At 39.3% G+C, this 282,185-nt stretch overlaps 21 protein-coding genes and 3 pseudogenes across 29 annotated transcripts; 13 read left to right on the top strand and 11 right to left on the bottom strand.

Annotated features, from left to right (window-relative positions):
• Positions 1-1,381: 1,381 nt before the first annotated feature.
• Positions 1,382-6,371, top strand: LOC104422398 (GDP-mannose transporter GONST2). 2 transcript variants are annotated; one of them, XM_010034717.3, is made up of 10 exons: positions 1,382-1,752; positions 2,676-2,891; positions 3,107-3,317; positions 3,463-3,602; positions 3,776-3,905; positions 4,667-4,765; positions 4,958-5,112; positions 5,202-5,318; positions 5,746-5,843; positions 5,929-6,371. In XM_010034717.3, exons 2-10 carry the CDS (start codon positions 2,677-2,679, stop codon positions 5,970-5,972), a joined length of 1,209 nt encoding a protein of 402 aa, XP_010033019.2. In that variant the 5' UTR covers positions 1,382-1,752; position 2,676; the 3' UTR covers positions 5,973-6,371. The 2 variants fall into 2 exon arrangements, with proteins under 2 accessions (XP_010033019.2, XP_010033018.2); XM_010034716.3 differs by lacking the exon at positions 1,382-1,752 and adding an exon at positions 1,772-2,052.
• A 4,983-nt stretch (positions 6,372-11,354) lies between these two features.
• On the bottom strand, positions 11,355-14,011 carry LOC104423835 (transcription factor MYB64). The gene is made up of 3 exons (XM_039302929.1): positions 13,563-14,011; positions 13,265-13,391; positions 11,355-12,188 (listed from the first exon to the last, which is right to left on the bottom strand). Exons 1-3 carry the CDS (start codon positions 14,009-14,011, stop codon positions 11,355-11,357), a joined length of 1,410 nt encoding a protein of 469 aa, XP_039158863.1.
• Positions 14,012-29,603: 15,592 nt separating this feature from the next.
• Positions 29,604-32,508, bottom strand: LOC104423834 (annotated as a pseudogene).
• A 141-nt stretch (positions 32,509-32,649) lies between these two features.
• LOC104423833 lies at positions 32,650-34,617 on the top strand (annotated as a pseudogene).
• Positions 34,618-55,003: 20,386 nt separating this feature from the next.
• On the top strand, positions 55,004-58,024 carry LOC104423832 (putative receptor-like protein kinase At3g47110). The gene is made up of 4 exons (XM_039302928.1): positions 55,004-55,630; positions 55,789-55,840; positions 56,031-57,551; positions 57,642-58,024. The coding sequence occupies exons 1-4, from the start codon at positions 55,004-55,006 to the stop codon at positions 58,022-58,024; spliced, it is 2,583 nt and encodes an 860-aa protein (XP_039158862.1).
• Positions 58,025-81,262: 23,238 nt separating this feature from the next.
• LOC120288774 (probable LRR receptor-like serine/threonine-protein kinase At3g47570) lies at positions 81,263-82,845 on the top strand. Its single transcript, XM_039302927.1, has 2 exons — positions 81,263-81,472; positions 82,219-82,845. The coding sequence occupies exons 1-2, from the start codon at positions 81,263-81,265 to the stop codon at positions 82,843-82,845; spliced, it is 837 nt and encodes a 278-aa protein (XP_039158861.1).
• On the top strand, positions 82,842-84,446 carry LOC120288773 (probable LRR receptor-like serine/threonine-protein kinase At3g47570). The gene is made up of 2 exons (XM_039302926.1): positions 82,842-83,973; positions 84,064-84,446. The coding sequence occupies exons 1-2, from the start codon at positions 82,842-82,844 to the stop codon at positions 84,444-84,446; spliced, it is 1,515 nt and encodes a 504-aa protein (XP_039158860.1).
• An 11,366-nt stretch (positions 84,447-95,812) lies between these two features.
• LOC104422397 lies at positions 95,813-99,419 on the bottom strand. Of its 2 annotated transcripts, none has more exons than XM_018864273.2 (3): positions 99,260-99,419; positions 97,182-98,866; positions 95,813-96,556 (listed from the first exon to the last, which is right to left on the bottom strand). In XM_018864273.2, the coding sequence occupies exons 2-3, from the start codon at positions 98,705-98,707 to the stop codon at positions 96,277-96,279; spliced, it is 1,806 nt and encodes a 601-aa protein (XP_018719818.2). In that variant the 5' UTR covers positions 98,708-98,866; positions 99,260-99,419; the 3' UTR covers positions 95,813-96,276. The 2 variants fall into 2 exon arrangements, with proteins under 2 accessions (XP_018719818.2, XP_010033016.2); XM_010034714.3 differs by lacking the exon at positions 99,260-99,419 and adding an exon at positions 98,994-99,253.
• A 19,539-nt stretch (positions 99,420-118,958) lies between these two features.
• Positions 118,959-122,704, top strand: LOC104422395 (UDP-glycosyltransferase 71K1). Its single transcript, XM_010034712.3, is given in 3 exon segments — positions 118,959-120,099; positions 122,093-122,213; positions 122,216-122,704. Coding segments are annotated over 3 exon segments (1,413 nt in total). The 5' UTR covers positions 118,959-119,070; the 3' UTR covers positions 122,479-122,704.
• A 463-nt stretch (positions 122,705-123,167) lies between these two features.
• Positions 123,168-127,586, bottom strand: LOC104423831 (probable LRR receptor-like serine/threonine-protein kinase At3g47570). The gene is made up of 4 exons (XM_039302925.1): positions 127,507-127,586; positions 125,921-126,399; positions 123,686-125,206; positions 123,168-123,550 (listed from the first exon to the last, which is right to left on the bottom strand). The coding sequence occupies exons 1-4, from the start codon at positions 127,584-127,586 to the stop codon at positions 123,168-123,170; spliced, it is 2,463 nt and encodes an 820-aa protein (XP_039158859.1).
• A 7,349-nt stretch (positions 127,587-134,935) lies between these two features.
• LOC104423830 (putative receptor-like protein kinase At3g47110) lies at positions 134,936-138,536 on the bottom strand. The gene is made up of 3 exons (XM_039302924.1): positions 136,316-138,536; positions 135,157-136,200; positions 134,936-134,961 (listed from the first exon to the last, which is right to left on the bottom strand). The coding sequence occupies exons 1-3, from the start codon at positions 138,534-138,536 to the stop codon at positions 134,936-134,938; spliced, it is 3,291 nt and encodes a 1,096-aa protein (XP_039158858.1).
• Positions 138,537-144,831: 6,295 nt separating this feature from the next.
• On the top strand, positions 144,832-149,986 carry LOC104429345 (annotated as a pseudogene).
• A 7,317-nt stretch (positions 149,987-157,303) lies between these two features.
• Positions 157,304-160,652, bottom strand: LOC104429346 (probable LRR receptor-like serine/threonine-protein kinase At3g47570). The gene is made up of 2 exons (XM_010042220.2): positions 157,958-160,652; positions 157,304-157,822 (listed from the first exon to the last, which is right to left on the bottom strand). Exons 1-2 carry the CDS (start codon positions 160,650-160,652, stop codon positions 157,440-157,442), a joined length of 3,078 nt encoding a protein of 1,025 aa, XP_010040522.2. The 3' UTR covers positions 157,304-157,439.
• A 9,752-nt stretch (positions 160,653-170,404) lies between these two features.
• LOC104429347 (putative receptor-like protein kinase At3g47110) lies at positions 170,405-174,162 on the bottom strand. The gene is made up of 5 exons (XM_039302923.1): positions 174,035-174,162; positions 172,017-173,941; positions 171,371-171,901; positions 170,855-171,265; positions 170,405-170,659 (listed from the first exon to the last, which is right to left on the bottom strand). The coding sequence occupies exons 1-5, from the start codon at positions 174,160-174,162 to the stop codon at positions 170,634-170,636; spliced, it is 3,021 nt and encodes a 1,006-aa protein (XP_039158857.1). The 3' UTR covers positions 170,405-170,633.
• Positions 174,163-184,559: 10,397 nt separating this feature from the next.
• On the top strand, positions 184,560-186,271 carry LOC104422394 (ammonium transporter 1 member 3). Its single transcript, XM_010034711.3, has one exon. It carries the CDS (start codon positions 184,665-184,667, stop codon positions 186,057-186,059), a length of 1,395 nt encoding a protein of 464 aa, XP_010033013.2. The 5' UTR covers positions 184,560-184,664; the 3' UTR covers positions 186,060-186,271.
• A 218-nt stretch (positions 186,272-186,489) lies between these two features.
• LOC104422393 (E3 ubiquitin-protein ligase AIRP2) lies at positions 186,490-189,226 on the bottom strand. Its single transcript, XM_010034710.3, has 5 exons — positions 188,785-189,226; positions 187,704-187,851; positions 187,499-187,565; positions 187,146-187,380; positions 186,490-186,895 (listed from the first exon to the last, which is right to left on the bottom strand). Exons 1-5 carry the CDS (start codon positions 188,853-188,855, stop codon positions 186,685-186,687), a joined length of 732 nt encoding a protein of 243 aa, XP_010033012.2. The 5' UTR covers positions 188,856-189,226; the 3' UTR covers positions 186,490-186,684.
• Positions 189,227-199,306: 10,080 nt separating this feature from the next.
• Positions 199,307-201,019, top strand: LOC104422392 (ABC transporter G family member 31). Of its 5 annotated transcripts, none has more exons than XR_001981616.2 (4): positions 199,307-199,992; positions 200,084-200,150; positions 200,401-200,676; positions 200,748-201,019. XR_001981616.2 is itself a non-coding variant. In XM_039303350.1 (3 exons), the coding sequence occupies exons 1-3, from the start codon at positions 199,748-199,750 to the stop codon at positions 200,763-200,765; spliced, it is 330 nt and encodes a 109-aa protein (XP_039159284.1). In that variant the 5' UTR covers positions 199,310-199,747; the 3' UTR covers positions 200,766-201,019. The 5 variants fall into 5 exon arrangements, 3 of the variants coding, with proteins under 3 accessions (XP_039159284.1, XP_010033011.1, XP_039159283.1); XR_721199.3 differs by having other exon boundaries at positions 199,308-199,488; positions 199,608-199,992; positions 200,401-200,995; XM_039303350.1 differs by lacking the exon at positions 200,401-200,676 and having other exon boundaries at positions 199,310-199,992.
• Positions 201,020-204,500: 3,481 nt separating this feature from the next.
• Positions 204,501-207,427, bottom strand: LOC104422391 (cis-prenyltransferase 4, chloroplastic). Its single transcript, XM_010034708.3, is given in 4 exon segments — positions 204,501-205,368; positions 206,647-206,714; positions 206,878-206,963; positions 206,966-207,427. Coding segments are annotated over 4 exon segments (930 nt in total). The 5' UTR covers positions 207,294-207,427; the 3' UTR covers positions 204,501-204,920.
• A 3,385-nt stretch (positions 207,428-210,812) lies between these two features.
• On the top strand, positions 210,813-223,904 carry LOC104422390 (ABC transporter G family member 31). Its single transcript, XM_039303885.1, is given in 24 exon segments — positions 210,813-211,147; positions 211,472-211,592; positions 211,721-211,809; positions 212,529-212,613; positions 213,775-213,937; positions 214,732-214,808; positions 214,899-215,043; positions 216,472-216,773; positions 216,839-217,120; positions 217,396-217,491; positions 217,494-217,736; positions 217,738-217,957; positions 218,055-218,158; positions 218,235-218,391; positions 218,526-218,591; positions 218,724-218,854; positions 218,966-219,298; positions 219,387-219,677; positions 219,772-219,855; positions 220,666-220,799; positions 220,928-221,155; positions 221,993-222,168; positions 222,207-222,586; positions 223,271-223,904. Coding segments are annotated over 24 exon segments (4,512 nt in total). The 3' UTR covers positions 223,541-223,904.
• A 292-nt stretch (positions 223,905-224,196) lies between these two features.
• Positions 224,197-227,440, bottom strand: LOC104423828 (vacuolar cation/proton exchanger 3). Its single transcript, XM_010036274.3, has 10 exons — positions 227,055-227,440; positions 226,828-226,895; positions 226,690-226,718; positions 226,238-226,434; positions 225,802-226,020; positions 225,593-225,709; positions 225,237-225,353; positions 225,096-225,149; positions 224,896-225,012; positions 224,197-224,784 (listed from the first exon to the last, which is right to left on the bottom strand). Exons 1-10 carry the CDS (start codon positions 227,364-227,366, stop codon positions 224,671-224,673), a joined length of 1,344 nt encoding a protein of 447 aa, XP_010034576.3. The 5' UTR covers positions 227,367-227,440; the 3' UTR covers positions 224,197-224,670.
• A 19,269-nt stretch (positions 227,441-246,709) lies between these two features.
• LOC104422388 (SMR domain-containing protein At5g58720) lies at positions 246,710-257,249 on the top strand. Of its 2 annotated transcripts, XM_039303390.1 has the most exons (12): positions 246,710-247,657; positions 248,691-248,716; positions 249,848-249,970; positions 250,636-250,721; positions 251,364-251,399; positions 251,897-252,078; positions 253,122-253,198; positions 253,306-253,362; positions 254,947-255,014; positions 255,102-255,196; positions 255,353-255,423; positions 256,675-257,249. In XM_039303390.1, exons 1-12 carry the CDS (start codon positions 247,027-247,029, stop codon positions 256,795-256,797), a joined length of 1,575 nt encoding a protein of 524 aa, XP_039159324.1. In that variant the 5' UTR covers positions 246,710-247,026; the 3' UTR covers positions 256,798-257,249. The 2 variants fall into 2 exon arrangements, with proteins under 2 accessions (XP_039159324.1, XP_010033008.2); XM_010034706.3 differs by lacking the exon at positions 251,364-251,399.
• Positions 257,250-259,558: 2,309 nt separating this feature from the next.
• LOC104422387 (protein EARLY FLOWERING 4) lies at positions 259,559-260,634 on the top strand. Its single transcript, XM_039302757.1, has one exon. The coding sequence runs from the start codon at positions 259,910-259,912 to the stop codon at positions 260,180-260,182; it is 273 nt and encodes a 90-aa protein (XP_039158691.1). The 5' UTR covers positions 259,559-259,909; the 3' UTR covers positions 260,183-260,634.
• Positions 260,635-265,633: 4,999 nt separating this feature from the next.
• Positions 265,634-270,092, top strand: LOC104422386 (E3 ubiquitin-protein ligase APD2). 2 transcript variants are annotated; one of them, XM_010034704.3, is made up of 10 exons: positions 265,634-266,300; positions 266,821-266,927; positions 267,028-267,153; positions 267,272-267,362; positions 267,828-267,902; positions 267,980-268,062; positions 268,755-268,901; positions 268,983-269,055; positions 269,137-269,488; positions 269,690-270,092. In XM_010034704.3, the coding sequence occupies exons 1-10, from the start codon at positions 265,955-265,957 to the stop codon at positions 269,763-269,765; spliced, it is 1,476 nt and encodes a 491-aa protein (XP_010033006.2). In that variant the 5' UTR covers positions 265,634-265,954; the 3' UTR covers positions 269,766-270,092. The 2 variants fall into 2 exon arrangements, with proteins under 2 accessions (XP_010033006.2, XP_010033005.2); XM_010034703.3 differs by having other exon boundaries at positions 266,818-266,927.
• Positions 270,093-274,654: 4,562 nt separating this feature from the next.
• LOC104422385 (protein LIGHT-DEPENDENT SHORT HYPOCOTYLS 5-like) lies at positions 274,655-280,944 on the bottom strand. The gene is made up of 2 exons (XM_039302922.1): positions 280,930-280,944; positions 274,655-276,691 (listed from the first exon to the last, which is right to left on the bottom strand). The coding sequence occupies exons 1-2, from the start codon at positions 280,942-280,944 to the stop codon at positions 275,837-275,839; spliced, it is 870 nt and encodes a 289-aa protein (XP_039158856.1). The 3' UTR covers positions 274,655-275,836.
• Between the last annotated feature and the right edge of the window lie 1,241 nt (positions 280,945-282,185).

The following is a 282,185-nucleotide window of genomic DNA, read 5'->3' as shown; positions in this document are numbered from 1 at the left end:
GACTTTTGTTTTGATTATGTACATACTTTGCTTAGAAAAAAAAAAAAAAAATATATATATATATATATATATATATATATATATATATATATCTGTGTGTGTGTGTGTGTGTGTGTGTGTGTGTGTATACTGGTATACTTTCAAATGAGTATATACTTGGATGAATTGGACTTTGTGATTCCCATCTAAGCGAAGTCACGTGGATCATGGTGTAATAGGATTAAATTAAAATTTAGAAGCTTCTCAAGCACTAATAATCGATCAAGCCAGCTGACATTACTGTTATCAAAAGCAGATGAAGCAAAATTTGAGTTTTTAGGAATACCAACAACTGTTTAATGAAGTCGTTGCTTAAATTTTAAATACTTTAACACATCAAACGTAGGCTGGATTTTGATCCAAGGTTAAAACATGGAAATATATAATATGAAAGACCAATAAGGGTCGGCCCGGTCGGGAAGATTTGATCTCGGGAGTGCAGCGTGAGGGATCGAATTTGAAATCTCTAACTTTGTACCGAATTAAAGTTAACTACGAAGCTGCGTTCTCAAGCTATGCTATTTTTTATTGTGTGTATATTGGATTGCAATTTGTATTTACATGATATTGTACTGAAAATACTAAGGAAACATTTTTAATAAAGACCATATGGTCACGGGCTCTTATTTTCTTATCTCACTCGCAATATGACGTTATTTTTCAAATGGAAAAACCGAAATTTATAGTAATCTTAATTTTTCAATGATTAGAAGTTTTTTATTATAATTAAATTTATTCAGTTGTTGCCTTGGAATTACTCTACACTCGTTTCATACATAAGTTCGAAAATATTTTACAATTAGAAATATTCTAGGGTTACTAAAAATTGATTTATGAAATTCGGACTTAGTTTGTTTTGTGAAAAGTATTTTTTGAAGAAACATTATTTTCATTTATTAGCGTTTGGTTTGCTTTAGAAAATGAACGAACGAAAGATGTTTTCCATGAATAGATATTGACGCTTGGACTTAAAACTTCACGTTTGGTCGCGAAAAGCCCACCATTAATTCTCGAGCCCCCAACGTCTAGGATTAAGTTTGCGACACTCGAGCCCCGATCCATCGAGGCCTAGCTCGAGCTCCCGATGAGCCTTGATGCTTGTGCTCGCCTATGCTCTCGATGCCCTGACACTCAAATTTTAACATTAGATTGTACTTTCTAAAATGTTTGAGGTTTAACTAGATCTTCATGACAAGTTTTAGAGTTTAATTGTAGTTGTAAGGTAAATTCTAGGATTTTTAATGCAAGGTGTCAATTAAGTTATCATAAGAGTAATGGGGTGTTTAAAATATTGTTGGCCCACCTCATTTTCCGCGCAAATCCTGGTTTCGAAGTTCTCCCGCTCTCTCCCTCGGCTTTGCTGCTCCATGCAGTTTCCCCATTCCAGCGTCCGATTTGCAGACACCACCACACGCGTCCGCCCCACAGCAGAGACACACCTCCCGCAGCTCTGACCTCCCGCCTCCTCCGCCTCCTCCGCCACCTTCTTCTTCCCCGATCTCGAAGCGAGCAGAAGCCGGGGGTAAAAAAAGATTCCATGGAATCGCCTCCGTCGGTGGCGGTGACGGGTTTGACTACGCGGCCTCGAGACTTGTTCCGGCGCCCGCCCATTTTTTTAAAGCTCCCGCGATCACCGACTGTCCGATCCCCGCCTCCCTCGTTCCCCGCTCCTCATTACTCTCCCTGTCGCCCTCCCAAGATTTAACCCCGCAGGTTTCTCTCTCTCTCTCTCTGTGCCCTTTGCGTGCTCTCGGGAAAAGTCTCCTCGCTTCGTCACGCATTCTGCATTTTGCGTCTGGCGGCTCGTCGCTTGGAGCTGCCGCATGCTTTCGGCTTTTCCCCTCTTTTCTCTCTGCGTCTCTCTCTCTTTAATACGACCGCTTGGAGTTCGGCTTTGCGGGCATCGTTGCAATTTTCGTGCTTGTGTTGTGGTGGAATTGCTCTGCTGCCGTTGGGTTCCGGAGGAGCGATTTCGGGCTTTTAGCGCGAGATTTTCGTCCCGCGATTCGCCATGTACGTGCTCATGGTTCATTTCGTATGATGTGCCCTGCTCTTTAATTGCTCGTCTACTCGTTTTTTTTTTTGCTCCTGTTTCTCTTTGACATTTTGTTCATGGGTAAACTCGGAGCACTCGTCATGGGTTTGGGCAGTTCCAGAGCTCGAATGGGTTTTTGTTTTATTGAGCTTTGGTTTGTTTCATTTTGGCAATTCGGAATCTGATAGGATGAAATCGGCGAAAACTGGGACTCGGGCTGGGAAATATTTTTCCTTTTCCAATTTCTTACTACTGGGTTCGTTGGATGACATCTGGGTTTTCAATGCTTTCGGTTTAATGGGTTCAGTTTTGAATGTGCAAGAAGCAAAAGCAAACGAAGGAAAAGGATTAGAGTTGCTTACTTTTCTCTCATCTGCATTATATGTTTAGATGGATACCCATTAATTCATTGAAATTTCCTCATGGCAAGACTTTTCTTGTTTCTGATTTTAGCTCACATCTCGAGAGTTTCCTTCCACTCGGCACTTGTGGGGGAGTTATATTGAACTCGGTGACAGTTTAGAATCCGTTTCGCAAGGGATTGCTTTTTCCTTATGCCTTCTATTGTCCTCTTATGAAAATTAACCTCCACTTTCTTCAGCATGCAGCTGTCTGGCATGTCGTCTGATTTCAAATTAGACGCCATCAATCGTCACAGCTATGAGGATCGTGAAATAAGCCATTTAGATGGAGAAGTGGGGTCATCAGGTGCAAGAAGTAATTTAGGATTTGGGATGCTAGATGATGCTGAAAAGCAAGGATTGCGATCAATTAATGGAGCCATGTCCAACAAAGAACATAGATCAATTAATGTCAGGTAGGATAACATCTCTCACTGGATTTAGCTTCCCTATAACTCTCAAAGTTTATAATTGATGCGTCCAGCCAATTGCTGCTAACCGAGGAACTTCTGAAACCCTTTCATGCAGTGAATGAATTGCAATTTTATGTAGAGAAATAATGTTTAAGCCTCAGATGGCTTATAGATACAGACAGAACACAATCTAACGACTTAGCATAAGCACTAAGCAGGTTTTTTAGAGGGAACCATGCAGCTATCAGTGAAAGTATTGGCCTCCCAATTCATGATGGTGCAAAGCGCGAGAATGGATCAGCAAGAAGATCTGGACCTCTGGTATCTGGAACAGCTTACTGCATTTCCTCTTGCAGTATGATATTGCTAAACAAAATTGCCCTATCAAGTTATGGCTTTACGGCTGAAATAAGTTTGGTGTTTTATCAAGTATGTTATCTCTTCCTTTCAAGTATTCTAGCCATATACTGTAAATGAGTTCTGGGGGTTATTATCCTGAGTGTATGTATTAATATCTACTCCTTAATTATTGCCAGCGATTTGAGAACCTGAGCTTTGCTTGATTTGACTGCAGAATTTGATTAGTTCCGTAATCGTAGCTGTCCTGGGTCTGTGTGGAGTAGTTTCAGTGGAAAGGCTCAACTGGAAGCTCATTAGGGTCTGGATCCCTGTGAATATTATTTTCATTGGCATGCTCGTTTCAAGCATGTATAGGTATGTCAACAGCATTTTGTGCAATTGTCTTTTCATGAGGCAGACCCGGAAGCCAAGTTTGGAGAATGTTAATGAAAGCAAAGGCTCATCCTCGTTTTTGTCTCTTATTATTCCCCCGGATGAGATCTATTTGAAGATAATATACTTAATACTCTTTTGCATTTCCTCTTCAGTTTGAGATATATAAACATTGCAATGGTGACAATTTTGAAGAATGTGACAAATATTATGACAGCAATTGGTGAATTGTATATATACCGGAAGCACCAGAACCAGAAGGTTTGGATTGCTATGTTTCTAATGGTAATGATCCTCCTCCACTTCTCCTCAGTCGCACATGTAAATACATTCTTCAACCATTTCCTAATCCACCTGCTCAAATTTTATATGGTTTTTGATTGAAGAGGACATGCCCAGTTTTCTCGATCTTTCCTTCAGCCTGATCTAATTTGGATGAGTTAGGGATGGGTTTCTTTTTTCTTTTTGCTTATAGTACTTCTATTATGAAACGCCAAACAGTATGCCTTAGGAAAAGGCTCGATTATGAAGCAGCTTACCAGTAAACTATACTTCTGTATGATTACACATTGTTTCCTCGAAATCTGCAATTGTCGAAATATCTGTTTATTCTCTTGCTCTTTTCAGAACAGCAGAAATCTGAGAAGGTATTCTCGTAATCACATTGTCAGAGTTCTTCTCTGGTCCCGCAATCGTGACTTGATCTGCTTGGAAAGTTTTTACATGACTTATAAGAAGTTACTAATCCATGTTGAGAAAATCATCCCCACATTGAGAAAATTATCATAACTGAAACACTGGACTGTAGACAGACCTCCTTCTCTTCTTTTAGGGCATCTAAAAGATAGGCCTAAAAAATGATGATGTAAATGAGTTTTTCAATCCACCTTTTTTCTGCTTTAAGATTTGAGTGCTACATGTAAATGGTTCTTAAATTGAACTTTGCACAAAGGTACCGCAGCATAACATAACCCTCTACTTTCTCATGTCCTGCTTCATGGATGTAGAGATTGAGCTATGGGTGCTAAATGTATCTATTGCTGCAGATAATCTCTGCTATCAGTGGCGGTATTACAGACCTCTCCTTTGATTCAGTGGGCTATGCATGGCAATTTTTAAATTGTATTTTGACAGCAAGTTATTCGGTATGTAATTTTTCCTTGCTTCATTGGCTCATTCTCATTCTTATCTCTCAAACTTGCGATTTTTCAGAAGATTTGTTTTCAAATTGTTAGTTTGGTAGAAGGAGTATTAAAACAGTGCTTGTCTGCTACAGATCCATTTTGGCATCTCTGCATCACTTTTTAATCAACATGCTACATTTGTATTTGTCACAGCTCACTCTGCGTCGGATGATGGACAAAGCTAAACTATTAACAAGATCTGGATCTCTCAATGAAGTCTCAATGGTCTTGCTGAATAATTTACTATCGCTACCTTTCGCCTTCTTCTTGATCCTACTCTTTGGTGAATGGCAGTACATAGAAAATACGTAAAGATCAACTGTTTCACCACTTTAACTTACATACCATTTCTTTCAAAGCTATTGTTACTTTATCTCACATGTCTGGGGATACGCAGGGACATAATCAGAATGCCAATGTTTTGGGTTGTTGCGACAGCTAGTGGATTGTTCGGACTCGCCATCAGCTTTACCTCTGTGTGGTTTCTGCATCAAACTGGGCCAACCACTTACAGGTACTTTATTATGGTGGCACTTGCAATTAGGTGGAAAGTTTCTCTTGATGATGTCCAATTCACTATGCAAATCTGGAAATGACTTTATCTTCTTTTCTTGCTGCAATTATACAATCAAGTACATTAGACAGAACTATTTGAAAAGGTTAGAGGATCACAGGGTGTGTCCTTTACAATGTTCTGCTCGAGTATAGCAGTTATCATTCCCAATAGCTAGTCCATGGCCTTGGGTCATTGATTTGTTGAAAGTTCAACTCACCCTCTACCTTAAATTACTCTCCATGGATTCCTGAGTACACCTGTTTCAAGCATTTTTTGGATACCTCGTATCACTCAAGAGTTGTTATCTTGTGCTATCTCTTTATGCTGCACAACTAAACTGTTATGTGCTTTTTTAAAAACTGATGTGTCTTATATTCTTTTGCAGTCTGGTGGGTTCCTTAAACAAGATTCCCATCTCTATTGCCGGTCTACTGGTGTTCAAGGTTTCACTAAGCGTATCCAATTTTTTCAGTATTCTATTTGGTAATTACTTAATTACTCCAAGGTCAATGCTAAATTTGCTCACTTGCAGATTTTGAATCCAGCTCACGAGGAATCTTTTTTCCAGGTCTATTTGCTGGAATATTTTTTGCCAGGGCCAAAATGTCTTGATCCCAAAAGCTAGGCACTCCATGAAGGAATGAATCTCCTAATAAATGAACAAGCATAGGTTCTGCACACAAAACAAGCAGAGGTTCTGCACAAAATGACAACTTTTTCCATGTTTCCACAACTAAATTTTGGGGTTGCACTGAATTCAGCGCAGTTTTTTTCCTAAGAGGTTCGGGTATTCCGCTTCAGAAGTTGGTCGATGGCGAGGCTGATTATGATCTCCATCGACCAGAGGCAAAATAACATTCTGCATTCGTGTTGTATCATTGACAATCTAGGAAATAGCAGCAAAGTGATTTTTTTCCCCAGAGAATAGCTTTCCCATGAAATTTTGTATCAGAACCGTGCTAATGCGGTATTCTTCAATTTGACCTCACAGTGCTCTCGACTTGTCATCAACCTTGGCTTCAGTACAATCTTGACGACAATATATATCGTCTCTTGAGGGACAAATTTGTAACAAACTAGGGTGCGCTTTGCATGATTGCTTGAATCGCGTTGTACAGAGTTTCAGCGAACAGGACGTCTGGGATAGGATCGCAGAGGAACTCGTTTATTCCTCAGCCACGTACCTTGACTACAATCTTCACCGACCAAGTACTTGTTTGATAGGCGAGTAAGCTTGCATAACTTAAGGCTTATTTCCGAATATCGACGAGAAAGATTTCGATGTTACACCTACATGGTTAAAATGACCACAATGGTAGGCTTGAACCGCTGGTTGAAGATAAAATGCTGGAAGAGCGCCACATTTTGTGACTGCACATTCGGGGACTACATGGAGTGAAAAGCATGAACAATTACATTCTAAACAAAATAAATATTTTATTGCCAATATTTCATGCCCGAGGTACTTGATAAAGGGGAAAAAAGTTGAAAAGTTTGATCAGAGCAAACAGAAATCTGAAGCAGCAGAATGCTTGCCAACTCACCTCTCGGCAAATTACGGAAAAATCCATTCATTACAATTTGTTGCTTATTGTAATTGTTGAAAATATATCTTGAATTTGAACCTCAAAATGAAATTTTCCTAATTCAAGTAAGTTTCTTAATTTGAGTTGGTTTTTAGTTGAATGGTTTCTAGTCAGATATGTTTTCCTAAAAAGAGGTTTCCTATTTTTGATCTACTTGTAGTCTATATAAGAAGTGGGACTACACTATTAAGAGTATCCAAGAGGAGCTTGTGCTCATGAATTACATTCCGGACATTTGAAGTTGTACAAATCTTGTGTTAAGATTTTGTCTAATTTCTTTGTGAGATTGAGAGAATGATTCACGAAAAATTATAAGGGCTAAAGAATGTGAGTTATTAGGTGTAATTAAGAAAAATAGAATGTTAAGTTACTCAAGTGCAATTGTAATCTCCATTATATTGTTTGATGTATAGTGAAATTCTATGTTGCTCTTCCCATGAAACATGAAAAGCCGGTATCTAATTTACTTCCTTATTTTGTTTAATTTTATTGTTCGATTGTTTGCTTTTGCTTGCCTTTTGCAGTAATCGGTATCGGAATCATGTTTAGTTAAGTTAAAGCGAATCAATGGTCACAAAAGAAGGAAAAGTCAAAAATCAATAAATTTAATGGGAAGGACTAGATTTATGGAAGTTGTTGATTAAAAATTATCTTTATAAGAGCAATTTGCATTTGCTCTTGTTTATGGAGAAGCTAGATTCGATTAAGCAAGTTAAGTGAAATTTACTGAATAGATAAGCGTTGGATATTATTCGGTTGACGTTGACTCGTAATCTTACATTTAACATCATGAAAGAAGAGACTATTGTGGGTTTGATGAAAGCCTTGTCAAACATGTACGAGAAGCCCTTTGCAATCGACATTATCTATTTATTGTGACATTTGTGTCGTGACCAAATTTTCGGGTGAACCATCTACAGTTTGGCTAATGGATTACTAAGCCTAAACTTATGTTAATTTCTCCCAAGCCCATACCAATTCGCGAAAATCAAGTTCTTAATATACAATTGATTTTTCAATTAGGAGTTGTTACTAATCTATTTTTGGTGGGTCGATTGAAAATCCAAGTAAAGTAACGGAAGATTTACTTTACTCCTATGAACTGGAGACTTTGAGTACGGGGACTTAGTTATACTAGACTTTTCTAATGTCCTTTTGGTACCATTTCTTTTTATTTTCAAAAATATTTTTGCAAACAATTTGGATTGATTTTAAATCTATTTTCCTGACATGTAAGATAATCATGCAGGTGCGCAAATCATCACTTTAACACCCAGATGAAATGGTGAATAAATTGCATACTTATCTCATAACAATGAAAGTATTTGTAATGTTAGATCATAATTCACATCGACAATCCTAGATATGATTTTTAATTAACACGCAATTTCTTTTTTTGTTTTCATTTATTTAATGAGAATCATGCTTTATGCAATGCATACTACTGATCTAATATGAAATGATATGATATGGCAATATGACCTAGACTATATGACATAAATAAAATGCAGTATATCCTAAAGAATGAACTTGATTGATTCTAAGACATTTTTTTTTTTTGTATTTTCCATGAAATTCGAAATTAGAAAAATGCGAAAATTATCTAGCTATATGAAGATTCTATCCAACTTGTATTAGGAATTAGGTTAAGTCAAATCCTAATTTAAACTAGAACATTATCTTAACCAAGTAATCCTAAAATGCAACCTAGCTAAGAGAAATTATCTAAGGTCACTCCATAAACATACATTATTATTTCAGCACTATTAGGATTGGGGGAGGGGGGGCTTAAGCTAGTCTCACCCTCCCCTCCATTTGCTTTGATTTTCTCCGATTTTTTTTTTTGTACTTTTCCTCTTTTTTCTCTCCCACCTAATTCTAGATTTGAGAGTTTGAACTCTCCAAATCTAGTTCTAGGTCTAGAAGTTCTTCTCTCCAAATTTAGATTTGGGAATTTAATAATATTTTTGGGAATTCCACGTACTCTATCCGTGTACAGGTCCTCCACCTCTAGTTTCAATAATAATCGCAGGAGTTCTAGCATCTTAGTAAATTATGAAGATTTGCTTTTTCAAATGTCAGACCTGTGTTTATTTAACCTATTTGGTTGTCTCCGTGTGGTGATGGTGTAGAGGAAGCCACATTTAGGTATGCACTGCCAATTGGTGACGTCGTAGTTATCGAGAATGAATTTTCGACGTGTACGCATCGGTCATGATGATACAAGATCCAGTGATTGGTTGCTAATTATTTTGTTTGACAAATCTGTTCTTTTGGAATGAGTGTGTGTGTTTAATTCCACTAGTGCTTTGTTGGTCCTTCTTGTTTTTTAAATTTGGCATTGTTTTGTAGTATTCTAGCCTTTGTTTTGCTTCGATTTGTTTTACCATGAAAGCTTATGTACTTCTCATGTATCCTTTTGAGCCATGAGTATAATTTTTTCGACCAAAAAAAAAAAAAAAAACTCAAAAGTACAGCTTCATAAATAATTTATGTACTCTACTATGGAAAAAACATAGGTGACTTACATATTTTTTCTAACCCCTTTATATATGGAATTATAGTTAATTTTTTCAGTATTAGCCACTATTTCGTCTGCTTTCTCCTGTTAGGATTGTTTCAAATTTTCATGATCCTTGGCCTTACTGTATTTTAATTTTTTAAGTTTTGCATTTTTTTTTCTAATTACAGACCTACAATATATGAGTTTTGAATAAATGTTTGCATTTGCAAATTTGATGTGTTTTATTACGTGTTTAGTTTGTTTTAGCAATATAGCAAATTGCGAGTACCTGAAAGGTACTAGACTACCTGAGTGAGGCGGGTTTGGACTTTCAGCTCAGGACGGGTTTGGAAAATAATAAAATCTTAACAAGGTGGGTTCGGGATGAGATAGGCCGTCGCAAACGTGTCTCGCTTATATCCCTATTGACAAGTTACTTAGGACACTTGTTAACAAAGTCGGAGGTAATATTATCTAGGTTAACAAAGTCGTTAAAAGGTACTTAGTGGATGCAAGTTCAATTTTTCAATTTTGGGTCATATGAGATTTCCTTTTCTTTTTTCTTTAAAGATATTGAGTAGTCAACATCCCCGAGAAACCACAATAAATGTTGGAGGTTATATAATACGTGAAGTTTCGGGAATTTATCGTAACCACAAGATCTCAAAGGAATAATTCTCAGTCATCGATTGGAAGCTTTAAAAGTTTTGTATTTTTAAACACTTTGTAGAGAAATCACGACAAATGAGCGCGTGGTCATCGCGTGGTTCATTGAAACTATTTTTAGTTTTCCAATTATACTACCTCCAAAAATTTGAATGTGTACCTTCTGGGGTGATGCATACCATTTTTGATTTGGTATCTTAATTACTATGGAGGAGTTTCTTAATTTAAACTCCTTGGTCACACTCACACTCACACATGCATCCAGTATAAAGTGAGTGGACAATATATAGACGTGAAACTTATTTGTGGCTAAGCCTTGCATTTTCCTTTTCGTTGAACATTACTAAGAGTCAAAAATCTTTTTCTCTTTCTAGTTCCACCTTGATAAGTTTAGTTACCTAAATCAATGTGAAACTTTTAAGCGATATTTCTCTATTATGGTTTTCCATTAATCTAAATTTTTTGTTGAATATGGAAATATCAAGGACAAGGAGTGAGATTTTTGCCTAGAAAATGTTTCCACACAACTATCCTCAGTTAATCATCCAATGGCGGGTGTAAGTAAAATTTAAGTGATTATTTGATTTCGCTTGTGTTGTGAAAAATGAATAATTTAAATAATATTTTCTTAAATTTGTTCGCTTATATTATTTACAAAAATAAATGAACAAAATTTATTTATTTTCAATGAAAACATTTGATCATAAATTATTTTTGATAATGAAAATATATTTTATTGAATAATTATTTCTAGTGATACAAGTGATCATTAATAAAAAATTGCTTTTCAAAGCAATTATTTTCTGCGAAATAAATAGAATTTCTTCTCTTTATGCTGCGTTATCATCAATTAGGACTATAGTAAAAGCAAAGTACGCAAACAGCTAAAAGAAGACATCAAAATCTGGCAAATTATTACATGTTTTTTATTTGAATAATCTATGGCTAAAATCACTCAAATTAATATAGAGCTAAAGTTCTTTTCATATTGATGTTGGTTTGAATACCCTCAGCACTATCTCAAACTCTGTGATAGAAGCAACACATATTTTTCAGCCCACACGATGCTCAAACCAAGAAATTAGATCATCTGTTCAAGTTCACAGATTAGTTCTCTATAACTCTACAAATCATCGACAAAACAGAAACTGAAATTAAACCAGAAATATTGACCACACTCGCATGCTGACCCAAAAGCTTAGCTCCCCTCAGAAACCCTAGCGGCATTGCGCATGCATGCTAATTGCTGCCCTGAGAAACTTGAGAGGAAGACACCATCTCTATCAGATCCATCTCTCTCCCACCGTATGGCGTCAAGGCTTGATCATTCGCCACTGCCGTCCCTCCACTCGCACCGTTGTAGCCATAGCCATAGCCATAGCCAGGGTGATACCCAAGCGAATTAGAAGAGGAGCAAGACGAGTGATAATCCACCCCGTTCAACAAGGAGGACAAGTAGAGGTCTGGATTGTTCATCAGGAGGCTCTTGGTGTTGGTGGCGGGACTTGCTTGATTGCCAGCTACTTCAATCACATTATCGGTGTGAACCACTGCGTTTGGCCTCTCTATAAGGCCGTCTTTTCCGGTCACATCACCTAGCTGAAGCCGGCTGTCGCCATAGTTGCTGGCCGGGAAGAACTTCTGCATGAAACGTACCTCGTCGTCATATGTCTCCGACAGCTCCGGAAGGAAGAAATGGAACGGCTGCTTTGGCGGGTCATTGCATTCGGTGGGGCCAGGGCCGGCTTTCTTGGCCTGTGCTTCAGTGGCGACAGCGGCGTTGTGGAGGTTCTTGCTTCTGATGTAATCTTCAAGGACGGAGGAATGTGGCTTATTGTTGTTATTATTATTACTGTTCTTGCCACTGCTTTGAGTGGGGTTGTGGTGCTGACCGCCGTGGAGGCCGAGCTTGGTCCGCCGTGAATTCTGGCGGCGTTTGGTGGCGTTCCAGTGGTTCTTGATGGCGTTCTCCGTGCGGCCAGGGATGCGCTTGGCGATCTCAGCCCACCTGTTGCCGACCTCCTCGTGAGCCTCCACCAGTATTCTCTCCTCTTCCTCGCTCCAGCTGTCCTTCTGTTTCACACATCGCATGACATTTGGAGAAACCAGAAACTACGTGTGAGACAAAACACGAGTAAAATCTGGTCAAAAGAAGCCATTTGAACCACCTCTCTCGCTCTCTCTCTCTCTCTCTCTCTCTCTCTCTCTCTCTCTCTCTCTCGCAGAAATTAAGGCAACACTGGCAACTTTGTAACGACCGAAATTGTTTTCTTTGCTTTTCTTCTTTTCCTTTCAGACACACGAGAAATTCATCTAATGTAAGTGAACTTTCGATCCGTTGAACATCTAGAGATAATCTTTCAGATTGTGAGAAACTTTAAGCCTAAATCAGAGCGTAGAGAGAAAGAGACGATGGGCTAGAGTGCTTATTAATATTCTTGTTACTATTATTATTCAAATTCACATGAAAGATGACGGTGTGTTAGGGAAAAAGACAATCAAAGTACGGTTGGCGATGTCAGAACAAGCACCAGAAAGTCGACCTCTAGACAACATTATTGTATTTGAAAATGTCTCTCGAAGTGAGGGAAAGAGGGAGGAAATTGGCATGAGACGTTCCGTTATCAACTGAAGAAGGATCGACGCAAGCTTCACATGATAAACGATCTGGTCATTGGACGAAAATTCTTCCCTTTCTCTTCCATGTAACTTTTATCAAATTGCCAGATGATACGCAAGCATAATTTTTTATTTCTAATGATAAAGTTCTAAGATGATCGAAGCAAAACAAATTCATGTGTTTCTGGGTTCAACCTAGTTCTCCATATATATTGCTTAGAATGAGACTCTCTCATCTCATATTTGATATAAAACGAAAGATATAACAACAGCGATAATGTGATGTGAATTCTGGTTTTCTCGCGGATAGGAAACTACTATGTGTAAGATAGCTTCGTGATCAAAATTTGAAGTAATACCTAAATTCTAGAGAAACATTTCAGCATGGGCTAATATAAATCATAGACTTGGAAAAAGAATCGGAAGAACAAGTGTGAAATTAGTACCAGATGTATCGGGAGGGAAGGAGGAAGGGAGAGAGGGGGGGGGAGGGGTTGGTGAGAGAGAGAGAGAGAGGAAAAGGAGGAAACCTTGATGTCTGGTCGCAAATGATTGTGCCATCTCTCGCGACACTGCTTGCCGGCTCGACCAGCCAATTTCTCAGCGATCTGTGCCCATTTTCTCACTCCATATTGCTTCACCAAGCTCACCAGTTTTCTTCGCAAACATCAAAACGCGCACGAATTCATATAAATGAAAAAAAAAACAAACCCTAACAAAGACTAAGATGCTTCGCTGCCAAGTTCTTTACAGAAAAAAGAAAGATGAAACTAACAGGAGAGATCACATATGCATCCAAAATGAAGAATAAAAAGGAATTGAAATTACCTGTCCTCTTCTTCGGTCCACTGTCCTTTGATGAGAGTCGCATGAGACCCTCTTTTGACTCTCTTCCCCGTCGCCAACTTCTTGCTCTTCCCCATCACCTTGACCACTCGATCATCTCTCGCACCCTCTCTAGGGTTTGGCTCATTCACCACCACCCAGTTGTTCCCAGAGGAACCGGCATCCACGATCAGCCCATCGGCGAAGCTTGCCTCGACGTCCGAGCGACCTTGCCACAAGATCGCATCGCCCAAGAGATGGCCGTGATTCGCTAAAGCAAACCCGCTTGACGCATTACCAAATGGGGTGGAGTTCTCTTCCGTTCGCTTCGTGCTCTCGTGACAACTCGCTTGGTGGTCGGAGATGTGTGCTTGACTCCATAAGAAGCTCTCTAGAGCTTTGAGGGGCAGGCAAGGACGATTTAAAGAGGGCTCGTCTCCAGCTCCTTCCATGAGAGAAAAGCTTGGAGGAAAGAATGAGAATGCTGAAATAAAAGAATGGGTATTTACTCTTGAGCGTGAGAATTCGCTTGAATTTTGGGAAGGTTGGTGACGCTTTTTTTTTGGTTAAACTTTCTTGCTCCTAATAAAATCCTTAAAATGAGCTACACATAAGGATATATAAACAAAAATGCTTATGCTTGGGCATGTGATTAGCCTTGGTAAGTTTATAGCCGTCGATCTTGTCGACCATCCAACGGTTCGGCATTCTCGCGCTGATGTAACTCCTAAGCTTCCTCACTCAGGAAAAACTAGCAAGAGAGAGGTGGAGGGATTAATGGGTTCGTCATTATTGTCCCTAATAATGAGTCATAAATTAATTCATTTGCAATATGGGGAAAAATATTAAAAGGGGTGTAATTTTGGAAAGTTATCCTGCTTGAGCTTAAGCACCACATATTTGATTTGACCAGTCTAAGGCGGGATAAGAATTGCGAAGTTCCAATTTTAATGAATGTCCTACTTCTCAAGAGTCTAATTTGAGTATCTGATTTGGCATTTGATTTTTAACTTTTTAGCTTATTACTTAGCGTCCGAGAATGAAATTGGATCATTATTTAATGCGGGATACCCATCTACAAAATTATGTAATAGCAGCATTCACAACCACATATGTTTTTTCCATAATTTTTTATAACCTCAAATAACTTATAAATTATTTTCTTTCAAAAAATACAAAACTGGCTTTTTTTTTGTGCTTTTTGGATCTGTCTTGCAAACTGGGTCGACTCTTTGGTCGAGTCCTAGGAGATCAAGTTTCGTATGTTAAAGCCAAGCGGGAGGTCACATATAGAAAATAAATGATGGTCAAGTTTGCAATTAAAGGGTTAATTAGTAAATAGAAGGGAAGAGGAAATTGGGGAGAACTTTAAGCTGGCTTTCAATACGTAGTAGGGGCTGCTAAATGCGCCTTTTGAATTATGATGTTTCTATTGGCAAGATATGATGATAGGAATCTCAATATGTTCTAAGCTAACACCAAATTAACAACGCTAAAAGAAAGCGGAGCTCTTTCAGAAAAAGAGATATTCTTACTTTTTTGTTTCTTTTTATTCTAAATATCTCTTTAGAACCTTTTCTTCCAATCAAATACAAATCGCATACGTGGCCGATTTCAAATTGAATGAAGCCAATCCTACTGCCAACTAATCCGTTTAGAGGACCAGTGTGCTTCTTTCACGACATGCTCTCGTCCCGGGTGTCTCCAGTGGTTTTCTAGTGTTAGAAGAAGTCGTGTCCAGCTTTGTTCAAACATTCTGTCCATTGGGGTGCGATGTAGAATTTCAGCCAACCAACCATGGACCAGTCATATTGAACTCTTATTGATTTAAGGACTCGGCTACCATAACGGTGCCGTAAGATTAAAATCTACCGGTGTAATACTAGCCACAATTTTTAATGGAGGAAACTGGTTCACTGCTTTGTCCGGTTTAAGCTTCTTTTTTTCTTCATTTTTTTTTTTTTTTTTTACTTTCCACTGTTTCCTTTTTTTTTTTTTTTTTTTTGGCTTAACTTAAGGTTAGAGGATTTAAAAAGGCCCAAGAAGGATCGATCTAAAAGGAAACTCTGACACATCCTAGTAATTGAAAATGCTTTAATATAAAAGGAAAATTAAATATTGAAATATAGCTAATCGCAAGTATAAAAATATTAAACTAACTAAAAGGAAATCATTAATGTCATTAGAAAGATCTGTCAAAATTAAAAAATTAAAAAACTTACAATGTTGGCTTTGCAACTAATAACAAAATTATTGTGCATTGAACGACTCATTCTTTTCAATCAATTCAAAATTTCTCTAGAAGCATTCTCCGATGACCTAAAATCATGACTAATGATATTAATTGTGTAAAACAGGTTAATTAAAGACAAGAGGAAAATATGAATAATGAATTATTAGATAAAAAAATTACCTTGTGATTCAAACCTCAAGATGTGCAAGGACCTAAAACATTACAATATCAATCTCAAGGTCACATGAATCAAAGCTAAAGTTCAGAAAAAAAAATTTCAATAAATTCCATACAAATTTACTTGATACAGCTCAAATGTTTGGTTGATTATAAAAATTCTTTTGATCATGGGGGATATGATCCTATACCATTTCATACGGATAAAAAAGTCAATTTATAGAAAAGTAGTTTATTTTATAACAAAATAATATTAAGCACTAATAACGATTGAAAACTCTCAATTCTTCCTTTATTGCAAATCAGATTTTAAAAATAGCTACGATAACCCAAATGATCCAAATCCGAGGTGAGTGAAAATCCATGAAATTCCTTGTTCCGTCATCCTTGCACTTTGCTATCAAATTATATAATGCTGGAGTTCAAGTTGAATTATAAATATATGATAATATTACATCGTGTTTTGGTGAAAAAACATTTGTAAGTTTCAAACTAAAGTGCATTTTAAACCAATGATCCTTTCTCCATAGTCATGTGTTAGTCGATTACAAATCCCAAAAATAATTGGAAGTTCCAAATATAGTTGATTTTCACACCGGATGAATAAGTCATCCTATTCCAAGGAAATGCTTTTGTGGTCGAGTTAGGCCGTCAATCTCCAAAAAATGACAGCACCGTTAGTTAATCATTTTCCTTAATTTAATTACCTATGGTAAATATCTGTCTTTTCCCCCTCTTGTAAGGATCGTATAATCATGCAACGTCATACTTTGATGCTTGACAAGTTTATACTAGTTAGTGATTTACATGTAGACTAGCCACTCCGCCCATGTACACTATACGAGTGATGAATTTCAAAAATCAAAGTTCAAAAAGCGAAATTTGCTCTAAAGTTAGTGGGCATTGTGATCTAAAGTTTTATTAAACAAAATACAAGAGAAATAATCCTAAATTGTGTTTTTACAACTTTTAATTGAAATAACCTGATGACATCATTAAATAGCTGATTCAATGAGGAGGAATATCTCACATATGCATAAATATTTTGAAATATACTCTAGCATATAATCTTCGTAAATTGAGTTTATAATTCATCTTTCATCTCAGAATTTCTGATTATCAGTGTCTAGAAAATTAATATATAACTTTAGCTCTTTAATGAATTCAAGTGATCTCTTAAGTTAGGTCTTCTATACCATTTGGCAGATATAAATAATTGTTAACCATCATTTTCTTCCACGGTTTAATTTAATTACACTCTCAATGTCATTCGATTATACACGTGGATATAATTTTCATGCCTACATAATCACATTTTAGTACTTGACCGAACATAGCAATTGGGTTTTTATTTTATTTTATTTTATTTTTTAATACTTCTAGTCTTAATTTTAATTTAAGATTTTTTAACAAATTCATATAGAATAGAATTGGATATTATGGCATTTTATTTCAATGGAAATTCTTCTTTGTTTTTTGGTCTGTCCTATTCTAACTCTCATCTCTCTCTTAGACTATATTTGGTCATCTAGATTTTTAATTAGGATATGAGATCCATGATTTCGCTATATTTTATCTACTATTTGATGATTGCAGTAATAAAGTTGTATATGTTCACATCATATTATGTACATTATTTGGCATAAATGACGTATCAATATAAATTAATAAAAAATTCACAAACGAAGATGGTAAAAATCTATTGCGACATTCTTTTTCTACTTTATTTTTATTTTATTTTCCTCTCTTTTCTAATTAATTTATTTTTTATTTATTTCTTCCATTTTCACCATTCTCTAATAAAATTTTGATAAATAGCAAACTATACTGATATACCTAAAATACTAAAACACCTAAAATATGTCATAAATATAAATATATATTTTTATTTATATATTGAATTTATATTATAAAATAGAATTAAATTCGAATACAAATAAAACTAAGATTCAAGTAAAAAATATAAATTGTTATTTTTATTCGAATTTCTTATATTAAAGTTCAAATTATACTTTTAAATTTTTTAATTTAAGAAGTTTGTTATTCTTGAATAATAACTTTCCTATTATGAATATTAAAATCATATACATCTTTATCTCACCTACTTCATGAGATAATTTTATTTGGTTTATATCCATTTTTTATATTTAACTTTATCCTGTTTTGAGTAAGTACCAAATGCAGGATATGATAAATTTTATCTATTTTAAATTTTATTTTGACCGCTAAACGTAGCCTTAGACTTTTGCTTTACTTTTTGGAGAGCATGGGAGTCAAACCTTACACCTCAAACTATATGTTCCCACCCCGAGCCCTTTGAAAAAAATAGGGAATTGAACTCCTCTTCTCTCCTTTCCTAAATGGAAGGGATAACCACTGAGGCAACCCCCAATGGTTGTTGTAATGGGATTTACTCTATCTTTCAGCATGTTCTTTTGTTCTTTATTTGAACTTAGCTATTGGATTTTACTCTTGCTTAATTTTAGTTTTATTCCAGTTTAATCTTTCCTTGAATTTTATTTTTCTAGTATTTCATTGCATTAGTGTTTTTTTTTTTTTTTTTTTTTAACTTTATAGTTTTCTTCTTTTGGCATGTTCTTTTGGTCTCCGTCAAACATTTTGCCACATGTGCAAATGAAACCAAATTTTTTTTTTAAGCTGGTTGGCTAATAAGATCTGTAAGATGAGATACATAAGACATGAACAATTGCATATGCTTGATCTTATAATGAGAAATCATGTGTCGATAGCCATTGATGTCGTGAACAATCCGAGAAAGCAAAATACAAGGAGCTTAAAGCTCCGGAACTTCCTCTCTTGGACAGAAGTAGAAGGAGAGCCCTATTAAAGCCTCTATTGATGAATCTTTAATCCATTTGCAATTAAGGGAAGAAAATGTTGAAATTTGGAAAGTTATCTGGGTCAACTTAAGCACACCACTCGTTTGATTCGACCAATTTGACGCTGGATATATTGTGCGGAGTTTTTGTTTTTCTTATTTTGACTTTTAGCTTATTACTTGACGTCGTGGTTTGAAATCAGATTATTATTATTAATAAATGCGTAGTGTGGAATCAGATTGCTTTTTATAAAGCAAATTCAAAATTGGCCTTTTCTAATTATCTATCTTAAAGCCCAACCAAACATGCTAGAATCTTTGCTAAGTGATAGAAGGTTAGTTCTGTTATGTTCAAGCTATGCGGGACGTCGAAGATAATAGAAAGAAGAGGGCTCAGAAAAATTAATTTTGTAATTAAAAGGAAGATTGGTGGGGGAAAAGGACATTGGATAGATCTTTAATCAGATTTTTTTTTTTTTTATTTATAGTTTTGAGGGGCTAGTAAGTGCATCTCTCGAATCGTGATGTTACTCATTCACAAATATGCACACCACACGCTCGTGCTCATTGCACATATATATATATATATATTTTAAAAAAATACTTTTACCACTTTTACACTAGTACAACTGAAATTAGGCTGTCCTTTACAATGAGAGAAATGTGCTCTAAAATTAATTGAATTGTGATGGTGCTATTGTCTAGATTGACGATTTATTTCATTATGTGTTGTTGTCAAGTTACATATCTTACTAGTTTATACTAGTGAGTGATTTACACCATACTAGCCACATTGCACAGTTGACGAATTTTGAAAATCAAAGTTCAATAGGCGATATTCGCTTTAAAGTCCGGTTTACATTTTTGGTATATGGCGCGTATAATCAAGTGTTAATATTCATCTTCTATTAAGGTTTGATTTAATTTTAGTTCCAATTTATTAATTCTTTTTTTGAATATATCATGTACGTGTATATAATTTTGATTTCAGCGGAGCAAATCATTTTAGTCCTTGACAGAACGCAGTAATTGAAGTATATCCATTTTTAGTTGATTTTTTTTTTTTTTTTTTTTGTAATGTTCTTTTTTGGTATTTGTCAATCGTTAATTGACCATATGTTCAGACGTGCGCCTCGAAGACTTTGCCATATGCCTAAATGAAATTAAATTTGCTTAAACCTCAGATGCAGAAAGAAGCTTATGAAACCAGTGAAGGGATCAGCCAATCCAATATTCCAAAGAGACTTGGGACTTAGTTGATAATTATAGGACAATCACAATCATGATCAGGGAATTTTTAGGACAATTAATGCTGGATTGGAATTTAAAAATGCCGCAGGTCATTCGGTTATGGAGGAGTAACCTAATTCCGAAGGAGAATTTATTGTAGAGAAGGTGAGGAGCCTCTTCAAAGCCCGTTTGGCTAATAGTATTAGCAAAATGAGAAAAATTAGCGGATCAATCTACGACCCGAAATTCGAAAACATCCACTCGACTCCACTATGCTACTTTTTCCACCCACAAAAAAAAAAAAAATGATGTTTATCATCTTGTCGAAAGCAGAAACATCACATAAAGACACTATTTACATAAACAAGTAAAAATTACTTTCTTCATTTTTTGCTAAACCAATTTATTTCATTCCTATGAAAGTTAGAAGCGCCGGTTACTTTGAAAAATAAAAAGAAGGAAATTTTATTTTCAACTATATATGGTTAACCATTGAGGTTTGCCTTAGTGACTATTTTTCCCATATGGAAAGAGGGAGATATGACGTTCAAATCCCCACATTCTCAGGCAGGATTGAAGTGAGGACAATTTAGTTTCAGATGTTGATTTCGACTCTCATACTATGTAAGGAGATAGGATAAAAGTTTGAGAATGAGCGTAAGAGCACGACCGACCAAATAAAAAAAAAAAAACTTGGACATGTGGTTCGAAACACCTTTAATATATTTTAAGAGGAAGCAATTTTTTCTTTCTTGAATCCAGTTTATTGCTTTTCCAATCATTTTCATTATTATCGAGAAAACTTACCATAATGTTTGTGTGTATATCCCACTTTATCACTATATACATCAACTAAGTATACACATTATGACATCCAAAATTTCATACATTAATTGATTATATTTAGGATATTAAGGTAATTATTATTTAACCTAGAATTTTGGATGACATTCGTGAAAACTTCAATTAGACCACTAAGTGTGTCACGTGCGGATGGACACTTTCGGTGTCCATGATTTTTTGGAATGCGATTCTGTTAAGGGTTCTAAGCTTATGAGTTATAATTCAAGGAAATAAAAAAGAAATATTTCGTTACCAATTTTAATATGCTTAAGTTAATGGATGTTAACATAGAGACTAACTATATAGGGTGACAGTGAAAAACTTATTGCCATAGTAATTGTCGGCGAGAGCTGATATGCTCTGAAATACATATTGAGTAATTATTAAAGGTAAAATTTACTGAGTTGAAATTTCCCTGGCATCCAATAGCTTTTGCAAATCATTTTTGCAAATATTTTTAGTAGGTTCAAAATATTTTTCTGACTTGGTATTTAAAATTGGGACTGATTTTTCTATTTATATAGTGAAATGCAAATTATCATCACAACTTATAAAATATCAGTTTATTCACCCAAGATAAGAGACATGGCACCTTTTTACTTCAACACTTGTCTCTATTTTTCACCAAGTATTCTTATAAATATCTTCATTCAGCTACTCAAAATAAACCATTTGTGACTTTCTATTTGAACATTTGGTCGTCGAAGCTGTGTGCTTGACTCCATAAGAAGCTCTCTAGAGCCTTGTGTCACGGCCAAGAGGTTTCGGTAGCTAAAGGGCGTGTCTTCTCGAGGAGGACCTTGTGTTCACTTGGACTCCCAACAAGAAGTTCTTCCGTAACGTTCCAAGGGCGGGCAATATGGTCATTACGCCAAATTCTAGAAGTCTCTAGCCATTAGTGTTGGTAGTTGGTAGATATGGTAGTGCAATCTTGTTCACCAGATAAAAAGACGATCAATAGATGTAATCTGAGGGCCTCTAGTATAAGAAGGGGTGTCCTTCCCTCATTTGTAACCATCCAACTATTTTAGCAATACAAAGCTTATTTCTTTCCAGAACTTCTCTCTCTAGAAACTTTCTCTCTCTACGATCCGGGTAAAGCGAGTATGCAATCGATCAAGCAAAGCTAGCTTGGCTCGAGCAAAGTTTGGCTTAGGCGATCCAAAATAGCCTGAGTCGCAATCGATCGGCCCGTGACACTTGAATGGCAAGCAAGGACGATTTAAGGAGGACTTGTCTCCAGCTCCTTCCACGAGAGAAAAGCTTGAAGGAAAGAATGAGAATGTTGGAATAAAGGAAGAAGTATCACTCTTAGGCATGAGGATTCGCTTGATAGTTAGGAAAATGTCACAAATGATCATTGAACTTTCATCTAATGTTCAATTTTATCCTTGAGCAATCAATTTGCTCAATTTGATCCCTAAACTACCACTTAATGTGCAATCTCGTCTGTAGACTTTTAAATTGTTCAATTTAGTCCATGAATTATCGATAAATGTCCGATCTAGTCCTTGACTATTTAAAAATAGACCAATTTCGTCATTCCGTTAGTTAAAGTTAATGAAATTGGCTTCCATAGCTTTTCGTCTCTTAAATATAAAATAAAAAAGGACACGTGGAATATCCACAAGGAAATTACCTTTAAAACAAATCAAATTGTGGTCACTGTAAAAAAAAAAAAAAAAAAGAAGATACAGAACCACTTCTTCTCTCTACTTTTGTGATAAGTGCTCTCATTTATAGCTTACCCTAATTTATTTTCCTTTTTAAAGATATATATTGACTCATAATTTTAGTAATCCAACTTAGTTTCACGTCATCAATTAATGCTCAACGTCATCACTTAATAGTTTAAAAAACGGAAGGACTAGATGGAACATTTGCTAATAGTTCAGGGATTAAATTGAGCAAATTGAAAGTTCAGGGACGAAATTGGTCAATTTCCAAATAGTAAGGGACTAGATCGGACATTTATTGATAATTCATGGACCAATTGAGCAAATTAAAAGTCTAGAGATAAGATTACATATTAAGTGGAAGTTTAGGGACTGTTTGTGATATTTTCCTATTGAGAATGTTGAAATAAAGGAAGAAGTATCACTCTTAGGCATGAGGATTCGCTTGATACTTGGGAAGATTGGTGACGCTTTTCTTTGTTTTTTTTTTTTATTTTATTTTTATTTTTGGTTAAACCATTCTTGCTCATGATAAAATCCTTAAAATGAGCTACACATAAAGATATATAAACAAAAATGCTCATGAATGGGCTTGTGATTAGCCTTGGTAGGTTAATAGCCATCAATCTTGTCGACCATCCAATGATTCGACATTCTCGAGGTGATGTAATGGAGAGAGAGGTGGAAAGGGGAGTAGGTTGGGAAAGTTATCTTGCTTGAGCTTAAGCACCGCATATTCAATTTGACCAGTTTAGGGCAGCGATCTTCCAATTTTAATGGATGCCCAACTTCTCATTAGTCTAATTTGAGCATCTAAGTTAGCCTTGTGGAGGGTCAAAGATAAAATAAATGGGAGTGACTATAGTCAAATTTGTAATTAAAGTGTTAATTAGTAAATAGAATGGAAGAGGAAATTGGGAAGAACCTTTAAGTAGGCTTTTAATACATAATGGGAGATAAGAACAATAGGTGTCATAATTTTTTTACGGTGATCACTTGAATGACACGATTTTTTTTGCTCGTTCAAGTTCCACAAATTTGAAAAATCAATCACTTAAGTGTTATAAATGATTTATTTTATCAGAAAATCTGACATAGCATTAAAATTAATTAACCGTTTAACATGGCCGGCAAGCTAAAGTCAACACTTATGCTAAACAACATCACACGACTCATCTAATTAAAGAACTCTAACCTCAATTCAACAAATTGGGGCAAATGAGATTGCTTCCTGTTCTGCGTGCTTCAGACCAGGTGTCACCTCAGCAAGCTTCCAGCTCCTTCTCGCTGTCCGTTGCCTTGATCTGCAAGCCCAAACGAAGTCAGCAGCTCCGGCAACCTCCACGGCTATTGACGGTATGCAACCTAAATGGCCCAATGCTCCATCTACGACCGAACCGGCCCAGGCGCCTTCCGCAGGTTTTCCAGCTCAGTCGTGGAACTCCTCCCTCTCGCCTCAGCCCTGCACACCCCGCTCGTCCTCGGCAGAGGCGGTCGCACATGACCGTTCCAACGACCACCGCAACGACACAGAAAACCAATCCCTGCAGTTGACTCTAGCAAGCGCGTCCTCCACCGCCACGCCTCCTCACCAATGCAGTGTTGAAGAAGATTGAACCCTTAATTGCGATAGGAGAGAAAGATCGATGGATTTTGGATGTTCAGAGACGAACAAGAGGAAGAGAGTACAAGTGAAGTGACTGTGTTTCTTGAACAAATGAACTCAAATGAACAATTTTAAGTCAATATGGTATGTAAGTAAATAAAAAAAAAAAGGTTATGGCACTCAAGTGATGCCATACGAAAGTTATGGTTCTCCTACTCTTCTTATTCAATAGTAGGGATTAGGAGTGTCAATGGTTCAGTTCGGATTTTCAAAATATCTAAACTATCGGAACCAAATTGAACTAATAGGGTGCGAATCCGATCGGAATCGAATCCGACTCGAACCAAAAATCCTGTTCAGTTTGGATTTTTGGTTTTCCTATTTTGCCTTGCTTATTGGAATTGAAATGAATAAAGGGTGAGAAAGAAGAGAGATTTTAAGTTGGATGTTCAATTTTTGTTGAGAATTTTGTTTCGGCTTGGTTAACCGAATTGAACCAAAAAGCAAACAAAACAATAAAAAGAACAATTATTTTTTGGTTATCCAAACCAAAATTGAATCGAACCAAATTGAAAATGCATGAAATTTTGGTTGGGTTCAATTCGGATTTGGTTTCTGTATGATTTACCGGTTCAGTTTTGACATCCTTAGTAGGGGCCACTAATGTGCCTTTGGAATTGTGATGGTTTTATTGGTAAGATATGATAGATAGGAATCTCAGCATATGTTCTAAGCCAACACCGAATTGATAATGCTGAAAGAGAATGACTAGTTAAATCAGAACTGCATAACTTCAAAAGGAAATATTAACAACCGTCTATACTTGGTTGATTTCAAATCGAATGAAACAAATTCTATTGCCAACTAATCTGTCTAGAGGATCGTCTTTCCACTATTCTCGAGAGGTAAATTTACCATGATGTTTACGTGTATATTTCACTTTTCAATAACCGCATATATTAATCAAACAACACACATTGTGACATCCGGAATTCATGCAGTATTGATGATATTTAAGATATTAAGATAATCATTGTTTCACCTTAATATGCAGAAAATTTGAAAGACACTCTCTCTGTCCGTGATTTTTTGGAATATGATTCCGTTAAGGGTTCTAAGCTTAGAAGGGGTTCTAATTCAAGGAAATATATTGTTTTTTTTTTTTTTTACCAATTTAGATATATTCAAATAAATAGATTATAACATATAAACTAACTACATAAGGTGATTATTGCTATAGTAATTGTCGACCATGATCGATATGCCCTAGATTACGTATCAAATAATTATCAAAATTAAAATTCATGGAGTTAAAATTTTTCAAACATCCGATAGCTTTCGTAAATAATTTTAGTGAGTTTAATTTTTTTTTTTTTTCTGATTTATAAGAATTTAGAACAGGCACGAGTTTCCCTATTTGTTTACTTAAATGAAAAATATCATCACAACTTACCAAATATCTTTTTTTAATCACCCAAACTAAGCCATATGTCACCTTTTTACTGAACACTTCTCTCCATTTTTCACCTAGTAGTCTAATAAAGTATATTAATTTAGCTACTCAAATTAAACCACTTGTAACTTTTGTATTTGAACACTTATCTCAATTTCTCACCTAATATCTAAATCAAATTTCCTCATTTAGCTACTCAAAATAAGCCACTTGTAACTTTTGTATATGAACACCAGTGTCTCGTCATGATTTTTTAACGCTAGTTTGTTGATACTTATCATTTGCAACTCATCAGAAACATGAGCTAAGTTTTCCCATTTCACTTCCTCATCTTGGCCGTAGCTCACCTCACCAGAAACTCTTCAACAGCATAAGATTTTCCATCTTATTTCTTTTAAAGAAAAGAACCAACTCGTCGCCATCTTCAAACTTTCATCTTGACATTTTGATAAACTTTCCAATCTTGTCAAGCAAAGCAAAAGTTCCAATTCATTTCTTATTTCAATTAACCACCTAAATATATTCATTTGGAGTTGTGTCTTTAGCCTCGCCTATAAAATGTATGCAAGGTAAAATTCATGGATTCATTTTTTCTATTAAACTGGTTTTGTTGTTATAAAAGAATGAGAGTTGTTAATTTGTATTTGTCATTTTGCTTTCAAGGTGATTAATGGCTTTGTGTGTTCAAAATTCCATTCAAGGTGAGTGAAACTCTAGGAGTTGAATTGGGTTGATCCTCTTAGTACTCTAGATTCTTGTTTGATTTTAGATTAAAGTATGAATCATATTATAGATATATGTTGTTAAAACAAATTAATGATCACATGATGAGCTAACAAGAGGCAAGACTATGTATGATTTTGTATCATTGGTGATTCCATTCCTGATGATGGTTGTGGTCTACTTGTTATTTTGTTATGAAATTGTTATGAATATCACGTGAAGGGTCTAGTATGTTAATGATGCCTTTAGAAGATGCTATGAGTCGTACTATGTTCATGGTTGAATGATTTCAAGAGAATTTTAATGACTTTGATGAGTAAAGGCATTAGAAAGATAATACTATGCATGTAAAAGGGGTAAAATGCTAATTTTTAGAAATATGCAGAAGCGTAAATTCACAACATATAAACACTTTTGTGAATAGTGAAATTTATTACTTAAAATGATTAGTAGTTAGTGATTAAGGTAGATAAATAAAAGGAAATGAAATTATATAGCAATATGTGTTGATAATACATGGCGCATATGATTTAAAAGAAAAAGCTCAGTTAATTATGTAGAAAGTATCAAGACATTAATATATTATTCGATGCACCATGATGAAGGAATGTCTATGTTGCATATAAACATCCGGTGCTCATTTGTAGCTTCAAATGAGTGAATGGATAGATTACGCATTTTATTTGTTATTTTATGAACTATTGCTCTAGCGGGAGCGATTCAGAGCGATTGGGAACTTGTTTTTCCTCTTATCGCCATGTCGAGAAATTAGCATTTGTGGCTCTGTACCTTTTCATGTCTACTAGATATGCGAATAGCATCATATGATATCTATTGTGTGCAGTGTATACAGGACCAAGATTGTTTATAGCTAGTGAAATTATATATTCTCTGGTATCGGACGCGTCCTGGCATGCATTATGGCCTTTATTCATTAGCTTATTAGTTGATAATTGAAATTCTATCTCATGCAATGAGTTCAATATCTATTGTTTGCTGTTAATCAGGCTTTCATATCTCATTTCATAGATTGAGTTATACTCATCTCTAGTGAAGTAGAACTTTTTACAGACATGTAGGCTGTTGGTGCAATACTAACTGAACTGTTCATTTTGTCTCATTTTTTTCTTGGTGAAAGGTGATTCCACTCTACAATTATCATTGGAATTTATTTGTGATTTGTCCGGCCCATCACATGCATATTAATTGCGTTTGAGTTTAAATTAGTTTTGCAGAATTATCTATAGACATAACTAATATGATCTCATGAAAGAAAAAATTTCTTATGTCACTTTTCCAGACTATTTGGTGTTTAGATTGCTAGAGTTAATTATATGAATGATGGAATTGAGGTGTTTGCTCTCCCTATTAATGCTTCAGTCCCTAATCTCTAGATGACTTGTAACATGTATACAAAGGCAAACTCTTCTAATCAAAAGCAGTTATACTGATCTTACATTATATCATGTGTTATTGAAGCCTTCAACAAAATGCATTTCATGCATTTGCCTATTTGGTCCTATTTCTATATTACATTACCTTATAGTGGTAATATCTCTTTTGCTACTAGGTTCTCCCTCACCGACACTAGCAATCTCTGCCTCTCTTTCGCCCTCCACCTTGGATCTGACAAAGATTTGATTGCCGATCCTATTAAAAGTAATGAACAGCGGTTGTCGCGAAATGAGTTTGCCCAAGATATAGGGGAGTTGATAAAAGAATTAGGGCATCGGGTTGGTATAATGGCTGAAGAGGATATATCTCTCGATGATCCCTTTTTTATGGAAATGTTGAAATTAGAAGTCCTCAAGGAAATTGGAAAATGCCATAATGTGGTCATGGTCTTCAAGGGAAAATATGATGATGAATCGGTTGCCATGAAGAGATTCCCCTTGGGTCACGTTGAAATAGAAAATGACACTTTCAAATTCTTTTCCAATCATCCACATCAAAATGTGGTACTAACTCGGGATGTATGATATTTTTGGGAATCTGGGTTTCTCATACAAGAGTTATGTGATTATAGTTTATAGGAGTTATTTCCAATACTTTGGTCTGGTGTTGATTTTAACATCTCCAATGGTGATGCACCATTGACAGTTAAGCATAAAAAGAAGCTATCATCTCACAGGGATAGCATGGGGGAGGTTGAGTTGTTGGCTGTTAATGGTGATTCCTCAAACATGTTACTGAAACTGACAAGGTAAGTGCCAAAAGGGTTTGAATAGAGAAAATCAAAGTTCCTTAATTTCCAATAGGATTTGGCTTACTTTTTAGTTATGTATGTCTACTTTGTTTTATGATACGGGCAAGTGGCATTGGGATTGAATTTTTTGCACAACTCTAACATTATTCATGATGATCTAAGGCCAGAGAACGTGATAGTTGTACGTAGTGAAGATCGTGAAAATCTATTTGCCAAACTCTCTGATGTTGGGATTATTACACGCCTTCATGGATATAAGGTTATACTCGAAAATCGTGCATTTGGTAGGTTGATCTAGTTTTCTTGTAAGTGCAAAATTTTGAATGGTAATCATCTTTTGATGTCTATCTCGCAGGTCGAGTAGCCTTTGGCTGGCAAACGCCCGAACTTTTGAATTCTGATAAGTGCCCAACACTAGAATCAGACATGTACAGCTCTCGGTGTCTTTTATAGATCTAGTTCTATCGTGGACTTATTGCGCTTGGTGAGGAACCAGTGGTGTTACAAGCATGAGTTTGCAAAAGCCATGCAGGTACTTTCTTTGAAACTGTGATGATTGAATTTTTTATTTGTAGTAAGGTACTCGTTAGTGATTGTTGCTTTGATGGCTACGTTAGGAGGCGCAGCCCAATCGAGCTCCCGAGGGTATAGAAACATTCTTCACGAGAAGATTTCCATGTCTCTTTATGGAGTGTTACAAAGTGGGTTGTCGGTTCTTGAGAGCATATCCATAATTTAGGAGATATCTTTGGAAGAGGTGAGCCCTGATCCATTGGCCGGGGCAGTTCCACACGGGGCCGAGCTAGGTGATCGCTAGGGCTCCGAGGTCTAGGTTTAAGAACAAGGCTTTGCATGTGACTTCGGAGACTTGAGAGAGTTCTGAGTGCTTTTTTTGGGGCAAGGGTTACGGCTTTAATATTTTTTGTTGTTGGGGGAATGGTATACGTTGATAGTATGGATTGGCTGGTTGTGTTATATGGATTATGATGGTCTCAGAGAAATGGAATGCTTAAAACAAAGTATCCGCGTTGCTGTTGTTCCATACTTGATTGATAAATTCATGAATTAAATTCATGATTCAGTGTAGTTTCACTATCTGATTTCCGCTTTTTCTTCATGTTGTCCGTCACTACTTTCACATCTTGACCGGGTTTCAATTCACTCACTTTGTTCAGAAGGTCAATCGCGTATCTTTCGTGGCCATTTGGCCTGAGAGTCTCGGCGTCCTCTCCAGGTTTGAAATGGAGCAGGATAATTCCCATTCTAACTAGATTACTGCAGTGATTTTGCTTTTGGCTCTTCGCTATGACCACTTTCACCCCTTATTTTTGCTTGTTGCGAGGGTATGAGTGGTAACAGCAGAAGCATATATTTAGGGAAAAAAAAAAGTCTTCTGAAAATATGCGTACCAGGGAACTCCCTATACCGTACTCAGAACCAGCAAAAACAATAGTGTCCTGGCCAAAACTCTCTGAGAAAGAAGGTAGCAAAACAAAGTGAAGCTGAAAAAGAGCAGTCAACAGCTCAGAATATAGTTATACTCATTAACAACGTTGATTCGGCATGACTTAGAAAAGACAAATGGCATCCTCAAATGTATAACAACGCACGTAATGTTTAAGGAAGGTTTTGGAGACTTTCTTAGGTAAATTTCAAGAACCCCCCTTAGCTCGACCTATATGATATGGCCCATACGATTAGTCAACTGATTTCACTGCAAAGTCCCCGGTAATTGAGCAGTTATCAGCTCAAGCTGCAGAAGTTGATAGATTTTGCAAGTGAAAAGTTACCATAGCAGCATTGAACACGTGCATCTTTTCCCCACTGGGGATGTGGATCGTCCTAGGCCCAACGTCTACTTCCAGGAGCTTGTTGACAATTCGGATGTTGGCGAAAGTGCCCCTTGCCATCACCTCGTAATTGCCACGGCGACTCCCATAAGAGTTGAAGTCCCTCCTAGCAACCCTGTGTTCCACCAGGTACTTAGCAGCAGGACTGTTTTTGTGGATGCCACCGGATGGCGATATGTGGTTGGTCGTGATGGTGTCTCCAAAATAGAGCAACCAATATTCGTCCTTCACACTGCTGGGGCCCAGAGGTGTCATCGTCATGTCGTCAAAGAAAGGTGGCTGAAGAATGTAAGTCGAGGCCAGGTACCAAGCGTGAAGAGTTCCAGAAGGTACATGTAATCCATTCCACGGAGGGTTTCCTTCGGTTGTTGCATCATACGTGGCCCTGAACATATCTGGAAGCACATTCGACTGCACGGCCTGCAATATAGAAGGGCCAATATATTAAGTTACTCCTTATACTGCCAAGTCCAGAGGAAAGACTAAAGTTGCACTTCACGGTTTTTCAATCAGGCCAGTTGCTCACATTTGCTATTTCTTCGTTTGTTGGCCAAATGTCCTTCAAAAATAAACCTTCCATCTTTTCCATGCGCAAGGGCTTCTGTTTCAAGATCAATGTCAACCTACTGAACAAAGATCATCTTCAGGATACAATGGGCAGTTAGCCACTGGATTGTCAAGTGTGGCAGATCATGTGCCAAAAGTGACACCGCGTTTTTTTTTTTTTATCACTGTGGGTGAATGAAAGCAATGGCCTAGTCGGCCTGGCCAGCAGCAACCACTCTTATCTAGTCGTTAAGACTGGGCTCAAAGTCTCACTAAAACACTCTTCATCTTGCCATAGTGAAAAAAGAGGAATTGAACCAACAAAATGACATACAGTGCCAGCAGGAGCGTAGGCGACCACAAATGGGGGAGAAGCTAGATAATTAGCCCGTGTAAGGCGATGCATGCTGCCCTCGAAATTCCTGTTGTCAGATAGAACTGCTTCTGCGGCAATATCTGGTCGTTGGAGACCAACAACTGGCTCTCTTCAGAAGGATCTAGGACATACTTGGTGAAGGAATAGTATGAAACCAAGAGAAGGAATGAGCAAAGAGATCACCGTTATCAGTAACAGCAAATGCAACAGCCTCATGGAGATCTCCCGAGTTCCCAATGCATGTGGTGCATCCGTAGCCGACTGTGTAAAAGCCCAACTGATTCAAGTACTTCTGCAAGCCACTATGGCAAGGTGCCTTTAGTCGAGTGTGTATATAACCAAGAATCTTGGGAGACAATTCGCGGATTGAAGTATACGCACCTCTTAGTCAGATATTTGGTTACCACTCCCGAACCAGGAGCAAGACTTGTCTTAATCCACGGTTAACCTGCCAGAATATTCTAATTAGAAAACCAACTGATTTGTCTTGGTTCTCCGAGCAAATGGTTTATCACGGTAACCTTCTACATGTAAAATCACTCGAGGACCTCTACATAAACAGGCAATTTCCTCTTCCAAAATTTCAAAGAAAAAAAGAAAAGCTAGATAAGAACAACATCCAACCTCTAATCCTGATTCACAGGCCCTATTAGCAAGCAAAGCAGCTCCTAGCATTACACTAGGATTCGAGGTATTAGCACAACTGGTAATAGCTGCCATGACAACATTACCATGCCTAATCTTTTCTCGAGTTCCATTGAAAATGAACTCTGCAACCTGCTCTGGGATTCCACTGGTATCGCAAATCCCTGAAAGATATAATCTGAAGTTCGCCAACTTGGCTTTAGATGAAACGATGTATGAAAGACCAAAGAATATTTCCAACATTTGAAATATCAATATTCCACATCGCAGAATTCTTCCCAAAGAGGAGTTTGCTGCCGCCTGATGGTCACGTTCGTGCAAAACCTGAGAGGCCTTAGTACCATTGAATATGCTAACTATGTGGCATAGCAGGTAATAACGCAAAAATAAGGTATAAGAGCATGAAAAAGAGCATCTTTAATCCTACTTTATTGTTCAAGCATGCACCCCGGTCCGCCTTCATTTTTTTTCAAGAGAACTCGATCATGTGGCCTGAAATAACTTAATTCTCACAGGAAGAGATATATACAAAATGGACACATTCATTTCATGAACATTCACCGGATTGTACCTCTTTGGCTTTGATACAAGAAAAATTCATACCTTCACGATTTTTTTTTTTTTAAATTTTGGTCAAACTTTCATGAAGTTTGAAAAGCTTGATTTTTATATATATTCACGATAAGAATGAGAGTATGGTTTGCACAACTATAATTTTTTTTTTTCATTTTAACTATAGGTCTTTGAATCTAAATTTGGTTTTTCATCAAATACAAGCTCATCATCTATTTAAGTTGACTTGACCTTGTTTCTAAAACTACAAACTTGGAGTCTCTGCCTCTTATGTTATGTTTGGTTGGAAGCAAGGGCTTCCCAATTCCTTTTTTCAACCAAAAATTTATTAAATAAAATTCCATATACAACATTGATTATCGATGGTCAGCCTAATATCTTAAAAAACCACTAACTTTAGCACCAGTCCTAATTGTACTGTTAAACTTCTTTCTCTCTCATAAAAAAAAAAAAATCCCAAATTTTAGATCAAATCCCAATTTTACTTTAAACTTTTTCTTGTCTCATAAAAAACTTAAATGGTAGGTCCAATCTCAATTCCATCTCCCATAAAAGAAAAAAATATCAAGTTTAGGTCCAGTTCCAATTTTACTCTTTTTTTTTTTTTTTTTTGTCTTGTAAAAAAATCACCCATTTTTATTTTGAGTCCCAAATTTGCCCCCACTAACCCTCGGAGATTTCTCGAGAGAAGATAGCAGTCAAGGGTCCGAAACCTCTTGGTGGCAGCTTATTAAGAAAAGGCCGCTCCCTATGAATGGACCATACTGACCTTCATATCCCCACGTGGCGCGACCTCATTAGTCAGTTAAGAGGAGATCTACTCTGATCCTTTTCCACCACCTCTCAAAAGTCTCCCAAAGACTCCCCGCACTAGAAACCCTAGAGTCCATCGGTCCAATCTTCCCCGAACCGGCGACTTATCGATCATCCACTTGCTACAAATCTGCCCCTTTCTCTCTCAAGCGTTCCCGCTAACATCTCGCGGGCAGACCCGTTTCCCCATCCTACGCGACAATGGCGACCCGTAAATCCGGATCCGGAGCCAACGTCGAAGTCCCCGCCGCCGCAGCACCGCAAGGTGGCCCTGATCACCGGCTTTACCGGTCAGGACGGGTGGTAGCTTACCGAGTTCTTGCTCAACAAAGGGCACGAGGTTCATGGCCTGATCCTTTGCCCCTCCAACTTCGACACCCGCGACGACCGGATGAAGCTTCACTACGCCGATCTCACCGACGCGCCCCCTCTCTCGGCCGCTGCATCGACACGATCTCCCCCGACGAGGTCTACAATCTTCTCTCCACCCAGTCCGACGTGGCGGTCTCCTTCACCGCGATTGCCGTCGCCCAGGTCGCCTTCTGGCTCATCGAGGCCGTGCGCTCTCACGTCTCCGCTACCGGTCGCAGCCACATCCGTTACTGCCAGGCTGGGTCTTCGGAGATGTTCGGGACGGACTGCACCCGCTGCCGCTGTCTGAGACATCCCCCGCGAACCACCTACGCCGTGTCCCAGTGCGCCGCCTACTGGTACACCAGGAACTACCGCGAGGCGTACGGGCTGTTCGCGTGCAATGCGATCCTGTTCAACCACGAGTCCCGGAGGCAGTGCGAGAGATTCGAGGCCCGGAAGATCGCGAGGGCTGTGGGGCGGATCAAGATGGGGCTGCGGCGCGAGCTGGTCATGGAGGATCTGCTGTATCTGGAGCACTACCGCGACTTGGGGTTCGCTGGGGACTATGTGGAGGCATGTGGTTGATGTTGCAGCACGAAAAACCGGACGACTACGTGGTCGCGACGGGGGAGTCTCAGACGGTGGAGGAGTTCCTGGACGAGGCGCTAGAGTATGTACGGCTGAATTGGGGCCACCATGCGGGAATTGATGAGACGTACCGCAGGCTGGGGGAAATCGACTTCTTGAAGGGAGACGCAAGGAAGGCCAGTAAGGTGTTGGGTTGGAAGCCCAAGGTTGGGTTTGGAGTTGGTGAGGATGATGGTCGACGAGGACATTGAATTGGCTAAGATAGAGAAGAGAGAGAAGGTTCTTGTTGATGCTGGGGGATACATGGACACTCTGCAGCAGCCCTGAGTATTCGGTACTTCTTATCTCTTGTTGGTTTGTTTCTTAACCCAGGTTTAAAGTGTTTGAGATGTTCTCGGTTCAGTTCGGTTTGGTTTGATTTTTTTAAGATGTTATTGGGTGGGGGTGTCAATATTGGGAAAAGTATGACTTCAAATTGGGTAGAAGAATGAAGTAATGAATCAAGTTTTGAGAGGTGATATCATTTTTTTATTTGTCCCATAAAGTTTATTTGCTCACAAATGTTTTCCAAGATATAATAAAAGTCTAAAAAATCACCGGCAAATAGTCTCTTTAAGAAACAATTGAAAAGATGGCTGTAGTTTTTTTTTTACAAAGAATGCTCGAAAAGATAAGAAATGATCCACATATTCTTATGGAAAACTGACATGTATATATAAATCAGTCTTAAAAATGTAGGCAACTTTTCGTGAAAAATTGCAAAGTGAACAAGTGTATCCTTTTGAAAAATTGCCCAGATAAACAAAGACGTCCATTTGGAAGAAGTTGAAAATGAACAAATGCAACCCTTCGGGAAAGGTTGCAAATTAAACAAGTATCTTTGAATTGTCTTGAAAAGAATCAAACAAAGATTTGGAATAATTAAAAAAAATTATATTTTAATAAATAAAATTTCGATTTTTTTAAATAATTTCTGAAAATTCTCAATAAACAAAAACAACCTTTGAAGTGATTAAATTTAATAAGATAATCGTAAAATAATAATAATAATAAAATAAAAAATGGATTAGTTCTAATTAAACTAGGGTCGCACAAAGTGTTAAGTGTATCTAATAATTGCGCACCCCACACCTAATCATTTTTTTGGGTACGCTAAAGAAACCCCATACTTATTAACTGACCCACTTCCTCCCACTTTTCCTATGTGGGACAAGGAAATATACACTTAGTTTGTTTTATAAACAAACTTCCAACAATCCCCCATTTTGTTTGTAAAACAAAGATTTCAAAATAAAAATAAAATAAAAAACCGTACAGCCAAAATTTCAGTAAGATTAATACACATACATAAAGGTCTCTTTCGAGTTAAATCTCTACTTAGTGCAAGTATCTCAAAACTCTATCAAAATGATAAGTAACTCGGCTTTAAACTTATACTTTTAAATAATATAATCGGACATACCGCACAGATACCAACCTCTTGTTTCACGAGAAGTTCTATATTACTCTGCAATATTATAGCCTTGTGCTTGATCTTGCTCTCTAGAAAACAACCCTAACTTTCGTAAGAAGCGACACTGCTTCTAAGCTTATATAGGTGAAATATTTACTATGTGTTTATGTTACTATCAACACATTATAAGTTTGTACTATACTTCATTAAGAATTCAATCCAACCTACAAAACGTAATCGACGATACTGACTTCTCATATCAAGGCTACATCGGTATCAAATAAATTCATTTAATAACTTGTTCTTACCCATTAAACCTTGTAACTAGTGATGTTTTAGAAAAATGTCGGGTTACCATTATTGGTGATTTCAATTAAAGGGTTTTAGCCCCATTTCTTGTGAGGTCATTATTACCATGTGTCTTGGTAAAACCTTCGTCAAAGGATCAACAAAATTATTACTTGACCTCACATAGACAATTGTTATGGTACCGTCTTTAATAAATTGTCTTATATATTTATATCTTAGACTAATATGTCTAAACTTACCATTATAGGTGCTACTATAGTCTCTTACCAAAGTAATTTGACTATCACAATGGATAGAAATAGGAGGCATATGACTAGGCCATAATTTGATATCCAACAACAAATTCCTAATCCATTTAGCCTCTTTCCTAATTATCGCTAAAGCAATAAATTCATATTTCATTATTGAGTGAATTATACATGTCTGTTTTTTACTCGCCCAAGATACAACATCTCTAACTAGTGTGAAAATCCATCTAGAAGTGGAATGCTCATCTCCCACACTTGTAATTTAACTAGCATTGGTATATCCTTCTAATACATCCGGATAATTATTATAGAAAAATCCTAAATTTTTAATTCTCTTAAGATAAGCTTTCCAATGTTCTGTATATGGATTACTAGTATATCTACTGAACTTGCATATAGAATAAGCAATATCAGGTCTAGTACAATGCATCACATACATTAAAGATCCTATTGCACTGGCATATTCTAGTTGTGCCACCGCTCTACCAGTATTATAATTTAATTTAGTATTGGAATCAAATGGAGTACTTATTTCCTTGAAACCAAGATGTTGAAATTTATTTAATAATTTTTCAACATAACTACATTGCCTTAAATAATAACCTCCACTATGTTTCTTAACTTTAATACTAAGATAGTATCCACTTCACTCAAAATCCTTCATTTTAAACATAGAAGTTCAATTCTTAGTCTCAGTAATTCCAGTCATATTTGTTCCAAAGATAAGCATATTATCAACATACAAGCACACTAAAACACCATAGTCTTTAGTGAATTTAGAGTATATACACTTATCGGCACTACTGTGAATGAAACCATTTGATAATATGACCAAATTAAATTTTTCATGCCACTACTTAGGAGCTTGCTTAAGCGCATAAAGAGACTTAATCAATTTACATACTTTTCTTTCATTTCTAGGAAGAATAAAACTCTCTGGTTGTTCCATGTAAATTTCCTCATTTAAGTCTCCATTCACGAAAGCATTTTTGACATCCATTTGATTAACACAAAGATCATAAATGGAAGCTAGAGCAAAAAGAACTCATATAGAAGTTATATGTGCAACAAGAGCATACGTATCAAAATAATTTATTCATTCCTTTTGTTTATATCCCTTGACCACAAGTCTAGTCTTAAAAGTTTGGATAGAACCATTAGAAATATATTTTCTTCTAAAAACCATTTGCACCCAATAGGTTTTTATCCTTTTGGTAAATCTATTAATACCCAAATATTATTTGACATAATTGAGTCAATTTCATCATTCACAGTTTATTTTCAAAAAGAAGTATCTCTAGAAGACATAGCATCATCAAAGCTTCTAGGATAGTCTTCTAAATTTAATACTAAAGGGTATTTATTTATCACATTATTATCTCCATCTCATTCAACAAGAAAAACACGAGTATAAAATCAAGACCTAAGTCTTTTAGTTTCTTAACTCTAGTACTTCTCCTTGGTTCAATTATGCCTTTAGAATCATTAATTTTTTTTCTTGAGAATCTACTTGAGCTTTCCATAGATTTTGAATTATTTTCAATAATTTCAGAACCCTTAAAATATTTATTCTCAAAGAATTCAACGTCTCTTGATTCTACAATGACATTTGACTCTAAATCAATAAACCTATAAGCTTTACTGTTTTTAGTATACCTAACGAAAACACTTTTGATAGCTCTAGGACTGAGCTTTATTCTTTTAGGATCTGTTACTCGGTAATATGCCAAATACCCCACACTTTAAGGTATGATAAATTTGGTTTTCTACGTTTCTATATTTCATAAGGGGTTATGTCATTTTTCTTGAAGGTATTCAGTTATGAATATAGCATGCATTAAGTAATGCTTCTCCCCAAAAATTAATTGATAGCTTTGAGCATACAATTAACCATTTCTCCAAGAGATCGATTTTTCCTTTCAACCAAACTATTTTGTTGTGGAGTATATAGTGCCGAAACTTGATGAATAATACCATGTTCTTCACAAAATGAAGAGAATTCATTTAAGAAATATTTTTCATCTCTATCTGATTGTAGAACTTTGATTTTCTACTTCAACCTTATATTTCTTAAACACGGTAAACACTTCATCCTTCGATCTCATGAGATAAACATATAAAAACCTACTGCAATCATTCACAAAGGTAATAAATACCTTTTACCTCCACGTGTTAGCATACTATTGAATTCACATATATCATTATGAACCAAATCTAATAAATTTGAATTTCTTTTAACACTAGGAAATGGTTTCTTAGTAAGTTTGGACTTAGCACATTTATTAAATTCGCCATTGAAATTTATCAAGTCTAACTTCTTCATATTCTTCAAATAACAAATATTTATATGTGCCTACCTACTATGCCATACAAATGAAGGCTCAACAATATAAGAAGAACAAGCAATATTATTATTGATATTCAATTGATACATGCCATCATTGGCATAACCATTTCCTACAAATAGCCCATTCTTCGACAGGATAACCTTGTCGGATTCAAACAAAACCCGAAACCCCCTCTTACAAAGTAAATCAATAGAAACTAAGTTCTTCCTAACTTTGGGTATAAATAACGCATTAAGAAGAGTAATATTCTTTCCAAAAGTGAAGTCTATCTCCACCGTGCCTTTTCTAGCAACCTTTGCAAGAGCATTATTTTCCACATAGGATAAGTGGGAGGATATTTGAGTCAACAATCTAAAACTAAATTTATTTCTTTCCTTACCTAAAGAAATGATTAGGTGAAGGCTAGTCCCAATTACCCGTGTGCGATAAGTGCGGGATTTCTTTAGGCGCACTAAAGCAATGATTGGATGTGGGCTTTAATTAGCACTAACCCTTTGTTATTATTATCATTATTATTATTATTATTATTATTATTATTATTATTATTATTTGTTATTATTATTATTACATTTACAGTTATCTTATTAACTTTAATCAATTCAAAGGTTGTTTTTGTTTATTTAGAATTTTCAGAAATTATTAAAAATAAAAAAAAAGAAATTTTATTTATTAAAAAAATAATATATATTTTTAAAATTATTCTGAATCTTTGTTTGAGTCTTTTCAAGACAATCTTTGAAAAAGACACTCGTTTAATTTGCAATATTTCCTAAAGGGTTGCATTTGTTCATTTTTTCAACTTTTTTTCCGAATGGATATTTTGTTCATCTGGGCAATTTTTCAAAATGATACACTTGTTCACTTTGCAATTTTTTTGCTTATGTTTCTAAGAATGATTTATATATACATGTCAATTTTCCAGAAGAGTGTGTGATTATTTTTTTATCTTTTCGAGCCTTCTTTTTGAAAAAACTACAGCTATCTTTTCAATTGTTTTCTTAGAGAGACCCTGGAAAAATACTATAATTGATATCTAGTATTCTCATTTTTAGAGACTTTGTTGTATCTTGGAGGATATTTGCCGATAACCATTAGCAATTTTATGGGGGCAAATAAATTCTTAAAGAAAGTGATATTACGTCTCAAAATCCAACTTGATTACTCTAAATATTTGACTTCATTGTTCTACCAAATTTGAAATCATACTTTTCCCAACAATTTTAATAATTTATTTAGTTCAACAATAGAGTCAGAGACAATCAAAATCATGAATCAAGATATGGTCAAACTAGACTGATTCAATGGGAACAACTTTGCTCACTAGAGGGACAAGATGATGTTCTTACTCAATGCTTTGAAGATTTCCTACATATTGGATCCTGACTTGCGCCTATAGAAGATCCAAAGCCTACTATCGAGGGAGGACAGCCAAGTGCGGAAGCCATTGAGAGGGTTAATAAAGAAAAGAAGAAACGTGCGGAGGATGAATTACTTTGTCGAGGACATGTTCTGAATACACTGTCCAATCGTTTGTACAACTTATTCATTGAAATGAAGTTGGCTAGAGAAATTTGGAATACATTGAAATTCAAGTACAAAGTGGAAGAGCAAGATACCAACAAATATCTAATTGCAAAGTATTTTGATTTCAAGTTTATTGATACTAAACCCTTGCCGGAACAAGTTCATGAATTGCAAGTACTTGTGAATAAAATTCGTGCCTTAAATTGATATTCCAGAAACTTTTCAAGTTGGAGCAATTATTGCGAAATTACCTCCAAGTTGGAAAGACTATGGAAAAAGGTTGATGCACAAGTTAGATGACTTTACTTTGGAGCAAATACATAAACATCATCGCATTGAGAAAGAGTCATGTTTACGTGATAATTTTGTTTTGTACAATTCCAAGGTTAATGTTGTGGAAAGAAAATGGAAAATTGGCCAAAATTTCAAAGTAAAAAGCGGGCATAAATTTAAGAGAACACAAAAGAAGAAAAAGGGTTGTTGTTTTGTTTGTGGCAAACAAGGACACTATGCCAAGGATTGCATTCACCGCAAGAGTATTTCAAAGGACAAGAACATTCTGATGGTGAAGGAAGATGCAAATTTGGTTGAAGAAAATTATGTGGCCATGATTTCAACTATGTTTTCGAACATAAAAATTTCTGAAATTAATGATGCAAATGGCTATGGTTTCTAAAATCAATTCTACCACTGTCAAATCCGGTTGGTGGTTAGATTCTGGAGCAACAATCCATGTGTGCAAGGACAAGTACATGTTCAAGAAATTTTTCACGAAGAGTTACCTATGTTTTTAAGACTGATTTATATATACATGTTAGTTTTCTAGAAGAGTGTGTGATCATTTTTTTATCTTTTCGAGTCTTTTTTCTGAAAAAACTATAGCTGTTTGTAAAATTCTAAATGCAAGTGCACGTGTCAAACAAGTAATATAATGATGAGAAAAAGTATCGTCCCACGGAGATCGATGATTAATAAACTAATTAAATACTAAAATAGAGTAATTCTAAAATTTATCTAACAGATCAAAATATAATTAAGAATAAATTAAAAACGAAATTTGTAGACTAAATGCGGTAAATCGATCGGATAAATATGTTAGAGCATCCGATTTCACCATAACTACTAGATTTGAATTTTAGATTATTGTTGGTACAAGAACGATATCAAACATGTGATAGCGGAATTTCTAATCTATTTACTATCCTACTTCTAGGTATAACAAACCTACTCAGTTTATTAATCCACTATATCTCTATGTGAATTAAAATAAACATGAGTGCATTAAAAACTATGAATATTCCCGGTTTACAATGAGTCTTTTGGATCACCTTATTTCCGAAAGCTACACAAATAACGCAGTATATCTCTATCCACGTTTAATTCATGGTTATATATTATAATGAACAATTGCATATTATTACTTCTTAGTCTCAAACATGCACATAAGATCATTCAAGTGGTGGCTAGTCACTCAAAAGTATTAAGCACAATAATATATAATTCACATGAATGAAATCAATTGCGAAACATAAAAATCATGAAATTCATATCGTCATGGTTAGGCTACATCGAAGCCCTAACAAAAGAAAATTAGAACATGGTAGAAGAAAAAAATAAAAATATAGATCAAACCCAGCATCTTGAATCAAAAGACAAGAATTCTGTTACCACTTTGGTCTTCTCTTCAAAATACTTGAAAAACTTTAAGAACAATGAAAAACGATCTAACAAAAACCTAGCTGCTCTCTCTCTCTCTCTCTCTCTCTCTCTGTTCATGTTCTCCTCTTCAAAAGATATATCCCAGATATCTATCTCCCAATGCTTGCAGATAATATTAGGGAACAAAATCAAGAATTTCCTAATTTGATATCCATCTTCCACTGCTTTTTTTATTTGAATTCCTGATATTTGCCATGTTTTTCATTATCTTCTACATATCTCATTATTCTGCATAAACAAGGAAAATTTGAATAATCAAAAGGAAATTCAAATATTTTCTCAAAGATATTGCATCAATTGTTGCCTAAAATAGGTAAAATAACTCTATTTTTATAAGGTTATCAACAACCATCTTTTCAATTGTTTCTTAGAAAGACCTTGGAGAAATACTATAATTGACATCTAGTATTCTCATTTTTTAGAGTTTGTTGTATCTTGGAGGATATTTGCCGGTGGCCATTAGCAACTTTGTAGGGCAAATAAATCCTTAAAAAAAGTGATATCACGCCTCAAAGTCTGACTTGATTACTCTAAAGATTCGACTTAATTGTTCTACCCAATTTGAAGCCATACTTTTCCCAATGGTCAATGGTTCAGTCCGATTCAATTTTTCTTAAAAACAAAAACTGCTAAACTGCACCAATGTGACCTGAATCGAATACAAAACAAACCGAAACCTGGGTTGGTTCGGTTCGGTATAGATCGGTTTATACGCCAAACTGAACCAGCAAAATAAATGGTTATTTTTCCATTATCCGAATCAAAAAATCGAATCGAACCGAGAATGTAGGAAATTCTGGATCAGTTCGGTTTCAGTTTCAATTTTCGGTTTGGTTCTAACACCCCTATTCTTGGGATGCGTATAAGCTCTTTACCAGTTAAATGTCTATCTCGTTAGGTAGACCAATGAGCTCAAATGTCTGCTGGATTTGCTGCAACTTACCCTATTCATTCACTTCCGATCTGTACATTTGGATTTCTTCATCTTCCTTGGTTTGCCTCATTTGAAGTTGCCACCTTCTTGTTCATGTTCGGATGAGTTGAAGCCTGGGTGTTTACTTTCTTTAGATCTGCTTAAATTCTGGTGAGCTGAGAAAAGTGTTTATCCGAAAAGTTCCTTTAGGAAGTCCGCAAAAAATATTATATCTGAGTCCCCAACCTATTTGTTGTGTGGTGATAATCTGTAATTTCAAGCTTTATTTTCGCCTTTTCATTAACTACACTTTTTTCTTTTTTTTTTCTTTTTCGGAACGGACCTATATAACTACACCTTAAATAGTGAATTTGAAAAATTCCTTAGTTACTGTCTTGGGCTTTTCAACGAGGCTTCCATTTGATTAGCTTTTCTGGCGAAGAAGTCTAAGTTACGCTGTGGGGTCTAATTGCACAATTTATGCAGTACCTGGAATTGTTTAGGTTGGCATGAATTTGATTATATAAACTGTTGGGGACAGTGTAAAGTAAACACGGATGTGCTCTTGTACTTGGAATAGTTTTTGGCCTGGCCTTAATCTATATTTAGTGTCAGGGACAGCATAATAAAAGATGAATATGTTCTTGTACTAAATCAATGTGATGCAAACAAGACTGCAAAATCTAAAGAAACGCAAGATTAATGTGGTTCTGTTGCACCTATTATCTTAATGGAGGATTAGAAAACATCAGTTTTCGCTAGGAGAGAAGGCCAAAGTACAAAATACATATAGTTTCGCTAAGTTAAACCAAACATCTCCACTCTTGTCGAACCATTAAAAACCACCTTCACACGATTCTTGTCTCCAAGCTTTTAGCAGTGTCATCCTTTGTCTTTACAAAGGCTAATTTATGCGTTTACTTCACTGAGGAAGTTAATTGACTTTTATGTCAGGGTGACATGTATTTTCTCGATGAAAAGAATATCGTTAACTACAAAATTGGACACATACAAACATTTTACAAGCGACAAGTTTTGCCTCACGCATCCATAAAAAGCTAAAACATTTGATGTAGATATTTAGATGTATTTTTTTAACCATTATTTTTATTTTTCATAGAAAATAATCGCCAATCAAGTAATAAATTTGTCATTGATAGTCAACAAGTTTATAAATGCTTATTTATTTCCACTGTCACAGACAACAATACTCTCGTATTTACATTTAAACTCCATTTATTTCACAGAAACTATAACATTTTTTGAAAATGTTTTCTATTAAGTCATTTTCTAAGAATATGATAATTTTCTCCAGTGTTTGGTTCAACCGAAAAATAAATTACAATATATTTTCTGTAGTTTGGATAAAAATTTGATTTGACTTTTCTTGATAATAATTACCAAAAATTTTGAAAATTTTTTTGATAAATTTTTAATTTAATTTAAATTTTCTTTTTTTCTTCTTCCTCGGCCATAAGCAAGGAAGGGACTTGACCTTACCTCACTAGTTGAGCTCACCGGATCTGGCGAGGCTTAGTGAGCTCGACCTCGCCTTCCCCGAAGCTAGATCAAGTGGCAACTGGACGATGGAGCAGAAAGACTCTATGAGGCAGTCTAGGAGTTGTGGCCGCAAGGCATGGCCAAAGAGGGCATCGGCAATCTATTTGAGGAAAATGAGGAGGCAGTGCTCCTTGAGGGCGAGAGAAGGTCTCGCCTGAGGGAGGAGATGGCAAGGTCGGCAATGAAGGCAGTGCAACGAAGGTCCAGGAGGCCTCACGGCCATGCTGGAAATCGTCAATCAGGGACTCCCACTCTTGTGCAGAGAGGGGCTTCAATGACGGCTTTCTCTCGGAAATAGAGTTAGGGCTTTGTCTCAAAAAAGTGGAAAAAATCATTTCTGATTTTGAGAAATGTAAATCATTTTCCCTATTTCAAATGACTTTTTCAGTAGACGGAAATTGTTATCCTTTAAGTGAAAAAAAAATGGAAAATTTGAAAGATATTTTTCGTGGAACATTAAAGAACTTTTTATTTATACGCAAGGTCAAACATTCGTGCAAGACGAAGAAGGAATTGATTTATGACAAAATAGAAATGTAACAAGAAGCAGGTGAATGAAATTACTTGTTACATTGATAAAGGAAACATCACTTCTTTTCCCAAAAAAAAAAAAAAAAGAAAAGCATTGAGAAAGTTCTATAAAGAAATGAAATGAAGTAGCAAATCCTTTTGATGGAATGGGAGCCTACTTGACGTGGACTGGCCGTCGTTTTCTGCTTGGCCAACCTTCTTGGGATCGAGGAACATCGCATCTGCATTCACATCCCATGTGTTGTGGCATAAAAGGTCGGTCGTGCCCCGTTCAATCGCTTACGGCATTCAAATGATGAGTTTGCTTTCTCTTTTTTGGCCTTTCCTAGGGCAGGTAAGAACTCGTATCTAACAGCAACTCGACCAACATGAACATCTGCGCCCTGCCACCTCGCACTGTTTTATATACCTTTACTTTTGAAAACACCGCAAGACCATTTTGTGCCTTCACATCAATCATTCTTATGCCTGAATTGACCCGGTCGAAACTAATTTTAACTGAAAATGCTATACGAGTTTACAAGAAGGAGAAATGTGAATCTTTTCAATTTGAAGCTTCGCTTAAATGCTTGTAAATGGCATTTGCAATTACATTTTGTGCATTTCTACAAAACATATAATAATCTAACATCAATATGAAGCATTGACTCAATTCGAACGATTGAAATTCAAATCAGACCATCATTTCTGTAAAAGGGTTTTTACTGTCCTAGAACAATGCAGCCAACAAAACCAATTCAACTCAACCCGTCTCCATTTGGTGGACAGACAAAACTAGATCCTATTCTTTTCAATTTCATTGCCTTATTAAAGGATCCAGTATTAACAAACGATTTATAATTATAATAAGCCACGCGGGTTGCGTCGGATAAAAGAAGAAAGAAAAAAACAAAAGAAAAAAGAGGAAAAGTTAGAGCCGAAGCAAGACCTTCCATCGCCAAGCAACGTGCGTCGGCCCTGGCCCAAGTGGCGCCCTGTGCTGGCCACCGAACTGGCCCATATGCTCGCCACTACCGACGGCTTCGCTGCCCCCACGTTGCACGCTCCGGTCACGTGACCAAACAAAAAAGCCCAAAAAAAGAATGAGGACCTGTTCTTTTTTCCTCTCTTTTTTTTTTCCGTATATAATTCTTGCTACAAAATGAATTTCTGAGTAATGGTCGAAAAAGACAAAAAGGGCTCTGTTTTTATTTATTTTTTCCAATAATGTTTATCAAAAAATTGATTTATCATGCTTCATGGGTGTCACTACTGTCGCCGGACCAGGCTTGGTCCTCCTCCGGGGAGGAGAGAGGGAAGCACGTATCCTCGCCCCCAGTGTTCCACAGGAAGTGGGCGTAGTCCGCGGCGTAGAACGAGTTGCTCGCGTCCGCCGATATCGCCTCCAGGTACATCTCCTTCGCCGCCCACAGGTCGCTCCTCGCCCTCCACAGGAAGGTTGCGTACTTGCTGCGTGCCTCCGCGTCCACCGGCTCGGCCGCCACCGCGTTCTTGAAGTACTCCTCGGCTCTGTTCGGATGCGACACGGCACAGCCAAAAGATAAAGGGCGTGCATGTTTATGTTCTTTTTTTTTTTATGTTTATAAACAAAAAAAGAAGAACATAAACACGTTTGTTTGCATTTTGTTCAAAATCTGTTTTTTTGCTCCCAACAAAATTAGAACGGAAATAAGAAACAAAAAAGTTGTTTTTGTTCCCGAAACACTTTTGAAGAACAAATTTTCTCTCTCCTCTCTTTTCTTCTTCTTTTTTCTTTGGCCAGTCGCCGGCCTCGGCCATATGGCCAGCGACCGTCCGTCGAGGGCCGGCGATGCTCAGCCTCGTCGGATCTGGGCAAGACCAAGCTCACCCAGCCAAGGTGAGGCCGAGCCTTGCCCAACCACGGCGAGGCTCGACCTTGCTAGGGGCCGGTGAGCCTCGCCGTGGCCGGGCAAAGCCAGGTCCCCATCGGCCGGTCGCCGGCCTCGGCATGGCCGGCGACCGACCAAAAGAAGAAAAAAAAAAAAAAAGAAAAAAAATATTAAAAGAAACAAAAATATATATATAAACTTACCAAACGTGTTTCTATTCATTTTTTATTCCCTAGAACAAGTTTACCAAATGCGTCTTTTTGGTAAAAATTGTTCTACAAAGCAAAATAATCTTTTTTATTTATATTTCCTGAAATAATTTTTGAACATAAACGTTACCAAATGTACCCAAAGACATTAGGGGGCTACACGAACGTTCTGCCAAACATTAAATTCTTCAAAACAAACGTATGAAAGACAAGTGGGAGGTCGACAACTACAGCCGAGCAGCACCCTTTCATTTCGAGCTAAAGCGATGCAGATTTTTTCCAGAGAGGCGCGTGCATCACGTGCGCAAGGCCCATTTTTTTTTTTGATATTTTATATTTGTATTTTCGCCATTTCTTTTGGGGCCACCGCAAGAGGCCGAGTCAAATTCGATCGTTCTTTGCCGAGAATGGCAAACTCCACACTCTCCCCTATCAACATCCCAGAAACGAGCAGCCAACTTGAACATGATGACTAGTTCGGACCGAACCCGCGCGAATTTCTCCGTAAACATTGAATCAAACACCAAACCCTCGGAAAAAATCTCTCAGGACAAAGAAAAAAGGAAGTAAAAAAATCTGAATTTGCGCTTGTCTGCTCATCAAGTTTCGGAATTTTGGTGAAAGTTCGTACTCTTTTGTGATATGATGCGTGTAGGATTACATCTTAATTCTCTATGCCATGCATGGCCGAAAGACGAAACTTGAGCAGGAACATGTAGGAAGAACAGTACCTGTCGTTGTCGTGGGCGACGAGGTAGAGGAATTGAGCGTAATTGACGAGAAGGACGGCGTTGCTGGGATCCTGAGATAGGCTGGTCTGATAGGTCAGCTCCGTCCTGAAATACTCGGCGTAGTAGTCATCTGGTTCGACTTTCGCCATCACCGGGGAGATGAACTTCTGCATTGTCTCGTTGTCGAGGGCCTCGTCCCTCAAGGAGGCCTGCAAATGCAGGCCTCCTCGACCATCGGGTTCCACAGGGACATCTCCTCTTCCCGGATTGATTGCCCCCGAGACTGACTCGGCTTCTCTCGTGGTGCCATAGATGAACTAACATTTAGTTTAACATTCCAATGCACATAGATGAACTATCAATCTTATGATGCACAAAACCATTTAATTGTTTATCGATATATTTAGGTAAGTATCTATTCTCTACTTGTCATTAGCCAAGACTTGGGCCATTGAATGAGTGAATTAGGTTGGGTCGAAAATGGTCTAATGCAAATTGACCAATTGAATCCGTTTTGATTCATTTATTTGCAATTCAAAATTAGTGACCCTAACCCGACCCCGCGAGTTTTACTTTATAAACACTTTATAGGTGAGGCTAAAAACACATCTCCAATTGGATAGATTTAGGTTGATTGAAATAAGATATGAGTTGGAACTTTTGCTTTGCTTGACAACATTGAAAAGCATATCAAAATTAGATGTAGAGCTTTCATTTGTTGAGCTTATGCTTGCCCCAAAACACCTCAGAAATTGATCGATCTCATAATTCTAGTATTAGATTAGCGCTTCCGAAGATTTTTTGAGGATTGGATCAAAATGCGTGCCTAGAGTTTGGGAAGGCATTTCCTACTTAGAGTTTAATTATGTGTATATATATATATTGCATAATTGTTATGCATTATTTCAGGTTAAATTATTTGTTCTTCAAATTGTATGAAAATTCTGGTCGTAACACACATCACTTGATTTATTGAAAAAAATCAAGAGAAACAAAAGAAATGAGTTGAAAAGAAAAGGAAATTTAAACGGACTCATGGAGAGTTGCTCTTGGAGAAAAAACCGATGACCATATATACTATCATTGAAGGCTATTCTTATGACATGAACTCGTTTTCTATTATCTACTAGACTTTAACTCGCGCTTTTCATGAATTTCATGAATATTTGGATTTTTTTAATCGATGTACATATCAAAATTTGATGGATATGAAGGTATTGACAATTAGAAATTTAATTTTTCTCTTTCTTGGAATTATAAGAGACTCATAGGTGTTGGATCTAAAGTTATTTTCCCAACATCTGAAACCAAGAATCACTCTGTCATAGATGGCAAAATCAATAATATGGTAGTTGTAAGTTGTAACCAATGATGAATGGAAAACGGAGAAAGACGTGTGCTTGCAGTAGTAACTTTGGCCTATGAAACTCCAGTTATACTGTCATTTCTTTGGAGGCGCCACTCATATTTTATTATATGAAGAGCCAATTAGACATCTAATTAGCGATAGGAATGGCCATAGGCGTGGCCGGGCGAGTCCATATGGTACCCAAAAAGAAATATAAAATGGGCCCTCCAAGGCCCTACCAATAGTTTCTTGGGCCTAACCCGGTAACCATTGGACAGTCCATCGTGGTCGGCCCATAGTAAAAAGAAGGGTTAATACCTTGAAAAACCCCAAACTGGTACAACCGCGACAAATTTACCGCAAACTATTTTTTTGACCACCCAAATCCCTAAACCGGTATACCTTTGACAAATTTACCCTAAACTGGTACACTTGTGATAAATTTATCATGTGTTAGTTTTAGTTAAATTTTCTTGTTAAATTATAAAATTAAATAACACGTGACAATTGACCGGTATATCAATTTGGGATTTTACACTATGTTTTTCATAGTTTATAATTTTTGTGATTTTTTTTTTGTGGTATTAATATAATTTTTGGAGGGTATATTAGGTGTGTTTGTTTATATTTCTTTTTTTGTTTTTAAACACTTTTTTCTGTTTTTTTGTTCTTTTGTTCTCGGGAGCAAAAAAGAAATAAAAACAAGAAACACAAATTTTGTGTTTCTTGTTTCAAACACTTTTGAGAAACACTTTTTTTTCTTTTTCTCTTATTTTCTTGTTCTTTTTCTTTTGGCCGGCGGCCTCGCCCAGCCATGGCGAGGCTCGCCGGCCCCCGGTAAGGCCGAGGCTCGCCGTCCCCGGCGAGGCCGAGGCTCGCCGGCCGGGCGAGGCCGACCTCGCCGGCCCGGCGACCTCGATCTCGCCCATCCGCGAGGCCGAGCTCGCCCGGCCGGCGAGCCTCGGCCTCGCCGGGATCCGGGCGAGTCGGCGCGCCCGGCGGTGGCCCGGCGAGGCCGACCCTCGGGGCGGCGACCGGCAAAAGAAGAAAAATAAATGAAAAAGAAAAAAAGGAAAAATAAGAAAAAAAATAGAAAAAAATAAAAGAAATAAAAAAATTATCCGAATTTACCAAACATGTTTCTGTTTATTTTTATTCCCGAAACAAGTTTACCAAACGCGTTGTTTTGTTCAAAATTGTTCCACCGGAATGAAACACTTTTTTCTATTTCTGTTCATTGGAACAATTTTTAAACAAAACGCAAACAAACGCACCCTTAGTCACAAATTTACCAATTTGGGATTTTTTGTGGTCGAATAAATTAGTTTGGGGTAAATTTATCATAAATGTACCAGTTTAGGGTTTTTTTATAGTTAGTCGGGGTAAATTTGTCACATGTGTATCGGTTTGGGGTTTTTTATGGTAAAAAAAAATAGTTTGGGGTAAATTTGTCACAAGTGTACCAGTTTGAGGTTTTTTAAGGTATTAACCCTAAAAAGAAATCCAAAACTTTCTGTAAATTAGATATCTCTCCCTCTCATTTTTACCTTCACCACATCTCTCACAAATTCTAAAGAGAATTCCACTTTCTAACACTTGTTATACAAGTTTTCTCTTGCTATTTCGATCTCGAAATTGATCATAACCGCTATCCAACCGGCTTCCCAAACGGTGAGCCAGTATCTCTAGACTAGTAGTGGCACTTTGATTCATTCACTACCTCCGAGACGCGGAACCCTCCCTATGTGGCCGCTCCATCCGAGCACCAACAAGAATTCTACGATGACAACAAGACGGAGGGCCACACACCTCCTCGAGGCAACACCGACACCCCTCCTATCAACAAAACCCACACCACCATGCAACAAACCTTTAATGATGTCGTGCAGACTTCGCACCAACGAAGATGTACTATTTGAAAGACATTCAAAATTGTCGTTTCCTAATAGCCACTAAATTTGTTGTTTCCTAGTCATTAACCTATTTGGAAGACATTCAAAATCGACATATGCACAATATGTTAATGACTAAATTGGTAATTTTCATGTGAATGTCTTATGGAGCTCTCGAGTAGAAACGATTTCAACTTACGTTTGCTATCCACAAAAGATGATTTTAACTTGCGTCATAAGTAAAATGATAGCATAAAGAAACTATTTACATATGTAAAAAATAATTTATTTTTTTCTTTTTTGATAAACCAATTAATTTCGTTCTAATATAAAGTTCGAAGACAAGGTTATTTAAAAAAACTAATAATAATAGAAAACTTTCTACTGAGATATATGGTCTTAAATGCCTTCATTTTATTTTTTTAAAAAAAGAATACTATGTTTTTTTAAATCCAATATATTGCTTTTCCGATCATTTCCACTATTCTCAAGAGGGAAATTTACCATAACGTTGGTATGTACATTCCACTTTCCGATCACCATATAGATCACTTAAACTACAAACATGACTTATTTTACTGAAGAAAAATCGAGAGCAACAAAAGCAATAAGGTAAAAAGAAAAGGAAATCCGAACAAATTCATGTGAAGTTGCTCTTGAAGAAAAAGACAATAACGTTAAGGCGGCAAAACCGATATATTGTAGTTGTAAACGTGATGAAAAGAAAACGGAGAAAGATATGAGTGCTAGCTACAGTAATTTTGGCCCTACGAAACTTTCATGTGTTGTCATTTATTTGTAGACTTTACTCTTGCTTTATTTTCTGAAGAGCCAATAAAACATCCAATTAGAGATAAGAATGGCTACATGGCCGGGCCCGGCCCAGAATTTTCATTTTTATGAGGCCGAGTCCATTGGTTGGACCTAGATTGAACCAGTGACCATTGGATGGTCGACCAGGCCGGTTACATGTCAAATGAAAAATTCCGTGCTTTCTATAAATTAGAGGTCTCTCCCATTTTTCACTTTCATCGTTCTCTCACAAATTCTCAAAAATCTTGATTTCATAATAAATTCTCACTCTATACACAAGTTTCTCTTTATTATTTCTATCTCGAAATGGACTACAACCGCTATCCAACTCACTTCCTATATATTTAGCCAATACCTCTAGGCCCGTAATGACACTTTGATTCCTTCATTACCCAAGAGACGTCGGAACCTCCCCATGTGCGCGCTCCACCCAAGCAACAATAAGAATTCCATGGTGACGACAAGACAGTGGGCCGCCACCCCTCTCCGAGGCATTGCGTTTTTCTATTCTTTCCATGGTGGATCGAGACGTGCTCACCACAACAGCGTCAATTGTACAATCAGAGTCCACCTTCGGAGTAGCGGACGATCATTGTGGACAATAGGGGAAGACTAAGCGACGGATCGTGCACGGGCAGTGTCAACCCCGGCAAAACCCTGGAGCCAAGTTGTTGTTTCCAGTCCTGAGCACATTATGCTGGGGCCCGGCATTGGCTGTCAGGGTAACGGGTCGTGCACGGGCAGTGTCAACCCCGGCAAAACCCTGGAGCCAAGTTGTTGTTTCCAGTCCTGAGCACGTTATGCTGGGGCCCGGCATTGCCCGTTAGGGTAACGGGTCGTGCACGGGCAGTGTCAACCCCGGCAAAACCCTGGAGCCAAGTTGCTGTTTCCAAGTCAATGGCCGGCTAGTTCGGTTGTCTTTGAACGCGAAAGAATATTTTTCTTCAGTAGCTTCCACGAAAAGGATCGACAATCACCAAGATAGAGAGTAGATATCAATTTCATCTTTTCCCATTTTGACAGTAGATAAAAACAGAACTTTCCGGATTACAAAAGCTTTATACTGTAGTGGTATTGAGAATCCAGGAATGGATTCCTAGTTCCATTATTGAGAAAGATGACTGATAGAGGAGAACGATGACTGAGTTGCGTATGGGGAACTTTTGCTACAGACCTCGCAGATTCTGCATATTTTCAAAGATTAGAAGGAACAGATAAGTTGCGATACATCCCATAATTTGGCGGTTATTAGCACTAAATCAGGACGTAAATGGATGCCACATTCATGAGCGCAGGCAAAACAAAACAATCACGAACGACCATCACCAGTCGGATCATAGCCTACAACAAGGTAGCTTCAACCCACGCATGAAGGTGACTGAATATTAAGGTATCGAACATCGATATTGTCGGTGCCAATTTACAGGAAGCGTTTTAATGCTGCTAAATGTGACACATCATCCAATACATTTCTTTTGTTGAAAATTTCATCTTCTCATAGTCACTGCACTTGAGTCTTCACCAATGATTCCTAGCTATAAAACCAATTTAAACAGACCCATAACCTTCAGCATGACTAGTTCTCAATTCTGAACCCAAATAAGCTCATTACAATCTACTGCAATTCACATCACAAGCGCGTTGATTTCTAAGAATAATTTTAGGGAATGGAAGCACGTCAAGCTGACGGGAAGCCATACATGATAATATCTTCGGCAATATTTCCAGCTTACTTGGACAAAATGATTCAAACTTCAGAGCAAGAATTCTTCATTTTTAAGCCAAGACAACTACATTATTGGTGACATAACTATCAGGACACACATGTCATCAACCTCTGGTTTGTACTTGGTGACTAGTTGCTTCATATAATTTATTATCTGGCAATTTCCCGGATGACTAACGCTGAATTACAGGTCTATATGTCGCCCTTGTGCAGCACAGGCCATAAGTCATAGTCAATCATGAATTGACCTCGTGAACGCTTTTATGCCAAGTTGAAATTTTTCCATACTGGAATATAAGCCCAAAGTCATAATGGTCTTCTACGTAACATGACTTGCCCTTTTGTTTTCTAACGCTTGACTTGCCAATTCCACGGGTTCTCGAATTTCCTGGGGATTGAATCGTGGCCTTTGGACCCGCAAAGAAAATTCGAGGTTTTTCTTCAGTTCATTTTGCATCCTCTAGTTCGGGATCTGTAGTTTACCTCTTCTGCTATGAGTCCAAGGTTTGGCAATTACTTTTGATGACAGGATTCATACCTCCAATGACAGAAAACGCGAACAAATCAATTAGCAAACATGCTCTATGCTCTAAGACAATTAATCAATAGGATTATTTTCAACAACCTTTCTATTGGAGAGACCTCTCTCTATGACAGAAAGTTTCTATCTCTGAACATAAAAATAAAGGATAATTCTTAAAAACTTTCAGTGAGAAAAAAGTGTCCATATGCAGTCTTCGTGGCCAGAAGTGTTCGTGATAGGAACCCAGAAAAGAAAGAGCAGCAAAACCCTCAGAATCTTGAAAATTAACCGTAAAAGTTGTCTGAAACTATGAAAATGAGGGGTTTTGGGGCCGTAGACAATAGCAAAAGGGAAATACAGCATTGTACTCTTAGCCATTCAAATGGATAGTATGGGCTCTCTAACAACTCTCTGATCAAAATTTACAGTATTTTTATCGAACGTTGTGCAAACCCTCGTTCCAAGCTCGCCTTGCGATTTTTCACTTGTCCGGGGACGCCGTTAAAATTTTTTAGAAATTGCATATGCATCAAATTGGATTTGGGTCGTCACGAACACCATTGTACAAAGTTAACCTAATTTGAATTTGTGGGTCTTGAAGGAAAGTCAGTTTTTTTGTGGAATAAATTATGGTCTGCGGATGCACCGAATTTAAACAATCATTCTCATGCTTTTAGTTGTACAAAGTTGACCAAATTTGAACTTATGGGTCTTTACAAATAGTCAAAGTTTTTCTGGAGACTAAATTGGGATCTTTGAATGAACCGAATTTAAATAATCAATCTCATGCTTTTAATTGGCCTAGAGAACTTAAGAACACCCTCATTTTCTGCTTCCTCTGTCTTAACAGATGAAGGCTGGAAGCAACTTTGCCAAATTTGAGAATGCATTTAGTATAAGCTTTTATCAGCCTCATTCTCGTCATACATCAAATTCACTCCAACACTTGTATTGCCTATGCTTCCTATCCCGGAAATGAAACTGATAGGGCGGCATTGCTTGCCTTCAAGGAAAAGATGATTGAAGATCCTCAAGGGATCATGGGTTCTTGGAACGAGTCTATTGGTCATTGCAACTGGCCAGGAGTTTCTTGTAGTCGCCGCCACGTGGGAAGAGTTATCGCCCTTGACTTGGAGGATCAAAAGCTCGTTGGCACAATACTTGCTAACATAGGGAATCTCACCTTCTTGATGCGTATTGACTTAGGATTGAATTGGCTCCGAGGCCACATTACAGAAGATTTTGGCAAGTTGTTCAGATTGAAGACTCTCATCCTCAGCAACAATGAACTCAAAGGGGAGATACCAGGGAATTTGTCGTCTTGCGTGGTGTTACAGTACCTCGATTTGCATTACAATCAGCTTGTTGGGAGGATACCTGGCGAGCTTCGATACTTGATTGAGAGAGAACTCACTCATTTTTGGTTCTCAAAAAATGATCTTACTGGGGGAATTCCAATTTGGTTGGGGAATGGATCTTCACTTGTAGAGTTACGGTTGGCGGACAATGACCCGAGAGGTCAAATACCGGCCGAGCTTGGAAGCATCCCAAAATTAGAAGTCCTAGAGTTGGGTTCTAATAATTTAACAGGAGGCATCCCTTCTTCTATATACAATCTTACATCACTTGTTTACCTTGATGTAGTAATTAACCACCTACATGGTGAAATCCCATCGGAAATTTGCAACTATTTTCCTCATCTCCGGGGACTTTACCTTTCAAAAAACGGATTTTCAGGGCGACTACCACATTCATTGCCTAACGCAACTGGACTTGAACGTCTTTCTCTCTCTTTTAATAGTTTTACAGGAAATGTGCCTGCCAATCTCGGAAGGTTGAGGAATCTTACGCAGGTGAGTTTTGGCGCTAACCAATTACAAACAGGATCTAATGGCTTAAGTTTCGTCACTGATTTAACCAATTGCACGAAACTGAAAGTGTTAGATTTTGGCCACAACAAATTCAAAGGAGAAATACCCGCTTCCATTGCTAATTTCACAAATTCGCTTCATCGCTTACTTCTTGGATCAAACCAAATCACAGGTAATATCCCTCCAGAAATTGAGAACCTGAACGGCTTACAGTTCCTGGCAATATATTACAACGACATCAGCGGTGAAATTCCCCAAGGCATTGGTAAGGTCCAAAATTTGACCTCTATTATATTATGGGGTAATAGGATTTCAGGGACAATTCCTTCCTCTCTTGGAAATGCCACCCAATTGCTTCATCTGGAGCTTCAGTATAACCAATTAGAAGGTGACATTCCTCCAAGCCTTGGATGGTGTCAGCAATTGCAATTACTGAGACTATCAGATAACAACCTTAACGGTACAATACCCAAAGAGGTCATCAACCTTTCTTCTCTATCCATCAATTTTGATGTTGCCCGAAATTCCTTAACAGGGCCATTACCTCTTGAAGTGGGTAACATGAGCCAAATTGTGCATCTCGACCTCTCTGACAACAAATTGATTAGAGAAATACCAAGCACTTTGTCCCAATGTGTGATGCTAATATTCTTGAGCTTGGAAGGCAATTTATTTGAAGGAAGTATACCAGCTTCTCTAAGGACCCTGATTGGCCTCGAGTACCTCAATCTCTCAAGAAACAGATTGTCCGGTAAAATTCCTATATATTTCGAGAAGTTCACTGTGCTCAAAGCCTTGAATCTGTCCTTCAACAGCCTTGAAGGAGAGGTACCGCAAGCGGGGATCTTCAGAGATACGAAGCACATATCGATAATTGGAAACAAAGGACTATGTGGGGGCATTCAGGAACTTCGACTTCCCGCATGCAAAGTTTGCCACACGAAGAAGCGGAGAAAGCTTCCAAAACTAAAAGTATCAATCACAGTAACTGTCTCATTTTTTATTGTGTTGACATGCTTCATTGTTGTTGTATACTGGAGGAGGAAACCTGCGACGAGACCTAGTGCGGCACTGCCAACAGATGAGTGCTTCCAAAAGGTTTCCTATGCGAAGCTTCGTCAAGCGACCAATGAGTTCTCGCCATCTAATTTGATTGGCCAAGGGAGCCACGGCTCGGTGTATAGAGGAATCCTAGATGGAAATCAACTAGTGGCAGTGAAAGTGCTCAACCTAAGACAAAAGGGGGCTTTCAAGAGCTTCTTAGCAGAATGTGAATCATTGAGAAACATCCGCCATCGAAATCTTGTCAATATCATCACCGTTTGCTCAAGCATCGATTTCACAGGTGCAGAATTCAAGGCTCTAATATACGATCTGATGCAAAATGGCAGTTTAGAACAATGGTTGCACCCAAGCGAAAATCAAAGCGACATGCCAAAGCTTAGTTTCAGCCAGAGGTTAGATATTGCCATTGATGTGGCTTCTGCCATTGAATATCTTCACCACCATTGCCAGATGAGCATCGTACACGGTGATCTAAAGCCAAGCAACGTTCTTCTCGATCATGACATGCTAGCTCGTGTGTGTGATTTTGGGCTAGCACGATTTCTTTGCAAAAGCACAAACCTAGATGCTTCTCATTGTCAAGCAAGTTCCAGTGGTTTAAAAGGAACCGTTGGCTATATAGCTCCAGGTATGTTAGCTCTTTTGTTTTCTAGGCATACTTACTCAAGCTAAGTACTAAGTACTAATCTGACATGAAAAAACTAATGTTGCTTTCTAGAATATGGCCTCAATGGTGCTTCATCATTGCTGGGCGACGTTTACAGCTTTGGGATACTATTGCTCGAGATGTTCACAGGAATAAGACCTACGGATGTTATGTTCAAGGATGGATGGACCCTCCACGAATTCGTCAAGACTACTCTACTCGAAGGCACGTTAAAGATGCTAGACCCGTCACTGCTATCTTCGGAGCATCTTGTAGCAATCGACGGTAGCCAAATTGGTGATGTTGAGAAGGTAAGATTTGAGGAAGGGGTTGCTGCCATAATGAGAATCGGAGTTCTATGCTCTGAAGAAATTCCAGTTGAGCGGATGGACATGGCGAATGCTTTATCCGAGCTACTTGCGGTCAAAGAGAAGTTTCTCAGGCATAGCGTGTAAGATTAGGAGGAGGATTCAACTTCTCCTGTTGCATTTTCAATTCCTTTTCAGTTTCTTCACCATGTCTGAATGTAAACACAAAGATGCAAGTCTACCGCTTCATGTACGTGTGAAGCAAAGAATTTGCTATCTCTATATTCTTAAGCCAAATAAACGCCTTCCTATTTCTACTATAGAAGATCTTCCTTAAGAAGATAAATAACATCTTAGGGTCCGTTCGTTTCGCGGAAAAAACTTCTGGGAAAATATTTTCCGGAATTTTTGGTGTTCGAGTGGGCAGAAAATGGACAGTCAAAGAAATATTTTCCGTTGACCGGAAAATCCCTCGTAAAATCATGGAAAATGATTTCCTCTTTTGAAAAGAGGAAATCATTTTCCCGTCTTCTTGCACGCTCTCTCGCGCTCACTCTCGTGCTCACTCTTGCACTGCTTCTTTCGCCCTAATCTCCTCCTTCGACGCCAACGATCGGCAGCGGCGGAGCGACTCACTCGCCTCAGACGGTTTCCCCTCGCCGGAAGCAAAGAATATCCGCGATCTAGAAAGAGAAAATCATTTTCCCATCTTCTCGCACGCTCTCGCGCTCACTCTCGCGCTGCTTCTTTCTGCCCTAATCTCCTCCTTCGACGCCGACGATCGCGGCAACAAAGTGACTCACTCGCCTCGGATGGTTTCCCCTCGCCGGAAGCAAAGAATATCTGCGATCTAGGTACGTGCCTCTCGCTTCGGCCACCGGATGGTTTTTCCCCAGTCGGCCGCGTGAGTCGACCATCGCGCTTAGACTTGAAGTGCCCGCCGGTGTGAATCGCCGGCGTTTGACTTCGTGTCTCTGCTTTGTTTTCACTTCTTTCCTTTGCCCGGATGTTTCGGATTCTCGATTTACTCGTGTTGCAGAAATTGTTAGCGGATGTGATTTTGCTGTTGTGCTGTTCTTTGATCTCAATGGCGATTGTGGTCTGAGCCGCGCCCGCCGAGGTGTTTCCTAAATGCGCAGAATGTCTCTGGACAGTGGATGCGTTTCCGTTTTTTTTTTTTTTTTTTTTCTGGATTTTTGAGATTGTGTTGTCGGGAAGTGCAGAGATGATGGTGTTCGGACGGGAGGAGATTGTGTCTTTGGGATGCATATGCCTCTTTTGTTTGATGATGTGGATTTTACTGGATTTAACTATAGGCTCCGGTTGATTGTATATGTGGAAATGAAATTGAGGCAATGCTTCCCTGATTTCTCATGATTCCCTCACTTGAGGTAAGTTGTAACGTCATAGACACCCACTTAGCCGTTCCATATTTTAGTTGTCGAACCCAACAATGCAGGTCCTTGGATGTCTTCTTCATTGTGGAGATAGTGGCTCTGCATGATCTAGAGTGATCTACATGGGGTGAAATTCTCACTTGCTTCTTTTCAAATGCTTGCCGGTGTTTGAGGATTAAGGTTTGGTGCTACTTATTATTGTTTGCATTTGTGAAGATGAATAATAGTAGCTTGAAACCACCAGCCGTGGTGGCTCCACTGGTTAAGACTCTACTAATCCTCAACGAAGAGGTAAAGGGTTCAAAATCCAGGGGAAGCGCTAGGTGTATTAAGTGTGACTTAGGGGTGATGGGTCCTCCTACTTAAGTGTCACCTGGGGGTTTACGGCGCGGCTGTCGATCGTAAGCTTGGTTCCTCCAGACAAAAAAAAAAAAAAAGAAATAAAAAAAATAAAAATAAAAATAAAAATAATAGTAGCTTGAAGCTACAAAACAAGGGAAATGATTTCTTGAAGTTCTTTATCTCTTACTTGCATTTGTGATGGTGATTTGATCTTGATTATGGGTACTGTCTGATCTCTTTTCTGGGTTCAAAGCATGTTTAAAAATCATTGTCAATGTACAGTTTGCTTTACATCTGCGAAACAATTGCTTTGTTTTATTGGATGACCTTCATTGAACATAAATTCTAACGAATTTGGCTTAAAATGAAGACTATTTTACTTGTTCGTATATAGAGGCTCACATGTCAATAGATTTTGTTCATATCAAGTTGATACTTCTTTGTAGGTGTACATTAAGCAGCTTGCTTTCTCTTGTTGAATGCAACTTTGAAATGGAGGCTAAAATGTGTCTTGCAAGTCCTGTTGTGTGACCTACAAAGGGAAATTGATTAAGCTAGACATCCACGTTGACATAGACAAAGTAAGGTAATACATTCTTACAATGCAACCCCAAGTTTTATGGATTAAGAGCTAACTCCTTCATAGTAGACAAGCCTAGTGAAGATTCATTTGGTCTCTTTTATGAGAAATATGTGCGTTATATACTGATTTACCCTCTTAACCCCTTCTACCATGTTTAGTTAAACAAGTTGTCATGTGTATGGGTTGACCTCTTAATCCCCTTAAATATCATTTAGATGAAAATAGTTGAGCATATTATCATCTGTTGTCCCCTATTTTTTTGACTCTTATAGTATTGCCCTTCTTGTATTTCACATGCATTTTGTGTTTAATGATTAATATGTTCCAATATAGATGGATAACAAAATTCAAGCGATGGGAACGGGTGCAGCTACAGCTCTCTGATATGTTTGAAGAGTCGTTGACGATTTGTTCGGTTCTTGCTTTGAAGTGTTAGGTCAAATTCAGATCTTGTAACCTGTTTGGGTAGCAAGTTTGAAATTTGATAATTTGAGATTGGAGCTTCAAATGTTAAGACTGGAGGGTAGTCAAAATTATGCCTTTAAGCCGCGGGAGTTGTTCGTAGTTACTCGGATTTTAGATGATGGGTAGAACTGTTTCTTGATTGAAGGAACTGTGGTGGAGGGCGGGCTATGCGGCATTGTTGACATGTTGTATTGGGATATGGATGTAGAATTTTTCAATAGCAAGATGTTGTCTTGGACTTGTCTCTGAGTTGAATACCAATGGCCTGAGGCATTGATTTTTAGCCCATATCAGTTAAACTATTCCCAAGCAAAAGGGTTAGAAAATATTTTCCTTACCGAACATCGGAAAACATTTTCCGAAACATTTTCAGGTTTTAACCGAACACCGGAAAATATTGTCATTTTCCAGGAAAATGACTTCCTAGAAAATATTTTCCGGAATTGGCCCATTTTCCGCAAAAAACGAACGGAGAATTATTGGTTATTTTCTCAGGATGAGATCAATGTATCTTCCAATGCATCATAAGTCATCCATCCCCTCAGAACAAATTTAACAACGAAATAGCTAAATGCAAGTTCATCTTTCTGGAAGCAGAGTGACTAATGTATCAGCAGTCTGTCCATCGTCATGATTACAGAGCAAAGCAAATGTAGTGAGTTGTTGACTATGGTAATTTCATAAACTTGACAAATTAGTAAGCATGTTCGTTGAATAAGTAAGCAAGACACGTTGCTGGCAAGAAACAATCGAGGACAGAGCAATTGAAGGCAAATGCTACTCTTTCTGGAGCTATTTATTCAATGTTCTTGATGAAGTCTCAAATCAACCTTCCAATAGAATCATAGGAGGACCCGCCTTCCTTCACGACGTTTGTAGCTGCATCCCTCATTTCCTTCACCTTCTTCCTCATCACCACGATTCCACCGCGCATCAAGCGTCTGACGGCCCTCTTTATTTTCTCTGCTGGCACCAGACGGCCGCTAATGCCTTCTGCCTGGTAGTCCAGCCTCAGCTGCACCACTAATCCCAGTTCCTTCACCAGCGTGAAGGTGTTCAGCTACCGCTACGCGTATATGGGCCACGTCACAATCGACGCTCCGTGCTACAAGCTCTCTAAAATGGAGTTTCAACCGTAGTGAGACACGAACCCATCAGTAGCCGTGTGCACCAGCCTGAGGCAGGAGAAAGTACATATGAATTATTATATCTTACCTCAGCTATGCTATAATTCATAAACACTTGCATACTTCGTTAGAAGCTAAGTAAGTCTATCAAAAATGTCGATATCAATTTCTGAATGCTGAACTGTTTTTGCTTCTTGTGCTATCTATTGAAAAATTAAGAATACCCAAAATTATCTTGTTTTGTAGGACAACATCAAAGATAATCTATGTAAGTGTAATTTTGTAGATGTTTACTAGAAGACCTGATCAAAAGGGTGGACAGTCCGCGAGTCAGGCCATTAATTTGTAGACACATTGGGTGGCCCTGGGAAAAGATTCTAGGCTCGATTAGTAGGCAAGCTGCGGCTAGGTAGGGCCTTAAGGCCCGGATTTCGCACTCGTGTAATTATTATAAAATTGATTATCTTGTTTTTATTAATAATATTATCTTTAGCACTTAAATCTTAAAAAAAAAAAAAAAAAATAGGACAAAAATAAGCTCGAATTTATAATGTAGGACACAAAAATAGTATAAAACTCATTGATGAAGCAGTAGCAAACTAATTTAACACAAAAAGCTAAAATTATTTATCATCTATTTTTCATACTTCTTTATTTTCAAATAAAGAAAGGCGGCCCAATGGGCAGGCCCGACCCACCCATGTTTTTCACTTCGACAGACTTATGCGCTTGCTCAAGCCCCACAATTTCGGGCCTCGCAGACCCACCCAATGAGCAAAAGTTATTTAGTATTCTATACGAATTACTTTATGATCGGGCTAAATACGGGACTAAATATCCTTGTCCAAGTCCTCCTGTGATTGAAAATTTATTTTGTATTCTATATGAATTGATCAGGTTTGAGCTGGCCAATGGAGAAGTAACAAAAAAGTCTAAAACCTATTTATTGATACTAATTCAGTTATAAAGTTTTCAATTGAACTAATTATGTCCTAAACATTATTACATTGGTATTGATTCAATCCATCTAGCCAAATTAGGCTATAATTCGTTGACGTGGATGCTAACCATCTCACATGCATAGCTGGCGCTAATGTCAACATTTTTTAATAATATTTTTGAATTTTTTTTTCCTTTCCCTTTTTCTTTTGTCGGTAGCCAGTTGCCGCCCATAGGCCATGGCTAGTGTCGACGAGGGCAAGTGCCAACGAAGCCGACCTTCACCCAGGCTAGGGCAACCTTGCCTAGGTGAGGGTGAGGCCCCCCTCGCCTATGGTTGGCAAGCGCAATTCTCTCCTAGGCAAGGCCAACTCTCGTTGGGCAAAAAGAAAGGGGAAGGGAAAAAATTAAAAAATGCTCACGTTAGTGACAATCACGCATCCATGTAAGCAATTTACAGCCTAATTTGACCGGATAAACTGAATTGATACTAATATGAAAAATTTTAGGTCTAAATTAGTTTAATTGAAAAGTTTAAGACTAAATTGGTACTAATGCAATAGATTTATGACTTTTTTATATTTTTCCTGCCGGTCAATTGTGCAACCAGGACCGACCAAAGAAAAAAAAAATTGTGCAATCAGGTGTGCAAGAATCGGAAGAGAAATACTTACTAGGCCCACTCGATTTGCCTTTCGGGCTGACTATGTTGGATGGGCCATGGAGCAGTTTGTTTTTTGACTAATGCTAAGGATAACCGAACCAAACGTAATTGAAATCAAAGTACCTTTAATTGACTATACTTCAAACGTACTTAAATACATGCTAGTCATATTACTATTGAAGATGTGTCCCATCTATTAAGTGAGATACCGAATGGAAGGTGGAAGTTTATTTAAAGTGCCTGAAACATCATAAAGGCATTCGAAAAAATTAGCTATCTGAGATTATAAAACTTGATCAGTAACTTATTGTCAAAAAGTGAGAATTGGCTTATCATGCCACTGTCATTGATATAGCTATTACACAAAGCTCACAAATCACAAGAAAAATTTAGCACTTTAAAGCAAAGAGGTACAGCATGAATGCATTAGGTATACGAAACCATGATGTGAATGGGATTATTCATTTGAATTTTAACTTCGATAGTAAGGAAATCCATTGTGGCTATTAGGAAACGGCAAAGTAAACTACGGACAACTAATCTGGCTTATACAAGGGGCTCTTTAAGGCATAGAAGAGCTACTTAGAATGCTTTCCTTCTTTGTATAGGTGCCAAATAGTCAGAATCTCTAAAATCGTGCCAAAATTTTTATACAAAAATAAAAATAAGGGTGGTGCTATTTCCATTCCCTATATTACTGAATCCATCCAGTTATTACCAAAAAGGCAAAATTGTCCTCAATTATTCAATTCCAATTTAAAGTGATGATCCCAAATTTATTCACTTTCCTTTTTTTTTTTTAACTTTTCTATATTTATGTAATAATTAAGAATTTTAAATGTTTATTTTTTTATTTTATATTTTCCATGTATATTAAAGGTATTTTTTTATTATAAGATATTACTTCCATAAAAGTTTGTTTTGTCAAAATGATAATTTTTCAAGATACGAGTTCTTTTCTATGTCGCTAAGCAAATTAACGAATGAATTGTCAAGTAGGGTACTGAACAAATTTAAAATGGATAACTTTTAACATATTGACTTGTTAATATATTTATTCTTTTGTTGTGCATATCATCATCAAACCCCTTATTATCAATTTTGTTTTATCTACATATACAAAAAAGGGATGATCGCATGAAGCAAAAAAAAAAAAAAAAAACAAATATTTAAATTTTGTCAAAATAAAATCACATTACGTTCTCCAACATAAAAATTTAGAAAATAAAATTTAATTATATCAAAATATTACATAAAATAAGATTTTTTTTTTTTTTTTTGAAAATGCCAGTGAGATATCATTATTTGGATTGTAAAAATTAATATCATCCATGAACTCTATATGAAAAAAATCAAAATGCCCCATTGTACATAGTGTTTTTAGTGTATTCCTAGGCTCTGTGTAAAAGTATCTCTCCAATATAGTAAGGAAAAAAGATAAATGCATTAATAAATTAAATAAACAGACTTGATATATACTTTAGACTAATGAAATTAAAAAATAAGAAATCCACCCAAAAAGTGAGCTTTTGAGATAAGATGGACAAAGAACATATAAATTATTATAATATCAATGATGAATAAGAGAATTTTAATTTTTTTACTATATGAAAGAATTTTAATTTTTTACTATATGAAAGAATTTTTTTCCTTACTATTGGTGATATAATTTTACACAAAGTAAGTAAAAAATTATAGGAATATCTAAGAATGCTTTTTTTTTCTTTAATATAATAAAAAATGTAAAATGCTTAACTATTGTAACTAGATCCTAAGTAGAAAAAAAGGAGCAAGGCCATCACTTCAAATTGAAATTGAAATATTGATGACAGTTTTGGTCTTTTTAGTGAAATTTAGTGGATTTACTCATTTAGGGGGTGGAAATAGTGCGGGCGAAAAATATAAGATAAAGTTTTAAATTTTGTTGTGAAAATTTAACTTTGAATAGTAAATCATGGTTTTAAAATTTGCTTATGCAAATGTTGCCACTTTATTTCAAGATCTCTCTTTCGTTTTTAAAGGTGATTAAGTCGAAAGATGATTGAGCCTATTCACAAGACCAATTTCCCTTCGCATCGTTTTCACTCAACATGGTGTCCAAACAGACGAGAGGAAATTTTGACTTCCCTTCTCTTCTTTTTCTCTCCATTTCCTTTCTATTCCTTTCCGTCCAGTTCCTTCCTGACTTAGATTACCAAACAAAGAGTAATAAGGTCTCTAGGGTTCTTTATCAATCTATAGAAAGGAAAGGCACGGAAAATAAATGTTTTAAAAATTATTTTCTTAAAAATAATCACTTGTACAATTTATAATACTTAGTTAATGATTTTTTATTATTATTATTGCCAACAATTTATGTTCAAACATTTTGCAAACAATAAATTTTTCTCATTTGTTTATTTTTGTAAGAAATGTAGGTGATCATTTTCAGACAAATAATTTTCAAATTATTTATTTTCTGTAAAACAAACGAAATCTAATTAAGAGAGCTTCAAGGAATTATTCCAATCTAGCCACTAATGCAATATCGACCAATATTTGAGGATTTTCCTTTCTGCTTTTCTGGGCGAGTTAGTTTTATACCTTTTGTAGTTTTGAATGGAATCCATTAGACGAATGACCATGAAAATAAGTTGGCTTTGTGATGTTTCTTCTTAGACATAAATCATATTATTAAGCACGCCAAGTAGGCATAATAATATTACCTTAATTGAACAGGTGGGAAAGGTTTGGAGGATTAATCTACAAGCATCATATGATACATAACCATATAGTAATTAGATATTAGATTAGGTAGTTAATTAAGCCAATTTGCAGAGTGGGGTTCAAGATATTTAGGTCATTTATAACAGTTCTCGTTACAATTTGTTGAATCTCTAGAAGTGGGAATATCTACCCATAAATGACTACGAGTTCATTTTCTAACTATCGATAATTTCTTCACAAGTTTTTTCTAGATTAGAAATAAAAATGACGCAAATTGTTTTTCTTAGAGTTTTTTTGGTCAGAAGTTTTTGTTTGAGTTCAATATTAAGTAAATAGCTTCAATCTTGCACCTTTATAGGGCAATTACTTAAGCATTAACCTAAGGTCCTAGACTAATAATAAACGATTGCAAGAATTCCACCGTCATAATTAAATAAGTCTTCAATGTAACTGGAACTTATTTTCCAACTAGAAAATATAGTTAATAAAATACATTAAACCAAAATCAAAGTTGAAAATGGTGAATTGAAATTCATAAGATCACATTTAAAAACATTACAAGCGACAAGTTTTTCTATACGTATATTAAAATGCATGCGTGAAAAGCTAAAAGGAAATTGTCCAAAAAGTTTAAACTAATTATTCGGCAGCCAATTCAATTATAAACTTTTTAATTTAATGAATTTGATCTTAAATCTTTGGAGGATTTTATAATGTATTTATCCAGCCAATTTTGACTAAAATTTGCTGATTTTGTCATGTAGTCAATACCTGCTTTTTACTTGGCACGGCACATTGATCATTTTTCCAACTTTGTTAAAATTTTCTAAACTTTTCTTCTTCTTCTTCTTTTTCTTTTCACTTGCAATCAGCCAAAGGCACTCACTTGCAATCAGCCAAAGGCAACAATTGCCGCCGCACCCTCATTCCGATTTGGGCAAGTGTAGCCCTCTCTTGTGGTCAGTCATAGGTCAAAAGGAAAAAAAATCGCAAAAATCATCCACATCCAAGCCAATCATGCCATGTAGATGGTCAACGCTAATTGAATCACCACATAAGTGATTTTCGACCAAAATTGATTAAATAAATTACATCAGATAATTATTAAAAGGTTAAGAACTAAATAAATCAAATTGAAAAGTTTAAAATTGAATTAACTGCTATTAAGTTTACGACTTTTTGAAAATCTGCCTATAAAAAAGTAGTTAGAGGGATGCTTTTTTTTTTTCCCACTCAAATTTTGACGGCCAACACTACACTTTTGTTTGTACAAGAGAATTTTGGTGCACCCGCGTAGTCAAACGTGCGTGCAAGACGGGAAAGGCATTGCTTTTTGACAAAATAGAAATACAACAGGAAGCGGGTGAATGAAATTACATGTTATATTGATAAATTAAACATCACTTTTTTTTGGCCTTGACAATATACCTATCTATCATTTTCATGAAATTTCAAGACTCAACAACTCCATAATCAAACTTCACAATTCAAATTTCTTCACGTTCCGAATTAAAGCTCTAAATCCAAAAATTACTCCAATTGAAAAATCAAGAGGAGTAAGCATTTATCGAGCATTAAGTAAAGTTCAAATTTCAACCGCTGAAGCAGCTCGCAGAAACAGGGTTCAATGACCACAAGGAGATCGAAGCCTTAGAGACACCAATACACCATCGTCGCACGACAAAAACGGATTGCTTGAATGTTCTCTGGAACCGGAGGAGGTGAGGATTTGGGAAGACGCTGCGGTGTTGTGCAGAGAGAGTGTCCCTCTCTATTTCCTAATTTGCTTGAAGGGAGCTGGTGATGAAGTTGTGAATGGTGAAGAGCAAAAAATAAACGCCAGCAAATTCGTTTGACGTGTTGGCCATATTCTGCTCTTCCTTTTGTGCTCTTTTTAACTCACAGGAAGCATTCAACTTGGCATTGCATTTGAATTTTCTTGAAGAGAAAAATGGGAGAGAACGACGGCACCAAAGGCGTGTCTGAAGCGAAAGAACGGAAGAAAGGGAATAGAGAGGGGCAGTACTGTTGATACTTGGTAGGACAACACAGGCGTCGAAATATAAAAGAAGGATAAGGGAAGTGAGACCCGCAATAATAGAAAATGAGAGGGAAAAAAAGAGGGACAGGAAATAATGCTTAAATGCGGGTTACATAAAGGATAACATGATCAAAACATTATGATAGGGAGTGTCTAAATCAAATAAGAAATGGCAAAAGGGCAATTGCTTAGAAAAATAATTTTCAGATCATTCATTTTTTGCAAAATAATAATAAAAAAATGCATTGAAATAACATAACTCGCTTTTTTTGGGTGCCACACAATAATTATAGGTAAATAATGACAAAGCAAAGAAATAAATAGGAGCATGTGATACTAATCGAAGTTTGCCTTGGATGTGACCCGAAGCCTTCTTCTAAATAGCTACTAGGCAACGTTAAGTAAATTCTGACCAAAAGAAAAATTAAGTAAATTATGGGCGATTAATTTGGCTAATCAAGGGGCTCTTTAAGGCATTAAAAAGCTACTTAGAACGCTCCTCATTATGGACGTGCCCAATCGTCGGAATCTCTAAAGTCATGCCAAATTTTCATACAAAAGATAGAAGATTAGTTTTTTGCATTTGCTTATGAAATCTTAACTTTGAATAGAGAAACATGAGAATATAAAACGGAGAAGACTTGACGGATCCAAAACCATGTTTAATTTTGGCAATTATATCAAATCTACTTGATATTTTGGCATTCCCCTTGACATAAAAAAGTTCATGAAAGTACATCTTTAAAACACACACCACACACACACACACACACACACAATTTGTCCAAGTTCATTTTTTTTTTATTATCAATACTTGCTTATCAAATTTTGTCTGGATTTTAGTAAAAGATGGTGTAAATATTTTTTTCTTTGAGTTCGATAATAAGTAAATAGCTTCAATGGGTGTGTTTATTTGAGAGAGAAATTTTCAAGAATTAGTTTTTCGAACTTTCACGTGTTTGGTTTGCTAAAAATGATTAATCAATGGAAAATCGTTCACTATCAAAGAAAATATGCATGCTTAAAGTTAAAAAATGAATTCTCTAATCTGAAAAGGGAAGTCATTTTCCTGGAAAAGTGAGTTCTCAATAAGCATTTTTTTTTCTTTATTATGAAGTTTTTCTTGAAAGAACCACACACTGACGTTTTTATGGACCAATTACATAAGAATTAACCGAAGGTCGTAAACTAAAGTCTAAAACAAGAGCTACCACCGTCATCATCATATAAGGTCTTTAATGTAACTGGAACTTTATTCTCAACTCATAAATATTATTAATAAACTACATCAAACCAAAATTAAGGGTGGAAATAGTGCAATTGAAATTCATAAGATCACATATACAAATATTTTATAAGCAACAGGTTTTGCCTTACGCATCCGTAAAAGCTAATTTTATTGATGTAGATATTCAGATATATTTTATAGCCATTATTATTAATTTTCATAGAAAATAATCGCCAATTATACTTTCAAATAATAAATTCTTATTCGTTTCCACTTAGATATCACAGACAACAATACTCTTATATTTGCATTTAAGCTCTGTTTATTTCACGGAAAATGTGACATTTTAAAAAATATTTTCTAGTAAGTCATTTTATAAGAAAATGATAGTATTCTCTAGTGTTTGGCTTAATCTTAAAAATAAACTAGAATATATTTTATGTCGTTTGGATGAAAATTTTGATTTGATTTTTCTTGATTTAAATTACCAAAAATTTTGAAATTTTTTAATTTAATTTTTGTTTTTTTTTTTCTTTTTCTTTCTTTCTCAGCCATAGGCGAGGGAGGAGCTCAACCTCACCTTGCTAGTTGAGCTCGTTAGATCTAGAGGGGCTTAGTGAGCTCGACCTCACCTTGCCCAAAGCCAGATCGAGTGGCGACTGGACGACGGAGCGGAGAGCCTCTATGAGGCAGTCTAGGAGCTGTGGCTGCAAGGCATGGCCAAAGAGGGCATCGGCAATCTAATTTAGGAAATGAGGAGGGAGTGCTTGTGGGCGAGAGGAGGTCTCTCTCGAGGGAGGAGATGGCGAGGTCAGCAATTGAGGTGGTGGAGCGAGCGTAGGTCCAGGCCTCACGGCCATGCTGAGTCCTCGATCAGGTATTCCCACTCTTGTGCAGGGAGGGGCTTCAACGGCAGCTTTCTCTCGGAAATGGAGTGAAGGTTTTGTCTAAAAAGTGGAAAAATGATTCAAGTGTAAGTCATTTTTCCTATTTTAAATGACTTTTCTAAGTAGATGGAAATTGTTATCCTTTAAGTCAAAAAATGGAAAATTTGGAAGATAATTTTCGCGGAACATTAAAGAACTTTTTATTCATGCGTAAGGTCAAATGTGCATGCAAGACGGAGAAGGAATTGCTTTATGAAAAATTAGATAAATAACAGGAAGCGGGTGAATGAAATTACGTGTTACATTGATAAAGTAAGCATCACTTCTTTTCCCCAAAAAAAAAACATTGAGAAAGTTCTATAAAGAAATGAAATGAAGTAGCAAATCATTTTGATGGAACGGAAGCCTACTTGACGTGGATTAGCCGTCGTTTTCTGCTTGGCCAACTTTCTTGGGATCGAGGAACATTGCATCTGCATTCACGTCCCATGTGTTGTAGCATAAACGATCGTTCGTGCCCCATTCAATCGATTACGGCAATCAAATGATGAGTTTGCTTTCTCTTTTTTGGCCTTTCCTAGAGCAGGTAAGAACTTGTATCTAACAGCAACTGGGCCAACATGAACATGTGCGCCTTGCCAGCCCGCACTGTTTTACGTACCTTCATTTTTGAAAACGCCCCAAAAACCATTTTGCGCATTCACATCCATCATCCTTGTGTCTCAATTGACCCAATCGAAACCAACTTTAATTGAAAATGCTAAATGAGTTAGCAATGAGGAGAAATTTGGGTCTTTTTAATGTGAAGTGTCACTTGAACGCTTGTAAATAGTATTTGTGATAACTTTTTGCACATTTCTATAAGACATGTCATATAATCTAGCATCAATCGAGGGCGTCGACTCAACTCGAACCATTAAAATTCAAATTAGACCATCATTCCTTTCAAAGGGTTTTTTAATATCCTAGAACGAGGCAGCCAACAAAACCAATTAAACTCAACCCCTCTCAATTTGGTGCACAGAGAGAACTGGATCCTCTTCTTTTCAATTTCACTGCCTTATTAAAGGATCCGCTGTATTGACAAAAGATTTATAATTACAATAAGCCACGTTGGGTCGTGTCAGAAAAAAGAAGAAAGAAAAGAGAAAAAGAAAAGAGGGAAAATTAGAGCCGAAGCAAGACCTTCCATCTCCAAGCAACGTGCGTCGGCCCCGGCCCAAGTGCCGCCCCGTGCGGGCCACCGAACCGGCCCATATGCTCGCCACTACCGGCGGCTTCGCTGCCCCACGTCACATGCTCCGGTCACGTGACCAAACAAAAATCCCAAAAAAAAAAAAAAAAAATTGAGGACCTGTCCTTTTTATCCTCTCCGTTTTTTTCCGTATATAATTCTTGCTACAAAATGAATTTCTGGGTAAAGGGTCGAAAAAGAAAAAAAGGGCCCTTTTTTTTTTATAATGTTTTTCAAAAACTGATTTATCATGCTTCATGGGGGTCACAACCGTCGCCGGAGTGGGCTTGGTCCTCCTCCGGGGAGGAGAGAGGGAAGCACGTATCCTCGCCCCCAGTGTTCCACAGGAAGTGGGCGTAGTCGGCGGCGTAGAACGTGTTGCTCGGGTCCGCCGATATCGCCTCCAGGTACATCTCCTCCGCCGCCCACAGGTCGCTCCTCGCCCTCCACAGGAAGGTCGCGTACTTGCTGCGCGCCTCCCCGTCCGCCGGCTCCGCGGCCACCGCCTTCTTGAAGTACTCCTCGGCTCTGTTCGGATCCAACACGGAACAGCGAAAAGACAAAGACGTCAGAAGGCTACACGAACGTTCCGCCAAACATTAAATTCTCCAAAACAAACGTACGAAAAACAAGTGGGAGGTCGACAACTACAGCCGAGCAGCACCCTTTCATGTCGAGCTGCAGATTTTTTCCAGTGAGGCGCGTGCATCACGTGCGCAAGGCCCTTTTTTTTTTTTTTATATATTTTCTATTTGTATTTTCGCCATTTCTTTTGGGACCACCGCGAGAGGCCGAGTCAAATTCGATCTTTCTTTGCCTAGAATGGCAAGCTCCACCACACACTCCCCTATCAATATCCCAGAAACGAGCAGCCCACTTGAACATGATGACTAGTTCGGGCCGAACCCGCGCAATTTCTCCAGAAGCGTTGAATCAAACACCAAACCCCGGAAAAAATCCCTCAGGACAAAGAAAAAGGAACTTAAAAAAAAAAAAGAATCTGAATTTGCGCTTGTCTGCTCATCAAATTTCGGAATTTTGGTGAAAGTTTGTACCCCTTTTGTGATATGATGCGTGTAGGATTACATCCTAATTCTCTTTGCCATGCAGGGCGAAAGACGAAACGTGAGCGGGAACATGTAGGAAGAATAGTACCTGTCGTAGTCGTGGGCGACGAGGTAGAGGAATTGAGCGTAATTGACGAGAAGGACGGCGTTGCTGGGATCCTGAGATAGGCTGGTCTGATAGGTCAGCTCCGTCCTGAAATACTCGGGGCCTGCAATTGCGAGGCCTCATCGACCATCGGGTTCCACAGGGACATGTCCTCTTCCCGGATTGATTGCCCCGAGACCGACTCGGCTTCTCTCGTGGTGCCATAGATGAACCAACATTTAGTTTAACACTCCAATGCACATAGATGAACTATCAATCTTATGATGCACAAAACCATATAATTGTTTATCGATATATTTAGATAAGTATCTATTCTCTACTTGTCATTGGCCAAGACTAGGGCCATTGAATGAGTGGATCAGGTTGGGTCGAAAATAGTCTAATCCAAATTAACCAATTTAGTCCGTTTTGATTCATTTATTTGCAGTTCAAATTTAGTGACTCTAACTTGACTTGCGAGTTTTGATTTGTAAACACTTTATAGGTGAGGCTAAAAACACATCTCCAATTGAATAGATTTAGGTTGATTGAAGTAAGATATGAATTGGAACTTTTGCTTTGCTTGACCATATTGAAAAGTGTATCAAAATTAGATGTAGAGCTTTCATTTGTTGAGCTTATGCTTGCCCCAAAACACCTCAGAAATTGGTCGAGTTCATAATTCAAGCATTAGATTAGCACTTCAGAAGATCTTTTTTAGGATTGGATTAGAGTGCGCAACAAGAATTTGGAAAGACATTTCCTACTTAGAGTTTGATTATGTATATTTTTTTTGCATAATTGCTATGCATTATTTGGGGTTAAATTATTTGTTCTTCAAATTGTATGAAAATTCTGGTGGTAACACACATCACTTGATTTATTGAAAAAAATCAAGAGCAACAAAAGCAATAATGTGAAAAGAAAGGGAAATTTAAACGGATTCATGGAGAGTAGCTCTTGGAGAAAAAACCGATGACCATATATACCATCATTGAAGGCTATTCTTATGACATGAACTCGTTTTCTATTATCTACTAGACGTTAACTCGCGCTTTTCATGAATGTCACGACCTATCCTCGGGGGGAGGGAACAGGTTTAGGGGTATTGCCCAAAGGACGGGTCTAAGGCCCATGATTGGGCGCGGCTCTCCTCGCCCATACCTTGCGCGACGTTGGGATATTTTTCATGGATTTTGCACAAAAGGAGTCGCCACTAACCTATTGGGGTCGGCTAGAAACCAAGTGAGGCATGGGAGCGTGCCTCACTTCCTACGCAACCCAGGAGAATCTAGGTTCGGGGACTTGATTACACTAATTAACCAATTAATGCCCTTTCGGTACCTAATCTTGTTCATTTTAACAAAATGATTTTTGGCAGGCAGTTTGAATTGATTTTATACCTATCCACTAATATGCGAGGTGATCATGCAGGTGCGCAATCATTAAAGTAATAATCATAGCTAACAAGGTCCTAATTGCAAAGAAAAGTAAACACGTGCAATTAAACATAATTAGATATGCAAATTAAACATGCTATATAATTAATAAACGAGCAAATAAATGCCTAATTACACTAAAAATGCAATACATAACAATTTTCTAACCAAATCCTACCATTTTTGAATTTTCGAAATTTTAAATTTTTTAAATTTTTTTAATACAATAAAAATAATTTTTTAAATTTTTAATTTTATTTTTTAATTAAGAAAAAGGTCGAATTTTTTGAATGCTTTCTGAATTTTTGGATTTTCGGAAATATTTTTGAATTTTTTTATTTTTATTTTTCGATTTTTTTCATTTTTTAATAATTTTTTTTTTTATTTTTTTTTAAAGTATCTTATCACTGCTCTGCGGTATCCTTGCTGCATTTCTCCCTTTTCAGCGACTCCTATTCCCGAAGCTACTTTCTGTCCTTTTTTTCTCTTTCTTTTTCTTTTCACTACCTTTTTATTTCTTTTGTTTTTGTCTTTCTTCTAAGCTTTTCTTTTAGGTTGTCTTCTCTGCATGTTTTCTTCTCCGCTCGAAGCTCCCATTAAACACCCGAAACTCCCTCTCACATTTTACAGTTTTCTTTTATTATTTATTATGTTACCTTTTTATATTTTTTTTCTCTCTTTTGTCCTTTTCCCTATTTCGGCTATTCTACTGCATCTTCTCCTTCCTAAAGCTAACGTCAATTCTGCAACTTCCCCACCGAAGCTCCTTCCCACCGAAGCTCATCCGCACACTAACGACACGGCCCTGAACAATCGGTGACTCTTCCATCGCCCGCCCACCGGCGGTCACTAGCCCACGGAAAGATGAACAGGCGCAAAAGAACAACAACAAGACAAGGAATGGAACACGGACATTAATGAACAGCCGAACTCCCTAGATATTAAGGAACTACGTCAACATCAAGAAATGTTCAGATTTCGCCATAACAACAACAAAACCTGAACGGAATCATGCTCAATGATCCGTAAAGGATTCCTTTTACGCAAGACAGGAGCACACTCACTCCAGATGATCCGAAATTCACGACTTAATCCACGTTAACTTAGTTCAAGCGTTTTATCAAACACGTGGTAAGCACTAACTCGGGATGAGGTTATTAACTCCATTTTGGACCCGCTCAAGTCTAGACCCGGAGAAATCAACAAGAAACATGCAAAATCGACCACATCAACTTACTTAAACTCAGCGTGCATATGAGCTAACAAAAGGAACAAGGCTTAGCTTCCGGTTAGACCAAAACAAGGTGGAGCAGCAAGGGTTCATGCGAACAAGCATCTCATCGCGGAGTTCCCTACCCAACTCGAAGACGGCAGGAAGCGGGCCAACTTGTGACAAATCGAGCTATAGCTCGCCGCTTTGGTATCTTCGAGCTGGGATCCTCGGGCAAGAGAGGTTTGAACTAAGTAAAGAAACTCACCAGTGACGTCGAGATTCGGGGGCGAAAGATCGTATGCTAGAGGGTATTGGCCAGAGGTCGTCGAAGACGGTTCGAGCGTGGCCGATCTACTAGAGAACTCCTTCTCGCTCTCAAGTTTCACCCTCTCCCTCTAAGTCGCTCTCTGTCTCTCCCTCGCTTTTTGCTGGTGTTTTTTCGTTGCTCCCCTTTTGCCAAGCCCCCCCTTCTCTCTATAAATCTGCCGTAGGTTGCCCCCTTTTGGCATCCCTCCAAAGCGGTTCTGGATGGCTAGCAAAGCCAGCTGCCTTTTCCTTCCATCTCCATCTCAAGACTGTCGTTAATCAGCCTCCTCTCCCTACCTGCATATGTGCCTGCAGCTATTTTGGTTCTTGGGGGCGAGTTAATGGTATTTTCGGCTAAGATGGCAGCAAGCTCTTTTGGGTTTTGACAACCGCAGGCATCGCCATGCTGCAGCCGTGTGTCATCGCTTCCTCTTCTTCTGCTCTGTCTCCTGCTGCTTCCTCTGTTCTATTTCTTTCTTTTTTGCAGGTCTTCGAAGACTGACACAAAGGGCGGAAGACCCTCGCTCGCGGGCTGAAAGGGAAAAAGGGGGCTGGGCTGTTGTTGTTTCCTTTTCTTTCTTTTTTTTTCTTTTTTTTTAATTTCTTGATTTTTTATTGACTTTTTTATTGATTGATTTTTTTGTAAAAATAGGTGTTAACAATGAATTTCATGAATATCTGGATTTTTTAATCAATATACATATCAAAATTTGATGGATATGAAGGTATTGACAATTAGAAATTTAATCTTTCTCTTTCTTGGAATTATAAGAGACTCATAGGTATTGGATTTAAAGTTATTTTCCCAACATCTGAAACCAAGAATCACTCTGTCATAGGTGGCAAAATCAATAATATGGTAGTTGTAAGTTGTAACCAATGATGAATGGAAAACGGAGAAAGACATGTGTGCTTGCAGTAGTAACTTTGGCCTATGAAACTCCAGTATACTGTCATTTCTTTGGAGATGCCACTCTCGTTTTATTATATGAAGAGCCAATTAGACATCTAATTAGCGATAGGAATGGCCATAGGCGTGGCCGGGCGAGTCCACATGGACCAAATATATATATATAATGGGCCCTCCAAGGCCCTACCAATAGTTTCTTGGGCCTGACCCAGTAACCATTGGACAGTCCATCGTGGTCGGCCCATAGTAAAAAGAAATCCAAAACTTTCTGTAAATTAGATATCTCTCCCTCTCATTTTCACCTTCACCACATCTCTCACAAATTCTAAAAAGAATTCCACTTTCTAACACTTGTTATACAAGTTTTCTCTTGCTATTTCGATCTTGAAATAGATCATAACCGCTATCCAACCGGTTTCCCAAACGGTGAGCCAGTACCTCTACGATGACAACAATACGGAGGACCACACACCTCCTCGAGGCAACACCGACACCCCTCCTATCAACAAAACCCACACCACCATGCAACAAACCTTTAATGATGTCGTGCAGACTTCGCACCAACGAACAGATACTATTTGAAAGACATTCAAAATTGTCGTTTCCGAATAGCCATTAAATTTGTTGTCTCCTAGTCATTAACCTATTTGGAAGACATTCAAAATCGACATATACACAATATGTTAATGACTAAATGGTAATTTTCATGTGAATGTCTTATGGAGCTCTCGAGCAGAAACGATTTCAACTTACGTTTGCTATCCACAAAAGATGATTTTAACTTGCGTCATAAGTACAATGATAGCATAAAGAAACTATTTACATCTGTAAAAAATAATTTATTTTTTTCTTTTTTTGATAAACCAATTAATTTCGTTCTAATATAAAGTTCGAAGACAAGGTTATTTAAAAAAAAACTAATAATAATAGAAAACTTTCTACTGAGATATATGGTCTGAAATGCCTTTATTTTTTATTTTTTTAAAAGAATGCTATGTTTTTTCAAATCCAATATATTGCTTTTCCGATCATTTCCACTATTCTCAAGAGGGAAATTTACCATAACGTTGGTATGTACATTCCACTTTCCGATCACCATATAGATCACTTAAACTACAAACATGACTTATTTTACTGAAGAAAAATCGAGAGTAACAAAAGCAATAAGGTAAAAAGAAAAGGAAATCCGAACAAATTCATGTAAAGTTGCTCTTGAAGAAAAAGATAATAACGTTAAGGCGGCAAAACCGATATATTGTAGTTGTAAACGTGATGAAAAGAAAACGGAGAAAGATATGAGTGCTAGCTACAGTAATTTTGGCCCTACGAAACTTTCATGTGTTGTCATTTATTTGTAGACTTTACCCTTGCTTTATTTTCTGAAGAGCCAATAAAACATCCAATTAGAGATAAGAATGGCTACATGGCCAGGCCCGGCTCATAATTTTCATTTTTATGAGGCCGAGTCCATTGGTTGGACCTAGATTGAACCAGTGACCATTGGATGGTCGGCCGGCGATTACATGTCAAATGAAAAATTCCAAAAGCTTTTTATAAATTAGAGGTCTCTCCCATTTTCACTTTCATCGTTCTCTCGCAAATTCTCAAAAATCTTGATTTCATAATAAATTCTCACTCTATACACAAGTTTCTCTTTATTATTTCTATCTTGAAATGGACTACAACCGCTATCCAACTTACTTCCTATATATTTAGCCAATACCTCTAGGCCCGTAATGACACTTTGATTCCTTCATTACCCAAGAGACGTCGGAACCTCCCCATGTGCGCTCCACCCAAGCAACAATAAGAATTCCATGGTGACGACAAGACAGTGGGCTGCCACCCCTCCGAGGCATTGCGTTTTTCTATTCTTTCCATGGTGGATCGAGACGTGCTCACCACAACAGCGTCAATTGTACAATCAGAGTCCGCCTTCGGAGTAGCGGACGATCATTGTGGACAATAGGGGAAGACTAAGCGACGGGTCGTGCACGGGCAGTGTCAACCCCGGCAAAACCCTGGAGCCAAGTTGCTGTTTCCAATCCTGAGCACGTTATGCTGCGGTCCAGCATTGCCTGTCAGGGTAACGGGTCGTGCGCGGGCAGTGTCAACCCCGGCAAAACCCTGGAGTCAAGTTGTTGTTTCCAGTCCTGAGCACGTTATGCTGGGGCCCGGCATTGCCTGTCAGGGTAACGGGTCGTGCACGGGCAGTGTCAACCCCGGCAAAACCCTGGAGCCAAGTTGCTATTTCCAGTCTTGAGCACGTTATGCTGGGGCCCCGCATTGCCTATTAGGGTAATGGGTCGTGCACGGGCAGTGTCAACCCCGGCAAAACCCTAGAGCCAAGTTGCTATTTCCAGTCCTAAGCACGTTATGCTGGGGCCCAGCATGCCTGTCAGGGTGACAGGTTGTGCACGGGCAGTGTCAACCTCGGCAAAACCCTGGAGCCAAGTTGCTGTTTCCAAGTCAATGGCCGGCTAGTTCGGTTGTCTTTGAACGCGAAAGAATATTTTTCTTCTGTAGCTTCCACGAAAAGGATCGACAATCACCAAGATAGAGAGTAGATAACAATTTCATCTTTTCCCATTTTGACAGTAGATTAAAACAGAACTTTCCTGATTACAAAAGCTTTATACTGTAGTGGTATTGAGAATCCAGGAATGGATTCCTAGTTCCATTATTGAGAAAGGCTTTTCGTGTCGACTAGATAGAGGAGAACGATGACTGAGTTGCGTATGGGGAACTTTTGCTACAGACCTCGCAGATTCTGCATATTTTCAAAGATTAGAAGGAGCAGATAAGTTGCGATACATCCCATAATTTGGCGGTTATTAGCACTAAATCAGGACGTAAATGGATGCCACATTCATGAGCGTAGGCAAAACAAAACAATCACGAACGACCATCACCAGTCGGATCATAGCCTACAACAAGGTAGCTTCAACCCACGCATGAAGGTGACCGAATATTAAGGTATCGAACATCGATATTGTCAGTGCCAATTTACAGGAAGCGTTTTAATGCTGCTAAATGTGAAACATCATCCAATACATTTTTTGTTGTTGAAAATTTCATCTTCTCATAGTCACTGCACTTGAGTCTTCACCGATGATTCCTAGCTATAAAACCAATTTAAACATACCCGTAACCTTCAGCATGACTAGTTCTCAATTCTGAACCCAAATAAGCTCATTACAATCTACTGCAATTCACATCACAAGCGCGTCGATTTCTGAGAATAATTTTAGGGAATGGAAGCACGTCAAGCCGACGGGAAGCCATACATGATCATATCTTCAGCGATATTTCCAGCTTACTTGGACAAAATGATTCAAACTTCAGAGCAAGAATTCTTCATTTTTAAGCCGAGACAACTACATTATAGGTGACATAACTTTTTGCGGTCCTGAGCGTGACTTTTACCCCCAATACTTTTTAAGTTGTCTTTATCAGGACACACAAGTCATCAACCTCTGGTTTGTACTTGGTGACTAGTTGCTTCATATAATTTATTATCCGGCAATTTCCCCGATGACTAATGCTGAATTACAGGTCTATCTGTCGCCCGTGTGCAGCACGGGCCGTAAGTCATGGTCAATCATGAATCAACCTCGTGAACGCTTTTATGCCAAGTTGAAATTTTCCATACTGGAATATAAGCCCAAAGTTATAGTGGTCTTCTAAGTAACATGACTTACTGTTTTGTTTTCTAACGCTTGACTTGCCAAGTTCACGGGTTCTCGAATTTCCTGGGGATTGAATGGTGGCCTTTGGACCCGCAAAGCAAATTCGAAGTTTTTCTTCAGTTCATTTTGCATCCTCTAGTTCGGGACCTGCAGTTTACCTCTTCTACTATGAGTCCAAGGTTTGGCAATTACTTCCGATGACAGGATTCATACTTCCAATAACAGAAAACGCGAACAAATCAATTAGCAAACATGATCTATGCTCTAAGATTATTAATCAATAGGATTATTTTCAACAACCTTTCTATTGGAGAGACCTCTCTCAATGACAGAAAGTTTCTATCTTTGAACATAAAAATAAAGGATAATTCTTAAAAAAACTGTCAGCGAGAAAAAAAGTGTCCATATGCGGTCTTCCTGGCCAGAAGTGTTTGGGATAGGAACCCAGAATATAAAGAGTAGCAAAACCCTTAGAATCTTGATAAATAACCGTAAAAGTTGTCTGAAACTGTGAAAATGAGGGATTTTGGGGCCGTAGACAATAGCAAAAAAGAAATTCAGCATCGTACTCTTAGTTAGCTGTTCAAATGGATAGTATGGGATCTCTAACTACTCTCTGATCAAAATTTACAGTATTTTTATCGAACGTTGTGCAAAATCTTGTTCCAAGCTCGCCTTGTGATTTTTCACTTGTCCGGACGCCCTAGAAAATTTTTAGAAATTGCATATGCATCAAATTGGATTTGAGTCGTCATGAATAGTATTGTACAAAGTTAACCTAATTTGAACTTATGGGTCTCGAAGAAAAGTCAAAGTCTTTTTGTGGACTAAATTATGGCCTTTGTATGCACCAAATTTAAACAATCAATCTCATGCTTTTAATTGTACAAAGTTGACCTAATTTGAACGTATGGGTCTTTACAAAAAGTACGTTTTTTTTGGGACTAAATTGTGGTCTTTGAATGAACCAAATTTAAATAATCAATCTCATGCTTTTAAATGGCCGGGAGAAGTTAAGAACACCATCATCCGAGCTTTCTGCTTGCTCTGTCTTAACAGATCAATGCTGGAAGCAACTTTGCCAAACTTGAGAATGCATTTAGTATCAGCTTTTATCAGCCTTATTCTCATCATACATCAAACTCAATCCAACACTTGTATTGCCTTTGCTTCCTATCCTGGAAATGAAACTGACAGGACAACATTGCTCGCCTTCAAGGACAAGATGATGATTGAAGATCCTCAAGGCATCATGGGTTCTTGGAACACGTCTGTTAGTCACTGCAATTGGCCAGGAGTTTCTTGCAGTCGCCGCCACGTGGGAAGAGTTGTTGTCCTCGACTTAGAGAATCAAAAGCTCATTGGCACAATACCTCCTAACATAGGGAATCTCACTTTCTTGAGGTGTATTAATCTACAAGCAAATCGGCTCCGAGGCCACATTCCAGAAGAGTTTGGGAGGTTGTTCAAATTGAAGACTCTCGTCCTCCGTGACAATGAACTCGGGAGGTGAGATACCACGAAATTTGTCATCTTGCGTAGTTATACAAAACCTCGATTTAGGGAACAATCGGCTCATTGGGAGGATACCCGACGAGCTTCGATACTTAGTTGAGAGAAAACTCACTAATTTTGTGGTCTCAACAAACCATCTTATTGGGGAAATTCCAATTTGGTTGGGGAATGGATCTTCACTTGTACGATTATATTTGGCGTACAATGACCTAAGAGGTCAAATACCGGCCGAGCTTGGTAGCATCTCAAAATTAGAAGTCTTATATTTGGCTTATAATAATTTAACAGGACACATCCCTTCTTCTATATACAATCTTACATCACTTGCTTACCTTGATGTAATTGCTAACCACTTACACGGTGAAATCCCAACAGAAATTGGCAACTATTTTCCTCATCTCCGGGACTTTACCTTTCAGATAACGGATTTTCAGGGCGATTACCACATTCATTGTCTAATGCAACTGGACTTGAATTTCTTTCTCTTGCTTTTATGAATTTAAGGGGAAATGTGCCTACCAATCTCGGAAGCTTGACGAATCTTACAAAGGTGACTTTTTCGCTAACCAGTTACAAGCAGGACCTGATGGCTTAAGTTTCATCACTGATTTAACCAACTGCACAAAACTAGAAGTGTTAGATTTAGGCAAAAACAAATTCAGAGGAGAAATTCCTGCTTCTATAGCTAATTTCACCGATACACTTCAGTATTTAGTTTTGGGATCAAACCAGATCACGGGCAATATCCCTCTAGAAATTGAGAACCTGAATGGCTTACAGGTCCTGACAATACACAACAACGACATCAACGGTGAAATTCCCCATGGCATTGGTAAGCTCCAAAATCTGACCTATCTTTACCTATGGGGTAATAGGATTTCAGGGGCAATTCCTTCCTCTCTTGGAAATGCCACCCGATTGCTTCGTCTGGCGCTTCAGTATAACCAATTAGAAGGCGACATTCCTCCAAGCCTTGGATGGTGTCAACAATTGCAATTACTGAAACTATCAGATAACAACCTTAATGGTACAATACCCAAAGAGTTCATCAGTCTTTCTTCTCTATCCATCAATTTTGATGTTGCTCGAAATTCCTTAACGGGGCCATTACCCTTGAAGTGGGTAACATGAGCCAAATTGTGCATCTCGACCTCTCTGACAACAAATTAACTGGAGAAATACCAAGCACTTTGTCCCAGTGTGTGATGCTAGTATTCTTGAGCTTGGAAGGCAATTTATTTGAAGGAAGTATACCGGCTTCTCTAAGGACCCTGATTGGCCTTGAGTACCTCAATCTCTCAAGAAACAGATTGTCCGGTAAGATTCCCATATATTTTGAGAATTTCACTATGCTCAAAGCCTTGAATCTGTCCTTCAACAACCTTGAAGGAGAAGTACCGCAAGCGGGGATCTTTAGAGATATGAAGCACATATCGATAATTGGAAACAAAGAACTATGTGGGGGCATTCAGGAACTTCGACTTCCCACATGCAAAGTTCGCCACACGAAGAAGCGGAGAAAGCTTCCAAAACTGAAAGCATCCATCGCGGTAACTTTCTCATTTTTTATTGTGTTGACATGCTTCATTGTTGTTGTATACTGGAAGAGGAAACTTGCGATGAGACCTAGTGCAGCATTGCCAACAAATGAGCGCTTCCAAAAGGTTTCCTATGCGAAGCTTCGTCAAGCGACCAATGAGTTCTCGCCATCTAATTTGATTGGCCAAGGGAGCCACGGCTCGGTGTATAGAGGAATCCTAGATGGAAATCAACTGGTGGTAGTGAAAGTGCTCAACCTAAGACAAAAGGGGGCTTTCAAGAGCTTCTTAGCAGAATGTGAATCCTTGAGAAACATACGCCATCGAAATCTTGTCAATATCATCACCGTTTGCTCAAGCATCGATTTCACGGGTGCAGAATTCAAGGCTCTAATATATGATCTGATGCAAAATGGTAGTTTAGAACAATGGTTGCACCCAAGCAAAAATCAAAGCGACATGCCAAAGCTCAGTTTCAGCCAGAGGTTAGACATTGCCATTGATGTGGCTTCTGCCATTGAATATCTTCACCATCATTGCCAAATGAGCATCATACACAGTGATCTAAAGCCAAGCAACGTTCTTCTCGATCATGACATGCTAGCTCGTGTGTGTGATTTTGGGCTAGCACGATTTCTTTGCAAAAGCACAAACCTAGATGCTTCTCATTGTCAAGCAAGTTCCAGTGGTTTAAAAGGAACCGTTGGCTATATAGCTCCAGGTATGTTAGCTCTTTTGTTTTCTAAGCATACTCGTTCAAGCTAAGTACTAAGTACTCATCTGACATGACAAAGCTAATGTTGCTTTCTAGAATATGGCCTCGGTGGTGCTTCATCATTGCTAGGAGACGTTTACAGCTTTGGGATACTATTGCTCGAGATGTTCACGGGAATAAGACCTACGGATGTTATGTTCAAGGATGGATGGACCCTCCACGAATTCGTCAAGACTACTCTACTTGAAGGCACGGTAAAGATCCTAGACCCTTCACTGCTATCTTCGGAGCATCTTGCAGCGATTGATGGTAGCCAAATCGGTGATGTTGAGAAGGTAAGATTTGAGGAAGGGGTTGTTGCCATAATGAGAATCGGAGTTCTATGCTCGGAAGAAATTCCAGTTGAGCGGATGGACATGGCGAATGCTTTATCCGAGCTACGTGCGGTCAGAGAGAAGTTTCTCAGGCATAGTGTGTAAGATTAAGAGGAGGATTCAACTTCTCTGTTGCGTTTTCAATTCCTTTTCAGTTTCTTCATAGTGTCTGAATGTAAACGCAGAGATGCAAGTCTATTGCTTCATGTACTTGTGAAGCAAAGAATTTGCTATCTCTATATTCTTAAGCGGGAAAAATACCAAAAAAATCATAAACCTATTGTATTGGTACTAATTCAGTCATAAACTTTTCAATTGGATCAATACAGTCCTAAACCCTTTTACATCGGTATCAATTTAGTCCATCCGGCCAATTTTGGCCGGCTGGCGCTAACGTGGACATCGGCCGGTGATCAGACGCTGACATGGCAATTTTTAATATTTTTAAAAAATTTTGAATTTTTTTGAATTTTTAGTAATTTTTCCTTTTTCTTTTCTTTTTTTCTTTTTTCTTTTTCTTTTCTTTTTCCTTTTCTTTTCTTCATTCTTCCTCCTTGGATTGTTCCGGCGATGGCCGGCCAGCCTCCAGTGAAGCTCGCCGGCCACTGGGCGAGGGCCTTGAAGCCCTCGCCGCCCACTGGGCGAGGGCCTTGAAGCCCTCGCCTGCCGCCGGCGAGGGTCGCGGCCCTCTCCCCGCCTCTCCCAGGGCCGCCGGCAAGGCTCATGGAGAGCGGTCTAGAACAGCGACATCTAGGCGGTTGTGGACCTCCTCAACCAAGACCCTCTCCTCCTCGACAGGATCATCGTCCTCGGCGTCTCCAACACACCCCTCCACACGGCCTCCATTCGCCGCCACACTACCTCATCCGGGAGCCGCTGCGCCGCGCCCCTAGCTCGCCTCCGAGCGGGACTCAGGGCAACTTGCCGCTCCACCCGGCTGCCGACAAGGCCACGGCGAGATCGTGGGTGAGCTCTGTCGGCCTCACCGACCCCCTTGCCCGCCTGCCCTAGGCGAGACCGAGCGAGGGGCCGGCAAGGCTGGCCTCGCCTAGATCCGGGCGTAGCCGCCTCGCCCACGGCCCGGTGAGGGCTGCGACCCTCACCGGTGGCAAGCGAGGGCTTCGAGGCCCTCGCCCAGTGGTCGGCGAGCCTCACTGGAGGCTGGCCGGCCACCGCCAGAACAATCCAAGGAGGAAGAAGAAAGAAAAGAAAAGGAAAAAGGAAAGAAAAAAAAATTCCAAAAAAAAAAAATATTTTAAAAATATTAAAAAATTGCTATCTCAACGTTTGGTCACCGACCGATGTCTACATTAGTGCCGGCCAGCCAAAATTGGCCGGATGGACTGATTGGTACCGATATAAAAGGTTTAGGACTAAATTGGTCCAATTGAAAAGTTTATGACTGAATTGATATCAATGTAATATGTTTAGGACTTTTTTGGTACTTTTCCCATTCTTAAGCCAAATAAACGCCTTCCTATTTCTACCATAGAAGATCTTTCTTCAGGAGATAAATAACATCTTACTGGTTATTTTCTTGGGATGAGATCGATGTATCTTCCAATGCATCATAAGTCATCCATCCCCTCAGAACGAATTTAACAACGAAATAGCTAAATGCAAGTTCATCTTTCTGGAAGCAGAGTGACTAATGTATCAGCAGTCTGTCCATCGTCATGGTTACAGAGCAAAGCAAATGCATTGAGTTGTTGACTATGGTAATTTCATAAACTTGACAAATTAGTAAGCATGTTCGTTGAATAAGTAAGCAAGACACGTTGCTGGCAAGAAACGATCGAGGACAGAGCAATTGAAGGCAAATGCTACTCTTTCTGGAGCTATTTATTTAATGTTCTTGATGAAGTCTCAAATAAACCTTCCAATAGAATCATAGGAGGACCCGCCTTCCTTCACGACGTTTGTAGCTGCATCCCTCATTTCCTTCACCTTCTTCCTCATCACCACGATTCCACCGCGCATCAAGCGTCTGACGGCCCTCTTTATTTTCTCTGCTGGCACCAGACGGCCGCCAATGCCTTCTGCCTGGTAGTCCAGCTTCAGCTCCACCAACAATCCCAGTTCCTTCACCACCATGAAGGAAGGCGTTCAGCTGCTGCTACGCGTATATGGGCCACGTCCACGTCACAATCGACGCTCCGTGCTACAAGCTCTCTAAAATGGAGTTTCAACCGTGGTGAGACACGAACCCATCAGTAGCCGTGTGCACCAGCCTGAGGCAGGAGAAAGTACATATGAATTATTATATCTTACCTCAGCTATGCTATAATTCAGAAACACTTGCATACTTAGTTAGAAGCTAAGTAAGTCTATCAAAAATGTCGATATCAATTTCTGAATGCTGAACTGTTTTTGCTTCTTGTGCTATCTATTGAAAAATTAAGGATACCCAAAATTATCTTGTTTTGTAGGACAACATCAAAGATAATCTATGTAAGTGTAATTTTGTAGATGTTTACTAGAAGACATGATCAAAAGGGTGGACAGTCCGCGAGTCAGGCCGTTAATTTGTAGACACATTGGGTGGGCCTGGGAAAAGATTCTAGGCTCCATTAGTGGGCAAGCTGCGGCTGCGTAGGGCCTTAAGGCCTGGATTTCCCGCTCATGTAATTATCTTTGATTATCATGTTTTTATTAATAATATTATCTTTAGCACTTAAATATTAAAAGTAATAATAGCACAAAATAAGCTCGAATTTATAATGTAGGACACAAAAATAGTATAAAACTCATTGATGAAGCAGTAGTAAACTAATTTAACACAAAAAGCTAAAATTATTTATCATATATTATTCATACTTCTTTACTTTCAAATAAAGAAAGGCGGCCCAATGGGCAGGCCCGACCCACCCATGTTTTTCACTTCGACAGACTTATGCGCTTGCTCAAGCCCCACAATTTCGGGCCTCGCAGACCCACCCAATGAGCAAAAATTATTTAGTATTCTATACGAATTACTAGATGATCGGGCCTAATACGGGACTAAATATCCTTGTTCAAGTCCTCCTGTGATTGAAAATTTATTTTGGTAACGAAAAAGTAACGAAAAAGTCCGAAACTTATTTATTGGTACTAATTCAGTCTTAAAATTTTCAATTGGACTAATTTTGTCCTAAACATTATTACATTGGTATTGATTCAATCCATTTGGCCAAATTAGGTCATAATTCGCTGACATGGACGCCAACTATCTCACGTGCATGACCAGCGCTAATGTCAACATTTTTTAATAATTTTTTTTTCTTTTTTTTTTCCTTTTCCTTTTTCTTTTGTTGGTGGCCAATTGCCGCCCACAGGCCATGGCTGGCGTTGGCGAGGGCGAGTGCCAACAAAGCCGACTCACCTAGGCTAGGGCAACCTTGCCTAGGTGAGGGTGAGGCCCCCCTCGCCTATGGCTGGCAAGCGTAATTCTCCCCCAAGCAAGGCCAGCTCTCATTGGGCAAAAAGAAAGGGGAAGGGAAAAAAAATTAAAAAATGCTCACATTAGCGACAATCATACCATGTAAGATAACGACCATCCACGTAAGCAATTTCTAGCCTAAATTGACCGGATAAACTGAATTGATACCAATATGAACAGTGTTTAGATCTAAATTAGTTTAATTGAAATGTTTAAGACTAAATTGGTACTAATACAATAGATTTATAACTTTTTTTATACTTTACCTTGCCAGTCAATTGTGCACCCAGGTGTGCAAGAATCGGAAGAGAAATACTTGCTAGGCCCACTTAATTTGCCTTTCGGGCTAAGTATGTTGGATGGGCCATGGAGCAGTTTGTCCTTTGACTAATGCTAAGGATAACCGAACCAAATGTAATTGAAATTAAAGTACCTTTAATTGACTATACTTCTACCTACCCAAAAAAATAATAATAATTGACTATACTTCAAACGTACTTAAATACATGCTAGTCATTTTACTATAGAAGATGTGTCCCTTCTATTAAGTGAGATACCGAATGGGAGGTGGAAGTTTATTTAAAGTGTGTGAAACATCATAAAGGCATTCGAAAAAATTAGCTATCTGAGATTATAAAACTTAATCAGTAACTCATTGTCAAAAAGTGAGAATTGGCTTACAATGCCACATCATCGATATAGCTATTACACAAAGCTCACAAATCACAAGAAAAATTTAGCACTTTAAAGCAAAGAGGTACAACGTGAATGGATTAGGTATATGACACCATGATGTGAATGGGATTATTCATTCGAATTTTAACTTCAATAGTAAGGAAATCCATTGTGGCTATTAGGAAACGGCAAAGTAACCTACGGACAACTAATCTGGCTTATTCAAGGGGCTCTTCAAGGCATAAAAGAGCTACTTAGAATGCTTTCCTTCTTTTTATAGGTGCCGAATAGTCGGAATCTCTAAAATCGTGCCAAAATATTTATACGAAAAAAAAAGGGCGGTGCTATTTCCATTCCCTATATTACTAAATCCATCCGGTCATCACCAAAAAGACAAAATTTTCAACAATCATTTAATTCCAATTTAAAGTGATGATCTCAAATTTATTCACTTTCCTTTTTTTTTTAACTTTTCTATATTTATGTAATAATTAAGAGTTTTAAATGTTTAGTTTTTGTTTACTTTCTATTTTTCATGTATATTAAAGGTATTTTTTTATTAAAATATATTACTTCCATAAAAGTTCGTTTTGTCAAAAAGAGAATTTTTCAAGACACTTAGTTCTTTTCTACGTTGCTAAGCAAATTAACGAATGAATTGTCAAGTAGAGTACTGAACAAATTTAAAATGGATAACTCTTAACATATTGACTTGTTAAATATTTATTCTTTTGTTGTGCATATCACCATCAAACCCCTTATTATCAATTTTGTTTTATATACATATACAAATAAAGGGATGATCGCACGAAGCAAAAAAAAAAAAAAAACCTATTTAAATTTTTCAAAATAAAATCACATTACGTTCTCCAACATAAAATTTAATTATATCAAAGAATTACATAAAATAAGAATTTTTTTTTGAAAATGCTAGTGAGATATCATTATTTGGATTGCAAAAATTAATATCATCCATGAACTCTTCATGAAAAAAATGCCCCATTGAACATAGTGTTTTTAGTGTATTCCTAGGCTCTGTGTAAAAGAATTTCTCCAATATAGTAAGGAAAAAAGATAAATGCATTAATAAAGTAAATAAAGAGACTTGATATATACTTTAGACTAATGAAATTAAAAAATAAAAAATCCACAAAAAAGTGAGCTTTTGAGATAAGATGGATAAAGAACATATAAATTATTATACTATCAATGATGAATAAGAGATTTTTAATTTTTACTATACAAAAGAATTTTTTTCCTATAGCACCAAAGAATTTTTTTCCTTTTTTACCAAAAAAAAAAGAATCTTTTTCCTTACTATCAGCGATATAATTTTCCACGAAGTAAGTAAAACATTATAGGAATATCTAAAAATGCACTTTTTCTTTAATATAATAATAAAAAAACATGTAAAATGCTTAACTATTGTAACTAGATCCTAAGTAGAAAAAAAGGAGCAAGGCCATCACTTGAAATTGAAATTAAAATATTGACGACAGTTTGGTCTTTTTAGTGAAATTTAGTGGATTTAGTCATTTAGGGGGTGGAAATAGTGCGGGCGAAAAATATAAGATAAATTTTTAAATTTTTATGAAAATTTAACTTTGAATAATAAATATTATAGTTTTAAAATTTGCTTATGCAAATGTTGCCACTTTATGAAATTTTGACTTCTCTTCTTTTTCTCTCCATTTCCTTTCTATTCCTTTCCGTCCAGTTCCTTCCTCACTTAGATTACCAAACAAAAGAGTAATAAGGTCTCTAGGGTTCTTTCTCAATCTATAGAAAGGAAAAGCACGGCAAATAAATATTTTACAAAATATTTTCTAAAAATAATCACTTGTACAGTTTGAAATACTTAGTTAATGATTTTTTTTATTGCCAACAATTTATATTCAAACATTTTGCAAACAATATTTTTTTTTTCATTTGTCTATTTTTGTAAGAGAGGTGGGTGATCATTTTCAGAAAAATATTTTTTAAATTATTTATTTTCCGTAAAACAAACGAAATATAATTAAGAGACCTTCAAGGAATTATTCCAATCTAGCCACTAATGCAATAACGACCAATATTTGAGGATTTTCCGTTCTGCTTTTCTGGGCGGGTTAGTTTTAAACCTTTTGTAGTTTTGAACGGAATCCATTAGACAAATGACCATGAAAATAAGTTGGCTTTGTGATGTTTCTTCTTAAACATAAATCATATTATTAAGCACGCCAAGTAGGCATAATAATATGACCTTAATTGAACAGGTGGGAAAGGTTTGGAGGATTAATCTGCAAGCATCATATGATACATAACCATATAGTAATTAGATATTAGATTAGGTAGTTAATTAAGCCAATTTGCAGAGAGGGGTTCAAGATAATTGGGTCATTTTATAACAGTTCTCGTTACAATTTGTTGAATCTCTAGAAGTGGGAATATCTACCTATAAATGACTACGAGTTCATTTTCTAACTATCGATAATTTCTTCACAAATTTTGTCTAGATTAGAAATAAAAATGACGCAGCTGGTTTTTCTTTGAGTTTTTTTGGTCAGTAGTTTTTGTTTGAGTACAATATTAAGTAAATAGCTTCAATCTTGCACCTTTATAGGGCAATTACTTAAGCATTAACCTAAGCTCCTACACTAACAATAAACGAAAGCAAGAACTTCCACCGTAATAATTAAATAAGTCTTCAATGTAACTGGAACTTATTTTCCAACTAGAAAATATAGTTAATAAATACATTAAACCAAAATCAAAATTGAAAATGGTGAATTGAAATTCATAAGATCACATTTAAAAAATTACAAGCGACAAGTTTTTCTACACGTATATTAAAACGCATGCATGAAAAAGCTAAAGGAAAATGTCCAAAAAGTTTAAACTAATTATCCAGCGGCCAATTCAATTCTAAACTTTTCAATTTAACCAATTTAGTCTTAAATCTTTGGAGGATTTTATAATGTATTTATCCAGCTAATTTTGACTAGAATTTGCTGATTTTGTCGTGTAGTCAATACCTGCTTTTTACTTGGCACGGCACATTGACCATTTTTCCAACTATGTTAAAATTTTCTAAACTTTTCTTCTTCTTCTTCTTCTTTTCTTTTCACTTGCAATCAGCCAAAGGCAACAATTGCCGCGGCGCCCTTGTTCGATTTGGGCAAGTGTAGCCCTCTCTTGTGGTCAGTCATAGGTCAAAAGGAAAAAAATTGCAAAAATCGTCCACATCCAAGCCAATCATGCCACGTAGATGGTCAACGCTGATTAAATCACCATATAAGTGATTTTCGACCAAAATTGATTAGATAAATTACATTAGATAATTATTAAAAGGTTAAGAACTAAATAAATCAAAGTGAAAAGTTTAAAATTGAATTAACTGCTATTAAGTTTACAACTTTTTGAAAATTTGCCCATAAAAAAAAGAAGTTAGAGGGATGCTTTTTTTTTCCCACTCAAATTTTGACGGCTAACGCTACACTTTTGTTTGTACAAGAGAATTTTGGTGCACCCTCGTAGTCAAACGTGCATGCAAGACGGGAAAGGCATTGCTTTCGACAAAATAGAAATACAACAGGAAGCGGGTGAATGAAATTACATGTTATATTGATAAATTAAACATCACTTTTTTTGGCCTTGACAATATACCTATCTATCATTTTCATGAAATTTCAAGACTCAACAACTCGATAATCAAACTTCACAATTCAAATTTCTTCACGTTCCAAATTAAAGCTCTAAATCCAAAAATTACTCCAATTGAAAAATCAAGAGGAGTAAGCATTTATCGAGCATTAAGTAAAGTTCAAATTTCAACCGCTGAAGCAGCTCGCAGAAAGAGGGTTCAATGACCACAAGGGAGATCGAAGTCTTAGAGACAACAATACACCATCGTCGCACGACAAAAACGGATTGCTTGAATGTTCTCTGGAACCGGAGGAGGTGAGGATTTGGGAAGACGCTGCGGTGTTGTGCAGATAGAGTGTCCCTCTCTATTTCCGAATTTGCTTGAATGGAGCTGGTGATGAAGTTGTGAATGGTGAAGAGCAAACAATAAACGCCAGCAAGTTCATTTGACGTGTTGGCCATATTCTGCTCTTCCTTTTGTGCTTTTTTTAACTCACGGAAGCATTCAACTTAGCATTTTTTTTGAAGAGAAAAATGGGAGAGAACGACAGCACCAAAGGCGTGTCTGAAGCCAAAGAACGGAAGAAAGGGAATAGAAATACAGGCGTCGAAATATAAAAGAAGGATAAGGGAAGTGAGACCCGCAATAATAGAAAATGAGAGGGAAAAAAAGAGGGACAGGAAATAATGCTTAAATGCGGGTCGCATAAAGGATAAAATGATCAAAACATTATGATAGGGAGTGTCTAAATCAAATAAGAAATGGCAAAAGGGCAATTATTTAGAAAAATAATTTTCAAATCATTCATTTTTGCAAAATAATAAAGAAAATGCATTGAAATAACATAACTCGCTTTTTTTGTGTGCCACACAATAATTATAGGTAAATAATGACAAAGCAAAGAAATAAATAGGAGCATGTGATACTAATCGAAGTTTGCCTTGGATGTGACCCGAAGCCTTCTTCTAAATAGCTACTAGGCAACGTTAAGTAAATTCTGACCAAAAGAAAAAATTAAGTAAATTATGGGCGATTAATTTGGCTAATCAAGGGGCTCTTTAAGGCATTAAAAAGCTACTTAGAACGCTCCCCCCTCATTATGGACGTGCCCAATCGTCGGAATCTCTAAAGTCATGCCAAATTTTCATACAAAAGATAGAAGATTAGTTTTTTGCATTTGCTTATGAAATCTTAACTTTGAATAGAGAAACATGAGAATATAAAACGGAGAAGACTTGACGGATTCAAAACCGTGTTTAATTTTGGCAATTATATCAAATCTACTTGATATTTTGGCATTCCCCTTGACATAAAAAAGTTCATGAAAGTACATCTTTAAAACACACACACACACACACACACACATAATTTGTCCAAGTTCATTTTTTTATTATCAATACTTGCTTGTCAAATTTTGTCTGGATTTTAGTAAAAGATAGTGTAAATATTTTTTTTCTTTGAGTTCAATAATAAGTAAATAGCTTCAATGGGTGTGTTTATTTGAGAGAGAAATTTTCAAGAATTAGTTTTTCGAACTTTCACGTGTTTGGTTTGCTAAAAATGATTAATCAATGGAAAATCGTTTACTATCAAAGAAAATATACATGCTTAAAGTTAAAAAAATGAATTCTCTAATCTGAAAAGGGAGGTCATTTTCCTGAAAAGTGAGTTCTCAAAAAGCATTTTTTTTCTTTATTATGAAGTTTTTCTTGAAAGAACCACACACTAACGTTTTTATGGACCAATTACATAAGAATTAACCGAAGGTCCTAAACTAAAACAAGAGCTACCACCGTCATCATCATATAAGGTCTTTAATGTAACTGGAACTTTATTCTCAACTCATAAATATTATTAATAAACTACATCAAACCAAAATTCAGGGTGGAAATAGTGCAATTGAAATTCATAAGATCTTATATACAAATATTTTATAAGCAACAGGTTTTACCTTACGCTTCCGTAAAAGCTAATTTTATTGATGTAGATATTCAGATATATTTTATAGCCATTATTATTAATTTTCATAGAAAGCCAATTATACTTTCAAATAATAAATTTGTCATTTACAGTCAACAAGTTTACAAATTCTTATTTGTTTCCACTTAGATATCACGGACAACAATACTATTATATTTGCATTTAAGCTCCATTTATTTCACAGAAAAATGTGACATTTTTTAAAAATATTTTCTAGTAAGTCATTTTATAAGAAAATGATAATATTCTCTAGTATTTGGCTGAATCTTAAAAATAAACTAGAATATATTTTATGTCGTTTGGATGAAAAAATTGATTTGATTTTTCTTGATTTAAATTACCAAAAATTTTGAAATTTTTTAATTTAATTTTTCTTTAATTTTTTTCTTTTTCCTTCTTCCTCAGCCATAGGCAAGGGAGGAGCTCAACTTCACCTTGCTAGTTGAGCTCGTCAGATCTAGAGGGGCTTAGTGAGCTCAACCTCGCCTTGCCCAAAGTCAGATTGAGTGGCGACTGGACGACGGAATGAAGAGCCTCTATGAGGCAGTCTAGGAGCTGTGGCCGCAAGGCATGGCCAAAGAGGGCATCGGCAATCTATTTTAGGAAATGAGGAAGGAGTGCTTGAGGGCGAGAGGAGGTCTCTCTCGAGGGAGGAGATGGCGAGGTCAGCAATTGAGGTGGTGGAGCGAGCGTAGGTCCAGGCCTCACGGCCATGCTGAGTCCTCGATCAGGGACTCCCACTCTTTGTGCAGAGAGGGGCTTCAAAGGCAACTTTCTCTCGGAAAAGGCGTTAGGGTTTTGTCTAAAAAAGTTGAAAAAATGATTCGAGTGTAAGTCATTTTTCCTATTTTAAATGACTTTTGTAAGTAGACGGAAATTGTTCTCCTTTAAGTCAAAAAATGGAAAATTTGGAAGATATTTTTCACGGAACGTTAAAGAACTTTTTATTCATGCGTAAGGTCAAATGTGCATGCAAGACAGAGAAGGAATTGCTTTATGATGAATTAGATATATAACAGGAAGCGGGTGAATGAAATTACGTGTTACATTGATAAAGTAAGCATCACTTCTTTTTCCTAAAAAAAAAAAAAAACATTGAGAAAGTTCTATAAAGAAATGAAATGAAGTAGCAAATCCTTTTGATGGAAAGGAAGCCTACTTGACATGGATTAGCCGTCGTTTTCTGCTTGGCCAACTTTCTTGGGATCGAGGAACATTGCATCTGCATTTACGTCCCATGTGTTGTAGCATAAACGATCGTTCGTGCCCCATTCAATCGATTACGGCATTCAAATGATGAGTTTGCTTTCTCTTTTTTGGCCTTTCCTAGAGCAGGTAAGAACTTTTATCTAACAGCAACTGGGCCAACATGAACATGTGCGCCCTACCAGCCCGCACTGTTTTACGTACCTTCATTTTTGAAAACGCCCCAAAAACCATTTTGCGCATTCACATCCATCATCCTTGTGTCTCAATTGACCCAATCGAAACCAACTTTAATTGAAAAATGCTAAATGAGTTAGCAATGAGGAGAAATTTGGGTCTTTTCAATGTGAAGTGTCACTTGAACGCTTGTAAATAGTATTTGTGATAACTTTTTGCACAATTCTATAGGACATGTCATATAATCTAACATCAATCGAAGGTGCCAACTCAACTCGAACCATTAAAATTCAAATTAGACCATCATTCCTTTCAAAGGGTTTTTTAATATCCTAGAACGAGGCAGCCAACAAAACCAATTAAACTCAACCCGTCTCAATTCGGTGCACAGAGAGAACTGGATCCTCTTCTTTTCAATTTCACTGCCTTATTAAAGGATCCGCTGTATTGACAAAAGATTTATAATTACAATAAAGCCACGTTGGGTCGTGTGAGAAAAAAGAAGAAAGAAAAGAGAAAAAGAAAAGAGAGGGAAAATTAGAGCCGAAGCAAGACCTTCCATCTCCAAGCAACGTGCGTCGCCCCCGGCCCAAGTGCCGCCCCGTGCGGGCCACCGAACCGGCCCATATGCTCGCCACTACCGGCGGCTTCGCTGCCCCCCACGTCACACGCTCCGGTCACGTGACCAAACAAAAATTCCAAAAAAAATAAAAATTGAGGACCCGTCCTTTTTATCCTCTCCGTTTTTTTCCCGTATATAATTTTTGCTACAAAATGAATTTCTGGGTAAAGGGTCGAAAAAGAAAAAAGGGCCCTGTTTTTTTTTTTTATAATGTTTTTCAAAAACTGATTTATCATGCTTCATGGGGGTCACAACCGTCGCCGCAGTGGGCTTGGTCCTCCTCCGGGGAGGAGAGAGGGAAGCACGTATCCTCGCCCCCGGTGTTCCACAGGAAGTGGGCGTAGTCGGCGGCGTAGAACGTGTTGCTCGGGTCCGCCGATATCGCCTCCAGGTACATCTCCTCCGCCGCCCACAGGTCGCTCCTCGCCCTCCACAGGAAGGTCGCGTACTTGCTGCGCGCCTCCCCGTCCGCCGGCTCCGCGGCCACCGCCTTCTTGAAGTACTCCTCGGCTCTGTTCGGATCCAACACGGCACAGCGAAAAGATAAAGACGTCAGAAGGCTACACGAACGTTCCGCCAAACATTAAATTCCCCAAAACAAACGTACGAAAAACAAGTGGGAGGTCGACAACTACAGCCGAGCAGCACCCTTTCATGTCGAGCTGCAGATTTTTTCCAGTGAGGCGCGTGCATCACGTGCGCAAGGCCCTTTTTTTTATATATATTTTCTATTTGTATTTTCGCCATTTCTTTTGGGACCACCGCAAGAGGCCGAGTCAAATTCGATCTTTCTTTGCCTAGAATGGCAAGCTCCACCACACACTCCCCTATCAATATCCCAGAAACGAGCAGCCCACTTGAACATGATGACTAGTTTGGACCGAACCCGCGCGAATTTCTCCAGAAACATTGAATCAAACACCAAACCCCCGGAAAAAATCTCTCAGGACAAAGAAAAAAGGAACTTAAAAAATAAAAAATAAAAAACTGAATTTGCGCTTGTCTGCTCATCAAGTTTCGGAATTTTGGTGAAAGTTTGTTTTGTGATATGACGCATGTAGGATTACATCCTAATTCTCTATACCATGCATGGCCGAAAGACGAAATTTGAGCGGGAACATGTAGGAAGAACAGTACCTGTCGTAGTCGTGGGCGACGAGGTAGAGGAATTGAGCGTAATTGACGAGGAGGACGGCGTTGCTGGGATCCTGAGATAGGCTGGTCTGGTAGGTCAGCTCCGTCCTGAAATACTCGGCGTAGTAGTCATCTGGTTCGACTTTCGCCGTCACCGGGGAGACGAATTTCTGCATTGTCTCGTGGTCGAGGGCCTCGTCCCTCGAGGAAGCCTGCATTTGCGAGGCCTCCTCGACCATCGAGTTCCACAGGGACGTCTCCTCTTCCCGGATCGATTGCCCTGAGACCGACTCGGCTTCTCTCGTGGTCCCGAATGAGGATAATTGAGAAGCTCCGTTGGGGAGAATGGAACCGTAATTGTCCCGATGGATCTGTCCCTCGCCGTCCATCCCGCTGGCAATGGGGCGAACCTTCCCGCCCCCGCCATTGTTTCCACCGATGGAAGTCGTCTTCCCGCTCGACGACGAAATGGAAAATGTCTTAGCAGTCGAGGAATCAAACTTCTGCTGCGAATTGTCTTGAACTTCGACAGCAGAAGCCGTCTCCGTGGCAGCAGCGTAAGTCCCGACAGGCGGTGCAGCTGCGATCGCCACGTTGCTCCCCATCGAGTACACGGTGAAGTTCGCCAACAAGATCATCACGTACACCATCAAGGTCGGCGTGTGCGAGAAGATCTGCTGAAACAGCCACACAAAAGAGGCGTGCATCTCTCGCTGCACGCGGGCCAGGATCCCCTGCAAATCCTCGTAAAACAGAGCCTCCCTCATCTGCAGAGCGAAGCTGTGGAGCTCTCGGATGATGAAAACCATCGAGGAGAAGGCCTTCTTCACCGAGCAATACGCCGATTCGCCGGCCTCTCTGAAGCCCTCCTTCCATTGCATCTTCCTCTTGATCATCCTCAGCGAGAGCGGGAGATCAACGCTATTTGCCCTCCGCTCGATATTCGCAGGAATTATCGCATCACTGCCTTCATAATCCGAAGAATCTCGCTCGATTCTCTCGTCTTGCCATGGATGTTCCTTATACTCAATATCGGACAATGGAAGTTGCATTTGTTCAGAGTCAAAGTTGACGCCACTGTTCATTCTCGAAGAAACCTCGTCCTCCCCACGGTCAGAGGCCCACTCCGCCACCGCCTCTGCATCTGCAGATATACTATCCACGCCGTCACTGACGTCGTCGGAGTGCTGGAACCTGAGCGCCAACTCTTGAATCATCTTCGAGAACTCCTCGTCGGAGAAAGCGTCGTCCAGGCTCGCGCTCCTGCTGCAAGCGCGCTTCACAGTGCGAGCTCTGGGCTTCGAGTAATCGGAGGATCGGAACCTGTGGAGCTTCGCCGGCGGAGCACCGAACAGGGCAGAGCGTTCCAGGCTCTGCCCATACCGGCACAAGAGAGGCCCGACGTCGCTCCGGACTCGCCGCCGCGAGGAAGGAGAAGAGATCGCGGAGGCTAGAGTCTGGGACGAGGACGGCGACTGGGGAACGATTGGCTGCGACCACCGCAAACGGGTCGTCAGCACTTTACCCATGACTGTTCTCCCGATACTGACGCTGCAGCAAAAGCGAAAGGCAAAGCCTTTTAAGCGAAAATCCAAAACTTTCCCGGAAAAAGCTTCAAGTTTCTGTGTCTTTCTCTCCCACCAACCGGAAAGCTTGCAAATTTTGTTCCTCCCGAGTTCGCGCAAAACCTGAGAGAAGTCGGAGACACCAATGAAACCGAGTCAACACGAGGAGAAGAACAGAGTTCGCCACCACAAGTTAAATGAAAATTCTCACTGAAACAGAGTCTCGATCTTGCTCACACTATCGACCCACCTCCCCTTTTTTTTCTTCCCCGGAAAACACAACCAAAAAGCAGGGGAAAAATCTCCACTCTCTCGAGAAAAGATACCCCGAGAATAAACTTCGATCAGCTAGCTAGCTGAGCTCACAAGCATGTGCGCTCGAAAAGCCGAAAGCCCGATTCAGCAGTTCCCCAGGAAAATCGGATCCCAAAAAGGGCACGCCCACTCCTTCCGGCACACGGAACGATTAAACAAAAAAGGAAAAAATTTTGCTTGAAAACCCTTCTCAACAATTACCCGGATTCGGAAGAACCAAGAAAAAATAGAAGCGGAGAGGGGACGAGCGGGAGAGAATTTTCCCCGGTGAAATCTCGCCGCCTTAGCGCTCCTCCACTCTCTACCCCTAGGACAGAGGAGCCATATATACAATAATACAAGAGGGCGAGCACGGGGAATTACGCCGAAAAATACAATTTAATATATATTAAAGAGGGGGAAAAAAAGAAAAACCTCGCCAGGCTAATGCCGGTTGACAGGGGGAGCACCGGGGTTTTTTGCGGAGCGGGCGTGTAGAGATATACTGCGTATGCAGATCCGTACCACGTGGGGGGGTTTACAGGGGGAGCGGGTGGCCGGTCGCAGCGTGGGTCCCGGGTCAGAAGCCAAAGATGCGAGGAAGGTGGGGAGGGGTTGGACCCGGGCGTGGTGCTCGCTGCTCGGGGAGGGGGGCAGATTTTTCCAAGTCCCACGCGGCTGTTTTCACGGGCCAGTAGGGATCCGATCTGGCCGTTGAGCGGGCGCCACGTTGCCCACGGTCCTCCCCTCCCCATCCCTTCTCTCTCTATCATTCACACGCCCCCCAAAAAAATCGAGTGTAAAGTCCGTGATCCCACCGACCCGTTTTAATTGCTCTTGCAAGTAAGAACGCGCTTTTCTTGAGGTAGTTTCGCGTAATAGATTGGGTTGTAGCTTCAATGTTTGGTTTCACTTTTGACTAATTGCCAATTTTGATTTGGTCAATGAATTTTCGTTATTTATTGATAAACCATAATAGACAATGGATGACCACATAAATATCGATCCGGTAATTAATTTCTGTTTGTGCAGATCTCTTATGCATTCAAAAGTTAGTAATTATCAATCTTGACTAAAGTAAGATTAAGAAGACATAGACTTTTCAAAACGAATTATAAATTTATCCCTCAGCCCGTAATATGAATTATAATTAGTAAATGGATTTAAAATGAAACGAGTGTTAAATAAATCTATAACTTATTTAAACTTGATCTATCTATACAAGTCTTTCTTTACTTTATCTTGCCCTCACTAGATTTTATGCTTGCTCTCTTACTACTCCATCTCAATTTGGATACTAATTTTTGTGTTTAAACTATGTAAGTAGGATCGGGTACAAGATAGATTGGATATGAGTTACTAAACTTGTATTACATAAATAAATAAATAAGTAAATAATTGGTTAAATGAGTCAATTTGAGTTCAATTATATTTGACCTAATTCGACTTGCCTATTTGACGGTTGTAAAAAGACATTAGTTTATGTGTATTCTTCTTTTAAATGGAGTATGCAGAAGATTTTTTACAACCAGAGCACGGTGCTCTGTTCTTGTCACATGGTTTCGTGGAAGAGACCGAGGGCAAAATTGGGAAACAGTAAATGAAAAGGGAAAAAAAAGAAGATAAAAAATGAGAATTAATTTGTATCGTCGGATGGGCTTTACGATGAAGTGACCTCCCAGGATGCCTTTAAGATGTGAGATTTCCATTATAAAAATTAATCCAATCGTTCATGTGCTTTTCTTAAATGATGTGCCACATGATTTATCTTGACCAAAAAAAAAAGATGGGCCAATGTTCTTCTGTATTAAATAGATTAATATCCCTTAAAAGGAGTTAAAGAAGATCTGATTAATTATACAAAATATCCCAGAAGACTAGACTTAACACAGCAGATTCTCTCTTCAAATTTTGTACTATAAAGCAGTATTCTGGAAAGAAAAAGTAGGAGTGCAGCAAAAGATAAAATGAACGAAAAGTTTATGTATATTGAAAACTGAATTATGTAAATCACAATTTAAATACGAATATGGAAAGCATGAAAGATTGAAGAGATCATACGGCATCACTATCATCGTTTTCAAATGAAGAGTTTATCCCTATGCGATTCAATACATTATCATTTACTTTGAATAGAGGTGTTAAAATGGGTCTTAGACCCATATATGACCCACTTATTTTTGACAAAAAGTAGTTAGATGAATTTAACAATTAGAGACTTTTTTTTTTTTTCGTCTCTACTCTACGCTTACTCTACACTCACTCTCGGATTTTTGCACTATTTCTCGTGGGAATCGAAACCCATTCTTCAAACTTACTCATCCACACCCCATCCCCCCCTTGAAAAGGCGGGGATTCGAACCCCTCACATTCCCATTCCATGTTGGAAGAGTGGTCACTGGGGCGAATTCCAATAGTTACAATTAGAGACTTTGATAGGTGGGTTTTAAGTGTGTCTTAAATGGGTTGAATTTAGAACCCATTTTCACCCAAAACCTCACAATCTCTCTCTTCTCTCTTTAACTTTACAAATTTTTTTTTTTAAAATCGAAATTATAATTATTATTCTTTTTTCTTTCTTCTTCCTCCGGTCATCGGCACGATAATGGCCGACGACCGGCTAAGTGAGCCTTGAGCTCGCCCGATGCTAGCAAGCCTTGAGCTCGCCAGATCTAGTAAGGCGGAGGCCTCGCTGTCGCTCGCCGATGTCGGGCGAGGCTCAAGCCTTACCAGATCCAGCGAGCTCGAGCTTGCCCGACCCCGACGAGCCTTGAGCTCGCTTGACGCCGGCGATCCTCGAGCTTGTCGGATCTAGTGAGGTGGAGGCCTCGCCAACATTTGGCGAGGCTTGAGCTCGCTTGTGGGCCGACCACCGGCCGTCGTCATGGCCGGCGGTGGCCAAAGAAGAAGAAGACCAAAAAAGAAAAAGAAAAATATTTAAAATAAAAACATAATTAAATTTTTTAAAAAAATAAAATTCTATTCTTTATAATAATTATTTTAAAAATTATAAAAATTGTCCATTAAATTTGTGTTGTATAAAACTATTTTAGCAATATCATTTTTTTTTTAAATATACATAAAAATAATTTTTCTTAAATTTAGTTAAATGGGTTGAGTATGAATCGAGTTGGGTATGAGTAAATTTTTTTGCATTGCAATAAATGAGTTGTAAACAGATTAAATGGATCGATTTGAGTCGAACCATTTATGACCTGACATAAACTCGACTCGACCCACCCATTTAATGGGTATAACTTTGAATAACAAATAGGCATTTATGGGGATTTTTCTAAATGAAAATTGAGGTCAGACAAATTACTTGAATTTGCTTCTTCTATAGGCAAATCACTTGATTTTCCCATTACCATGTACACATACTTGAATAATTATTTCACACGAAGGAATGTATTAGTGTTGGTGACGTCATTCCACATTCGGAGGTTGACAACGTGGATCCTAGGGCTAAATTTGTCATCAATACTATAAGAGCACACGCAGCTTCTTTTTTCCTAATTTTTGTTCCAGAGACTGCTCAATTGTTAAGTTGAATTTCTCCACGAGGCATTAGGAGCGGTTCGCCCACCTTTAAAAAAAAAAAAAAAAATTTTCCCCTCATTTTAACAGTCACTCTCATTATATTTTATAAAGACCAGTAGCCGCTTTTGGCTTATATATGATTTATTTATTTCCATGAAATTATTTTTTGTGTTGGAAAGTGGACAAAATCTCGAGAGAGATATTTTAAAAAATCTCTTAGTTGGAGGGCGAAGGGGTAAGGTGCCGACGGTCCAGAACGGAGGAGGGAAAAAAGCTCAGGAATGCGAGAGCTGTCAGCCAACTTGCGCGAACGAGATTCCCATCAAGGTGATGATAGGGCTAGTGCGACGGAGGCAGCGACGGCGACAGGCGATCGGACGGCTGGCAGGCAGGCGTCGCTGAGCGGAAGATCTTTTCTACGGCTGGAATTCGATCGGTTTCGATCGTTGGATGCGCGCGAGTCGCTTTCGTCCCCGTCGCTGGCTACATCTTATCGGTACAAAAGTGCGAGTCGCTGTCATGCGATTTAACCTCGATTTTTTTTTGTTTACTCCGTACCAGCCGAAGACAGAAGAGCAAGGGATGAGCATTCAAACGTAAAAAATGAGCAGATAAAAGGCATGAAATTAATGATGTCTTGTCCTCTAGCGTTGGAATGAAAAAGAGGGTCGCTAACTGCTCTGTTCACTAGGGGTGTGCATGGTCTGAGCGGGCGGTTACCGGGTCGGTAACCGCTACATGAACGCTTGATTCGAAAATTAGAACCGGGATCCACCCGTTTGTTGCATGGATCCATTCTAACCGATCCTGTCCGGTTTCGGGTGATCCACGAACCAATCTTGACGCGAAACAATTTTTAGTTTCAACATAAAACGGTCGGGTCTATGAGTTGGGAAGAAGGGGAGGAGGTCTATAGTCGGATTTTCAACATAAAACGGTCGTGAAACAATTTTCCGTGGCTGTGGCGGGTGGCGGCCGATGCATGGGGGCAAATAGCAACGGCGGAGGAGTAGCGGTAGCAACGTCGATGCTCGGGGAGAAATCAAAATGGCGATAGGATTAGGAGGAACCGAGAAAGAGACAAAGAGAAAGAGAACCGAAGACGAAAAAGAGTGAAATGAGATCTAATTTAGAGTTTTTTTAGTAATTTTTTTTTTAAATATTAAAAGGTTACGGTCCGATCCAGGTGGACGGATCCGCCCATGGAATCCGAAAATCGGACCGGATCCACCGGTTCGAAAAAATTGAACTGAACCGGACCGGTTCCCTCAAGAATCGCCGGTTCGGGCGGTTACCATCCGGTTTGAGCAGTCAGATTTTCGAGTATTTTGCACACCCATATTGTTCACCACTTGGAAGAAAAACAAAAGAGAAACTATTGTCCGGACCCAAGTTCATGAATCGGGTGCAATCAAAGTAGCTGGAATTTTATAGTATTCACATAATTTTTTATTAGTATTATTTCATCTCCTAAGATTTTCCTTTGGTGCTTGGATGAATTATGGCTGTCTCTCAAGATTGCGATGTTTTGTGATGTAGAAATCTAATATATTGAGATCCAATCAAAGCTCAATTTGCAAACTCTCCAATGGCCAAGTTGATGCTACCCATTCAACGCATCATGTCCAACTAATCAAATGCTTTTGGCTATATGTAACATTATTGCGGAGTAGTTCAAAATTCATATTGGTCAATAGTATGTTTACACAAGAACCACGGAGTCTCCCAATCTAAGTTAGACAACACACTACAACCAAACAAAAAAGGACATATTATTCCTTGGCAACCTTTTAGTCTTGACATGAACGGTTTGCTTTCTCCTTTTTCTTTTCCCTTTCTTTAGTGTTACTTAGTTCATCGATCCAATCGGCATTGGCATGGCATTTCTTGACAATATTTTTTATTCACATTCTAGCTGAACAAACCAACATATAGAGAAAGAGTTGGTAGTTTTAGTTCCTTTGGGGAGTCAACAAAACGGCAAAATTCAGAGTCCTGATCAAACATTTTGTAACCGATCAAGAATCGGTGACAGCTCTATCCCTTTTGGTTTTTCATCCAAAGCAATCTTTAAATCAATAACTTTAGGATGACACTTTTAAACTAGCTCAATGTCACATAGATGCTAACATGAAGATGGGATTATATAGAATAGAAAAGATACTCGCTTGCACAGTGTATATCAGTTAAACTCCAAAATTGATGTGCATGATTAACATGCTGCTAAGCGGAGATGCCAAAACCTCGCAATTTTCATGAACTGGACAATCATAGCAACTAGCAAAGTCTAATATGCGGGCGTCGAATCACGTTCACGACAGAAAATCACGCCGAATTACAATCTTTTTTCGCAAAAGGGAGTGCGGCTCCGGAGTCAAATTTAAAGATAAAAGTAATGTTGTAGATAGAGGCAATGCGACTCCAGAGTCAAAATTATAGATAAACTTGAAGGGACAATTCCATAGAGATCTCCAATAGAGAAAGGCCGACAATCAATCTACCCAACCATTGTTCTCATCATCGTAAGTTGCGACAAAAGGAAAAGAATGGAGAAACTTTGAGAAGCGTGGATCGCCGTGTAACAGAGCGCACATGTAGCCATCGATCCACAGGAATCGCCACTCCATCAGTTCACAATCTTCACGATCGATAAAAGGCGGCACCAATAATTCTCATTGAATTGGCCCAGTCATCCAACGCACCGCAGGAAAAATTATCCAAACAATTCTAGAAATATTATATTTTTATAAATTTAATCATACGTTTTCTAATTTTATCAATTTTGTCTTAAATATTTTCACATTTTGCTAACAGAGTTTATCCGATTAATTTTGATCGGAATTCGCTTACGTAGATGCCGATCATCCTACATAACACAGCTGGTACAATTTTTCATAATATGTTAATATTTTTTATTTTTTTATTTTTCATTTATTTTTTCTGATTTTTCTTTCTTTTCCTATTGCAATTAGGTGAGGCCAACCCTTGCTGAGGCTCACTTGGGCGAGGGGAGCCTCACCAAGTTGAGCCTCACTGAGCCTCACCAAGCCATGCCTCGCTTGTGGTAGGCAAGGGCAACCCCTACCTAGGGGAGGCCGATCGGCCCAACCACTAGAAAAGGAATAAAAAGAAAAAAAAAAAAAAAGTAAAAATATGCAAAATTACAAAATATTAAAATATTATTAAAAATTGTTTAAGCTAGTGCCAACCTTTTAAATGCTACTACTAGCATATACGTCAATAATTTCGACCAAAATTAGTTAGATAAACTCGTTGGCAACAGATGAAAATGTTTGGATTGAATTGACAAATTGAAAATTTATGACTGAATTGACAAAAACATAATAAATTTAGGATTTTTTAGACAATTTTCCCTATATCATATTACTATTAATTTTTTGAGAGCACCTTGAATGGTTATGGAAATTGTAATCATCTATCAAGATATCAGATGCTCTCACTGATAAAAAGATATCTCAACGTGCAGACTTCTTGACTAGAGGTGATTGTTGGGTAGGCCACACCCGGGCTCAAAGATTAAGCCTAGTTTGTTGTCCAACCTTATTAATCACATAAAATTTATATAGGAACTTTCGAACCGAGCAAGCCTGAGCCAAAAATGGGCAGGGTTGGGCTTTATCGTCTGAGAACATCGTCTAAATCCCTTTGTTTGTCTCTTGAGCCGAGTGAGCCATCAACAATTGATCACCTCTATTCACGACAATGAGTGAGAAGGATGCCTTCACAACTCAAGAGTGCCACGGCTTCTTGATTTCACCAAACTAGGTTCCTCCAATGACATGTGGCATATCAATCCAGTTGCCTAGAGTATCAATCGGTTTTCCTTTCTCTTTCTCTCCCTCTCTAAGTCTCGACATTTCTTCGTCTCTTCAACTTTTAGAAGGCGCGGATTTGACCTAGATCTCTCCCTTCCCTCCCTAGTTGCTTTCTACGTTGGTGTTAACCATCTTACATGGCACCGTCGGCATTCATATTAGTGACTTTCGATCAAAATTAGCTAAATGAACTCAATTGACAACAAATGAAAATGTTTTACAATTGAATTGACAAAATTGAAAGATTTTAAACTGAATTGGCAAAAATGTAATAGGTTTAGAACTTTTTGGATAGTTTTCACTGCATCGCATTACTATTAATTTTTTGAGGCCACCCTGAATAGTTATGGAAATTGTAATTATCTATTAAGATATCAAACACTTTCAACGATAAAAAGGTATCTTAACATGCAAACTTCTCGACTAGAGTGATAATTGAGGCCACCCTCAATGATTGGGCCTGATATATTGTCCAACCTAGCCAATCACATAAAATTAATCGAGGAACTTTCAAACCGAGCCGGCCCAAGCCAAAAATGGGCGGGGCCGGGATTTATTTTGTGAGAACATCATTTAAATCAATTTATTTGCTTGTCGAGTTGAGTGAGCCATCAACCATTGATCACCTCTATTTGCGACAATGAGTGAGACGGATGCCTTCACAATTCAAGAGTGCCAAGGCTCGTTGATTTTATCAAACCACGTTCCTCCAACGACATGTTGCATGTCAATTCAATTGCCTAGAGTATTAATCAGTTTCTCTTTCTCTCCCTCTTCAAGTTTCAACCTTTTTTTGTCTCTTCAACTTCTGGAGAGAAGGAACCACTGGGGTTTTGCCCCAGTGGCCACCCTTCCAACATGGAAGGAAGAAGTGAGGGGTTCGAATCCCCACATTCTCAGGGGGGTTAGAGTGTGGACGAATTAGTTTCAAGTGTCAGTTTTGACTCCCACGCCTTACAAGTAAGTAGGGCAAAAGTCTGAGACTGAGAGTTAGAATATGAGTAGAGTAAGACTGACAAAAAAAAAAAACTTCTAGAGAGAAGGGATTTGACCTATATCTCTCCCTCCCCTCCCCAATTGCTTTCTCCTTTATTTCCTCTTGAAAATTTTCTTACTCTTTTGATTTAGTTTTAGATCTGGGAGTTCCAATTCTTGATCTCAATTCATTCACGTGTAGTCAAATGCGTGATTAGAGTTGTGTGCCGGAAATTGCTCTTTTGGGGCCTCTTGATGATGCAGGAAGCCAATGAGAGAGGCTGTTTCCCATTTAATGTACCTTCCAGGAGCTTATTTTTCCTCTTATTTACTTCTTATTAATCTTGGAGATTTTTTTGATTGCATGAATAATATTAACCAGAAAAGAGGGATATATTTTTAAAAATAAAATAAAAGTGTAATCACCTTATTTGATGAGGGTGGGACTAATCGCCATAGTTAAAGAGCATATATAAGGAGCAGCTCCTAATAGATCTCTATGATAGTAAAAGAGGCATTAATGAATTGAATTGAACATCGAACATGAGAAAAGTGTTCTTGAGATATATATGTGAAGATTATGGAAGCACCTTTTAACGTTTTGATAAGTTTAGCATTGGAATTCTAATATCAAGCATGCTAAGGTGAGAGCATTATTAGGATGTATGACCTCCATAGAAAAAACTGTGAGACTCAATACGATTAAGAATGTCATGTACATTTTAATTTAAGTTCAGAAATAATATTAAATATTTTTGTATAGTTTAAGGATTTCGTTGAACATGTACAAAAAATTCATAAATTATATTGAATAAATTGAAATTTCGGGGACTATATTACATATTACGTCAAAATTCAATGATCATTTGTTTCATTTTTTCTTAACTTTATAATGAATGGAAATTCTTTTTATCAAAAAATTGTTCTCACTGACTCCTTGAAGGTAAGGCAAAATGTCACATGCAATGAATGCACTTTTTAGAAAACACGTTTGTTCGATTGCTGCTAGAGGTGGAGATTCCTTACTTTATTGGGAATTTTATTGAATAATACGGACGTTTGTAACAGAGAAAGTTTGGTCAACGCCTCGGGCGAGGGGTCTGGACCGAATATATCTAAAAGTAGAAGTATGTTTTGTAAGTTTCATAATGTCTATGGGAGATTCTTGTAGATATTCACTTTGCCATGTTCCATCGACCCTCAGCAGTCAAAAAGGCCATTGTCGAGACTCGTCCATGATATGGATTAGTTGAATGAAACAATGGAATCCGTGCAGGTTCGGACAAGCATGTGTGGACCGGCTCCTCGTTTGCCTGGACTCGCTTGGTACGTGCCTTAGGCCGTATCCATCCCACCGGCCTTAGCGGGCCGCTCGAGCTCATCATCAGGTCTAATAATCGCACCAGTAACGTAGCATCATCGCGTCTTGTCACCGAAAGATGCTAATGATAAGAGAGCAATTTGAAAGTGGACGAGCGGATCCTATCGCCTCTCCCTTGTCGAAGGCATAGAATCGGTGGAAGAGGAATGGAGGGTTGTCATTTGATTGTTGTCAAATGGCACTCGCGACACGGGCGGGCGATGTGCGAGGGGAGGGGTTGGAGTTTATCCCAAAAAAGGGAGGGAAAACGATGACGATTCACATGGAGCTCAAGACCCGGACAGGGACAAGTGGACGCCGATGCCACGCCAATGGCCTTATCTCCTCATCACGTATGGAGGAGCCCCTTAGCTACAACGAGCACACACTCTTTCTTGATAGCTCCGTCTCTCTCGTCGTCTCGTCGTCTTTCGTTTTGCTCCCGTGCTCCCTGCTCCGCCCATAATAATTGACCGAATAAGCCCTAGGAGCGATTGCTTCCGATTGATTGCGCACTTAAACCACCTCAAATATGGTGTTGGTTCTTGGAGATGTGTCGTGTGTGATTCCTCCACTCCCTCTCTTTGCACTCGATCGTGGGGGTTTCGCTTCTTCATATACCTTAATGGGTTTTCATCCAATTCCTTTATCATCGCGACTTTCATCCTTCTATCGAGCTTAGTAGGAGAGGACACATTAAGATACAAAATCCGTATGGGTTGGTTTTGCTCCTTTCTCAACCTAAAAATTAATTTAAAGGGTGAGAATTTCCCTCACATTTATAGATTATCACCGGCTCCTTATATAATCGTTATATGATGATTCCAACGGTGCGTGCAAGTTCTCAACAATCAAGACGTTTTAGGACGAAAACTCAACTTCACTTGTACAGAAATTTTAATCATTTTTATTATATGCACGTATATAGGTTCAATCGGTTGGTTAGCACATCCAAGCTTCTATATATTCAATCTCCATTCAACCGTGCATCGACTTCGGCTACTTTGCACCGTCCCCCCACTTTGCACTTGTTCTTAGGATCTCATCAACCCCGTCCATGTTTAAGCCTTAAGGATGAAATTGTACTAACTAGAACCACATGATTTTGGTTGCTTTGGATCTCACTTAGTTTAGGACCTTTTTGGTACATTCAACCATACATCTAAATCCAGGGATTCGCCCAGTGGCGCCCTTCCAAATGCGTGGAAGGGGGAGGTGAGGTTCAAATCCCCACCTCGGGGAGGGATGGGGGTAGGGACGCGTAAGTTTCGAGTGGGTTGCGGCTTCAAATGCGCCTGCAGGAGGTATGGCCTTGAAGTCTGCAGTGAGTGTAGAGTAGGAATAGAGTAGGACCCAAAAAAAAAAAAAACCATACCATCGGCTGCTTTGCACCTCCCTCATTCTTGATTGCAGGAAGGAGGTGGGTCAAAACCGAAAGAAGGTTATGATTGATTGGAAATTATGATCGCTGAGCTGGTTTACCTTGTAGTCCATTTGATCGATCATCTCCTCTAAGGTTTACTTCACCTGGTGCGTGGACAATGCGAAGGTGGCTTCGCCTTCAATCCTCCATCGCTTTGCTTATGATCGTGGAAGGACGGGGGGTGTTTTGGTAATTTGGCCTCCCGAAAATATCTAAAGTCGCTCGGGCTCGTTTTCCATCCACGTGCAAATGGTCACTTTCAAGGGGTTGGGGGCCATTGTATTGAATTTATGCGCAGTGACTTTTCGATTTTTAATTTCTTTACGTCCACACAAAATGAATCGAAAGATAGTTTTTCTTCCCTTTCTTATACTTCTTTCTTTAAAAATTTCATAAAATATGTATTTTGGTTTGGATGATGATTTTTTTTTATCCGTCGTATTCTAACTCTCATCTCTCTCTTAAATTTTTATTATTTTTCTACAGAATATAAAAATTGAGTTGCGCACTTAAAATTAAACATTCTCATCTTATCCGATTCCCTTTCCACGAAGCTGTATGCGCAATGAATAATTGGATGACAATTGGATGGCCTGGAATTTCTTGCATTACTAGCAACAATCTTCCCATGCGTGAATGCCATGGTTATCTTAAATGGTTGACTATGGAGGAGGTCAAAGTACGAGTCAGTCAGCCCCTGACCGTATCCCATGCGTGATCTTCATCAATGTAGGGTTTCCTTTTCATCCCTTTTTGGCATTTCATGAAAGGATTGATTCTCGCTTTTACAGACCGCGTTTCTACATATTTCTCATCTAGTATCGTCGATACAAGTAGCTACGTACTTGCTAAAGTCAAAATTGTCCACATTGACTGTGATATGTGCAAGATGTGTGGAAAAAAGCCATGCAAGTCTTATTTAGTTAAGCTATTTACTAATTGTTATTATCAAGTGGTTGGTGTGCACCTAATTCAAGGGGCAATCAGATTGTGTGGATCTTATGTAAGTCCCACTAAATTCAACGAATTACGTGGATTGGGCTCACACGATACGGATGTGCAATATTTTGGGATTCAAACACATTTTTTTTTCCCAAAAAGGGTGATGCGAGCATATCCTGTTGGGGCCAAACGGATGAAAGAAAACCACAACAGGGCCAATTACTTGTTCTTCAAGATTTTAAGTCTCATATCAGGTAGAGGAAGGTCAGAAAGCCAGGAAACCTTTGTTTAGCCCAGAGCCTTTCGGGCCTAAAACCGAAAACTTGGAGGGGCCCAAATGAGAACCGCCCTAAAATTCAAAGCATCGGTAAGTTCGTGTAAGGAGCTTTTCTCCTTCAATTATGCTAAAGGATTCACCCTCTTTGCATACATTCGGATTACTTGCAGCTCGATATACAAGTGGATCAGGTAACCTTCACCAGGATATATGCTTTGATGGAACAACAGAACACTGGGACCGTGCGACCCAAGTAGAATGACAACACGGGTGTCGACCCTTGGACGTGTTTCGTTTATCCTCCCCACTTGCTTCTTGAAAGTTGAGAGGCTCATTGCGGATTTCGTGAGGATGAAAGGGTTTGATTTGATAGCCCAAAAATCAGAAGCCGACGGTAAGGGCTGCCTTGTTGCAACCACAACCTTGCACGATGTAACGCGTTCAGAATGATTTTGAAATCTTTTCTACCAGGTAACCTAGCATCCTTAGTGAATAAATCTGGGCGCGTGAAAGAAGTTTGGGAATTTACTAAACAAGCGAGACCGTTTAGAGGGAAGTTCCATAGTCACTATCATCCAAAGGTCAAACAAAGCCACGATCGACCGGAGTTAAGCTTAATGGATTAACAAAAACGAGTTTATATGTGAATCGGGTGCACGACGGGAGTTCATCTCATGTGGTTCGGTATCCGAGCGGAAATCTCTTCCTCAAATTTGTCTACGTGATGCCCATCATGATATCTAAATCCATCATGTGCATTTTCTTATGCCGATGGGATATTGAGATACTTGTGCAGCACTTGTTTCTAGAGAAAACTAGACAATAAATCATAAATCTATTGCATATCCAATCCCAAATATTTTAATTTTGTCAATTAAGTCATAAACTTTTTAACAATTTGTTAATTGAGTCCACCTGACAAATTTTAACCAAATTTGCTAACATGGACGTTGGTAGTATCACGTAGGACGACTAGTGCTGACACAAATAAATTTTTTTTTTTTAAAATGGAATTTTGGAATTTTGAATGTTCTTTCTTTCTCTTTCTTTTTTTCCCTATCAAGTCTACCGACCCTTGTTGACCAGCCCTAGCCTATGACTGGTGAGGGCTGGTCAGTGACCTGGTGAGGGTTGGTCGGTGAAAGTCGCCGGGCTTGGAAGAAAAAAAGGAAAATGAAGAAAAGAAAAAGAAGAAAATGGAAAAAAAAATATTGTCCACATTAGCACTAGCCATATCACATAAGATAGTCAATGTTCGTATAATTGATTTCTGACTAAAATTGGCTAGTATACTCAATTGACAAATTATCAAAATGTTTAAGAATTGACAAAATTAAAAGATTTATGATTAAATTAACAAGAGTGTAATAGGTTAAGAAATTTTTGGACAATTTTATCCTTATTTCTCGTGCCATTTACATACATGTTCCCACGGACCAAGCGGAGTTGTTTAGGAATTGATGTCCACAACTACACAAGACTAATGTCAGATATCCACGGAGTTCAAGTCAGGCCGATCATGCGCAATGCATCATTCTTTTTCTTGTTTCCTTTCATTGAGCTTGCACCTTTTGAAATCTATCTTTTGAAAGTCACGTATGCAAATTTTTTACTCATAAGTTGAATTTTATTTACTCAAATAATTGTGCGAAAGAACGCCTTTGTTTTCATAAAGTAGGTGAATGGCAAATACATGCCTAGTAAAGATTTCTCCTAGTTTTCAGGCGCAATTAGATAAAAGATATTGAGAGTTCTTGCAATAAGAATCGCGTGTCTTTTTATTTTTGTGGTTTGACAAAATCTAGACATTTAGATATTTACTATAAATGTTTGCCCCATGAACAGCATATGTTAGTATGTTATGTATGTGTTAGAGCACTTTTGTCCTTATCCAAATATTCTTTGTTTAGGCAATGTTCTTTTCACCCTTTTATTTTAATGGAATATCTGCATATTTTGTTGTTAATTCATATGATTAAGGACCACGCATGGAGAGATTCACGTATCAAAGATTGTAAGATTTTGTAAGACAATTGCCAACTATTCTACAAAATTTAAAAGAAAACATGATTTAACATTTAAATATAGAAACATGAAGACTATCGACTAGAATTTGCACACCTTAGTTGAAATCCTTTTATCCAACGTTTGACCCTCTTTCCTTTTGTCACGGCAAAGAGAAAACCAAATATTCATATGACATTAGCATATCCGCATTCCTACCCTGCCGTGGGCTAAATAGCGACAAAGTTGTCGGGCCCAATCGGATGGTTTATAACAATTTTTCCGTGTGAAAGGCTAAAGCTTGCGGCATTGTACAAAGGAAAAATTGGGTGGAGAGGAGGCCAAGTTCAAAGCAATGAGCAAATTTTCAAATGATTTACATTCGAAACATTCCCAGACTGTGGAAATTGAGTTATGCTTTTGTCAAATATAACGAAGCAGACGGAAAAATAAACATAGGGAGTTTTAGTAATTTTATAGTCATTATTCTGCTTAAATAAATCTAGAAAGCGCTATTAACAATGCTTTTGTAGTCATTATTCTACCAAAAATCGAGGACCGTTATTATGTCTGTTTTAGTTCTTACATTAGATAAATCTCGTGCATGTCATGGCTTTATGTGACATCTGAATTTTTACTCGATAAAATAGCGAACTCCGAAGACTCAACGGTCCACACTACGTTAACAAGCTCATCGTTGAATTATGCGATTCATATCATCATCATGTCATCACCGAGCAACATAATTTCCACCTCATTTGATGGCGCATCTACATCACCGAGCCGCCACTGTTACCTCATCATCAACACTTCAATGTTGATTTCCATGTGCGATGTCACCCTGCTTTCCAGTCGACATAACCTTCAGCAGTTGCAAGAATCGCTCGACGATCGGCTCAGACGGCCAGCTCCACCTCAGCGTCGCACGTCCATCAAGCCAGCAGCGACCGACAACAGTCCCAGCACATGGGAGGTGCGTTGGTCAGAGCAGCCCAATGTGTCGTCTCCTCCCTTTACCGTTTCTTAAGCTGCATGAGTCAACAGCAAAAAGTGGTCGTTCCCACCCTCCGTCACATGAAGACTCGCGTGCTCCCTCCCTACTGCTGCATTTAGCCTCGAGCAACACCTCATCTAACTGTGCGAAATGCTGCAGCAGAGTCAACTTTGAAGACCGCTCAAGAGAGGACGACACTGCTCCAATAATCAGTGGACGGAGAACAAAAGAGCCAAAACAAGCTGTCATTTCTCCCCCATCGCATGACCCACATATCCGCCCATCCTCTGCACTGTTTCTCTCCAGCCTTCAAACACAGATAACAGAGGAGGTGCAACCGTTCAAGTCAACCATTTGCCAGGTCGCACCTGTAAGAGTCTTCCTAATGTGGACTACATTAATTGATATTGTAATTTACTATTTTTACGACTACCGTAAAACACGGTTGGTCTAAGGTGAGATATGAGATTTTTTTAATTAGTCTAATATGGGCTGGCTAGCGTGAGCCGAATTGAGCCTGGCCCGTAATGAGGGGGACTGGCTAGAAACTCTATAAATAATGCTAAAGTCTCTCCTCTAACCTTAATTCTCATCTGTATCCTCACCTAAGGAGCGTTTACCTAACGCTACATGTGAGGGGGCCGCCTCATTGAGCTAGTGATACGGAGGGCAATAGAGGAGAAGGACTTGATGCGTTGATCCCCTTAATATATGTGGGTAATCCCTTTTCTGCTTCCGCTTTGTGTTCGATGGATCCCAAAATAGGTGTGTTAATCTTTCTACTCAATTATGCATGTTCTTGTTCTAGTTATGAAGATCTTGGGTTGCGCAATTTGCGTCCAACATGTGGTATCAGAACAACCATAACCCTAGAACTCGAATGTATAGTAATTTTGCCATAATTTGTGATTTTCGTGATTTTTTGTTCAATAAAAATAAAATTAAATCATAAATTCGGATTGGGCTCGATGAGATGAGAACCCGAGGCAAGTAGATATCCTTTGTTCTATCCTATATTGATCATTTGTTGTGTGGTGAGAAGAGTTTCCTCAGAAATCCTTTGAATCTAGTGATTCCAAAGATGCTAACACCTAATCGCAAGTTTCAGACAAAGTTATATAGTTAGAAAGATTAATACTTAACTTGGGTTTGTATATGGTTATAGGAAGGTCATATGTTGAATAGGCGTACATACTTAGACTGAAAGTACTGAAGGCTGAGCCAAAAATAGGAAAAGATTGTCAGGACAGGTTCGATTTAGTCCGACCTTCAATTTTGCTAATTTTGTATTGACCTGTGTGAGGTGAATTTCATCGGCGTTGTTCCATGACATACTTTAATTTCATAACTTTTGGACTTCGTGCGACAAAAATATATTTGAAAAACTAGTGAGTTTGAAATCTATTTTTAAGATTACTGAACCGACCCCACCTTCTTTTCATTTTCCACAAATTTTTCGGTCAAGTATTCTAATATGTGTCATTCATGACAGTTGTAGAGTACATCCTAAACTACAACATAGTAAATTTTTAGAATTTTTCAAAGTTGTTTGCTTGGCAAAACCCTATTATGTTAGAGTCGGTCATGTATGAAGATGCCCTATGATTCCAGTCGATTTTCAAAAAATGGTGTAGGGTTGTATAGACCGAATTAGGCCTTAGTTCCTCAAGGAAAATGTCTCTTTAGATCTTGTCTATCTTATATTAAAGTTTCATAATTTTTTTAACTCATTTATTTAGACAACAGTTGTCGTTTTTAAAGGCGCACAAAACGCCTTATAAGGCTAGTTTAAGGTCTAGGATATAAAATTCTTCTTACAATTCATCTACTATAAGCACAGGTGAGTTTATATTAGTCTAGGGGATTAACAATGATTAATAATTCGTTAGATCCACTCTTGAGTTCCTTATTAGTAGTAATGTCAATGTTCTTTTTAAATTGAATTATGAAATTGCTACATTATGATATGGATGTGTGACTGGAAATACCATTGGTCCTTAAGACGACGATGCCTCGGGTCATAGTGGGGATGCTTGGAGGGCTAACTGTGTTCCTTCATATGCCTAGAGGTATAACGCATTTCTCTTAGATGTCCTCACGATGTCAGATGGGTGTGAGATGCCCAGGGGGTAATGTGGTTCCCTAGATGATGATGGTAGCAATAATTCTTATTGATTATAACCTTAGTACCTTTAAATTGAGCTACTGAATACCTATTGGAAAAAGCTATTGCTTCTATTGATCTATTATATTATTTTGAAGATGTTCTCAAGTTGATAATTTACTATACTTTATATTGAGGTTTTCCTTATCAATACAATGATTGATTTATGTAGTATAGTCTAGTGGACAATCCGTGTGTCTAGCTAGGTTGGGAGGAGATGACCGACTTATAACCAGGTGTAGCCAATAGTACTGACCCTTTTGAATTCCTTAGTTACCCGACTCGTTGCCTAAGAGATATATATATAAGAAATGAAGTTACCTCGTTTGTAAAAGTCCACATGCATCTTTGGGTCGTTTTAGTCAATTACGCTTATGCATGCTTAAGAAAAAGTGAAATGAATAAGATAATTACGCTATGTTAGCTATGACGTGTTGGGGGCGTCACACTTTCTAAACAATGTTTTAAGAATTATGGTTTCAGATTTCAAAGAAATATAATAGATGGCCAAGAGGATGAAAATACCCATGCTAAATAATAACACGGCTCCATTAATTTCAAAACTAAGCGTGCATCATTAAATAATCAAAAAATGGGGTACCCAAATGACAATTTCAGGATCTATTATTGCCGAAATCACATATGTATGTATCCTTCGCCGGGCGTTTCTTCCCTTGACGTAGGAGACAAGTAGAAAAATTTTCCTTTGCCAATGCGAATCTTACTCCTTCATCGTGGAGAAGATGAGATCCTGCCGTTGCCCAATCCGAGTAGAAAAATTTTCCTTTGCCAATGCGAATCTTATTCCTCCATCGTGGAGAAGATGAGACCGTTGCCCAATCCGAGGCAAAAGTGCGACGATCACATAAAGAAATATGGGGTTTTAGTGGGCAAATTTTCCAATACCGAAATGAATACTTGATACATAATTATTACGTGTCGATGTTCTGATGGAATGCTCATTCAAAAATGGGTAGACCTAGACATGCTCAACTCAATGCATAAATCCGTAGGGATAAGCGGGACAACATGCTCGCAGAGATTTACTTCAAATCTTCGTATGTTGCGAAGGTTCACATGTTGAAGCTTTAAATAAAAATAAATAAATAAATAAAGTCAAGCAAATATCTTCTTTTGGATTCAGCCTCTTCCGTTCATGGTCCGCTCATGCTTTTATAACGTTTGGGTTTGTTCGGCGAGAAGGAAAAATTATACTATGTAATATGATTATTAAATTTTAATTTAATTTATGATATGATTCTTGATTTTTTCAATATAATTTATGAATTTTTTTATATATCTTCAATTTAATCCTAAAAATATTTAATATTATCTATAATCTTAAACTAATAAAATGGTTATATTGAATATTTTTATATAATTTAAAATTTATATTAAATATATATTAAAAAATAATAAATAAAAATTTATGGATGAGCACTAATCTTGCATGATAAAAGGCTTGATTTGACAAACCCACAATCAGAAGCCGACAAAAAGTACTACCCGATGCCACCTCAACCGTCCACTATCCCCGGTCGTTTGGATTTTCTTTATGTCATCTAACCCTAACGAATAAAGATGGACCGACATGGAAAAGGCACAGTTCCTTCATCACTTTCGTCCAAAAGTTGAAGCCATTGTCAACACTCAACAGAAGATTAAGCCTGTTCAATTAAGAAAGAGTTTACGGGTGATTGGGTGAATGAGACACACGGGAGTTCATCTCATGTGGTTCGATATCCAAACAGAACTCACTTCAAAAGTTCATACGCATGTTTTATTTATGTCGATGGTATATCGAAATATTTTTTATTTTAAGCACTCAACTACTTTTTATAGGATGCAATAGTTCTCTGTCTGTACTCATCAGTAATCATTGGAGACATACGTTTTTGTGCTTCAAAAAGCGAAACCTATCGCGTGTTTATGTCTTAAATAGTTCGACCAGTTTTTTCCACCCCGCTATCTACTTCATTTCCCGACAAGACTAATTGTGAAGTCTCTCGACATTTCTTGTCAAGTGGATCTTGTGAATTGTGTTTTGAGTTTTGTCGTCTCTATGGTTGCCCCTCCTTAGTAATTATTGCTTGGGGAAATCCAATAAAGTAAGACTAACAAAGGAGACGAAGATGTTACAGTAGTACTACCGAATGTGAGTGGAGTTAGTATCCGAATAAAGCGGACAATATTCAAGCTTCCAATCTTATTATCTGATTTAACTTATTAATCTTATAGACAAGTCTTGGGATATATTGCGGCACGCGTTTTCTTCGTCTCTAATGATATCATGTCCCTCGTCATTCATACATCATCGTTCATGGTTCGCTGGAATGTCCTTGTCCTACCGACCCGGTAACCCAGTCATCCCTGAGCATATCTCACCGCATAAATCAAAGCCATAGTTGTCTTTTTCTACCCACCTGCTGTACGAAGTCGGTCGCATGTCACGCCACATTTAACGAAGGACACAGAGTTGAAGAAGACAAAGCTCGAAAGGATTCAACAACCGTGGCCGATGAAGAAACCGGAGCTCATCTTTATCCCAGCACCAGGCGTGGGCCACGTCATCTCGGCCCTTGAGTTTGCGGCCCGCTTGCTCGGCCACGACCCCCGAATCTCCATCACCGTCCTCGCAATCAAAGCGCCCTTCAGCTCCCACTTGGATGCTTACACAAAGTCCCTCGTCGCCTCGCAGCCGCGCATCGCCCTCATCGACCTCCCTCCCGTCGACCCACCACCGCCCGAGCTCCTGCGCTCCGTCGAGCACTATGTCACGGTCTACATCGAGAGCTACATCCCGCACGTCCAGAGAGCAGTTGGGGAGATACAAAGTTCCCGGTCCGATTCCGGGTCGGACCGGTCCGTGGCGGGGTTCGTCCTGGATTTCTTCTGCACGTCCATGATTGACGTCGCCGACGGGTTCTCGCTTCCTTCTTACATTTACCTTACCAGCAACGCGCACTTCCTAGACCTCATGTTCCACTTGCCAGCTCGACACGACCAGATCGGGAGAGAGGCCCGACTGTCCGATCCGGACCTGCCTCTTCCCAATTTCGCAAACCCAGTTCCGGTGTCTGTCTTGCCGTCGGCGGTGCTTGACGGGGAAGCCGGCGGCTATGCGGCCTACGTCAAGCTGGCTCGTAGGTTCAGGGACGTCCGGGGAATCATGGTGAACACGTTCATGGAGCTGGAGCGGTCCGCCCTCGGCTCGTTTTCTGGAGGAAGCTGGGACGGGCCGGCCGTGTATGCTGTCGGACCGGTGATCGACCCGAAGGGTGTGCCGGATCCTTCTCTGGACCGGGCTCACTGGGAGAAGATCCGGGAGTGGCTCGATGAGCAACCGCCGTCCTCGGTGGTGTTCCTGTGCTTCGGGAGCTTAGGGAGCTTCGATGCGGATCAAGTGAAGGAGATCGCTTCCGGAATCGAGCGAAGCGGGCATAAGTTTCTGTGGTCGTTGCGTCCGGAAAGTTCACAGTCGCAGCTTCCTGTTGGATTCCTGGAGCGAATGCGAGGAAGAGGGATCATATGCGGGTGGACCCCACAGGTTAGTCTCAAGTCTTTTTAATTAACGACTATGTATATATCTTTGGTAATGTCTCGTGCTCATTGGTTACAATGACGACCTTGTCAATAAGGTAAGAAGGGAACAAATGTCGTGTAAGTCAATCACATTGTAAATAGAGAATTGATTGCGTGACAACCTTTAATATTTTTTTTCCATGACAGCCTTTAATTTACTTCTAAGATAATAATTTATTCTGAATTATAAAAAATCAAATAATAAATAATTATAAATTATTGTATGGCTCACTTTTTAAGAATTTATGATTTATAATAAATTATTATTCTCACAATAATTCAAAAACTGTTAGCTAGTCAAATCATTATAAGAACGTGGAAGGTTCCACTAAAAAATACAAGGTTTTTGTATAATCTATACTGTCATTGATTTTGTCTATCATATCACTAGCAAAATTAAATCTATATAATATTTTCTTGTTTTTGTGTGAAGTATGAGTAAATCCGTGAATAGGTGTCGATGGGGCTGAAACATAATTAGGCGAGTATAGGGAAATAAATGTCCTTCGTTTAATCCCCCCTCCCCGATCATTTGAAGGATAAAAAGTTAATATTTTATCAATCATGTGCATTTCTAGGTGAGGACTGTTAAATCTTGTACCGCATTTAATCTGTCTAAATATTTGTTGGTTTATGAAGTAGATAGAAAGTAAGTTAAAATTCGAATAAGTGACCCGAATACGAAAGAATTTACATCAACGGCCTCGTATACCTAGTCTATCCACAATAACTTTTTGCTTTTAAATTGCTGAATTAATCTTGTTATTTGTGAGCCTTATATGATACTACATGGATGATCTGACATTGTAAGCCAATCCTAACTTTTCAACAATGAGATTCTGTTTAAGCTATATAGTCTCATTTATGATGTTTGATGTAGTTTTGATGAACTTCCGCCTCCCACACGATATCTCAATTCATAAAAAAGGGCACATGTTCGATAGTAAAATAATTTGCATGCATTAAAAAATGTATCGAAGTATGACCAACTAAAAATACTTTTATTTTAATTTACATTCGGTTATGTAATTCTTAGAGGTGAGCATATATGCTAAACAGCTTATTGGGTCCACTCAAGCATAGTCGGCCCAAAAGGCAAAATGAGTGGGCCTAGTAAATTTCTCCTTTGATTCTTACACACTTGGCTGCGGAATTGGCCAGTTCAAACTCGATCAATTCATTTAGGACCTGACCAAGATTTAGTCCAAGTACTCGTCTCCATCGTTCGGCAATTAGACTTGGTCATTGGGCAGGCCTACGGAGGATTGGGCCGGTTCTCCTCGGGCTCGAACCTTTAGAAATCCCACCGAGGCTTGGACTTGCAGCCCAAGCCTACCCAAGGAAAAATATTGTGGGTCTGGAACCGCCCATGTGTCCTTTTTTCATTTTTTAATATTTCAGAAAAAATTTAAAGAATTATGAAAAATAGATGATCAATAATTTTAGGGTCTTGTGTTATTTTATTTTAATACTCTATCTATGAGTCTATATTTCTATTCTACATTAGAAAATTGAGCTTATTTTATCCGGTTAGAGTTTTATAAATGTTAAATGTCAAAGAAAAACTTATTAATAAAATATAATTCATCAATAATTTAATAAATATATAGAAACGCCGGCCCCTAGGCCCTTACCAAGGCGTAGCTTGCTCACTAACAGGACCTAAAGTTTTTGCTAGGCTGAAAAATAATGGGCAGGCAGGCATGTTGCTCGCCCATTGATCAAGTCTACTAATAATTATCTAAAATAAAAAAATTGCAATAACATTGATATTATTTGGTGTAAACGTATGAAACATGATACTTTTCAAATGCTCTTTATTTTTCAGTAGATAACATAAGAAGTAAACGCAATTTAGTAGTTATATATTTATTAGGACATTTTTCTTATAGACTTTCTTAGTTCATAACTGAATAGGCAAGTGCCTATGATAATGTGTTATACTATCACTGACATAGGTGGAGGTGCTGGGACACGCAGCCATTGGTGGGTTCGTATCTCATTGCGGTTGGAACTCCATCTTAGAGAGCTTGTGGTATGGAGTACCGATCGTGACGTGGCCCATATACGCAGAGCGACAAGGAATGCCTTCACGATGGTGAAGGAATTGGGCTTGGCGGTGGAGCCGAGGCTGGACTACAAGGGGCAAGGCATTGGTGGCCATTTGGTGCCAGCGGAGGAGATAGAGAAGGCCGTCGGACGCTTGATGGGCGACGATGCCGCAGAGACGAGGAAAAAGGTGAGGGAAATGAGGGAGGCGGCGAGGAATGCTGTGAAGGAAGGTGGGTCTTCGTATGATTCGATCGGAAGGTTGATTCAAGACTTCATCAATAGCATTGAATAAAAAGCTAAATTGTAAACGTCATGTATATGTCACTTCGATCATGTCGTCCTTTATTTCTTGCCAGCAATATGTCCTGCTTGTTTGTTAAACAAACATCCTTAGTAATCTGTCGGAAGTTTATGAAATTACCATTTGAGTTGGCAAGTGGAGGGCGTTGGACTTGATTCCGCACCGCTCACTAGAAGAATAAATTGAAGTAAGTCATTGTATTTGTTTTGCTCGGTAACCATGATGGCAGAGCTATAAGTTACTGGCAATTTACCTAGACTGATGAGTTATGAGCTTCTCATGACTAGGTTAACGATCTGGTGAGCTTTGTTTTAATTGATCCAACACAAGCGAGACTCCTAATACATTAGTTCCTCTGCTTCTAGGTAGATGAACTTGCATTTAGCTGTTCCTTTATTAAATTCCCTCTGAGGGGATGGATGACTTATGATGCATTGGATGATACATTGAAATCGACCCAAGAAAAGAACCGGTAAGAATTTATTTAACTCCTAAAGCAAACACCTCTATAGTTGAAATAGAAAGGCATTTATACGGCTTAAGGACATAGAAATAGCAAATTATATGTTTGTCACACATACATGAAGCAGTAAGCTTGCATTTTGCGTTTACATTCACACTGGAATAAACTCAAGAGGAATTAAAATTGCAATAGGAGAAGTCAAATCCTCTTCCTAATCTTACATGCCATGCTTGAAAAACTTCTTTTTAACAACACATAATTCAGATAATGCATTCATCATGTCCATGCGCTCAATTGGAAGTTTTGTCGAGCAGCTAACTCCGATTCTCATTATGTCGGCAATGTTTTCCTCAAATCTTACCATGTCGACATCACTAATTTGGCTATCATCGATCCCTGCAGGATACTCTATGGATACCAGTTTAGGGTCTAAGATCTTTACCAAGCTCCCGCGTTGAGTTGTCTTGACGAATTCGTGGAGGGTCCATCCATCCTTGAACATAACATCAGTAGGTCTTATTCCGGTGAACATCTCGAGCAATAGTATCCCAAAGCTATACACATCTCCTTGCAACGATGAAGCACTGCCAAGGCCATATTCTAGAAAGCACCATCAGCTTGTCATGTTAGATGGGTACTTAACTTTGGAAATCCATTTTCTTCACTAGAATTCAGCATTTTAAATAAGCTATTAACTTGGACCCATATGATTAGAAAGCAGAAGGATTAACATACCTGGAGCTACATAGCCAATGGTTCCTTTTAACAAGCTAGAGCTTGCTTGACATTGAGAAGCATCTTGGCTTGTGCTTCCACGAAGAAATCGTGCTAGCCCGAAATCACACACTCGAGCTACCATGTCATGATCAAGAAGAACGTTGCTTGGCTTTAGGTCGCCATGTATGATGCTTGTTTGGCAATGGTGGTGAAGATATTCAATGGCAGAAGCCACATCAATGGCAATGTCTAACCTCTGGTTGAGATTGAGCTTCGGCATGTCAAGCGAATTTTCACTAGGGTGCAACCACCGTTCTAGGCTACCATTTTGCATCAAGTCATAGACTAGAGCCTTAAATTCTGCGCCTGTGAAATCGATGCTCGAGCAAACAGTGATGATGTTGACAAGATTTCGGTGGCGTATACTTCTCAACGCTTCACATTCTACCAAGAAGCTCTTAAAAGCCCCCTTTTGACTTAGGTTGAGCACTTTCACTGCCACCAATCGATTTCCATCTAGGATTCCTTGATACACAAAGCCGTGGCTCCCTTGGCCAATCAAATTAGATGGTGAGAACTCATTAGTTGCTTGACGGAGCTTTGCATAGGAAACCTTTAGGAAGCACTCATCAGTTGGCAATGCCATGCTAGGTCTTGTTGTAGATTTCCTCCTCCAGTATAGAATAACAATGAAGCATGTCAACATGATTAAAAACAAGATAGTTATCGCAATAGATATTTTCAATTTTGGAATCTTTCTCCGCTTCTTCATGTTGCTGACTTTGCATGCGGGAAGTCCAAGTTCCTTGATGCCCCCACATAATTCCTCGTTTCCCATTATTGATATGCGCTTTGTATCTTTGAAAATCCCCTCCTGTGGCACCTCTCCTTCAAGACCGTTAAAGGATAGATCCAAGGCTTCAAGCACAGTGAAATTCTCAAAATATATGGGAATTTGACCGGACAATTTGTTTCTTGAGAGATTGAGGTATAGAAGGCCAATCAAGGTCCTTAGAGAATGTGGTATACTTCCTTCAAAAAAATTGCCTGCCATGCCCAAGCTTACTAGCATAAGGCACTGGGACAAAGTGCTTGGTATTTCTCCAGTCAGCCTATTGTCAGAAAGGTCGACTTGCACAATTTGGCTCATATTTCCCACTTCAAGAGGTAATGGCCCCATTAAGGAATTTCCAGCAACTCCAAAATAGAGGGATAGAGAAGAAAGGCCGATGACCTCTTTCGGTATTGTACCGTTAAAGTTGTTATTGGATAACCACAATGCTTGCAATTGTCGACACCGTCCAAGACTTGGGGGAATGTCACCTTCTAGTTGATTATATTGAAGGTACAAGCGAAGCAATTGGGAGACGTTTCCAAGAGAGGAAGGAATTGCCCCTGAAATCTTATTACCCCATAGGTAAAGATAGGTTAAATTTTGGAGCTTACCAATGCCATCGGGAATCTCACCGCTGATGCTGTTGTTGTATAACACCAAGATCTGTAAGCCATTCAACTTCTCGATTTCTCGAGGGATGCTTCCTGTGATTAGATTTGATCCCAAGCTTAAGATCTGAAGCGTGTTCGTGAAATTGGCAATGGAAGCAGGTATTGCTCCTCTAAATTTGTTGTTGCCAAAATCTAAGGATTTCAATTTGGTGCAGTTGGTTAAAGTGGTGAGGAAGCTTAAGCCGTCAAGTCCTGTTTGTAACTGGTTTTGGGTAAAAGAAATAAATGTCAAATTCATCAAGTTTCCAAGATTGGCAGGCACACTCCCCGTAAAGCTATTAAAAGCAAGAGACAGCATTTTAAGTCTAGTAGCATTAGGCAGCGAATGTGGCACTTGCCCTGAAAATCGATTTTCCCCAAGGGAAAGAAACTGGAGATGTGGAAAATAGTTGCCAATTTCTGGTGGGATTTCACCATGTAGGCTATTTAGATTTACGGCAAGGGAGAGAAGTGATGTAAGGTTGTATATAGAAGAAGGGATGTGTCCTGTTAAATTATTAAAACCTAAATGTAGGACTTTTAATCTTGAGATGCTTCCGAGCTCGGCCGGTATTCGACCTCTTAGGTTATTTTGTTGGAAATATAACGCTACAAGTGAAGATCCATTCCCCAACCAACTTGGAATTTTCCCGGTAAAATTGTTCTGTCCAACCACAAAATCAATGAGTTCTCTCTCAACTAAATACTGAAGCTCATCAGGTATCCTCCCGCTAAGTCGATTGGAGTGCAAATAGAGGAATTGCATACCTATGCAAGATGACAAATTCCGTGGTATCTCCCCTCCGAGTTCATTGTTGAAGAGGCCTAGCCATGTCAATCTAAACAACTTCCCGAATTCTTCTGGAATGTTGCCTCGAAGTCGATTTGCACTCAGATCAATTACTCTTAAGAAGGTGAGATTTCCTATATTGGGAGGTATTGTGCCAATGAGCTTTTGATTCATCAAGTCGAGGGCAGTGACTCTTCCTACGTGGCGACGACTGCAATAAACTCCTGACCAGTTGCAATGACTAACGGACTCATTCCAGGAACTCATGATCCCTAGAGGATCTTCAATCATCTTGTCCTTGAAGGCAAGCAATGCTGCCCTATCTGTTTCATTTCTGGGATAGGATGCGTAGGTAATACAAGTGTTGGAGTGAGTTTGATATATGAAAAGAATGAGGCTGACAAAAGCTAATACTGAATTCATTCTCAAGTTTGGCATGGTTGCTTCCATACTTGATCTGCCAAGACAGAGACAATAGAAAGACTAGGTGATGGTCTTCTTAAGTACTAACCAAAAGCATTAGATTGACCGTTTAAATCCGATGCATCCAAAGACCACATTTTAGTCCACCCAAAACCCGGACTTTTGTTCAAATCAGCTTGAATTCGAACATTATTGTTCGTGACAACCAAAATCCAATTTGATGCATAGGCAATTTCTAAAAATATATTTCATTCATTTATCTTTATATGTCATAAAAGTGATCATTTTTAGAAAAAAATATTTTCTAGATCATTTATTTTTTACGAAACAAACAGAGCCTAAGTTAAATCTTAGTTTCTGAAATAATAATAGGAAAGAGCACCTTTGAATTTCATAACGTTTGACCCCCCAAAGAAAAATGTAAATTCAACCTATTGGAATCTTAGACTTTGTACAACTTAGTTGGAATCCTCTATGTAGTGTTTGAGCTCCATCCTTTTCTCACGACAATGAGAAAATCTAATCCTTATAGGACAGTGTCAGCATAACTTGTCATGGGTTAAATGGTGGCAAAATTATCGAGCCCAATCAGACGTTTGACATCAACTCAGACAATCCAACGGACCGCGATCGTTGTCCTCAATGGTTGATGATGATTGTCAATCAACAAGCTCATAAATTGATTAGACAATATTTCCATGTGAAAGCTCGTGGCGTTGTGGAAGGAAATGGACATTGGGCCCAGTTCAAAGTAATGAGCAAATTTTCAATGATCTAGTTTTGAAACTTAGCAATGATTGCGGCCTAATATAGAGGAACGGATGATGGAATTTTTCCAAGATTGATAAAGAAGAGGAGCACAGACGTCTAAGTTTTTTTTCTAATCTAAAGTTTGATCAAAGTTAGCCTGCGTTTATGAGCAGTGCCGTAATGCGTGCTAACTTTACAGTGGGCCTTTTACCCATCCCCACTCACCCCAAGCGCGGGTGACTGCTATACCAACCTACCTGATGGTAGTCGAGAGATTTAAGCATATCCCGACATGGAGTCTACCTTCCCCACCATAAGGCCTCCAAATTCCATGTCTATCTTTGTTTTCCCGATAGAGAGGGAATACGGAGAATAGCGTGGAGTCCCTCACCCAAGGGCGGATCTCCCACCTGTTTCCTCCTTGAGCCTTTTAAGGACCTGCTCAGGTCCAACGTTAGCATAACCTGCCATGGTTAAATGGTGACAAAGTTATCAAGCCCAATCAGATGTTTGACATCAACTCAGACAAGCCAACGGACTGCAATCGTTGTCCTCAATGGTTGATGATGATTGTCAATCAACAAGCTCATAAATTGATTAGACAATTTTTCCATGTGAAAGGCTAAAGCTCGTGGCATTGTGGAAGGAAATGGACATTGGGCCCAATTCAAAGCAATGAGCAAATTTTCAATGATCTAGTTTTGAAACTTAGCTACAATTGCGCCTAATATAGAGGAGCGAATGATGGAATTTTTCCAAGAATGATAAAGAAGAGGGGCACAGACATCTAACTTTTTTTTTTTATCTAAAGTTTGATCATAGTTGCGCCTAATATAGAGGAGTGAATGATGGAATTTTTCCAAGAATGATAAAGAAGAGGGGCACGGACGTCTAACTTTTTTTTTTTTTATCTAAAGTTTGATCATAGTTGCGCCTAATATAGAGGAGCGAATGATGGAATTTTTCCAAGAATGATAAAGAAGAGGGGCATGGACGTTTAACTTTTTTTTTTTTTATTTCATCTAAAGTTTGATCATAGTCACGCCTAATATAGAGGAGTGAATGATAGAATTTTTCCAAGAATGATAAAGAAGAGGGGCCCATATGTCTAACTTTTTTATCTAAAGTTTGATCAAAGTTGAATGTGAATTTGGGTTGTACTCATTATGAGATTTTCAATGATTCCCAATTTGCCTAAATCAAAAAGGTAGGTCTCAAGATATCATAAATTTCAATGACGATTGTACAATTGTGGGGAGTCATCGTGTCAAAGATATTGATCCCTATCTCAAGATAGATTTGGGATGCAAAAATCAATTCAGTAATTTTATTTATAAAGTGATACGAGACACTATTATGACACATTTGAGTATGAAATATTCTTGTAACTGTCTTACAATTATTCACAATAACTTTGAGATTTGATTGCGTAAATTATTATTATTATTTTTCACATTCCCAACATTACTTATTAAAACATAAATGAAAAGTGATGATGAGAAGACCAAGCAACTAAAAACATTCTCCTCGGCAAGCCCATCTTGATGGATGAACGGATAAAAGAAAACCACGATTGAGCCGATTAATGTTGAGAAAATATAGAAGCTTGGAGACCTTTGTTGAGCCCACAGCCTTTTGGGCTAAATTTAAAACTTGGAGGGGCCCAAGTGAAACCGCCCTAAAAAGTCATGGCATTGAAAGTCTGTTCAATAGCTTCTATAATTTGAGAAATCTGCATGACTAAATTAATACACGGATAAAAAAATATATATAGCCACAACGAAATTTAAAATAATCACATTTTAAAACAATCACGATCTTTAAATGAAAAGTAGCAAGCAATCTAGCTCGTTAAATAAGAAAGAAACGTTGCTGGATGAGAATGGCAGTTTCTTTCTAGGAGATTGGAGTAATTACCGTATGCATCTTAATCTCGATCATCCACATGGGTCCTATATGATGGCCGCACTACTCAATGGTTGAGATGGTGCTAGTTCACATGATTTGAGTCCATATATTTTTTTTCAGGAGAGAGATGCATCATATGGACCACTAATTCTGTCTTATTTGTTGTTTCCTCAACACAATTGATCATAAGATGATCGGTTCATCTTGGCTCGAAGAAGGCAGATGACGTCAAATTTGGATTGTCTCACCTTTGGATTTGGACTAGATTGACTTAATTCACTCATGACTTGTCTAGTTCATGCAATACAATAAAATTTATTTGCAATCGATCCAAAATACGCCCAACCCAAATCTAGTCGAACAACTACATTTTGAGAGTACCTTGTTTAAGTCAACTTGCCACCACTGCCACATGGCTTCTATACCTATTGAATCCACCTTGGCGTAGGCCAAACAAAATTAGCGAACAATAGATTTGAAATTTTGAAAAGCCAAAAATTATAGATCTAAAGTAGCAAATTACTATTTTATGTGGCCAAAAAATATGCAAGCAAACTATCAATGATCTAAGTTTGATTTCTTCTAATAAAAATGCACTGAATTTCAATTTCCGCAATTGATGCATCTGACTAGAATCCGACCAATTTTTTTGAAAAATTGTTGATGGAGCGGACACAAGGCCAGGCAACATGTCATCAACATGGTGGCGCCATTTACAAAAAGGATCTGATTTTAGCTTCTGTTGATTGCTGAGCATTCCTCTTTATCTAGTGGACATAAAAAAAAGGTTTTCTTTCCAATGGAACTAGGAATCAATATTTGTGTTCTCAACAAAATTATTCAACACAGAGCTTTTGTAATCAGGAAATTCGGTTGGGTATCATGTATCTCGGTGATTGGTAATCCTTTTCATGGAAGAGACTGAAGAAAACGTCCTTATTGCTGAAAATCATGTAATAGGCACAAAACCACGTCATTGTGAAACCAAGTGAGCGGTATCAATGTTGTTCTACCATTTTCAAAAAACAAGAAAGAAAAATTGGCTGAAGGACATAAGAAAATAATCTCTCCATAAACTACAGGAGTACATGGAAACCTTCCATGATAGCCACAAGGACTCTTAGGGTGCATTTGGTTTAATATTTCGAAAGCCCATTAGGAAAATGCAAATCTGGCTAGCGGCCGTTGGTCGAGATTGCCCAAGGTCAGGCGACCTCAATGACGGCTCCAGTGCCAAATCTGGCTCGTCAACGATCGTAGCCCTTCACCGAACTGAGAGGTAAGTACACTATCAGTGCCAAAAGTTGTGTACGGCGTTCACTTTGGTGCCAAAAGTTTCCAACGTATATTTAAGTGCCAAATCGAATAAAAAACGCTCACTTTGGTGCCACCGGCGAAAGATTCCGACCAGATTAATTACATGGCTTTTATATTTAAAAAAAGAAGAAGTTGCGGTGGCTTTTAAATGATGTCATTTTCCATCATCCTCAAGAAACGACGTCGTTTTGCCGTCATACGTGGACATCCTCACAAAAACGACGCCGTATAGCTCATATGTGGATTGAAATTAGGGTTCCTTTGTCTTCGCCGCTCGACCACTCTCTTTCGCCTACCATCGCTCGGCTACCGTCGCTCGACCACCATCGTAGTTGCTCGACCAGGTGAGCAAGGAGAGATTGAGATTGTTACTCAAGCAAGAAGTGGCACGAAGAATAGTAGGCAAGGGCAGAGGAGGAGGAGGAAGAAGAGGGGTTGAAGGTGCCGCTACTGGTGTGCTACTGCTGCTACTACTGGTGTCGTTGCTAGTGCCGCTGCCGGTGCGCTGTTGGTGTTGCTCTTTGGGGAAGAAGACGACATGCCTTCTCTCTCTCTCTCTCTCTCTCTCTCTCTCTCTCTCTCTCTCTCTCTCTCTCTCTCTCTCAATTTGGGGATAGGGTTCTAAGTTGGAGGAAAGACGCCAAACGGCGTCGTTTTGTTGTTTGGATGCTAACTCAACTCTCCAACAAGCCACATCAACTTCAAAAATTAATAAAAAAAAGTACCATGCCAGATTTCCGACCAAATTGATCGGCGTTGGCACTGAAATGATCGTTTTTCAAATTTGTTGGCACTTAAGTGATCAAAAATAAACTTTTGGCACCAAAGTGAGCGTTATACACAACTTTTAGCATTAATAGTGTACTTATCCCCGAACCAACGAAGGGTTAGTCTTTATAACATATATATTTGAATTTTTTAGCATTTAAAAAAAATAATAACAAGTGTTATCCGATATTGCCCTATAAGTTCGAGTTGGTGGTGTTGCTGATGCCTTCACCGACTTTTGAGATTCTTGTACAGTGACAGTTGTTTGCGGGTTGGTGTTTTGCTGGCTGTTTGTTGCTTGTTGCTGCTGCTCGGCTGATTGGTTTCGTTGGAGGCTAGGGGCTGCATCTAGTTCTTTGCAGGTTGTTATCACATGCTGGGAGGGTCGCTACCATCTACTGTCCTTTCCTCCTTTGTTGCCGTTGGCTGGCTGCTTGCTGTTGTTGGTGGCCACTGTTTTGGTTGCTTGTAGCCACTGTGTTGGCTGATTAGTTACTGCTATTTTGCTAGTTGTGGTTCCTTTTTTTCGACATCCTTCCACTCGTTATGACTTGTTTGTCGTCACGAGTATAAGTTCTTAGTGCCGAGTTTCTTGTTGTATGGCTGTATAACTTTTGGTTAAAGTCAATATATCTCTTATCTTTACCAAAATAATAATAATAATAATAATAACAAGGGAAAAATTGGAAATTTGAAGAATGAGCTAGGGTAGTTTTGAAAGAAAAAAAATGAGTTTCAACATTTGGTTAAATGCTGAAAGCTCAATGCTAGTTTATGAAGCACCGACACTCTCCAAAAGCTTTTATGTCGTATCAGACACTTTGACACGTGTCTGACACTCTTCGATATTCTCAGATACTCTCGGACACTCGGTTAACGCATGTCGGAAAATCTAACACCTAGTCAACTTTTTCAAAACTTTCCAACACTTGAGTCAAAATTCCAACATACAAGTTTCTGACACGTGATTCCTATATCAAGTCGATTTTAAAAAATTTTAATAAATGAAATGTTAAAATGTATATATGTGAAAATATAAAACACAATAATAAAAATAATAAATGGAGAAAGAAGAAAGACCTAGTATTCTCTTCTCTTCTAACTCTCACATTCTGTGATACACAATCGCCTCTTAAGATTTTTTTTTTTTTTTCATCTTCCAACATATCTAACATTCAAGTCCAGAATGTCAATTGCTTATTTTTTTTCTCCAAGTTTTATGAATTATTGGAATTGTCGACGCCTAAAATTTCATTTTAATTAATTAGGTTTTACTTCATTTTATTTTATTTTATTTTATCTTTTTTGGATAAAAAATAATAATGAACGAAAAACAGAAAAAGACAAAACAAAAGTAAAACAAAAAGAAATAGCCATGGGCCCCTATGTCCCATTTTTCCTCCTCCAAGCCCAACCCTCTTTGGTCATCTTTCTCCACCATCCGCCTCTACAGCACACGCGTGGAGGGCGCGATGTCAGAAAGGAGGAGAGGACGGTGACGCACATGGGGGAGCTGGCAACGCACTGAAGGATAGGCAGGTGGCGGATGGGACGCCAGTTCGGCAGGCGGAGGCCATTCGGCGCACAAGGACCGGTGGTCGAAGCTCCGTCGACCGACCTCCCCCTCGCCTATAAATAGGACTCCCCCCGACGACAACAAAGTGCACGCCGAGAATGATCGAGGGCTGCAAAGCTTCGTGCTTCCTACTGAGAGACTTAAGAAAGGGGGCCCAGATCCGAAGGCTCACAACCACGAAGAGAGAGAGAGGCTAGCCGAAGCTCGGGGTCCCCTGAGAGACTTCGGGGAGCTCGAGTGCAGGGCCGGCCGTGGTGTGGTGAGCTCAGAGGGGTCCTCGAGAGATTTCGGGGAGCTCGAAGAGCGAACCCGAGAGAGAGAGAGAAGCTATCTCGCCGTCGTCGCCGCCCCGGTCGCGCCGTTGCCACGAACAGGTATCATGATGTCGCCGTCACCATCGCCATCGCCATCTCCCTCTCCGTAGTCCAGTCATCGCTGTCGTCGCCGTTGCGCCTCGGTCCTCTCCCTCCTCGGCGTTGCGATTCGGCAACCCTAGGGTTCCCGATTTTCCGAGTCACAATCCCGAGTTGTCGGGTCGGACCCGGATCGGGAACCGGGTAGGGATTCCGTAAATCCCGAGGGCGGCGGAGGTCGGGTCACGAGTCGGGTCGGATCCGGGTAGGGTTTTCGCAAGGGAGCCGGGTCGTCGGGCCGGGCCGGGCATCCCCAAACGCCCGGCCGCGACGTCGTTTTGTCCTTTTAAAAAAAAAAAAAACCAAAAAAGTCCGGCTGCGTAGCGGGCCCGTCCGTGTTTTGGGCTGGCCTGGTCGATCCAACCCGCGTATCCGACCCTGGTCCCTTTTTATAATATTTTAATATAAAAATATTTTAATAAATAAATAATTTATTTATTTTAAAAATATTAAAAAATAATTTAATTTCCAAAAAAACCATGAAATATTGAAAAGTATTAAAAATATTTTATTTTCTGAAAAATCAAAAAATAAAAAATATTCCATATTTTCCAAAAAATGCCAAAAAGCCAAAAAAAGCCAAAAATTCATGAAAAAGCCAAAAAAATTCAGAAAAAGCCAAAAAGACTTGTATTTTTTCAAAAATACCCAAAAATCCAAAAATCCCTTTTATGTCCAAAAATGAGAAAAAGACCCGAAGAATGTTTTTCATCCCCAAAATGCATGAAAAATCCCACAAGCATCCAAAAAGCCTTAGGGTTTAAACAAGATTAGGTACCGAAAGAGCATTAGTGATTAACTAGTGTAATCAAGTCCCCGATCCTAATTTCTCTCGGTTACGCAGAGCGAGTATTTCTCCCGATATTTCGCTTGAGTTTCTAATCAACCCACCCCAAATTGATTAGTAACGACTTCGTTTAAAAATTAACTTGCGGGTTAAAAATTTAGACTATTAAAGTCATGAATTGGTGGACTTGGGAGAGTCCGGGCTTAATAAATTCAGCCAAGCCATTAGCCTCTCGCCGGCGCCCGTACCCGATTGCGAGCACCGAAAAAAAGAGGTCGCGACAGAATAGAGTTGAATTTGTCAAATTGAAATAATAAATGATATTAATAAATGATGGATTAATGTTTTTAGTGCAAATTCATTCTAGTCTTTTTTAATTATTTATTTATTTGTTGAATAAAATTAATTTAATTGAAATAATCATAAAAAGGATAATATATTATGTATATATAAAAATATATATTTAATATATAACGTGTCCCAACATGTCAAAATTCTATGTTTTTTTAAAAACGTGTCGGTGTGTCGCTTTCTCAATACTGACTTTCATTTGAAAGCTACTTCGAATTGGTTGTCAAACGGTCCATATATTTCCCCAAGGGCATTGGAGGCCGACGGCCCCTTGAAAATACTGAACAAAACACACCCAAACATTCTCATTCTCGTCACACAATTTCTCAAGTTCTCACCTTCCAGCAGCAAAATTACAACAAAAACGAACAATGCAACTGGACTCAAGTACATTCAAATATCTTATACCAGGAATATTACCATAGCAACAGTCGAAATCCATGTTTTATTTATTACAAAATGTGCTAGTTTTGCTTTCTGACCGACCAGAAGCTGCTAGTTTGGAGACTCCCTAAATTGTAAGTTGTGGCCACTTGTAGTCGAAAGCCCCCTTTAAAGGCTGTATTACGGATGGACTCCATAGACAACCGAGCTAGCCTGCCATTGACATTGACATTAAAAGAGGAACCTAACTCCAACAAGTTACGTCATGCCCATCTTTACTTACAATTTCCCCGTCTGCTCAATAACCTGAGATGGATCAGGCCGCCTTCTCCAACGTGTCGCCTGAAAAATATAAAAAGAAAGAGGAGGATGATTCAATCAGGCTCTCACCAATTGTCAATGATCATGCACGATTTGATCAAGACCCTAGTGGTTTCTTGTCCCGAGACTTGTTAGCATGCGATCCAATTTCACTAAATCCAAAGCAATGCTTGGGACACAATGATATATGCATACGGCGACTAACAAGGAACTTACTTGGTGCAGGGCTCTGCATCCTATCCTCGTGAACGCGGGTTTTGAGAAACTTGTCTCTGATTGAGAGCAAGTCCCGTGCAACTCCATTCATGTCCTTCCTGTCTTTCGGTGATTCTGCCGAGCAAGTTAATCCAATCTCAAAGACCGATATCAGACATTCGGCTTTGTCGATTCCGCAGTCACTCCAATCTGCTTGCTCATCACTGCTTTCACCTACTTCCCCACAGAAAATCGATTGATCCAAGAACCCTGTTGCTCGCTTTGGCATCACCGACTTGACAAATTTCTGAAGGTTGAAATCGTCTTCAAATATATTATCTGTTGGCTGTCTTCCCGTGAACATCTCTAGCAAGAGGATCCCGAAGCTGTACACATCCCCACTGGTTGATGGATGAACACCCATTCCATATTCTGCGAGTCCAGAAAAAGTTCCTGTTAGCTCGATTACTCTACAAGGTCTCTGAATTCTTCTGATTTTCGTGAATGTAAATGTTTTTGTGATCTTTAGAGCAGTACCTGGAGCGATGTAACCCACGGTTCCCTTAAAAGCAGAGGAGCTGAGATGACTCAAAGATGTCTTCGTTAGACTCGAAACGAGCCTCGACAATCCAAAATCACTGATGTGAGCCATGAACTCATGGTCGAGAAGAATGTTGCTTGGTTTCAGATCACAGTGGACCAATGGAGTTTGGCACTGGTGGTGAAGATAATCCAAAGCAGAGGCTACATCAATCGCGATGTTCAATCTTTGGAGGAAGCTCCAAGTTTTTAATTGCATTTGCTCGTCGTTTGGGTGCAACCACATGTCCAAGTTGCCGTTTCCCATGAACTCGTATACCAAGGCTCTGAACTCATTACCATGAGAGTCGACACTTGAACAAGCAGTCAAGATCTTAACAAGGTTACGATGCCGAATGCTGCTGAGGGCTTTGCATTCGGCCAAGAAGCTCTTGAAAGCTCCTTTCTGCTGGAGATTCAAAACCTTGATGGCCACAATTCTTCCATCCGGACCAAGGGTTCCTTTGTATACACTGCCAAAACTACCTGAACAGGAGTTGCAAACTATTGTGATCATGCGACATGGTACATGAACTGTGAAGTGTGTTTCTGTTCTCATTTGAAGTTGCTAAATTATGGTGCATTCACATATAAAGATTACCTGAACCAATCAATTTGCTTGAACAGAATCCGTCGGTAGCTTTGAATAGAGCATCATAAGAAATCCTCTCGTAAAAATGGCCCAAGGAGTGAGTAGGCAGATGTTCCTTCTTCAAGTTTCTCAACCAGAAAAGCAATGCTAAGGATACTAATGCCACTGCACAAGAAGCACTGATGATTATGACCATCACCCACTTCGAAAGTCTATGCTTTATAGATCTTGGGATTGATATTGCCGGACATGAAGGCAAATGCAGTTCAGGTATGCCCCCGCAAAGCTCTTTGTTGCCATCAACTTTGAAGGCACTAGTGTTTCCAAATATCCCTTGTACAGTTACTTCGCCTTCAAAATTGTTAAAAGACAGATTCAAGAATTGCAGCGACGATGATAAGTTAACTAAGAACTCTGGGATTTGCCCTGATAGGTTGTTATTGGAAAGGTCAAGAAAACGAATGCCTTTTAACCCTCCTAATTGAGGAATGGGTCCTTGAAAACGGTTCGCCTGCATATACAGCTCTTCCAATCCCAAACAGTCACCCAAAGTTGTCAGAATTTCGCTGGAAATTTGATTGTATGAAACATCGAGAGAAATGAGGTTCTTTAAGTTGCCAACTTCAGGTGGCAGGGGCCCAGACAAAGAGTTGTGAGATACATTCAGAAGTATTATGAGGGACGATGGACTAATCATGTGGCTAGGAATGGTCCCGGTGAATTTGTTATGACAAAGGCGTATTTCCTGCAGGGACTTGCAGTTGCCGAGGCTCAAAGGTATGCTTCCTTCGAAGCTGTTGTTGTACAAGTACAGATCGATCAGTCCAGTGATATTACCAATGGTTGAAGGTATGTGCCCTGTCAAATTGTTTTGGCCCAAGTTCAGATAATGCAAGTTTGATAGCCTCCCAATAGACAATGGAATGTTGCCTGTTAACATGTTATCATCCATGTATAATCGATTGAGACCAAAGAGGTTTGTAATCACTTCAGGAATGCTTCCACAAATTCTGTTCCCCGACATTAGTAGCTGCTTCAGTTGGGTCGAGAGGTTACCGACAGAAACAGGCAGCTCACCTTTGAACTGGTTATATTGTAAATCCAGCATTTCAAGGTTGCTGCAGTTGGCCAAATCAGCAAGGAAACTTAGACCATCAGTTGTGCTGCTTCCAAGAAAATTTTGAAGAAGGTTGAGCCATTTCAAGTTTTGAAGCCTGCCAAAGCTGGCCTGAACACGTCCAGAGAAGTTATTCAAGGGGATATCAATTGTTGCCAAGTTCGAGGCATTGGACAGTGAATCGGGAATAGGACCTGTGAACTGATTATCTCCCAGGACAAGTGTTTGCAGATTCGGAAGCAGAAGGCCTATGTCTCTCCTGATACTGCCAGTGAACAGGTTATGGTACAAACCAATGATATTGAGGGATGACAAGTTGCAAAGAGCGGAAGGGAAGCCACCTGTCAGCTCGTTTTCACTGACCACGAAAACTTTGAGCCTTGTTTTGCTTGTAGAAATTGGAACTCCTCCTATCAGGCTGTTGTTCAATAGATCAAGCACTTGGAGGGAGGAAAGGTTTCCTATGGAAGCAGGGATTGGTCCCGTGAGATTGTTGTTAGAGAAGGAGAGCTTCTGAAGTTTCAACAGCGACCCAAATTCAGAAGGGATGCGATCGTGGAGATAATTATAATCGAGCTCGAGAGTCAGGAGGTTAAGACACTGGGAGAGATTTCTAGGAATTCCACCTCCCAAAGTGTTGTGGCTCAAGATCAGGTTTCTAAGCCTGAACAAGCGCCCGATTTCTGGAGGAATGAAACCATGCAAAGAGTTGTTTGCGAGGTTCAGGTATTGGAGGAACGAAAGGTTTCCGATAAAAGGGGACACGGTCCCTGCCAAATCTTGCCCATCGAGGTTCAAGGCAGTGACTCTTTGGTGTCTGAGACCGCAAGTGACTCCAGTCCATTGGCAGAAATGGTGGGAATCATTCCAAGAGGCCAATGTTCCTGCAGAATTATCTGTTAAGAGGGACCTGAACTGTTGCAGAGCAATTTTATCGGTCTCGTTTCCTAGAGCGCTACAAGAAGCGAAGCTTGTGATCACCAGTTCTAGGATCCAGATGGCAGGGAAGTTGACTGAACAGAAATGGCTCAAACTCATTTTCTGCTTTGCTAGTGTCAGGGAGGAGATGCTTGGATAGCCATGATAGAACATGACTTGACCTGAAGATTCCATTTATAGTGAAGACCATAGGAGCTTGGAAGCATAGAAGAATTTAATAGCCAACTGCTTCAGGACGATTGGGACCCTGAAGAGGCCATAAGAAGATCGGAGTCAATTAATAAATTCAGATATTAGATTCATTTTGGGGACACTATGAGTCTAGCCGCACTTGACTTGGCTAATTGTCAAGAGTATTCAAGACAAGTATAACTAAGAATACGAGATATATCCTAAATGTCTTTTATTATCAAAATTCAAAATTTATACGGATGAAAGGATTGTCAAAGCAGTTCGGTGTGGTAACAGGTTAAAGTGGCTATCATGTGTTGCCATGGCTGCTGTGCTGCGACAGATTGGTGTAGTGGGGCTATTGCGATTGTTGCGCAAGGACAATGCGGCAACGAGATGATGTTGGAAGGTTGTCGTGACTGCTGTCTAGGGACTACTCGAAAACAAGCTGGCGTCGCAAGGCTGTCGTGAATCGAGGTTGAAAGAGGGATACTAGTAGTAAAAGAAAAAATGACACGAGATGTAACGTATGCCGTGCTAGATAAGAAATAATGCAGAAAAATTAATTGAGTAATTTCTATATTTTTGTGTTATGAGCTATATTTTGACCATCTAAGTAACATATCAATTAAGATAAGTACAACCAAACGAAGATATTGAGAATTTTCTAAACATATACAACATCAACAGATATATTATATATCTAAAACAGTAGAAAGTGTACCAATTTGGATTACTCTTAAGAAGCAACCATGCAAGCACTTCTTGAAGCAGCCAATCACTATAAACGAAATAAGCACACTTTTAATACTCCGTTTGGCAAGTAACTTAGCTGTATGACTAGAAACGTACCGGTGAAAACTTACCAAGCCAACTGTACAGTAATAAGTTACTAACATCATAAGGAATTTTACCAACTTTATGTGGAATGAAAGTTGTCCTTATTGATAAATTTTGCCGATGGTAAAATCATGTAACTGCTAACTAAACTGTTGAGACACTACAAGGAGTTCTTGGCCTGTCACTATATCTTTATAGTTGAAGTTTCATTTTATATAAAAATTCAAGTCGTAAATTTTAATGTCTTGTATGTCATTTTGTAAATTATCATATTCAAATATGCTGAAATAAATTGGCAATAATGCACAAAAATTTGTACATATCATTAGACTATTGTAATAGATATTAGAAAATTATTACTATGTTCATCATGAATGCCGAAAAGAAATATACTGACACATTCTTTCATAGGTCAAGCATGCAATGGTGGCTGACCCAAAAAAAAAAAAATTAATGGTAAATGTGTAAACTATCTTTTCATATCGGTAGGGAACCTAATAAACATTCTAGTCACGGAAAACTATAAGATTATCTAATCAATTACATTCCGTTTTTATTGGTTTCTATTTTATATTTCAACATAGACTGACTACATAAATTAAGTAATCCATTGAGAAAATAACATAAATAGTCTTTGAACTTTAACCCATTGTGTAATGTGATCATCTAAGCTTTTAATTTATTCAATATAGTCTCTAAACTTAAATTAATTTAAGGGTAACATTAAACATTTTCATATGATTCAGTACCAAAAATTCAGAGACTACATAGAATAAATAAAAATTCAAAAACCACATTACACATTGAATTAAAATTTATGGATCATTTGTGTCATTATCCCCAATCCATTTGTATGTGAATAGAGGCCGCCTTCACTCGTTGTGAGGCTAGGGCAAGCCTCGCTCGCGGCCTTGGGCAACGCTAAGCGAGGGACGCGAAGCCCTCTCCAACGCTGGGCGAGGGCCACAACCCTCACCGGTGGTTGGGAAGGGCCGAAGGCTTGCCAACCACTACCGGAGAAGAAGGGAAAAGGAAAAAAAATCAATAAAAAAAATTCGAAAAATAAAAAATATATATTTAAAAATTGCCACATTAGCGTTTGTCGGCTGGCCGGCATCCATGTCAACATCGGCCAACCAAAATTGGCCAAATGGATTAAATTGGTACCAATGTAAAAAGATTTAAGATTGAATTGGTCCAATTAAAAGATATATGACTAAATTGGTCCAATTGAAAAGTTTAGAACCAAATTGATACTAATGCCATTGGTTTAGAACTTTTTGATACTTTTCCTTCCCAGGATTATAAGCCTCCACTGCTGTTGATAGGCATGAAAGCTGCAGGCCATTAGTTTATTTGCATTTGGTATGGAGCATCAAAGCATCAGTCACCTCGAAGATTACAGGATGTTTATATTAAGCAACTAGTTACCAAGTCCAAACCAGAGGGGGCTAACTTAAATGTCCTGATAAAGACACCTTAGGGAGTATTGGGGGAGAAATCACACTCACAGACAGCACCCCAAAATGTTATGGCAACGATGATGTAGTTGTCTCCTTGTCTCCTTGTATAAAAGAAGAATTTTCGCTCTCCGCTCCATCAATTTGACGTGGGAAGGATTAAGTCTACTAAGAAACCTTTCATCGACCAAGTAAGCTTGAAATATCAGCAAAGGTATGACAATGTATCGCTTCATGTTGGCCTGAGGTGCTACCTATTACCTAAGAACATTCTCAGCAAACAACGCCTTAATGATGGGGACGGAAGTAGGTTTTGATGAGCTTATCTGGGTTCAGAATTGAGACTTCGTCATGCTGAAAGTTACTGGTTTGCTGTAGTTGTGAATCAGTGGTGAAGACTCCAGCACGTTGACAATGAGAAAATGAAATTCTCAAAAAAGTATTGGATGAAGCATAACACTTAGCAGCAGGAAAACGCTGCCTGTCAATTGGGACCGATGACATTGATACCTAATATTATAGGAACAAAGTCTCCTTCATGCCTGGGTTGAAGCTACCTTGTTGTAGGCTATAACCAGGTCGGTGATGGTTGTTGATGATTGTTTTTATTTGCCTGCGCGTGAACTTGGCATAAACTTATGTCATGATTAAGTGCAAATAACCCCAAATTACGGGATGTATGGCGACTTATCTGCTCCTTCTAATCTTTAAAAATGTGCAAAATCTATGAAGTTTGGAGCAGACAGTCCTCAAACATGACTCTTTCCGATGCTCTTAATGCATCGACCGAGTTCTGAGGCAGGACTAAAACGCAGTTATTTAACAATTTCAAATTACGTACACGTTATGGATCTTTGATTTATTCAAAGCCTATGTATAGCTTAGTTCACTTAGTTTTATTCAATGAAGACGCGTCATTTAAATGCATAGATATAACTTTGTGAAGTTTGGCGCTTTCGCTGCGTAGTTTCCCCGTAATGCCTCTAGGAATTCTTAGATTTTCAAGTCTGAACATAAGCGCGCGAATTCAGTTTCGCCCTGGAAGGAGTTTTTTGCAAGGTTGAGGTATCGATGGAAGGAACAATTTCGAATGTTAACCTGACGTGATTGCAGCCAAGTCTTGTCGGCCTTGAGACCACACGGGGCTCCATTCCATCGGAAGAAACATAGAGCTATCTGTTAAAGAGGGACTTGAACTCTAACAAAGCAATTTTACGGTTTTGACTTTGAGGGAAGTAGCAAGAACGAAGTTTAGACAAACGGATCTAGGATTAAGATGGCATGGAAGGTGAAGGAGTGTACACGGCTCAAACTCAATGTGATTCATGGGTCATTTTCATCCTTGCTAAAGCCAGCTGGAAGAAACCTGAAAGCTGAATGAGTGTTGACAAAAGTCAAACAACCGACGTGAACCCATCTTCTTTTTCCTTATTCAAATATATGCTTCTATATATTTTGGGATAAGTATATTGAAAATTATAAAACTTATCATGAAAGTATAATTGAATCCTAAAACTTTCAAAAAAATGCTATTAGATCATAAAACTTGTCATGAAAAGTCTTAAAACTTTCAAAAAATGTAAAGAATATTTCCGTTCATCAAGTTGGACGAAGTTCATGGAAAACTTGATTTCATTTTATGAAAATTTTAGCACTATCGTATTTTTGTGACAAGTTTTATGACTTGATTACGTTTTTTGAAAGTTTTAAGACTCAATAGTACTTTCATTACAAGTTTTAGAACTTTCAATATACTTATCCATAGAATTTGTACACACAAGTTACACATGTAAATTATATTCTTCATATTTTATTATAGTTTAAGGGAACGAGCTATTTACATGGCAAATTATGAGTTTGTAAATAGGGGATCATATTCCAACACTCGATCAAAGTCTGCCAAATGAAAAATGAAAATCAAAGTCTGCCGCATCACTTGGTACACAAATATTATGAGCTATTACTAGTATGCTTAGCATTATCCTATGATTTAAAGATGCAAATTTCATCTTCCTTACAAAGGACCCACAGGCATTTAAGACATTGTTTCAGCAGACTGCAACCGGAGTACGCAGTTCCATTGACCAAGTACAAAACTGAGTATCCATCCAAACAAAGTTCACTTTCACATACGATGATGTGCATGAAAGTGAAATTTCACTAGCTTTGTTCGATTTATAGCTAAGAATGCGTCATATTGAATATTCAGGCTTTCACTAGTTTTGCAACAGTTGCCTCCCAAAACTTTGTTCCCGGAAGACACTACAAATCGAGCATCAATCTTGACCAATATGGTTTGAAGATTACAACAAAAATCTGATTTTAGTTTTAGCAGCACAATTACAACGAAAACGAGCTAGACCACCGGACCGGAGTACATTTAAATAGCGAATTCCATGTTTATATAGTAATTTCTAGCCTTTTGTGAAACACGGGTAAATCCATAAATATGTTTAGCTGCGCTTGGAATATATTTTGGGCAAGCCTAAGGGAATATATCACCTCCATTCAAGCCCACTCGCTAGGGCCAAATCATTTGGTGGAGCAAATTTGATAATTTATAAATCTTGCGTGTTTCTAGGTGAGGACTTCTTAATCTTGTACCAAGTCCAATCCATCTAAACCCTCGTTGATCAAGTCTCAAGTCAAAACTTTTGAATGAATAACCCAAATACGAAATTATCTACATCGATGGTGTTATTTACCTAATACGTTTACATTACATATTTATTGCCAGCTGCTTAGATATTATTGTTTTGAGAGTTTTGTATAATAGCCATATCGGTGACATGGTATGGAAAGCCAGTTCTCACTAATCCAACAATGAGATATTTAAGTTTTATAGACTTAAATAGTCAATCTTTCGTATTCTCTTATCATGTTCTATGTAATTTTGATATACATCCACCTCCTATGCGATATCTCAATTGACAAAAAGGGACACATGTTTTATAGTATAATAATTAACATATATTTAAATATATATTGAAGTATGATCCATCAAAAGTACTTTGAATTCAATATACATTTTTAGTCAAGTAATCCTTAGAGGTGATTGCAGACTAGATAGGCTCGTTGGGCCCTCCCAATCATGTCGACCTAAAGGGAAAATGAGGGGAGCCTAGCAAGCATTTCTCTTTCGGTTCTTGCACCGCACAATTGGCTGGCTTGATCGATTCATTTTAAAATATTCAAGACAATTTTTCAATCACAGGAGGGCTTGAGCAAGGATTTTCAGTCCAGCATTTGGCTCCTTCATCTACCATAGACCTGCTCATTGGATGAGCCTAGAATCGTGCCAGGCGTGCTCAGGCCCGAACATTTAGAGGTCCTGCCCAGGCTCGAACTTGAGGGCCAGAGCAAGCCCCCAAGTGAAAAACATTGGGCCATCTTTTTATTTTTTTGAGAAAAAAATAAATCAGCAAAAAAAATAAAGAAGTAAGAAAAAATGGGTTTGGATTTATTTTATCGTATTACTTTATCTATGAGTTCTATACTTTTTTTCTATCCTACGTTAGAAATTTGAGCTTATTTTATCTTATTAATGTTTATGAATTTTAAGTGTTAAAGTGAAAATTATTAGTAAAATATAATCTATCTATAATTTAATAAATATATTAGCGCGTTGCTTTGGGCCTTAAGGCCCTCTTCTCAAAAGCTTGCCATTTACTGGGCCTAGATTTTTTGCCTGAACCCCACCCAGTGTGAGGCTACCTAGCCGTTGATCTCGTCTACTCATCTAACATTTAAAATTACACTAATAAAGATATTATTTGATTTTGAGGCATGAAACATAATATTTTTCGGATCCTTTTGATTTTTAAATAGTTAACACAAGAAGTAAGAGCGATCAGTAGTTAGAAATTGAGATTGTTCTCTTAGTTTACTTATTTAGCATGTAACTAATGATACAAGTGTCTGTGAGTTATAGCATGATCGAAGTAAAATATGATAACTGGCCCATCCTTTCTCCGCCAAAGGTGGAGGTGCTGGGGCACATGGCCATTGGGGGGTTCGTGTCTCTTTGTGGTTGGTTGAGATCTCCATTTTAGAGAGCTTGTGGCACGGAATGCTGATTGTGACGTGGCCCATGTAGGTGGAGCAACAGCTGAATGCCTTCACGATGGTGAAGTAACGGTTTTGGCAGTCGTCTGGTGCGCGGAGGAGATAGGGAGGGCTGTTGGACCCTTGACGGGCGGCGGTGGTGCTGCAACGAGGAAGAAGGTGAAGGAAATGAGGGGGGCTGCGAGCAATGCCGTGCAAGAAGGCGGGTCTTCGTTTAATTCTATTGGAAGGTTGATTAGAGACATCATTAGGAGCATCAAATAAGAAGCTCAAGAAAGAGTGAGCCTTTGTCTTCACTAGTAACTACCACGAGTAAAATCACTTTCATCTTGCTCCGTCCCTCATTGTTTTTTACCAGAAACGTGTCCTGCTCATTTGTCAACGAACATGCTTACTAATTTGTCTCAAGTTAATGAAATTACCATTTAAGTTAATGAAATTACCCGTTTGGGATTTTTGATGTTATTAACTTTTATTTTTCATAACTTACATATAGGAAAGACTTATTAACATTTAACTTTTCTCTCTAATCTTTCTTTTTTTTCTTTGCAACTTAGATGTGGGATAGTCTTATTATTAGAAAAACTATAACGGTCTTATGGTAGCGAAATTCCTTGTCAGGTAAGTTCTAACCGGCACGAAAGGTGTAACGATTTAAAATAGATATTTCAAAGTAGAACCCATGTATCCATATAATTATTTTAAATACATTCATTACCAAAAAAAAGTTTGATCATGGAATTTTTTTCTTCAACATAACTTCTTTTTCTTCATCTTGTTATATATAGATGTTGCAAAAGAAAATATAAATGCACATAAACATATATGCATAGAAATTGAAATATAATCCATACAAACACAAATAGTATATGTATAAGCATAATAAATTTGCTAAAGTGACCATGAAAAATCAAAATCGATGAGTAAAATTAATGAGTAAGCAAGACACGTGGTTCGGCGGGTTGTTAATGACCCCAATCCAGCTAAGGGAGATCTCATGAGATTGCATTGAGGAAAAAAAAAGGGTAAACACGTGCTTGTACTTTCGATGTTAATAATGTCAAAACTTCATGAAGCTAGCAAATGAGAACACGCAATCTCTCCCATGTCAGATAGTCAGGAATAGAAGATATGGAGAAAGTGGATTCTAGTCGTTGAATCTAAATAGCAACTCGTTGAAAATGTTGAAAAGCTAGGTTCTTTTCCAACTTCTTGGCTGAATTATTGAGTACTTAGGATAATGACACAATTGATTCTTGAATTTTTGTTCAATTTACAATATAGTCTTGAACATTATTCAAATGTTCAATGTGGTCTCTGAACTTTTAATTTGTGTAATATGTTCCATGAACTACATAAAAATATTCAATATTATCCTTCAATTACTTTAAATTCATGGATAACTTTCATATAATTTAGGAATTAAATTGAACATGTATCAAAAGTTTAGAAATCGTATTGAACAATTTAAAAATTCGGAGACAACATTATACATTAAATTAAAGTTCAATGATCATATCGAATAAATTAAAAATTCATAAACCACATTACACATTGAATCAAAATTCATGGACTATTTATGTCATTTTCCATTAGTACTTCTATTAATTAAATTTGGACTTTTATATAGAACAGCCAAACAATTTACTCCACATTGCAAATCGCAAATGAATCCATAATAGAATCTGTTTAAACAAATACAAATCGGGATCTGGCTGGGCTGATTCTTTTATCAAAGCACCCAAGAGAGTTGACCCCCATCTGCATTGCATATTACGTGACGTTGTGTCCCACGTGGTGATTAAGGTCGATAAAGAAACGGGACAACCAATGATGTCGCAGTGTCAAGCTCGGCTCCACTCAACTCGGACCATAACTCAGTCCGATTGCCGTTCGCACCGGAGCGAGTTCGAGCAATCCGAGTTCGCTGGAGGCCCCTGTAGGCTATACTAGCAGTCAACAACAACACCTCTCTAGCAACGCGCACTTCCTGGGCCTCATGTTCCACTTGCCAGCTCGACACGACCAGATCGGGAGAGAGGTCCGGCTGTCCGATCCGGACCTGCCTCTTCCCAATTTCACAAACCCAGTTCCGGTGTCTGTCTTGCCATCGGCAGTGCTTGACGGGGAAGCCAGCGGCTATGCGGCCTACGTCAAGCTGGCTCGTAGGTTCAGGGACGTCCGGGGAGTCATGGTGAACACGTTCATGGAACTGGAGCGGTCCACCCTCGGCTCGTTTTCTGGAGGAAGCTGGGACGGCCGGCTGTGTATGCGGTGGTGATCGACCCGAATGGTGTGCCGGATCCTTCTCTGGACCGGGCTCACTGGGAGAAGATCCGGGAGTGGCTCGATGAGCAACCGCCATCCTCGGTGGTGTTCTTGTGCTTCGGGAGCTTGGGGAGCTTCAATGCGGATCAAGTGAAGGAGATCGCTTCCGGAATCGAGCGAAGCGGGCATAAGTTTCTGTGGTCGTTGCGTCCGGAAAGTTCACAGTCGTAGCTTCCTGTTGGATTCCTGGAGCGAATGCGAGGAAGAGGGATTATATGCGGGTGGACCCCACAGGTTAGTCTTAAGTCTTTTTAATTAACGACGACGTGTTTATCTTTGGTAATGTCTCGTGCTCATTGGTTACAATGACGACCTTGTCGATAAGGTAAGAAGGGAACAAATGTCGTGTAAGTCAATCACATTGTAGAAAGAGAATTGATTGCGTGATAGCCTTTAAAATTTTTTTTTTTTTTTTCAGTGACAGCCTTTAATTTACTTCTAAGATAATAATTTATTCTGAATTATAAAAATCAAATAATAAATAATTATAAATTATTGTAGGGCTCACTTTTTCAAGAATTTATGATTTACAATAAATTATTATTCTCACAATAATCCAAAAACTATTAGCTAGTCAAATTTTTATAAAAACGTGTAAGGTTCCACTAAAAAATACAAGGTTTTTGTATAATCTATACTGTCATTGATTTTGTCTATCATATCACTAGCAAAATTAAATCTATACAATATTTTCTTGTTTTTGTGCGAAATATGACTAAATCCGTGAATAGGTGTCGATGGGCTGAAACATAATTGGGCGAGTATAGGGAAATAAATGTCCTTCGTTTAACCTCCCTCCCCGATCATTTGAAGGATAAAAAGTTAATATTTTATCAATTATGTGCATTTCTAGGTTAGGACTGTTAAATCTTGTACCGCATTTAATCTGTCTAAATATTTGTTAGTTTATGAAGTAGATAAAAAGTAAGTTAAAATTTGAATAAATGACCCGAATACGAAAGAATTCACATCAATGGCGTCGTATACCTAGTCTATCCATGATACCTATTTGTTTTTCAATTGCTGAATTAATCTTGTTATTTGCGAGCTTTATATGATACTACATGGATGATCTAACATGGTAAGCCAATCCTAACTTTTCAACAATGAGATTCTGTTTAAGCTATATAGTCTCATTTATGATGTTTGATGTAGTTTTGATGAACTTCCGCCTCCCACACAATATCTCAATTCACAAAAAAAGGCACATGTTCGATACTAAAATAATTAGCATGCATTAAAAAATGTATCGAAGTATGATCAACTAAAAATACTTTTATTTTAATTTACATTCGGTTATGTAATTCTTAGAGGTGAGGATATGCTAAACAGCTTATTGGGTCCACCCAAGCATAGTCGGCCCAAAAGGCAAAACGAGTGGGCCTAGTAAATTTCTCCTTTGATTCTTACACACTTGGCTGCGGAATTGGCCAGTTCAAACTCGATCAATTCATATAGGACCTGAGCAAGATTTAGCCCAAGTACTCGGCTCCATCGTTCGGCAATTAGACTTGGTCATTGGGCAGGCCTACGGAGGATTGGGCCGGTTCTCCTCGGGCTCGAACCTTTAGAAATCCCACCGAGGCTTGGACTTGCAGGCCCAAGCCTACCCAAGGGAAAAATATTGTGGGTCCGGAACAGCCCATGTGTCCTTTTTTCATTTTTTTAATATTTCAGAAAAAACTTAAAAGAATTATGAAAAATAGATGATCAATAATTTTAGGGTCTGGTGTTATTTTATTTTAATACTATCTATGAGTCTATATTTCCATTCTACATTAGAAAATTGAGCTTATTTTATCCGGTTAGAGTTTTATAAATGTTAAATGTCAAAGAAAAACTTATTAATAAAATATAATTCATCAATAATTTAATAAATATATAGAAACGCCGGCCCCTAGGCCCTTACCCAGGCGTAGCTTGCTCACTAACGGGACCTAAAGTTTTTGCTAGGCTGAAAAATAATGGGCAGGCAGGCATGTTGCTCGCCCATTGATCAAGTCTACTAATAATCATCTAAAATAAAAAATTGCAATAACATTGACATTATTTGGTATAAACGTATGAAACGTGATATTTTTCAAATGCTCTTTATTTTTCAGTAGATAACACAAGAAGTAAACGCAATTTAGTAGTTAGATATTGATTAGGACATTTTTCTTGTAGACTTTCTTAGCTCATATCATAACTGAATAGGCAAGTGCCTATGATAATGCGTTATACTATCACTGACATAGGTGGAGGTGCTGGGACACGCAGCCATTGGTGGCTTCATATCTCATTGCGGTTGGAACTCCATCTTAGAGAGCTTGAGGTATGGAGTGCCGATCGTGACGTGGCCCATATACGCAGAGCAGCAGCTGAACGCCTTCACGATGGTGAAGGAATTGGGCTTGGCGGGGGAGCTGAGGCTGGACTACAAGGGGCAAGGCATTGGTGGCCATCTGGTGCCAGCGGAGGAGATAGAGAAGGCCGTCGGACGCTTGATGGGCGACGATGCCGCAGAGACAAGGAAGAAGGTGAGGGAAATGAGGGAGGCGGCGAGGAATGCTGTGAAGGAAGATGGGTCTTCGTATGATTCGATCGGAAGGTTGATTCAAGACTTCATCAATAGCATTGAATAAAGAGCTCAATTGTAACTGTCATGTATATGTCACTTTGATCATGCTGTCCTTTATTTCTTGCCAGCAATATGTCCTACTCCTTTGTTTAACAAACATCCTTAGTAATTTGTCCGAAGTTTATGAAATTACCATTTGAGTTGGCGGGTGGAGGGCATTGGACTTGATTCTAATCTCGCATCACTCACTAGAAGAATAAATTTTAGCAAGTCATTGTATTTGTTTTGCTTGGCAACCAAGATGGCGGAGCTATAAGTTACTGACAATTTACCTAGACTGGTGAGTTATGAGCTTCTCATGACTAGATTAATGATCTGGTGAGCTTTGTTTTAATTGATCTGACACAAGTGAGACTCCTAATACATTAGTTCCTCTGCTTCTAGGTAGATGAACTTGCATTTAGCTGTTCCTTTATTAAATTCCTTTTAAGGAGATGGATAACTTATGATGCATTGGATGATAGATTGAAATCAACCCGACAGAAGAACCAGTAAGATGTTATTTATATCCTGAAGCAAACTCTTCTATAGTTTAAATAGAAAGGCATTTATACGGCTTAAGGACATAGAAATAGCAAATTATATGCATGAAGCAGTAAGCTTGCATCTTGCGTTTACATTCACACTGGAATAAACTCAAAAGGAATTAAAATTGCAACATGAGAAGTCAAATCCTCTTCCTAATCCTACATGCCATGCCTAAAAAACATCTTTTTGACAACACGTAACTCGGATAATGCATTCGTCATGTCCATGCGCTCAATTAGAAGTTTTCCCGAGCAGAGGACTCCGATTCTCATTATGTCAGCAATGTTTTCCCCAAATCTTACCGTGTCGGCATTACTAATTTGGCTATCGCCAATCCTTGCAAGATACTCCACAAATTGCAATGAAGGGTCTAAGACCTTCACCAAGCTTTCATGCTGAGCAATCTTGACGAATTCATGGAGGGTCCATCCATCTTTGAACATAACTTCAGTGGGTCTTATTCCGGTGAACATCTCGAGCAATAGTATCCCAAAGCTGTACACATCTCCCTACAACGATGAAGTACTGCGAGGCCATATTTTAGAAAGCAACATCGGCTTTGTCATGTCAAATGGGTACTTAGCTTTGGAAATCCATTTTCTTCACTAGAGTTTAGCATTTTGAATAAGCTGTTAATTTGGACCCATATGATTAGAAAGCAGAAGGATTAACATACTTGGAGTCACATAGCCAATGGTTCTTTTTAATCCACTAGAGCTTGCTTGGCATTGAGAAGCATCTTGGTTTGTGCTTCTACGAAGAAATCACGCTAACCTGAAATCACACACTAGAGCTACCATGTCATGATCAAGAAGAACATTGCTTGACTTTAGGTTGCCGTGTACAATGCTCGTCTAGCAATGGTGGTGAAGATATTCAACGACAGACGCTGCATCAATGGCAATGTGTAACCTCTAGTTGAGATTGAGCTTTGGCATGTCGAGCGGATTTTCACTGGGGTGCAACCACCGTTCTAGACTACCATTTCCCATTAGGTCATACATTAGAGCCTTAAATTCTGCGCCTTTGAAATTAATGAGCGAGCAAACAATGATGATGTTGACAAGATTTTGGTGGCGTACGTTTCTCAGTGTTTCACATTTTGCCAAGAAACTCTTAAAAGCCCCCTTTTGATTTAGGTTGAGCACTTTCACTGTCACCAATCGATTTCCATCTAGGATTCTTCAATACACAGAGCTGTGGCTTCCTTGGCCAATCAAATTAGATGGCGAGAACTCGTTAGTTGCTTGACAGAGCTTTGCATAGGAAACCTTTGGGAAGCGCTCATTAGTTGGCAATGCCAAGCTAGGTCTCATCGTAGATTTCCTCCTCCCGTATAGAATAGCAACGAAGCATGTCAACATGATTAAAAATGAGATAGTTACTGCGATAGATATTTTCAATTTTGGAAGCTTTCTCCGCTTCTTCTTGTCGTGGACTTTGCATGCGGGAAGTCCAAGTTCCTTTATGCCCCCACATAGTTCTTTGTTTCTCATTATTGATATGCACTTCATATCTCTGAAAATCCCCTCCTGCGGTACCTCTCCTTCAAGGTTCTTAAAGGACAGTTCAACATTTCTAGCATAGTGAAATTCTCGAAATAGATGGGAATTTCACCGAACAATCTGTTTCTTGAGAGATTGAGGTACTCAAGGCCAATCAAGATCCTTAAAGAAGGCGGTATACTTCAAAAAAATTGCCTGCCATGTCCAAGCTTACCAACATCGGGCACTGGAACAAAGTGCTTGGTATTTCTCCAGTCAGCCTATTGTGAGAGAGGTCGACTTGCACAATTTGGCTCATATTTCCCACTTCAAGAGGTAATGGCCCTATTAAGGAATTTCCAGCAACTCCAAAATGGAGGGACAGACAAGAAAGGCCGATGACCTCTTTGGGTATTGTACCGTTAAGGTTGTTATTTGATAGCGCTAGTGCTTGCAATTGTCGACACCGTCCAAGGCTAAGGGGAATGTCACCTTCTAATTGATTATATCGAAGGGACAGGCGAAGCAATTGGGTAATGATTCCAAGAGAGGAAGGAATTGCCCCTGAAATACTATTACCCCATAGGTAAAGATATGTCAAATTTTGGAGCTTACGAATGCCATGGGGAATCTCACCGCTGATGCTGTTGTTGTATAACGCCATTACGCCATTCAGCTTCTCGATTTCTGGAGGGATATTTCCTGTGATTCGATTTGATGCCAGGCAATGGAAGCAGGTATTTCTCCTCTCAATTTGTTGTAGCCGAAATCTAAATATTTCAATTTAGTGCAGTTGGTTAAAGCGGTGAGGAAGCTTAAGCCGTCAAGTCCTGTTTGTAACTGGTTTACACTAAAAGAAATTTTTGTAAGATCCATCAAGTTTCCAATATTGGTAGGCACACTCTCCGTAAAGCTATTAAATTCGAGATATAGCTCTCCAAGTCTAGTAGCATTAGGCAGCGAATGTGGCACTTGCCCTGAAAATCGATTTTCCCCAAGGAAAAGAAACTGGAGATGTGGAAAATAGTTGCCAATTTCTAAAGGGATTTCACCATGTAGGCTGTTACGATTTACAGCAAGGGAGAGAAGTGATGTAAGGTTGTATATAGAAGAAGGGATGCGTCCTGTTAATTTATTAAAACCTATATGTAAGAATTCTAATCTTGAGATGCTTCCGAGCTCAGTCGGTATTCGACCTCTTAGGTTATTTTGTTGCGACTCTAAGTTTACAAGTGAAGATCCATTCCCCAACCAATTTGGAATTCCCCTAGTAAGATTGTTCCTTTCGACCACAAAAGCAATGAGTTCTCTCTCAACTAAATACCGAAGCTCATCAAGTATCCTCCCGCTAAGCCGATTAGAGCTCAAATAGGGGTACTGCATACTTATGCAAGATGACAAATTCCATGGTATCTCCCCTCCAAGTTCATTGTTGAACAAGACTAACCTTTTTAGTCTAAACAACCTTTCGAACTCTTCTCGAATGTTGCCTCGGAGTCAATTCGCCCTCAAATCAATTCGTCTCAAGAAGGTGAGATGCCCTATGTCAGGAGGTATTGTGCCAACGAGCTTTTGATTCATCAAGTCGAAGGCGGTGACTCTTCCCGCATGGCGACAACTGCAAAAAACTCCTGACTGGTTGCAATGACTAACGGACTCCTACCAGGAACTCATGATCCCTAAAGGATCTTCAATCATCTTGTCCTTGATGGCAAGCAATGCCGCTCAGTCTGTTTCATTTCTGGGATAGGAAGCATAGGCAATATAAGTGTTGGAGTGAGTTTAATATATGAAGAGAATGAGGCTGACAAAAGCTGATATTGAATTTATTCTCAAGTTTGGCATAATTGCTTCCATACTTGATCTATTAAGACAGAGACAACAGAAAGACCAGATGATGGTCTTTGTAAGTTCTAACCATAAGCATTAGATTGACCGTTTAAATTCGGTGCATCCAAAGACCACAGTTTAGTCCACCCAAAAATTGGACTTTTTTTTTCAAATTAGCTTAACTTTGGACGATATTGTTCGTGACAACCAAAATCCAATTTGATGCATAGACTATTTTTAAAAATATTTTTCATTCATTTATCTTTGTGAACGATACAAGTGATCATTTTTAGAAAAATGTTTTTTAGATCATTTATTTTTTACGAAACAAACGGAGCCTAAGTTAAATCTTAATTACCTAAACAATAGTAGGAAAGAACACCTTTGAATTTGATAACATTTGACGCCCCCCAAAGAAAAATGTAAAAAATGTAAATTCAACCTGTGGGAGTCTTAGACTTTGTACAACTTAGTTGGAATCCTTTATGCAGTGTTTGAGCTCAATCTGTTTCTCATGGCAATGAGAAAACCTAATCCTCATAGGACAACGTCAACATAACCTGTCGTGGGTTGAACGGTGGCAAAGTTATCAAGCCCAATTAGACGTTTGACATCAACTCAGACAATCCAACGGACCGCGATCGTTGTCCATCAGTGGTTGACGATGATTGTCAGTCAATTCCATGTGAAAGGCTAAAGCCAGTGGTGCCGTGAAGGAAATGGACATTGGGCCCAGTTCAAAGCAATGAGCAAATTTTCAATGATTTAGTTTTGAAACTTAGCTATGATTGCGCCTAATATAGAGGAGCAAATTATGGAAATTTTTCCAAGAATGATGAAGAAGAGGAGCACAGACATCTAATTTTTTAATCTAAAGTTTGATTGAAGTTGAACATGAATTTAGGTTGTACTCATGATGAGATTTTCAATGATACCCAATCTGCCTAAACCAAAAAGGCGGATTTCAAGATATCGTAATTCTCAACGACGATTGTCCAATTGTGGGGAGTCACTATGTGAGAGATATTGATCCCTATCTCAAGATAGATTTGGGATTCAAAAATCAATTCATAAATTTTATTTATACAGTGATACGAGATACTATTATAACGTATTTGTGTACGAACTATTCATGTAACTATCTTATAATTATTCGCAATAACTTTGAGATTTGATTACGTAAATTATTATTATTAACTTCTTCTTTTTACATTCCCAACATTACTTGGAAAAATAGAAATGGGAAATGATGATGAGAAGACCAAGCAACTAGAAACATTCTCCTTGACAAGCCCATCTTGATGGATGAACGGATAAAAGAAAACCACGATTGGACTGATTAATGTTGAGAAAATTTAGAAGCTGGTAGATCTTTGTTGAGCCCACAGCCTTTTGGGCTAAATTTAAAACTTGGAGGGGTCCAAGTGAAACCGCCCTAAAAGTTATGGCATTGAAAGTTTGTTAAGTAGCTTCTATAATTTGAGAATATGCATGACTAAATTAATACACAGATAAAAAAATATAGCCACAACAAAGTTTAAAATAATCATATTCTAAAACAATCACGACCTTTAGATGAAAAGGAGCAAGCAATCTAGCTCGTTGGATCGGAAAGAAACGTTGCTGGATGAGAACATGAGTTTCTTTCCAGGTGATTGGAGTATTTACTATATGCACCTTAATCTCGATCATCCACGTGGGTCCTATATGATGGCCACTCTGCTCAATGGTTGAGATGGAGCTAGTTCACATGATCTGGGTCCATATAAATTTTTTTCAGGAGATAGATGCATCATACGGACCACTAATTCCATCTTATTTGTTGTTTCCTTGGCACAATTGATCATAAGATGATCAATTCATCTTGGCTTGAAGATGGCAGACCACGTCAAATTTGGATTGTGTCACCTTTGGATTTGGACTAGATTGACTTAATTAACTCATATTGACTTGTCTAGTTCATGCAATACAATGAAATTTATTCACAGTCAATCTAACCCACGCCCAACCCAAATCTAGTTAGACAACTACATTTTGAGAGTACATTGTTTAGGTCACCTTGGCACCACTGCCACATGGCTTCTATACCTATTGAATCCACTTTGACGTAGGCCAAACAAAATTAGCAAACAATAGATTTGAAATTTTTAAAAAACTAAAAATTATAGATCTAAAGTAGCAAATTACTATTTTATGTGGCCAAAAAAATATTAAAGCAAACTGTCAATGATCTAAGTTTGATTTCTTCTGATGAAAATGCATTAAACTTTCAATTTCTGCAATTGATGCACCTGACTGGAATCCGACCAATTTTTTTTTTGACAAATTGTTGATGGAGCGGACACATGGCCAGGTGGCATGTCATGAACATGGTGGCGCCATGTCAGCAATTCATATGAAAAGTGGGTGCATTTCAGCCAACGTACACTATGCAAAAAGATTGAAATTTTAATGGATTGAGTGAAAGTATCAAAGTTCAGTAATCTAATTATAAATACCACCGAAATTCATTACCACGGATGAAATTCACCTAGCCACTGCCTCGTCGTATTCTTGTCCGGACTAATATCCATACGTTGTCCTCACCACCCGTCGCAACCTTCCTCCCCAATCACTGTCATGCTTCGAGTCCTTTGTCGGTGGAGGCGGCCTTAGAGGAGAAGGAGGATTTGGAGATTTGGTCTCCTTCGTCGGCCGTTTCTTCCCTCGACAAATGAGACAAGCAAAATTTTTCTCCTTTTCCAACACGGATCTTGCTTCTTCCATCGTGAGGAAGATGAGATCCTACCTTTACCTAATTCGAGGAGCAAGCTAGACTCGGCAACCACCAGGGATAGAGAGATGGGTTTTCAGTGGGCATATTTTCTAATATGAAAAAGAATGTGCAAAACATACATTTATCACGTGTCGATGATGTGGCAGCCGTCGGACGCTTGATGGGCGGTGGCATTGCAGAGATGAGGAAGAAGGTGAAGGAAATGAGGGAGGCCACAAGGAACACCGTGAAGGAAGGTGGGTCTTCAAATGATTCTATCGGAAGGTTGATCCAAGACTTTATCAAGAGCATTGAATAAAAAGCTCAATTGTAACCATCATGTATATGTCACTTTGATCTTGCTCTGTCCTTTTTTTCTTGCCAGCAATGTGTCCTGCTCCTTTGTTCGATGAACATGCTTACTAATTCGTTTGAAGTTTATGAAATTACATTCGAGTTGGTGGGTGGTGGGCGTTGGACTTGATTCTAATATTGCATCGCCATTGTTTAGCAAGTCATTGTATTTGTTTTCCTCGGTTACATGATGACGGAGCTGTAAGTTACTGACAATTTACTTTGATGGGTTATGAGCTTCTCATGACAAGATTAATGATCTGGTGAGCTTTGTTTTAATTGATCCGATACAAACGAGACTCCTGATACATCCGTCCTTCTGCTTCTAGGTAAATGAACTTGCATTTAGTTGTTCCTTTATTAAACTCATTCTGAGGAGATATTGACTTATGATGTATTGGATGATACATCAAAATCAACCCAAGAAAAGAACCGGTAAGATGTTATTTTTTCCCTGAAGCAAACACTTCTATAGTTGAAATAGAAAGGTATTTATTTGTCTTAACGATATAGAGATAACAAATTCTTTGCCTATTATAGATACATGAAGCAGTAGACTTGCATTTTGCGTTTACATTCACATTGGAATAAACTGAAACGGAATTAAAATTGCAACAGAGAAGTTAAATCCTCTTCCTAATCTTACATGCCACACCTGAAAAGCTTCTCTCTGACAGCACATAACTTGGATAATGCATTTGTCATGTCCATGCGCTCAATCGGAAGTTTTGCTGAGCAGAGGACTCCGATTCTCATTATGTTAGCAATGTTTTCCTCAAATCTAACCGTGCCGGCATCACTAAATTGGCCATAGTCGATCCCTACAGGATGCTCCATGGATAGTAGTGAAGGGTCTAGGATCTTCACCAAGCTTTTGTGCCGAGCAGTCTTTACGAATTCATGGAGGGTCCATCCATCCTTGAACATAACATCAGTAGGTCTTATTCCAATGAACATCTCAAGCAACAGTATCCCGAAGCTGTACACATCTCCCTGCAACGATGAAGTACGACCGAGGCCATATTCTAGAAAGCAACATCGGCTTTGTCATGTCAGAAGGGTACTTAGTTTCAAAAATCCATTTTCTTCACTACAATTCAGCATTTAAATAAGCTATGAACTTAGACCCATATGATTAGAAAGTAGAAGGATTAACATACCTGGAGCTACATAGCCAATGGTTCCTTTTAACCCACTAGAGCTTGCTTGACATTGAGAAGCATCTAGGTTTGTGCTCTCGCGAAGAAATCGCGCTAGCCCGAAATCACACACTCGAGCTACCATGTCATGATCAAGAAGAACATTGCTTGGCTTTAGATCACCGTGTACAATGCTCATCTGGCAATGGTGGTGCAGATATTCAATGGCAGAAGCTGCATCAATGGCAATATCTAATCTCTGTCTGAGATTGAGCTTTGGCACATCAAGCTGATTTTCGCCAGGGTGCAACCACTGTTCTAGACTACCATTTCGCATCAGGTCGTAGACTAGAGCCTTAAATTCTGCACCTGTGAAATCAATGCTCGAGCAAACGGTGATGATGTTGACAAGATTTCGGTGGCGTATGTTTCTTAGCACTTCACATTCTGCCAAGAAGCTATTAAAAGCCCCCTTTTGATTTAAATTGAGAACTTTCACTGCCACCTGTCGATTTCCATCCAGCATTCCACTGTACACAAAGCCATGGCTCCCTTGGCCAATCAAATTAGATGGCGAGAAGTCACCGGTTGCATGGCGAAGCTTTGCATAGGAAACCTTTTGGAAGCGCTCCTCTGTTGGCAATGCAACACTAGGTCTCGTCCTAGATTTCCTCCTCCAGTACACAACAACAATAAAGCATGTCAACACGATTAGAAATGAGATAGTTACCGCAATAAAAAATTTCAGTTTTGGAAGCTTTCTCCGCTTCTTGATGTCATGGACTTTGCATGTGAGAAGTCCAAGTTCCTTGATGCCCCCACATAGTTCTTTGTTTCCCATTATCGATATGCGCTTTGTATCTCTGAAAATCCCCTCATGTGGTACCTCTCCTTCAAGGCTATTAAAGGACAAATTCAACTTTTCAAGCACAGTGAAATTCTCGAAATAGATGGGAATTTGACCGGACAATCTGTTTCTGGAGAGATTGAGGTACACAAGGCCAATCAAGGTCCTTAGAGAAGGCGGTATGCTTCCTTCAAAAAAATTGCCTGCCATGTCCAAGTTTACCAGCATCAGGCACTGGGACAAAGTGCTTGGTATTTCTCCAGTCAGGCTATTGTCAAAGAGTTCGACTTCCACAATTTGGCTCATATTTCCCACTTCAAGGGGTAATGGCCCCGTTAAGGAATTTCCAGCAACTCCAAAATAGAGGGACAAAGAAGAAAGGCCGATGACCTCTTTGGGTATTGTACCGTTAAGGTTGTTATTTGATAGCGCCAGTGCTTGCAATTGTTGACACCGCCCAAGGTTTGGGGGAATGTTACCTTCTAATTGATTATATTGAAGGGACAGGCGAAGCAATTGGGTGACGTTTCCAAGAGAGGAAGGAATTGCCCCCGAAATACTATTGCCCCATAGGTAAAGATAGGTCAAATTTTGAAGCTTACCAATGCCATGGGGAATCTCACCATCGATGCTGTTGTTGTATAACGCCAAGATCTGTAAGCCATTCAGATTCTCAATTTCTGGAGGGATATTTCCTGTGATCCGATTTTCTGCCAGGCTTAAGATTCGAAGCAAATTCGTGAAATTGGCAACGGAAGCAGGTATTTCTCCCCTAAAAATGTTGTAGCCAAAATCTAAATATTTCAATTTAGTGCAGTTGGTTAAAGCGGTATGGAAGCTTAAGCCGTCAAGTCCTGTTTGTAACTTGTTTACACTAAAAGAAATTTTTGTAAGATCCATCAAGTTTCCCATATTGGCAGGCACACTCCCCGTAAAGCTATTTCTTTCGAGAAATAGATCTCCAAGTCTAGTAGCATTAGGCAGCGAATGTGGCACTTGCCCTGAAAATCGATTTTGCCCAAGGTAAAGAGACTGGAGATGTGGAAAATTGTTGCCAATTTCTGGTGGGATTTTTCCATGTAGGCCGTTACCATTTACAGCAAGGGAGAGAAGTGATGTAAGGTTGTATATAGAAGAAGGGATGCGTCCTATTAATTTATTAAAACCTATATGTAATAATTCTAATCTTGAGATGCTTCCAAGCTCGGCCGGTATTCGACCTTTTAGGTTATTTTGTTGCAACTCTAAGTTTACAAGTGAAGATCCATTCCCCAACCAATTTGGAATTCCCCCAGTAAGATTGTTCCATCCGACCACAAAAGTAATGAGTTTTCTCTCAACTAAATACCGAAGCTCATCAGGTATCCTCCCGCTAAGCCGATTAAAGTTCAAACAGAGGTACTGCATATCTATGCAAGATGACAAATTCCGTGGTATCTCCCCTTCAAGTTCATTGTTGCCAAGGACTAACCTTTTCAGTCTGAACAACCTTCCGAACTCTTCTGGAATGTTGCCTCGAAGTCGATTTGCCCTCAGATCAATTCGTCTCAAGAAGGTGAGATTCCCTATGTCAGGAGGTATTGTGCCAATGAGCTTTTGATTCATCAAGTCAAGGGCAGTGACTCTTCCCGTATGCCGACGACTGCAAGAAACTCTTGACCAGTTGCAATGACTAACGGACTCCTTCCAGGAACTCATGATCCCTCGAGGATCTTCAATCATCTTGTCCTTGAAGGCAAGCAATGCCGCCTCGTCCATTTCATTTCTAGGATAGGAAGCATAGGCAATACAAGTGTTGGAGTGAGTTTGATATATGAAGAGAATGAGGCTGACAAAAGCTAATACTGAATTCATTCTCAAGTTTGGCATGGTTGCTTCCATACTTGATCTGTTAAGACAGAGACAATAGAAAGACTAGATAATTGTCTTCTTAAGTTCTAACCAGAAGCATTAGATTGACCGTTTAAATCCAGTGCATCCAAAGAGTCCACCAAAAACTAGACTTTTGTTCAAATTAGCTTAACTTTGGACAATACTGTTCGTGACAACCAAAATCTAATTTGATGCATAGGCAATTTCTAAAAATATTTTTCATTCATTTATCTTTGTGAACAATATAAGCGATCATTTTTAGAAAAATATTTTTTAGATCATTTATTTTTTACGAAACAAATGGAGCCTAAGTTAAATCTAATTTGACAATATTTTTTGGACAATACTGTTCAAATTTGATGCATAGCCTATTTTTCATTCATTTATCTTTGTTAAATTTTTAGAAAAATATTTTTAGATCATTTATTTTTTAGGGAGCCTAAGTTAAATCTTAGTTTCCTAACCAATAGTAGGAAATAACACCTTTGAATTTAATAACATTAGACCCCCTAAAGAAAAATGTAAATTCAACCTGTTGGAATCTTAGACTTTGTACAGCTTAGTTGGAATCCTTTATGCAGTGTTTGAGCTCCATCCTTTTCTCACGGCAATGAGAAAACCTAATCCTCATAGGACGGTGTTAGCATAACCTGCCGTGGGTTAAACGGTGGCAAAGTTATCAAGCCCAATTGGACGTTTGACATCAACTAAGACAATCGAACGGACCGCGATCATTGTCCATCAATGATTGACGATGATTGTCAATCAACGAGCTCATAAATTGATTAGACAATTTTTCCATGTGAAAGGCTAAAGCTCGTGGCGCTGTGGAAGGAAATGGACATTGGACCAAGTTCAAAGTAATGAGCAAGTTTTCAATGATTCAATTTTGAAACTTAGCTATGATTGTGCCTAATATAGAGGAGCGAAAGGAAATTTTTTCAAGAATGATAAAGAAGAGAAGCGTAGACGTCTAATCTTTTTATCTAAAGTTTGATCAAAGTTGAGCCTGAATTTGGGTTATACTCATTATGAGATTTTCAATGATACCCAATATGCCTAAATCAAAAAGGCGGATCTCAAGATATCATAATTCCCAATGACGATCATCCTATTGTGGGGAGTCACCGTGTCAGAGATATTGATCCCTATCTCAAGATAGATTTGGGATGCAAAAATCAATTCAGAAATTTCATTTATAGAGTGATACGAGACACTATTATAACGTATTTGAGTACGAACTATTCATGTAACTATCTTATAATTAATAGCCAACTTCGTCATGACGATAGGGACCCTGAAGAGGCCATAAGAAGATGGAAGTCAATTGATAAATTCAGATATTAAGTTCATTCTGGGGACAATAATACATCTAGCGGCACTTGACTTGGCTAATTGTCGAGAGTATAGAAGACAAGAATAAAGTGGAAAAAAGAATTGAATAATTTCTGTATATTTTATGTTGCATAATGAATGGTACATGAGCCTATTAACATATTAATCAACATATGCACAATCAAAAGAAGATATTAAGAATCTCCTCAATTAGGCATAATCACGAGAAACATGAAAAATCAAGGAAAATATCCTAGATATTTCTACCATTACTAGATAAAATACTATAAATTTTGATCTGAGCGGACTTAGAGAATCCATAATACCAATTTGAAGAACTACCTCAGAGTACAAGGTTGTTATTTATTTATTTATTGCCATTTTTATGGCCCCAAAATCCTTCGTTTTTGTAATTTCAGTCAACTTTTATATTTTTGGGCCTATTTTCTGCATTCATTTTAACTCGTTCAGTTTTTTTGTTATCGTCAGATTTCCTTGTCTACTTTTAGAGTTAATTTTCAAGAATTCCCAGGATTTTGTAACTCTTTATATTTGGTAATTATACAATTTCCATTTGGTGTTTTAGTTCCTTTTTATCTTACTTCAAGGTTAGACAAAGCTTGCTTCAAATGAGTCTTGGGGAAATGCAAATGCCTATAACCTAAAGCTCATTGGGGAAATACAAATTACGTTTGGTGAAGAATCCTTTGTAAAGCTGTTTTGTCCTAATTAGTGTTTGGCAAATATTTTTTACAAAGGGCTTTTGGGTCTAATTTTGATTTTTTAATTAAAAAATCAAATCCTCCAGCAAAGGGTTACGGCCGTCAGCAAGCCAAATCTAGCGCCGAGGGCCGTCACCCAAGGTTGGGCGACCTCAGCGAGGGTCGCACAACCCCAAGCAACGAGGCTTGAGGTCGCATGACCCCAATGACGGTCACCTGGGTTGCAACTCCTGAGGTTGCGCACATTAGATTGACCGTTTAAATCTGATGCATCCAAAGACCACAGTTTAGTCCACCCAAAACCTGGACTTTTGTTCAGATTAGCTTGAATTTGGACAATACTGTTCGTGACAACCAAAATCCAATTTGATGCATAGGTAACTTCTAAAAATATTTTTCATTCATTTATCTTTATAAGCGATGAAAACGATCATTTATAGAAAAATATTTTCTAGATCACTTATTTTTTACAAAACAAACAGAGCCTAAGTTAAATCTTAGTTTTCCAAATAATAATAGGAAAGAGCACCTTTGAATTTGATAAATTTGACCCCCTAAAGAAAAATGTAAATTCAGCCTATTGGAATCTTAGACTTTGTACAACTTAGTTGGAATCCTTTATGCAATGTTTGAGCTCCATCATTTTCTCATGGCAATGAGAAAATCTAATCCTTATAGGACAGCGTCAGCATAACCTGCCGTGGGTTAAATGGTGGCAAAATTATCAAGCCCAATCAGACGTTTGATATTAACTCAGACAATCCAACGGACCGCAATCATTGTACTCAATGGTTGATGATGATTGTCAATCAACGAGCTCATAGATTGACTAGACAATTTTTCCATGTGAAAGGCTAAAGCTCGTGGCGTTGTGGAAGGAAATGGACATTGGGCCCAGTTTAAAGCAACGACCAAATTTTCAATGATCTATTTTTGAAACTTAGCTATGATTGCGCCTAATATAGAGGAACGAATGATGGAATTTTTCCAAGAAAGATAAAGAAGAGGAGCACAGACGTCTAACTTTTTTATCTAAAGTTTGAACAAAGTTAGCCTACGTTTATGAGTAGTGCCGTAACGCGTGCTAACTCTGTAGTGGGCCTTTCACCCACCCTCACTCATCTCAGGCGCGGGTGACTACTATACCAGCCTACCCGATGGTAGTTGGGAGATTTAAGCATACCCCGACGTGGAGTCTACCTTCCCCACCGTAAGGCCCCCAAATTCCCTATCTATCTTTGTCTTCCTGACAGAGAGGGAATACAGAAGACAACGCGAGGTCTCCCACCCAGGGGCAGATCTCCCGCCTGTTTTCTCCTTGAGCCTTTTAAGGACCTACTCAGGTCCAACGCCAGCATAACTTGCCATGGGTTAAATGGTGACAAAGTTATCAAGCCCAATCAGATGTTTGACATCAACTCAGACAATCCAATGGACCGCGATCGTTGTCCTCAATGGTTGATGATGATTGTCAATCAGCGAGCTCATAAATTGATTAGACAATTTTTCCATGTGAAAGGCTAAAGCTCGTGGCATTATGGAAGGAAATGGACATTGGGCTCAGTTCAAAGCAATGACCAAATTTTCAATGATCTAGTTTTGAAACTTAGCTACGATTGCGCCTAATATAGAGGAGCGAATGATGGAATTTTTCCAAGAATGATAAAGAAGAGGGGCACACATGTCTAACTTTTTTATCTAAAGTTTGATCATAGTTGCGCCTAATATAGAGGAGCAAATGATGGAATTTTTCCAAGATTGATAAAGAAGAGGGGCCATACGTCTAACTTTTTTATCTAAAGTTTGATCAAAGTTGAACGTGAATTTGGGTTGTACTCATTATGAGATTTTCAATGATACCCAATTTGCCTAAATCAAAAAGGCAGGTCTCAAGATATCATAATTCTCAATGACGATAGTACAATTGTGGGGAATCACCGTGTTTGAGATATTGATCCCTATCTCAAGATAGATTTGGGATGCAAAAATCAATTCAGAAATTTTATTTATAAAGTGATACGAGACACTATTATAATGCATTTGAGTATGAAATATTCATGTAACTGTCTTACAATTATTCGCAATAACTTTGAGATTTGATTGCGTAAAATATTATTATTATTTTTCACATTCCCGACATTACTTATTAAAACAGAAATGAAAAGTGATGATGAGAAGACCAAACAACTAAAAACATTCTCCTCGGCAAGCCCATCTTGATGGATGAACGGATAAAAGAAAACCACGATTGAGCCGATTAATGTTGAGAAAATATAGAAGCTGGGAGACCTTTGTTGAGCCCACAACCTTTTGGGCTAAATTTAAAACTTGGAGGGGCCCAAGTGAAACCGCCCTAAAAAGTCATGGCATTAAAAGTTTGTTCAATAGCTTCTATAATTTGAGAAATCTGCATGACTAAATTAATACACGGATAAAAAATAATATAGCCACAACGAAATTTAAAATAATCACATTCTAAAACAATCACAATCTTTAGATGAAAAGTAGCAAGCAATCTAGCTCGTTGAATCAGAAAGAAACATTGCTAGATGAGAATAGGAGTTTCTTTCTAGAAGATTGGAGTAATTACCGTATGCACCTTAATATCGATCATCCACATGGGTCCTATATGATGGCCGCGCTACTCAATGGTTGAGATGGAGCTAGTTCACATGATTTGAGTCCATATAAATTTTTTCAGGAGATAGGTGCATCATACCCACCACTAATTCGATCTTATTTTTTGTTTCCTCAACACAATTGATCATAAGATGATCGGTTCATCTTGGCTCGAAGATGGCAGATCACGTCAAATTTGGATTGTGTCACCTTTGGATTTGGACTAGATTGACTTAATTCACTCATATTGACTTGTCTAGTTCATGCAATACAATGAAATTTATTCACGGTCGATCCAAAATACGCCCAACCCAAATCTAGTCGGACAACTACATTTTGAGAGTACATTGTTTAAGTCAACCGTCTATTTGTAATCTTGAAAGTAAGTCTTATTTTCGCCTTGCCACCACTGCCACATGGCTTCTATACCTATTGAATCCACTTTGACGTAGGCCAAACAAAATTAGCAAACAATAGATTTGGAATTTTTTAAAAGCCAAAAATTATAGATCTAAAGTAGCAAATTACTATGTTATGTGGCCAAAAAATATGCAAGCAAACTATCAATGATCTAAGTTTGATTTCTTCCAATAAAAATGCACTGAATTTCAATTTCCGCAATTGATGCATCTGACTAGAATCCGACCAATTTTTTTGAAAAATTGTTGATGGAGCGGACACAAGGCCAGGCAGAATGTCATCAACATGGTGGCGCCATGTTAGCAATTCGTATGAAAAGTGGGTGTATTTAAGCCAACGTACACAAATTGCAAAAGATTGAAATTTTAATAGATTCAATGAAAGTATCAATTGCAGTGACCTATATATAAATACTGCCGAAATTCATTAGCCACAGACGAAATTCAACCAGGCACTGCGTCGTCATATTCTTGTCCGAAGTAAAACCCATACGTTGTCCCCACCACCCGTCGCAACCTTCCTCCCCAGTCACCGTCATGCTTCATGTCCTTTGCCGATGGAGGCGGCCTTGGAGGAGGAGGATTTGGAGATTTGGTCTCCTTCGCCGGCCGTTTCTTCCCTCGACAAAGGAGACAAGCAAAAATTTTCTCCTTTTCCAACACGGACCTTGCTTCTTCCATCCTGAGGAAGATGAGATCCTGCCGTTACCTAATTCAAGGCACAAGCCAGACACGACAACCACCAGGGAAAGAGAGATGGGTTTTCAGTAGGCATATTTTCTAATATGGAAAAGAATACGCAACGTATATTTACTACGTGTCGATGATGTGGCCCATATATGCAGAGTAGCAGCTGAACGCCTTTACGATGGTGAAGGAATTGGGTTTAGCAGTGGAGCTGAGGTTGGTACAAGGGGCACAACATTGGTGGCCATCTAGTGCCAGTGGAGGAGATAGAAAGGGCCGTTAGATGCTTGATGGGCAGCAGCACTATAGCGATGAGGGAGAAGGTGAAGGAAATGAGGGAGGCGGCAACGAATGCCATGAAGAAAGGTGGGTCTTCGTATGATTCTATTGGAAGGTTGATTCAAGACTTCATAACATTGAATAAAAAGCTCAAGAAAGAGTTAGCATTTGCCTTCAATATAACCTTCACGTATAAGTCACTTCGATCTTGCTTGTTTCTTGCCAGCAATGTGTCTTGCTCATTTAATCAATGAACATGCTTACTAATTTGTCAAGTTCATATAATTGCCATAGTCAACTCAGTCACTATATTTGCTTTGCTTTGTAAACCTGACGATGAAGGGATGAAGCTATTAGTTATTATTGATATCTAAAATTTGACTATTTTACTTAGTCATGTGTCACATGAAAAGCCATCAACCCCTAAACAAAAATATCATTGGCATACTTTGCATTTACATTACAAGCACAAGGGATATTTTCATTTGGTAATCATTTGGTAATAACATGTCCAAATGAATGCTTCAAGTTAACCCGATCATAATGTAATGGGCTTTAGCCCCAAACGTTAAATTTAGGAGAGGAGAGGGGCCTTGATCTTTTCTGAATTTCCTAGACTAAGCTCACTTAATTCTGTTAAAATATTTAAATAACAAATCACGCATTCATCTAATAACTTAAATCTTTAGAATAGTCAACAATGATCTTACAAAATTTCACATGATATCATAGTCGGAGGTTTTGAGTTCAAATATTACCAGGCCCCATTTATCTCATTAATTAAATTTCCACACCTCGTACTAGATAAAAGACCAAACTAAGCGTGAGGGAGAATATTAAAATATTTAAATAACAAACCACGTATTCATATAACAGTTTAAATTTGTTGTCCCACAAAATCTCATAAATTCAACCCACATAGAATTTGGCAAAGAAAAAGGAAGGCAAGGAAAACGTGTGCAGTTAGTGGTGCAAGTGTGAGGATAGAAAAAAGAGAAAGAATGAGACAACAAAGTTTCTATTTATTTTGCGAAGAATTAATAATTTGAAAAATATTTTTCCAAAAATGACTATTTGCATCACTTACAAAAAAAAAAAAATGAACTAAAAATATTTTCATTGTCCATGACAAAATTTAGACAAACTATTCTTGATACTGAAAATATTTCATGTGATATAAGCCATCATTGTTAGAAAATATTTTTTAAATCATTCAATTTTCGCAAAATAAATGGAGCATAAAAGAATCTATTTTTTCTTTGTTCTCTTTTTTATGTCATTTTATTTTAATTCTCTCGCTGAGCTTTATTGTGTGCGTAAGTGGTTTAAGGGGCTCGTTTCCCGGAGGCCAAAGAATCTAGTAGATTTAGCGAAACTGAGACGCAAGGAGCTTTAAAAGAAAAAAGGAAGGAAAAGCTTCCACATGAGGGAGGGAGGGAATCAAGAAATCTTGACCATTCAGACGATTTTGGGCAGAGCATTTAAAAGACATCCATGAATACGGTCAAAGCTCACTCCCTGCGGACAGGGAAGATGCAGTTCCATTGACCAAGTTAAACTGGGTATCCATCAGAACAAATTTCGCTGCTTGACTGCAGTCTGGAGGCGCAGCTTTCGCAGACGCCAAGCCTATACTGCTGATGATGTGTATGAAAGTGAAATTTCACTAGTCTGCTCGGTTTACAGTTGAGAGTTAGGGACATTATACATTAAGGCTGTGTTTGGCAGTCGGGATAAAATTCGGGATAGGATATGATTTATCCTATCTTACGTTTGGTGCTCGCTCAGGACAAGATAAAATCGGATATAAATGGGATATAGGCATGATAAAATTATCCCATGGGAGAGGTGGGATAAAAGTGGATATGATTTTTAATCTTTATAATAGGAAAGTTATTTTTATTGAATAACAAACTTATTAAATTAAAAATTTGAAATTATATTTCAATATAAATAATATTTGAATTCTAATTTAAGAAATTAAAAATATAAAAATATAAAAATTTATTTTTAATTAATCTTATTTTAATTTATATATGCAACTTTAATTCATTTTATAAAAACATCAATCTATAAATTAAAGATTTATATTTATTATATATTTTAGGTATTTTTGTATTTTAGGTATGTTAGTATAGTTTACTATTTGATAAAATTTTATTAAAGAATGATGAAAGGGGAAAAATAAATAATAAATAAAATAATGTAAAAAAAGGAAAATAAAATAAAAATAAATTGAGGAATAATGTTACGAGAGATTTTTACCATCTCCATTTATAAACATTTAGGTTCATTTATAATAATATGCCATTTATATCAAAAAAATGTACATGATATGATATGAATATATCCGACTTTAATACTGTGATTTACCAAACAATAGACAGGATATAAAAAAATTATAGGATTTTATGATTTTATATCCCATCATATCCAGTCCTATCCCGATTAAAAATCCGAACGACCAAACGTAGCCTAAAGGACAATTACATTAAGGTCCCACTATTTCCACACTTCAAATCGCTTTAGGCCCGACCCGAGTGCCTGAAAAGACAAAAAATGACCCCGTAGGCCCATGGATCGCAACAGTTGCCGCCCAAAACTTGTTTCCGGAGGACACCACAACTTGAGCATCATCTCGACGTATCTGGTTTGAGGATTACAAGAAGGATCTGATTTTAGCTTTTTGTTGATTGCTGATCATTCCTCTTTATCTAGTGGACATGAAAAAAAGGTTTTCTTTCCAATGGAACTAGGAATCAATATTTGTGTTCTCAACAAAATTATTCAGCACAGAGCTTTTGTAATCAGGAAATTCTGTTGGGTATCTTGTATCTCGGTGATTGGTAATCCTTTTCATATAAGAGACTGAAGAAAACATTCTTATTGCTGAAAATCATGTAATAGGCACAAAACCACGTCATTGTGAAACCAAGTGAGCGGTATCAATGTTGTTCTACTATTTTCAAAAAAGAAGAAAGAAAAATTGGCTAAAGGACATAAGGAGATAATCTCTCCATATATTACAAGAGTACATGGAAGCCTTCCATAACAGCCACAAGGACTCTCAAGGTGCATTTGGTTCAGTATTTCAAAAGCCTATTAGGAAAATACAAATATGGCCGGCGGCCGTCAGTTGAGAGCAACCTCGACCGACGGTTGTTGATGCCAAATCTAGTTCCCCGACGACCGTAGCCCTTCACCGGGCTGACAAAGAGTTGGTCTTTATATATATATATGAATTTTTTAGCTTTTTTTAGCATTTAAAAAAATAATAACAAGGGAAAAATCGGAAATTTGAAGAATGAGCAAGGGTAATTTTGAAAGAAAAAAATGACTTTGAGCATTTGATTAATTGCTAAAAGCTTAAAGCTAATCCCTACTAGCATTAGATTCAACATTCCCAATGCTAGCTTTTACTTGAAAGCTACTTCAAATTGGTTGTTAAACGGTCCAATATTTCCCCAAGGGCTTTAGAAGCCAACAATCCCTTGGAAATGCTGAACTAAACACACCCAAACGTTCTCATTCTCGTCACACAATTTCTCAGGTTCTTAGCTTCCAGCAGCGAAATTACAACAAAAACGAACACAACCGGACTCAAGTACATTCAAATATCTTATAGCAGGGATATTACCGTAGCAACAGTCGAAATCCATGTTTTATTTATTACAAAATGTGCTAGTTTTGCTTTCTGACCAACCAGAAGCTGCTAGTTTGGAGACTCCCTAAATTGCAAACTGTGGCCACTTATAGTCGAAAGCCCCCCTTAAAGGCTGTATTACAAATGGACTTCACAGACAAGTGAGCTAGCCTGCCATTGACATTGACATTAAAAGAGGAACCTGGCTCCAACAAGTTACGTCGTGCCCATCTTTACTTACAATTTCTCCGTCTGCTCAATAACCTGAGATGGATCAGGCCGCCTCCTCCAACGTGTCACCTGAAAAATATAATAAGAAAGAGGAGGATGATTCAATCAGGCTCTCACCAATTGTCAATGATCATGCACGATTTGATCAAGACCCTAGTGGTTTCTTGTCCCGAGACTTGTTAGCATACGATCCAATTTCACTAAATCCAAAGCAATGCTAGGGACACAATGATACATGCATACAGCGACTAACAAGGGACTTACTTGGTGCTGGGCTCTGCACCCTATCCTCGTGAACGCGGGTTTTGAGAAACTTGTCTCTGATTGAGAGCAAGTCCCGTGCAACTCCATTCATGTCCTTCCTGTCTTTCGGTGATTCTGCTGAGCAAGTTAATCCAATCTCGAAGACCGATAGCAGACATTCGGCTTTGTCGATTCCACAGTCACTCCAATCTGCTTGCTCATCACTGCTTTCACCTACTTCCCCACAGAAAATCGATTGATCCAAGAACCCTGTTGCTCGCTTTGGCATCGCCGACTTGACAAATTTCTGAATGTTGAAATCGTCTTCAAATATATTATCTGTCGGCCGTCTTCCCGTGAACATCTCTAGCAAGAGGATCCCGAAGCTGTACACATCCCCACTAGTTGATGGATGAACACCCATTCCATATTCTGCGAGTCCAGAAAAAGTTTCTGTTAGCTCGATTACTCTACAAGGTCTCTGAATTCTTCTGATTTTCGTGAATGTAAATGTTTTTGTGATCTTTAGAGCAGTACCTGGAGCGATGTAACCCATGGTTCCCTTAAAAGCAGAGGAGCTGAGATGACTCCAAAAGATGTCTTCGTTAGACTCGAAAACGAGCCTCGACAATCCAAAATCACTGATGTGAGCCGTGAACTCATGGTCGAGAAGAATGTTGCTTGGTTTCAGATCACAGTGGACCAATGGAGTTTGGCACTGGTGGTGAAGATAATCCAAAGCAGAGGCTACATCAATCGCGATGTTCAATCTTTGGAGGAAGCTCCAAGGTTTTAATTGCATTTGCTCGTCGTTTGGGTGTAACCACATGTCCAAGTTGCCGTTTCCCATGAACTCGTATACCAAGGCTCTGAACTCATTACCATGAGAGTCGACACTTGAACAAGCAGTCAAGATCTTAACAAGGTTACGATGCCGAATGCTGCTGAGGGCTTTGCATTCGGCCAAGAAGCTCTTGAAAGCTCCTTTCTGCTGGAGATTCAAAACCTTGATGGCCACAATTTTTCCATCCGGACCAAGAGTTCCTTTGTATACACTGCCAAAACTACCTGAACAGGAGTTGCAAACTATTGTGATCATGCGACATGGTACATGAACTGTGAAGAGTGTTTCTGTTCTCATTTGAAGTTGCTAAATTATGGTTCATTCACATATAAAGATTACCTGAACCAATCAATTTGCTTGAACAGAATCTGTCGGTAGCTTTGAATAGAGCATCATAAGAAATCCTCTCGTAAAAATGGCCCAAGGAGTGAGTAGGCAGATGTTCCTTCTTCAAGTTTCTCAACCAGAAAAGCAATGCTAAATATACTAATGCCACTGCAGAAGAAGCAATGATGATTATCACCATCACCCACTTCGAAAGTCTATGCTTTATAGATCTTGGGATTGATATAGCCGGACATGAAGGCAAATGCAGTTCAGGTATGCCCCCGCAAAGCTCTTTGTTGCCATCAACTTTGAAGGCACTAGTGTTTCCAAATATCCCTTGTACAGTTACTTCGCCTTCGAGATTGTTAAAAGACAGATTCATGAATTGCAGCGACGATGACAAGTTAACTAAGAACTCTGGGATTTGCCCTGATAGGTTGTTATTGGAAAGGTCAAGAAAACGAATGCCTTTTAACCCTCCTAATTGAGGAATGGGTCCTTGAAAATGGTTCGCCTGCATATACAGCTCTTCCAATCCCAAACAGTCACCCAAAGTTGTCGGAATTTCGCTGGGAATTTGATTGTACGAAACATCGAGAGAAATGAGGTTCTTTAAGTTGCCAACTTCAGGTGGCAGGGGCCCAGACAGAGAGTTGTGAGATACATTCAGAAGTATTACGAGGGACGATGGACTAATCATGTGGCTAGGAATGGTCCCGGTGAATTTGTTATGACAAAGGCGTATTTCTTGCAGGGACTTGCAGTTGCCGAGGCTCAAAGGTATGCTTCCTTCGAAGCTGTTGTCATACAAGTACAGATCAATCAGTCCAGTGATATTACCAATGGTTGAAGGCATGTGCCCTGTCAATTTGTTTTGGCCCAAGTTCAGATAATGCAAGTTTGATAGCCTCCCAATAGACATTGGAATGTTGCCTGTTAACATGTTATCATCCATGTATAATCGATTTAGACTAAAGAGGTTTGTAATCACTTCAGGAATGCTTCCACGAATTCTGTTCCCTGACATTAGTAGCTGCTTCAGTTGGGTTGAGAGGTTACCGACAGAAACAGGCAGCTCACCTTCGAACTGGTTATATTGTAAATCCAGCATTTCAAGGTTGCTGCAGTTGGCCAAATCAGCAAGGAAACTTAGACCATCGGTTGTGCTGCTTCCAAGAAAATTTTGAAGAAGGTTGAGCCATTTCAAGTTTTGAAGCCTGCCAAAGCTGGCCGGGACACGTCCAGAGAAGTTATTCAAGGGGATATCAATTGTTGCTAAGTTCGAGGCATTGGACAGTGAATCGGGAATGGGACCTGTGAACTGATTATCTCCCAGGACAAGTGTTACCAGATTCGGAAGCAGAAGGCCTATGTCTCTCCTGATACTGCCAGTGAACAGGTTATGGTACAAACCTATGATATTGAGGGATGACAAGTTGTAAAGAGCGGGAGGGAAGCTACCTGTCAGCTCGTTTTCACTGACCACGAAAACTTTGAGCCTTGTTTTGCTTGTAGAAATTGGAACTCCTCCTATCAGGCTGTTGTTCAATAGATCAAGCACTTGGAGGGAGGAAAGGTTTCCTATGGAAGCAGGGATTGGTCCCGTGAGATTGTTGTTAGAGAAGGAGAGCTTCTGAAGTTTCAATAGCGACCCAAATTCAGAAGGGATGCGATCGTGGAGATAATTATAATCGAGCTCGAGAGTCAGGAGGTTAAGACACTGGGAGAGATTTCTAGGAATTCCACCTCCCAAAGTGTTGTGGCTCAAGATCAGGTTTCTAAGCCTGAACAAGCGCCCGATTTCCGGAGGAATGAAACCATGCAAAGAGTTGTTTGCGAGGTTCAGGTATTGGAGGAACGAAAGGTTTCCGATAAAAGGGGACACGGTCCCTGCCAAATCTTGCCCATCGAGGTTCAAGGCAGTGACTCTTTGGTGTCTGAGACCTCAAGTGACTCCAGTCCATTGGCAGAAATGGTGGGAATCATTCCAAGAGGCCAATGTTCCTGCAGAATTATCTGTTAAGAGGGACCTGAACTGTTGCAGAGCAATTTTATCGGTCTCGTTTCCTAGAGCGCTACAAGAAGCGAAGCTTGTGATCACCAGTTCTAGGATCAAGATGGCAGGGAAGTTGACTGAACAGAAATGGCTCAAACTCATTTTCTGGTTTACACGAGAAAACTTAGTCGTATGACTAGAGGCTGCCTGTTTCTAGCACAGCATACGACTAGTCATACGACTGAGTTTGAAAGAGGAATGTAATTGATTAAATAATGCAGAAAAATGAATTGAGTAATTTCTATATTTTTGTGTTATGAGCTATATTTTGACCATCTAAGTAACATATCAATTAAGATAAGTACAACCAAATGAAGATATTGAGAATTTTCTAAACATACACAACATTGACAGATATATTATATATCTAAAACAGTAGAAAGTGTACCAATTTGGATTACTCTTAAGAAGCAACCATGCAAGCACTTCTTGAAGCAGCCAATCACTATAAACGAAATAAGCACACTTTTAATACTCCGTTTGGCAAGTAACTTAGTCGTATGACTAGAAACGTACCGATGAAAACTTACCAAGCCAACTGTACAGTAATAAGTTACTAGCATCATAAGGAACTTTACCAACTTTATGTGGAATGAAAGTTGTCCTTATTGATAAATTTTGCCGATGGTAAAATCATGTAACTGCTAACTAAACTGTCGAGACACAACAAGGAGTTCTTGGCCTGTCACTATATCTTTATAGTTGAAGTTTCATTTTATATAAAAATTCGAGTCCTAAATTTTAATGTCTTCTATGTCATTTTGTAAATTATCATATTCAAATATGCTGAAATCAATTGGCAATAATGCACAAAAATATGTACGTATCATTAGACTATTGTAATAGATATTACAAAATTATTACTATGTTCATCATGAATGCCGAAAAGAAAAATACGGACACATCCTTTCATAGGTCAAGCATGCAATGGTGGCTGACCCAAAAAAAAAAAAAAAAAAATTCAATGGCAAATATGTAAACTATCTTTTTATGTCGGTAGGGAACCTAAGAAACATTCTAGTCACGGAAAACTATAAGATTATTTAATCAATTACATTCCATTTTTATTAGTTTCTATTTTATATTTCAGCATAAACTGACAACAGAAATTAAGTAATCCCTTGGAAAAATAACATAAATAGTCTTTGAACTTTGACCCATTGTATAATGTGATCATTTAAACTTTTAACCTATTCAATATAGTCCCTGAACTTAAATTAATGGAATGGTAACACTAAACATTTTCATATGGTTCAGTATAAAAAATTCAAGGACCACATTGAACAAATAAAAATTCAAAAATCACATTGTATATTGGATTAAAATTCATGGATCATTTATGTCATTATCCATAATCCAATTATATGAATAGAGGCTGCCTTTGCCCGCAGTGAGGCCAGGGTGAGCCTCACCCTCATCTGGACGAAGCCGCCTTGCTCGCGGCCTTGGGTGAGGCCAAGTGAAGGATGCAAAGCCCTCTCTAGCATTGGGCGAGGGCTACGACCCTCACTGGTGTTTGGTGAGCCACTGAAGGCTTGCCAACCACTATCGGAGAAGAAGGGCAAAGGAAATGAAAAAGAAAAAAAAATGAAAAAATCAATAGAAGAATTCAAAAAAATTAAAAATTGCCACATCAGCATTTGTCAACTATTCGGCATCCACATTAGCGTTGGCTAGCCAAAATTCAAATGAACTGAATTGGTATCAATGTAAAAATGTTTATGACTGAATTAGTATTAATGTGAAAAGGTTTATAGCTACATTGGTACAATTGAAAGGTTTAGAACCAAATTGATATCAATACCATTGGTTTAGGACATTTGGGTATTTTTCCCTCTCAGATTCTAAGGGTGCATTTGGTAAGAATTCTGTTTCCAGGAACAGATTATGATCAGAAATGATTCTTTTTTATTCTGTTTTCAAGAACAATTTCTAAGCATTTTAAGCCGTTTGGTAACTATTTAAAATTTCTGATTTTAGAATAGAATTGCAATTGGTACCGTGCTCATTGATTCTATTTCAAATCGATTTCTTTAAATTTTTAAATAATTTTTTTTACTTTTTTTCATTTTTTCCTTTTTTTTTTTTTTTTTCCTTTTTCTCCTATTCTTCTTCTTCTTCTTGTGGCCGATCACCGAATCAACGACCGGCCAGACGAGGGCCAACGACCTCACCGGAGCATAGCCGGCCCTCGGCAAGGCCGGCCTCGCTGGGGCTGGGCGAGGCCTGCCTGGCCACCGGTGGGGATGGGCGAGGCTTGCCTAGCCACCAGTGAGACTCGCCTAGCCCCGCCAAGCCTCGCCGATGGCCAGGCGAGCCTTGCCAGGGCTGGGCTTGCCTCCGGCAAGCTCGTCGGACCGGTTGCCAGCGATCGGCGGCGGCGGCAAACGGTGGCGGACGGTGGTGGACAGCAACCATGGGATGGCAGTCGATGAAGAAGAATAAAAGAGAAGAAGAAGAGAAAAGGGAAGAAGAAAAGTTGGTTTTGATTTTTAGATTTGTTCCCGAAACAAGCATCAACCTTTTTTTTTATTCTTGATTTTGTTCCAAATATACTTCCGAAAACAAAAAAATAGAAATTTGTTTCTAGAAACAAAAATTTTCCCAAACGCAATTTTGTTCCCAAACTACTTCCGGAAACAAAGAATCAGAATCAATCACTATTGGAATGGTTACCAAGCAGGGCTTAAGCCTCCACTGCCGTTGACTTTGGTACTTTTCCCTCCCAGGATTCTAAGCCTCCACTACCGTTGATAGGCATGAAAACTGCAGGCCATTAGTTTATTTGCATTTGGTATGGAGCATCAGAGCATTAGTCACCTAGGAGATTAGAGGATGATTATATTAAGCAACTAGTTACCAAGTCCAAACCAGAGGGGGCTGACTTAAATGTCCTGATAAAGAAATCTTAGGGAGTATTCGGGGAGAAATCACACTCACAGACAGCACCCCAAAATGTTATGGCAACGATGATGTAGTTGTCTCCTTGTATAAAAGAAGAATTTTCGCTCACCGCTCCATCAATTTGACGTGGGAAGGATTAAATCTAATAAGAAACCTTTCATCGACCAAGTAAGCTTGAAATATCAGCAAAGGTATGACAATGTATTGCTTCATGTTGGCCTGAGGTGCTACCTGTTACCTAACAACATTCTCAGCAACTTACGCCCTAATGATGGGGACGGAAGTAGGTTTTGATGAGCTTATTTGGGTTCAGAATTGAGAATTCGTCATGCTGAAAGTTACTGGTTTGTTGTAGTTGTGAATCAGTGGTGAAGACCCCAGCGCGTTGACAATGAGAAAATGAAATTTTCAAAAAAGTATTGGATGAAGCATAACACTTAGCAGCAGTTAAACGCTGCCTGTCAATTGGGACCGATGACATCGATACCTTAATATTATAGGAACAGAGTCTCCTTCGTGCCGGGGTTGAAGCTACCTTGTTGTAGGCTATAACCAGGTCGGTGATGGTCATTGATAATTGTTTTTATTTGCCTGCGCGTGAACTTGGCATACACTTATGTCATGATTAAGTGCAAATAACCCCAAATTACGGGATGTATGGCAACTTATCTGCTCCTTCTAATCTTTAAAAATGTGCAAAATCTATGAAGTTTGTAGCAGACAATCCTCAAACATGACTCTTTCCGATGCTCTTAATGCATTGACCGAGTTCTGAGGCAGGACTAAAATGCAATTATTTAACAATTTCAAATTACGTACACGTTATGGATCTTTGATTTATTCAAAGCCTATGTATAGCTTAGTTCACTTAGTTTTATTCAATGAAGACGCATCATTTAAATGCATAGACATAACTTTGTGAAGTTTGGCGCTTTCGCTGCGTAGTTTCCTCGTAATGCCTCTAGGAATTCTTAGATTTTCAAGTCTGAACATAAGCGCGCGAATTCAGTTTCGCCCTGGAAGGAGTTTTTTGCAAGGTTGAGGTATCGATGGAAGGAGCAATTTCGAATGTTAAGCTGACATGATTGCAGCCAAGTCTTGTCGGCCTTGAGACCACATGGGGCTCCATTCCATCGGAAGAAACATAGAGCTGAATGAGTGTTGGCAAAAGTCAAACATCCGACATGAACCCATCTTCTGGTTCCTTATTCATATATATGCTTATAGAATTTTGGGATAAGTGAACTGAAAGTTCCAAAACTTATCATTAAAATACAATTGAATCATAAAATTTTAAAAAAAAAAATATATATATATATCATATATATATAGTCTTAAAACTAAAAATATAATCAAATAAAACTATACCAATTGAATCATAAGACTTTTTTTTTTTTTTTTTTATACCTGTGAAAGCATTAGTAAGTCTTAAAACTTTCAAAAATATAATCAAATCCTAAAACTTATTACCAATTTCCATTTGTCAAGTTGGACAGAATTTTTCCATTCATCAAATTAGACGAAGTTCATGGAAAAACTTAATTGTACATTTTGAAAGTTTTGACACTTAATCACATTTTCGTGACAATTTTAGGACTTGATTACGTTTTTGAAAATTTTAAAACTCAATAATATTTTGGCAACAAGTTTTAACATTCAATACACTTATCCATAAAATTTGTAGACACAGATTATACATGTGAATTCTATTCTTCATATTTTATTATAGTTTAAGGGAACAGCCTATTTACATGGCAGACTATGAGTATGTAAATAGGGATCATATTCCAATACTCGATCAGAGTCTACCAAATGAAAAAAAAAAATCAAGGTCTGCCGCATCACTTGGTACACAAATATTATGAGCTATTCTTACTAGTATGCCTAGCATTATCCTATGATTTAAAGATGCAAATTTCATCTTCCTTACAAAGGAACCACAAGCATTTAAGACATTGTTTCAGCGGACTGCAGACGGAATATGCAGTTCCATTGACCAAGTAAAAAACTGAGTATCCATCCAGACAGAGTACACTTTCACATACGATGATGTGCATGAAAGTGAAATTTCACTAGCTTTGTTCGGTTTATAGCTAAGAGTGCGTCATATTGAATATTCAGGCTTTCACTAGTTTTGCAACAGTTGCCTCCCAAAACTTTGTTCCTGGAAGACACTACAAATCGAGCATCAATCTTGACCAATATGATTTGAAGATTTCAACAAAAATCTGATTTTAGTTTTAGCAGCACAATTACAACGAAAACGAGCTACACCACCGGACAGGAGTACATTTAAATAGCGAATTCCATGTTTATATAGTAATTTCTCGCCTTGTGTGAAACACGGGTAAATCCATAAATGTGTAGTTGCGCTTGGAATATATTTTGGGCAAGCCTAAGGGAATATATCACCTCCATTCAAGCCCACTCGCTAGGGCCCGATCATTTGGAGGAGCAAATTTGATAATTTATAAATCATGCGTGTTTCTAGGTGAGGACTTCTTAATCTTGTACCAAGTCCAATCCATCTAAACCCTCATTGATCAAGTCGCAAGTCAAAACTCGAATGAATAACCTAAATACAAAATTATCTGCATCAATGGCATTGTTTACCTAATATGTCTACATTACCTATTTATTGTCAGCTGCTTAGATATTATTGTTTCGAGAGTATTGTATAATAGCCATATCGGTGACGTGGTATGGAAAGCCAATTCTCACTAATTTACAATGAGATATTTAAGTTTTATAGACTTAGATAGTCAACTTTTCGTATTCTCTTGTCATGTTCTATGTAATTTTGATATACATCCCCCATCTATGCGGTATCTCAATTGACAAAAAGGGATACATGTTTTATAGTATAATAATTAACATATATTTTAATATGTATTGAATATGATCCATCAAAAGTACTTTGAATTCAATATACATTTTTAGTCGGGTAATCCTTAGAGGTGATTACAGACTAGATAGGTTCGTTGGGCCCTCCCAATTAGGGGTGAGCAGCGGTCTAGGGTCGACCCTAGACCGACCCCCGGACCGGCCCAACCCTGTGGGTCTGGTCCAGTCCCCAAGGGGCCCAGGTCGGTCCTGGTCCTAAAATTCCCGGACCAACACCGTACGGGTTGGTCCCGGCCCTAAGAGTTTTGGGTCGGTCCAACCCCGACCAACCCCGTATATTATATTATATTGTATTATATTATATTATTTATAATTCTTTTATATATTCAAACCTAAGTAAAATGTCTGTTATATTATATTATATTGAGATGTTATATTAATAGCACTAATAGTAATTTCAATTTAAAACTTTTGTTGAGTATTAATTATATGTAGTTTGTTTTGTTTTCAGGTGTTTAGAAGTTCAAGTGAATTAACAAGATGTGAAGTTATATATTCATGGTTTATATTAAGTATTTTGACTTTTTATGGTTTAATTGTACTAATGAATTTCAGTTGCACTTTGTTTTTCAATTTGTGTCAAATGATAAAAGTTTTTGAAGAGTAGAGTAGTACTGCAGTGGATACAGTGATTTGCTAGTCAAGTGGTGTGAAGCTCATTTTTTGGTTGAGTGAACTCTACGTGATTATGAATATTAAAGATAGATGATTACAAGAACTTTCCATCTTGTCCCATATCTTAATGAGCGGTTAGTAGGTACGAAATTTTTATTATTGTGTTATCTTAGATTTGCTAAATATGTATTGGTATTTATAGTTTAATTGCACAATGCCATATTGTCGATGGATGTGTAATTTGAATTTGTAGGTTTACTTTTTTAGGAAGTATAAAAAATAAGACGAAAAAAATTATCGATCGGTCCTAGGTTGACCCTGGAACCGGACCGAACCCATTGGGTCGGTCCAGTCCTTGGTCCCAGACTCAATAGGGTCGGTCCTCGGTCCTAAAAATTGAGGACCGACACTGTACGGGTTGGTCCTAGGGTTAGGGGGTGGCCCGGACCAACCCAAACCATGCTCACCCCTACTCCCAATCATGTCAACCTAAAGGGAAAATGAGGGGTGGCTTAGCCAGCATTTCTCTTTCGGTTCTTGCACGCTTGGCCGCGCAATTGGCTGGCTTGATCGATTCATTTTAAAATACTCAGACAATTTTACAGTCACAAGAGGGCTTGAGCAAGGATTTTCAGTCCAGCCTTTGGCTCAATCATCTACCAATTAGACTTGCTCATTGGATGAGCCTAGAATCGTGCCAGGCGTGCTCGGGCCCGAACCTTCAGAGGTCCTACCCAGGCTCGAACTTGAGGGCCTGAGCAAGCCCCCAAGTGAAAAACATTGGGCCATCTTTTTATTTTTTTCAAAAAAAAATCAGCAAAAAAAATAAAGCAAGAAAAAATGGGTTTGGATTTATTTTATTGTATTACTTTATCTATGAGTTCTATACTTTTTTTCTATCCTACGTTAGAAATTTGAGCTTATTTTATCTTATTAGTGTTCATGAATTTTAAATGTTAAAGTGAAAATTATTAGTAAAATTTAATAAATATATTAGAGCGTTGGGTTGGGCCTTAAGGCCCTCTTCTCAAAAGCTTGCCCATTTACTGGGCCTATATTTTTTGCCTGAACCCACCTAGTGATAGGATGCCTGCCCGTTGATCTCATCCACTCATCTAACATGTAAAATTACACTAATAAAGATATTATTTGATTTTGAGGCATGAAACATAATATTTTTTGGATCTTTTTTATTTTTAAATAGTTAACACAAGAAGTAAGAATGATCGGTAGTTAGAAATCGAGATTGTTTTCTTAGTTTACTTATTTAGCATGTAACCAATGATACAAGTGTCCGTGAGTTATAACATGATTGAGGTAAAATATGATAATTGACCCATCCTTTCTCCACCACAGGTGGAGGTGCTGGGGCACATGGCCATTGGTGGGTTCGTGTCTCTTTGTGGTTGATTGAAAACTCCATTTTAGAGAGCTTGTGGCATGGAATGCCGATCGTGACGTGGCCCATGTAGGCGGAGCAGAAGCTGAATGCCTTCACGATGGTGAAGTAACAGTTTTGGCGGCCGTCTGGTGCCAACGGAGGAGATAGGGAGGGCTGTTGGACCCTTGACGGGTGGCGGTGGCGCTGCAACAAGGAAGAAGGTGAAGGAAATGAGGGTGGCCGCAAGCAACGCCATGCAGGGAGGCGGGTCTTCGTTCGATTCTACTGGAAGGTTGATTAGAGACATCATCAAGAGCATCAAATAAGAAGCTCAAGAAAGAGTTAACCTTTGTCTTCACTAGTAACTACCACGAGTAAAATCACTTTCATCTTGCTCCGTCCCTTAATTGTTTTTTGCCAGCATGTGTACTGCTCATTTGTCAACGAACATGCTTACTAATTGGTCTCAAGTTACTGAAATTACCATTCAAGTCAGCTGGTGATGGGCGATGGACTTGATTCTCATCTCTCAAGCAAATGAAATTACCCGTTTGGGATTTTTGATGTTATTAACTCTTTTTTTCATAACTTATATTCAGGAAAGACTTAAGGTGCGTTTGTTTGTGTTTCGTTTAAAAATTGTTACGGAGAACGAAATAGAAAAAATTATTTCTGTTTTAGGGAACAATTTTTTACCGAAAGACGTGTTTGGTAAACTTATTCCGGAAATAAAAAATGAAGAGAAACACGTTTGGTAAATTTGTATTCGTTTTTTGTTTCTTTTAATTTTTAATATTTTTATTTTATTTTTCCTTTTTTCTTTCTTTTTTTTTTTTTTTTTTTTTCTTTTGGCGGCGAGCCTTGCCGGGGGGCAACCGTCCGGCGAGGTTGCCGGCCCTCGACGGCCGGCCGCCCACCATGGCCAAGGCCGACGACCGGCCAAAAAAAGGAAGAAGAAAAGAAAGGAGAGAGAAAATTTGTTCTTCAAAAGTATTTCTGGAACAAAAAATTTTTTTGTTGTTTCTTATTTATGTTCTAATTTTGTTCCCAGAACAAAAAAATAGATTTTGAACAAAAACGCAAACAAACGCGTTTCTGTTCTTTTTTTATTCCGGGAACAAAAACATAAAAAATCTGTTCATAAACAAGAAAAAGAAACACAAACATACATGCCTGCCCTTAACTTTTCTCTCCAATCTTTCCTTTTTCTCTTTACAACTTAGATTAGATGGAGGACAGTCTTATTATTAGAAAAGTTCAGCCTTACTTTTAAAAAAGATATTTCAAAATAGAACCCGTGTATCGATATAATTATTTTAAAAACATTCATTACAAAAAAAAAAAAAAAATTGATCATGGCATTTTTTTCTTCAATAAAACTTATTTTTCTTCATCTTGTTATATATAGATGTTGCAAAAGAAAATATAAATGCAGATAAACATATATGCATAGAAATTGAAATATAATCCATTCAAACACAAATAATATATGTATAAGCATAAAAGATTTGCCAAAGTGACCATAAAAAAACAAAATCGATAAGTAAAATTAATGCGTGACCAAGACACGTGGTTCAGCTGGTTGTTAATGACCCCAATCCAGCTGGGGGAGATATCCTGAGATCGCATTAAGGAAAAAAACAAAAAAGTAAACACGTGCTTGTACTTAACGTCAAAACATCATAAAGCTTGCAGACGAGCACACGCAAGCTCTCCCATGTCAGATAGTCATGCAAAGAAGATTTGGAGAAAAAGGGTTCTAGTCGTTGTATTAAAATAGCTAATCGTTGAAAATGTTGAAAAGCTAGCTTCTTTTCCAACTTGGGTGAATTATTGAGTACTTGGGACAATGACACGGCTAATCCTTGAATTTTGGTTTAATTTACTTTTTAGTCCTGAACTTTATCTAAATATTCAATACGATCCATGAATTTTTAATTTATGCAATATAATTCCTGAATTTTTTGTACATGTTCAATTTAGTTCATAAACTATATGGAAATGTTCAATATTGTTTTTCAATTACTTTAAGCTCATGGACAACTTTTATATAATGTAGTGATTAAATTGAATATGTAGCCAAAAGTTCAAAGACAACATAAAACAATTTAAAAATTCATAAACAACATTACATATTAAATTAAAGTTTATGGATCATATCAAACAAATTAAAAATTCAATGATCACATTGCACGTCGAATCAAAATTCATTGATCATTTATGTCATTTTTCATTAGGACTTCTATTAATTAAATTTGGACTTTTACATAGAAGACCCGGCCCCAAGTGGGAAACAATTTACTCCACCTCGCGAATCGCAAATGAATCCATAATAGAATCTGCTTAAACAAATACAAATCGGGATCTGGCTGGGCTGATTCTTTTATCAAAGCACCCAAGAGAGTTGACCCGCCATCTGCACTGCATATTACGTCGTGTCGTATCCCACGTGGTGATTAAGGTCGATGAAGAAACGGGACAACCAATGATGTCGCGGTATCAGGCTCGGCTCCACTCAACTCGGACCATAACTCAGTCCGATTGCGGTTCGCACCGGAGCGAGTTCGAGCGATCCGAGTTCGTTGGAGGCCCCATGGGCTATACTAGCAGTCAACACCAACACCTCTCCAGCCACACATGCTAAATCGGCCGCCGTAACACAACAACCATTCAACGTGACACCAAAGGATCTCTTGCAAAGATATACCAAAAGGATGGGACTCTTATCTTTCATCTCTCTCGAGCACCAGTCGTCCCTTTCTCCCTCTTACCTCTCTCCATCTCTCCCTGTCTCTCCGCCATGGAGGCCTCGTGGGAAGCGAGCGTCACCGACTCGATCAACACCGTCTACCTCCTCTTCTCGGCCTACCTGGTCTTCGTAATGCAGCTCGGCTTCGCCATGCTGTGCGCCGGCTCGGTCCAGGCCAAGAACGCCATGAACATCATGCTCACCAACGTCGTCGACGCCGTGGTCGGCAGCATCTCCTACTACCTCTTCGGCTTCGCCTTCGCCTTCGGGGACGGGTCCGGCTCCAACCCCTTCATCGGCACCTCCTTCTTCGCCCTCAAGGACATCCCCAGCAGCACCTACGACTACAGCTACTTCCTGTACCAATGGGCTTTCGCCATCGCGGTCGCCGGGATCACCAGCGGCTCCATCGCCGAGCGGACCCAATTCAGCGCCTACCTCGTGTTCTCCTTCTTCCTCACCGGGTTCGTGTACCCGATCGTGGCCCATTGGGTCTGGTCGTCGAGCGGGTGGCTCAGCCCGAGCTCGAGCGACTTGCTTTTCGGGTCGGGGGCTATCGATTTCGCAGGGAGCGGCGTGGTGCATTTGGTTGGTGGGATCGCCGGTCTCTGGGGCTCATTGATCGAAGGCCCGCGGGCCGGTAGGTTCGACGCCTTCGGCAAGCCTGTGCTGATGCGAGGACATAATGCGACCCTCGTGGTGCTCGGGACGTTCCTGTTGTGGTTCGGCTGGTTCGGATTCAACCCGGGCTCTTTCGATAAGATCCTCGTCTCGTACCCCACCACGTCGGACCAAGGTAATTGGACAGCGATAGGCCGCACGGCGGTCACGACCACGCTGGCAGGGTCCACCGCGGGGCTAGTGACCCTATTTGGTCGCCGCCTGCTAGTGGGCCACTGGGATGCGCTGGACGTGTGCAATGGCCTGCTCGGCGGGTTCGTCGCGATCACGTCCGGTTGCTCCGTGGTCGATCCGTGGGCCGCCATCATCTGCGGTTTCGTCTCTGCTTGGGTCCTGATTGGGCTCAACATCGCGGCGCTGAAGTTGAGATTCGACGACCCGCTGGAGGCGACCCAGCTGCATGGGGGATGCGGCGCGTGGGGGTTGATATTCACGGGCCTGTTCGCGAAGGAGGAATTCGTGATCCAAGCCTATGATTCCGGCGAGAGCGGGGTGTCGCGACCGTACGGGCTTTTCATGGGCGGGGGATGGGCCTTACTTGGAGCCCAGGTGGTCGAGGTCCTGGCGATCGTGGGCTGGGTCAGCGCAACCATGGGCCCTCTCTTCTACGCCCTGCACAAGCTCAACATCCTGAGGATCTCGGTAGAGGAGGAATTGGCAGGTCTCGACATCTCCAGCCACGGTGGCTACGCCTACACCGGCCACGCCGAGGAAAGCCGCCCTCGCTTCTACGCTGATTACGTACGCCTTCAAGATCAGTCCTAGCCAGATCATCGCGTCGAGACCCATGTGTAGCAAATGTTTTGTAATTTGCTACTTAGATATGTCAACTTGGGCATTTCCAACCTCATTCAATTGGCTGTATTGTCATTTTTATGCCAAATTGTTTGTCATAAACAAAGAGGAGGAAAAGGACACGTTTGGCGTCTCAGAATTGTAAAATCCTTGGACCTTGTGTCATCACCTTCTTTCCAAGATACCATTTGCTTAGGAATGATCCCTTTCTTTCCACCTCAGCAATCAAGCGCTATCTTAAGGAAGCCGACATCGTACCAGTTTTCTTTTCTAAACAACAGATTCATGCCAAGAGGCGTATCCGTCAGGTGTCCACCATTAGAATGGTGATAAAAGGAACATCACTGTAATGAACGTCAAGAATACCATGATTCCTAGTATCGACACGCTAGATTCGAGGGGAAAGAAGCCAAACTAGTATAAATTAAGTAACCTGAGAGGCAGAACAGGATGCAAATGCTTCAGAAAACTCCAGGGATTGCAAGAGTCAAACACCCATTGAAGTGAGAACAGATCTAACTCCAGCACTTCGAAAGATTTTCTTAAATATCGGCTAAGCTCTGTACATCAAAAGCCTGTACAGTAGACAATCGACTCACCTACAATGAGTATCGTGGGGAACAAAAACAGTGTCCGGAACGACGAGAGGCAACTTATCAATGTACATGAACAGCCTCTTGGCATCCTCCTTCAGAATGGTGGGCAACTCGACAATTTCACACCTTTCTGTGTAAATCCAGAGGTCTTCAGATTTGGTTCTTTTGAGGCTATCCCTACAGAATGGACATGACTGAGATCGTGCGTGCCTGACCAAAAAAACCCACAAGCACATCATCAGTCTCTGGGCAAATGCAGAACAGTGAAGGTATGAAGTAATTGGCGAAGATGAAAGCTAAACCAGACAACTAAAACCATCCCCCAAACCATAAGAAACCGTCTTAACACAGATGTACTTTAAGATAGCAACAATGCCGTGCAAGAATTATGAGTAAATCAACTAGTATCTCTAGCTCAAGAATGAGTCGCATGTAGATGTTCCAGGAAGCAGAACATTACCAGGTCTGATAGCACCTTAAACAGAGAGAATGACAGCAGTTAGGCAAGATAACCCTGCTGGTCGCCTCCAAGCAAATCCCACACTCCTCTTCTCTTTCCAAGTCCAGTTCAGAGAACTTCCCCCAATGCGACTCTTCCTTTCTCCTATACCGTTCAGAACAAACTTGTCTCTGCTTCCTCTCTTCCAAATCTGTGATGCCTCTTTGAAGTTGCAACAGAGAAGGGAATATGATTGCTGCTTGTCAAAAGCAAAAATACACAACATATGAATATTTTTTTATCCAGAAAGGGAGATCAATTCTGAGTGCATAAGCGGCATAAAGAATAATCCCAAATCTAAGTACATGGCGCACCATAAAAGTCTCGAATGCTCGCTTTCCTCTCATAAACAGACATAGTGGTCTTGCCATCTGCATGGTTCTGCATCAATCCACAGACTCAGAATAAGTAACGTTGGTAACTTAATCCATCCAAGAAGATAACGCAAAACTGGTGCAGAAACAATTCTACACAAGAACAAGAAAGAACCAACCCAACCGAAGATGGAAAGACACGTACCATGTATATAAGAATTCTAAGCAGCCCAAGGGCACCGGCCAGGTGACAGTCCGTCCATTGGACAAGAAAAAGAAATAGGTGGGCAACTGGACTGTAAGATAATCTCATCTGAAGGTACGCTCCGTTTTCCCTCGGATAGTCCAAGGCCCTGAGAAAATGGAAAAGAGTCAACACACACGTAACGAAATGAAACCATCAACAAACGCACCACGAAAAAAACATGCAAAAAACTCTGCCACCCCATCACCAAAAGCTTTTTTCTTTTTCTTTTTTTAAACGGTAATCGACGAGAAAACTAACCATGCGACAAAAACACAAGCAGACCCTGGTCCTAGAAATGGATGTCCTAGAAATGGATGTACTCTGAGGTTTCAAGTACCAAGCAAAGTGAAGACAGGCTCACAAGTAGAATGAGGGCCAGTCCAATCAGCAGTACCAAAGCAAAATGCAGAAATGCTTATACTATCTGACGGTAACCCGGATCCAAATGCTGACGCCAACCCGGATCCAAATGCTAACGCCAATCCCATTGCAAATAGAGAAGCTCCTCGCCTAGTAACCCTCGACCCGTTAGCTTGATGGGAGATAAACTTCCAAAGGCAAATTGTTTCAGAATTCTTCAGAAATTTCAACAAGGAAAGGTTTACCCAAGAGCCCACGATACAGCATACACACCCTACTGCTAGCCGATTTCAGCTCCTTCCTCCCTAGTGTCAGGCGATAGGTAAAACGCAAGACGGTGTGATCGGACATGGCCGGAACGTAGAAGAACCTCAGAAGCTCTAACGATGGTTTCGTTGAACGTATACGAGGAAAAGATCGAAAATTCAACCCAATCCAAACGAGGGCGGACGGGACCACCGCCTGGAGAATGCACAACAACCCATTCGCCCTCGTTTGGTTCACCGTCCGACAGAGCTAAGCCCAATTCAAGAAACGCAGCGACAGACACAGGAGCACTAACGCAGAGCACCAAAACAAAACAGCCGAACTCCGACGACCACTGATTCCACACATTCCATTCTCGGCAATCCAAACGAAACGAAACGAAACTAGAAAACAGAGAGGGAGAGAGAATTACAGAGTGTTGGCGTGCTGAATATCAGCTTCGAGGGTCTTGAGAGAATCCCTGAACGGCGACTTGTTACTCATGGCTCTCGGCTTCCTTCTTCTCCTCCTCCTCCTTCTTCCTCCTCTCGGAAGACGATGCTTTTCATCCGACGCGCCTCCAATCCCCTCCAATCCACCGACCGCTAGCAAGCTCTTTCCCTTCCCTTTTCCTTTCTCCTTTCCCTTTTATTTTCCCTGCGCTTTCCCGGAAAATAACCGGAAGACGAGAAAATAAAAAAGTGGGGGGGTCTTCTCTTCCCGAGAATACACGAGCTCGCTTTTCCCGGTAAACACTCAAAACCGCCTAAGCTCTTTCGCCACTGAGACTCGAGAACGAGGAACCAGCGAAAAGCCCAAGACCCGCCCGCTTTCTTTCCGACTTTCCGCTCCCGAATTCTCTACTTCAATTTATGCAAAAACAGAGGATGCATCCAGACTTTTCCCGGAAATTACGATTCTGCCTAGCGTCAGGATAAGCCATTCCGTCACGGATTATATTAATCATTCTATTTCGTAACATCGGGAGCAACCCCCCCAAAAAAAGTCATGGCATAAATAGGATTTAATCATGCGCCCAAAAAAAATTGGCAAGTAAATGAGGGTGCGGGGATTTTCCATTTCGTGAATGCTTGTGTGAGGAAGTTTTTTAATAGAATGCAATTTCCAGGGAATTTTAAAAAAGAAATATGTATCGAAATAAAAAAAATCGCTTTTTGTTTGTTTAATTAGTATAGGGAAAACGTCATCAACAAGCTCCCGAGATTAAAAAAGAAGAAAAAAAAAATATCCCCTCTTTGAACCTGTCCGAGCTGAGATCGTCTGCCGCCGCCTCCTCCTAGGCCTTGGCTTTCATCTTTGAATGAGATCTCGCCACGCGGATCGTGGGGCCGGCGTGTCGAGCTCACGATCCGTCGGATTTGACCCGACGCGTGGTGAGTGGTGACGGCTCTGTGCGGGGGCGAGGGCTTAAAAACCAGCTGGCGCAGCATCCGGTTTTGTAAACTGGCGGCCTTGTCATTCTCCTTTATTTTTTTTTCTTTTTTTTTTCCACTGATCAGGGGTCATGAATCTCTTACTCCCCATACCGAATTGCAAAATGTAAACTTCAATTTAAAACTTCATTTATTGGAAAAATATTTTCCTAAAAATTATATTACTCAAAATAATCAATGAATGACAGATGTTTGTATTACTGATAACAGCTTATGTGTAAATATTCTTGTAAATGATAAAAGCATTTTTTGTTTTCATTAATTTTTGTAAATGATGCAAGCTGTCATTTTCATTAAAAAAATATGTAAATCATCCAATTTTCAAGAAATAAATAAAATCTAAAAAAATAATTTGTAAAACAAACGACAAATTATACTTAAAATAATAAAAATTCAGTAATCTATTGGGTAATTTTATGAATTCTATTTTGGAAGAGCTAGATTTTCCTTTTCCCTTTTTAGCATTGATCAGCCTTATCATCAAATAATCGAAAATTACCGGAAGTCTCTTTCTTATGATAGACTTGAATGATACTAACATGAGTCTTAAGTGTTTATTAGTGCCAGGTCACCCCGAATAAAACATTTCCTAATTAGGGACGTATTTAAGTCGAATTGTCCATACCTTAATCGATGCTTGGATTAATCATTTTTATATGATGAGCTGAAGGTGTGGACTTGCTTTGGGATTTGGATAAGGCTTATACCCATCGAGGGAGCACGGGCGGGCCCCGCCGCACCAGCTTGTTAAAAAAAGAAGAAGAAAGAAATAGGGATTGTCATTATTATTATGTGTCCATCGTTCTGATCCTTGGCGATGGACCAGTCGCAGGTCCCCTTGGGAGATCTTTTTTTGCATGTCGCGATGGCCTCGAGCCGTCTCGCGGAACGCGTGTCGGGCCCCGCGTCCTTTCGAGAATATCCGCGAGAACGAGAACAAAGGAATCGCCATCATCATCGTACCGTCGTTTATTTTTTTCTTTATCTTCTTTTCTTCGACAAAATTACTAATCCACCCCTCGGATTTTTAGGGTCGTTGCAATGCAACGCCCTCGATATCTTAATTTTTAGTCCTAATGATATTTTCGGTGCGCCCCTGGCGTGGACCCTGGTAAGGTGATCGGTACCCATCGTGAATCAGGAAGCGGGAACCGATAGACCAGGACCCGATAGATGTGACAAGATAGATTTGGAACTCACATTCTAACTCATATTCAATCATGTGTGTCATGATGAGTTTCCTTAATTTTAAAAAACAAATCTAATTGGATCATTAATATGTTAATTTTAACTCATTTATAATGATGCGAGTTATAAATGGGTTGCTTTAAATTTGAAAAACAACCTAAAGTGAGTGGTCATAAATGAATTATTTGGGTCTTAAATGAGTTTTACATTGGTCATAATATGGATTACCTAACAAGTTTAAGTGAATCATATCATTTTTAATTATTTTATGATTTTTTTCTTTTTTTTTCTTTCTTTTCTTTTTATTCTACAAAATCTGCAACAATCGCTCGTCATAGGCAAGCACCAATCGACCCTCACCCAAATGGCCACTTGACTAGGGCTACAACCCTTGCTCACTATCGGTGAGGGCATCATGGCCCTCGCCTACAACTAGTGAGACCTTCATGGCCCTCACTTGTGACTGGCAAGAGTCGGCCAACAACCTTCATTGGTCTTGGAATAAATTTAAAAAAAAAAAGAAAGAAAGTAAAATAAAAATCATAATAAATTCGATTTTTTAGTATATTTTTTAAAATTATAAAAAATTTCCACTTAATTTGTATTGTATTGAAGTGTTTAAGCAATATAATTTTAAAAAAATCATAAGAAAAAAAGTTTTTAAAGATTGAATTAAATATGAAAGTATTTTAGTAATGTGGGTTGGGTCGCATTAGGTCAAGTTGAGTATAGGCCACTATATTTATATTAAATTGAAATGAGTCGAAACGAGTAAAATAGGTTAATTTGAGTCAAACTATTTTTTATCCGATCCACCAACAATTTGACAAATTTAGTTCCTAACTAACTCTATCCACCTTAGAATCATTTTTTTCTCAAAAAGTTTCTAAATATATTGAAAGTTATTCTAGTATAGGATGAAATTACTTATTACAAGAAAGTTACTAGTAAAAGAAGAGATTACTCTAGCAAATAATTTATGTGCATTCAATTGATTTACTCCGGTGGACCTCGTTCCCCCACCATAAATCGAGATCTGGATTGATTCCCGTGAAAACTTCCCAAAATTGACCGATCAGATTCTTGGTGCGACCAAGACCAATGCACACCTCTTATTTCTAGCCCAAATCTCATCGAAAAGTTAGTCACGTGCTCTCGTGCAACCAGGTGGTGCTCGCTTGAGAAGGGCAAAGCAACCAGCAATTTTAGAAGAATTACATTATGCCCTTTAGATTTCCTACACAATGACAAATTGCACTTTGATACTTTGATATTTCTGCAATATGACCCCTAATCTCTCTAATTTTATTGTAATCTTCACAAAAATGAAAAATGTTAATTATAATTAAGGGAAGAAAATATATGGACTATGTATTTTTAGCGAGCAAACATTATGTGAATCATCTTTATATAGGGAAGAATTACCAAAAAAGTCATAAACCTATTACAATTATATCGATTTAATTCCAAGCCTTTTGCAATTGTGTTAATTCAGTTCATCTAACTAATTTTGGCCAATTGATGCTAATCATATGACCAACACTAATGTGATTTTTTTAATAATATTTTATTTTCCAAAATTTATTAATTTTTTTTTTTTTTCTTCAAAAATAAAAAAAAATTGAAAAAATATATTATTAAGAAATTTTCACGTCAATATTGGCCTAACGACTAATGCTAGCTGATTAAAATTGGTCGAATGGACTGAATTGATATAATTGTAAAATGTTTATAACTAGATTGACATAATTTCAATAAGTTTATGACTCTTTTTTTTTAATAGGTTCCCCTCAAATAGATCCTTAATTTATAATACTTGAAGCTTCTCTTACCCCTTGTATAGATATCTCTATTGCACTTCGAAAATGACATTAATGCTCTATTCGTTTCATGGAAAAATAACTTTTAGGACAATGTTTTTCGGATTTTTTGGTATTTGTTCACGGAAAATGAACTAATCAATGAAAACGGCTTCCACCTTTGGAAAAAACACCTTCAAAAGTAGGGAAAATGTTTTTTTACTTCAAAACTATGAAAACATTTTCTATAGCTTTTTCCACCTCACTTTCTTTAATTAAACACATTTTCATTTTTTTTTATGTTTTTTTCTTTTAAACATATTAAGTTTTTAATTTTTTTTTCTTTCTTTCTTTATTCTTCTTCCAAGGTCGATTGCCAGCCATGGCAGTGGTCAATGACTGCCCATTGATGAGCTCTGACCTCACCATAGGCCTTGAGCTTGCTAGATTTTGCCAAGGTCAAGCCTTGCTGGCTTGTGGTGAGGTGATTTGGCAAAGTTGAGCTACCCAAGGTTGGCAAGCTCAGTGGGGCTCGAGCATCGCTCAAGGTCGCCAAGGCCAACGAGGCTTAACCTTGCTGGAATATGGCGAACTTGAGCCTTGTTGGCCCATGGCAAGAGTGGAACTTGCCAAAGGCTAGTTGCTACCCGTTGTCGTAGCCAGTGATCGATGAAGGCCAAGAAAGAAAATGAAAAAAATTAAACCTAAAAATATATTTTATAAAAATAAAATAATAAAAAAATTATTGAAAATGAGTGCTTGCGGGAAAATATTTTTCTAACCAAATAGCGAAAAATATTTTATAGTTCATTTTCAAATTTCAGCCAGATATAAAAAAAATATTGTTATTTATTTGGAAAATGAATTTCTCAAAAATAATTTATGAAAATGTCATATTTTTCCCTAAGATTATTTGCGAAATAATATAAAAACATCATCTAAGGAATAGATGAGACAGTGAGGACGATTCCATGCATATTATATTTCGGTACCGGAATAGATTGAACGAAATGGCAATGAGGTTTTTGGTAAATCAATTTGAAAGCACCGTCATCCAAGGACTCGACGAGAGAGAGAGAGAGAGAGAGAGAGAGGAAATGGAGTGGGTGGTGACGGCCGATACCGACTGACAATACTTGACGGCGATGGGATCGACCGTCAATCATTCACATGCTCTTGTTTGGTCTGTTGTTGCTCTAGAGAGAGAAAAACAGACAGGGCGAGTCGTACTGAGGGAGCCACAACCCAAGAAAGGAAAAAGGACCACGTCAATCAATTTGAGACCTTTTGCTCAAAAAAAAAAAAAATCAATTTGAGACCTGAAGCAACGGAGTTCTCAAAGGTCGAGGTCACTTCAGCTGCATTTGGGAATCATTTTCCCAAAGAGCCTTTGGGCAAATGGCAAAATGGTTGGCCAAAATCCTTTTAGAAAGAATTTGAAAGATGAGCGCACTTTCGAAAATTCTTCAAAAGTCCTTAATCCAATACAAGTTTTACTCAAGTTTTAGCTTAAACTATTTTTAGAATGCTAATATATTTTTTTCTTCTAACTTTGCCTTCATTGAGCTTACAAAATTCCAAATTTATATTTTGACAACAAGGTTTTGTTCTTACCATCAGCGAGACAAATCTGACACGTCATATTATTAGTTATTGAGTTTCAATTTTTTATTTATTTGAAAAATATAGACAAACTTCTCTACAAATGTAGTTTTTCTTGGATAACTTTTAAACAAAATATTGCTTTCTAATGCACTTTTTAATTACATTTGACCAAACACTTTTTTCCTTCCAACACCCCCCTCTAAAAACAAGTTGGACAATTGTACATCATTAGGGTAAGGAACCGTGGCATATATGTTTGGATCATTTAGTTCAATTCCTTTTTGTAAGTTTGCTTGCAATTTCTTAGTTATAATTAATTTCTTTTGATTTTAAAATTACCATAAGCATATGATTATAATGACTTTCAAAAGATTATTAGGCACATTGACAAATTTTCAAAACATCAAGAGATAATTGGTAACTTTGTAATTCTCATTTTGGAAGGACGATTTTACCCTCAAGTTCTTGCTATGATAGGTCACGTGACATCACGTGATTGATTTTAAAGGGGTAATGTGGTCGGAGTCAATAATGAGAGCACGTTGTGATTGAGTTGAAAATGTCAAGGAGCTTTAAGTCAAAATTGAGATATTGGGAGGCAAGTTTCAACCATCCTATAAACTTGAGGGCAAATAGTAATTTTCCTTTTCCATTTGGTAAAAGTCTTATGGCCCTCTTCAAGAAAAAAAAAGCTATTTGCACCCCAAGTTACATTGATCAAATCAATCGCAACTGTTGATTACATTAATTCATCAATTCTACATTTGATCCACGGCTGCAAATCTGAGCAAGAATTTCCCTCTTTTATGTGCTATTTTAAGGTAGTTCCCATTGACTCGTGATCTCACCCTCTATGAGTCGCTATATATATATATCCCATTTCAATGAAGCAAACAGGAAGATGCATGATGCCCCAGTTCGCCAGCTTGAAGACTGGAATAAATGGAGTTGGTGGATGAAAGTGGCTTCACATGCAATAACACCTTTTGTACACATCATTAATGCCAAAGATCGTGAACTGGTTTGCGTGGTTTGGCTGGTCCTGGGCACATTTTGTTTGAAATGTCAACCCTTTTTGCTGGAGATGGGGCTGAAAACATGCTGACTCAATGTCGCGATTACGATGATCACAATCAAGCTCTATGTAGCATGAATTATATGTTAATCTAACTTAGAATTAGGGGGAAAAATGGAATCTTGTTTCGTACTACTATAATAGTAAAGCATCAGGATAAGGAATGAGACAGTAAGTCTGGCAATTGGACTTATCTGGAGCAGGTACTCTGCTCGGTAGCATTGTCCCCTTTCTTCATTCGCGCTCATCACACAGAAATAAAGTCAACGATTCCCTACATCATCATCATCATCATCATCATCATCATCATCTTCTTCTTCTTCTTCTCCTTATTATTTTTGTATTTATGAATGGAAGTTGATTATCACCTAACTCCTATCGTCCAATGATGATCACCTGACTGAGTTCTTTAATTTTTTCCGAATACCTGACGGAGTTGGGGAGGTCAAAGTTGCAAGGAAAACAAATGGCTTGCTGCAGACACGGTGCAGTGATTCTGGGATTTTGTCCTCCGCGTTGTTGGGATGTAATTTATACTTTTCATCTAGGATGGCACGAGAGTCTTGCTTCGTGATGAGTGAGTGGGGGTTCAGGCCTGCCTTAGCGGGGTCAGGGACAGTGCTTTTAAGCCACCAAATGTCTTGTATAGTTTAAACCCATATTTTATTAATAGTTTGGATTTTAGCTCATGAATAGTTACCTGATATATATAATCTCTTTTTCTTATAATTGAGAATGTAATAGAGAGATGCGATATGCTAATTATGGTTTAATCTTTTACTAGATGTAATATGAATTAAGATAAAACATTATGTCATGAATTCTCTTTTTCACTTTTATTCTCGATTTTCTTGTGATTATAAGTCGAATTGTATCACACGTTACAGGAAGAAGGCCAACAAGTGAAGCACAACAAACCAAGAATTCATACATTCTTGACGAATCAGAAGCAATACTTCCTTTAAAAAACTGCATAGTATGCAGGCCATGACATGTACGAGCTTGTTACAACTGTGCATTCAATGCGTACAAGTTGCAACTCACAAGCCCATGAAGTCCATAAATTCCCTGATGTTGGCGGCATTGGTCTGGTCCTAATAACTTTAGAAATATAACGAGGCGAAGCCCCTATAAGGAACCTAGGACGAGTTATGCAGCCTTACAACGACATGCATCCGCGTCTACGATACATCAAGTGCTCGGGCATAGTGGCTGGTGACATATGAAACTAACTATATAAACATGACGATGCGGATCCTAAGCACTAGATCAATCAGATCAATCTCCCCCATCAAGGCTATGAATATAAAGATAATCTCTTTATGATTAAGAACCGAATCCTGCGCACTGTATTATCTCTACCTCTATCAACAAGATAACAAGGTTTCTACAAATTTGGCTTTCCCTCATATCTAAGACGAGGGCCGCCAGCCCTTGCTCAATCGGTCCAAGGGTCTCCAGTTGGGGAAGGGTCAAGGATCCTTGCCGAAGCTAGGGGAAGGCAGTGACCCTCGCCCTAGATCAAAGTGAGGGCTTATAAGCCCTCATTGCTGATCGGTCAGGGTCGTTGGCCCTTTGCCAAGGCCCTAATGACCCTGGCAAACCCTCTCTCTACTGTTGCCAGCCCTCCCCAACAATGGTGGGGAGGCATTGGCTAGGGTTGAGCCCTCGCCATTCTACAAACCCATCTTCCCCTTTTTTTTTCTTCTTAAAATAAATAAATTTAGTTTTAAATTTAATTTAATTAATATTTATATAAAATTCAAATAAAATGCAAAACAACGTTGTTTTGCAACTCTCCAATGAGCTACATAGGCGAGTTATACTATTAAAAAATTGCAAAGTAGGTTTCTAACTAGAGTTGCTGGAGTTGGCACTCAAATGTCCAATTTTTCAAAAAAAGTGGCATTTATGTGTATCTTTCATAATTTTTAGTACTTAAGTATTTTCTCGTGTCAAGTTTTGGCACTTATGTTGTACTCTGCCACAGAACTTAATTGGTTCATAAAGATAGTAATATTTGAAAATTTTAGCACAACATTTATAAGCTTGGAGAATTGATAGTAATATTTGAAAACTTTCAGACTTACTTGCATTTCAGTACCAATTTTAGTATTTCTTATTCCGCTCACCCCAAATAAAACAATGGTGAATGATGCATGAGCATTGGGCTCTATCAATCAACTCTCAAGTTCAACTCGAAACTCATCAATTGATCTGGCTTAAACCTTTTTCCGACATGAAGAGACCAATTTCTGACACAACTTGATTCAATGGGACTTAGATTGAAGATGTCAAATGCTACAAAAGAATTGTTGATTTCATAGTTGCCAATCGACTAGTTAAATGTCAATTTACATGTCCATTGTCGATTCCGAGACTATTAATTGACTACCTAGAAACTAGAGGCAATTTTGGATGATTTCCTTTATTGTTTGTCGATCTTCCAAAATGTCTATTGGTCTGCCAGGGCAATGTAGAATTTAAAATTTATGTTTAATTACTTTGCATTTGGTCAAATGTACTTAGGCCCGTTTGGTTCGGCTTTGGGAATGGGCTTTGGGACTCTAAAGTCCCTTAGCCAAATACAAACGCGTTTGGTTTGATTTTTTGGGTGACTTTGGCAATATGTAATTGCATCTCGAAAGGACTCTAAAGGCCCTTAGTCCAAAGCTGGTCTAGAGGTCCTTTGAGAAATGCAAGTTCCGCATACTATTCATCTTCTTCGGTGGAGAAGTCGATCGAAAGCTGATGACCGTTAGCTAAGGGGTTGTCGCTCAACCCTAGCGACCGTCGTCGGACCTCAGGCGACGCCTGGGTCGCACAACCCAAGCGACTGATGGCCTAAATCGTGCGACCCAGGTGGCTGCCTAAGGTCGCACGACCTCAAGCGGCCGTCGCCTGGGGTCGCCTGACCTCAGAGACCGTCCGGGGCCAGATTTGGCCATCCGACCGCTAGATCTGGCGATCTGGCCACAAATCCGGCGGTCCGGTGCCCGAACTTTAAAAAAAAAATACAAATATGTTTTTGCATTTTTAATTTAATAAAAGTCATTTACAAATGCAAATTTTACCAAACAATATTTTGGTCAAAGTCGTTTCTCAATGCAAATTTTACCAAATATTATTTGTATTTCGGAAAATCCCATTTCACCCAAAGATATTTATTTGCAAACCCCAAAAGCTGAACCAAACGGGCCCTTAGTCCTATAAGCTTATGAGTCTCAAGTGTGTTGTAGGTTTTAAGAGTCAAATTTCAAGTTTTTATGTGTTTTAAATGCATTTTCTAGTTCTTATAACATTTTTTTTCTAGTTCTCATGTCTTTATTTGTTAGGTAGTTTGAATGTCTTTAATCTTAAGTCTATTTTTCATGTATGAGTTTCTCTATTAAAAAAAAATGTGAATTCTTAAATGTAAAAGACAAGACTTGAATATTGAAAATATATGAGATTTTTCTTGGTGTGAGCAAATATCTATTATGATTCTTTATTCCTAGAAGGTGGATTCTTCCTTAGTAGTAAACCAAGAAGCTTTTTATCCTTGGCTAGTAGTTATCCTTTTAAGTCTTGGTGGTGAGCTTCTTATTTCCATTTCTCTGTACTTAAAAAGTGAATTATTCTTTGGTGGTTAGCCAAGAAGCCATTTACCCTCAACTAGTGATTTGTTCTTTAGGTCATGATGGTGAACTTCTCCTATATCAAAGTCTTTTATATATGGTGGGTAGTCTATCCTTTAAGTTAAACTTTGTCAACCTCATCCTTTATCCTTAACTAGTGATGTGTCCTTTAAGTATTGATGGTAATCATAATCTATCATTCATCTATTCTTTATCATCTCATTATCACTCAAAACACACTCGATCATCCGGCGCCCGCATTAGTGAATAAAATTTCTCAAAATTGTCTGCGGAGCATCTCTCCAGGGGTAGCCACTGCATTGGTGGGTTCGAGGGGAGCTGGTGAGACTACTTCAATGGATGGTCTCGCTGGAAGGGGAGCAGACGGATGTATTTAAGGTGAATTGAGGATATCAAGTCACCCAAAAGGGCAGCATAATTTTGCTAGAGTTTCTGGTATATAGAACAACACATTTGCCTCAAGTGACAGTTGACGAGTCTCTCCGGTTTTCTTCCAGCTTCTGCCTCCCAAAAGAAGTCAGCAAAGGGGGGGAAAAACCAAGTGAATATTCAGAGATCTAGTTTATGCATTTATAAACTATGGTTGGATCAGTTTACCTCTGCATCGACAGAGGTTGTGAAATTGGTTCGGCCTGATATGCTTAGGCATGCTCTGTTTGGTCCACCCGGTAGCTCAGATTTATCAACGGAACGAAGGGAACAGTTAGCCATCGCAGTTGAGCCAGTTGCAAATCCTTCTTTTATCTTTATGGATGAACCTACCTCCGGTCTTGATGGTCAAGCAGCAGCTATTGTGATGAGAACGGCTCTAACGCTGCTGACACTGGAAGAATTTGTACTGTTCACCAGCCGAGTATTGACATATTTGAAGCATTTGATGAGGTAAGATAGATGAACAACTACTTGGCCTATTCAATACTATCTTAATAAGCCACACCTTTACATTGGCTTCCTTTTTTTAATTTCCCCCCAGTTGCCTGTGTATAATATATGGAGGCAAGCCTGGAACCAATTCACGGATCCCGATAGACTATTTTCAGGTAAAAATTTCTGTCCTGCTATAGTTCATTGGTTCTACGTTTTTCCTCTGGAAAAATCTGTACATTGAAGTATGAACCCCATAATTCCGCCCCTTAATTTCGCTACGAGGTTTCAAGGGGGCTTTCATAGCCCAAAACAATTCTTAATCTTCTGCTGAGGGGACTTATGGCAACCACATTTTTTAAATGTATAAACTTAATCTCTGAAAATACATTTTTCTTTTTTTCCTTTGACGACGTCATTATGGAGGTGGAGACTGGAAGAAACCAGAGAGAATCCTCGGCTGTCACTTGGGGCGAATGTATTTCATTCTGTTGTACATTCCCAGAAACTCTAGCAGAAGTATGCTGCTCTTTTGGTTGATCTGATATCCTGATTCACCTTCAATATACCCGCTTGTTTTTCTTCCAGCGAGAATATCCATTAAAGGAGTCCTACCAGCTCCACTCGAACCGGCCAATGCAGTGACTCCTCCTGAAAAGAAAGCTCCACTAAATTTCGACAAAAGTTGTAGTTTACTTTCTGGTATACCTTGTGAACTCATACCCTGTAAATTTTCAGTGATATGTTTTAAGGCATTTCATTTTATCATGTAGAAACTGGACACAGGTTAAAGCATTGGAAATTACCAAGAAAGAATTAGCGCATTTGAAAGTACACCTTTGGCGTGTCAACAAAGTCATTATCATCATCGTTAATGGCTGAAATGGAAGAATCATGCCCCCCTTCTTGTTACCCTCCACAGAGGATGCTGGAGTCGATCCTGACCCTGTGCTATCCCCTGTAAACCCATCACAGGTTTGGCAAAATCACTATAACAAAGTACAGTGCAACATTAATGAGGGAAGATAAGGAGAAATTTTCAAAATTCGATAAAGATCTCTCTGTTGTGTAGATAATATACTATTACCAAGCGATGCCGTGGCTGGAATTTTCTTCAGTTTCGTGAACAGAAATCGCTCTATCCATTATGATAGCTGTAAAAGGAAAAGGAATATCCTCATTAAGCAGATACTAGCTAGATCTTGAGAGTACCCCAGGATTTACCTAGCTTACAGCTAGTTTCTCCTGAATTTACATAGATGGTGACGGAAAGATTATCCAACTCACGACTAAGGTAAGCTACGGCTAAAGTCACAATATTGTTGAAGAGCAGTGCATAGAGCGATAAAATATCAACTCCAAATCCAATACTAATGACCACTAGCTGGCAAGCTATGTGAAACTGAAGTACGTTGTGTATAGTTTTCAATGGCAGATTTCTGTAGAGTAACGGTTGTCAGGAGGATTTTAGTATCGGACAAAGAACTTGTACACAGCAGCCTCAAGTAATCCAATGCCATTCTACTTGCTTCCTGCCATCCAAGGCATCTCGCAAAAGAAGGAGCGAACTTACACTTCGGGATAACTTACACTTCAGGATAACAAATCCACCCAGAAAGAATATAACTAGCAAGCCAGCAGATCCAACTGCATCTCGATGACCACGTCTCGAGCTAATGAGTCATCGCACGGAAGAGACCAATGCCATTTGGTGCGCTGCAAAGAGCAATAAGCTCAAACCGGAACAACCAGAAACTGTGAAAGAATAGCTGTGAGAGCATTAGGAGAGCCTACTTGAAGGAGGTTCAGTGAAAAAACGCCTCCATCGTCAGGAGCAAATCCGACAGTTTAGTATATACTACGCAAGACCACACGGCGGGCTCGGCAATGGAATAAGGTACCATGTAGAATTGGTAGCTCAGGCTCGGACAATTCGGTAACCATCCATGTTTATTACTTCACATCACCGTGCGCCGGCCCAATCCATACCAACACGTGGCTCCACGTGGCGGTTGGGTCCCACCTTTCCCTCGTTCAAACTTTTGCATCCTCTCTCTCTTTATTAATTGCTGGTCTTCTTCTCCCTCCATTCGCAGGAAGCCCCACTCTTCTCTCTTTCAAAAATCTCTCTCCCTCTCTCTCCCAAGAGCCCCGGCGGTTGCATCCCGAACTCATGTCCGCCGCCTCCGGCACATTGCCTCGAGGAGCCACTCCCTCTCTCTCTCTCTCTCTCGCTCCTAAGAACCCTGCCGGTCACGTCTGCTGGGTCCCGAGCTCTGATCCGCCTCCGCCGTGGTATTTTGGGTTTACCACATAGAACTGTGGGGAGTGTTCTCCTTCCTGTGTTCTCATTCTCTCGCCGGAAGAAGATGAGACGAAGTCCAGGGTGAATTGGGAAACACATGGACTTGGGAACTTTCATTTGTATCTGCTGTTTTGTCTCGTTTTGGAATATAAACAATGTGCCATCTCTTCCATTTGGGTTCATGAGGGCGGTGTCTGTAACCTACCTATGTGTTGAGTGTGCCGCTGTGTAACTGGTGGGTTGTACAATGCCTGTTTTCTAATCAGGCATTATCACTGTTGTACTCGCATTCGTTTTGCTTTGCTTCATGCTCTGTTTTTGTGTCTTGAACAAGTAAAGCTTCTCGCTTGGTCCCGGTTTAGTTGATATTGTAAGAATGCCTCAATGGCAGTTGTGATGCTCAGCTCCGTGTGCATATTTTCACTCGTAGAGTCAAGACTCGAGATGTGCTGCCAAAGCTTCCTCCGTGTGTCTCATCTGACTTCAATGCTGTGGATCGGTTTTTCATTTGCATAAATTATATAAGAATCGACTTGTTATCAATACATTCAGCCATTGTTTCGTCCGTGTATCTAGCACTGCTTACTATCCGGACTCAATAGATTCGTGATCGATAGCGACGTCTCTCATGCTTTGAATTAGGACATATATTCCAGTTTTATTGACCGCATGACGGATTGGTGAAGGACAATCCTTGTCAACTGTGGCAAGGCTGCAAAGACCAAAGGGACTAGCTTCAAGTAACGGAAGATATCCTCCAGGAACCTAATGAGTTGTCGTGTAGAAAGAAATGGGGCCATAAATTGAATCCTGACGAAGATATGACCCAACATGGAGAGAAACAGAGGTGATCCAGACTGCATAAAATGCTCGAGCAATTGATGAACAAATTGCAATGTCGATACACTACCAACAATTTGGACAGGAGTAAATCCTTAAACTATTTCATTAGAACTTTGGGACATTAAACTTTGAGGGTATTCTGACCTAAGTGGAGAAGACAAAAGTTTACCCAGGAACTTGGGGCCTTGGGATGAAGGTAGACACCCCATCACTTTTTCGGAAGTGACTACTACCTGGTAGGATGTATAGTAGTCTCTCACGCCTAGTTTAACAAGGTGAAACTAGCAAGGATTCTTATTGGGTCGACCGGTGCTTCGTATAGTGTCTTTCTACTGACTTATCGACCTAGTACCATCGACTCTAGAAAGGTGGCTTGAGATTTTACGAGGTCCAAGAGGTTGCCAACAGAGCAAAAGAAGATTAACAGGGACCGTGAAAAGCAGACGCATGAACAAGTGAGATCAAACCGTCCCAAGTCGACCTTCGGCGAAAAATCAATGTGAACCCTGTAAAATGGGTCAAGGCCTTTCTCAGTTTTCTTTTGGCTTTTCAGTTATAACTAATTTATTGATTTTAAAATCTGCTATCAGGAGAAAATTACAACGAATTTCAAAAGATTAGCGGGGAAAATCGGAACAATTTCGAAATATCAATTGCTAATTTGGTAATTATGTAACCAATCTAGAGGGAAATATGTATTTCTCCCTGTGGAAGGACGATTTTGCTTTCAAGTTCTTCCCGGTGGTGCGTCACGTGATCGATTCTCAAGGGAAGATGTGGCCGAAATCAACAATGGAGGCGCATTGAAATCAAGTTGAAAACATCGGGGGGCCCTTATGCCAAAATTGAGAAATTGGGGGGGCAAGTTGCAATGATCCTAAAAACCTGGGAGCAAATAGCAATTTTCTTTTTTCTTTTAGTAAAAGTCGTCTTGCCTGCTTCTAGAAAAACATGTAGCTAGACCCAAATTTACATAGATCTAATCAATCACCGCACTTGATTAAGTGAATATCATATTCGATCCATGGATGCAAATCCAAACTAGGATTTTTCTCTTCTGTGCACTATATTTAGGCGGTTCCAATCGACCCATGGTCTCGACCTCAATCTACTTAGATAATTCGGATGCCTACATGACACTGGTCCCGTCCATAGATAATTAAGATTGAGTAAAGCAACTAATCTACTTGGACAATTCACAACGTATCGACTCTAACTTTGTATGGAATTGAGCAGTGCCTAGTCATCTCCCATCGTTATCTTTCATATTGATTGTACATTCAATACCGACTCCCAACAACGAAAAGACATCCGCTTGTGTCTCTAGATTAGACGCCAAAGATTTTCTTTTTATGCAGTGAACAACGTTCCAACAAACCAAAGCACAAGCAGCCAAAGTTCATACATTCTTGACGAAGCAGAAGCAATGCTTCCTCAAAGAATCGCAGAGTTTGAAGTAGGCCATGACATCTATAAGCCTGTTACAACTGTGTATTTGATGAATACAGCTTAGAAGCATTCAAAGAGAATTATTTTCGAGATGTCCACGGAATCGGTCTATCCCTATTAATCAAGAAATATAACAGGTCGAATCCACTGTAAGGAACTTGGATGAGTTCCAAGTTACACAGCATTGCAATGGCATGCATCTGCATCTACAATGAAATAAACAACAAATCAATTCTCGCAATGTATGAAACTTACCACCTTAACAGGATGACATGGATTCAGAGAGGTGGATCAGTTGGATCAATCAATCCCCATCAAGGCAATGAATATGAAAATAATCTTCTTAATATTAGGAAATCCGCGATCCATATCGTCTCTGCCTCTGTTGATAAGAAAGCAAGGCTTCTATAAACTCAGCTTTCCCGAAATCAGGCCACAGTGCCGGCACAAAGAAAAGTTCAGCGTAGGCTAACTGCCACAACATAAAGTTGCTGAGCCTAAGTTCACCGCTCGTGCGAATCAGTAAATCTGGGCAGGGATATTCGCTGCAGCTCGTCTCTAGCTCCCATTCTATTAGTCCCTCGCTGATGTCCTCCAACTCAAGATGACCATCTTTTACCTTGTGAGCAATGGTTTTGCATGCTTGTACTATATCATGCTTCCCGCTGTAGCTCACTGCCACAATAAGTTGGAGTCTGGAGTTGTTTTTAGTCATCTCCTCTGCATCCACAAACACTTTTTGCAATGACTTGGGAAGCTTCAAGGAATCTCCAATCAAGCATATTTTAACTCCGTCCCTGTAACAAGAAGCTGAACTCAGTGGAAGCTTTGGTCCTATTTCATAACTTGGTAATAAGGAAAGGAGGTAATAAACTAGTATAAGCTCCTGTTAAGAAAAAAGAGTTAGCACTGCACCAGGCCAACATTATTAGACAGGCAGCACGAAAGTATCAAATTTATGGATGCTTCCCATCCAAAGCTTCTATGTACATATTTAACTTAAGCAGTGAAAATTGGCTAGCGATTAGAGAAAGAGAATCTTCAGTTACTTAGCACAGCAACCATAAACCCAAAGTTGAGTCCCTTCTGAGGAAGCTCCAGAAATGTATAATACAGATTGATGTATTCCTTTTCAGTTGAATTCAAACATGAGCTTTTAGTATCAACAGTTATAGATGCACTGCATGCGAGCATGTCTGCAGGTGTTAAATCACCTTCCATGCATCAATCACCAAATTGATTATGTCTGCAATTATATGACATTGCAGAAACCTCTATCAAACTTTCAGTAGCAAAAGTAATCAAGCAGAATTAATTAGAAAACTGCTCCATCAAATTGTTGGATAAGAACCATGGAGCCATAAACCCTTTTTAATTCTCAACAAAGTCATATACCTTTCCAAAACTTTCTTCTACAAAATTCAAAGGGTTAGACCTGAAAAATAATTTTATTGATCTCACTCCAATCTGAGTGAGAGAAGAAGCTCGAGCTCAACACTACGATAGACATATCTAAATCTTAACATGTCAGATACTGTCAACAACAATGACTAGTCAACCAGAAGTCACCAGGGTATCACAAGCAGCTCTCGGTCCATAAATTTGCTGAATTTATAATAAGCAATGAACATCTCTCGTCAAGCCAAAAAGCCTTCACAAGACCCCAAATGAATGGAATTATAGCATAAACTGATGAAACGAAAAGCAGCCTAAAAAACGTGGCATTTCCATTTTCCTATTCATTCCACGTAAGTCTTGTTATACTAGTTCAGAAAGAAACCCACATCGACAATCCTGCCTCAAACGCCAAGAGGATCACATAAACTTGTCACAAGTTCACGGATGCCCATGCTCCCCCAACTCCAAAGTCCTGTGCATTTCGATCTATTAGGAACCTTTATCAACAACGAAAGGCCTTCACTTCCTAGATTGTTATTTTCAGAAACAGCATCATCGAAAACTACGATCACTTTTCCTCTCATTTTGTCACAGCAAATAACAGCTGCGGTAGACCAAGTACATGATCACACGGAGAATCATAGCCATGAAGTGAGACGGGAGTTTCGACCTCTAACCTCATGAAATTCTCCAGCTCCATTTTAATCACTCTTTCGAACAATCCCATCAAAAGTTGAACCTCAGCCTGCACCCAAACGTCACATAAGCTTCACACCCACCACCAGAAATGCTCAAAACAAGAGACTTGTCAAACAGAGAAACACCAATCAATCCATAAAAATTTCGCACTGGCTTCACATTCCATTCCATGCTCATCACCATTCCCATTACTAGTCAAAACCACTGACCTTTGGCCGAACCCAGTTCTCGGACGAGAAGGCGAAGACGGTGAGGACTCCGACCCCCCACTCGCGGCAGAGCTCGATGAGCTCCTCAGCGACCTCACCCCGGCCTCGTGCCCCGCCGCCGCCGGCAGCCCCCGCCGCCGGGCCCACCTGGCGTTCCCGTCCATTATCACCGCGACGTGCCTCGGCATCGCGTCCCGCCGGAGCCCCGCCGGCAGGCCGCCCGCGCCGCCCAGCTCCCACTCCCCTTCTCTGGGAGCGACGTCCGTGGCGGCGGCGAAACTTCTGCCGAGCCTGGCGGAGGAGACGAAAGAGGAGTAGAGGCCTCGCGCTCGCGCTCCGGCGGGTGCGTGGACCGAGGGCCTTCGCGCGAGGGTGTCGAGGTGCTCCGACGGCGAAGGGACGCGAAGAGAATGCATTTACGGCGAGGGAAAGTTGGGATCTTTAGCTTGACGGTCGGTGGCTTTGGAACCTTCGACCGGGGCGGGCGACGTCCGTCTCGCCGCCGCAGAGTCCGTCGGAGCGGCGGTTGAAGAGAGCTGAGCGGACTCGGGACTGGCTCTTGCTCGGTCTTGATGAACTCTCGACGAGGCGAAGGCCACGGTTCGTCGTCGTTCGGACAGCGGGGCGTGGTCGTTGCGGGGAGGATAAGGTATGATCACGTGCCCTCAAAATTGATTTTTAGAGCACGATTATAGTAAGCGGCAATAAATTATTTATTTTGCTTACGATTTTTATACTTAATTACGACGATACCGTAATGTTGGGGATTAACATTTTAAGGATGGTATTTTGTGGTTCATCGTTGGTTAGGTGTATGATGAACGTATTTTTTTGAGACTCTTAGAAATCTGATATGAATTGAAACATAAGTTTCCTTGATTTATTGGTTTGTTTGTGGATACACAAACGTAATAGTTGAATTTGTATAATTCATTTTCTTGTAATTTAAAAGTAAAAAGCATATTTTGGACAAACAATGAGGATGGTCATTAAAAGGTTTATAAATTGTTTTTGGATGTAATTGAAGGTAGGAAGGAAAGATTTCATGATAAACTAATGTATCTTATATTTTTAAGTGGTCTCATCTTATGATAATCTAAACTTTATTCCTAAAAAGAAATTGCACATTCAAAATTTCCTTACATTATATGCAAGATTTAAAATAAAAAAAGTAAATTGATTTCAACAAATTTCGAGAAATTCTGCCACTTTCTCACGGTGTTTATTTTCAATCCAATTCACTACCAACGTGCCTCTTATGCCCCCCAAATCGTGGCTATTTAGCATGGAGTTAGAAGGGCTTCTTCCTTAAGTCTTGTCAAGATTGTGTGCTCGACAAAAGAGCTTTGCAAGCAACATCGCCCTACGACTTCAAAAACTGGAAACCACTTAATATTCTAAAATTATTACCTCTTCCATTTTCTTTTTAGATTATTATAGGTCCAGTATCGGTTTTCATTATTGGATGGAGTTTCGCATGTGCTTGTCGATTGCTACACAATCCAATCCGTTTATGTGTCTTCCTTCCAATGAGGAATGCGTAATACACGCGCAGAGCAATAATGGACCTGATAAAAATTCATTTTTATTTGCCTAGTAACTAGAGAGGATAGCTGGATTTTTCGCTATTTCTTCCGCTTTTAATGACATGCAAGCATCGATGCTTGTGCATTGAATAAAATAATAGGTTGGATCTAAGTTGGGTTGGGTTCGAAAGTCAAACTTTTTATATTGAAGAAGCTCTTCCATCACATACCAAGTTCACAAATAAATATCTGAGCTAGGCCCAGACCAAAGTTGGACAAACAAGGCTTTTCGATGCAAGGGCATCTTCCAAACCCCTATTTGCTTTCTGGGCCTCTTCGAACTAGGCGGGTCAAGCAAGTTGCCCATCCGTCGACCACCCCTAGTGGCAAAATAAAAGCGAAGAGCAATAATATCGATGGGCTAAGACTATTCGAGTTCAAATTTCATGCTTATATGATGTCCTTAGATAATATATATCATTATTGAATTTTCTTGTTCCTCCTAACTTAAATTTTAGTTTCTCTGTGTGATTTTTCTAAGGGTGTTAATTTCTCAAATTGTATCTTCACATGATTATGATGAGATCGTTAAGAGTTATTCAAGAGTTTCGATTTTTATGGGTCGTGCAAAGAATCTCATAGGATATCACATATATTAACGAAACAAACCGGATAGATTTATAAGTAAAACTTTACAAAATTTTAAAACTAAAGTAGAGATTTTTTTTTTTCCTTTTCAGCCAAAAAATGTGATTTCAAACGTGTTAAATAGGCATGTAAAATTAAAAGCAATACATAGAACACAAACGCTCATTAGTCATTCGGATAGAGTATCGTGCCTTCTCAATTTGCAATTTTTTTGCCTTACGGCACATCCTTCGTCATCCCCCATGAATAATCGGACCAGACTATTAGGCAATCTTTAGCTTCGTGGTCCAATCATTTAGTGCTTAAACCAACCTTCCTGCCTAACTGCTTGTAAATTTACAAGTTTATACAGTGTTTCATCAAATGCTGACTCTTTACATACACAGAAAAGTTGCATTTGGTACGGCAAAATGTAATGCGATTTAGGGCCAAAACGAAATGGCGATTTCAATAACTTCGATTGGTAATATGTGGAGCCAAACGGAGTAAGAATTCTTTTCTTTGGTTGTAACATAAAATGTGGTGGTAATGAACTAAATGGAATTTTATTGCTTAAACCAAACTTCTTGCCTAACAAAAAAAAAAAAAAACTTCTTGCCTAACCACTTGTTAATTCACAAATTTATACAGTGTTTCAAATGCTGGTTCTTTAAATACACGGAAAAGTTCCATTTGGTACTGCAAAATGAAATGCAATTGGAGATCCAAACAAAATGACGATTTCAATATCTTTGATCCGTAATCTATGCGGTAGAATGGAATAAGAATTCTTTTCTCTGGTTGTGACATAAAATGTCGTGGGAATGAGTTAAACGAGAATTTTTTTAATGAGGTCATTTTATAATATACTCACAATAATAATCTAACGGTTGATAAGTCTCAAGTATAATATAGAATTATCGATTTTTTAACATTAATCGTATTGTTCACTCATTATAATTTTGTTAACTGTAATTTGAAATGATTATACTATTTACAATTGAATGTAGTAGTAATTGGCATTTCTCAAATATTATTCAGGATTCTAAATTATTCACTATGGATAGCATCGTGGATGATATTTTTTCAAAAGCACAACAAATTCAGGAAAAAAGGGATCGTACATCCGCTTTTTCAATCGGGCCAATCGACCAAAAAAAAAAAAAAATCGGGCAAAAAAGGTTTGACGATCCGAATCATTCGTTGGGAGAGAACAAATACGAGACCTTGGAGGACGAAAAAACCAACTTCGAAACTGGGAACGGGGGTTTCCCTTCTTCGCAAAATTCGGGAATTTCTTCGCGACGTCCTTCCAATTTATTTATTTACCCTCCGGTCCTCCTCATTTCGCATCGAACTTTATACGTGCTTCTTTTCTTCCGTCCACACGCTGGCTCGGAAGAACAGGACAAAGACGATGACGCGAGGCCCAAGCTCCCGCATAACTAACTCCCTTCTAGAACTTCGGCCCAGGGGAAGGGGAAGGGGCACTTCCGTCTTTCCGCCCCCTCTCCCCCCCTTCAAAAGTTCCCGGGCCGATCGTCTCTCCCTGTAGCTGGCACTTGGCGAATTCTGTTGCGATCCCGCATCCTCCCAGAATCCCCCCTCCCCTTCCGGCAACCCGCTAGGGGTACTTTCGTCTTTCCCGCCCCCTTCAAAAGTTCCCGGGCGATCATCTGCTGAGATCGCCATCCCCCATTCCCCGAGAAATCCCCTCCCGATCCTTCGCATTTGCGAGAGAGAGAGAGAGAGAGAAAGAGAGAGAGAGAGAGAGAGGCAGCCATGGCGGCGTCGAACGGGAGCGAGTTCTTCGAGGTGGAGGTGGAGGGCGGGCGCGAGGCGCTGGCGCGGCCGTCGAACGCGGAGTCGGTGGAGGAGGACGAGAGCGAGCTGCTGTGGGCGGCGATCGAGCGACTCCCCTCGCAGAAGCGGCCCAACATGGCCCTCCTCACGCGGACGCCGTCGGAGCACGGCCGCGGCGGGCTGCTCCAGACGGAGACGATCGACGTGCGGAAGCTGGACCGACTCAACCGGGAGCTCGTCGTCCGGAAGGCCCTGGCCACCAACGACCAGGACAACTCCCGCCTCCTCTCCGCCATGAAGGAGCGCCTCGACCGGTAACGCAAACCTCCACGTTGTTTGTTTTTTTTTTTTTTTTTTCGGTTCAGGAAACTCTCGATGGTCGGTCGTTCTCATGCTAGACGCGTCATCCGTCCTCTGGATCGACTGGCGTTTTGCGTGTTGGCGATTCTTGATCACCTCCTTTTTGGGCGATAAAGGTGCACGTGTAGTGTGTGACCTTTCTCTTTTTGCGGACGCCGAACCTGTGCACGCGGCACTAACCGATCCGAGTAGTGCGATCGCGATCTCTCTCTCTCTCTCTCTCTCTCGATAGGATGATTCCTGAATCCGTGACTTTTCTTCTGGAAATGATCTGTCAGGGTCGGCTTGGAGGTGCCGAAGGTCGAAGTGAGGTTCGAGAATCTGAACATCGAAGCCAGCGTGCAGAGCGGCTCGAGAGCTTTGCCTACGTTGGTGAATTACACTCGTAACATGATCGAGGTCCTTCTTACTATTCTCTCTCTCTCATGTTCCATATCATGCAATGCTGCAGCTGTTTTTCTTCCCTTCACGGGGCGTGTCACACACTTCGTACGTTAACGATCTGCTGCGTGGGTGATGCATGGCAGTTCGTTCTGACTGGCTTGAGGATATTTCGACCCCAGAGGCATTCGCTCACGATCTTGAAGAACATCAGCGGAGCCGTCAAGCCTGGAAGGTAACGAAAATGGTGCTAGTCATGTTGCTAGTCGATATCTACTTCAAAGCATCTCGTTACTTAATATTACCATGCTCGGAACTCAATGCGCTAAGCTTGTGCCTCGAGCGAGAAAGTGCTCACATCTCTTTTACCCGAATTATTTGCAAGTTATCATGTTAGCTGCATTTTTTTTTTCTAAAAGCTTAATGCGCACTCTTTTTACAATGTGAAAATAAGAATATTTCGAAGTGCTTAAAATTACCTAATTCCTGTTCTATATCAAGTAATATGAACGTAAGAGTGCCGTGTAGCATTCTTAATATTACTCTTGTGAACTGGCACGAAACTTCAAAGAGCCTAAACACGGATGCAATCGCCACGTCTTGCCAGAACACTAGAAATTCACGTGTTCCGGCAGATGTAATAATCCCCACTTGATGAGCTTCTCTTCAGGGTACAAAATTCTTTTGACGGGTTCGTCCTCGTAGCTAGTAGACTCGCCGAACTTATGCACTAAACGCGATCGGACCCTCGTTAGCTCGCGTAATAAGTCTAAAAATAGGTTACATGCATCACGTAATTGGGCCCTATGTGTGCATTTAAACAGAAACACCGGAGCATTTACTCCCAGCGTGCTGGGTTGGATGAACCCGTTACAGCGGTAGCATGAACCTGTCGGTAGCATGTGTCCACCCGTGAGCAAACCATTTATTTATTTCTCCATGGGGCCTATGCAGGATGACGTTGCTTCTAGGTCCCCCGGGTTCTGGAAAATCCACGTTGCTTTTAGCTCTGGCAGGGAAGCTCGATGCCAATTTGAAGGTAAGAACTTTGTTCTTTTACTAGAATTTTTCGATGTAAAGACTTGCCAAAATCATCCGGGAGGCATCTCATGTGGCTAATTTCCATATAAAGTTATGTTCTTTACCCCGCCCCTTCTGGGCGGCAATTTTCTTCTCCTTCTTCCCCCCTTAAAATTTAATAGCATAAACTGAAAGAGTCATTATTGATGCAACATATACCATCGGTCACCCATAAAAATGACCTGTTATTAGTAAAATATCCTTACCACATACTTAGTTCAGATGCATTTAACATAGATATACTTACCCATTGAAATGAAATTTACTAATATTCGACTCTGAGATAGCTGGTTTATGGTAAAGTTTTTAGCCCATGAAATTTACATTATTTTAGTAGCCTATAGTTCTCCCCCGCACTGTAGTACATAGGTTGGTCATAGGAATGTTCATTCCTATAGGATTAGCTTTCCGATTGATCTCTTTTTTACTTATTTCCTGGTAAATTAACCAAGACCTTGCCTCTGGGTCAAGCCTCCAATGGTTTCAATGACAATACTTTAGCCAGCCTTAATGACTTCATTTTTTTCACCATACTACCTTAAAATTTCTTTGTCCTATTATCCTTCTTGAAAAGTTATCCCAAATGTAATATTTTCTCATTTATAGAAGCCGTAGAATTTGGTGTAGAACTTCTAGACATAAAAATAAATGGCAGTTTCATATTTTGTTCAAAGAAGTACAAGTAACAAGACTATTTCTTAATGAGCAGCGAGAGTATAGTCGTTGAATCTTACTTGTGAATTCTGTGAAAGAAAATCCCATAATTGCGACAAAATCATCATATTTGTACTCTCTAGAATAAGGTGCATACTGTGGTCTTCAAAAGCGTTAGCCCTGTACCCCTCTATAAGCTAGTAAGTCAAACTTCACTACCTCAGAAGAAGTTAGCCCTAGAGTGCGGCAACCGTACTGCAAAAATAAATAACATTGGACTTCAGGAGAAGGTACGGAAGAATGCGTCTCGGTAAAGAACCTTATTTCTCCCCCATTTTACATGAGTCTCGGTACAGAACCTCCTACCGTGCTAAAAGTGATATGATTTCTTTTCAATCTGTTATTGAAAGACTTAACAACTAGCGTCTTTATAAATCCCCTGATTGCATGTCTGCTTTTGTTCCAGAAAAGTGGTAATATCACTTATAATGGGAATAAGCTCAGTGATTTCTGCGTTCAAAGGACCTCTGCCTATATAAGCCAAACGGATAATCATATTGCTGAGTTAACTGTTCGAGAAACCTTTGATTTTGCTGCGAGATGTCAAGGTGCAAGTGAAGGTTTTGCAGGTACTTTTGCTTCAAAGGTTTCGGTCATCTTATTGTGAGTTTGTTTCTGTTTAAGTGTGTCAAAAGTGATGCATTTTGGACTCGAAACAGATTCGGGCAGGTGATACTCTGGAAATGTTTGATCTTTTGCAAGTTTGAGTACTCCCTTGATAGGGCAATGCCTGTGACTTCCTGATTGGTACGACGTGCACTCGTTTAGCGTTAGTTGGCACTTGGCACCAAGTAGAGCTTGGTTCCTGATCATCCCACTTTTACGGAGTGTGCCCCTAAATTCTCTCTTTCACGGTCAACATCACACTTGAATCCACATGTTGCTCTTTCTAGTTATCTTATCTCTACAAGAGAACTGTGCATATACTGTGCATATCCTTTGTTCAGCCACCGACTTATTTCTTTTGGCACGAGTACATTTGTGAAACTAATTTCATTAATTGGAGTTCTACCGTCATTATATAATATCCGTCTCAAGGGCTTCTCTTTTGTCTGTCATCTACTATCCTATTTCGCAGTTTTGGGTGTATGTTGGGTACTGTCATTGCTGCAACCTGTGTATCGATATCGGCAGAATTCTGTTAGGTTGATTTGAAAAACTGGTAGAGAGTGAATGTAGGATATTCTTGTAAAGTCTCGAGCCAGAGTTCTTTAATTTCTCCTAATTATACTCGGAATTTTCTTCTCAGCTAGATGTTTTGATTATTTTGTCAATAGACTTTTATAAGCGGTGCTCGAGTACATATCAGCACATTTGGTTGAAATGACTACCTTCGTCAAGTCCTATTGAATTGTGACTGCAGGATATATGAAAGATTTGGCCCGTTTAGAGAATGAAAAGAACATACGTCCAAGTCCAGAGATTGATGCCTTTATGAAGGTATATATTTGATATCCGTGAATACGTTGCCTCCTAGCACAATTCTCGACTTCTATCCCAATAATCTCAGATTGCATATCATCTGCACAGGCATCATCCGTTGGTGGAAAAAGACATAGCATTTCGACAGAATATGTTTTGAAAGTGCTTGGTCTTGAAATTTGTGCGGACACCTCCGTTGGGAATGATATGCTCAGGGGAGTCTCAGGTGGCCAAAGAAAAAGAGTCACAACGGGTATATTCTCCCTCCGTGCATATATATCGTACATTGTGCCATGCTGATAGAAATTTACACACTTGATTTATTATATGGAGGCTGTTCTAGCTTTGCTCAAAATGCAAAAGGAATTGAACTATTAAAATGATATCACTGATGATTGATATACTGTTAATATTTGTAAAGGCATAAAGGTGAGCTTGTTCACTTAAACATTAAGTGCAAAAGCAGGTATCACTTAGACTTGATTTTGGTCTTGGAAGTGTCTCTCCAATTGAATCAATTCGGCGAAATGCATCTATTTATCTTAGTTTCATTTTCATTTCTTTTGAGGATAATTTTTTTTTGAAAAATTTCTTTTGAGGATAAATTTTTTTGAAAGAACCCAACCATGGGCAACTGCATTGGTAGCAGAGTCTCTCATTTATCGCTAAGGTCGAAAGTTCGAATTCATGCATTACTAACATGTTGTAAGTGGGGGTCATGGTATTAGGGTCCTGTGTTAGTCTTCCTCGAGTTATAGGCGTCGGTCCTAAGGTGCCATTGGGCACTGGTGGGCCTTGTGACCCTGCAAGGGGCTCAGGCAGATTGCTCGGTTATCAAAAAAAAAAAAAAGAAATTGTTTTGAAAGAATGTTTGAAATCAAGTTAGTGTGGCCCTTGCAAACCAAAGGAGCAATTTTGAAGTCTAGCACTTTAAAAGATCGAAATGAATAGAGAATGGTATCCAGAAAATACTGAAAGGAAGTGTTGCGACGGTCAATAATATATTGAAAACTAATGTTGCAATGGTCACAAGTTTTGCGGTGGTTTCAATGGTCCTCGGGAATATCTATATTTCCTGCAGACCTTCACTATTTCTCTTCATTCTCTTTTTCCAACTAGGAATTAAAAGTCACTTCTACATGTTGCAATAAGAACTCTTTTCACTTTTTGTTGACTCTTTGTCTGCTTCTAATAAGCTACAAGTTACATTAACTCTTCAAATTTACAATATGCAAAAGTTTTCAAAAATTTCCCAGGCGACTTTTTGACCTTTTATTTAAGTTAAAATAATGATATTCTTGAATCAAGCATGCTTTAAGTTTACGGAATTTTTTAAAGAATAAATAATATTATGTGATATTCATGGAAATGAAGATAAGACAAAATTTCAAATAAGGCTTTTGAAGTGGGGCCGTTTTTTTTAAAAGAGGGTTAGAGCGAACATTGCCTTAAATAAGATCTTGATGAAGTGGTCAACTTAGTCTCAAATATTATCTCAAGTTCACCACCCGGCCAAATCTCCACGGGCTGGCAAGCCCATGCAATTCACATGCATCTTTGATAAAATCCATGGGCCATCCGGTGAGCTTCTTATTTGAGATTAAGTTGGACACTTAGCCAATATATTTGGTATAAAATAAATTCATTAACCAAATTAATGCTTGTTGTATCTCTGACGCAGGAGAAATGATCGTTGGACCCAGGAAGACTTTATTTATGGATGAAATATCCACAGGGCTAGATAGCTCTACGACGTATCAAATCGTTAAATGTGTCAGGAATTTCGTTCATTTAATGGAAGCAACTGTCCTAATGGCTCTTCTTCAGCCCGCCCCGGAGACATTTGACTTGTTTGATGACTTGGTGCTACTGTCCGAAGGACATGTTGTATATCAAGGACCTCGGTCGGACGTGTTAGAATTTTTCGAATCATTAGGTTTTCGTTTGCCACCACGTAAGGGAATTGCGGATTTTCTCCAAGAGGTACTTGCCATAATAAATCAACTTTCTTGTCTTCCTAGACTACGACTAACTTTATTTATCACCAGGTCACTTCCAGAAAGGATCAAGCTCAGTATTGGGCGGATCCATCTAGACCATACGAGTTTCTACCAGTTTCCAAAATCGCAGAAGCATTTAGAATGTCCAGATTTGGTAGCTCTGTCGAGTCTGATCTCGCGGCTTCAAATGTTCAATCCAACAGCCACCCTAATGCGTTGTCCAAAACGAATTTTGCTGTCTCACGGTGGGAGCTGTTCAAAACATGCTTTGCCCGAGAAGTGCTGCTAATCGGCAGGCATCACTTTCTGTATATTTTTAGGACCTGTCAGGTATAGCTGTATTTTGAGTACACTGCTCTCGCCACTGTTCTTGTAACTTCAATTGCATTAGGTTTATGAGATAGTTCACTCATTCATGTCACATGTGAGCTGCAACATGATGTCTCAGTATTACTCCATTATCCAAAATTATTGTGCTACCACTCTGGTGCTTTCTTCTTTACTCTCCCTGAATTTAAGTGCATTATATATCTGGAACTTCTAAACAATTGTTTCTGTTGTTTATGTCAGTTATATTTTCACTGTTTCTTTTTCATATATTAAAGGTTGCTTTTGTTGGACTGGTAACCTGCACAATTTTCTTACGGACAAGAGTACACCCCACTGATGAGACAAATGGCAACCTCTACCTATCCTGCCTTTTTTTTTTGGGCTAATACACATGATGTTTAATGGATTTTCTGAGCTGCCGATAACAATATCTCGGCTACCCGTATTCTACAAGCAAAGAGATAATTTCTTCTATCCGGCATGGGCATGGTCCATTTCCAGCTGGATTCTACGTGTCCCATACTCTATTATTGAGGCCGTTGTGTGGTCTTGTGTAGTATACTACACTGTTGGATTTGCTCCTGGTGTTGGGAGGTACGTTTTTCCGCTCAATTTCCTTCATATAGGTTCTCCTAATCCTGCAAATCTTTTCACAGTTTTTATTTTATTGTTTCAGGTTTTTCCGGTTTATGCTATTGCTCTTTGCAGTGCACCAAATGGCATTGGGTCTTTTCCGTATGATGGCTTCAATAGCTCGAGACATGGTCGTTGCAAATACTTTTGGGTCTGCTGCCTTGCTAGTTATATTCTTACTGAGTGGATTTATTATTCCAAAGTGTAAGTTTGGTCCTTCTTCTACTAGAAAAGTGTGCCTTGGATGGCATGAAGCAAGTAGAATGTCATTGGATTGCTGATTTTGTGGCCCTTCTTTCAGCCATGATCAAGCCATGGTGGGTCTGGGGTTTCTGGGTGTCCCCACTATCCTATGGGCAAAATGCAATCTCGGTTAACGAATTTACTGCCATAAGATGGATGGAGGTATGTTACTTGAGGGTGTTGTTTACAACTTTTTTGTCCCAATAGTAAAATCCTCCTGACAACGGTTAATCCACAGAAATCTGCCTATGGGAATAATTCAGTTGGCTACAACGTACTTCAGTCACATAGCTTACCATCTAGTGGTCATTGGTATTGGCTTGGAGTTGGGGTTCTATTGCTTTATGCACTGCTTTTCAACAATATTGTGACTTTAGCTTTGGCTTACCTTAATCGTAAGTCTGATAATCTTTCCATTGCCATCTATATAAATTCAGGAACAACTGGCTCGCTAGCTAAGTATCTTCTTGGGTCACTTCAAGATCTAGCTAGTATGTGCTTAATGAGGATCTTCCTTTTCCTTTTACAGCTATCATAACTGCGCAGACTGTAATTCCCGTGGATGAAACTGGAGAAAATTCCAGCCAGGGCATTGGTTAGTAGAAGTATATTATCTTCATAACAGAGGGATGTGTATTGTGTTTTGATAAATTCTACTTATCTTTCCTCATCAATGTTGCACTGTACTTTGGCACTGTAATGTTGCAAACCTGTGATGGGTGTGCAGGGGATGGTACGCAATCAAGATCAAATCCAACATCCTCTGGGGAGGGTAACAAGAAGAAGGGCATGATTCTTCCATTTCAGCCATTAACAATGACTTTCCATGATGTCAATTACTTTGTTGACATGCCAAAGGTGTGATTTCAAATGCATTAACTATTTTTAGTAATTTTGAATGCCTTAATTTGTGTCCAGTTTCTACATGATAAAGTGTAATGCAGCAAAACATATCGCTAAAATTGACAGGCTATGCGTTCACGAGGAATACCAGAAAGTAAACTACAACTTTTGTCGAAAGTTAGTGGAGTATTCTCTCCAGGAGTACTCACCGCATTGGTTGGTTCGAGTGGAGCTGGTAAGACTACTTTGATGGATGTTCTTGCTGGAAGGAAAACAGGTGGATATATTGAAGGTGATATCAGGATATCAGGTCACCCAAAACAGCAGCATACTTTTGCTAGAGTTTCTGGATATGTAGAACAAAATGATATACATTCTCCCCAAGTGACAGTTGAGGAGTCTCTCAGGTTTTCTGCCAGCCTCCGCCTCCCAAAAGAAGTCAGCAAAGAAAAAAAAGTGGTGAATATTCAGGGGTTAAGTTAATACATTCAAAAACGATGGTTGGATCCAGTTTACCTCATTGTTGACAAGATCTCTTGTGTTGCAGGAGTTTGTCGAAGAGGTAATGAAATTAGTTGAGCTTGATACGCTTAGGCATGCTTTGGTTGGTCTACCTGGTAGCTCAGGTTTATCAACAGAACAAAGGAAACGGTTAACCATTGCAGTTGAGCTAGTTGCCAATCCTTCTATAATCTTTATGGATGAACCTACCTCTGGTCTTGATGCTCGAGCAGCAGCTATTGTGATGAGAACTGTTCGTAATACTGTTGATACTGGAAGAACTGTGGTTTGTACCATTCACCAGCCAAGTATTGACATATTTGAAGCATTCGATGAGGTTAGAAGGACAAACAATAATTTGTCATATTCAAGACTATTTTAATATGCCAGATCCTTACATTGGTGCAGCTTTTTATTTTATTTCATCACAGCTGCTTCTCATGAAACGTGGAGGATGTGTAATATATGGTGGCAAGCTTGGAACACATTCACAGACCCTAATAGACTATTTTCAGGTAAAAAAATTGCCTTGCTCTTTATGGTTCATTTTTGCTCTCTCTGTATGTTGAAGTATATTCCCCAGTGTTTATCTACGAGGTTTCAGTGGGACTCTATCACTTCCCTCCGCCTAATTTACGTTGATGGTATCAAGCAAGTTCCCACCTCCTTTCCCCATTTAATATTTGATACTGTGAATGGATTTTCATTAAGTTATCCGATCCATTAATTCCATGTTTTTAGTCACTTGTCTATGGGGTTTATGGGAGTCTTGTATTCATGCATTCTCCCTCCGCCTTCGCTTAGGATTTTAGGTAGGATTTCCTGATAGTTTCTTTTAGAAGTGATTCCTTATTCTTCTATTCCACGAGCGAGACAATTATTCTGCAATCCTTTGTTATGACGTGCATGTGATGGGGGATGTTAAAGTATATTCAACATTGCTTGAGTATGGGTTTTCAGCAGGAATTTGTGTACGTGTATTTCTATTTTCCATCTAATAATTCAAACTTTTAGGTTGAATTTCCTGACAGTTTTAGATGCCAAAATCTTTGGGTTTGCTGTCGCTCTCTCCTAGTTAAATTTCTAGCAGCTGCTGCTTCATGCAGGGTAACTGATAGTTTGGTTTGTGCTTTTAATTTTTTTCCCTAGCCCAGAACAGTTCTTTTTCTTGTACTGAGGGGCCCAGAGAAGGGAAGTGGGACTAAATGTGGTAATGTACTATGTTTGATGGGATGCTAAGGTTTTGGTCAGCTAGACAGATTGCCTAATGACTGTTAAATCTCGTTATGCACAGATAACAGTCTTTATCGTATTCCTTGATGCAGGGCATCAATGGAATTACCCCAATCCCAAGTGGTTATAATCCAGCAACTTGGATGCTTGAGGTTACTACACCAGCTGCTGAACAGAAGATTGGTGCTGATTTTGCTGATATTTACAGAAATTCGGATCAGTTTAGGTGATCTAATTTAACATCACTTTAGCTATGTGGGCAGAAATTTGTGGCCGCCATTCATCCCATATTTTTGGAGTTTGTCTCCTCCTTCCACAATTATCCATTGTTAACTCTTCTTCATTTTGCTCCAGGGAGGTGGAAGCTTCGATTGAACGCTTAAGTGTCCCACCTGCTGGCTCAAGGCCTTTAAAATTTGACACCATGTATTCACAGGACAAACTCTCTCAATTTTTTATTTGTCTTTGGAAACAAAATCTTGTCTATTGGAGAAGTCCACAGTACAATGCTGTGAGGATTTTTTTCACTACGTTAAGTGCGCTGATTTTAGGCTCCGTCTTTTGGAATATTGGCTCAAAAAGGTAAATTTCATACAAACTTCTCAAGATTGTCTTCTTTTCTTGTCTTTGGAAGCTTTCAGGCAAGGCATTTACTTTTGCCATAGATTATCAATTAACAAAATAACTTTCTGTGTCTCAAGTCCTCCCCCTCTAATGCTGACTGATCATAAGAAAACATGAAGTTAAAGTAAGCTATAAGCTTTATTGTCCTCTAGAGTTAAGATACTTAGCTGGGAACTGTCTAGCAGGGATAAGAATTAAGAACCTTCTACCATGGAAGCACAAAAATTTCTTTTTCTTTTGGATGTGCCTTTTGGAGGCCAGAACCCATGATGTTTGGCAGCTTTCATCTTAATAAAGTTGACAAAAATTAGATTTAGGTTCTTTTGCTGGGATATGGATAGCAATATCTCATTTGGCATCACTAATATCTTTTCATTTTGGTCGTCAAAATTCAAATGCTGGAATTTCATTTATCATATGATGAGTTTAGATATGCGTTCTTTGTAAAGGCAATTTGCTTGCTCTGGACTCAACTACAGAGATCTCACATGCATGTGGCCATGTTCTGGATTAATGAAAACCGAGTCTCTATTTGCATCTGTGGACTAATTCATTAAATGGTCGTGAACTATTCTGACAAACAAGATGAGAACACATCTTGAAATTTTAGAAATTCAAGATGAGACTGTCCAGGTGGCATTCGGCTTTTCTTGATTTTTCTGTCTCTAGTAGTCTGGTCTAATTCTTGAGGCCAATGCTACTAATAGAGATCCTGTCTTCTTTGTTAAATCTAGACATGTTTTTAGCAGTCCTTTGATTATATTGTAAAACACATTTCGAATTAACATTATGCAGAGAGTCGCCTCAAGACCTTTTCGTGGTTATGGGAGCTCTTTATGCATCATGCTTGTTTCTTGGCGTCAACAATGCCTCTTCTGTACAACCAATTGTTTCCATAGAAAGGACGGTATTCTATAGAGAAAAAGCAGCTGGAATGTACTCCCCATTGGCCTATGCCGCAGCCCAGGTAAGTTTTTCATACTGAAAGAGGTTGATTTGTAAAAATTAGTGGAGTGGAAAATAACATCTCTAACTTCTTCGCTCCAGGGCCTTGTGGAGATTCCGTACGTGGTTGTGCAAACCATAATATATGGAGTCATCACATATTTCATGGTCAACTTCGAGAGGACAGCAAGTGAGAAACTTCTGATCTTCCCGAATTTTCTAATCTACTTTGAGCTTGAAAATTAGTGGTTAACCCACTATTCACTTTTTGTTGCAGGAAAGTTCTTTCTTTTTCTTGTGTTCATGTTCCTTACCTTCACCTACTTTACCTTTTACGGCATGATGGCTGTTGGTCTCACTCCTTCACCGCATTTAGCAGCTGTCATTTCTTCAGCCTTTTACTCTCTATGGAATCTTCTGTCAGGATTTCTTGTCCCAAAACCAGTAAGTTGACTGTTTCCTGTCAGAAACTCCTTACTATGTTGTCTCTCTCATTTCTGATTTTGGGCAGATTTCCTTGGCCTCCATGGTGCATTTCCCGCCAGTCTTATGAAACAATTCTAGAATGAACAAGACAAAACCTTTAGATTAATCTGATGAGTAATGGAAGAGGCTGGAATGAGCACCCCATTATCTTTGTTTGTTTACTGCAAAGACTACTGAAGCACCCATGAGAATTGCTCTCTCTCTCTCTCTCTTCCCCCCCCAACCCCAACGTGCGCGCACATATCACTGGGGATGGTGAGGAAGAGCTTCCTCTCCTCCTATTAGAATCTACTGGATGGACAACAAAAATATCATTTTGCTGCCGACATGGTCTGAGTTTCTTCTTTCTGCATATAATGAGACAAGGTTGATCCTGCCTCTTTTTGAATTAGCATTCGATGCCATTAGTAGCATAGAGCATCCTGGTAAGGGGATTAAAAGATGCTCCTAATAATATGTTCATAGAGCAAATTGAAGTCTGGGTACCTATTGATGAAAAGTAAATCTGGATTTCAATCTCACTTACGATGTGAAGTCTGACACTGGAGCACTTACTTCCTCACCGTTGGAAGGAGATTGTTTTCCTAACCTAAGAAATCAAGTTGCCAGGTTTTAGTGACCCAGTTTGTGCACTAATTGCAGAATATCCCGGGTTGGTGGATATGGTTCTACTACATCTGCCCAGTTGCATGGACTCTTCGTGGTATCATCACCTCTCAGCTTGGGGATGTGGACGCTCAGATTGTTGGACCTTCTTTCAAGGGCAGTGTGAAAGAGTATCTGGAGGTTAGTCTTGGCTATGGTGGCAGTGGCATGATTGGAGTGTCAGTGGCTGTGCTTATTGGCTTCAACCTTTTCTTCTTCGTTGTCTTTGCGGTCTCCATCAAAGTCCTCAACTTCCAGAAAAGATGAAAAGGGAAAAGCAATAACACGCATAAACGGAGACTATTTTCGTGAAAGCCATGATACTCTGGCTTTCTTGATACTATTAAAATCGTAGCCTCTGTTTTTCTGTTTGTCCTGCCTCATTACACTTGCTATGCTTTACTTCTGGAGGCAGCACATCCACGCTGCAATCTCTTGAAGCCATATGACACTGGTCTTAGCTCGGAATCCATTTGTAGATCATTCTCGATCTGGTTGTGATGTCAAGAACACACGATCCTCGTCACTCTTGTTCTGTTAAGCTGGTTTCAGAGAGAACTATCAGTAATGTAAACCTTAGCTTAGCTTTCTCTAGGATTATCAAAATATATCTGCTGACTTCTGTAGAGGATTTGCTCCTGATTGAGAGAACGTGATACAAGAAACTCATATTAAAACATTGTTCTGCTGCTCTCATTTGGTCCTTTTGCACATATTGTATAATTACTCCTTGCTTTTAAAAATGAAAAATAATTGAAATCGGCCATCAGTGCAAGTGTTTTTCGCTCTTGATCACTGTAGAGAGGTTAGAGGATGATATGGGCCTGTTAGAGATTTCCATTGCCACGAGGCCACACCAGAATGAATTTTTGTGGGACATCTCGACTGTGTGTTGAGACAGATGGGTAAAAGATGACAAGATAATATTTAGAACGTTTGCTAGCTCTTTAAGCTTAAGTCTGGCAGGGCAACAAGTACAAATTACATAGAGTTACTAGTTCAGAATGTCCAGGCCATACATAATCAAAAGATATCTGAGGTTCGTGCAGCTTTAAATCACGTCTTTCCTGAGGTAGCTTACTCGACTTTTGTGAGCTACGTCCTCATGCTAATCTACTCAAGCGCTGACTTGTCCAAAGGTCTTTCACCATCAAAATGGGCACAACCTTCGAATGGTGCTTCAGATGAGGATGGTTTAGATGCCGACTGAATTTTCCTGGTGGCAAATCTATGTAATGGTGCAAGTATGCTTTGCTAATGTACTGAAGTACTTCACCAATCTCCAATTACAAAGGGGCAAACATCTGTTCAGTGTATATCAGGAATAGATGCAGGCCTTTTTTCTCAGTATTAGGTTAAGTTGAGGGACCGAAGTCAACATTCATTAGCTTCATAGGTCAGATAGGAAATGGAGGGGAGGAGGACAAAGTGCTGCAGAAAAAGAAGCATGCAGCAATGACGACGTAGCTCAGACAGAGAGCCAACCCTTTCATGTAATGCGAAGTTCCATCCTGCAGATGAAAGTGTAGAATACATGTTACTCCACTGTCTCTGAAAGCAGAGACACTAACAGCAGTCGATTGATTATCTGTAGCAGATACTGGAGTACAAGCGTGACAAACCTGTAGAGCGAAGCCCATGATCATTATTGCAAAGGCAATCGAAACAGTTTCAAGGAGATCAAAATCTAGATCCATATGACCATCCATCATCCAAGAAATTTGAACGCATAAAGGAACCTGCGAGTTTTGTTTTCAATGAAATTCCACATAAATGCCGAGTGTGTCATGTTGTTGATTTCCATTTAATTGTTCAGACTTACCACAAATATAGAAATTTGAGTCGTCGATCCTATAGCTACACCCAAGGAAATGTCCTGAGCAAAAGGTCAGAAGTGAACGAGTCAGTGATACATGACGCACACTCCAAGCAAAGATGAAACAGTGACCTTCATCCATATTACCAACTCATTCTTGAACGCATATATAATAGAGGCCGCATGTTCTGTGGCGTTCCCCACAATTGGCAAAACAATAATGCTGATGAAGCTGATCGAAATGCCCCAAGAACTTGATGCTGCCTAGAAGGTCGTCCCGAAATTGAGATTGCAGTAGTTAAGGTTAGGAAACACGTTTGCTTGATTCATAAAAAAATTTGTGAGGCTTTGAGACTCATACTTTTGTATTAGAATACATTACTAATACCAATTCTGATAGCACAAGACAGATACCAACTTAGACATACTGTAATTAGTTTTAAACATATTAACTCTAAAAGGAGTAATACTTGGTAGTGTTATCTTAGAAGAGATTGCCGTACCTCAATTGTACTAATGACATACTCGGACAACAATGCAGTGATCGTTGTCATTACAATCAGCCAGCCAAATGCACTCCAGAATCCTATTACTGCCTTTTCTTCATTCCCCTTGTCCTCCTGCTCATTGACAAATAAAGTGAAATAAGTAGATATAATAAACGGGCGGGTTTTATTTGTCAAGGAATGGGGTGTGTGCTATTCGTCTGCACCTGATCTTGGGACTCAAACAATTGCCTGTGTGTTTTCAATTGGAAAATTATGTAGGCAACATAGGCCAAAAGCATAATAGCGCTAATGGCTCTGGAGAATCGAAGGCTTTGATGCGCCCAATGATCAGATCCACCCCCACCACCATATCTAAACATCAAAGGCAACATCTGACACTGTAGTCCCAATAGTAGAAGCACCAAGTTGATATCAGCTTGTTTCTGTAGGAGGTGATCAACAATTAGTCATCAACAACCAATAGTTGCAATTGGAAAGGAACCACTTGCAACACTTAAAAACATATACGCATCACGGTTGGATCCATGAAGCACCAAGTTTCATGATGTTATCCACTTGTGTCAAGAAACCAACAATTACTGACAGTGAACTTAACATAAATCCAGGCTGTGATCGGTCTTGTTAGTTGAGTTTAATTACTCTGTCAAAAGTTTGATCCTTGGAGAGGTTGGCCAAGCCTCCACAGATGAGAGAGGTCCCGAGAACGAGGAGGAGGTTGGAGAGAATCGAACCCAGGAGCGAGTACTTGAGTACTTGTACTTTGTTCTGCCTAAGGGCGAATATGGCTATGATAAGTTCTGTTGCATTCCCACACGTTGCATTTATAAGCCCTCCAACTGCAAAATGGGAGAAGAAAAATCGATTCACTCTAAGACAATTGTTTCCTCAGTAATCAGTGAAACCATTGGGCCTGGCGAAATCTGAAAAGTTCTCTTTCAACAAGTGATTCCGTAATCAGAAAACATGTCTTTCTGCAGGTAGGTGGTCTAAATTCAGAAACGTGTCTTGATTAAAAGACCATAATACACGCAGAAAGAGACTTTTCAACAGCGTGAATATGCTCAATGACATGTTTCTAGGAATTAATTTACCTGTCGGACCAGTGAAGTATGCAATTTGCCTAGCTCGCAGTGCAAGGAACCCAAAAGGGAGGAAAAAAAGGAGAGCAGGTTAATTAGCCAAAGTGTTACATTGTGAAAGAGTAAACCATTAGGTTTGTAGCAGCATACTCAGTCAAGAAGCTGATACGTTCGGCGAGTGGGATCAGCCCCAGCAAACTCAGGACGAAGATCCATGCCTTTTGTTGCAAGCAAAATCACAATTATCATCAACACTCAAAAGCAATATTAACTTAGTCTATGTAAAGAAAAATACTTATCATCTAGGAAAGGAACAACGTTCGTTAAGCCACTACAGTTTGATCCATTTCAGTTAGACATTTAATATTACTACTCACTCTTCCAAAGTCAAAGAAATTCGCAAGAATCGCTAAGGGAATTGCTGGGAAGAGCAAAGCAAGTTTTGTGCCCAGAAGAACTCGTAGGTCATTCAGGACTTGTCTCAACACTGGGAAGTGACCGCCCGAATGAAGTAGCTTCTGATAGGAATCCTTGGGAATAACAGAAGAAGAAGAAGAAGAAGAAGAAGAAGAAGAAGAAGAAGAAGAAATGTTGTGCAGTGTGTGGGGTATGACGATTGTAATCTCATTGTTCTCGCATCCATCACCGTTTTCCAAGTCTGGACCCTCATCCTGTTGAAAAGAATCCATGGCACTCAGTAGATTCAGTACAAGCACACAAGCTTCGAGTGATAAAGCTGATACGAGAAAACACAAGCAAACTGTGATTTTTTTCGTCTGCTGTATATGACCGTACGGAGGTTATATATAAGACGACAGGAAAGAGAATATTGTATAGACTCGTTCTACAAGTACGACGAGGGTATAACTACAATAGAGAAAACGTGTCGAAAAATTATTAAGTTACACGAGAGATCTGACGTGGGTTTTAACACGAGAGTGACTCGGAACATCAACAGCATTATTGCGACGTAAGCATCGAAAGGCTGTACCTCAGCAGCTTCCTCGAAATTTCCAAGATGTCTTCTTGTTGGGAGTCATGCATTCAGTTCCTTCTCTCTTCAGCACGAGCTGCACGTTCTGATTGAGTGCGAAGGCGTTGCCTCTGGAAATCGGACGGTTGAGTTGGAGGGTGGCGATGGCAGTAAATTTTAAGTTCACCACCTTTGCATGAGATGCTCTCGTTATTTTTTGCGTTGACAGGAGAGGGAGGGAGGGGGAGGGAGAGAGAGAAACTGGAAATGCTCCGATGAGACCAGTCATCATCAGCTCGTCATTTAAGAAGGAATCAACGTGGAGTTCTTGACACGGGACTGGTATGGATGACGGAGTCACGGAGCCATACTATTCACCTACCTACTTCCCTTCCGAGCATTGACACCGTGTTTGGGAAGATGTACTTTAGTACACGGCATGCATGTGATCTGCGACCATAGCCTTTGGTTTCGACTCTTGAGGAATCCCATTGGGCTTTTGTATATAGAAAGGAGTACTTGCTCAAGAAAATCAAATCAAATATGCATAATCAACATAGATATGAAAAATTAGGTATAGAGAAATGTTTATATGACTATCTTTAATATACAGTGAAAATAACATGTTTTGGGTAAAAAATAATAATAATAAATAATTAATAATTAAAAATTATTATGAGATCTATTCATTCAAGAAATTCTCGTGGCTTGCAGTATGTTACTACTTTTATATTAACCCAAAGACTAGCAAAGCCCTTAGATGTATCTTTAATATCTCGTCAAACTCAAGGTGCATAGAAAATGTCAACTTGTTTAATAATAAGCTTGAATAGTGTCCAGCAGCATTGAGATGTGGTGTGCTATTCACGGCAAAACTTATGGCCAAAACTTCTAGATCTAGCTAATGCAGGGTGCTGAGTCTAGTGGTAGTGTTAGTTTCTTGAAACAATGAGGAAACAACAAGTGGTTGGCTTGCAAAATAGTAACAGAGTGACGTAGTCTATATGATTGGCATTACAGCATGAAGTAGCCTATATGACTGGCTTGTGAAAATAGTTATTGAGATGGCTAGCATTAGGTGGAGAATGGCTCGACTAGACAAGGTGATTAGTGCGATTGGCATTGAGACTCAACTAAGCACATATGAGACCTGTGCCAGATGAATAGTGTTGAGGGTAGAAATAGAATTATTTGGGGGTGCACTGATTTCCTCAGTGGCTCCCAAGATAAGGATAGTGCAAAAAACAAATTCGAGAAATTTCTCTCTCTCTCTCTCTCTCTTTCTATATATATATTTGAGCTTATCCATTGGCTTTATTAGATGACTATCTAAAGAAATCATACCCGATATGTATAATCAAAAGAGAAATATGAAAAATCAAAGTAAATATCTTAAATATCTCTAGGAAATATTTAAATATCTCTAACATCCTCTTAAATTCAAGATGTATAGAAAATGTCAACTTGAGATTGAAACAAGTTTGAGTAGTGTTAAGATCTCGATGGTCTAAAAGTGATGAGTCTAGTGGTGCTGGTTTCTTGAAACGAGAAGTCAAAAGTTGAGAATCGAAGACCAACAACAAATGTCCTTTGCAGTTGACTTTATTAGAACACAAATTAGAACACTAATTGAACAAACACGGTCAATACGGCCGGTGTGGCCATAGCAAGCGGAATAAGATAGCTTTGTAGAGTGAAAGTTACTGTGCAAGGATGCGGCTTCACGACGTCGAAAATTGTCTTTGTGAAAAAGAAAAGCTCTACGTAGTAACACATTACTAGCGTCGTAACATTCAAAACGAATAAGGACCAAGCTCGACCGAGGCACTTGGGTGAACACTTTCGAGTGGATGGATATATTTTGCCACAGGGTGCATGAGATGCACCAATGCAATGCACATATGATGGACTAGGGTTGTCTTAAGAAATGGGGTTTTCATACCAAAATAAGAATAATGAGGAAACGAAAGTTGAGGAACTTCTTTGTAAATTTCAATGTATATAGAAAAGAGTACATGAGCATATTCATATACTTTATTGTATGACTTTATAAAAACAAATCAGATATACATAATCAAAAGATATATAAAAAAAAAAATTGGAGGAATTATATTAAATATCTCTAGGAAATATCTAAATATCTCTAACACACCAAATGCACCCAATAATGGCTTTTAGGAAGGAGTGAATGTTTTTGAAGCATATCTTTATCATTTTTAGTCTCTGTTTATTTGACAAAAAATGAATAATTTTAAAATATTTTCCTAAAATTCAGAAAGTTAGAAGACTTAATTGCATAAAATATTAATTGAAGGATCAAATTATACAAACAACAAAGAAAAGGGAAGTGGAAAGAGATGCACATGATAGGCCATTTACTAACCCTCCAAGACAAAAAGAGGTCCCCACATTAACAATATGCCTCTACATGATGACTACTTTGATTATTTGTCTTCCCCTAAAATATTAACCAAAAAATAGAGGTCTTCACAATAAGTACAAGTCTTGCGACATCCATATTTTTTAACCATGTCTTCTACTGAATAAATTGGGCATTTCATTGATGCACCTATAGGGTTATTCTCAGAACTGATCATTTTTTAGATAACTAGACTATTGGGGGAAATTATTAAGGAATCTTAAGGCAATAGACTTGAAAACTCGGTCAGGAATCGACTTCTTGACCGTGCTTATCTTTAGAAGTCATTATGGCATAGTTGAAAATCGATTTGAAATCAGAGATAGATTGGATTGATTGAGAGGTATGACCGATCGTGGGTGACTTCACTAAATTGGAAAATTCTCGTTGATGACACTAATTTGATTTTACTGTCGTTTTGGTACCCTGTGTTCGTATTTGAATTCTTGAGATTTTTACGACAACCGAGAGTTGCCAATGAGTTGAGTGGGTTCATTATGGCTCGAAGAAAATCGACCACAGGTCATTTACCCTTAAAATTTTTTGAAAACTATCCAGTAATCTAGATTACGCTAAAAACGCGCCAAATGGAAATTAATCGCCGATTCAAGTCCGATTTCAGAAATTAAAGATTCTATCATGTCATAATAAATTCTAGGATCCACGACTCAGTCTCAGAAGATTTTTCTAACAGTCGAGATTTTTTGGGAAAAAGTCGATTCAGGATCGTTTTCATGCAATTGAAGTCGGGGATTTATTTTGGTTGCAAATTTGAGAAGTATGAGGGATTCTTGGATGAGGAAAATTATAAATTTGATGAATGAGACATCAATTGATTTTATGAGAGCCGACTAAGGAGAATCAAGTGTTAAATTGAAGCCATCCCTCTCAAAATTTGTAACCCCCTCATGCCTAGCCAAAATGGACTACTTCAAAGGTTGTGAGGAGTGCTTAGGTGGTTCAATGGAGGCCAAGGGATTTTACTTGGCCAAGGATGGTTTTTGGGGATATTTTGGTGGAAATATCAAGCTTGGTGGAGCCCCCATCTCTCACTTATCTCTATCCTCTCTCTCACCTCACTTGGCCGGCCATCCCCCTCCTCTCCGCTCTCATTTTCGAACTAACTAGCGCAACAAGGAGAGAACAGTAGCAGCTTGCCGTTGCCAGCAAGTCGTCATCCATCACCGCGCCGGTGCCATCCTTGCCCTCGCATGCGTGCTCGCCTGGCCACACACCGCCGTCCCCTTGGTCGCCTTCCTCTCACTTCCAATTGTTGCCCTTGGTCAATGAAAGCCTCGCCGGGGCTGGTTTTTGGTTGTTTCTTCATTGGTAAAGACCCGTCATGGCCCAGTTTGGCCTATTTCCTTCTTACCGGTCAATTCCCATGCTAAACCGAGTTGTTTACTTCAATTTCTAGCAAGATCAGAACAAAAACATAGAGGACATTGCAGCGGCTTCTAGGCCCATTTTGGAGGTGTTCCGAGCCCCGAACCCGAGGTCTGCTTTGGAGTTTATTGTTCTCCGCGCCATTTCCGTCGGATTGATCCGCCTTGCACGTTATTCCGATGAGTAATCTCAAATCTTTACTTAGTAGACTAATTATGCTTATGGGTTGATTAGTGTTAATTAAGTAGGATTATGTGGTTAGATTAGAACGGATTAGTGATTACTAGTTAATTGCATTGCATATTAGTTAGGTGGTTAGTGTACTTAGATAGAGAATTGCCTATAATATTTATTGAATGTATCTTGGGATTTTTTTTTGACTCTTTTCAGGCTTTCAATTAGGCATTACGGGCATAAATTGGATTTTTAGTATTTATTTATTAATTTTCGAAATTATTTAATTAGTTAATTATTTTTCGAAAATTAGGCACGGATAGCTGATGACCGAAATTTCATGCTGATTATTGTGGTGTAGTCCATTTATTTATTTGAGCTCTACGTTGCGTGAAATTGAATTAATTGTGATATTTGAGGAATTATTCCTAAATTGATTGAAATTGAGTGGAATTAAATGATTAATTGATAGATGGCCGAGCATGGTTATTTAGCATTTACAATGCTTGATGAGTTGTAAAATAGAGAAAATCGTAAGAGTGAATTTGGAATACTCTTGATCAAGACCAATCAGGTATGGGGTATAGACATACGTGTGTCGGTGATAAGGAAATCACTGATGAAAACGGTGTCTTAAAAAATGCACGAGTGCTGTTTATTACTTGCATTAGTATAAACATATGTGGTTCAGTGATAAGGAAATCACTGGTGAAAACGGCTCTTAAAAAACGCACAAGTGTTGTCTATTACCTACGTAGGTAATAGACATATGTGGTTCAGTAATAAGGAAATTACTGATGAAAACGGCGCCTTAAAGAACGCATGAGCGCTATCTACTACATGCATTTTCATGGACATACATGGTTTGGTGATTAAAGACATCATTGGTAAAAACAGCGCCTTAAAGAACGCACGAGTGCTGTCCATTACATATGTGACCTTGAAGAAAACGACGCCTGAGAACATTACTGTAGCTTTGTGACCGAATGTACAATCAGAAGTTATATAGTGATGAGTGAAATGACCTAGTGATGATCCGACTGACACATAATCGACTAAGTGGATTAATCAATGATTTGATTCGTTTGTCATAAATTGATTGATTGCTTAATGTGAAATATGAGGCATATGCGTATAACCTTGAATTGCAGGTTGGGACTGATGCCAATATGAGTCTTTTAATTTACGCTGTGCTTAGGCAACCATGTAGTGCATTGGTTTCCTAATCAAGTCTTAGTGGGATAGAACTTGCTAAGATGTAGTCTCATCCTAGTTGTGAGACAACATTTCAAGACCCTGATGAGGAGCTTGAGGAGAAAGAACTCGAAGGAAAGTACTTGGAGGAAAACCCCGATGATGATCCTGAGTACAACCTAGATGAGGATTGAGAGTCTATCCTATTTTGTGAACTCTGTTTATGTGTAGATAGAGTGAAGCTTAAAAGTTGTGAATAGTTGTGAAGTACTATGGATTGTGTTATCTATAAAAGTTTGGTTATGAGTTTCAATATGAAAAATATAGCATTGTTTTTCTATCCATTATTTTATTGTTTAGGGATTTATAACTGCTTCCGCATATGTTATTGAAAATGAAAAGGTCAGCGATACATAGTCCTAAGATATCGCATTAATAAATTGACCAAGTATGAGGATGCGTGCGTGCTTGAGGATTGGGGCGTGACAAGTCCTTATGACAAGCACGGGTTCCCACGACAAGCACAAGTCTTCATGACACTCATTTCAACATTTCGATTTTAAAAAAAGTGACCAAACGTCCCTATGACAACCATTTTGAGCAGTTGAAATTGCCGTCACACATCACATTTCACATTTAACCCCTAAAAATCGCTCGCGCATATCATAATACCACATCGAAGCTTTAAACACACATCACAGTAGCACCGCTTGTCATGTCCCGAACTTCGAGACACGTGAACAACCCGCCATGGTCATGCAAATGCGACATTCCCAGGTAGTGTCGCTGACCCCAATCATTTCTTTATTGCGCAAGTGGAACATATTATAAAACTCCTAACAAAAACTCATGGGATAGAAAAGCAAGAAACCAATTCATTCATAAACAAACATACTTTCATAGATATTCACGTTAGAGATTATATGCACAAAAAATGGGTCAGAGTTTATGTGCATAACAAAAATGGTCAGTCTACAAAAATGGATCGATCCACCAAAAAGAAGGAACAATCCTATGACTACTAATTGGACTTGTTCGTTGATCCCACTTCTAATTTCACAACCTCCGGAGACGATGGGTCATCCACCCCGTCATCGGGAGCGTCAGCTACGCCCTCACCTAGAATGGCTTCCATCACAGCAGGTGGAATATCAAAGCTATCAAGAGGACCAATCCTGAAACCATTGGGCCCAAAGCGGAACCATACTCTATATCTATGAGGTACCTTGACATGCTTGGCCTCCTAGATCCAGATCGTTGACTTCAGCTCATAGATCCAATGACTATTAGGATCGGGAAAGCTATGCACCTGTTTCATAATCTACACTAGGATATCATATCAGTCCGGGGGTTCTGCCATCTACGGTCCTGTAATTTTGGTCCACAACGGGGTGAGACATTGTCTCGGCAAGTTCACTCCTCTTAAACCCCTATTAGAAAGAAAATACACCCAAGGGTGGCCTAGCCACACAGTACAAAAGACTTACCTCATCTTATTTCCTTCATACATGTTAGTACAGTTTATATCACTCAATCACAGGTAGTAATAAGAACTTAAACCACTGGAACACAATCAATTTCACATAACCCACAATCACATCATGCGTTCCAATTATTTTTTATTGCCACATAAGGGCATAGCCTACTCGCAGTTTAGCTATCTACTAGCATATAGCTAGGCATCGTTTTCCCACCTTGGAGCACGGCTTCGTCATTACGTCGACGGTATTCCCGAATGAGCATGGGCCCAAAATCAACTACGACCCGCATCCGTTGTATTGGGCATTCCATATAAGCGCAAATCCAGCTCGATAGCTCAAGACAATTTCTCTTAATTATCACACAATAATTTATACTCAGCCCAAGGCACTTTGCATTTCACTCAAGGCTTCCATTAAAATAATAATCCATATTTTTCACAATCAATATTCAATTTACAATATCCAACCATCAAATTAATAATCTGAAAGCACAACATCGATCGGCGAAATTTTGAGAATTTGAGATCCCAAAATAATTTTTGAAATTTAATAAATAATTAAAATTATTCCAAAAATTAATTAAATAATAATATTTTAATAATTTTGAATAATAAAATATTATTAAATTATTAAATAATTTCGAAATATTTATTAAATCAAGAATAATTCATTTAAGTCAAATCAAGACTTATATTAATATAAACATCCACTTAACCCTAATTAATCATACTTTAAACTAACCACACCCCTTAATCTAATCCACACCTAATTAAACTAATCTAACAACCTAAGCTTACTTAGCTTAAACTAAGAATACCCTAAGCATCATTAATCCTCTAATCAAGGTTTATGAGGTTAAACTCACCGGAATCGTTTTTTGATGAGTTTTTGGCAAAGACAACGGCGGGGTGATAAGAAAACCTCCTTGGGGCGATGCCAAAAGAGGACCAGAAGGCAACCAAAACATGCCTTGAAGATCCGGAGCTTGCTGGAAATCCAGCTACTGGTCTTGGCCGGAGAGGGCTGATCCGGCAACTCCAACAACCGAAAAAGGTCAGAAACGGCTAGGCGGTGGAGGTGGGGTGATGGTGGAGCTTCGGCGGAGACTGGCGATAGCTCCGGCGGTGGCTAGTGAATGGTGAGAGTGGCTAGTGACTCCGAACGACGACGCTAGGCGGATGACGGAGCTGGATGCACAAGCAACGACAGTCGCGGGCAAAGGAGAAGCGGCATTAGCGATGGTGACAACAGTTGAACAACGAAGGACGACAGTGCTAGAGGCTCGGGTGAAGACAGTGCAACGACTAGCCGTTGAGTGTGCGCGCGGATGAATGGCGACGGCGACGGCGACGAACGGCGAGCGGCGAAGGGGGCGTCGGGCTTGCTGGTCCGGTCGCACTTCCTCTCTCTCTCTCTCTCTCTCTCTCTCTCTCTCTCTCCTCCCAATTTTAAAAACAAAACCCAAGGAAGAAGATGATGGAGATTGGTGGAAGTGATCTCCCACCTTTTGAGAGCCAATATCCACCCTCCACTTGTTAAGATCTTAGACACTTTAGCCCCCAACCACCATGACATCACATGAGGTTATCTTCCACTATCTCAAACTCCTATAACCTTACTCCAATAGGTGCAATTTCATCCTCCGCTGTGACATAAAAATCTTGTACATTAATTTCTTCAATTCCATTAGATTCTCTTCCAATTGAGTTCAATTAAAGTCCATAAAATTAACCCAATATCACCACACTTTAATTCACATCTCTACTTGACCTTAGAAACATCTTGAATCCCAAAAGTATGACCAAAAGCGGGCCTACAATTTCCCGAACTAAATTAACCATATTTTGATTATTTTGCCAAAAGATTCGGTTTGTATGAAAAATCTTCCGAAGATGAGTCAATGTTACTAAAGTGATTTGTGACACACCAAGACTTCTAATTTTTGAATTCGATCTCAATTTCATGGTTAATTTCATTCTGGCACGATATTAACACATCCTGATATACCAAATAACTTTTAGAAATTTTCATATTGACTTGTGGTTGATCAACTCAAGCCACAATGTATATTTTCGACACATTAACGACTCTCGGTTGTCGGGCTAATTTCAAGGTTTCAAATATGGATACAGGGTACCAAATCGACAGAAAAGCCGGTTCAGTGCCGATCGACAAGAATTGTGTGATCTGGTGGAACCACCCATATTTGATCACATGCCTCTGTTGAGTTGACCTCTCTCCGGTCTCTAATTGATTTTTAATTGTGTCGTAATGACCCTTATAGATTAGTTCAGTCGAAAGGTCGCTTCCTGGCTGTCGACACCCGAAATTTTCGTCAACATTTTAATCATCCATTGTTTGTAAAAATATAAAAAATAATAATAATAAAGAGCAAAAAAGAAAACAAAGAAAAGAAAAGAAAAACAAAACAAAACAAAACAAAACAAAAAGAAAAAAAGTGAAATGAAATGAAAAGAAAAAAAGAAAAAGGAGAGAAAAAGAAAAAAATAAAAGAAAGAAGAAAAAAGAATATAAAAAGGGGAAAGGGGGGCCATTCAAGGAGGGTCCTCTCTCTTTTTCGCTCGGTCTCTCGCTCCCGCTCTCTCTTGGGCGAAATCTTTTTTTTTTTTTTTGGGTGCGTGGTTTCTCTCTCGGAGGCTCTCTCGCTCCTGCTCGCTCTCTCTCTCCTCTCGACGCTCTCTCTGGATTTGATTGGCCGAAGCCAACCGGTAGTAACAGCGGCTCGATTGGAGATTCTCTCTTTGGGTTTTCGGATTCGGCGGATCGCTCTTGGAGATTAAAGGCCGGCGGTCGGGGATTTGCTGGGAGTTTTCTCTCTTGGACTCCTTTTCTCTTGGATTCTCTCTTTGGTTTGCTCGATCGTGGCGACATCGGCGAAGACGATGGCAGTGATAGCAACAACGACATCGGCGAAGACGGTGGCGGTGATAGCAACGGCGACAACGGCGACGACGCCCGTGCTGAACTGATCTTCTCTCTGGATCGGCTCACCGGATCGGTGAGCTCTCTTTCTATCACTCTCGATCCGTTAGGGTTTCGATTCCTGTTTCAATCCGTTCGAGTCGTGGATTTTGAATCCTCTCTCTCTCTCTCTCTCTCTCTCTCTCTCTCTATTTTTCGTGAGCTCCAATCGGAGGTGAGGGTTTTCCTCCATTGGCGAGCGATTGAAGATCAAGCGCCAACGGTTGGAGATTGTGAAGACCTAATTTTTTCTCGGAGATCGGACGCTTGCTTGCTCGATCGGTGTTTCTCTCTCTGGATTGGATTCGCTGGATCAGGTTCTCTCTCTATTCCTCTCTCTTATTTGCTCTGTCTCGCGCAAGTTCTGTCGCTCTCTCTTAGATCGTTCTCTCTGGCTCGATCATGATCTGTATATGAAAAACCGCTAGGTTCTGTGTCTGGTGTTGAAGTAGATCATGATTTCTGTTGTAGAACAGAACTAGTTGTGATTGGATTTCATGGTCAAAATACAAGAGTAATGTTGTTGGGAATGATATCCGTGTGAGGGCAAAAGCTGAGGGTTTGAATAAACAAGTATGAGTCATTAATGCAAAGGTGGAGATTGAGAACTTTAGAGTGAAAACAACATCTTATTGAAGATACGCTATTAATTTGAGCCTGCTTGGATTATGATATGGTCATGTGATTTTAAGTTGCTAATTCTCCCTTTGCGTTTTGGTCATTAAGCTGAGATGCCTGCCATATGTTTGTGAAAATGCCTGAATGAATATCTACATAGTGTCTTCATCAGTCTATATGCAAAATGTTCATGGCTTACTTAAATCATGATGCCCGTATTAATTTCATCTTGCTTACTGTTGATCAATCTGAATAATTTCAGCATTATGGCATGCTTAAAACTTGTGCTCACTGGCCTCACCAACTTCAAGTGATATTCGTTTCCACTTCGAATTAGATTGAGTTTTAGAAAGTAATAAATCTCTGTTCTGGTCTTGTTTTACTCAAATTTGGGAAGTTTTCTCGATCAAGTAGAGATCTATTGATAGATGAAACTATAGTTGAAGTTGGCGGATATAAGCAGAAATTTGTACAAATAGAAACATGGTTTGTTACTTTTGTCGACTCTTTTTAAGGTTGTAAGGTTTGCTGTGATTCATTTTTAGAACTACTCTTTACCATTAGTTATGCATTATGTTCTAATTCATTTGTGGCTGATTTGTATGTCCTCATGATGATCATTTTTTCGACTATTAATTTGACGGCAATTGGAATCAACTTCTCTTAAGAAGTGGGCTTGTTTTAATCTTTCCTATGATGTTGATCTCGCATGATTTGCAATGAGTTGATGATTATTGATGATGAACTTGAAGTTGATTGAATTTGATTTGCCTTGATCTGCAAATTCGTATACATGATATATCACTTTGTGTTTTGGTTGAAACGAGGTGTTAGATAAGTTTTTTTGACTTTGAGCCCTTCTAGACATATAAAATACACTTCTAGAGCTTCGATTTGATATATTGCACACCCCGAACAAACGTCGTTCAGTCATTGAAAAACACCTACAGAATCTGTTGATTCTACAGTAGTTTTAGATTGATTTGCTGTTCTGATTGATTCTCTGTTTCGGATGATCTTTTGTGCAAATGACCTGATATGAGTTGGTTGCTGTGGTTTTCTGTGTTTGATGCCTTCATGAGAGCTTAAGATGGTTCGACTAGCTTTCCAACGAGCTATAATACACCCTGATCCGATATCATTAGCCACATGAAATCTTCTCTAAAAGTTAGGAAGTAATTCTGGAAAATTGTTGTTTTCTGCTCTTGCAATTTAATTTTCATTGACTGTTTTCCTTTCATTTCTTAGGAATAGAATAGAATATAATATAATGAAAGTAATTCATCACGCATGATCATTTAGTATAGAATTGACGATCCTGAAAATATAAAAAGAAATGCATTGACATGTTAGGAAAAAACACAATATACTGTTTAGGTATCGAAATGGCGTTAATAGCAATATTAGCGTAACCCAAGTCCTCGAACTTAGATATTTGGTTGCGTAGAAATCGAGAGAATACTCCCGACCCCCAAGATGAGGTTAGTGGCGACTCCTGTATATTTTTTAGGTTGTTAAATACTTAGATCGTATAAATAAATCCGTTGTTGCGCAGGGTACGAGCTTGGGAGAGCTTGTGATCTCGTGAGAAAACTCTCGTGATTAAAGTACCCCTAAATCCGACCTTTCCCCTCCTTGGACATTTTGAGGGGCGGCGAGATCGGGTTGCGACACTGGTCAAATTCTCGGGTTTGATCCGTTGGAATCTCTTAATGGCTTCACCTGATAGACTAGTTTTCACATGAGTGGCCGACTCAAGGAACAGAACTATATGCGTGTAAACGAAATACCCGTCTCAATTTATTGAAAATAGAATTGGAAAATTGGGATGTCACACCACTCTAATTTGCACATCACAATAACACCATATCTTTGAGTTCGACCCTTAATTTTCCCCTTGTCGAACCCTACATTTTGAGGTCAAGCCCTAAATTGCCAATCCGAACCCCTATTAGAGTTCTAGTACCACTTTTGATCCCTAAATCGCACATCAAAGTACCATCCGAGCCCTACATTTCTCGGCCGACCTCCACATTTCCCTGTCAAGTCCTAAATTTCCCATTAGAGCCTTAATAAATGAGTTCTAGCCTTAATTTCATCAAAGGGGAGGAGGAGAAGGGGCCAAACCTAGACGAGTGATGATGGCGAGCAGTGACGATGACCGACGATGGTGACAAACAACAACGACTATGACCACCTTTGGGTGTGAATGGCGATGGAGAGAAGGGCCTCAGATCTAGTGTGACACAAGTGAACAAAAAGAAATAACAACGGTTAGGTTTGCTTAAGCCAAAATAACCTAAATGACATCATTTAGTATCAAGGAAAAACTACGTAGTTTAGGTTGGCCAAGCCAACATATTTTTGTCAGTCACGTGTGTGTGTGTGTGTGTTTTTTTTTTTCTTTTTAAATATTTACCACCTCAATAAAAGATGTCGTTGGAAAATGTCACATATGTAATTTGGCCGAATTTTCTTGCCGTTGGCATTTAACGGATCCATTTTGTTCCAATTTTGGCATTTAAGTGTCACTTTCATTATTTTTGGCACTTAAGTGTCCATTCTTGCCAAGTTTTGGCTTTCTAGATGTCTCGATGTCTATTTTTCCTCTTAGATATGGGAAATGGCATAATGAAAAAACTAATCGATAAAAAAAAAAAAAAAAAAAAAAAATTAGTAATTGAAAATTAATAAAAAATTGAGGAACCAGTCACTAGAGCACATCTCTTGATGCTAGAAGTTGATATATTTTTGTTCTTAAAATGATGTTTTCCTTTTACATATTTAACATAATGAAAAGAAAATTCTTTAATACACATAAAAAAAAATGGATCGTTTTTGTATCAATGTTTAAGAAAATGGTTAATACCCTAAAAGACCACAAATCGGTACACCTATGACAAATTTACCCAAACTATTTTTTTGACCATGAAAAACTCCAAACTGGTATACCTTTGACAAATTTACCCAAAACTGGTACACTTGTGACAAATTTACCCTCTGTTAATTTTCGTTAAATATTATTGTCAAATTATTAAGTTAAATGATAAGTGACAGTTAATTGATATACTAATTTGAGATTTTATGCTCCGTTGTCACAGTTTACAGTTTTTGTAATTTTTTTTGTGGTATTAATCCAATTTAGCGGAGGGTATATTTGTCACAAATTTATCAGTTTTGGATTTTTTTCGGGCGAATATATTAGTTTGGGATAAATTTGTCATTGATATACCAGTTTATGGTTTTTTTTATGGTCAGTTGGGGTAAATTTGTCACATGTATACCGGTTTGGGATTTTTTATGGTCAAAAAAATAGTTTTTGGCAAATTTGTCACAGATGTACCAGTTTGTGATTTTTCAGGGTATTAACCCTTAAGAAAACATGCATAAATATTATTTAACCAAATAACATAAAATGTGAACAAATGCAACAATAAAAAAAAAAATTGAATCATCATCTTACTAATTGGCCATCGAACTCTTGCAACATCTCTCGTGGCCATTGAGGTCGTTATGGTTGAGCCAAGCTATTATCATGATTGACTCATCACCAGATCATCACCCTTTATCTCTAGAATTGGTTTGTGCGTGCATGTTTATGCGTGTTAGTGCTTTTTCTTAGTGTGTATCATGCTCAAGCATAATAAGGTCGCTCGATCTCTTGACACTGCACTTGAGCACTAACTTATAGAGACCAACTCAAATCAATAATGAAATCTTAACCACATCTTTTGATAATTCTTTTATTCAAACCCACATTAAATGTTCTAGAATAAACAACGAAGAACTCATAATATCAAATCATTTTAGACATCCCTAACCTTACAATAAATTGCAAGATACACTCCGATGGCCCTGGGCGTACAAGCCGACGACAAGAAGCGGGTACAAGGATGGCCGAGGAAGAGAATGTGGAAAGCCAGGTCTTAAAATGGGGCTACCATAAAAATGGGTTTAAAATGCGTGTGGGCCTGATCTATTAAGATACTACGTTGTTAGATATTTATTTATTGGGTCAATTTAACCTGTTATTTGGATTTTAGACAACCCGTTTGTGACCTGCCCATTAGATGTCAACCCATTGAATCATTTTGGATTGACTTTATCATTTTCTTTTAGATAATGATCCAAATGGTCCATAAATTTTGAGCTGATATACAATTGATCCATGAATTAGATTTATTCAATGTAGTCTATGAACTTTAATTCAACATGTAATTTCCTCCCTGAATTTTTAACCTGTGGATTTCATTAAATATTTTCATACAGTTTAGAGATCAAATAAATTTAAAGTCAATGAACTACATTTAAGACTGTCAGTGGGTTAGGTTTCTAGCTGATCTAACTTGAACCACACTTCATAATAAACCAACCCAAAACCTCAATATAATACGAAGTGTAATCACTAGTCGAGTTTTCGGGTATTTGTTTACTTAAAAACACGAATGCATGTCATGTAAGGTTTTCCTTCTCCTATGATTTGTGATCGTTTTTTCATTGGATATCATGTTTCAGTTTGGTTCAGGTTATGATGCAAACCAAATTGATAAAAGTACACTACCTATTTTATAATCATTTTCTTGAATAAAAACAAAAATCCAAATTGAAAAGACTTGAAAATTCGGGACCTATCACACCCCGATCCTTCGAACACGTGTCCATTCCTGCTTAGTCGATATAATAGCAATGTCTTAGGATGCATCACCGACCCATTCAATTTAGTACGTATGCGGAAGTATATAAATAATCTCCAGATAATAAAATAATGGGATAGGAAAGTAGGGCCATAAATTTATCAAACCAAAACTAAGATTTTATAAATACACAAGTTTATTTACAATATTAGGTCGTTTACAAAAATATCGGCTTAATCAAAAAGGGACTATCCTATGACTAGCAAGTCAGACAGATTTGCTGATTTTATTTCCTTCACTTCCCTAAAACTTCGGGACTTCTAGTTCTCCGCAACCGCCGTTTAGGGACCTGAAAATAGTTATACAATAACCAGTGAGATAATGTCTCAGAGAATTCTACCCTCATAAGACCCGATTATGAAGTAATTATGACCTAAAGGCTGCCTAAGCACAAACAGGCATCTGATAATTTACCTTGACCTCAATTTCTTCTTGCAAGTTAGTTTAATTGATAATTACTGACAAATACATCATCTAACCCAACAGATTAAACCATCGATCAATCAACTCAGTCGATTACATGTCATCGAAATCATCATACGATCACTTCAATTATTCATTCTCAACTCTTAGTCACGGTCCAATAGACATGACCAAAATTTAGTGGAATCACGGCCCCACTCGATAAATTTAGATTTAGTGGTATCACGGCCCCACTCGGCAATTTTAGACTTGGTAGTAATCATAGTCCCACCAGGCAATCTTCTAGACTTTGTGGTAATTACGGCCCCACCGAACAATTTTCTAGACTTGGTGATAATCACGGCCCCACCGATCAATTTTCTATACAAATACCCACATTATCCAATTTATGGGATAAATCTCCATAATCACCAATTCACTCAATTTTCACAAACCAGTGCTTAATTGAATAAACATAAAGTACCACTGTAATTAGCACGAAATTTTGATCACCGACCATCCCGGTTGAATTTCGAAAAATAAATAATTAATTAAATAATTACGAAAATTTATAAATAAGTCGCAATAAATCCAACTTAGGCTCGTAATGCCTAATTTGACGTCGAAACAAACCCGAAAAATTTTCGAGACTCGTTCAATAAATACTAGAGTCTATTTACTCACTAATTGCACTAACTATCCACCTAATATGCATCGACAATTAATTAAATTCTCTAATTTAATCTAATCTAACTACTTAATCCGTCTTAGCCTAAACTAATCAACCACTAAGTACAATTAACCTATTAAGTAAGGATTAATGAGTTAAACTCACTGGTTTAAAGCAAAGACCGGATCACCGCAACGGCAGCACGACGGCGGCTGAAACTCGGGTTTACAGCGGCGTCAACGGGCTTGGACCGGGCCTAAAATCGGCCAAACAAATCTCAGCCCAAGCTGAGATTTGTTTTTAAGTTGGGCCAGGCTTGCTTCGTGGGCTTGGGTTGGTGAACCAGCGAGCTAACTTTGCTAGACTGGGCTGCGGTTGGTGGACTAAAAATGGGTTGCTAGGCCCGAGCGAAGAAGTAGCAAGGACTAAAATTGGTTGGGCCGCTGCAGCTAGAGTTCACAGGCCGAAGGTGGGCTTCAAATGGCGTGGGCTACTGTTAGAATTTCGGTAGAATCGTGGGCTTCAAAAGGGCTGGAGTTTGCAGGCTTGCTGGATTGAAGATGGACCGAAACTTGCGTGGACTGAACTGCTCAACTGATGGGCTGGCTTCTTGTGGGCTATTGGCACGAACAAACGGGACTGAACAAAGAAGCAGGTGGGTTGGCGTCGAGGTGCATGAAGGAGGATGGTGGGGATGGAGCGACAGATGCTAGCGTGCGGATGAGCTTCGCTAGCGTCAACACCTAGGAGGGAAATCTGTTGGTTGCTGATTCGGTGGAGGCGAAGACATGAAGAGGGGATGGCAGTAGGAGAGAAAAGGAGTGGAGGAGATTGTGGAGTCTTCGCTCGGTTCAAATGGAAAAAGAAAAGCATGGTGGTAAAAAAAAAAAAATGGTTTGATGAGTGTAGCTGTTGACCAAAGGAGGCTAGGAAATTGGCCAGTGGCAGCGATGGGAAAGAGAGACCAGCGAAGGTGGGGGCGCTGGCAGTGTGCAAGCGTGCGGTTGATTGGTGAGTGGAGAGATAGGTTTTGAGAGAGAGAACTGTTGGCGAGGAAAACGAAAGCGGTAATAGAAATAGAAGGGGGGGGGGTGAGGAAATTGATTAAGCTAGACAAATGAAAGTGAAGATGAAACCGCGGTGGTCGAATGGGAGAGAAACGGAAAGCGTGCGCAAGAAGAGAGGGACAAAAGTCAATGAAACTAATCCATCTCATTAAATGTTTGTCTCATAAAGGTCTTCCATCTTATCCTATATGTCTCCTTAATTCTTTCTAGCTTGTAATTTCCAAGAATTTACAAACTTTGAAGCCTAAAATTGCTACCCCTTGCAAAGCTTCAAATTTCCAAACCTTGGCCTCAATTTCTTCACAAATTCCCCAATCAAGGTCCAATTTCGTTAAAGAAAAATTTCATACAATTTTCTACAAGCCCCCAATACCTAAAGGCTTGGCTTAGAAGTCCAAATTTCTTTCGACTTAGCCCAACCGAATTTTCGTTAATTTTCCACAATGTTTGAATCGATTTTCCGTAAAAATCTCGGAATCTCCGAGAATTCTTCGAATGATGAGTCGACACTCCCAAAATAAATCGTGACATAACAGAACTTTCAATTTTTGAAATCAGGTTCAAATTAGCGGTTAATTTCAATCTTATGCGATTTTAGTGTGACCTAGTCTACCAGGTAGCTTTTGTGAATTTTTAATACAATTAACTCGTGATCGATTTTTCTCAAGTCACAATGTACCTCTTCGACACATTGGCAACTCTCGGTTGTCGTAAAAATCTCGAGATTTCAATTACAAGCACTAAGTATCAAAACGATAGAAAAATTGGTCTAGTGCCGATTGACAAGTATTTTGCAATTAGGTGGAATCACCACATATTAATCACATATCTCAATCGAATTGACTTATCTCCGGTTTCTGATCGATTTTTGATGGTGCCGTAATGACCCTTACAAATCAACACGGTCGAGCAGTCAATTCCTGATCGAATTCTCAAATCTATTGCATTAAAATCCCTTAATGACTTTCCCAGATAGTCTAGTTATCTCATGAGTAATTAGTTCAGAGAATAGCATTATCGACGCGTTGATGAAATGCCCAATTTATTTAATCAAAAATAAATTCTGAAAATTTAGGCTGTCACAGGACCTGGTTGAGTTTTGGCTTGGATATACGGTTCAATTTTGACACTCTAACCACATTATAGCGTCGTTTGGTTCAACATTTTAAATGGACTTTGGGACTTCAATGTCTCTTGGACAAATGCAAATAGCATTTGGTTTGTTTTTCCCTCAACTTTGGGGATTTGCAATTACATTTCCAAAGACTTCAAAAGTGTTTGATCCTAAGTAGGTCGAAGGTCATTTAGAAAGTAATATTCTCGGAATACAAATCTTGGCACTAGTCACAGTTCATCTTCTCCATGATTTGCATGAATAAGCCAAATGGAGGCCAACAACTACCATTCAAGGGGTCATGCGATCGTTGGCTTGAGTTGCACGACCGGACTAATAGTCGCCCTGGTTCTCGCTAAGTCATCGAAAATAGTTTGAAATTTTTAAAAATAATAATAAAAATCCTTTACAAAATATAATTTTTATCAAACAACATTTAAATTAAGATTACTTCCCAATACACTTAAAATTATAATTTATCAAACACTATTTACATTTAAGAAACCTCTCTAGGTCAAGATTTTTATATTTTTTCAAAAACATTTCCTTAGCACTGAAGCACCAAACCGAATGGGCCCTACACATCAGATCGAATTTCGAGGACCATCCACCTCGTCTAATCGATCCATTTATACTTTTTAAACCCCAAAGCAAAACAAACTCCCTCCTATTCGGAACGGACGTGAGATTCCTCCCTGGACGAGTGGCCACCCACGTTGCCGACGCTCGGTGGTGGCCAATCAAACCTCAAAAGCGATTCCACCACTCTCCCCTCAAAAGCCCAAAAGAAATTAATTAAAAAAAAAAAAAAAAAGGGACAAAAGAAACGACCTTTTGTTTTTTTTTTTTTTTTGGACGAAAAAAAGAAACGACCTTTGCCTCGACCTCCTTTCCGACCATGTTCATCCGTCTCTCCCCTCTTGAAAAATCGAATCTCCTCCTCTTCTTTCCTGCCGTCTCTTTCCCTCCTCGGGCCCGACCGAACATCGAGGATTCTCGCCGCCCCCTTCGCCTTCCCCAATCGAAATCCCGCCGCCGCTGCAACCCGCGTCCCCGGGATCGTCGCCTTCCGAATCGCCTCCGATTCGTCCGGGAACCGCCGCTCGCCGGCGCCGCAAAAGTCCAACCTTTACGCGTTTTTCTCCTCCAGCAGCTCGGTTTGATTCGCCCGGGACATGAATCAGAAGAACAGGAAGAAGAAGAAGAGGAAGCCGAGGCACGGGCCGGATGCCCCGAGCGGGGGGCCGGCCCCCGCCGACGCCGCGGCGCCACGGCCGCCCTCCGCGGAGGAGGAGGGCGACGAGGCCCGGAGGGTCGTCGTCGGCGCCTTAATCGTGGCTTTCGGTTCGATTTCGGTCGAAGAAGCGGCTGCCGCTTTTCGGGAGGCGGGAGGCAACCCTAATCGAGCCGCCGAGATCCTCGGGGCTGGCTCCTCGGACAATGCGGAGGAGCCGTCCACGAGCTCGAATTCGAGCGGGGTGTGGGGCTCGGATTCGGGGTTCGCTTCGAGCTCCGTCTCCGGTTCGAGCGAGGGATACGTGGAGGCTAATTTTATGCGGGATGCGCTGAGAGAGAAGCGAGTCAGGGGTAATAAGGGGAAGAAATTGGTGGCCGCGACGGGGACGGTGTCTACGGTCCTGGGGAAGGATTATATGAAGGTGAGTACGGCGAGAGATTCCACCAGGTCGAATAGATTTTTGGATGGGGCGATTGCTCATGGTAAAGGAGAGGAGACGGAGCAATTTCTTTGCGCGATGCTTGGGGAAGACAGCGAGCTGAGCTTGGCTGTTGTTAGAGATGTCCTCTGTAAGCAACTTTGCGAACATTTTATTTGTTTTTTTTTTATTTTGCAGTTACTGGCTTTAATAGTTTCATTTGAGGTGTGAAAGTTTGATAATTTTTTTTCTGTGATTGAGTTGTGCCTTCTGATAAGCTCATGGGGATGTCGGCATCCTGAAGACTGAAGAGATGAATTTCCAGGGAGGGGAGTTAGAAGTACAAATGAAATTGTAACTAGGAAGTGACTAGTTTTCCTAACCTATGGTGATCGAACTTTAGAGTTATATGATTATGAATTGATATGAGACAACCGGCTGTAGGCCATGTTGATGGTGATTGGTATGGCATAGTTTGGCAACAGTTAATTTTGCAATTTTATAGAGAGTTTAAAGGAGGAGAATTCTTATTCTGGTCTTGATAACTAACTTTTGGTTGAGATGGATAAGCAGGGAGAAGATCTGATCAGTAATGTTGTATGTGGCCCTTTGAATATCAACGCATTTAGATTATATTTAGCTGGTTCGGTTTCTTCATCATCTCTATCACTTCAAGAAACTCATCAGTCAAATCGAGGGTTGAGATCAGACATGCCATTTTAAATAAAATAAGCTGATCTGAACCAAATTCATTATATAACGAGAACATTGGACAAGAAGTTAAAGTCATGTTAATCATTCATATTCGAGGTCACAGTCAGTGGTTGCAGGCAAGTTGCATCCATTATAGCCATAGCCACATCACGGCGAGTATCCCCTGCCTCCTTGACATTTGCAATGCAACTTGTTTGTGTTCTGAAGTTTTCAAATAATATCTTTTCTCTTTGTCAAATTTAAGTCTACATTAAGCTGGTGATGGTATCTTTTAGACTTTTGATTCTATTCTGTTTATTTAAACTGTTGTGCCCATCTTTGATTTCCTTTTAATGTTCTGGGCTTAACGGGTGCTTTCGGTCACTGTGCATTGAGATGGGACTAGTTGTTTGGATGATTTTAACTACTTTTTTATTGCGTGAAGATTACTGTTGTCTGTCTACTTTTGACTTAAAATTTTTTCTTTTCAGGTCAGTGTGGATACAATGTTGGGAAGGTATTATGAACAATTTAACTGAAATAATATTCAGTTTTGTTAACAGATATGATGTCCTTTCTTGCATCTAAATTATATATATTTATTCATTTATATATATATATATATTTATATATATATATTTATTCATTTGTTTTCTCGTTGGTTCTATTAACTGCAATATTCGGATTTCTGTCGATATTTGTGTAGAACTTAATCTTCATTTATTTAATTCTTTTTAAAATGATCTTCATTTTATTTGCTACATGTATATATATGCTCGATTGAAACCTAAAACTTGTCACGAAAAGTGCAATAGAATCCTAAAACTTTGAAAAAATCAAGTATTAAAACTTAAAGGGGTGTGATCAAAGTTCTTTTGTTAACACTGTCAGTTGGGCTAATGAAAAATGTTGACATGGCATTTTTTAATTATCATTTTCTCTTTCTTTTGTGGAATTTTTTTTTTTTTCCAATAAGTTAGATTAAAAAAGGGTAAATTAAAAAAAAATTTGAAATAAGAAAAAAGAAGCCAGTGACCTTCACTAGGCGAGGGTGAGGGCTAGCTACCTTCGTCGGCCCTTTTTGGTGATGGGTGGCAACAACGGCCTCATCAATGAGGGCCACACCACTCTTTCTTTCTTTCAATTTCAGTTTGAGTTTTCTAATAAAATTGTAGCATTTTAAATTTTTTTAATATAATTTAAATAAGAATTGAACATTAATATTATAAAAAATGTCACATCAGCATGTTCCGTTAATAAAAATGATGGTGTTAATAGAAGGATTTGATTTTATTAATTTGATAAATTTTAGGACTTGATTGCACTTTTTAAAAGTTTTATGACTCAATGCACGTTCGTGAAAGTTTAAGAACTTTTAGTGCACTTATCTCTTTTTTCTATAAGTATCTTCATTTGGTTTGCTATATGCTTGATAAAACAATACATTTTGATTTTCTTTGTAATCATTTCAGACTTAGATGTCATCTTTGTTGACACACCCATGTGCTTATCCGTCTGGTAGTGGGACCTTTTTTCTGAAATTCTTCAGTTCTAGATACCCTGTTGCTTCATTCGCTTACAGCACCAAATAACTAATATCTTTAAACACTTGGTACTGATGTCTGTTTGTCTCGTTGGTGTTTGTCAGGCTTTGGATGTATTACTCGATCTATCCGCTTCCTCATGTGAGCAGTCAAGGAACTGTACAAACTCGAATACTGATGTAGAAAGTAGAGAAGATACAGGATCTTCTTTAGAATGCAGTGAAAATGTGAGCAGTGTAATTTTTGATTTTATGTCACTTATGGGTTGAAATATTTATTGCTCTTCTTTTATTCCATGGATATTGTTTTATAGGTCATGTTTGGTTTGTGCTGATTTGAATTTGAGTCTATTCTCATGCACCTTGTTCTAGATTTTCTGCTGATCATCACTTTTATATGAAGTGGATTACTCTTGGGGCTTGTCCTCCTGGCTTCTACTCCCTGAATACAAATGATTCTCATGCATAGTGTGGCAATTCTGCTTTGCTGTTGCATGCTGTCTTTTCTCTGTATCTTTGGTTATGCGAGCAGAGTGGGGCATAAAGTGTTTTATATAGAGCTCTATGCATTATATTTTGATGCTATTATATTATGGACCACCGTTTGGTAGACTTATTTTGGCAAAGGCCAATGTAGACGTATAGATGCATACTTCCTATCACTCGTATATATGTTTGCGCTTTGATTCTGAGTATCCCAACCTCTTGAGAAACTAAGAATTATTTGATTAGGTTTTGAAGGAGCAAGCTTTTAGCTGTATACTTTGTTTTCATTTTGCTGTAAATCTTCTTTAGCCTTTTCTGTTGTCTTACTTTGTCAAATTTGTCCAATCTTTTAATTTTTTTGCTTTCTTTTCTACAGTGTAAAAGTAACTGTTAATTTCTCACTACAGTTTGCAGATAGGTTATCTGATTGCACTTCCCAATCATATGAAAGTGAACCTCATGATAATCCGTGGTTCATAAGCAGTGAGTGCAGGTATTTTACTTGTCTTTGTGATATACCAAACTTTGCATACTCCTCTTTTATACTTTCACACCACTGAATTCAAGTTGTCATTTCATTGACATTCTTCTGCACTAGTGATTGAATGTCATTAGATAAAATATTAACTTTAGGTAAGTGTGCAGAAGGTACTAAGAGTGTGGAATTCAGAAATTTTTTTCCTTGCTTAACTTATTCCCTTGTAAACGTGGTTACTTCCTCAAGAAATTTTATAATGATCGGTCATAATGATAAACTACTACATAGACGAACTAAATTGGATTCTGATGACAAAGCTCCATGTCGATTAACCCTCAAGATGAACTAAATCTTGTAGATCTAGGAATATGATCAATAATGGGTGATTTGGGATTCCAGATAGTGTACTGGGGAATACATTCGCTCCTTATGCCTTTCAAAGGCTGTAAATTTTACGAGTGGGCGTTGTAACCAAGTGGCGAAGGCAGTTACTGTCTTCTGTGTTGTCACGAGTTCAAAGCATAGTTGGCTTGCTAGCCCACTCATGTGTAAAAGAGTACTTCATGCTGGAATGCCTGTTGGGCTACAATGGTGAGTTCAGCTTCAGATTCTCAAAGTCTTAACTCTGGGGACCTTTCTTGGGTTATGACTCTGCAGGCATCTGCTATGGCTCAAAGCGGATATTTTGCAGGGGTACGAGATTCCTATGGTAACATTTGAGGAGGGTTGGTCCAATTGATCACCCTTCCCCACCCTTTCACCACTTAAAGAAGGCTGCATATTTCATGAAAGTTTGTTTTTGGTTTGTCAATTTTTGGTTTACTCATTTTCCATTAAAATCATTTGATTCATTTGGCTATACAATGGAAAATATATTGTTCGTTCATATATTTGATGCCATTGCTCTCTTCCTTACTTTTTTTGGACCTCTAAGTAGCATCATGTCTCTTCTCTTGACTATTCTATGTTCCTCTCAACTTACATTGATAAACTACATCAAGCATGAGCGTCATTCATAGATCAAACTATTTGTTCACATGTTTTTTTAAGTTCCTTAGTCATACTAATGTGATGTCGCTGCTGAAAATTTGATTGATGCTTCATTCTTTTAGTTCCACATGAATTCTCCCTCAGATAATTTTTTTAAAATGGTCATTTATGTTTATGAAATGTGTTTGTTATGGTTGTAGGAATTATTTTGATGTTCCTTCTAGTAGATCTATCGAATCTAATGTTTCTCAAGAAGTGCTGGAATGCCTTTACAAGATATCAAAAAGCCCCCAACATGAACCGAGAACTATGAACTGGAGGCATGTGGCAAAGAAGATGAACACCTTTGGAAATGAGCTTGAACCTCATAAGGAAACTATTGGTATTTTTCTTCTTTATATCTGCCTAATCTGGGAAGGAAACTGCATCTTTTTGCTTGATCGGCATCTCTTAATGTTGTCAAAACTTGAGGATGAGTTTTGGGTAATCCAATATCATGATATTTCCTGAGAATATAAACTGTTATTGGGCTGATTGGCCATTGCATACATTGTCAGTCCAAAAGTGAAAATAGTTCTGGGCTGGTTTCATGTGATTATCCTTGGTTCAACCATTTGAGTGAATTAAATTCTCTTCAATGGCTCATACAGATCAAAGAAGTTGAGTGCTTGTTTGTTTACACTTGAGCAAAAGCACAAAACACTTTCTTTCTTTACAGTCAAATTTTAAAATTCTTTTCATATTTGAATACATTACGAAAATGATTATATGTGATTCTATGTGTCAACATTTGAGTGCTGTGAAAGTTTCGGTCAGTTTTGGATTTAAATAAATCTCGAAGTGCGTGGACCACAAGATTTAGATTGAGCAAAGAGCAAAAACTAAAAGCCGATTGTGTCAACCCCAATATATTTGTAGCTAACAGAGATTAACTTGTGAGACCAAAACCAAAAATAATTGCATTACTTAAGTTCGTAACAATACAATTCTAGCAGATGAAGCTGCTGATCTTAAGGAAACGATATAAAGAAAACCTCGAGTAATTCAAGAATCATTGGATGACTCATTTTAATTGTGGTCCTATCTTCATATTTGTTCTGTAGTTTTTTCAGTCATTGCTCTTTTGTGTCATCTTGGTTGAAGTAGCCAAGGGAAATCAAAGATGTGAAATTTCTTAAGGATTTAATGGAAGTCTTGAACAATTTTTTTTTAGTCTAAAGATGAAAGCAATTGATGTTGACACAGAATTGTAATCTCATTCTGTTTGTCTGTGCATGTCAGAAATGGGGTAATGATTCAACATCTTGAGTCAGTTTTGACCAGTCTATCGAGTAGTTTACTAATTATGTCTTATGTAGCATTATAGTTGTTCACATGAAGAGAAATGTATGTACTAACCATCTGTTCATATCTATGGAATTGTAGCTAGAGGGGATGAATACACTGTTCTCAGGAAAGAAGCTGAGCAACACTGGGAGTCGATGAAATCCTCTTATCAAAAGGTAAGATGCTACCTTTACTTTTGTCTTTGCTGGCTTTAAGAAACTCTGTCATGATTTGCAAGGTGATTTGTACTGAATGGACTGATGAGTGGTCACATTTATTGTAGGCTGGAGTTGCTCATTCTAAAGGGCAAAAGGGGTATGCTGCCGTCCTTTCTGAGGAGGTGTGTATCTTTAATTAGAATGCTCCATGCTAACAGAATCTGTGTTTTTTTCTTTTTTCTTTTTTTTTCTTCTCGTATATCTCAACCATTTAGTCATTGAAATGAAATGATGAGAAAGTGCCGCTGTTTTTAGCTTGAATTTTAAATGGCATGTTATTTGTTTTTGTGGTTTGAGGTGATAGGCATTTTGGAGGATGGGGTGGTATATTGGATTGCTTGTTTAAATCCTAGCCGTACTTATGTATTTGTTGTAAAATTTAAGTTCATATGCTGCCCATTGGTCTGTTGAAGATATTGGGCGCCGAATGGGTAGGTGTGGGGAGGTGTGGATGGGTTATATGTGGGTTAGACGCAATTATTCCTTTTAACTCATATTTACCCATTTTCACGCTAATGAAAGTTGCTTGATGCGTACCTAACCCAACCATCTGAACCATACCCACTCAAAGAATCGACATATATGTGTTTCTTATGCTTTAAAGAAATTATTTTCCAAGGATATGGGTGCTAGGACCTGGGGTCTGGCCGGTGCAACCTGTGGTTGAGCCCGAAATCTGAACAGTCCCTCCTTTGGTGGTGCTCCGACTCAGGCCCTGAGGTCCCCGGCCCCACTAGCAACAACTTAGGGTCCAGCTGTTAGGGACCTGGTTATTGCCAGTGATCTGGTCCAGGAGGGTACAAACATTGGCGAGTTGGGTCCAGCCCTCGGGTCTCATAAAGTTTGCGTATTAATGGGCGTTATTATTCATAACCAATTTTTGGCTTACTCATATCTTCTTTGTATAAGAGCTAGAAAATGAATCTCTGATTCATATTGCCACTTCTAGTTGAAGGTAGGAACTTGAATCCTAGTTCAGATTTTTGATCTATCTGTACCTTTGGAGTGTGACGCCATTGGCGGTTTTACCACCTCCTTTGCAGATGCTGATCATGGATCGAAGGGTTGAATGATCTATCAGAACTTGGATTTATGGCACCTAACTGTGCTTATTTTCTGGTTATTTGTTTAATTAAATAAAGTGCATTACTCATCTGCCAGAATAGATACTGGATAATTGATGAGAGAGTTCCATGTCACACAAGAAAGGCCTTGGTGGTAATGTAGTGATCCAGTGAAATTTTTTAGCATTTTGATGAAAATCGCTCAAGAACAGTGACCTAATGGAATGAGTAGTTCCTACGGCCAAATAATACATCATGTGTAACATTCATGATGAGGACTTAGGCTCAAGGAGAGAAGGATGGAAAATAGAATCCTTAAGTTCAAGTTGAAGTGATGCAGTAGAAAAAAAGTGGATGCCAATGCCCACAGTGTGACTTAATCAAGGGTATTTGTAGGTTGATGCTAATTGAATGGACAGGTACTGAGTATGACTTTTCACCTTTTTTTTAATTGTGAGTTCAAAACCTTGTGTTCAGAAGATCTGGAAGAGAACTCTTTGATACTTTCCCTTTGTTTTGATGTATTTTGTGTCAACTTAGAAATAGTTTGCAGAAGTATTTGCTTCTATGTTGTTTTATTGCTTCCAGAGTTGTTTCTTTTACTCTGAATGGGGATCAAAGTCTCATATTGGAATCTTTTAGGGGAGGAAGTACTCTAAAATGGGTCGACAGGCAGAAGAGAGGGCAAGTCAAGAGATATTCAGAGCTAGGTTAGTCTATTGTGCATGATTTTGTGTATCAGATTCAATTTTGGCTTCTAATGTCTCTGTGTGGATACTGGTGCACATAATTCGCAGAAACAAGAACATAGAGAATGCGATAACAATTGATTTGCATGGGCAGCATGTCAAACAAGCAATGAGACTCTTGAAATTTCACCTGCTATTGCCCTGTAAGATATTACTGAATCCTGGATGTCGACATTTCTCTTCCGTTAATTTCAATCTCTTGTGAAAAATTTTGCTTATTGGTCAGTTGGCTGGGTGTTGCCTGGCTTGTTTTTGCAACAATTCTGAGAATTTCTTGTACCGTTTTTGGTTCTTCTTAGCTATACAGAAACTCAAGGTAATAACAGGCTGTGGGTCACATGGTGTGGGCAAGTCAAAGCTGAAACAGTCGGTATGAGTTAACTTCTTCTGACTTGAATGAACTGTTCCTTTTCCAGTGTTGATCTTGGATTGGTGATCTTTATCGTTCAATAACATTGACTTACAACCTCTTCATTCTCAAATTAGATTGTACAAGTTGTAATAAACCTGGGTATCCACATGCAAGAATTGTTAGGAATGCGAATTGTTGTCGAGAAAAAATAGAGAAGGCTGTATTTACGTGGAAAACCCTTTCAAAATTAGGAAGGAAAGAGCCAAATTGACTTACAGAGATCAGATTTCTTTTAAGTCTTGGAACATATTTGACATCCGTAACTTCCATTGATACTCGTTAGTAGTCTTTACGTGAGCATCACCTTTCCCATCATATCCAAAGGTTCATTATCAGCAAGATAAATTCTTTCCAAACTTTCCAGCAACAAAATTAAGCATTAATTATCTGCACGAGATAGAGTTAAATAATCACCTAAGTCTAGATTACAATACTCAATCAGACGTTCAATGGACAAAATTAAAGCATCGTTGTTAAGTGTCTCTTCAAGAGGTTACATTCATAGATTTTCTACCTCTTGATATCAATCTCGGTGCTAAATTTTCTTCTTTGGGGCTTTACAATCTAGTCTTCGATGGTATTTCTTTTCGCACTTCCAGCAAATCATTTCATCACAAAATTTTGATTTGCTTCTCCCTCTAGACTTCGATCTACCACGGCACTAGTTTCGTCCTGGTTGATTGCTTCTCACTCTACCTTTGGTATTTAAGGTAGGGCCTGAAGAGTTCTCTTCTGCAAATATCTTTGCTAAAAATCAAATCTCGGATTTCCTGATGCTTCAACTTTTTCTGACTAGACAAACTGCTCACTAGAATCACTATTGCATTCCAACTTTCAGTTATAGAAGATAGCGAGATTAAAACTTTTACTTTGTCATTGAATTTGATTTCCACTGAACTCAATAGGATTGTGATCACATCCATGTTTTGTAATCTGCTAATCAGAAAATTGGTTGAAAGAAAGGAATGGAAGAAAACACAGAAGTAGCTTAAAATTGCCCAGCTTCCTGTTGTTTTAATTTGGTTTACTGATGTTGGTAAAGTTATGTTTGTAGTTGTATAGACTGATTGTGATCGGGCTGTGGCTCTTTCTTGTTTTGGATCTGTGTGAAGATAGACATTATTTGCCACGTGTTGGTCGTTACACTTGTAGAAAGGGAAGGTATCCTATTATAGATCTGTGTGAAGACATATTATTTGCCACGTGTAGGTTGTTAGACTCATAGAAAGGGAAGGTATTGAGTGGAGCGAGGAGAACCAAGGAATGGTGGTCATCAAACTTGATCAACGCAGAAATTTCAGCTTTGTAGATGCTGACAGTGACAGCGATTAAGCAAATTTCCAGGCAAAACTGATCACAGAACAGAAAGCAGGCTTTGCACTTCGTAACTCATCCAGGAGAATCTGACTCAGCTGTATAAAACACAGTAGAATTTACCTTTCTAACCATTGATGATTGATGTATAAGTCGGTCAGTGGTTGTGTAGCTCGTAAGGTATGTAGCAGGTCCTTTTGTTGAAGCAGAAATCCTCTTGTATCACTATGCCGTTTAGAGTAGAGAGATGGAAAATAGCAGCTTTACTCATAATAAGGTGAAGACTTCTACTCATCTTCTAATCTATTCAATGTGTATAACTAATGTAACCAGATTTGGTTTGAGATTTGTGATATGGTAATGGTATGGCTGATGGGATCGGACCAAGTCCACCTATCTTGGGATATTGGCAAGACAAAACTGTTCTCCTCTTCTGATTACAAAGTTCAGTGAAGTGATAGTAATGGTGAGTTTACTGCTGGCCAAATCAGTGGATGCTTCTGATGTCTGTTCATGGAGTAGAGACATTCGTAAACTTTTAGTTTTCGGTTTTTGCATTTGTTTTTTTTTTTTTCATTTCTTCATTTCTTATCGGTTTGTTGGTTCGGTTCGGTTCAATTAACGGATAAAAACTGAACCGATAAAAAAATTCGGTTTTAATGACCGAAAAACTGAATTTTTCGGTTCGGTTCGGTTTTTTGTTCGATTTTTGACACCCCCCAGAGACAATAACTACAAAGTGATGTAGCGACTTAAATAGGTATTTAAGGTGCAATCCACCGTATTTTATATCCATTTTGCTGCACTATATTCTGTGATTTCCGCGTGTTTCGATGGTTGAATGATTTTATTACAGCTCTGATTACATGTATCATCAAATGGAGAAAATATCATCTTTGAACGGTAAACCAATTCCCAATTCATCACCATCGATTAAGCTCGGAATTTTCCGGGCTGAAAAACATTCGTTTTTAGGAGTCCTGCGCCGTCCATGGAAATGAAAAGATCGCGCGCGCTCAGACGAACAGAAAAGAGGGCAAAAAGTTTTTCGTGTCCATACTTAGAAGCTCGGAGTCTCCGATGTGGTCCGAAAATGAAAAAGAAAAAGGTGGATGCTTACGAGGATATTCACTTTTGTTCTGGCCGAGGTTGGTTTCCAGATATCTTGTCCTTTAAGATATTTTAGTATTTTCCGCGTCCAAGATATCCTAGTAGCCAATTAAATCATTAATCAGTGGCCATTACGGCTGCGTTTGTTTGTATTCTTTTTTTTTTGTTTTTAAACACTTTTTTCTGTTTTTTTGTTCCTGAACAAAAAAAGGAATAAAACGCGTTTGGGTGCGTTTACTCTTTTTTTGTTCTTTTGCTCCTCCGAACAAAAAGAAAAGAACAAGAAACACAAAATTTGTGTTTCTTGTTTCAAACACTTTTGAGAAATACTTTTTTTTTTTTTTCTTTATTTTCTTGTTCTTTTTCTTTTGGCCTGGTGCCAGGCCTCGCCATGGCCTGGCGACCTCGCCGACGAGGGTCGGCGGCCTCGCCCGACCACGGCGAGGGCTCGCCGGCCCCCGGCGAGGTCGAGGCTCGCCGTCCTCCGGCGAGGCCGAGGCTCGCCGTAGCCGGGCGAGGGTCGGCCTCGCCATGGTGGCGAGCTCGAGAGGCTCGCCGCCGCCGGGCGAGGTCGGCCTCGCCGGATCCGGGCGAGCTCAAGCTCGCCCACCATGGCGAGGCCGATCTCGCCCAGATCCGGCGAGGCCGACCTCGCGCCGGCTCAAGGGCGAAAGCTGATCTCGCCAGATCCGTGAGGCCGAGCTCGCCCACGGCCGGGCGAGCCTCGGCCTCGTCGGACCGGGGCGAGTCGACGCGCCCGGTGGTGGCCCTGCGAGGCCGCGCCGCCCGCCGCCGGGCGAGCTCGGCCTCCCCGGATCAAGGCGAGGCCAACCCTTGCCTGGCCAAGGCCTTGGTTGGCGACCGCCAAAAGAAGAAAAAAAAAAATGAAAAAGAAAAAAAGAAAAAAAGGAAAAATAAGAAAAAAATAGAAAAAATAAAAGAAATAAAAAAAATTATCCAAATTTACCAAACATGTTTCTATTTATTTTTGTTCTAACAAGTTTACCAAACGCGTTTTTTGTTAAGAAATTGTTCCCAAGAACAGTAAACACTTTTTTTCTATTTCTGTTCCCCTAACAATTTTTAAAATGTAAACGTTACCAAACACGCCCTACGTCAGCCATGCATTGAAATATTATATTTTCCCGGTGCGATCCCACCAGAAGATAAAATGTTTTAACAATGTTATCCGACCTGCCCCCCTCTCTCCGCGGATGGTGCTCCCCATATATCCATTTACCCATGGACACGACTCGAGTACAAATAAGTACGGGTCAGATTAAAGAATAATTACATAGATGATTCATAAATTATGATTTAGCGTGTAATCTCATTTGAACTTTTTTACTCAATGTTTAATGTTTACTCAGTACGCTCTATAAATTTTTGGTAAATATTTAATTTAGTTTTTAAATAATATCCGAGGGTAATATTGGATGTTGAATAAATCGTAACATTATTTATTGGACTAAAGTTTGCAAAACATATGCCTATCGAATTAGAATTTATACATTATTTGTGTTGTTTTTTCTATAATCAAAAGGAGAAGTGACATGGATTGTCTTGTTGTCCGATGTTCTCCGTTGCAATTATGAATCTTGGCGTGTTGCTCTAGAAGCACCTGGCAAGTCGGTTTGGCTACAGTGCCGTACCGGCACGAGTCCCACCGGCACCAACCGTCGCGAGCCTCGGCGCGAAGATATAAATGGGGCTCCGCTCCTCCGTCATTTGGAAACATCGCGAATCGAGAGAGAGAGAGAGCGAGAGGCGAGCGATGCCATGATTCCGCTCGCGCTCACGCATGCATCGATGCACGCATGAAATCCGTCCGCCCGCCGCCATCCATGGAGGAATCCGCCGTCGCTAAGCCTCGGAGACGGAGAGCCGCCGCCGCCGCCGCCACCAACAGCACCACCACCACCGTCGCCACCGCGGATCGCCCGAGCCGGAGCCCGGCGGCGGCGGCGGCGTGGAGGACGCCGGCTTGGAGGGCGAGGGGTGCGACGCCGAGGCCTGGGAGATGCTGACCGCGAGCTTCAGGCGGGTGCAGTCCGTGCTCGATCGGAACCGGGCGCTGATCTCCCAGGTCAACGAGAACCACCAGTCCAAGGTCCCCGACAACATCGCGAAGAACGTCGCGCTGATCAGCGAGATCAACGGGAACATCTCGAAGGTGCTGTCGATATACTCGGATTTGTCGGTCGATTTCTCCGAGGTCGTGCATCAGCGCCGCGCACTGCAGAACGGTGCCGGCGGAAGGAACGGCGAGAAGCTGGAGAGCTCGGGGGCCTGATCGCGTCCATCGATGGGAGCGATGGTTTATCAGTAATATCAATCCCCCTGAGCTCGTGCTTCTTAGTCAACTGATTCGACCTTGGCTTGATTTTTCTAGCTAGCTGTGTCTGGTCTTGCGAAAGTGAGTCTTAGACGTTTGGTTGTTCGTCGTGTCGGTGAGTAGCGGTACGTCTTTCAAATGGAGTGAGCTCTGTCGTGGTCAATAATGAACATACTACTCATGCGTTGCTTGCGTTTGTCTAATGCTTCTCGTGTTGTGAGGACGCTAGCTGTGGGACTGTTTCTCTTCATTACTAGCCCCGCACTGCCGAGATATGAAGGTACTTATGCTCTATTTGGTCTCCCGCCTTTTGTTTCCCTTTCTTTTTTTAATTCAACGCCGAGATATTAAGCTTTGACCCTTTTTCCCACTCTTCATATGAGTGGGAAAAACGGTCAGTTCAGATTGAATTTGAAACTTTGATAATTGGAGAAGATTGAGCTCCCCAATGTTATTAGGAATATAAGGGCTGAGGAGCCGCTAGACAATCGTATGATGTGTTTGGATAGGGTACTATTTTTATTAAATTGCATCTATTAGATAAATCAGCTCTATGCAACCTTATTTTCTTGCTGTGATATTTTTGAAGAGTTTGGTTAACTGAAGTCACAAGGGTCATGAGAAAGACATTTCGGGGATAGTCTGCATTTGCTTTGCTGAAGAACATAAGCAGGGGGAGATTATCAAATTGCTGTGCTTATTCATCTTTGCTTTGTAGAGTCAGTTTTTCCATGGCTCTAGATGAGTTGAAAATCAGAAGCTTCGGGAAAGCCTCTGAATGACTAATTTTGCGTGGGAGCCTAAGTAAGTATGATGGGTTCTGTTTTCGGTGCACTCTGGTTTGTCCATGCCACTAGGTTCAAAATTGGAAGTTCTGCAAAAGCTCCGATGGTAAATTTGAGAGGTAAAAGTGCATTGGGCTTCTGCTTTTGGTATACTTTTATTGATGAAGTGCGTCATAATCAAATCTAAATGTTAAGCAAACTATATCGATGATTATTCAACTTGAATAAAGTTAGTGGCAGCTAGAAGGATCATTTTATGTTAAATGCTTAGAAACACATCTGCCATCAGGACATGTTAGAGAGATGGATTGATTTAATTCTCGATGTAATAGTGCAACAAACTTTTGCATGACCATGTGGATGCTGCAGTTGATAATACTTGAACTTTGATGGTTTTGAAATTGAGTTGGATGTACTGAGGTGGGTTGAGATAATGGCTTGTTTGCTGATCACTCGATATAACATGAAGAAGTTCCAGGAGTCAAGAATTCTCTGTGAATTGGCAACTAATGTAAGTCTTCATCGAAGTCATTCTTGTAGAGAATAGTGAATTGGTAGAATGTGGTAAACTTACTTCACACCCTAAATATTTTTGTTGATATGTCGTATGAGGTTAATGTTGCTGACATCCTGTGGAAGTTGAAATGACGGTAACATAGTTGTGTGTTCTAAAAAGGATCAATGCTGGTAAGACGTATAATACATACGACAAGGTATAATGTTTTCACTCCAGCTTTCTGACTACCAAATGCTATCATCCACTATTATCTGTTGAGGCTGACTATTAAGAAGTGACTCAATGGAGGGAGGTTTAGACATTGCCTCAGTTGTAACAGGGTATATGTAGGGATAGCCATTGAGTGCAATAGGAAGAATTCATGACTGTCATTCGGCTTCAATCAGATAGGGTGGTGATGCCTGTTAAGGCTTAAAAAGGTGGCTTCTTGCTGATTGCTCTTAGGTTGTCAATGATTTTGATGCAGAGTTTGTCAGGGAGATCACACTTCATTTTTGGTTTCCCTGGCATCAGGCATATGAATTGTGCCTGTTGTTCCATTTCAATCCATCACCACGAGTTGCATTTCAGCAGCAGGGATGAGATTGAGCAGATCTAGGGTGCATTCTCATTCATAGAGACTTGTGAGATGAGACTCCATCCTCCTTTGTACTTAGTGCGTGTCGGTAGCACTTCCAGTTGGTTGAAACTTTCCTTCTTGATGAAGATATCTGTTTCTGCACATCCTATTAATGTACTACCATCGAGATCACTTGCTCTGTGTTTGTGGTGGCAGTTACCTTCTTCATCAGAGAGTAAATCCTCTCTTGTCATGATTGGAAGATGCATAAGTTGTATTGGGATTTAAGCATTCACTTCTTGGTACACTGTGCGCGTGTGTTGTTATTGGTTTCATATTTGTTGACCATGCTTCATCATGATTTTGCTTTAGGGACTCGGGGGCTGTAGTGCTAGATATGTTTCTCTAAGAGCTTGAAGTAGCCAAACAGTTGCATAGACCCGAGAACTGGTCCTTTCTTCAGGCAAATAGTGCTAATTCTTGAATTCATTAGTTTTCTTGTAATTAGATCTGATTAGGTTTATTACCCATAGGAAGCCGGAGATACTAATTCATTCACTTATTTGCAATTAGATCTTGATTGGCTTTCTCATTTCTCTGTTTCCCCTAGCACTGAAGTTAAATCCTCAGCTTGTAGTAAAGATAACCATCTTGGAGAGGAACAGTATGCCCATCCATGGAAAATGACGAGTGCGAACTCGATCTACCTGTAGGCTTTTGGTTACACGACCTATTTGACTGTGGCATCTTCTGAGCTTTGATTTCTGTGAGATTTTATAGTCGAAGTATGCAGCTTCAAATCAAAATATAGTCATGATCACTCAAGAAGCAGCGCAGTTGTAGGAGGAAAGGAATGCAGTAATCTATTGTTTTGTATTCTCTATTCACCTTCACATCACGAATTTGGTGTGAACAAAAAAACAAGCGTGTCCCGTTTTACTCCATGACTTCTCGATGCGACAATCCATGAAACAAGAATCTTCATGCTTACGGAAATGGCTTGTTGCCTTGCGCCGACCCCACAAAAGAAGCACTTGATGGTCTTGCTCGCCTTTCGACTTCGGCTTACCATGCGAGCCTTCACCGTGTAGCCAATCAGTCTCATTTAAGTCGTTTCTCACAGGGTCCCCCTCTTATCTTTGGCCGTGGTGAATTTCTTGCCCGCCATTTGTCTCTCACATGGTCCGCCTCTATCAAGTCATAAAATTCGATAGATTAATTAGTATTTCTGTATCAAAGACACCAAGACAGTTGTAAATTCTATGAACACTATTAGCGGATTTAAAATTTCGAGTACAAATTATTATTTAGGAAAAAATAATCTTAATTGTCGGTATATATGATGATCCCTATGCACAAGAAGATATAATTTTTTTTTGTCGTACTCGTTTTCATTAATCATTGCATTATACTGTCCAAAATTTATTTTTAATTATTACGTAACCATCAAAATACAGTGTACAAAGTAAAAGCACATCATTTGTTAGGTGAACGTATGCAAAATCGAATCGATAAATACGTACACAATCCTAGATTCGTAGATTCGTTCAAACATGTTGAGTCTCGAATCTGACACGGACGATAAAGCCATGTGGAACACCATTGCCACGAGAGAGGACGGTGGCGCATGCCAATCTGTCCAAGAAGTCAATCCTCAAAAGCCACTCCAGTACTGTTCCAACGATCGCACCATCCATCCCCTAGTGACATGCCTTCTCGAGAACCTACTATTTCTATATTCACTGAAGGCACAAGTGCTGGCATGTTGGTCGCATTAGAGCACAATGATTGGATGCATACATTATTGAAATATACATATACTCATTTATATATATTTACATACCTATTGGTCAAATTTGAATTACATAATTACATTAGTTATATGCAATTTTTTTTAAACAAATTACAGATGAGGCAGCTTGCGGCGTGCGGCGTGCCATATAAGAACAAAATGAGAAAAGATTGGTTTTATGGAAGGTTATATGGCATTGTCACTTGTTGTGAACATGTGTTATTTTGCTCCTCTTTTCCCCACTTAAATAAACCAGTGGCATGCACGCGAAATTTGATTGCTTAGGGGCTGATTAAGGTCCCCCGCAAACCCCACAAGAAAGTTCGAGCTTTGGTACGTGAAATTCAAATGAGTGACACCTAACTCTTAAGCTGAAAATCCATAACGTCCCTACCAACTGCAGTATTTTACTGGAAATGCAAAAGTCAACACCAAACACAAAAAATATATTTTGATCTTCGCACATATTTTGAATTCATAGCATTACTTACTCAAAGCCTCATTATGAATGTGCGCACAAAATTATTTATGTCCATCCTTGCTGTGTCTGATTTCCAAAAATTATTTATCTCTGTCTATTTTTACTAGAACGAGGACAATTTGCAATCGGCCCCTCAAAAAATTTATCAGGTCCATTATAAAAAGATCGACATAACAAGGCCAATATGAGGAGCGAGGTGGGGTAGTGGAGTAGCTTGTGGTTGCAGCCAACCTAATTTGTAACATGTTCGGATCACTTCAATAACCATGTTGACGTCGCTCATTTGGGAGGAAGACGTGACTTGTTTGCATTATTTTCTCTCTCAAGTTGGACATGTTCGTTCGAACGGAATGAGTTTCCTGTCGTACAAGTAAAAGTGTTTTCGTGAGAGCCAATCCCATCCGAATTCATCTATATTCCTACAAAATTACTACAGGAAATTACCAAAGAAGTCTTAAACCCGTTGTAATTATGTCAATTTAATTCTAAATCTTTTGTATTTATATCAATTTAGTCCATTTGGCATTGATATGAACACTCGACCGAAGTTAATGTAAATAATTTTTTAGAACTTTTTTAGAATTATTTATTTATTTATTTATTTTAATTTTCCGTCCTTCTTCCTCTGGCCGGCTGACTGGCCACTGGTAGGGCGGGCCTCCCATTGGATGGTGAGGCTACCTCATCATCCCTTGCATCTGGCTAGCAAAAGAAGGAAGGAGGAAAAAAAAAAAGAAAAAAATAGAAAAAAATAAAACAAAAATATTATTAAAAAATTATTCATAATAGTACGGGTTGGACAACTAATGTACAAAATTGACTAAATTAACTGAATTAGCATAAGTATAAAAGGTTTAAGACTGAATTGATAAAAGAAAAATTCATAATTGAATTGATATAATTATAATAGATTTAGAAATTTTTTCATAACTCTTCCCAATTAATACCCTATCCATTTGTTAAATGCTCTTAAAGGGTCATCTCCTGATCTCATTGGGTACATTTCATCAAGCAGATTAATATCTATAACTCAAAACCCACGGAGGATTCAGACGTTTCACGTTATCTTTAACCTTTCGATAACGGCCTGACGTGCTCAGATAGTGCTATCGTCCCATCACATCACGGCGGAACATCTTCGAACGTAAACGTGCCCAATGATGACCAATCGGATCCTTTCGCCGGACGAACGGACCAGTCGTTTTTCCCAGACATCCTCAACGAACTAACTAACCGTCGCCGAGACAACTACCATTCCTGGTTCCTGCGACGTGCGACAAAACAGAGGGCGCGACCGGGTGGACTGCTTGGTGAGTCTCCAACCCAGCAGTCCCCACCGCCACCGCCACCGCCACCGCCGCCCCCTGCATCATCAATGGCCGGTCGTGTCCAAGGCATGACCCGTGCCCCGACCCGCTGACCCGAACATTGCTCTTCTTCTTCTTCTTCTTCTTCTTCTTCTTCTTCGTCTTCGTTCTCCCTTCCTCTGTCCCGGACATAGCAAAGAACGCCGAGCTCCTCCGGATCAGAGGCCGAACCGACCACCCTCTGTCTCTCTGTTTCTTTCATCTCATAAGGTTTCTTGTCTCGCCGAGAATGGAGGATGCACCGAATCACGAGCCGCATGAACCCGTGGCTTCTTCTTCTTCCTCCTCTCCGGTTGAGACCGAAAGGCCGTCGTCTTCCGCTCCGCCGACTTCACGGGTCGAGGGCGAGCGCATCGATGGCGATGAAATCGAAGACGGGCATCTCCACCAGCCCCGGCCCCACGACCACCACCACCGCCGCGACGGCCAAGACCGGCAGCGGCCGCGGCCGTGGTTGTGGCGGCCTCCTCACGTCTCGTATCGCGTCGATGTCAACTTTTCCAACTTGAACCCTTCAGGGATGACAGACGACGTCCGGTCCAGCCTCGTAGTTCTCGTTGTCTTTTGGTTCTTTGGTCTGTTTTTCTTCTCCTTCACTTTAAACTGCGTAATTGTATATGATCTCATTGTCTCCCCTGCATGTTCTTCAAAACGATGACGGAATTAATTCGAAAATGTCTATTTGCCTCTCGGGCAATTCTCTGCATTGAAAGATTGCTTTTTACTACTCAATCTTGCGTTCGCTTCCGTGATTATAGAATATTAGGTTGATACAGTTAGCTTTAGCAAGCAGGATCTCTTGATTTGGTCGTCGATATGATATTCTGATCCTAGTGCGTGTTCTTGAATTCAATTGAGGGAACTAATTGGGAAATGACTAGTGACTTTTACACACTCAAAGCTTGATTTATGTTTTTTTCTCTAAACATGTACTCAGTTCCCTGATTCGAGTGTATCAAGGAAATACAGATAGTTTTGGCTTGTGAGAGCAACAACTTGCATTAACTTCTACCTTTGTTTGGCTTGAGTGGTGCTTGTTCGAGCAAAGAACTGATCGACTCGTTTTGGTTTTCTCCTCCTACTTGTCACCAGCAGCATCTTTGACTTTGATTCTTGGGTTCTATGGACCTGAAAATTTTGAGTTGGGGCCAAATTGCTCTCGGCTTATACAGACTAATCCTATATTTGTGCACTCTATTAAGGTGACCTGCTGATTGTCATTTCTTTATCTTCAGTTTTGATAGTTCAGCTGCCTGAAGGGCTGTTTGTGTTCTTTGGTGACCTTGTTAACTTCTTGAACAGGTCGAGGAATTTGATGAATCAAAACCTGGTCCCATGCTGTATGGTTACACCAAACCTCCACTCCTTGATGTCGAAACAACCTGGACAGAAAAACATGAAGTATCTATAGCAGCCAATTTTCACAAGGCATGATATCATCTACTAAATTGTTGATCTTCTCCTTGGTGCCTCATCTTGTTGCCCTCATCTTCTATTTGAGTGCTGCCAACGTTCTGATTAGTGTATTTAACTGACCGTCTTGCAGGAGTGGATACACTTCCTGAATGCAGGATCAAAAGTACATATCTCCTACAGTGTACAATCTCCCTTGCCTGTATCCCTAGTGATTGCCCAAGGTAACTGCAAATTTCTGTTGGAAGTAAATCCGACAAATAGGGCAATCTCTAATAAACATTTCCTGTTTCTGTTACCTTCTGTCTGACCCTATCTTCTTGAGGCTCTTATTTGCTCGGGACTACTTTATTCTTTTGATTGTTGATCCTTTCTGATAATTGGTTAAACAGCTATTTGCATGGTCTGAGAAAATGCATTCTTCCTTCTGACTAGGATGATGCGTTCCTGGTTAAAACCTAGTTCCTTTCAATTCTTTCTGTTTGTGCTTGCTCAATCAAATGTTTTCCTTTGTCATTTCTTTGGCAACTGCAGCAATAATGCCTGAACTTGTGGCCTGACATGTTGAATCTGCAATTTTTTGTGCTTGTGAAGTGCTTCTACTGGTTTATGAGTTGAAGTGGATCTTTCTAATTTCAGTTTCTTCTTTTCTGAACCACCCTAACCTAAAATTCCTAAAAAATTTGCAGGCAGAGAAAGCCTTGTTGAGTGGATTGAGGATCCATCTTATCCAAATACAACACTATCATGGAATATAATATACGGTAACTGTCTAATCTAATAAGAGAGTCCTCTGACCACTTGTTCGGATAGGTTTTTCTGATATTATATCACTATGCAGGGAAGGGCACAGTCCAGCAAGAATTTCCTACATCTTCTAATTTCTATATTGCCGTTGGTAACTTGAACTCAGAGGAGGTGAAGGTAAGATTACCGGTTATGTGTGTCTGACATTCTAGCAGATCAACTTTAGAAATCCATCTTTAATCACGTAGTATCTGGAAAAATGAAAAAAGAAAGGTTGCAGATATAGGTCAATTAGTGAGCATGAGATGGTTGCTTGAGTGGAAGTTTAGCCAGTAAGCTTTATGAATAAGTTTATATCATGTTAAAATTTCAAAATTATTTTTTTCTCCACGCCAAGAAGCAGATTTAGAATGAGCATGTATAATGAGGTATTCAAGGAAACTTAATCACGCCTGGAGTGAAGGACTTACTTAGTAGAAGAGGCCATCAATGTACTCAAAATGCGGCTTTCCTAAAACTAGGATACTCTAAGCCAAGGCAAACCCAGTGTGTTGATCCACATATCTCTAAATGAAATATCAACCCATGTTTTGGTACATAGTAGTCCATGTGCACAAAATCTTATGACTATCTAGTACTTGACTTGGTTAACTATAGAGGTGGTTTCATGGTTTACCAGATTTTAGCCGATGACGTGCCTCATCATCTTGCAAAACAGAGCGATTAAGATAATAAATGGTTCCATGCTTTTCTAGATGATTGAACGAAGAAGGCATACATTTTACATTGATCTGACGCAACCATTTCCTTATCATGCATTTGCAGACATATTCGGGTGATAAACTAATGTACCTATTCTGTTTTCACAGGTAGAGTTGAATTTCACTGTAAATGCTCTTCTCTATGATACAAGCCAGGCGTATTATAGATGCTCACTTGGAAACCAATCATGTAGCTTGAAGCTCTTTCTTCTGAGGGAAAATGCCGCTGTTCTGAGTTCTCCAGGATTTGAAGAGGTACAGAAGCTGTAACCGTAGGAACTCCCTGCTTGTCAATCTTTACTTCTTACAAATAGAATTTTGTGACTTTATAATTAGGGTTCCCCTGACAACCATTGGTACATCAGACTTTCATATGGTCCACGGTGGATCACCTATTTTGCTGGATCAGGTTCTTCTTCCTTCTTTCTCATCAAATTACTTTTAATTCCGTGGTTTGGTCACACTTATATCCGGGCTCTTCTTCTTGTAGCTGTGATGACCATTCTCCTACTGTTAGCATTGCGATTTTGTAAGTTGTTCCTATCTAGCAGTGAAGAAAGTACAGGACATGAACCGGGACAGATGGAAACTGAACGGGCACCATTGCTTTCTCCTAAGGAGGATGACCTATCAAGCTGGGGTTCATCTTACGATTCCGTATCGCATGATGAGGAGGATTTGGAAGAGCAGCTCGCAGTCTCTTCTCTTGAAGGAAAGCCGTTCGGAGAAGGAGAAAACCCCAGCAACACCCGCAATCTCTGCGTCATTTGTTTTGATGCCCCTAGGGATTGTTTCTTCATTCCATGTGGACACTTTGCAACATGCTATGCATGCGGATCAAGGTAGACATATCCCACTACTCATGGCAATTGGTCGTTTTAGAGGCTCACATATTACTACTTGTTGATGCATGGGAAGGAACATGATCATGCAATTGTCACGCTGGCTGTCCAATTTATAACCCTTTACGTGCTATTTATGCAAAATGAAATGGGAGCCCTTTTCAAGATCTTTAGATGTTTACTGACCTTTTATTTCTTCAGGATTGTGGAGGAAGACGGTTCTTGTCCCTTGTGTCGTAGGAAAATGAAAAAGGTTCGAAAGATTTTCACTGTTTGAGCAGACTTCAAGCTCTGTGCAGGCAGGCAGTTTCAGTTGAGTGGTTCACGGCCATGTGTTTCAGATGAGTATAAATTCTTCTGATACATTCTTGTATAAAGTTTGAAGCAGTGATCGAAATAGTCTTTTGTGTGTGGCTGTCATTACATAGGCTTCATGACGAAATGACCAATGACTTAGATTGGTTAGCAACATATGCAGCCCTTCCCAGGAGGGAAGAATGCAGTTTGGCATTCTGCGTTCGAAAGAGAGATGATTTTGAACTAATCCAACCTATAACGAAAGATTCACATTCTCTTTACAAATCAAAGTCAGGCGTTGCTATCATATGCGCACGTATTTCCTAAAATGCTGCTATTCCACTGCTCATTGACGCAAGAGAAGGATAATGGATATGTCTGGGCATTTGCCATTCCTTCCTATACATACCGAGTATAAGCAAGTTATCAGCTAATTGCTTCGTGAATGGTTTATTTGTTTGAAACCTTAATCGGATCTCAAATTCTTCAGTTTTGCTGGTACTGTGGATTGGACACTTAACACGACGCTCGCGAGACATTCAGCAGTTGCTGTTTGAGATCGCAAGGGTAGGTAATCAAATCAATGCAAACGAGTTTTTATCGATACCAAGATTTCTTGTGATGTAAAACGGACCATTTTGAACATTTTCTCAAATTAGAAACCGCGATCAATGATTCGACAAAATCCATCATTGAAAAATGATGGGGAGATGGACAATGAATCTTTATGAAAAGTGCATGATTGTTTCCAACCAAATGAAAAACAAATAGGCAAATGGAAAGATATTTTGAGCATGAATATAAGGGGAAAGATAACAGCTAGAGGAAAATCGAACCTGACGATGTATCAGAACGCATCCTGAAAATGGTCCCGGAAATCAACGGGAGGAGGCTGTTGGCCTTTTCTCGTACTGGAACTCTCTTTCACTAGCGACCGAGACTGAAACCGAAGCCAAACTGTCGCTCTTCGCGACTCTGCCCCAACCATCTCCATCATCTCTCATCTCTTTCTCTTGATCAGCTTATCTTTTTCATTGCTGTCACTTACTCCCTCTTCTTCCACTTCCGGGATTGTCCTCTCTTCTGCGAGTTCGTGATTGGAAAGTGTCTCCTTCAATTGTCAGGCAAGTAATATCATTCTTTCTTTGGTTTCTCTGATTTTGGGTTTTTGAATTTGGCACGGTTCGGTTAATTTAGTGGCCACGAAACGGGCTTTTTCCCACGTTCGATCTCTCACTCTTTGAAGGCCATCCACCTGAACTAAAGACTCGTGTTGTACGTGGACTACTAGGAGTATTACATGAATTCAGACATATCCAACTAAAATCGAGTTCCATTTCATGAAAAGAAACAAAGAATTCGACACAGGTTCTCCCGGTTAATTGGCATGGTATTGAATAGATCGGGACTTCGGCCCTATGGGGGTCCACGAACTTGATTCTGACTGATTTCAACTTGCTTCGAATTACAACATGGTCTGTCCCAGTGCCTCCTCGATACTGTGGAAGCACGTGCAATACACGTTTGGCCTAAGTCGGTAAGTCGCTGTTTCCGGCTCTCAAAATTTCTGAGAATTTAGCTGTTGTTGTGGTTGAAGATTTGACTGTGAAGAAGAGCAGTGGATTGTTTTCTTAAAGGCGAAAGATGAAGTGTTGCATACGTTGCGCAATCATTCGTACCTTAATCAATTGGCTTTCGGCTAAGACCAAGCTTATAGTTATTGGCGGGAGATGCAATGCTGCAGAGCGCGCATTTTCTGCTTATCTACCGCATCGAAATGTTGGTGCCTGCGCATTAATTCCCTCGATGTTATATCCGACACATATAGCTGATTGCTATAGGAGCAGCCTCGGGAAATAGGGCATTAGTTTCGTTTTTTGTCTTTTGGTCGTACATTAGTTTCGTTTAGACGCATCTCCTTCGCTCTTACTATTTCCAGCTCTTGAGCAACTGTACCAGAAATGATTTGCTTTAGGCCAGTCGGTCGCGCTCTACTTGATATATCATACCTGTACCACATGATGCCACGTCGACATGTCGTCCGACTACGTCGTATTTCCAACTCAAAGCCAGTGCTGAGAAGTCCTCACTTGGTTTGACTCAAGCCACATCCTCTCTCCCCATGTAAACGCCTTGAGAGATTGAATCAAAGCCGAGCTGTACCGCCTTTCAGGATATCTTCGACAGGAGATTTGGCTTGTCGCGGAGGAAACAATCCGGAAACCATAGCAGGGATCGATTCGGTCTGTCCTGCAAAGTGCTACAATGTAAAAAGCTTGCAGAACCATTCATCATGCTCAGAAGGAGCTGGACCCTCCTCTTCTTTGACTGGTGACTCTCGTTTCCCTTCAGCATCTGTCCTTGAACGTGCATTTTGGTCCAAACATGTCGATGCATGCATGGGACATGGACATGGACATGGACATGGGTGAGGTGACCACAACACATGCAGACCAGTACGTCGTACCTGCACCGTCCGACGTGCTACGGATTTGTCCTGCTTCCCCACTTTCTTTTCCATGACAAGTAAATGAGTTGGTGGCGACAAGTAAATGAGTTGGTGGTTGCAGAAACCATAGAGCAAGTATATTTTCCTCTATAATCCTAACCCTATCTCTCAATAATGGGATAATGATACAAATAATCCCTAACTTTGGCCCAATATGTAATGTGATCTATAAATTTTTAATTTATTCAATATAATTTCTGAACTTTAGCATTTTTAATTTTGTTCAATATGATCCATGAACTTTTAATATATGTTCAATTTTGTATATGAATTACATGAAAAATATTCATCATTGTCCATGATCTTGAATTAGTGGAGGGACAATGTTGAATATTTTCACAAAGTTCATGTGAACAAATTAAAAGTTAAAAAATCACATTGCACATTAGAATAAAGTTTAGGAATCATTTGTGTCATATTCTCCTTAACAATTTACCAGTCAGTAATTTAGACAAGACTATTCAATGTCAAGAGTGACTTAAATTATAATTTTACACCTAGAAATACATTTAGTTAGTTAGAATAGATGACATGCTAAAATATGTAATCAAGGATAATCACTTGTATAGTATAAGATTAGAGAGAGAGAGAGAGAGAGAGAGAAGAAATTCTCATATAGAATTAATCATAAAAAAAAAAAATGATATCTGTTTATATTTGAAACTTTGTGACGCAATGTTTCATCCTTGAAGCTCGATGATGAGGGGGCTTCTTTTGCCTTCTAAAAAAGATAGTCAACGATAATCGCTACGTAACGTTAGTAGTTATCATTATGCTTATCTTTCAGTGAACTTTATGACTTGACATTAGTTTCTATTTGTTGTTGGGCAAACCCAATTATTTATCTAATTTAATCATTCGAAAAATGACGAAGAGAATAGTAATAAAAATCAGAGATGATATGAGGAGTCGACAAAGAGAATGTCATGCAACCGTTGAAGGTGTGGGGCGGGCGGGCGGGCAGGCGGGTCGGAGGAGAAGTGCCCTACAATAGTGACAATTTAACTAATTTTCCATTAGTGAGACCAATCTGCTCTTTTAGTCACAATTATTAGATATCAGACTAGATATAGCACCTCCCCCAGAAGAATATTCCTCCCCAAAAGAGACTTCGGATATTCGAATTGTTAATTTCGACGATTACATGAGATTGAGCTGTTTTTGTCTCTCGTGCCCATGTAGTGTGCTAAATCAAGAGCCGAGGCCAATCGCAGAGCTTCGTTACGGAACATGAATATTAGATGCATAATGTCATAATTAACATATATCATTTAGCTTTTGGCTTATAACGTGTAGCACCGGTACGAAAGAAATCTTTAAAATGGGGCTTCTTTTTTAAAAGGAAATTGTAGTACATGTACCGCTGAAAACATTAAAGAAGTGGTTTCAATCCACCTACAGAAATGCTCTGCAATTACTCTTGTTTGTTGGTTTCAAATGCAAGGTAATTCACTGAAAAAAAAAAACCCTAATTTTAACTCTAATCTCATTTATACCTCGAATTTTTTTTAAATCTCAAAAAAATCCCCTGCTTTCACTCTAGTCTCTAATTTGCCCACGCATCTCAAATTCTGTTGATTACCCTGATCATCTATCGTGCTTGAAGAAACTATCCTTCTTTCGTCCATTATTGTACATGAAGAATACACGTGAACTTTATCAGCAAGATAGACGAATCTCGAATCCAATTTTCACTGAAAGTGTGTATATATGTTTAGGAAAAAATATATATCATGCATGTTGAAAAGCCAACTACTGAATTTTAAGTTACAAAATGCGTGTAAGAGAGATCTTGTTAAATTCTCAATATGATGGCATTGTTTAAGTGATAATTCACCTTCCGCCATATTACTTTATTAATTGATCCTATGTACCAATGGTTGGTTTAGCATGGTCAGGAGAAGGGTCATTCGTTGCTTGCTCTAGTGCATGTTTGGTAAGACTTTTTCGCAGCAAGTTACAGCTGCGAAAGAGGCTGTTGAGCGTTGATTGTTTAAGTTTTTATAAGATCTTGGCAAGTACCTCGTAACCATAGAAACCAACAGTAACAGCAGCTAAATATAGTTTTAGGGAAGCTGTACTCACCCAGTTTCAAGGTGCTGCAACGTTAGAAAATGTATTTCTAAAACACATAAATTACAATACTTCACAGCCCAATATAGTCGTGGTTATACCAAACTCGACACTAGATATCAACGTGCCATCAACATAACAAAGTCAGAAGCGGACACGAATCGAACAAGAGCAAGACGAAGGGGGCAGATCCATGATAGCACTATCATAAGCAGCATCATTCGAGCTCCCAAACAACTCGTAATAGCGCAGAAACATCATGTACGATGAAGGAGAAAACTATCATAGGCTCTCAGAAGTCCATAGACAACCAAATTAAAGAAATAACCACAAGGAGACCAAAAATCCTATTATAAACCCGAATTTTTTGGTGGGTCTGGAATATATTTCCATACAAACAAAGAAGGAACTCAATAAGATGTAAAGAAAAATATAACAAGAAAATGGAAGCAAAGGGTTGGCCACTGGTCGGTTTCGCACTGTGGTGGGTGGATGCCCCCATAGAAAATTTAAATAAATAAATCGAAAAAATTAGAAATGTGAGGGAAGCAATCACAAGATCTGGATTTTGCTTCCAATTTGATGCTAGCGGAAATGTTTCTTTAATCTGCGTATGTTGTTATCCAAGAAGCAATGCCATCATATTAGTACACAGCATTATTCTGGCAGAGCAAGAAACGTAGGGCAGAGAGAGAGAGAGAGAGAGAGAGAGAGAGAGAGTGCGGCGACATAAATTATATATTATTGCGGGGTCTACTGCAAGCAAAAAAGATAAATTACACAATAACCGCAGCATGTCGATTGGTCATGTAAATCATTTTTCACGTCGGCGATGGAGCTAATAAAAACCCTAAAGGTTATTCACGAGACAGAGAGGAAAATCTAATAAAATTTCTTATGCCGAATTACTGCTGTTGTTGTTGTTTTTATTTGTGATCCAGAAGTTCAAAATCTAAAGATGGAGATGGGGGAAAAGGAGGAAGGAGGAAGAAGAGGGGTGCACCTTGGACCGAAACAGGCGAATGCGCACGTGTGGAAGTGGCATCGGGGGGGGAGCTGGGCTTGTTGAGAGAGCAGCAAAGCAGGGGACCATCAGCAGTAGCGCTAAAAAAACGACACGATGTTGGAACCACGAAGCTTCGATCGATCCATCGAGGTTTCTTCTTCCACATGTCTTTTGCTTCCGAAGCTCTCCATTTCGAAGAGCGTGTCGGAACGAGCGACGCGGCAGAAAACGTACGTGGGGAAGGAGATGGGAAATGAAGACGTACCGTGTCGCGGGGGGGCGAGCAGAAGAGGGCCGGGTTTCGATTTGTCTCTGGGTGTCGAATGTAATAATCGACTCGTAATTACAATTATACAGATATCGCTCGTTTAAAAATGGCGGCCATGGAGGAAGAAAGAAAAAGAGAAAAGGCGATGACAGGGAGAAAGAGGAGACGCCGAACGCGGCGGCGTACGCGGCGGCGCTAGCTCGGGGCTGTAGCGGGTGCAACATTACCGCTGACGCCGCCGCCGCCGCCGCCGCCGGTAGTTTCTCCCCCGCCGCCGACGTCACCGGAGCCAGAGCCTTCGCCGGTGGTGCTGCTGCCGCCGACCTCGGGTGCAGCCGGGGTCCGCTTCCGCTTCTTCTTCTCGTAAGGGATGCCGCGGGCCTTGGCCTGGCTCTCCCGGACCTCGCGGAGGTAAATCCGGACGGCCTTGGCGCCGAAGGGGTTGGCCTCGGGCGGCCCGCCGTTCTCCTCGTAGGCGGCCCGGAGCCGCCCGATGAGCGCGTCGAGGCTGCCCCACGCCTGCCGGAGCGGGCAGGCGCAGGGCGCGGGCGGGTTGGGGTGCCCGAAGTAGGGGCAGCCCGCGGCGTGCACCTTGGTCTTCCCGAACTGGTCCAGGTACTTGAGGAACTCGATCACGTGGGCGCCGCTGCACCGGGCCAGCGTCAGCGGCGGCTTGTGGTTCTTCAGGTACTGCAGGAACGTGTTCCAGTCCCTCCGCTTCTGCGACTCGTACCTGCTCGGCGGCGCCCCCGACGACGGGGCCGCCGCGGCAGCCGACGACGGGCCCTCGGCGGCGACCGTAACAGCGCCCTGCTGCTGCTGCTGCTGCTGCTGCTGCTCGGTGGCCCGGCACCCGAAGCGGAATCCATGGGCAGGTGGAATTCCGACACCCGGGATCGAATCTGATCTCTTCTTCCTGCTCGGACCGAGAGCGATCAAGACAAACTCAACCCGACCCAACCCAGCAGCCGAACGCCTCCTCAGTTTCCCAATCAGCGACTTGGAGTGGCTTTGGCGAGGTGCTGGTCGAGGTGGGGGGCCGAAGCAGAGCTAATGGAGGACGGTTGGGTGCTGCTCTCAGGAGGGTATCTTTTCACGAGAAAGCGAGTGATTTTCCTTTCGACGGAGAGAGAGAGAGAGAGACAGGAGAGAGAGAGAGGGGTGTGATGGGACGTGAAAAAGAGACGTATAAGATGAAGTGAACGAAGGGGACCGGGCGAAATTGCGATGGAGGGAGAGGGAGAGAGGAGGGAGCATTCCGGGCGCAATAAGAAAAATAAGGATCGCGATGTTGCAATCGTTTCCACGCGGTGGCCCCACCACCGCGGTGGACGTGACTTCGCTTGCTATCTTACGATTCACCACCGGCGGCCCCCGCCACTCCCCCCGTTTTTCTTCTGTTGGTACTCGCCGCCACCCCCACCTCCACCACCACCACTCTCACGCGCCGCGACCCTCGGCCACCGGCTGCTCTTTTTTTCCTCTTTTGACGGCTGCTTCCCTCCAGCCCTAGCCTAGTCACTTATTTGAATTTGGATCGCTAAAAATGATGAGGTTTCACGTGTGTCCACTAGATTTAGCTTGATACATTGATTCGGTTCGCCTTGAGAAGAGCTATTTATTGAGCGTATCGGATTCTTGTTAGATTATGTGAGCCTCACGTGGAGTTTATTGACGATTGTGGTGCACTGAAATACACATGAACCCAATGTACCGTACAATTTATTTCCCTGAAGTGAATATTACGATGAATTAACTTTTAACTATAGTTGCATACACATAATCGACATAAGCTTCGTGCAATATGCCACCGAATTGCGTAAGCGCCCAATAGGGTTCATCAAGTTTAAGAGTTCTGATATATGGACTCATAATTATAACCCAATTCATCTCACTATTATAGAAAAATTATATGAAACATGGACATATGGATCTCTCTCACATGGAGTTTAAGAGTTCCGATGTATGTACTTATAAGTATAACCCAATTCATCCCACTATTTAAAAAAAAATTATATTTGTCCGCCTTGAGCAGAGCTATTTAGTGAGTTTACCGAATTCTCGTTAGATCATGTGGGCCCGATGGTTGTGATGCATTGACATACACATGAACTCGATGTACTATAAAAAAATTTTCATTGAAATAAGTATTACAATGAATCAATTTTCAGGTATTGTTGCATACACATAATCGTCATAAGCTCCGTGCGATATAGCCACTGAATTGCATAGGAACTCAATAGGGTTCATGGAATTAAAGATTCTTTGTATACATGTGCTCACAAGTACAACCCAATTCAGAAAGTTTATATGAAAGATGGACTTTTGAGGATCTCTCTCGCATAGAGGAGGATGCACGGGCTCGCAACAGACCTCTCTCGCACAGAGCTCCCAGCGCACGCCCTACGTCGTACGTACTCATGTTGCCTCGACCAAAGCGTCGGTGTTGTCGAAGAAGAACAACGAGCAAAGGCCGAGGTGGCTCAGAGGAGGAGGATAGCACGGGTCAGCTAAGATTTTTTCCTAACATCAGATGAACGATGGACATGTGGCGCTCGCATAACAACTCCAAAAATGGTGACGGGAGATGGGTACAGAAAACAATACCACGCCCCCCTTACCCCCAACTTCCGAACCCTAAGTGCGCTCCCTAAGTGCGTAACAACAAGCTAAGTGATCACCACTATTTGGTCAGAAGTTCATTCACATTCCTATCAACATGCGAGTAAGTAAAGCATTATCCATTTTCTGTAGCACAGTACCACTCGATCTTCACGATACAGGAAGATCACTATGTAGAGTGGGCGGATGATAAGCCGATGAGTTCCAACGACGCATTGCGCGTGGTCGAGCGGCAAGGTAAGCGGGGGCACTTGACATCAAAGATGGTCGTGAACAGTTGCTGCAATAAATGGGGTCTTCCTGAGGTCAAACTTCTTTATAGTCGGGCCACCTCTGTTGCAAGATCTCTCCGCGTCCGACGTTGCTCATCGCCTCCTCGTTGCTTTTGCTGGGTTAAATCTAATGGTGGTCGGGGCGTCGCTGTCTCCTTCCCGAGGGCACAAAAGCTTTCCCCCTTATCTTGTCACCGGCACGTGTCCAGACCCACAAGGAGAGAGTGAGAATGATCTTTGTCCGGATGCGCTTCAGTCAAACGTCAAGTCACACCTCCCATATTTATTGCCACCCGCCTCCTCAACCTTCACCTGAAAACTGAATTAACCACTGACATGGGATTCTCATCGGAAGAGGGGAACCCCCTCAAAAACTCCTCAAAATTTACCGCCTCCTTTTTAGTTTTTCCATGACAACGGTCTCGTCGTGATGCGAACTGGGTCCCTGCATGTGAATACACACGTGGTTGGGGAGTGAATTGCCTTTCTTTATTTGGAAAATGGGTGTCTCATATGGCACCCATGAAGCAGCCATTACTAAGGTGCACATGCGATGTATTGGGGAAGAAAAATATCATATCGAGAACTTAATATAATGTGAAACAATTGAAATGTATACATCAATTGAATCATAATTTATTTTTTAAAATTTTTAAGTAGATGTGAATTTAACTTAATATGTTGATAGACTTTGGATTTATTTTTCATTTTGGTGATTTTTTCGAGTGAAAGTATTGAGTTTCCACTGCATATAATCGATAAGTGATATCATAATCAATTGATTAATTGGTGGCTCATTACTAATGCGTATTGGTGTCTCATGAATATCTCAAAAAAGGAAAATTTTAGATGCATCTACCTAGTTGAGGCTGTGGGTGGTATCTCTCGGCTTTCAGCCAAACTTGGCTAAGTCAAACCAATTGAGATGGAGCTTAAAAGGTAGGTATTATCCTCACCAAACATTCTGCTAAACTTGACCTAGTCAGGGTGCAAATTCCCGAGTTAAGATAGTGTTGGTGCGAAAGTATAACAAAAGGGAGAATGGACTTAATGCAAGTGGCTTACGAATAAAGGGAGATTTGTTAAAGTGCACTTATAAAAGTGTTAGGTAAAAGAAGTCCAACATCATAGATATGCTATAAAGTGAAGCGATTAATATGTATATATAAATGTGTGTGTGTGTATTGAAAGTCTATTGACTAAAGCTTTTGAGTATAAGCAGGATCAAGTCAATATGTTGATGGTCTCGGATTAAGAGTCCATCCCGCTAATTACCCCAATTGAAGGTATCGGGTTTCTATTGTATCAATTCAATATTTATATAGATAATATACAATCTCATCATGCGATTTTGGTCATAGTTAATACACATCTTATTAACATGATAGAGAGAAACAATTTTGAATGACGACTTTGTCTTTAAGGAAGAATCAAACTTCATTGATAGTCGGAAAAGTGTAGATTTTTCAAATTGCCTCCTTAGATCTCTTAATGCTGTTACTAGGACAAATCACGCATGACGGTCGCTGCTGCCATCAGGTTGTCAAACAATTCTAGCTTGCATCTTTCTCCGCCGCGCCCCCTCTCTCCTTCTCTCTCTCGTTTGGCTCCATCGACAGCAACGGAAACCCATTTGTGGACATTCATGCGCGTGTGCTTACACCATCAATTCAAAAACAACGGCGGTGACAGGGGCGGCTCAGATCTAGACGCGATGATGATGGCTTCAACCATCTCAATAGCGGCAGAGGACGGGAGGGTCAGCCATTCAGGGAGGCAGGGAGCGACGAGAAGGCAAAGAAAGAGGATTAAAATGTCCGGGTCTTTGTCGTGAGGATATTTATGTGTCATTTGCTAGGATTTTATCATCCACAGTAAGTTTACATGCGAGTGATCCGAGAAAACACCAATGACAAACATTTTTTCAAGAAGTAGAGTTAATGCTGTTATTTGACAGCGGAAAAATTCTTCCCTTAGATCGAAATCAATATGCACGAAGCACTTCTATCTGATGTCTGGTTTAACAGGAGCTAGCAACACTATTCGATCAAATGAGAGAGTCTGGATCATGAGTTTGTCAATAAAAATGGGCATGCTTTATTGAGATATGTTGCTTCTCTAGTACTCTGATGGTCAATACATGAGTGGTTTTTAGGACAACAGTGCCATTGATACATAGCCATCCACTCGATCTTGAACATATGGGTACCTACTAATAACTAACTACCATAAAATCTCAACCTTTAATCTTGAGAAATCATTGCGTAGACTTAGTCCGAGAGACCCGCTAATCACAAGCTAAGGGATTGTCGGACCCACAGAAGTCATTGTGTAGATTAGTCCGATAGTCCCGCCAATCACAAGCTAAGGGATCGTTGGACCCGCATAAAGTACCTCCTGGAAATCCATGTTCCCATGTGAATTTGTACCATCATCGACTCTATTCACGGCACCACTTATAGATCAAGTCTTCTCAATTTTTCTCCGATCACTTTTATCAATGTACTAAGAAGCGTGTCAATTTTCAAATGGAAGAACTTAGGAAAAATGCACGGACACGAGACCAATGAATTTTTATTTTCCTACGTCTATAATGGAATATAGATCTCGTTTTTAAAGGGTCTAGGAAAAGCAACATATGTTTAAAAGAATAATGAAGGTTCAACTATCGATCTACAATCCCATTGCACAAGCGTAGATATTTAACTACCTTAAAATTCATGAAATATTCTAAAAGTCCCATGATTCAGTTTAGCAAATACCTTTGGTTTAGAATAGTTTTTATGCAGTTCGTGAGGTGTAAATACGGGACCTCCAGTTCATTAGCAGAAAATTCCCTTACTCTCCAACATAATATTGTCCCTTCAAAGATATGATTGAAGAGTTTCCCTTAGCAGCGCAGAAATAACCGAAGCAGGAGTAGTGTGATGGTAGTATCCATTACACTCGACCTCGAAATTGATTCATCTATTTTCCTCTTTCTCTGGGGCCAAGAAATGAAAGCCTATAACTTACACATCATTCCTACTCAATGTAGAGACTTCAATGCTCCATCGGCCCTCCACAATCCTAATCATCATGCCCTCATTGATTGATGCAATCGATACGACCAGATCCACTTGAAGCGGACCCTTAGATCATAAGTCACCTCTTGATGGTACCAAAAGCAAATGCCTGTTGGTGAATACATGCAAATTCATATAGCAAACAAATTCTTAGGCGATCCGAGTACATATGGCCCCAATACATCCGAAATATTAATGTCGGTGATCCTCATGTGGAATTTACGTGATGAAAGAGTCAAGATGCGCTTGGCTCAGATGCATCAAATTCATCCAGGAAAGTCTCGGAATATGACACCGACTGGAGTCACACATGATTCACCATATTCCATTTGGACTCCTTTTTTGTTCTCTTACGAGTGTAGGATTTGTGGGCGCAGCAGCATCATGGCACTGCCGTGCAGCATTCTTTCACTTCAGCGGATGGAGATGGAGTGCCGACAAGCACCCGGGAACACATTTGAGGTCCCTTATTTGGGGGGGGGAGGGAGAGACCCACCAACCGCATCCATTCTTCTTTGTTTCTTTTGTGTGGAACCGCCAGAGCTATGCAATTTATGATTTTGATTAGCTTTGATATATCACGAG

The sequence above is a fragment of the Eucalyptus grandis genome, chromosome 10 (assembly GCF_016545825.1).
Source record: "Eucalyptus grandis isolate ANBG69807.140 chromosome 10, ASM1654582v1, whole genome shotgun sequence".
NCBI classification, from domain to species: domain Eukaryota; kingdom Viridiplantae; phylum Streptophyta; class Magnoliopsida; order Myrtales; family Myrtaceae; genus Eucalyptus; species Eucalyptus grandis.
This window is presented reverse-complemented; position numbering and strand designations above follow the sequence as displayed.

What these genes read in the sequence shown, in the direction of transcription:
- LOC104422386 (XM_010034703.3), top strand. Translation starts at nt 265,955, where the DNA reads ATGGAGGATGCACCGAATCACGAGCCGCATGAACCCGTGGCTTCTTCT. An exon ending in CGTTGTCTTTTGGTTCTTTG is followed by an intron (nt 266,301 to 266,817) that starts GTCTGTTTTTCT and finishes ACTTGTCACCAG; the next exon opens with CAGCATCTTTGACTTTGATT. An exon ending in TGAACTCAGAGGAGGTGAAG is followed by an intron (nt 268,063 to 268,754) that starts GTAAGATTACCG and finishes CTGTTTTCACAG; the next exon opens with GTAGAGTTGAATTTCACTGT.
- LOC104422393 (XM_010034710.3), bottom strand. Translation starts at nt 188,855, where the DNA reads ATGAGTAACAAGTCGCCGTTCAGGGATTCTCTCAAGACCCTCGAAGCT. An exon ending in ATTCAGCACGCCAACACTCT is followed by an intron (nt 187,852 to 188,784) that starts GTAATTCTCTCT and finishes CCATTTTCTCAG; the next exon opens with GGCCTTGGACTATCCGAGGG. An exon ending in TTAAGGTGCTATCAGACCTG is followed by an intron (nt 186,896 to 187,145) that starts GTAATGTTCTGC and finishes TTTTTTGGTCAG; the next exon opens with GCACGCACGATCTCAGTCAT.
- LOC104422394 (XM_010034711.3), top strand. Translation starts at nt 184,665, where the DNA reads ATGGAGGCCTCGTGGGAAGCGAGCGTCACCGACTCGATCAACACCGTC.
- LOC104422388 (XM_039303390.1), top strand. Translation starts at nt 247,027, where the DNA reads ATGAATCAGAAGAACAGGAAGAAGAAGAAGAGGAAGCCGAGGCACGGG. An exon ending in CAAGAGATATTCAGAGCTAG is followed by an intron (nt 255,015 to 255,101) that starts GTTAGTCTATTG and finishes CATAATTCGCAG; the next exon opens with AAACAAGAACATAGAGAATG. An exon ending in ATTTCACCTGCTATTGCCCT is followed by an intron (nt 255,197 to 255,352) that starts GTAAGATATTAC and finishes GGTTCTTCTTAG; the next exon opens with CTATACAGAAACTCAAGGTA.
- LOC104422397 (XM_018864273.2), bottom strand. Translation starts at nt 98,707, where the DNA reads ATGGGTAAAGTGCTGACGACCCGTTTGCGGTGGTCGCAGCCAATCGTT. An exon ending in GTCGCCCACGACTACGACAG is followed by an intron (nt 96,557 to 97,181) that starts GTACTGTTCTTC and finishes GGATCCGAACAG; the next exon opens with AGCCGAGGAGTACTTCAAGA.
- LOC120288774 (XM_039302927.1), top strand. Translation starts at nt 81,263, where the DNA reads ATGCTGGAAGCAACTTTGCCAAACTTGAGAATGCATTTAGTATCAGCT. An exon ending in TGGGTTCTTGGAACACGTCT is followed by an intron (nt 81,473 to 82,218) that starts GTTAGTCACTGC and finishes TATGAATTTAAG; the next exon opens with GGGAAATGTGCCTACCAATC.
- LOC104423831 (XM_039302925.1), bottom strand. Translation starts at nt 127,586, where the DNA reads ATGGCAGGTTATGCTAACGTTGGACCTGAGCAGGTCCTTAAAAGGCTC. An exon ending in GAATTTGTCATCTTGCATAG is followed by an intron (nt 125,207 to 125,920) that starts GTATGCAATTCC and finishes ATCTAATCACAG; the next exon opens with GAAGCATCCCTCGAGAAATC. An exon ending in CATTGGCTATGTAGCTCCAG is followed by an intron (nt 123,551 to 123,685) that starts GTATGTTAATCC and finishes GGTGCTTTCTAG; the next exon opens with AATATGGCCTTGGCAGTGCT.
- LOC104422398 (XM_010034717.3), top strand. Translation starts at nt 2,677, where the DNA reads ATGCAGCTGTCTGGCATGTCGTCTGATTTCAAATTAGACGCCATCAAT. An exon ending in TTTTGACAGCAAGTTATTCG is followed by an intron (nt 4,766 to 4,957) that starts GTATGTAATTTT and finishes TATTTGTCACAG; the next exon opens with CTCACTCTGCGTCGGATGAT. An exon ending in TGGCAGTACATAGAAAATAC is followed by an intron (nt 5,113 to 5,201) that starts GTAAAGATCAAC and finishes GGGGATACGCAG; the next exon opens with GGACATAATCAGAATGCCAA.
- LOC104422387 (XM_039302757.1), top strand. Translation starts at nt 259,910, where the DNA reads ATGCTGACCGCGAGCTTCAGGCGGGTGCAGTCCGTGCTCGATCGGAAC.
- LOC104429346 (XM_010042220.2), bottom strand. Translation starts at nt 160,652, where the DNA reads ATGCCAAACTTGAGAATGAATTCAGTATTAGCTTTTGTCAGCCTCATT. An exon ending in CATTGGCTATGTAGCTCCAG is followed by an intron (nt 157,823 to 157,957) that starts GTATGTTAATCC and finishes GTTGCTTTCTAG; the next exon opens with AATATGGCCTCGGTCGTACT.
- LOC120288773 (XM_039302926.1), top strand. Translation starts at nt 82,842, where the DNA reads ATGAGCCAAATTGTGCATCTCGACCTCTCTGACAACAAATTAACTGGA. An exon ending in CGTTGGCTATATAGCTCCAG is followed by an intron (nt 83,974 to 84,063) that starts GTATGTTAGCTC and finishes GTTGCTTTCTAG; the next exon opens with AATATGGCCTCGGTGGTGCT.
- LOC104423830 (XM_039302924.1), bottom strand. Translation starts at nt 138,536, where the DNA reads ATGGAATCTTCAGGTCAAGTCATGTTCTATCATGGCTATCCAAGCATC. An exon ending in AAGCAAATTGATTGGTTCAG is followed by an intron (nt 136,201 to 136,315) that starts GTAATCTTTATA and finishes ACTCCTGTTCAG; the next exon opens with GTAGTTTTGGCAGTGTATAC. An exon ending in GATGCAGAGCCCTGCACCAA is followed by an intron (nt 134,962 to 135,156) that starts GTAAGTTCCTTG and finishes TATATTTTTCAG; the next exon opens with GCGACACGTTGGAGAAGGCG.
- LOC104422392 (XM_039303349.1), top strand. Translation starts at nt 199,748, where the DNA reads ATGCTTAGGCATGCTCTGTTTGGTCCACCCGGTAGCTCAGATTTATCA. An exon ending in TATTTGAAGCATTTGATGAG is followed by an intron (nt 199,993 to 200,083) that starts GTAAGATAGATG and finishes ATTTCCCCCCAG; the next exon opens with TTGCCTGTGTATAATATATG. An exon ending in TCCCGATAGACTATTTTCAG is followed by an intron (nt 200,151 to 200,400) that starts GTAAAAATTTCT and finishes GTCATTATGGAG; the next exon opens with GTGGAGACTGGAAGAAACCA.
- LOC104423828 (XM_010036274.3), bottom strand. Translation starts at nt 227,366, where the DNA reads ATGGATTCTTTTCAACAGGATGAGGGTCCAGACTTGGAAAACGGTGAT. An exon ending in ATTTCTTTGACTTTGGAAGA is followed by an intron (nt 226,896 to 227,054) that starts GTGAGTAGTAAT and finishes TTGCAACAAAAG; the next exon opens with GCATGGATCTTCGTCCTGAG. An exon ending in ATGTCATTAGTACAATTGAG is followed by an intron (nt 225,354 to 225,592) that starts GTACGGCAATCT and finishes ACGACCTTCTAG; the next exon opens with GCAGCATCAAGTTCTTGGGG.
- LOC104423832 (XM_039302928.1), top strand. Translation starts at nt 55,004, where the DNA reads ATGATTGAAGATCCTCAAGGGATCATGGGTTCTTGGAACGAGTCTATT. An exon ending in CACTTGTTTACCTTGATGTA is followed by an intron (nt 55,631 to 55,788) that starts GTAATTAACCAC and finishes CTCTTTTAATAG; the next exon opens with TTTTACAGGAAATGTGCCTG. An exon ending in CGTTGGCTATATAGCTCCAG is followed by an intron (nt 57,552 to 57,641) that starts GTATGTTAGCTC and finishes GTTGCTTTCTAG; the next exon opens with AATATGGCCTCAATGGTGCT.
- LOC104429347 (XM_039302923.1), bottom strand. Translation starts at nt 174,162, where the DNA reads ATGAGTTTGAGCCATTTCTGTTCAGTCAACTTCCCTGCCATCTTGATC. An exon ending in AAGCAAATTGATTGGTTCAG is followed by an intron (nt 171,902 to 172,016) that starts GTAATCTTTATA and finishes ACTCCTGTTCAG; the next exon opens with GTAGTTTTGGCAGTGTATAC. An exon ending in GGTGCAGAGCCCAGCACCAA is followed by an intron (nt 170,660 to 170,854) that starts GTAAGTCCCTTG and finishes TATATTTTTCAG; the next exon opens with GTGACACGTTGGAGGAGGCG.
- LOC104423835 (XM_039302929.1), bottom strand. Translation starts at nt 14,011, where the DNA reads ATGGAAGGAGCTGGAGACGAGCCCTCTTTAAATCGTCCTTGCCTGCCC. An exon ending in TGGACCGAAGAAGAGGACAG is followed by an intron (nt 13,392 to 13,562) that starts GTAATTTCAATT and finishes ATGTTTGCGAAG; the next exon opens with AAAACTGGTGAGCTTGGTGA. An exon ending in ATTTGCGACCAGACATCAAG is followed by an intron (nt 12,189 to 13,264) that starts GTTTCCTCCTTT and finishes TGTGTGAAACAG; the next exon opens with AAGGACAGCTGGAGCGAGGA.